The sequence below is a fragment of the Drosophila rhopaloa genome, unplaced genomic scaffold (genome assembly GCF_018152115.1).
Source record: "Drosophila rhopaloa isolate 14029-0021.01 unplaced genomic scaffold, ASM1815211v1 contig_3, whole genome shotgun sequence".
NCBI lineage: Eukaryota > Metazoa > Arthropoda > Insecta > Diptera > Drosophilidae > Drosophila > Drosophila rhopaloa.
This window is the reverse complement of record NW_025335123.1, coordinates 21839741-22128098: the sequence shown is the minus strand read 5'-3', so window position 1 is coordinate 22128098 and position 288358 is coordinate 21839741. Positions and strand designations below refer to the sequence as shown.

Sequence of the window (288358 nt, the reverse complement as noted above, 5' to 3'; positions counted from 1 at the left end):
ATCAGGGAATCTGCAAACTGGACAGGGTGGAACGGTAACATGGCTCCGAGTCGGGCGAACATGTTTATTGTGTGTCCATCGGACTGAACAACAAAGGATTCGCTGCAAAGTTGGGGGATTTCATGGATATGGTCACCTGATTGCCGAATATTTTTGCATGGCATCCGGATGAATCGGTGGAGGATATATGTATACCTCCATTGATAAATTGTAAGCAAATAAAATAATATCACTAAAACTCTAGGTATTATTATATTTATTTTCTGTTTCTGAATAGCTCAGACAATTAAGTCCAATGTTTTACAAGTAATTTCCAAGCCCTCTTTAAAATTTGTACTTTAAATAATAAGCTAATTAAAGAGGTATTTATATGCAAATGTAATTTATAAAAAACTGTAAAACTGTAACTACCAAAATAAATAATAAAACAATTATCCAATCATATCAAATGTTTTTTTGTTTAAGTTTAAAGTGTGCAACTTATAATTTCTGCTGGTGAAACCTGAGGAGAGTTCACTTGTTTGATTTTCAAGAATCTTTCGGCCTATGTAAGGCACTGAAGCCAATCAAAAGAAAGCCAGGATGACAAGGACAATGATGAGGATGACAGGTTTCGGTCCGTTTCGTTTTCGTTTATTTTAATTTAATTATTTAACAAACGGAAAGCGGCAACAGCTGAACAAACAAATCAAATCGCAGCCCAATTGCCCCGCGCCTGAAGCCATATCCTCGCACACACACATACACACACACACACATGTCCTTAGACACCCACATGGGTTACAACTACAACTATGATGGGGCTAATGGAGCTAAGGTCGTCCTGTTATTTTGCCGCCGCCTGCAATCGCAATGCCAAAATCGGAAAAGGGCAAACGGCAAACGACGGAAAAATCGCGACGTCGATGTCTGGATCTCAGTTTTTCATTCCCCATTAAAGGGTAGCAAGGGCATGACCCGAAAAGTGAAAACGAATTTCCTGCTTTTCCAGCTCTTAAGTAGGTAATAGTTTTGTTCTTCAGCCGATCTCCCTGCTTTTTGACTTAGAATTATATTGCTTGGTTTATAATTTAGTATAGACCACAAATCGAAAATGAAAATGTGGAAGATCAATGGAAAATCCAATGTAAATGGTTAAAACTGTAATTAAAATTTTTTAAAACATAGTATTATAATAGCTTTAATAAGTTCTGTTGGTTTCGACCTGATTGTTAAATTATCGTTATTTTTAAAACACGTTGCATATAGTTATGGTTTTTGCGGGGTATTCAAAACTTCGAAATACCAACCAACGACCTTTGGCCTTTCTTGGCCAATTTGGCAAAGTGTTTTTGGCCCAAACCCGCCACCTTTGCAACCGTCATCCCGTCATTTCGCCGTGTCCCCATCGACGACATGCAACAGCGGCTGAAAATAAAAAAAAACAACCGAAAAACCAAGAAAAATACAAAATATTCGCAATCGACAGGCGCAATAAAGTCAGTTTTGGCGTTGCCTGTCGGTGCCAGGCACTTGCGGCTGGACGGCCACAAAAAAATGCGCTTTACCGCCCCACAATATTGTTAATTTGCGGTGGGCGTGGCAATGATATGCAGGTAATTGGTTTCGCCTTTTTGTTTCTATTTAGCCACTGCCTGGTTGCCCAGGACAACGGGGCATGGGCACAAGAATGGGGAAAAGAAAAGGAAATGCTTTAAGAAAAGGGATCCACGGAGCTCCACTTGCCATAAATCTGACACGCACTCAACCTGGCCAAAGTCCCCAGGTCCTCGCCATCTCACCTCCTGGCCACCTGTCACCTGGCGGTGTGTTGCAGTCGAAAAATGCAAATGAGCGGCATAAAACTGAGGCAGAAGCTGCAAAAGAAACTGCGACGCACAGACAGCAAAGATCCTGGATCCCAAAGGCCTTAATGAAAAGCAACAGCGGCAGAAGGGCAAACACACACACACACACACACGTTCGCAGGACGAGAGTCCTGGATCCATAGGTAAAACCTCCAGCTGGAGATGGAGTTGGAGATGGAGCTAGAGCTTTGCCTTGTCGGCGCTAATCCTCATTTAATTTTAAAGTTCGAAGGTGTTGAAGATAATTTTTGCACCACCCACACTAATACACACACACACCTAAATGCTTTTCATTACACTGCGTGAAAATTCGAGATAATTAGTCGGCACCAAAAGAAAAAAATCATTTTCTGTGCAGACTTATTTTACCTCTAATTTGGATAATTCGTTTTCAATATATTCTATATATGAAGACGCCAAAAATTTTATAGAAATCGTAATTAAAACCTTTTGTGAATTGGGTTTCCGTTTTTGAGCTCCTTTGAAAGATTAATTAAAACGGATTACTACTTTTGTCTTTCGATATTTTGTGAAATTCATTTAATTTATTAAGGACCTGAAATAAAATTGCATAGTTATAATCAGAATAAATTTCGACCTAAAAAATCTTGTTAAATACTATTGTTTTAGTTTTATACTAACTAAATTAATAGTTAAGTTTAATGTTTTTTGTTAGTGCATTTTGCATTAACTTGGTTTTTAGCCGTGTGTAGAGCAACCGCAAAGAGCAACGGTAGCCAAACGGATCCCGCTGCCAGTTTCCCAGCTTTTCCCGCATTTTCCAGCTACCATTTCCCCTTGCGTTTTTCCCACTTTTCTCACCGGTGGGTGACTCCAACACATTTATAGAGTGTTCGCACATAAAAATATTTTATGGCGCTTTCCTCTCGAGAAAGGATTGCAGACGACGGCGTCGGGTTTTCCTTGGGTGGTTCAGTGGGTGGTTCGGTGGGTGGTGGGTGCTGGGTTGGGGTGGCTAAGTGGCGTTACCGTTACCGCACATCGCCAGATAAAATAACGGTGCCAGACATTGTCTTATGAATAAATTGTTATGGAAATCGAATTAATGAACGCTGTGGCGCACAATGGAGGCGACCTCCAAAAGGGGGAGTTGAGTGGGCGGTGGGAGGCCGGGTGGGCGTGGAAGCTGCTCCTTCGGCTTCCGTCTGCTGGTCTCTCTCTGTGTGTGTGTGTGTGTTAGCGTGCCAGAGGTTAATACCTGAGCTTATTTGTCTAACTCTTTCGCCTTGCCTGCTGCTCCTCTCGCTGCGTAATTTAATTATGCGTTCACTTTGCCGGGGATTCCCCCCATCATTGCACCACCCATACACCACCCCCCACCCCCCCGACGTCCTTCTCGGGCAGGAGTTCTTATCTCAAATGTCGAGTGTCTGCACCGCAGTCTCCCTATAAGTGTGTGTGTGTGTGCGGCATTAAATTGCAGCATTTAATCGAATTTTCAACTGATGCCTGGCAGCCCAAAAATATATTCACTCATAAAATCTAGCTTTAAGCTAAGCTTACAATCTCACATTATAGATTCATTTCACATCCATTAAAGCCACATGGATTCGTGTTCTATTTTCACAGCTGCTTCATCATCGGAAATAGTATGCGAATATTATTGTCTTAGCAACATAAAATATATTATTTTACAATGCAATTACAATTACAATTTAATGAATATTTTGGTTTTTTTTCTTAATAAATATAAATATAATAAAAGTCAACCATGTTTTAGTTAAAGTTATTTAACAAATGAATTGTTATCAGACTAACAATTTTGTTTTTAGAGTTAAGATATCCTCCTTAAAAGCCAAATGAATGAAGTCCGTTCTTCCTTTACAAATTTGAGTTAATTACGTGCAGCAATTACTAGAGTTGAGGGAAGAATTTAAGGGAGGGATCCAAACAAACCGCCTGGTTGCATTTAAGCAACCAAAGGACCTTCAGGTGTCATCGACAACAAGAGCATTTCTAAAGCAACAATATCCTCCCGGCTGAAGGATGGCCAACAAAAGGCATTGATATCTTGAGGACATCAAACTTCCCCCTCGCATTCCTCAATTTGTTGGCGAAAATGAGCTCAGACTGTAGAGACGGCTCCCCAAACTCCAACCATTAACCCATTTTGTGCCCAGTCCACCGCACCTGGCACTTGAGCAGATAAAGGACTTCCCAATGATACTTTGAAATCAAACACGACGATGTTTAAGGCGATAAGGCGAGGGATAAGACCAAAAACTGAAAACCAAAAGCCAGGAGTAAGTGAGCAACGAACTGCGACCCATTTGACACACGGCTGGAAATTAAAAAGCCAGCGAGAGGACGTCTCTTTTGAAGTTTCACGCCGTAATTGTCACGGCCTCGTCGGCAAGGACAACGCTGAATTTTCCGGAGTGGGAGGTGCCGAGGTCTAATGAGCAAACTAGAACACTTTAAGACACCTTCTCCTGAGACTTTATTAACACTATTTACACTGCCCGACCGTATTGACTTTAAATTATCTAGATATACTTTTGATATCCATAATTTTTGGCCATAATTATAATTAATAATCTCTTTGAAATAATCAGTGAGACATTTTTTGTCATATTGTTCAACCCTTAAGCCCTAAAAGTGGATTTTCAACGAGGTTACTTAAAACAGTAGTTCCAGAGCCTAATTACTTGACCATTTGAACTCTGATTTCAAAGATTCAAACCAATAAAAGTATTATTTCAATGTGTCTGATAAAACTAATTTAAAGTTTTTAAATTGCCTTTTAAATACTAAGTAACTTACCTTTAAAAGTTTGTAAATTATTTTTGTAATTATGATACATTTTTGCTTTTAAACTTATAGCAATATAGACCAAAAATTCTACCAGATTTGATCAGTTCCCAATGAGATGAGATTTGGCAAGTAAAATAAAACAACAATCTTATCGAAGTTATGTTTAACAGAAAATTGTTTAGTTTGGTGGTCTTAATTTAGATTATAAGAAGAGAAGAATCACCAAAAGTCCCAAGGATACCACTTTAAATACCTCAGACACATTGAAGTCGCGGCCCGGGAATCCCCGCGAATCGCATCTGCATTTCAGCTGGGCCCACTTCATTCCAGGATATATGTGCCCGACTCCTTGCCAGGATATCGGATGTTGGAGGCGAGTGCGTGTGCTCGGGTTAAAGCTAAATGGCCCGTGGAACACGGCAGACGATGGATGGATGGGTTGCGATGGTTCGCTCTGGGTTCGCTTGCTTCTCCTAATGCAATTGATGTGCGGCGGAAAATTGGGGGAGTGACTGAGGCATTGAGGCGGCAACCTAATAAAAGGAACGAAAACAACTTGTTTTCCAATTTTACAATTTAACAAGTTGCCATTAGACGACGTCGCCTGGCGCAAGTCGTTAGTCCTTGGTCCTCGGTCTTTGGTCCTCAGCCATTCGCAATCCTTTTGCCTGAGCCGCCAAAACCAAACCATCACCAACAACAACAACAACAACAGCAGCGAGGGCGAAAGAATTTCAAAGAAAATCGACTGCTATTGGATTCCAGGCTCCCAGGCTCAAAGGCTTACCGGAACAGAGAAATAAAATAAAATAAAATCAAGCCAAAAGGCAGTAGAAACAGAACCAGAACGACGAATAAAGAACCCCCTTCCGCCCGAAAAAAACAAAAAAAAAAAAAAAACACCAGAGCCCGAAAATTTTTCTCGGGCAGAGCGTACAAATTTTTCGAATTGTTCGCTAGAGACTAATAAAATCAACGACGTGGAACTTTAAGCCGTTCCCATGGACCAGCCCCGAAAAAAATGGGGGCAGGGGATGGGGATGGGGAGCCAGAGACAATGAGTCGTCGTTGGCGGCACCGGCGACGTCTCACATGCAGCACCCGCAACCGGAACCAGTCGCCAGGATATGGATCACTCCCCGACCAAAACATACCCAGTACTCACAGTTCTACATCACTGTTTTTAGACTACTAATCAATGGGCAAATGTTCCACATGTACATAGTTTCCTTACTCATTTCATTAAGGCATAATTGAATTGATCACTCATTGATCATATATATTCCCAATAATCAAAACTTAACAACACTGTTACAATAAATAATTACTAATTGTCGTATACTATTAAAAGTTATTATATGAAATGAAAAAGTATAAAAAGTATCCAACAATATATTAAGTACCGAAATTTAGTTTCCCACCGCAAACAAATCATAATCATAATCAAAAAAAAAAACTTATAAATTCTTATTTATGAATGTGTTAAATTAATTAAAGTTCTGATTGGCTCCAATGGTAGAATGCCTTAAAATACACGTCTGCTTCAAAATACCAATTTACTATAACTATAACTATTTAGTCACAGGAAAATAAGGTGATTTTAAATACTTGAAAAATGTATTTTTCGGAATAGAGTAAAGCTGATGTTTATAATTTAACAGAAATCAAACTTCTAAGCAAAGGAAGAAAGAAAAGATATTAGCTGCCATATAAGATTGTTAGGACAATTTTTTTTGTATACATAATATACCCCTGTATATCTCGGAACACAAGGTATTTGCAGGACCAATGCCAGGACCAAAAGCAGGACCGGCAGGACGACCAAAAACAGGATCAAGAAACGAGGGCCAGCAGAGCCCGTGAACCAGCCGAAAGTTATTAAACAGTTAAGCGGCGTCGCACGTCGTCGCGTTTTGGTCTTCCAAGTCTGAGATTTACCAGCCAACCCACACACATACTTATCCTTCCGATTTATATACATAATATATGTATATAGACGGAGATCCACGTATCCACGGCGAAGGAGTTAAGTCCTGGTCCGGGGTCTTTGTTTGTTGCCAGGTCGGAGACGCAGCCAACGTTGTCTAATTTATATTTAGCAACGATGCCATGGGTATGGTCACGGCTCAGCGGTTAGGGGGGCTCCAAACACAAGGGGACTGGGGGACCACTGGGCTTGTAGGCCTTAATCAGCCGGCCGCCATTAATAAATCAGAGTCATTAAAAATGCAGCTGCCAGTGAATGGAAAAAAGGCCAGCGAACAAAGTAATAGAAAAAAGCACGAGCATCGCGAAAAGTCGAAGAAGTGCAAATGCTCTATAATTTATTGATATATTTAATGGATGTCTGTTGCCCATAAATAATTAAACCAATATTAATGCAATTACTTTTAATATATTCTATCTAACTACGATAAAAACAATTGCAAAAAATTCCTTAACCAAAAATAAGTACATGCTTAAATACTTTTCTTTTAGATTATAGATATGTAATATATACTTGTTTTTTGTCTATACAACAATTCAATTTTTCGAACAAAATAGTATGTTTTATCAGCAAACATAGATGGTCAGAGTAGAGGTAAAATACAAATTGGAAATCGAATGAAAGGACGACGGTCGCCTTAAGCTGTGGCCAGATTTCTGGGGTCTTTCAGGAAAGGCGTTCGCATCCGCGGATTCGCGGGACGCGCAGGATTCGTTCATTAAGCAGCCGGAGAGAGAATCACACAAAGGGACACTTTACAGCCGAATGAATCTAATTAAAATGTAATTATAAATGTAACCGTTAAGCGGAAGTATCCGCGGGATACCAGCCGGCCAAGGAGCCAAGGATATCTGGATCTCAATCCGAATCTGGGACCAACAAAAAAAAAAATGCGAATAATGAGAACGAAAATAAAAAATTAAAAGCGACAAGCAGCAAACCCCTTAATCATGACGCCCTGGCGCCCTCGATTTATGCCTTCCCCTTTTTTTTTCCCCCCGTTTTCTTATATTTTTCTTCATTTTCTTAAAGTTATCTTTAAGATGAATTGACGGTTTGGTGGAGACTGGGGAATGGTATGCAAACGAAGGGACAGGACACTGGATAGGACACAATTTGCTTTCGGCTTGTGTGCAATAAAACTAAACTTAATGAAATTTAAAACCATTCGAGACGCACACACGTCTTGGGCAAAAGTTTGGCAACAAATACCAGCCAGGCAGCCAGCCGAACCAGCTGGGCAGGAATCCTTAGAGTCCTGAGAGTCCTTAAGACTCCATCCCCAGATCCCCAGTCCTGAAGTTTCTGGGTGGCCCAAAACGTTTGACCTCCTGCACACCCGACTGTCTTGGATGGATCTCCTGGTGGCTGGCTGTTTCTGTTTCTGTTGTCCTAAGCCGGCTCTAAGTGCGTGTCCTGGTCATGTAATCGCATTTCAATTTAAAGTCATTCATTCAGATGCTGGCCAAGGAACAGGCGATGGCCAAAAGCGCCCAAGACGCACACACATGGCTTGGCTAAGAAAATTGAAAAATACTCCAGCAGATTTACGTGTGTGTGGCTCTTGCTCTAAAGATGGCCAAAGTCGGAAAGTCAAAAAAAAAAAAAAACTATCGGGAGTAAGTCAAGTTTTTGAGTTGTTTTGAAAGTATTTATGGAGCTGAACTAGAGAAAATAGCCAAGACCATGTAAAACTCTTTTCTTAGAAGGTTAAACATAAGTTGGGCGAAACACTTTTACAGATCTTTGAATTGGCTTAAAAATAACTTATTTTAAAGCAATGGTTGAAAATAGTATGGAAATCAGAGGAATGATTTATGATTTTACTTTAAAATACTTTATATTATAACATACAAATTATATGTTGTTTAAGGGGTTGTATAATTTTAAGGGCTGCTACCTTAATATTAATTAAAATGTTATCAAATAAACGATTGTCTTCAAAAACTATCTCAGGAAATTTAAACTTTCTTGCATTATTGTTATGAGTAAATAGGGTTTCTCATTTGTTTTCCATTTCATCCCATCTCTATCTGAACAAACACACACGAATTTCTGCACACTCGTTTGCATGTGCTCCTATTTGAGTGTGTAGGAATAGTTTGACACTTGCAATGCACATAAATTTTGGACACTGTCACTGCTGCTGTTGACCGACCTCTTGACCCCCCAGGAAACCCCCACCGAGCCCTCTTTTAAAAGCCATTCCTTTTCAAAACCCCCCGAAACCCACCATTTTTCCCATCCATTTTTGGGCCAAAAATGCAGCAAAGTCGTAAAGCGCTTTTAAGCACACAAATTAACCACAGAACATGGCAGAGCACCACCCATTGACCCACCACCCACCTCCCATCTCCCACCACCCCCTTCATTCACATCCATAGAAGGGGGCATCCATTCTGTTTGTCTATTTCGTTGTTTATTTGTTTTTGTGTGCACTCAAGGATTTCTAAGAACTTTAACTTGCCAAAATGTGCACACACGCATGTGTGCGAGAGAGTCCTTGGAGTGTTTTTGGGTGGACCCAAGATTCATTTGCACTGCCCCTGACTTGAAACTTAACATTGCGCAGTGACCATTAACGAATTTTCAACTATGTACATTCCGCCCACTACCACTACCACTACCACTACCACTACATCCACAATCCTGGTTGGTAGCTGTCCAGGACACGAAAGGACACGCATGACTGCCCAGGGAAAAAGTGTGTGGGGGGAGGGGTGGGAGGGTTTGAGATTCTCCTTAGCCTTGGCTTTGTGCTAAGATCGTTCGAGGAAATTAATATTCCACTTCTGGCACTTACTTACGCTCCGTAAATGCTTGAGCACCCTAAAGCGGTAGCCCCATCCAAACCATATTTATATATATATATATATCTATAGCTCCGCCAGTCCACTGAAAAATGCATAATCACTTCATTAGCGAGGGGCAAAACCAGAAATGTGGAGAGAAAAAAAAGCAGAGTGCGCAAGGAAACCCAAGTAAATTACGCGTTTCCCACAGCGGCGCCACATCAAAGTGACCAATCTCCTAAACCACCCGAAAAAACCATCCTCGAAACCCCCCCTCCTCGTTGGTGCATTCCCCAAAGAACTCGGCCATCTCACAATTAGACGCACAAAGTCAAACGTCAACAAATTATAGCCACATGGGCGGACAGCCCAAAAAACCCTCCCCCCTTTTTATTTTCAGTGTTGGCTGGGGGAGGGGAGGCGGACTTTCGCAAATTAACAAACAACCATCAAGTGCAAAAGGAAAAGCTGGCCAAAGGAAAAGGCTCCAGCAAAGAAAATATCAGAATGTAAAATGTAAAAAATAAATAAGCACTGCCAAATAAAAATTGCAAGATAAAATAATATAAAGAAATATTAAGAACTTTTATGAAACAAAAGCATTTTAAAGAAATTTATGTAAGCTCTTGGGAATATGAGACATTTAATAATTAAGCTTAAGGTTTATTTTTAAATAATTTTCTTCAGGGAAGACATTTTAATATTTCAAAATTTAAGTAAGGCCTTTATTATAAAAAACTTGCATGTCAAGCGAATGATTTAGGCATCCAAGTATGGGTTGAAAATTTATCAAGCTTCTAAGATAAAACGAATAAAAAGTCGATTTCCCTCAGTGTATAGAGAAAGCAGAGAAAGGGGAGGGAGATAGAGTACATAAGACATGGGCACTGATTTGCATTAATGAACGCTTGAGTGAATCCACCGCTTTTTGGGTCTCCGGTCCAGCAGCTGTCGACCGAGGGCCTTAATTAATTAAGTTCACATGACCAGAGGCAGGTGGGTGTTTTCGGTGGGTGGTGCAAATGAGCGGGTGCAGATGGGTGGATCGAAGTGCAATCGATTGATGAAGGCACAAATTTGTCCCTCATTACACGCAAATTACTTTGTTTTATTTCACTTTTCCCTTAACCACCCGAATGGCAATTTTGGAGTCATCAAAAAAGAACTAGCAATAAAAGTGGAAGGGTTTTTTTTTTTGCTGGGGGTGTTCGAGAAGGAAAAGGGCTGGCCGACCCACAAACCAAATGGCAACTAAATCAGTCCGGAGTCCGAAAGTCTAAGGTCCGGTGTCCACAAGAGCAACCCCTTGCAACCGTTTTTTGGAGCTGACCAAATCGCCGGACACGGCAACAGTTCTTTTTCCGGGCCCAAAAAATAGAAACGGTCTTTGGGCTTGGCTTTTTATTATGCTCAGAAATCACATTAAAAGGCAAACTCAAATATTTTAATCAGATTTTCGCAAAAAGGACAAACACACCCGTTCGCTTCCCCTTTTCTCATTTCACACACACATATATGCATTTAAAACAGCAGCTTTCGCTTCTGTTTTTTTGATTTTTATTCCGGGACATTTTAATTTCGTTACCTTTTTAAAATTGGGTATAATGTCTTATGGACTTTAAAACCATTTTATACAGATTAAGATATAACCTTAATTCCAAACTTATTTTTCAACGATGATTTTGAATAAAAAACATTCAATGTTCAAAGACTAGATTATAGCTACTGATGATAGACAATATTTATCATGAAAATTCAAGCTTTGTCGATTAAAAACTAAGAGGTATTCCCCAGTCGATGGTACGCTTCTCATTTTGAGTCCTTTCTTTTTAAGGACAATGTGTGTTAATGTGCGTCAACTCCATCCATCGTTCATTGTCCTTCGTTTTTGGGATGGATGATGTTGTTGAGACCAAAAGCCGAAAGCCGTCGAAAGGAAATGGCCACAGCTGTTCCATTCATGCATTCGCTCGTTGCCTCGTTTTGCCTCTTTTTCACTTGAAAACCCCAACCTCAACCTCCCTTTCCCTTTCTCCGCCCCCTGTACCTGCATCCGTTTTGGGGGCGTGGCAGGTCCAGCTGTCCGAAAAATAAGCAAAAAAATGCCTTTCGAACCCCTTCAGCATTTCACCATCCCCTCAATCAGTTTCGACATGACATCCACTTTAAAGCATAAGTTGCGGTTCCAGCGAAACGAAAAACTCATTTTCATGTCATGACTGATACACAGGGATTTTAGAAATGTTTATAGAGACGAACTTCAATTACACGAATCATAAAAAAAAATTTAAGTTATTCAAAAGAAGGGTTTTTAAACAGATTTTTTGTATATATTTATTGCCAGTAAAACTAGGTTCTATCATAAGGATTATAGAGTTGGTATATTCGTTAAAAATATAATTCCTTCAGGACTATTAATTCCAAAATGCTCCTACAGAAAAGCCACTAAATTACCTGCAAAATATAGTTACATTTTTTCCTGTGCAAGAACCACCCCTTCTCCCACTTTTTTTATCACCCCCTACCCTTAGTCGGCCACAGACTTTGGGTTAGATTGATATTTACTTTACTGTAGCATACTTTTTTGGGCCAGCCCCAAAACCGGACAATATGTGTCTGTAAGGGTGGGGGGGGTTTTTCACCACCCCCACACTCCTCCCCTGAGCCTAGTTTAGTGTATAAGAGAGGGAACAATGCTGGCGGCGAAATGAAAATCATACCACAGCAAATTCTCCAGCGACATTTTCAACAAATTGACACAATTTTCAAGATGCTTAAACGTGAAAATTGCCAGGAACCCCGGGACCTTGGGCCGAATATAAGTATATATTTTCCAGTGGGCGGGGTTTTTTCGGTATTTGTGTGAGAGTGCGGCAAGTGTCGGCAAACTCAATGACGCTACACGACACTTGGCGCCTTTGTTTTCACACGCCCCAAAAGGCACTAAAGTGCCATTTTAGGCAGCTCAAGTGGCGACCCATCCAGAATCCAGCAGCCAGCGTTCAAAGCACTTCAAAGTTGCAGTCGGCGACAAATTAGAATGTAGAATGTACACTTGAAAGAAAAATGGTTATCAGTAATAACAAAAATTGAAGGAAAAAACATGAAATTGGCACCTTGAAAAAATGATTTTTCTTTCTTGCTCTTCATAATACTGGTTTTATAACCCAAATTAATTAATATAGAAGGCATTAAACTCTTTTATTCTACACTTTTCTTCAGGATATTTTTTCTGAGTGCAGAAAGAAAGGTTTCCCACTGGTGTCCCCTTACTTTTTGGACTGCAATCGCCCCAAAGGGGCGTGGCAATCTGCAGAGTAAACACTTGAGAACGAGAACGAGCGCATCCCTAAACGATGCCAACGCCCTACGTCCATTGTTGGCGTTGTTCCCATGACGGCCGTCGATTACCCCCCTTAGTACGCCCATGGCACCCCCCTCTACCCCCTCTACACCACCGCCATCCCAAACTCGCGGCCTCTGCAGCAATTGAAGCGATCAAAGGGCATAAATTTATGCAAATTATTTTCACGCCTTTTTAGATATGCGATTTTTTCCAAGCACGTTCCACTTTTCTTTTTTTTTTTTTTTTGGAGCAGAGGGCCATTGTGTGTGCTCATCGCAGGAATTAGCCAGATATGTAAAGTCGAGATTGGGAGTCGGAAACAGATGGAGATTAGCGGGCACTAAGCGGGGTAGAAAATGATTCAGGACCCAGAGAGTTCAACAAGTAGAATCTGTTATCTGCGATTGGTAACATTCGTCCATAAGACTGGTTCATAAACATGAAAATGTATCATTACTACACTTCATATTAAACTCAAAGATAGCCAAAGTTTAAAAATATTTTAATTAAGTTTAATTTCTTGCTAAACTAGAGGTTAAGGTTGGTTTTGATAATAATCCTCAACGAATATAAGCTATCGCACCTGAATTAGTATTTAGAAATTAGTTTCGATTGGGAGTCACTTTTTTATATTTTATCAACTAATAACAGTAATGTTTTCACTGAAGTCAGTTAAAATATTATGGAATAATACCCAAATTGCGACTAAATATTAAGTTTCTCTAATATAAAATACGAGTTGTTTATTTTAAACGCTTTACAGGCCATCCCGAGATTTTAAACCATTATTCAGCTGAATAAAAACAACTGGCACTCAACCGGAACCCCTTTTCCCATTTTCCCAGTGAAAAAATGGCAGATTATAGCGGCTCGCAGCCGTGAAATAACGCGATTTTTGGACCAGATGCTCGCTCGCGTCACCTGAGCCACCGAAAAAGCGAGGGCCCAAAAAAGCTCGGCCAATTAGCCAAATTGTTTTTATGGCCAGAAACCGAAAACGTAACCGAAACTGAAGTTGGGGGGTGGGAATAAGCTTAAGGATGAGGGTAGATGATTCCTGATAGTCGTGATAGCCGCCTGCAATTCCCCGGGAACCAGCTGCACCCACATCAAGTGGGTCGAACCACCGGGACCCAAACCACCGTCCTTAATTTTAAGGCGCAAACGTGTGAGAATTTTGCGTAATTGAGTTTCAACTTCAAAGTCCGCCAACCGCATGCACTCGTCGGGAAACGGAAATGGAAATGGGTATGGAAATGGGGCCCTAACCGAGCTGATTTGCATATGCGGTCCCACCTTTGGTAGCTGCCTTCATTTTTTTTTAACCTCCTTAAACACACGAAAGGTCAACGCTGCTGGCCCGTGTTTGTGTTTTTGGGATCCGGGATACAGGGATTCGGGGATTCACGGGGATCCTGGGCATATTTGAGCTGTCAACACCTCCCAAACTACCCCGGAAAAGGCAAAAAATTAGCCTGAGTTTGGGGTTTGAGTGTGTGCCAAGTGAGTCAAATTAGTGCGACGGCATATCCAATCCAATCCAAACCAATCCAGTTCGGTTCAGTTAAGATTAGCTTAGCTCAACGAGAGTTCAGGCCATGGATAAACACTTAATTTATCAAAAACTTTGGCTTGTTATGCTAATGGAAATAGCAGACAGCCAAAGGGGGTAAAAGGAAGATGTAGCCGGTTGGATAATTCCCTCGGCATTCATAATTTGAATGCAGGAGAAGCACTAAAATTGATTCATTTAATAAGTGCACCGGAAAAACGCAAAGAACTTAAGGTTCATATTAAATAAATTAAGCAGCTAGAAATTTAAGGTATCCATTCTTAAGTCGATATTATGTACAGAGATCTGCTTTGCAATTTAAGTATTTGCCAGCAAAAATTTAACTTTTTACATCATTTACATTTATTTTTTACTAAATGCATTAATTATATTGGCAATTCAATTTTTATTTTTATTACTTTAAAGTGGGCACCTTCGATAGATAAAATAAAGACGTTTATTAAAGTATTTATACCCCACTTAATAAGCTTGACAGGAGTCCATTTTAAGACTAGGAATCCAAGGACTTCATGCTAATGCTGGCTGGCTTTTATCAGCTCACTCTTCCGCTGACTTATATAAAACTCATATCTAAGGACGACTAGCGTTGGCATAGATGTTATAGCCCTACCCCTTTCCGAAATCCGTAACTCCTTGCCCATTCCCCTCCATAGTTCACTTTTTTGGTGTGTTTTGTCTGGCGGGCAAAGTCATAACTTCACTTATCAACATTAGCTGTTGCCAGGGGTTTGGGGAGGGGGTTTTTTTTTAGGGGGAGGGGGGAAGGAGGCGGAGTAGGGTCAGGGGCAACGCTTGAGATATTCATACGTTTTAATACGCTGTTTATATTTTATGAAGGCAAATGAATGCACAAGGAAATGAACGAAATGGGTGTATGTGTGGGTAGCCAAAAAATTCAACACCAAATAAATGTGTGTGTGTGTTTGTGTGTGTGTCCCAAACGCAGACGAAGGCAAAATCTTGGTATAACCGAGCAACCTCGCTTCGAGCTATAGACGAGTTTACAGTTATCAAGGGAAAATTATCATCTGCCATGAATCTCGATAAAATTCATATTCATATGCGAGCCAAAGGGGGGTGGAGTGGGAGTGGGTGGAAAAGTGGGTGGTGGGCCAGTGTCCGGGGCCGCATTGTATCTAACTGGTAGCTAACCACACACACATACAGATACACACACACAGATACACACGAGCACACATTCATTACGTCGCCTGCGTCCCAAAATGGGATAGCTCCCCGAATAAACAATTAACGCCAAAGAAATATAACTTTAAAGAATCCTTAAAATAAATAGTCTATATAGACATGGTTAATATACATAATCAAAATACACAAATGACTAAAATCGATAAGAAAAAAACGTATCATTTACCTGTTGCAAAATAATAGCATTCAAAAGTCCCAGTAGTTTATAGAAACCTAACTAAAATTGTAATTTTTAAACTTTTGTTCATTTATATTTAGTTATACAAGGTAGAAAAGGTATTTTAATTAAAAAATAAAAAATTGCCAAAAATGTATATTTTTTATGTAAACTCAAAACTGAACCTCAATGGATTGGTCCGAAGGATAACAAATTTAACAGTGATCAGTTCTATTATGCTGACCGCAACTGTGGCCATGCATGGGTGTGTGTGAGGGTCACAGGAAGCACAGGGACGACGGGCCAGACACGTTTGCCAGCAACAACACGAACAACAGAAAAAGGCAACAACAAAGCAACAATTGCTTGTGATATGGAAAACGGGCTCACAACTAATTTTTGGAAACAAATGACTCTCGTCCTCTCGTAGTCGAAATCACCACTACCCATCCATCCCCACCCATGCGAACCCTCACTTTTATCCATTTTCCCCAGCACATTAAAGCCGCCTTCAAGTGGTTTTTCCTGGAAATTGGCTTTTAAATTTGTAACTTCATTCAGACTTTTGATAATCTATGGGATAAGTGATTGGCAGTAAGAAATGATTGGGACAGCCATACAAAAGGATAACAAAATTTGAGTTTAAGGAGTAAAGGAGAATAAATTGAGGTTGATCAATCAAGAGTTACTGAAAAAGTAGTGACACAAAAATAAACGCTTAGTTGATAAATTCAGGGATAAATCTTGTCAAAAATTATCCTCGATCCACCAGTGAAAGGATTCTCGATCAACTTCTCCTCGATAATCACTCTATGTCGTCGACGTTTATTCAACTAAAAACCTACAAAATGTAATATTTTAATATTTTTATAAATATGTTTTTAACTATTCGTGGTTTTAATAATATTTGGGATATATTTATGTCAATCTTTAATACTCTTAAAAATACTTTAAAACAATCCGTTTGAGCTGAGATTAGGAGCACAATTTAAATGGGTACTTAAATAGATCAATGCTTCTATAGTTTATCAAGTATTTTGTGGTCTACTCTCATTGCATTATACACATATTTAAAGTGTGTATTTTAGAAGAGTAGTTTACTACCAGTGAAATATACAAAATAGGCTTCGCTAATGGTGGAATCAACGTTGTGCCCATCAAAGGACGGCGAGGTAATTAAGTAATTCCAGGATGCCCAGGACGTTCTCGTTCAGAGCACTTAAATATTTACATTTATATCTGCAGTTCACAAGATAAAAGTGCGCGTGCTGCCCAGAAAGGCCAACCTCCTTGGATCCACCTGCCTTTGGGGGTTCGGTGGGTGGTCTCTTGGATGGTTAGTGGTGGGGGTGGAGGGGGTGGAGGGGGTTTTGGTGGCCTCAAGTGAACAGCGAGTTCATTAGCTGGCAAAGGGTTTAATTACCTACTCTGTTCATTTAGCGCCACTTGGCTAACGCGCTGTTGAGCAATGCAAACCGAAAACCGAGTCAAACAACCTCGACTGGGCGTTGGGTGGTTTAGAGTGGGTGGCTCAGTGGGTGGAGCACCTGAGCAGCTGCAGCCGGGAAAATGCGTCGCTTTTCTGCTTTTTTATCTCTCTTTCTCTCTCTGGCAAACACAACTTTACCATGTACATGGTTAATTAAAAAAAAAAATGGGAAGAAAAAAAAAACGAAAAAGAAAGGAAGCAGCTCAAAAAGCAGCGGCCTCAGCTGGAAATGGAGTGCCTGCTTGAGTTCGCGTTTCCCGCTTTTCCACTGCCACTCTCAATTCACAATTAATGTGAGAGATACACGACAAAATGCGCTGCACTGAGAAAATAATTATATCAATTTGTGCTGAAAATAAATGGATACACAAAACGTACATTTAAAAAACGGAAATTGTAGCGATGAAGTCTTAGGCCATATTAGCTAGTATTCTTAAAACAAATATCAAACATCTAATCTATTTCCAGAATACTAGTTGTTAACATATTTTTAATTTATTAAGCTTAATAATATTACTTAATCTTTCTCTTTTCATTATAAAAAGTAATAAAACGAGCAAATAAACATTTTAACGTTTTATAGCTTTTTCTATATTTTTTTTTGAGTACATTTCGTCGACAGGGAGCCCAGGAAACGGTAAATCGAGGAAGCTGGCAAACTGCGAACATGAAAGAAATTAGCAGCGTGACCGAAACTCCACTCTCTGACCCCAAAAAAACCGAAAATCGGGGTCCAGAATTGTGAATCTCGGAATCCCGGGACACAGACCCGCCCCAAAAGCCACTTGAAGGCGTACTTATTACACCTGAGCTGCAGCTAAGTATGTTTACAAGATGTTCCGGCTGGGTAGCGGAAACTCCAAACCTGACTCGACTTCCGGAAGTCGCCTCCCATGCCGGGCGTTTATTTTTTAATAAATTTACACAAACAGGATGCGGGCTGTAACCCAGTTTGGTCTACTTATAAATCCTTTAACTGTCGCTCGTCGCCCCGCCCCCTTTCTTTTTTTTGCCAGTCGAAGAAGCAAATAAATTTTACCCAAGGGGGTAATCGACAAAATATATTCGATAAGAAATTTGTATTACCAAAAACACAAGCACGGCACACACACACAAACACATAAGATGATGTAATCATCGATGGGGGTTTGGGTTCTGGGAGTTGGTAGTGTCCCATCTCGAGGCACTGATTGCCACTCCTCACCCGCACTTACCATCCATCCAATATCCAATGGGCCACCTGCTGTTCCGTGCTGTTGTCACTCGGCGAATTGCTTCGGAGACCTCCAACGTGACTTACGGGCGCCACAAAGGTGTCGTCTGGCGGAATCGAGGTTTCGGTTAAGGATTTTGGTCCTTCGAACCGGATATCAGACGCTACATCCATCCAATGACAGCGGCAGCTCCATGCACCGATTGCTTTTTAATCGATTCCATTTACAAATAAATTGCTTCGGCTGGAAGATTTATCTATTGCCAAGTGCAGTGCGTCGACAGAAATATATGGATAAAGACCGAAGGTTACCCTATATATTGAATCCTTAGTAATACATGCTCCATTGCTAGTTGATGGTTCAGCATCTTTTCCAAATTCGATTTATTGATTGATGCAGATTAGAGACGGACATTGTAAAAAGTTCTACCTAAATATTTCGGATTTTTAAAATGTAATATGTTTGTGGATTATTTATGCGTGCAGCCTGGAAAATATTGTATCTTTAAGCACTTGCAATTTGGTTTAATTCAGTGCTAACATTGTATCTTCATTAGGCGGGCAGTTTGGTGGGTCCTTGGCTAAGTACTTTGCCTAAGTCCGGGGCTAATGACGAGAGATCCACCTGCCTGCTTTATGGCGCATCGGACGTCATAAAATCCGCAGACAATGCAAACTCTGCTTAATGAACTTACGCGGCCCCGTTGGTTGGGAAATAAAATTCAGAAGAAAGAATAGAAAACGGTCGGGGGATTTCCCTTCGTTTTTACGACTATGCAACATGTGCCTGGGATTGTGCTGAAATAAATGAAACGGAGTGGAGTGAAGAAGGGACTTGGAGTGGGTGCCTCATTGATTGGGCTCCTTATTTTTGTATGTTTTTTTTTTGGTCACCGACGCTTTTGCTCATTTTCCCGGGGAAATTGGGAGTGGGTAATGGAGCAGCGGGTGTAGATGGGGTGTACGCACTTAGCTCTGATGATGGCGCGGCCGGAGAAAATAACAATAATAATTCGAAAATTATGAAAGCTATAAACGCATAAATTTCCTGACGAGGCGCAACCATCGCCATTATATACGACATTTTAATAATTTTCCACACGCCGCCGTCTCGCCGAACTTTGGGAGCTTTGATTCGGAGAGGGGAAAAACTCACATATACAGAGAGAGAAAAATGTTATAGAAAACATGACCTGCTAGCTATTTTTACATTTCCAGAGGTGACCCAAGACTGCGCTTCTAGAGGCAACAACTTATGAAATCAGATTCCGATATCTAAGTGACATATCCCTAAAAGTGCATTACTTAAAAGTGTATACTTAGTCTGAATTCCTTTGTTTCTTTTGGAAGTTTTTGACAACAAAAAACGTATTCAATTTAAGTAGAACCCCTGCCAAATTTAGTCGCCCAAGTCTCTACTAAAAACAGTATTTTCTTCCAGTGCACACACAGTGAGAGCCCAGACAGACACAAATATAGACAGGGCCATAAAATGCCTACGAGGAGAACGCAAGCAACACTATATAAAAATTCATAATGCAAACATAAATTTTCATTTGAATATTTCGCTGTCTCCTTCTTCTTGGCGAAAATCCCCTTTTGCCAACGCGAGTCCTTTTGCTACTTTTGCCAACGCGAGTCCTTTTGCTACTTTTGCTCCTTTTGCGTTTCCAATACGAGGCGGTCCCAAATAAATGGGCGCCGCTGCATTAGGCTGACGGCAAAAAAGGATGGCAAGGATATCAAGAATACCGCCGCCGCCGCCGCCTCCCCCGCGAACGGTGGCAATCATATTTTTGGTGTTGTAAACATTTTCCAGTCGACATCATATGAATTATGGGGGTCGTACCGCGAAAAGCTTTTATAATCGTGCGCAAATCGCGCAAAGAGTGAAAAAAAAACGTGAAGAAAATGATGTACATGCACCGCGCTCAAACCCCGCTGTGTGTAAACTGCAAATGCCCGAAATATGTTTGCATTCCGCGGTTTGACAAGTTAATGCGAATCTGGCTACGGGGCAAAGCCAGTATACCCAGTACAAAATGTGTCAGGATGCGGATGGGGAGCCCAATCGATTGCACATCCGCGGATAGTTGAAGTTGGGAGTTGACTGCCAAACAGGCGACCCCACTTGATCCCACTTTAAAGGAATACATTTCCTGGGCATAAGATGTGTAAGTTATATGCCACATTACAAGCAATGGTTTACTGGGTTTTAGTTGGATCATTAGAGAGACAGTCCCAAAGGTTGAACCTTTAAAGATTAAAGAAGACAAATCAAGAAGCTTATGTTTAAAAATAATATAATAACAAAACTCTTTCATTAAACACTTTAAAATAATTTGGGTATTTGGGAATAATACATACTAATTGATTTAAAGTCATTTCCTCCTTAGATTATACTCATATATTGCAAATGTAATCTTAGTTTTGAGTCCATTTTTGTAATGTGTTGAAATTGTTTATGATATTGTCCCATTGAAGCGGAGTTCAAAGGGTTATGAAATATAAAAATATTGCAGAGTCCAAATAAAGTTCCAGTAACTATTATTAATTAGCCGTTCTCATTCCCGATAGAGACAGTCATTCTAAACAATAAAGATAGCTTAATGCAGTGATTTAAATGCTGTCTGGCAACATAAGTCAACTGGTCAGTGGGAGTGTGTCATCGAGCCATTCATTTATCCGTGGATGAGCTGGGAATTAGCATTCATTGGGGGCCAACTCCACCTGACGGCGACCTTTAATTGAGTGTGCACACACCCAGTGAACCACAGTGAACCTGAACCCACTTTCGAGCCACTTTGAGCCACTGGGGAAGGCACTCCAAACGCGTTGACAAATGGTGTACACGCCTTCTGGGGATGAGGGGCAAGCCAAGGGGGGAGGAGGGAGGAGCAAGGCCGGCGAACAACAAGTGAAATTGATGACTGGCCATCAATTTGCCTGCGCGATAAACCCCGCCCACATGACCTTGCGCCCCCCATCGAAACCAGCTACATGCCAATAAATGGTCATCCTTGGTCCTTATCCAGCTGCTCCTGCCACCGAATCCTTTTACAGCCCCCCTTTTTTGGTCTGGCACGCGGTCAACAGTTGAAAGTCACGTTTGCATGCATGGAAAGTCCTTCGAAAGGATTCCTCCTGCTCGTCCCGCTTTTCCTTTTTTCCCCCGCCCTCCACACAACAAAACACGCCACAGGAATTATTAATGGATCTCTGTCGCTATCCCAACTGGACTCCATCTCTCGATGGTTTTGCGGTCGACTCTGGGGGAGCCAGCTGTGATTGATTTCGAATCGTTTTTCAATTGGCAGACCGCATTGGGTTTATTTGGCTATTTGCATTTGACAAATTGATGGCTTGTAAATTCGGCCATAACATATATATATATATATGTGTATACAAATATAAAGGGGGTTGGATGGTTGATATCTGCCGCAATCGCGGTAATTACTCAAAGAGCGCAATTTTTGGCGGCGAAGTCAAGGCTTCGTTTTCGATTTTGGTTTCGGTAATGTTGTGCAAGTTAATATCCTGTTTGTTATTGCCGCGACCAACGCCATTTCGCACACATATGTATGCAGGTTGTGTCTGATGAATTGATTAAACAATTTCCTACCCTCGTTGTTGGTTTTTTATAGAAGGTATTTGAGGGGTTTCGGGTATATTGGTATATGCAATGGAATATTTCACAAGCGGGTTATATCGTTAGACGGTTTTACGGTTTTTCGAGTTCTTTGTTCGTAATATTTTGCATTTTTAAATTTTTTTTGTTTTATAAAAATAAAGGAGCATTTTTAATATAATTTGTATTACCCTATAATTGAAGAACTAAAAAAAAACTATTTGAAATGTAATCTTATTATTAAATTGGTTTAAGTTTGAATGAAAAATTGTATAAACTTATGTAGTTACAGTAAAATAATGCAATAAGAAATTTCAGAACGGGTAAAATAAAAACATATTAATGAATCCAAATATTGGGTATTTTATATTCGAAAATTAAGGATATGTTTTTTGAGGGGTAGTGGGCGGGGGTTAGGGGCTTTTGGGGCGGGGCAGAAGCATCGTTGGCATTGGCAACAAATCACTTTAGTTGTGCGTGATAAATTGAGTTGTTGTGTTTGCGTTAATTGGGGCAATTTCCAGTGAATCCTGGAACGGCGAAAAGAGGCAATTGCACCTCAGTCTCCCCCTTCACTTTTATATACACACATACATGTGTATATACATACATACACATGTGCTGGCTGTGCCAGAGTCGAAAATTAATATTGTAACAGAAAGCCCGAGTTTTTGGGGGGCTGTTGACCAACGTCAAAAGCTGACCGCCATACTAAGAAGTCCGAAACATGCGGCGCGTGTCAAATGTCAGCCAAAAAAGTCACAGGCAAAAAAAACGAGAAAAAATCGAGACTAAAAGTACCGCTATGCCGGTCACGTCGCACGTTTCAAATGCCACAGATGTTAACGGTGACGCAACAAGATGCTGCTCCACTGCCAAAAAAAAATATTCAAAAATATATATTTTAGTAAAATATCAATCAAAATTAATAAAATGATATCGTATCGCGTTTTTTAAAATTATTTTGATTTTTAACAATAGCTAATGAAATTTAACTGGAATTAAAATTCTTGAAATGAAACAATTTGCAGAAATCTCCGACGCTTTTCGAGACGGTTGATTAAAAACAAAAAAAAAGTAAAATTCCCAGTAAATTTTTTAACAAATCTATTTTTACAGAATTTATTTACAGTGCAGGGATGCGCTGAAATCTGTGATCTGTTGATGAGATTGTGTCAGAGTTGCCAGTCGACGAGCGACAGCTTAACTAAGGTTAAGCCCTGGGTTACCCTGACCCCACACCCACACACTCCCATATACACACACACACAGCACACAAAACACACACACAGCCACAAAAAGGAAAAGCGGGGTTTGAGTGTCAATGACAAGAGTACTTAAGAGATTTTCACATCGTTACAAAGAGAATTGGGATAGAAATTAAAATTAATGCTTTCTGCTGCCTTATAAACAGCCCCCATCTCCGACTGCTCCTGCTGTCCAACTTTATTCATCCTCCACTGATTATGCTTTTGTTCGGACCACAAAGAGGTCAACGGAATTCGAGGAATTCCTGCCCTGGAATGGCTATGAAAATGGCAAAACTGGAGTGGCAAACGAAAATGTACTGCAATCAAAACAAATGTAAATTGGTACAAAATCAAAGAAAACTTGGTCAAAAAAGGGAATCCTATATGAAATACCAAAAGGGTTTCTGAAAAGGGAGTCAAAATAAAAGAAGAAAAGAGCAAAGAACTTCTTTGAAAGTACACAAAAAATGATTAAATGTAATTACAAAGAATCTAAAGAAAGAGTTAAATTGCCGACTTGATTTAGCTTGTTGAAAATTAAGAAAATTACGACAAGGTAATACTACCAAATAAAAGAAATATTGTATTTAATATGGACTAACAAATTATAATTTCCTTAAGCATTCACTTCGTTTTACGCTTCTGGAGTCGTTTTGGAGTTACCTCGAACCGAAAACTCAACCAATTGGCAAATTTTCCACCCACAAGCCAAACCAAACCGAAATTTGGCAAAAATCCTTTCTATTCCGCTGGCTGAGTGGAAAATTTTGGAAACGATCACAACATAAGCCACAACCACATAATAGAGTTTTATTTATATGCCACCGCTGAGGAGGTCCTTCCTTCCTTCCTAATTTTGTTTTTTTTCTTTGATGGAAGGAGAGCGCAGACAACAGGATTAAAAAGCGCTCGCAAAATTGGCAACATGTTTAATAATTATATTTTGTGAATGTGCTTTTGTTGTGCGGATGCGGCTGCCACAGGACGAAAAGGACGAAACCTGCGGAGACAAGGCAAATATGTTTTTTTGACAAAACACAGCACCGAGCACACATGTTGACACCCCACAGCCATTCCATTCCATTTCCATGGTCTTCAAATCTCCCTCAAATGGCATAAAACAACCGCAGCACCGCAGCAACATTTGACTATCGTCAAACTCCCCGTCTCGCTCACCACCCCTATACCTGTCCCTTTCGCTGGCTGGCTGAGTGACAAGCGCCTTATCATTAAGGTAAGCAGCGGCAGCAGTTGTCATCATCATCATCATCATCATCATCAACATCAGCATATAGTAGTCATAGTCATCGTCGACTCTTGGCGTCAACAACCTCGAAAATTCGTTGTTGTCTGTGTTTCTGCTACCGCTTTTGTCGCAGACGTTGCCAACAAAATTTATATAAAAAATATTAAATAAAGAAAAAACCCGAAGGACTACGAGATACCCCTTAACACCCATTCAAACCCAGCTTCATGACCCGAAAAATTGGTTTATAAAAACTCTATAACTATGCTCACCAAAATACTTTTCTCTTTCAAAAACATTTTCTTCAAATTCGAAATCCAGTTTATTATCAGTAACCGATCGCTGTGCATTTTTTGTTTCTTGAAATATCTCTATTTAAGAATAGACAGACTTAATTTCATACAAAAAAAGATTATCAAGCTTTTTTTTACAAATATTTAAGTTTTTAAATTCATAGTAAACCCACCTTCAAGGAAAACAACATACCCATTTAATAAACTAGTGCCGGGTATAAAAAAAACAAAAAAAGGAGAGAGGAGCCGCATACACTCACACACACCTGGAGAACACACTCACACATGCGAACAACACACGTGAGGCACTTATGCAAAAAAGGCAGAAACAACAATTGACGTGCCGCATTGACAATGCCAGACGCTTTGCATCTGTGTGTGTTGGTGTTGGAGTGTGCGATGACTGATGAGCCAAGTCTAACACTGAGAAAAATATTTAGATATTTATTTTTATTTAGATATTCTTTAGCAGATTTTTAGCGAATTAAACTGCAATCATTAGAAAATATGCCACTTTAAAATCAGATTTTTGAAATCGGATGCCTGAAAGAAAAGTGATGGGTTTAGAAGTGCAGGTTTTAGGTCACTTTTCAGCAAACCCATTTTTCCAAAATTTTGAAAAATAAATGATGCAAAATCGACCCAAAAAAAAAAAGTGAAAACACAGATTTTTAGAGAATTAAACCGCAATCATTTAGAAATATGCCACTTTCAAATTGGATGTCCGTATGAAAAGTTATGAGCTTAGTTTTTTGGCACTTTTCCGCAAACCCATTTTTCGAAAATTTGGAAAGGGGTTAGATCATTGAAAATGACGAAAAATCGAGCAAAAAAAAATAAGTAAAGTAAAAACACAGGTTTTATGGGCTTCGAAGTACAGATTTTAGGTCACTTTTTGCAAAACCATTTTTCGTAAATTTTGAACATTATCGTAATGATATGAAAACATCCCTTCCTTAAAGCCAACTAATTTTCTAGACTTCTACCAAGTTAAGAACCCTACTATTATGTAAACAAAGAAGAGTACCAACTGTCAGTTAATGGATGTACCACCCCGAACGACCAAGTTTACTTTAAAGAGTGTGTGTGTCCAAGGAGTGGGAGGATGAGGATGTTGGATGGACGCAAGATAGCAACACTCAAAATTCCGCACATGTTTTCATTTCTCCTTTTTTTTTGTCCCATTGACCATTTGGAAAAAAGAAAAAATAAGGAGAGCTGTTCAAACATATTGTTTGTTTCCATTTGGCCTGTTATTTGCTGTTGGTTGGCCTGTCTATTTGGTGCCTTTATTGCCAATAAATCAGAATTTATTCGCAACAACAAACGAATTAAAATGTTCAATAAATATTTTCAAGAACCCCCCCACCCGTTTCCCAGCCATTAAGTGTGCGATAGTGTGCGTGCCGTGTAGCCAATAAGTCTGCTCCTTATCACAAACACACGTCCTTGTCTACACTGAACGGAATTCACTTTGAAGGCCGCTACGTGAGGCGCATTTTTGTGACGCTCTTAGGAATCGAGACTTCCAAGATACCGAGATAAGAAAAAAGAGTAAGGGGCGGAAAATCTATTAAAAAATTATAGGTTAATGCTCTGCAATTTATGGAGCGACGAAAGTTGTTGCCAAACAAATTGTCCACACGTGAGACAATCAAAGTGGCATAAACCAGACTCGGCTAATAAAGAGCCTGAATGGTGTATATACATATATATATATATTGGTGGTACACCCACCATTTCCATCGATGATTTGTGGCCAGGCATTTTTGGTCCTAACGTATGCGCCCCCAGGGTCCCATCGATAAAATCCAAAAACCCAATTGGTGTGTGGGCATCCCAGGGAGAATGACAAAAATTCGAAAATTCCATTTATGCAGAAGAATCAGCAGCCACGACAACAACAAGCAAATGCAAATTCACTACGAATATGTTGCAGACACATTTTTAGCATCTTCCCATCCTGAGCTGATTTCGCATTATATTTGCAACTTTATTGTATCGACATTTGCCCGTAGCTGCTAAACTGGCAATGCCAGACGAGGAAAATCGCAGGAGTTCGGCAACTGGCTGAAAAATGGTCCAATCATAAGTCACGGCAAGGGGATAATTGATGGGTTGAGAGAGTACCCTGTACTCTTGACTTTGTTTTATTTATTTTATAAAACAAGCATCAAAATTATGTTTTGTAGGATCGCAATTGAACACAATCAACAATTTTTAAAACATTTTTCTAGTTTAACTACTTATAATCGATATACTACAGTAAGAAGAGATTAAGAGCTCAAAACTATATGTTTTTCTTATAAAAACACCTTGAAGAAATTAACGATATGAATTGCCGTTTAAAAACCCCCCATTCAACGCGCTCGAACAGAAATCGAAGGAGGCCTTTCAATCGGAACCGGTCTAATATGCCCAACAAAGTGGAGAAAAAACCCCCTGGACTCCGACTGACTGATGGCCACTAATTAACTAAGCCGGGATCTCGCTCCGGGTTGCCATTTTCCAGTTGCCGGTTGCCGGTTGCCAAACAAATTGCTGACATTGAGCTGACCCCGAAGTTCGGCGGCGTGGGAACCACTTGAAAATCAAATCAAGCGTTCAACTGTAAATCACAATAAATAATAAAAAGCAAAAAGGGAGAGCAGGCATTCCGTTCATCGATACACGAAATGGTTTACATGGACGCCCCATCATATTTTTCACTTCATTGTGTTTCCGGCAAATGACGACGACGACTCAATTCTAGACCCTCCCACTCATCCCCCAGTTTAATTCGCCCGATTTCGTTGTTTGCCCGCCGCTTTTGTCAAATGTCGAGTGTGTCCAGCAGCCAGGGAAAAAGGCGAACAAGTCGTAGAAATCGGGAAAAGGAAGCACAATAAAAAAATATTTATAAAGAGCAGAGATATCTGCACGAATAGCAACTCCAAACACCCTCAAAAGCTAAGAAATAGACTTTAGAATGATTGTTTTTAAATTCATGGTGTTATAATACAAAAATATATTCATAAAAAAAAGAATAATCTGTATATAGATTACAGATAAGTTAACATAGTAAGGCTGTTATGGCTTATAATCTAAGGACTTTGTTGTTTAATTGCTATTAAAAAAAATAAGATGCCATGACAAAACAAAACTTTCTTCAATTCATAGATCCTTGCTAATGCCCAAGAGATTTTATGAGACACTTTTAATATTTTAATATAATATTGAAATTAAAGACAAGAAACTACCAGCAAGTAAGGCTAAGAAATCGAAATAGTCTCTGTAAGAGTACAAAAACCTCGACATTTTCCCCAAAGATAAATATGCGAGTGGAAATGCCAATGGCAAGCGAACAATACGAATTCATCGATATATGAGAGAGGTGGAGAAGGCATCGAATGGACTGAACAACAGTTTATGACGCGCCGCTTACGTAATCTCTGGACCCCACTCTCCCTTTTTTTTGTCCGTAAGGATTCAGAAAAACATCAGCGGGACATCAAGTCCTGAATCGAAAAGAGAAGGAGAAGGACATTGACCATTTGGCTGTGTGTGGCTCCATTCAATTGGTTCAGATTCAATAGACACTCTCGAGTCTATTTGCCCGCCAAAAGCGAAAGCGAAGCCCAGATAATCGCCCCTCCACATTCTCGTAACTCGTTCGACTCCCTTTATCGCAGAAGGGGAATTATTATTGTATTTTTGTTATTTTTTCTGATTTTTCCATTTCCCCATCATTTTTTCCGGGTGACACATATATGGCATAGAAGATGAATATGGATGTTGAAGGGGGAAAACCGAAAACCCTCATGAGCTTGCTTATGGTTGGCTTATACAATCGCTGCGTAATAAGACGGAAATAATTTGTATTGTTCTGCTACAGCTTCTTCTGCTCCTGGGTCCTTTTGTAGTCCTTTTGTTGTCCTGCTGGTGTTGGTTTCTGGCAATTCGCACAAATAATCCCCGGGAAAAATTGAAGGCAGGGCAGGGAAATGCAAAAGGGAATTCCCCGCATATTTTCACACCCAATAAGTTGCATCGCGTTTGTTGTCTGGCCTGCAGATATATGTACAATTTATGGGGGTGCTTAGATTTATTTTTCTTGACACTATTTCAATTGAAACCAAACTGAAGAGGATCTTTAGTAGCGTTTAATTTTTTATCTTGTCATTACTCGTCTATAGTTTCAACCGATTTCAATGAATTTTTTCGAAAAGTGAGAAGGAAACCCAATTAACAATAAAAAACAAATACATTATAATCTTAAACTATTTTTTTTGCAAATTAGGAAATACCTATCTATTGTAGATCTTGCTTTTTATAAAACTCACATATAAGTTTTTAATTTCCATATAATTTCAACCATCATCTAGTTCTGTTTTACCACAAAGTAGTTCCTCAATGTCAGTTTCACAACTTCATAGAATACCCCAAATAACCCATTATCTATCCATATTCCCAACTCGATTGCATAACGAGAAACTATGCAACTTCGGGCTGGGCCAAAAAAAGTTTGCCAATTCATTTGTTTCGCACTAATTAAACGCTTATCGGAATGCACAGGCGGAGGACTCGAATTCGGGTTCGGTTTTTGTTTCAGGGTGTGGTCCCCATATCGAGGGACCGGCGCATAGGGCACCTACATTCAACAGAAAAGAAATAAAAAATACCAACCATCCACACACATGGCTTATGTACCCGCTTTATTTCGGTTGAAATTGTTGCCAGAACCAGAGAATTTGATTTGCACTTTTTTGAAACTCGCATGTGCGAGTGTGAAAATACAAATAGAAGTTGATTGCTTTGTTGATTTGTTTGCGGTTACAGCAAAACGCGGGAAAACCCGTATATCAGGGGAAAGGGGAGGGGATGATGGTGATTGTGGTGGGTGGCGAGGGCGTGGCCGAATGTTAGACGCTTAGTTAGCAGGCCCAAAATGCAATCAATGCGCACATTGATTCCCACCCGAAAGCCCAACCACCAGTAAACCTTTTTAGACAGACATCGGGCCACATTTTGTTTGCCGAAATCGAAAATCTGACGGCCAACTACAATTAGCGTAATACAAACACAACAAAAGGAGAATCAAAATATTAAATGTTGGATCGGAAACTGTTACAAATGAAATGAAATTAAACTTAAAGAAATAGCAAATTAAAATATTTTAAAGAACTTTGTAAGATTCTTAAACAAAATTTATCAAGAAATGTGTTTTCCTTTAAAATAATATATTTTTTGTGTTTTCCATGTGTATCAACCCTTCTTTTTTTTTTGGGGCCACCCCGGCAACGAAATTATTTATTGAAATTTAATAAATAGTGGGATCAGACAACGAAAATTAGAGTCTGGAAGCCGAAAAAATACGGGCCATGTGCGACGGCGAGTGTGTGTGTGTGTGTGAGTGAGTGTGTGTGTTTGGAAAAGGGTAGCTAATTTCCAACGATAAGCCTTCGTGGCACGACACTAACCCCGAGTCCTTCGGTCCCCCCAAAAACTAAACCCACGGAAGCGCTACAGTTTTTAGTTTGCCCCAAAATGTATGCTACACATTTGCACACATCCAAAATAGTAGAAAACAGTAGTGGGTGGATATGGGTGGTGTTTTGGGTGGGTGGTACGTCGCCACTATTGTTGTTATCTGGCTGTGAGTCTGGCCTTCTAAAAACGGAGTAGAGGGGGGGGCAAATAGGGGGGTCGACAGGTTTGGCCGGTCTCGGTCTCGGATATTAATGCATCATGGGCATTGTAAAATGTTCGTTAAGCTCTGCCACGACTTGGGTTTTTACCAGGCGGGGGGAGGGGGTTTTCCAGGATAGTGGGTGGCCATAAAATTACTACGACGATGAGGACATGGCGACGGTCGTCGCGCTCATGCGGTTTCTGTACAGTTGTGCCCAGACCAGCAGAACCATGAAAACCAGCAGAAGGAGCACAGGATAAGCAAGGAGGAGAAAACAGGAGATATACACTCGGGAAAAATAACCTTACAATATTCCAAATCATTAGCGACATGATTACTCTATGGCATAACGATACATTTTATAATTTGATTTGAAATATCTGCATCTTCGTTGCTGTATTCCATTTAAAATTGCTAATTGCATTTGCGGGTATAATTTTGTTGAGTGCAACACTAAAGGATGTATAGTAGTATAAGGAGCTAGCCTGCGACCCAGAACTGGGACCCAGACAGTGGGAGAGGAGCATAAAAGCAGCGCAAGTTGGCCAGATTTAGCACCCGTCCAGACTTGACTCCCTCTCCCCCACTTTTCCAAAGGGGCAGTCTTCTAGACCCGGACCTCAGACCTTTTGGCCAAAACTGCCATTACAACTACTTATGGCCGTCACTGTTTTAAAATCAAAAGTCGGAACGGTCGGCAACGGCACGGGGCGAAACGAAACGGAACGGGTTGGCGGAATGGAACGGGCCAGCAGGACGAACTGAGTGTCCTTCGCTTGCTGAATGCACCCTGTAAGTTATATTAGAAAAGGGATATTAGTAAGAGATAATGTAAGGTTATAATATTTAAATCCTATTGTAGGGACCAATTTCTCATGGTAAAATGAGGATTTAAATTGAGAATACATAAGGAATTTCGCAGTTTAAAGAAGTGTGAAAATTAAATCTTATATCTTTTCTCCTAATATCATAAAAACATTAAGTTCGCTTTAAAAATATTACCCATGTTACCCAAAAACGTCATATTCAAGAAGGAAGGTCGATTTGACTATTGAAGTAAATTAATTTTAGTAAGGAATATTATCATAAAATATATATTAGTATTAATCCTAGGTATGTCCTATCCCGCAATCGCTTACAACGGAATCACTTGAAAATCTAACTGGTTTTTTAGTTCGAATGGAATGGGTGCAGTTTAGGGATTCGGGGTGGCAGAAGTTGGGGTGCCATGTAGAGATGGTCTGATCAGCACTCGGCTTAGGACCGCTGCTGCTGCTGAGGTTTTATGAAAATAAATTGTGCTTTATGCTCGATTATTACCGTAGACTTATTGGGTCCTGTGAAGCGCTCTAAATGCCCCTTGTCCTTGTCCTCGTGCTCGTCCTTTCTGGGATTTTGGGGGTCTAGGAAATCCGGCCAGTTCACCTTTTTACCATGTGTGTGTGCGTTTGGGTGAATGTGTTTGACTTTAACCCGTCTTTGGCTGCGCTTTTGTAATTGTTAAGATTTGGTTACTTAAATTTATTATCGTTCCCCGGATTTTACGGCTGGAGTTTGGTTTATGACCCGGGGACCACCAGGCAATTTGCATTCCAATCAAATGATTCGTGGTGATGGGAAAAGTTTAGGAAGGCAGTTATCTATTTTTGACATTCATATTCAAAACCTTTAAGTCCTTGGTCACCTGAGGTATCCACTCACTCCATCGATTTATGTTCTACTCCTATCCACGGGGGCCATGCACATTAACCCAAAAGAAAAACAACGAAATAATTAAGCCTTAACCCTTTTTTTTTACTCCCACATGGCCACGTTGAAAGTACAAAATTAACAACTTCATTGATAGGCGGCAGCCAAAGGGCTGCCAAATCAAGTGTTCCGGTCACTCAGGACTTGGGTTGACCCAACTCCACCCTTTCCCCCATCCCCAGTCCTATGTATACGTATATAGATATGTATCGGGGGAAAATGGGGTGAGGGGTCAGCGATAATGGTGCGTGACCACGCATCAGAAACGATTTTGTCAGGGATTCCAGGCAGCGCAACCACCTGACTGACATTTAGCCGAGCTGACGAGTTAATAACCCTTTTTAGCGCCCCTGTGAGAAAGGAACTCCTGACCAGTGGAACCACTGGACCTCCGCCTACTTTTGCCCAAGGACTGTGGAGCAAATATCTGGCATATCGTTAAACAAAATAAAAGGTTTAGGAAAATTCACAATTCACGTACAATTAATAATTTTCCATTTCTGTTTAACTGCATATAAGTTCTTCTTTTCGTAACATTACAGATAATACTCTGAATACTCCCCTTTAAATATATACTTATATAAATTCTCAGCGAAAGACAAAAATTAAGCAACTATATTAAAACTGTGTGGACAATACATAAATGTCATATCTAATGAACATTTTATTTAGTAGCCACAATTAATATATCGATTTTAATTTACAAAACTCTATGGTATATATTATTTTCAGATAGGTCCTTAAAAATTAATAAATTATCTCTAGATCTATAACCACTGTTAGCGATGGTCGCGTGTCCTTTGGCCGCGAGTCCTTTGGGCCATGGTCAAGATCCAGGGGCGGAGGACCAGGCCACGAGCTTAAGTGGCTCGAACGCCCTTTAGCATGTGAATTAGGGAAGGGTTCTTCGGCGGTTGCCGTTCGTTCACTTCCAATTAAGTTGCCCAGCCACTTGGACTCGTGGATGGACTAGGCGATATCCTGATATACTGGGTGCCACAAATGAAGGGGACGACAACTCTTTTCGGCATCGGTTAATTGAATCAAGTCACGTGATCGGAATAGGTAAACCATATATTGGCAGGCCGTTCTTTCTAATTGACAACTGGACGAATGAAGTTCTTTTGATGAGTCGCCATATGTGTGTTTTTGGTTGTTTGTTTTTGGCGGGCCTGTTGAGAAGGTTTCTTTAAGTTCCGTTCACGTTTTTAATATTGCATGAAGTGCTGAAGAGCCGGACTTTCTATATATTTGCATTCGCCGTCCAGTTGGTGACCCACAGCAACCCACTTTTCATCAAGCCCACCCCCTTGTCTCGTCGTCAAAGCGACCGCAGTCGAAGATCTTAAAGAATTTTGTAGGAAGCCTTAGGTTGGATGGGTGAACGCAGGGGACAAACCATCCACAAAGCACTTCAAAAACTGCAACTTGCGGCCGAACCAATGCCAATCTGCCATCTCTCGGCCCCACACTCCACTACTCCTCATGGAAAAAGCCTCAACTGGATGGCTAGCAAGTTTTGAGCCAAGAAATCCAAAACCACACGAAAGACTCTAAAGATGCAAAGGACCCGAGGAATATGTATTTTGGCTTTGGCTTTTCTTGGGTTTCGCCTCTCATCTCTCGTTTCTCCTTCTCTCTATTTAGCATGCAGTCGCCTTTTGTTTTTTCTACTGGTCCTTGGTCCTTCGTCCTGGCTCCTTTTCCCACCCATCTGCGGCCAGGGACCTTTCATCATCTATTACGACACCAACCACACATTGGATGACAGGGGTGGGGGTGTTTGGGTTTTCCTTTGGGTTCTAAAGACATTTTTAAGGGAAATCCGGTGCGGTCTGAGATTTGCCGTGCAAATTGCAAGGATTAAATTTCATTTCAATTTAACAAATTGTTGCCAGCAGTCCAGTCCAGAGTTTTCCATTGGCTGCACAGATGGTTTGGGGTAGATATGACACATGGTCGGGGTTTGATGGATTTATGGAGGCAGGAAGATATGACTTGAGGGATGCTACCAATACATTTCTGAGCGAATCGAATTAATTTCGATTTGTAAGCGGAATTAGTTTCAAGAGTGTTTTTTTAGTGGCTTTAGAACGGAATTTATATGGAATTTGTCTTAATTTTATATGTATTATACATACTATTTAAACTTGAATCGTGATTTATTTATGATATTAGAAATACGTTTTTTACAAGCAACCTAAATAACTTATTGATTTTTATTATGATTATTAAAATTATTTTTTTTCCACACATATTTCATTTGTTTGTGCTCATTTGGATTATTGAATCGAAATGCCCTAACCGAATTAGGACCTTAATTTCAATTCAGCACCCCACTGACGCACAGCTGTCAGTAGCAGGATTCCCCATTTGCATGCCTTCAAGGACTCAAACCGCACACAACTCAATAAAACTGATTATCGCGAAATTCGCAAATTAAAAATAATATATGTATGAGGGGATGTGCGGAAATGGGTAGGTCGATTTCACGCATATGTGGCCAGATTTGATTTGCACTCTTCATAACTCTCCGCCTCTCAAGACCTCCCTTCATCGGCATTGTTTGTCGTTATTAAATTTGCCAATTTGCTTTTTTCGCTAAGCGAATTAAAATTCAAACACACCAAAGAAGAACCCGAAAAAAAACTGAATTACAAAACGAAAACAAAATCGCGGTTAACGATTGCGGGAGGATAAAGGCAAATCAGTCGAAAAGGTTGGATCTGGTAATTGTCGAAAATCCAATACTCTACTAAGTAAATAATGAAAACGGCAGGCATAAAGAAAAAATATAAAGTAAACAAAATATATAACACACGATTGTCAAATATATTGGTTCCAAACTGATAAGTGAATAAACTGCCAAAGTAACACATTATTTAGGTGTGAACAAATAAATAATTGCGACCATAAAAATGTATTTAGATCACAAAATCACAAAAAAAATCCAGAAAAATACACCATTTAGTTAGAGTAAATCAATAAACCAATTGTGCTCATTTCTTAAATCCAATCTTTTTATATACTTCGATGTATACCCCTGCAAAGTCAACTGTTTGCGGAAGAGTATGGCTAAAAAGCCGCAACCTGCAGACCGCTTTCCCTGGGGGATGGATGTGTGTCCTTGTGCCTGTGTGCATGTCAAAATAAACAAGTTTGTGTCACTGCAGAAATGTTCATTTAATTTGCTCAGCGATGACGAGCACGATGAGGACAACGACAACACACGGCAGCCCCAAGGCAGCAAGACCACCTGCCCCCGAAATCCCGGTTCCACCAACCAAAAAAAAAAAGAACAGAGCCACCCATTCCCAAACTAAAAGACCCACCGCCAAACAAGGACACATCGCGGTTGCTGCAAAAAAACGCGAAATTCCGCCAGCGAAAAGGTACGCCTGCGACCCGGAAGTTGCCCAGCGGAAGCGGAACAGCGATGGAAGGTGGCTACTGAACCTGAAAAGTGGTTAAATTACAAATTATCCACGCCAGCTGGGCACCCAAGGTGGCACCAGGATGAGGGTCAGGTTGGAGGTTGGGTTTGGTTATGGGAATAGGAACTGCAGCCAGTTGAGAAGTTAAGCACTCGAATATGAAGAATTATGCGCAACGGGGGACCCTGCCAGTTTTCCAAAAGGCTGCAAAAAAAACTTAAAGTCAGCTAAAATCTACGCTACCCCAAATCTCCAGGACCAAAAACCCACTCCCTTTTGGCCACCCATGGGCTATAAATCAAGCATAGACAGCGGCAGCAGCAGGCTGCTTACCAAAATTCAAGGCGAAGGAGGAAAAAATTGGAAGAGGACGAGAGGATGTGATTACACTGAGAAAAACTGTGCTGGTTTTAGGGGAAAATATTTGGAATTCTTTCGAAAGCGTACATATTTGTATAATTTTTTAAGCCCACTACCCCAACCACTTTAAATCGATTTTAGTAATTATACCTAATATGCATCCCCTTAACCCTTTGAAAACTTTAGTAATTTAACCGTTTGACCATAAGAATACAATCCACTTTTAAGTAAATGCCTTAGAACCACTAATTTTCTATAGTTCACCAACTTTTGCTCCAGTGTAGCTGTGTTCTTGCCTCATTTCTAGGTCCTGGCACAGGTGCACCTTTCAATTTACACATGTGAATTAAGGTTTTAAAATGGCTTGACAAAAAGGAGCCGGTCCGAGGTCCCAGTCAGGGGCATCCCCCCACCCCCTCCCAGCCGTAAGTCATTGTCATGGCCATGTGGCAGCCCCAGAAAAAAAAGGGGGTATCGTGAGAAAGGAATGCCCGTGGCAAAGATTAACCAGCTGAGCTGGCTCCTGGCCCCGCATTACATAACACAAGGAAGTCGCCCTAATACACTCAACCGACCTTCTCCCACTTTCACCGACTCTCTCCAACACACAGGCACACGTATCCCACGTAAGCGCTTGTAATCGATTTTTGATTGAATATTGCGCCAGGCACCCTTCTGTGCAATGTCCTTCACCCCCCCCTGGTCACCCAAATATATCCATACCATACCATATCCCATAGCCAAAAGAAAGGTTGGATCGGCATGTTGTCACACACATGTCGCTCGTTATAAATTTTCCGCCTTTTCAAATATCAATAACTGTAAATATTATGAACACGTTCGCTTATGGGCTTAGCCATGGCTTTCTTTTCCATACCCACTTTCTCTCCGTCTCCTGCCCTTTCTCATTTTGCACACTTCCTTCCCTTTTCTTTTTTTTCTCTTGTTTTTTTCGATATTTGTTTGCCCCTTTGACATGCCAGCTTCGTGTCCTTTTCCCGCTCTTACAGTGGGACCATTTATTTTATAAGTATATGAATTTGAAACTATTCAGAATAAATAACTTCTTAATTAGAATCTTTTTGAATTACTCCTTTCGAAAGTATGACAATTATATTTTTGATATTAAAATATCACCACAGACCAAAAAATTCTTTTCGGTTTATTGGGCTTACTATAGTAAATGTAGAAACTGTACCTTCTGGGTACATTAACTTTAACTGGAGTATTTATACCATCTAATCTTACTGGTAACATTTAGTTATTTTGATGGGTAGCCCACTGTGACCACTTGGCGAACTCCCTTTAAAGAGCTAATCCCAATGCCGGCTCATATGTGGGACATCCGTGCGACAGGTTGGCTTATATCCTTAAAGCCAGACTCTATTCGACTCCTTTTCCGCCTTTGGCTGTACTGCTGTGTGGCCGCATAAATCCAAATATGATCACTTCATAATTTGACATTGATAGATGAGTGCGGGAGGTAAACAAAACAGGAATAAAATAAAACACAAAATCCAGGACCGAAAAAGGGTAGACGGCGACACTCAATCACTTTCAGCACGGGGAAGAAGTAGTGGGTTAAGGGTAAAGGATGGCTATGTGCATTTACGGTTAACGTTTTGTCAGGGTCCTGGCATAACGGTGCTTTGATGGTTGTTTGATTTCTTGTTTTCCAACGATTGATATTTTATCGTTTTTATGGCCTTTTCCAACCCTTCCCACCACCCCCTCTCCACCGCTATTTGCTCCCCATGTGGTAGCTTAATAGATTTTTTATGATCTGTTTTTCTTGGTTTTTTTCCCCCGTCGAAAAAGGGTTATTTCCTTGAGGCCAAAGGTACCTCATTTATTGATATATTTCGCGTGCATGTAAACAAGCAAATAACATTAATAATCCAATGTCTTGTGTGTGTGCGACAAGTGTTGGTATCAATAATAAAAGCACATTATCATCGTAATCATCATCATCGTTATAGTCGGGGGAAAGTTAAGTGTAACTGCAGGTCAAACTCGTGCACCCGTTTAGCCTTCGAGAAACCCTAACCCCCCCTTTCCCCTCCCCTTTAACCCATGCAATATAACCTCCGGGCATCACACACGCACTCATGGGGAACATACAAATGGACCCCCACCGAAAAGGGGCCAAAGGGTTAATGGCAGGCATACGAGAAGCCCCAAAAACAATGCAGGCACAACTTCGTACAGGTATCGGGGGAGGGGGAGGAGTGGGGGGTTGTGTTCCTGGGGCTTTCAGGGAGTTACAGGTCGTGCCAGTAGCCCTTGAGCGCCATAAATTAACCCTTTTGTTAATTGATACAAATACAATTAATGTGCATGTGTGTTTGTGTGTGTGTGGCTACTTAACGGTAACGGTAACTAAGCAAACATAACAACAACAGCAAGGCCTGCAACCGTGACGTTACACTAAGAAAAATGAGACATTTCTTAGGATTCAAGTTATTGCTTAAAATCTAATTCTAAAGCTCCCCGAGGACATAAGAAAATAATGGTACGACACCGATAAATAATGCCACCTTCGATGCCCAAATTGTCAAATAATGATACATATAATGATATATCAATAGTTGCTTTACCAGAGACTACTCATTACCCTTTAAGCAAATCAATATTGATTATTAAAATATCAATAGCCAAAAAAAGCTTTCGATATTTGTATAAGTATTTTTCAAAGTAATTCTTTTCGGTTAACACACAAGTTTTTCCAGTGTAACAGGCTCGACAGCACCATTTGATTGCAATCCTAATTATTGCTTAAAACAATTAACATTTCAATGTGTAATACAATACAAAGAACACACACACACAGGCAGACACGCGGACAGAAGGACACGAGGTGGCCACAGGATATGCATAAATGCAACAATACGACGGACCCTTTGGTCAGTCGGCGCGTGCAGCTGTTAATAGAGTGCGCCCCCAACGAAACGGACGAAGGACACAGGACCTTAAGAAGTTGGGGGCATGTTTGTAGGCCCTGCACTTCGGGCACAGGAGTTCCGCTGGACATTGGTTCACAATTAAGTGAATACTTTAGATTAAAATCAAAGCAAAAGCATTACAAAAGTGAAAAATATTGTTCAGACAATTGGCATATTATAATTAAAACAAGAAAGAAAAAAATGAAATTAACTCTTTTAGAGTTAAAACCATAAGTGTAGATTTGCAATGGATTTATTTTATTTTAAAGCCTATATCCTAGATGATCTTGGCTTTATTATACTAAAACAGTCTGAAATCTTTAACGCAAAAAAATTCGGAATTGCATTAATTTAAACCACAGTTCCACAACGGGTCAAAACCGGACAGGAAGTGCCGTAACCCCCGCACCGTTCGCTGTTCGATATCCTTGTCCGTGTATCATTACACTGGCCACTTCGCTGCTCCTGGCGGAAGTCGTAATTACCCGTGGACGAGGACATCATGCAAGGATGTGCATGTACTCGTATGTAAATACAAATGGAAATGTATGTGCGAGTGCTTGGGCCTGGCCCAAAAACAAAACGTTGGCTGCCGGACAGCAAATTTAATGAACTCAACGCAAACTCACCTCCACACAAAATAAAATATATACATTTTACTGAACGAAAATTTAAGTTTAACATTTGCATTTTTGGAAAGAGAAATGCTTTTTCTTATTAAACTATCTGCATATTTGCTCTTTTTTTTGTCTTTTTTAGCCCCCTTTTTTTTTTGCTATAACTTTCTGATATATTTTTTTTGTCTGTATATGCTTGGTCTGAATGGAGGCGTGGCATGTTGACCACTTTGTTTTAATGGGCGCTCGCTGAATGCTATTATTAAATATAGACCGCATCTGATTATTAACTGTTCATCGTTCAGTTTGTGATGTTTTTGTGGTCTGGAGAGTACTTCAATAGGTTCTCTGTTGGACAACCCCAACCCTAATTACAGGCTGGTAAACCATTAATCTATTAATGCACAGGCCAGAGAAAAGCCCTCGAGAAGCTGTCGCTCTGTCTCTCTCACTCTCTCTGTGTCTTTCTCTCTCTTTCTAGGCCAACGCATTTCCGTTTCCGCTTCAATGGCAGGACACCCCCACCCAACCCAGAAAAACCCCTCCTTCCTTTTTCGGAACGAATGGCGGTAATGACTTTTCATTCTCGCCCAAGATAACGCCAACATTTTTGGCTCTTTCGCTTTTTCGGCATTCAGTTTTCGAAAATAATCAAAGGCAGTTTTTCCGGGGGAAGGCACAATATGGGGGCTTGGTTGGGTGGACAGACAGTCAGTTAGCTATCGGTTGAAAGTCTTACCTCCTCCCGAATAACTTCTCCTGCCCACAGAGTTTAACCCCCGGGTAATGAACGCAATAAACGCAACCGAAAAATTTCAAACTCTCACACGGCGAAACTACGAAACAGCAAGAGAAGCGCCCGAGGGGTCGGGTGATGGTGTAATTTCGCCCGGGAACGGGGTGTACGATAGTGTCCTGGTCTCAGGGACTGGTTTTGGGTTTGGGAAAGGAGTAAGGAGTAAGCAGCAAGGAGTAAGGCAGGGACTATCTGCGCCATCAGCGAACGCGCTCGACCAGAAAAAAGGGGCACCACCAGCGGTACAGTGGACAAAAACACTCATATTCAGTAAAAATTACCTCTATTAAACTTTTATAAGATGGCAAAAGATAAAACATAATAATAAATGATTACCAAATATTTCAAATAATTATTAGAGCTATAAAACATTTCACATAATTTCCTGAGTTTCTTTAAGCGTACAAACCTCTCTAAACTCTATTAGTTAAATATAAATAAAAACATATTTAAGACCTCTCATTCTATTCCCAGAAGCCTCTGTTGACAGATTTAAATATTTAGCATGATTTAGTAATTTGTTTTATGTTTTACTAAAATGTGCTGTGGTTTTTCCACACTTTTAGCCACCGTTCGCGAGTGCAGTTAGTCATAAGCAGGCGCAAGGAACCAGTAGTGCCACTAGCAGGACCCGCACACACACACACACCCACACACACATACAGACTGTAAGGACGCGAGAAAGAGAGCGCAATAGACAGAGGCTGGCCGTCGGTTTGTAGTGCGTTTTGTTGCCATTTCCGGGCAATGGGCAGCATTCCGGACGCCGGCGCCGCTGTCTGTTCCAGCTGCCAGTCACCCATCTTCCCCCTGCCACGCCTCCACCGCCCACTTCACCCCCTTGCCGCCGCCCCTTTTTTAGTTGTTGTTGTGTGTTTTGCATAGACAGCAAAGACCGTCGACAACGTCGACTAATTAACTGCGATTATTACGGTCATTACGTGGGATTTCCTTTGCGTAAACATCTTGAATTTTGGCGCTCTCTTCGAGGAGAGGAGTTAGCCGGATACCCAGTCCTCCGAAAAGGAGTTATATGCGGACTAATGGTTGTACCTACCCCCCTTTTCACAGACATTAAAGCAAATTATCCCTCTCCCGAAAAACACCAACCACGCCCCCCTTTTCCTTTGGCAGCCGCAAAAGTCATTTGTTGTGCAATGTGTTCCATGTGGATGGCAGTTTAAAAACCAAAACAAAAATCAATACAAGGAACGCAAAAAGGATCAGAAAAGATTGGGGGAGGAAGGGGAGGAAGGGGGCTTTCAGCAGACAACTTTTGCCGTCTGATTAGAAAGAGACACGCCAAGGCTAAAGGGCTAATGGTTATGACTGCGGTGGCCAAGATGACAGTGGCTCTTTGCCTTCGAATTCGACATTTTGGCTTAAAGACTCAAAGAACCTGACGAACCCCATCCCATTCACCACATCTTTGCCATTTTGGCCAGGACCAAGCCAGGACATCGCCCGGACTAAAAGGTAAATGTCTACATTCAACCTCAAGATTACTCAATTAATGCACTTTAATTTGACACAACATGTGTGTGTTTGGAGATGCCAAGAAAGTGTGCTTTTCTGTTATATTTTCTTCAAGACCAACTACTCCAATACTTTATCCATTATTCAAAAATAAAATTTAGTTAAATGTATAATTTAATAATTTCTAATGACTAAAGATTTTATATACAATTTTAGAAAATATATCTCGAGTATTAATTTTTAAGTACTGTGAATTTTTCACTCGCTTTAAACACAGCTTTAATTTCAGAAATATAATAATTAACACAATTTAACTTAAGGTTCACCAGAAGGTCAATCAATGTGGTATGTAATTTTAAATTTGATTAAAATTGCATTTAAGGCCATTCCATCTTTGAGCCACATATTGTCTTGGAATAGTTACGATTGGGGACTCAACTTAAGACTCAGCTCGTAAGCAATCAATCTACAAAGTCACAGTATATTTTCCAGCCGAAAATGAAGGAGGAGAACGAAGTGGAACGTGCTCGTTGGCTGTTGGCAGGACTTTGTCTTTTGCCGGCTAGTTTTGAGCTGTAATCTAGTTTCGGGCTCTGACTTGGCAGGCAAATGGAATTCAATTAGCCCCGGCATCTTAAAGCAGCCAGAAGAGATTGGAACCTTCATCAAGGTAAAGGCAAGTGCTTCAAGTTGCTCAAAATAAAAACACAAGCCCAAGCCCAAGCCCAACCCTCTTGAAAGTAATGCTGCAGTGCAACTGATATGAATTTCCATATTGACAGCCGGCGACGGCTGTCCCTTCATTGAAGTCGAAGACTGGCCAAAAAGTGGAAGTGGGGAAACTCGGCGCACTTGTGGCTGTTCAATTTCGGCGGCCGTTGTTTTATGACCTCCCCGCCTCCTCGGTTTTGCCACACAAAAAATATAAATAAAAACATTTTTCGGCCAGCCCACACATTCAATTTTTTAATAAGCCTCGCCAAACGGGCCACGGAGAAGTACAAAGCAAATATTAATAACTTGCAAGGCCCTGACCATAACCGAAAAACAGAAACAACAAGAAGAAATGATAAAGAGAAGTGTTGAGACTATGAAACACCCAGGGTTTGATAGTTCGGGAACCCAGTTGATGTATGATATCCATAAATTAATATTCTGTACTATGATAAATTCTCTTTTGAGAATATGATTTATTTTATCATCATGTTTATTTTATAATATTAAAAACTATTATACCGAATTTCAAGTGTTAATCAATAAAAACCATAGACAAACGTCTAAGCTGTTGATCACAATAAATAGTAGAGTAATTTGATATACCCTAAAGCTATTAAAATACCGTGTTAAAAAACGAGACTCGTAACATCTTTTTTTTTTGGCAAACCCCCCCCCCACTCCCTTCCGATTTTTGGGGCGTCTGCGGCTTGGAGCACCAAGTAAATATCAATATTTTCGATGGGGTAGTTTTTTTTCCGGGCCAAGATGGTTTGGGGAGAGGTCTGCGGTCAGGACATGCATCATAAAGTGCAGGAACCGGGGTTTTTCCACTCTGGTCAGTGGAAAAATCAAGTTAAGGCAATTAATTTCCACAAAACAACCAATTAGCCAGCAAAGTTTACCTTAAGTGTCCAAACAAGGGGTTTTCCGATGGGTGGAGGCTTTTTCGGGAGGACCCCAAACCCGTGGACAACAAAAGGTTACTTGATTTGACTACTTTGAATGTTTGACACTTTACGTAGGAGGGGGTGGGATGGGAAATGGGATGTGGAAAATGGTAAATGGAAATGGCCGGATGCAAAGGAGCGTGGCCGAGCAGCTTGTTTTCCTTGTAGTGTCACAACACATCCTGCCGAAATAATTTACCCCTACAAAAGCTAGAGTGTAAAAACTGAAGGCGGTGGTGGTCCATTTGGACAAGTGTGAACAAGATGTTTTAGGCCGGCGGGACAGAGTGGACAGACCTTTGTTGACACCAATGGCAGCATCCCGGAGGTCCTGGAAAGCCAGGAGAGCCAGGAGGAAAACTTCAAAGTCACAGACGATGACGGCAACAAGGACATTCACTGGTCCTGCTGCACTTTTGTTGTTGCCTCCACCGGTTTAGTTTGTCGTTTTCATTCAGTCATTAAAAACCCTTGTCAAGTGCTGGCAGGACATCCTTTGGATATATCCCCTGGCCTGTCCTGTCCTGTCCTGACCACAACAGACGGAGTCGTCGGACACCTGCAAGAAACGATTTTCGTAGTCCACTTTCGGTCGGCATTTAAATTAGCTGCTCAGCCAGAGCCTTTCAGCCTTTCAACCACCCCACCCCCTCCCCAACATCGGAAAAACCTCCGGGAAATTTGCATTCCACTTTAAGTGTTTCGTCTTAAAATTACTGTCTCCGTCTGAAGGGTTAAAGCTTGGGGTTAATTGAATTGATGGATTTGTGCCAGGAACGTGGCCAAATAGGCTTTAAGATTTTGGCCTGGTGGCGATTAACATATACTAAAATGGGTTGGGGTTGAAGAACCCCCCTCCTTAAAACGCTTGGCACTCGCAGCCCATTTGAAATTATGAAAAGTAAGCCATAAAATCTTATTTTTACTTCCGCCACTCCAAAGTTCTCATTCCCTCCCCCCCCCCAAAAAAATTTCTCAAAACGGGGTGCTTCTCGGGGGTTTAAATCTCAGGGCTGAGGGGTTGGAAATTTCGGATACAATTTTAATTATGGCAACCGTAAGCTTTTGGTTGTAAATATTTGAGAATGCCCGATAACGTCGACGATTTTCATAAATAATACAACCCGTTCTCTCAGCCTTCCCATTCCACCAAGCCATCATCCCCCCCCTCCACCGATTTTATATTGGAGGGGGTATAGAGTGCCTGCTGCCCCGATAAGGGTTATGCGTGTGCCTCTCCAGAATTGCCAACATTTCCAGCTTCTGTTTGCTGTTTAAAGACAAAAGGACTGGCTCTTTGTGCGCGAGAGCCTCCTACACTAAGCGAAAAATATGACCGAAATAAGAGGAAACTAAGCACATATAATGTTATAGATAAGAATATGCCAATAAAATAGAAAAGGACAAGTTAAGTTAAGCTAGCCATAATTTAAGGTGTTTAAGCCAAGTAAAATTAACATTTTTAGACATGTTATTTTCGGAACAGCTTTTTTCTTTGCAGTGTATTCCGTCTGTTGTCTGTGACAAGGAGTATCTTTATCTCAGGCTGCGGCTGTTTGCTAGCCTTCTGATTAGACCGCCAGACGAGGCCACTGCCCCCACTCCTCCACCACTTTCACTCCTTTCCATGCCCCCTGACCTCCCCTCTTGCCCCCTGACCCCCTTTTGCACCCGCACGAGTACCCGCAGCAACATTAGCGGCATCTCAGCGTCTGATAAGCGACAAGCGAGCATAAGGCAAACAGGACACCCCATATTCAAATCCTGCCCTCCCTTCACACAAAAAAAAATTCCTTCATAATTAACTCATCTATTCTGTATCGAAAATTAGTTTTATCTTTTAAATACTGCATGAAATTGTATTTAAAGAAATGGGGTTCCTCAAGTTTTGTTTGGTTATCAATATAGGATTAAGATACAAGTATTTTATGAATTTTTAATTTTGAAATTAAAGCTTTGTTTGAATTCTAAATTTGTATTTATTAAAAATAATTGCCAACTATTTTTAAAAGAAATTTTTTCAATTACTACAATTACTTGACAATACCAGTCCCTTTTTAGGAAAAAGGCAAGTAGCCTTTAATATTAATTTGTTATGAAATCAAAATAAAAACCGAAGAAAGAAAACAACAATTACATGACATTTTCAACTGTAACAGTGTTGAACCTTTTTTTTGTGTGTATCCTTCTCAAACCCTTATACTGGCACGCGTGGCCGCAACCCTTTTCCCCCAAAGATGACGCGAATTGCCTCCCGTTTCCATGAGGAGCTGGAGACTTTCAGTTTTATTCTCATCTTCATCTTGAGCTCTTGTGATCTGTGATTTGTGTGTGATTTTCTTTTTGCCTCAACTTCTTCGCCTTTCTGTGTCTCTTTGGCCAACATTCATCATCAATGCCTCAAGCCCGCATCTTAATTTTCCATCCAATGCAAACAACACGCACGCCTCATGCGTGGGGAGTGCCACGCCCTCCGCCCATATCTCACCGCCCCCTTTTTTGGGAAATTTCCTCTGGGGAATCCTGGGCAGACAGTTTTTGACGAGCACTTCTTAATTTATGATAAGGGTTTTCTGAAAATTGGAAAATGTTAAAATGTGATGGGAGGGGTGGGGTGGAAAATGGGGGAGGGGCTCTTTTTGGGGGCATGAACGGGTTAAGGCTAAACGAACCTACGGGTCTGGGCGGAATTTTCGGGTTTTTGTTTTTTTTTTTTGTTTGCCTCCAATCCCTCATCACTTCCTTTCGTAATGAGCTGCAAAAGCATTTGAATTATTTTTAACCCCGACGACATTATGCCCTTGAGATCAACACACACACAAACACACGCGCTCCACCACCCCCCTTAACCCTTGTGCTCTAGCGAAATTTGATTTAGGATTTTTAATTTTGTGTGTGTGCTACTCATATTTTTTAATTATGCTGAGTAAAAAAGGATTTACAGCACATACACACACACATGCGAAGCTGCCTTTCGAAAATTAATTAAATTTGCACACATTTGCAGCTGCCCCATATGCAAACCCCCCCTACCACCGAATTTCCTGGCAATTAAAAAGCTTTTACAGCAATCAAAAGTTAAAATGTGCGAAGGTTTTGCACCGAGCTGCGTGAAATGACACTTTCCAAGGCATCCGGTAACCGTAACCCCCATACCATAAGCCATTTAACGACCATCCTCTGGCCACTGAGACTCCCGATAAGACCGTCAAGCTGTTTATAGTTTTAAACGCTTGCCATTTGCATATGCCTCTCGAAAAAAAAAGAAAAGAAACCCACTCCACCCGGAATTTACTTCTTGCCTTAAGTAACACTCAAGCAGGCAAATTCCCATGATAAAGAACAGTCGATGGAGATGGGGCAACCACCACTCTAGTGTCCCCACCCCAAAATTCACTCTACATTTGACCGCCGGGCAGCGATTTAAGTGGAAGGAGCAAGGCACAAGTAAGGACAAGTCAGCCCAAGGCAGTTCCTACACTGAACGACATTATTTTCAACTTTTGCTGTCTTGGAACAACATACTTAAAAACAATGGTCGTTCAAATTTATGTTTAAAACAAAAATATATAGCATTTATTGAGGTCGATTCTTAAAATAGACTGTCAACTATTTAGTACTCACCGTTTCAATATAATCTTCTGTTCAATATTATGTTTTGCTCAAGACAACAAAAAAAAAATATTAAAATTTTTGTTTCCTTAAATAATGTAAATGAGTCTTACGGTTTCCAGAATATTAAAATAAACATTTTTTTTTGCTTGATTTAAGTGAACTGAATATGTACCTGAATTCATAGTTAATACTTTAAGCCTATAACTATTTAATCAATTATTCTCCTTGAATAACCAAATTAAGAAACTTATATTTTTCATAGTGCATCCATGACAAAGCAACCGAAAGGCAAAACCCAAAAACGAGAGGGCGACTTGGTCATGTGTCTTACGCTTAAGCGAATTATGAAGTGACCCAGTGCACATAAAAATTTATTGCCACGAAATAAAAATCAGCGTAAAAGTCTGTCCAGGACGAAGGAAAATTGTTGGGGGCGCAGAGAGATCTGGAATCAGCATGTGAAAAAAGATATGCTGGTCGCCCTCCTCGAAAGTCCATCGAATCCAATCCCTCATGCCCGCCAGCAGCAAACGGACAGGGACAAGAAAGTCCTTTTAATCTTAACACATATCATCATGATAACAATTTGGTCACTTTAAGTGAGGCAAATTTATTTATAAGCCTCATCCCTGTACAACTCCATATCGCTGAATCCCCAACCGCCAGCATCTGTCCATCTTTATTGTTGTAGCTCTATCAAGGCGCCGCCGAATGGATGCCTTTTTTATGCTACAGTAAATTCCTCTTTAGGCAGAAAACCAATATATTTTGAAAAATAAAATAAAATTGGTTTTAATAAATTATCATATAACTACCAAACAAAAAGAATACATACTTTTGCAAGAAGAATAACATTGCCACAAATGATTTTTTCACTATTCAATAATACAAAAAGTATAAATTTTTGAGTCAATTTAAAAGATTTATATAGAACAATCAGGTTTATTGGAAACCTCTGTATTTATCTTTAAATAAAGGATTTAAAGCGTTGAAATAGTAATTCCCATTAGATTTTAGGGGAATTTAAAAAAATTTCACAATTATCGAGCTTGCACTGTAGTTGTATTTTTTATGAACATTCTTTTCCGCTTGCCCTTTTCTTTCTGGTTGAGTTGTTGTTGTATCTGCAAGGCTCATGTTTTTATTGTTGTTGATATTGCTGTCGTAGCTCCTGATTTTCCTCCGTTTTTCCTTTTTTACCCCATTGTTGCTGTTGTTTGGTGTTTTAGTAAATTGAAGCAAAATGCGCTTTGATGTTCTTGTTACACGATGTCCACCCACTTGGCCTCCACCATCCCTTTTTATACCCTTGCAGAGGGTATTATAATTTTGGTCAAAAGTGTGCAACGCAGTGAAGGAGACATCTCCGACCCTATAAAGTATATATATTCTTGATCAGGATCACCTCCTGAGTTGATATAGCCATGTCCGTCTGTCCGTCTGTCCGTCTGTCCGTCTGTCCGTCTGTCCGTCTGTCCGTCTGTCTGTCCGTCTGTCTGTTTCTACGCGAACTAGTCTCTCAGTTTTAAAGATATCGAATTGAAACTTTGCACACACCCTTCTTTCCTTTGCACGCAGTATATAAGTCGGAACGGCCGGGATCGGCCGACTATATCCTATAGCTGCCATATAACTGATTGATCGGAAATGCCATAACTCTGCTGTTTGTTAAGTTAGGAAGTTGGGACTCTCTATGGGTATTATATTTGGCCAATCAATCCGACGTACCAAATTTCATAAGGATCGGCCGACTATATCCTATAGCTGCTATATAACTGATTGATCGGAAATGCCATAACTTTGGTGTTTGTATAGTTAGGAAGTTGGGATTTTCTATGGGTTTAATATTTGGCCAATTAATCCGACCTACCAAATTTCATAAGGATCGGCCGACTATATCTTATAGCTGCCATATAACTGATTGATCGGAAATGCCATAACTTTAGTGTTTGTTAAGTTAGGAAGTTGGGATTTTCTATGGGTTTTATTTTTGCCCAATCAATCCGACATATCAAATTTCATAAGGATCGGCCGACTATATTCTATAGCTGCCATATACATAACTGAACGATTGGAAATGCCATAACTTTGGTGTTTTTAAAGTTAGGAAGTTGGGATTTTTTATGAGTATTAAGAATGCATCATATGAATAATTTTGGAGAATATAATTTGCAGAATATTCTGCAAGGGTATTTCAACTTCGGCTCCGCCCGAAGTTAGCTTTCCTTTCTTGTTTCTTCATGTGTAATCGTGCTTTATGTAGCGTTACGCACTCAACTTTCTTATCCACTCTTGTGGTTTTTTTTTTGTTTGCCCGGAAACGAAATCATGTCCAGTGATTTTTTTATTAGTCCGAAATCTTTTGCCCCCCAGAAACGCTCATGTGTGCGGATTGCGTGTGCAAATATTTGTAATTTTATTACGCACTCAAGCACTCATAAATAAACAATTACATCAGTTTTGGTAAGGAGAAACCCCCATTTCGACCGCATTCCGATTGCCAATTATTTATAGTTATGTTTCCTATTAGTTGCAGCTAATGGCAACGGACCCAAACCCACAATATTCCACCCGACTTTGTTTCTTCTAATCTCGTGGCGTTTTTTGGTGCAAAAATGGCTAAAAACGAATTTCGTGTTTTGCATTTCGCTGCTGTCAAGCGAATGAAAGTGGGTGGTTTGGGTTTAGTTGGGTGGGGTTGGGAAAAGGGGTTTTTTTCGAAGCGGTGTACGAGTTCTGTCTGCACTGATTCAAAAGGTTTTTAACATGTCTGAGCACGCAACGTAATTTTAGTTTAATTGGGTAATTATGCGCATACAGAGCGACGTTTTCTTAGGTGTGTTTGTGGGTTCCTCGGGAGGATATGAAATCGTGACTCGTGATTTAAGGCGATTTTGTAGTTTAGTGCAGATTAAATGTGTTCTTAGGCAGAGAGAGGTGTTAAGTAGTTGTCTACCAAAGTTCAACAAAACAGCTTATAGGTATTCACAAAGACATCTTTAAGTCTGTTTGGTTTTAACCAAGAATATAACATATTGTTATTTGTCACTCGGAAATAATAGTAAAGTCGGATAAAACTTTATCCTTTATTGGAATTTTTATAATTTTTTCATTTCATTAAAGTAACGACACCGATCATATGAATTACCACCTCTAATAATAGTGATGGGATCGTGTCCGTCACTTCAGTAATTAAATTGTAATATACTATAAAGGAACAGAGCCTTGCTTAAGCGTAATTCAAATTTGTAGTAAATCAGAGCGATTTATTACTTTAATCGATTTATTTGTACTTATGATTTGGATCAATCATTCCAACAAATAGTGGGATCAACTCACGTGCCACCACTAGTGGCAGAGGTGGTAAGTAGCTAAAGCAGATACAAAATTTTAACAGTTTGTTTGCTCTGCATGCAAATGCAACCTATCCAGACAACCGGAGAGTGGGAGCGAGACAGCAGACGCCATAACTAACGGTAAGATGAATCCGCTAACGGTTAGCAGGTGAAATTAAGGGGGGAAGGCGGGCAAATAGGGATGGGGCAAATGTGCAGGATCCTTGTGCAGTCACATTGTCAGCGGAAACGGAAGTGCAGTTTCGAACGGGGGGCAAAGCGGAAGTTGTCGTTTTGGTGCAGGAAGCCCATTCCAAAAAGGGGGATTTACCAGAACTTGGCGCTACGCTTGGCTGACTTTCGCCTTGGCTTCTTGTTAATTTATGTGTGCACAATCGGGGGTTCAAAAGACCTTCTCCTTATTTTATATATGTGTGTGCTAACTTTAATTATGGCACAAGTAGCTCTATATATGCATAATATTCCAAAGACGTCGAGTCACACACATCAAGGAAATCCCGGCCAAAACTCTTTAAGGAAACTCAAATTTTTGACCCCGAAAATTGGGCCAACAAGTTGGTGCGACAGAGATGGCTTGAGCACATCTAAACTTTGCCGCTTATTCTCCCTCACTCTCTCTATCCTTCTGTCTCTGTAGTGCTGTCTCTTTTCATTGTTATTATTTGCCGGCGCGAAAGTTTTAATTTTTATTATTAACTACGAAACTTTTGTCGAAAAGGCGCAAAACTTAAAAAAGGCGACAGACAGAAAGAGACAGAGGGAAGGGGGCCGTGGGAAAGAGATGGTTAGATAGACAGCGGACAGACGGAGGTAAAAAGGGGTAAAAGGGGGGTAGGGGGAGCGTCAAAGTTTTAAAGCAAAGTTTTTCGGCGCTTCCCCGATTTCCCCCGCCTCACTTTTGGCCGCTTTAAACGCCCGTAAAGTATAACTTTGTTTTAGGTTTTTGGGGTTTTTGCCATATGAAAGCCGTTTCTTCTTCTTCTTCTTGCCACTTTAACTTGTTCTTCTTGTACTTGTTCCCGGTTCTTATTCTTAGACTTTACCATAGCCCAAAATTCGGGCAAGGTCAGGGACAAGGCCTCCGTTCCATTTCCCCTCCACCCTTCAAGTTTTCGGTTTGGTTTCGGTTTGCTTTGCTTTTTGGCTCTCAAGTTTCCCAACTGCTTCTTCTTTAAGCCAGACATTTGCATGACATTAAAGAGCCGCAGAACGATTATGATTAAAATCGATTATCCACCAGATAATAATAATTAAAGTGTCTGGAACCTTGGTAAGATTCCAGATGAAAGTTTTTCACTTTTGGTAGCTTCGTTAGTTTACTAATGATTTGAAAGCATAAAAGCAGACAGAATTCGTATTATGAATTAAATATCGGTGAAGTTTCGAATAAAATTGCTTATAAGCATTTTGACTAGTGGAAAAAAATCAAAAACATTTGTACGAAAAGTTTAATTATGCAATGAATGCGAAGCTCAGACCAAAATGTAAGATAACTAAAAATATAAATACATTTCAGATATATTTTTCAGCTTCCGTGTTGCCTTCTACTTTTTTTCGTTCTAAAAAAGTTATGCTTAAAATTGATGTCAGCTTAGATTGTGAGGACAAAAAATAGTCTGAAAATAAGCAAGTTTAAAGACAAGTTTTCCACCATTTCCACTTTTTGGGGGACTGACCTTTTGGCCGGGCGGGCACACGCACATTATTTATGCTGCATTTAACTTTGGTTTCGGCCTGAACCCCTCCCCCCACAGCCCCAACATTAACCCCCCGCCAGTCCAGGGGGTTCTGGGACGGGGTGCCACTGTTTTGCGGTCGAAATCCATGTTGGTCAGTTTTGCTGGGCGTTGTTGGAGGCACATAGACACAAATTAAGTAACACTTACAATGCAAACGGAAAAAGGAGAGCCCTATTCAAATTCGCATTTCATTCCAGTTTGGGACGCACGCAGCGTGTGGTAAAATGGGAAAATCAGGGGGAGAATGGGGGCTTTTTTCACTGACCGAAAATTGAAAAACCGCCTGCAGTTGTGAAATGTTCAGGCGTGAAAACCCCGATTGAGGTTGGGTTTTCCCCCTCTCTTTTTCTCTTTTTCCTCCGTAAGCCGCACTCATTTATAAAAGCCAAAGTGTAAATCTGCCTTGCTGCCTCATGTGTCTGGCATTTGTTTTTCCACACACAACCACACACAAAATCCACTTGGAAAACTTCACATTTCCCCCAGACTTCTGTCTCGTTTTCTGGGATTCATTAACATTTTTTCCATTTGCGATTTTCACGCGCGTTTTTTAATGGCATAAATCTCGTACATATGCACATACACATTCGGTTGCCAATTTGAAATTATTACCAAAAGCGAGAGCAGGCAAAACAATCTTCAGACAGGTGGTGCCGCATTCTAGTTCTTGTTCTTGTTCTTGATTTTTATTCATTTGCATCTGGTTTGTTTTCCCCCCTTCTCCCGCTCTCAAGGAAAAGCCAGGAGAAAGAAAAACCAAATTACCGCATTTGAAAAATAAATACCTCAGCAAAACGCGGATTAAGTACAGTGGCACAAAGAACGAAACAAAGTCATAATAAATTTAAATTTATCAAAAATGTTTAACTAAGTTTTACCAGTATACAGCAGTTAATTCATGGTGCAAGTTTTGAAAACTTTACCTACTAATATATACATTTTTTTCATTTGTATAATGTACCATTGTGCCAGGCTGCAGTTCAAATAAAAGAAGAGATTTTTTAAATCTTTTTCAAGGATGTGTTCTAGTGTGGGTGCACAAGTGCTATGGCAGTTACTTAAGGACCCCTTCCCCCTTTTTTTTTGGAGGACTGCCACCGCTTATCCCGCTGCTAAATTAATTCAAATTAATTCACTCGCGTCGCAGATGTTTCGGCTCAAATTTTATGCGCGAATTTCGTTTTACACCAAAACCATTTGGCGGCCAAGGTGGAGTCAACAAATTTGGTTGGGGGTTAGCTTTTTATATATATAGCATGTCAGGGGTGGCTGCCCTGCATTGAAATAACATCTACCATTAAAGGCTTTCTTTCAATATATTCTATATAAATATTACAAAGATAATATTCTTTCTATACAATATTGAAGCTTTTTTAGTTCTAATACTATTGATTTACTACATAAAATAGTTTTACTGCGGTATTATAAGCTATATAAGTATTATCAGCTAATGTTGTTTAATCCAATTCAGATGGATAATTAAATTCCCATTAATTTGACATATCTAATACCTAACACATACTTTAAAAGAAAACATTTTTTTTAAGAACTTAAGTGATTTTTCTTGGATTTTTTGCAACCGCAGGGCCCACCTTCTTGGGGTCCGTTTTCCTTTATTGGCCCACTATTGTTCCAATAGGCCAACACGCCCCGCGTCAACACCGAAAATAAGAAAAACAAAGGACGAAGAAAGGAAGTGGCGCGAAAAAGAATAAAAACCAAAACAAAAGCCGAGGCGCAGAAGAAAAAATTCCGTTGTTCCGAAATTGAACTTCAATTTCAATGAATGACGCAACAGAGAATAAGGGAAATGCGGAAAACTTGGGAAATTTTGATGGTGAGGGTAGTAGTGGCAAATGCGTTAATTCCATTTTCTTAATTAAATGCACAAACAAAATCACGGAAATGAAAAATAAAATCCAAGTCTTTTACACTCAATGATTTGTTTTCATTAAAACAAGAAATTCTCATTAACAATGGCAATGACAGCGAACCGAAATGGACTGTGGGGGTGTGGCCTTGGGGGGCGGAGTGGTTGGGTGGTGGGGGAGTTGAGGGGATGGTTGGGTGGTTGGGGGTGGTGTAACCACCGATGGGCGACGGCGAAAGCAAAATTCACAAAGATTGCCTCGCTTCTTCTTGTCCATTGTCCTGCTTATCGCTGCTGCGTTTATTGTTTTTATTTTTTTGGTACACTGAGAAATAAAGTCCTTTCATTAGGCAGATATTCTGATAAAAATGAAATAAGTTATACAAAAATTAGAAGTACAAAATTCGAAGAAAAAAACTCCCTAAACAAAAATATAAATGACACTCTTTCGATAGGCTCTAATTTGTATTTTTTTTGAGTAATTAAAAATTATTAAAAATTATTTATTATATTTTTTTTTCTGTGTAATTTTTGTTGGTGTCCCAAAAGCGCGCCACATTTTAATTGCCAGCAATTGTCGTCGCTGTCGTTGGCGCAGCTGCTTTTCTGGCCTGGTCCTTCGGCTGGCCTTAGTTATTATCCTTATTGTTGTTGCCAGGAACCCCTCTCCCCATCCCCCAAAAACATATCCAGCCTCTCGAGAAGCCCCTTCTTATTCTTTTAACCCCACCCTTGTTTTTGGTGAAAGCGTCTGAATTTATGACATACTTTTCAGCGCAATTGTTGGCGCGATTTACGCGCCTCTGCAACCCCCCTAACGCCCTGCCCCGCCTCCTTTTTTCCGTCACAGTTGGCGGGTCAGGGGGCGGGGCCACTGGGCATTTCCACTTTTCCACCATAACAATTAGCTCTTTGGCAGCTGCCGAGTCAATCAATAAAATCACAAGAATTTTCAACAATTGCCATGGCTTACATTTCGGGAGTCCTTAATTGTAGTTGCTCGAATTCAGAACTTTAAAAACTTTCAAAAATTACTTAAAATAATTGCAATACAAATAACAAATTATCATATGGGTTTTTAAAGTTTATTACTATTCAATTCCTTAGCAAGAACCAACATTTATTTATATAAAAAAAAATTGTTAAGACCAAGTTTAAAATTTGTTTTCCTTGAAATTCTTCAATGGTAGACCCCTTATTATTCAAAGTGGCCTACCTTAAAATGATTGTGGTTTCATTCTCTAAAAATCTGTGTTTTCACATTTTTTTTTTTTGTGTTGATTTTTTGTCATTGTTGAAAATTTGAAAAGAGGTATTCCAAATTTTCGAAAAATGGGTTTGCAGAAAAGTGACATATAATTTCAAAGTGGCATACCTCAAAATGATTGTGGTTTAATTCTCGAAAAATCTGTGGTTTTACTTCTTTTTTTTTGGGTCGATTTTTCGTCATTTTCAATGAGGTAACCCCTTTTCAAATTTTCGAAAAACTAAATTTTCGAAGCCCATAACTTTTTTTTTTCCGACATCCGATTTCAAAGTGGCATACCTCAAAATGATTGTGGTTTAATTCTCTAAAAATCTGTGTTCTTACTTTTTTGTTATTTTTTGGTTCGATATTTGGTAATTTTTAATGAGGTAACCCCTTTCCAAATTTTCGAAAAATGGGTTTGCAGAAAAGTATCAAAAAACTGCACTTCTAAGCCCATAACTTTTCTTGCCGACATCCGATTTCAAAGTGGCATACCTCAAAATGATTTTGGTTTAATTCTCTAAAAATCTGTGTTTTTACTTTTTTTTTTTTTTTGTTTCGATATTTCGTAATTTTTAATGAGGTAACCCCTTTCCAAATTTTCGAATAAAGGGTTTGCAGAAAAGTGTAAAAAAAACTGCACTTTGAAGCCCATAGCTTTTCTTGCCGACATCCGATTTCAAAGTGGCATACCTTAAAATGAACGATGTTTAATTCTCTAAAAATCTGTGTTTTTACTTTTTTTTTTTTTTTTTTTTGTCAATTATTGACTTAAAACAGGATAACTCTAATCTGTAATCTTATTATAATAAAATATAAAAGTTAGTATTGGTAGATTGGCACTCATATTCTAGTTGGTATACAAATAATCCCCCGCACTAAGCGGGCAATCATGGCGATTGTTTTTCAATTGTCAAATTTTTAAGCTTTAATTCCACCAACTCTCTCTCTCTTTCTGCCCCCTCCCTAATTCTTATTCTTATACTGCCACTCCTTTCTTTTTTCCTTTTTTTTTCATTCCTTTTACTCTCTCTCCATTGCAATTTGCACTCAACCACTGCAGAAAAGAAATGGGGAGCAAAAAAAAAATTATAAAAAAAGAAAGTCAGGACTGTGAAGAGAACTAAAAAAGTACCGCTAATCGTACAAAATGGCGGCCAACACGCCCGTTAAGAATGAGAGGAAAAGGGAGGCAGAGGGCTAAGAAAGAGGGACCTCTAGAGCGAGATGCCCAGCTTCATTTTTTCGAATTCCACTTGCTTTCCATTATTTTTTTTTCCTTTTTTATACTGCTGACGTCGCTGCTGCTGCGATGGCTTTTCCTTTTTCTCGCTTTCTTTTTTTTTTTCAAAATATGGCTTTTTGTGCATTTCCCGGCTTTCCCATTTTCCCGTTGCCGTGGCAATGGACCCGCCTTCTTTTTCTGGCCTCGCCTATCGTAATACTGGAAACTTTTGGGCCATTTGCCTGCAGCATGCAGTCTAGAAAGAGAGGGGTGTAGGGCGGCAGACAGAGATGGCAACTTCGTCTGCAGTTTTCTGCCTTTCTCTCTCTTTCTCTCGTTTTGCCTGCAGCTCGCTTTCCCTCTCGCTCGCTCTCTTTGGGGGGGCAGGTCTCTCTTTCGCTCTCTCTGCCTTGCTGCATTTCTCCATTGCTCCACCTCAATTTTTCTCCTCTTTCTCTTCTGCATTTCATTTAGTGTGTGTGTATGTGGGCATGACTTTTTTTTAGTTTATTTGATGCTTTTGTTGCGCTTTGCTTGGCTTTAAATTTGATTTCCTCTGCAGCATTTAGTGCGCACACACACATCCTCACGTGAAAATTCACCTATGTATGTTGCAAATGCATGTATGAGTGCACCGCAAAAAATTGGTTACACCAGTCACAAAACTACTTAAAATCTTTTATTCGGCAATGGCCTGCATTTGTTTTTTATTATTTGTAATGCTATTTTGTTTTTTTCCATGTGTAACAATTGCCATAATTATCTTTTTAACTACATATATTTCATATTATATAAAAAAAATGTTGAGGCCACATTGCGTATGCGCAATATATTAATATTATTATAAATTTAAGGCGCTTTTATTTAAAATCTATCACATGCTGATATAAACCATGCCTTGATTTTATCAGTTAAATATGGCAACATTACGTATACGCAATATTTTACTGCAATTTGTCCTTAAAAATACATTACCGAAACCTAAGAAAAGCTATTAAGATGTTTGTATATCATTTTACTAACTATGCAGAACTTTGCCAACTTTAATTCCCAATCAGACTATATTTACTATTAACTATATCTTAATATTCGATACATAAAGTTATTTGTTATAATACAGAAATTTGTATAAAACATTTAATTTTCTGGCAGTGCTCTTTGTATCCATGCCAGACCTCAATTAGACCCTGCCTCTCGGCCTCCTCCTGTGGCAGGATAAATAATTTGCAACTCATTTCGTAGATGGTTTTTATGAATTGCCGTGCAATTTTTAATGAAATTTATCGCGCTTATCTGGGCGCATTAATCAAAAACCGTAGGAATGGGCATTATCAGAACCGCGACCTCCAACAATAACAACAAAACAAGCAGTTGGCGGTGGCGTTGGGTAAATATATATATATATATATTTCCGGAACAGACTGTTGCTCGCCCCTGACGGAGGTCGCTAATTTAAACCAAATGAATTGGCACATTTTTCACTTTTTGCCACTTCCCCTCTTAAAAAGCCGAACCCAAATGAGCAGCGGGAATCTCCTGGCAAAAATCTGAACCCAAAATCCGAATCCGAAACTGAAATATAACCTGAGTCCTGAACCTGAACCAAGGAGCAGACAATGGTAGTCACTTAATCCAAGGCAGGGGCGATAAAAATCTCGAAAATCCAACTTAAGTGTTTGGTAATTTATCTGCGCCCCACCCAATTTCCTGTTTTCTTTCTGTGTAGCCATACGCGACATTATTTTTTGCGTTTAAGCGCGTTGAGGGATCCATCCCGTTCCTTCAGTCATCGCACCGCGGGTTACCACACACCCCCAACCACAAATAAACCACCCAAAAGGCACTTCCCCAACCACACAGCCACTTCCGGTGGCATCAGCTCGTTGTCAGTCATTTTGAGTTTGGCTTTCGATGAAATGATAAATGATGAAAAATGTTGCCAAAGATTTAAAATTATCCTAGGAAGCAAATCAGAGGGGGCGGCTCTGGTCCTCCTTGGTCCTTGAAAATGAGCTTGCAAATACAGAAATGAGATAATGCCAACACCCCAACCCAAAAAAGGTTCCCCTTCCATATTTGCTGGTACTTTAAATTGCAAGCAGCTGGGACGAAATTGCCAAAGACAATGTTCAGTCTGAGATTGGAAAACTACATTTGACAAGGTGTGAAGTGTCAGATTAAAGGCAGGAAAAATAATTAGGGCATACAATTTTCGTCTTCTAGTTTTTTAAGATCACTAACAATCTGTATTAAAACGTAGTAAAAATATGGAAATGCTGTTTAAAACATGGCAAAAATTATTACGAAATATTACTTCGTTTTTGGAGTTTCTTATGTATAAATTAATTCTATTTATAATAAAGGCATTTAATTACGCCGCTCCAATCTTTTTTTGAAAGCTCTCAGTGATTTTCCTCAGAAATCCATTAAAATGGTCCAAAATGTTGTGAAACTATTTGGCTCAGGATCTCCATTCATATTTCATATTTCCGACACCCTCATCTCACTAAAATGCACCCAGTGAAAAGATTTTTGAGTCGCTCATTGTTTGCACGCATTTGCTGGCCTGTATTGAAAAGGAGTGGAGTGGACAGAGGATCCTGTTGGTCCTGATGGCCAGCAACCCTTGCTTGAATACAACATCCCCAAGCCAAAACCCCACCCACACCCCCAATATGATTTCAACAGTTTTTCAATTGAGCAAACTGAACGCAAATGAGAAAATTGCTTTCTTATAGTTTTTGCTTGCTGGATGGATGGCTAGATACACCAAAAAAAAAACAATGCTAACTCTGATAATTCTTAGAAATATTATGAACAAAAATCGTTAATTGCCTCCAAAGCCTTAATGAATACTTTTTCTAATTAGTCAACGTTTAATTAACATTTGTTAAAGAAAAGATTGGAAATTTTATAAATTATTCTGCTCATATTTAGTCAATTTAGTTAAACATTTTTTATTTATTTTTCATGTACGTTTTTTTATCGGTGTTCCAAAAATGTTCAGCCAACTCGGGAACCAACTGTCGAATCAGTCGATTCCATCCAACCACCCCCTAGGGCGGGCGAAAAGTGGGCGTGGTGGGGGTGGTGGTGCAGGAGGGAATTCGAAGTTTTAAATAGCCATTAGCGAAAACGCTTATTAAAAATTTACATTTCATTCCACTTTACAGCTGAGCGAGCCAGGAGATGAGTTCAGTTCTAGGGAAAATTCAATTCCACACCAGCATCTAAAATCCAAAAAGCAGCAAAACCCCTCAACTCCCACTCCAAATGTCCTTCAGCCTGCAGGTCCGCCCACTTCCTGCCGCTGATGGGGTTAAAATTTGTGTTGTTGGATCTTTAGGTGTTCATGCCAAGTTAATTTAATAATAAAACTGAAATTTAATTCATTTGCGGATAGGCCAGGCCAAGTCCGGTCCATTTTGTTGAGTGAGGAGAGAGCAAAACTCCTGAGGGATAAACCCAAGCCCAACTCGAACCCAATCTAAATTGGCGCCTCAGCTCCAGTCTCGGCGTCTTTTCACTCGTTTTTAATAATATTTTCCAGTTATCTGACCTTTTTCTTCTCGCTAACTGTTGGCCAACGCTGGAGCTGGCTACATTTTCAATTGCCAGCGGCCAAATGGTAGAAAAGAAAGGGCTAAATGGAGGCGGGATGGTAAAATGAAGACTCTTATCAAGCACTTGGGGAAAAAATCTGATTTAATGTTAAAATATTTAATCAAATTTCAGCAGCAATAGTTTTACAATCAAAGAATAAAAAAAAAAACCTTTTCCTAGAATGTTTATATTTTATGAATTTGTTTGTTTTTTTTAAATCGCACTTACAATAGAATATTAGTTATACTAAAATATTTTCCCTAAGTGTAAGTCGTTTAAATAGTAGCCAAAGAAGCCCTTTAAGGGGCCAACAACTAACGCGGAGATACACTTAAGAGCGCTTTAAGCGGACTACCCCATGGAAGGCTCCCTTTTGCCTGTCGTCTTGCATAAATTTCGGGTCCCGTAGCACTTGCAGCCAAATTGAATTGCGTAAAACTAACCGCCGAATGCGCGCCGCACAATTAAGGTTGAGGTTTTATAGCCGCGCTGTCGATGGGTGAAACTCATTCCGCTGAAGTCCTCCCCCCGAACAGACCCCGAAATGCCCCCGAAAAACACCGAAATACCTCCGAAATACCCTCGAAAAACCCCTGCCTTTGGGGATCTGCGGGTGGCAGCTGTCAGTGCGTTAGTCAGTCGCTGTCAGTTTCTCGGTTCCCCGGATCCCAGGTTCTCCGCTTCGGTTTCGGTTTGCCATCCCATTCCAACGTGCCTTTCGCAAAAACATATACAAACATGTACACCTTGTGTGCATCATGCTACCTGATCAGTAGTGAGCAGCCAAATAAGATTGCCAAATGCGAGGGCATAAAACATATTCTGCACCAAAATATTACACACAACCGCAGGTGGTGGAAAGGGCAAAAGGTGAGTTAGTTAGCTCAAGCACACGTATGCAAACTGCACAGGGATACAAATGCTATTTAGTTGGTGAAAAGGGGACTCGAACAACTGGGTACCCATTACAACATAGAAAGGGCAGGGAAAATATAGGAAATACATAAAAGAGGTATTTAGAATATTCATTTGTCAATAATAATAAATATAATTAGATCGTCAGAATAAACTATAGTAATAAAGGTTAATAATTTTTACTAAATGAAAATGATATCATTTCTAAGAAAACTATTAGTTAAGAAGTTAAAAAAGAAATCAAAAAATGTATCCGAGTGAAATTTCAGTTTTCTTTTAAACAAAAGTCGATCCCCGATACCCAGTGGAGTTGCCAGGATGGGTTTTAAAAAGCCACAGCAACTAGCAAGAGCGCCAGGACAACGACCAGGACACAGAAAATAAGGAGTTGCAGGATGGCGAGCTGGCTGGCAGCGTAGCAAACGCTTTTTGGCCGCACAACAAAATTTGATTTGTATTTCTGTGGTTTACCTTTGCCCCCGCCTCGACTCGCCACATTTTACCATTTCCCATTTCCATTTTCCCTGGGATTGGGGGAAAATCGGGGAATGGGTTTCCCGGCTGGGCGTTATAGTGGAGACAGTAGTGTCAGTGGCACCTGGACGCCGCTGCTGTCGTAGATGCTGAGGTTAAAATGTAAAATGCACAGAATGGATTGTGCGGCTAACCGGAACAATTAAGGAATTTTCCCCGGACCTCGGAACCCGGAACTGTCCTCACGGAGCTGCAGTTACCAAATTACGAATGCCACATGGAACTGAACCGAGCTGAACTGTCTGCCCCATTTGTCCCAGCCCAAAATGCTATCCACCATCTGCGGGCTCTCCTCAAAAATGATTAAGTAGATTGCAATGACTAAATTCTGGCCAAGACGACAAGCTGATGACACGGCAACAGGACAGCAGCCAAGACGTTCGAGGCGATAAAATGGAAAATACACAGGGAAATATCCTTTCGTTGAAGTTTAGACTTTAAAATATGCTTTTTAGATATTAAAGTATTTGCATTAAATAAAAAAATTTCAAATGTTTTGAATAAATATCGGTTAATATACTTTATATGGTTTAAGAAGGTAAATTTTAATTATTAATAATGGTAGAACTGCTAAGACTTGTTTTCCTCTTTTCTTTTGCGTGTAAGGGGCTGGATATATTGTCCCATTTGGCTTTTGTTTCTTGGCCAAATATGTCTTGCATACGAAATTTCCATAAGCCCGGCGATGGCTTCTACACTTTTGCCTCGACCAGTTCATCGATATCAGTCGGTGGCTCCTGGAAAACTCAACTGCAACTTCGAGTGGGACATTTTGGGAGATTGGGTTGAATGGTGGCCCAACGTGTCTACCTCAACGTTGACGTTGGCACGGAAATAATTGAAAATACGTGTTTGGGTTTTTGCGGACAGCGGCATTTGCGAGCCAACAAAAACAACAAGGAGTGGACCTGGCTAAAACGGACCGTTCCCAGCCGATTTCCGTCCGCCTTGGGCCAAAAGCAGTACCACATTTCTGTTTGACAAATTTAGCTTCAGCTTTTCGGCCCGGGCATAATAAATTTTGTAATATCTTCAAATGAATTTTGAAAATCAACAAAATAGCAGAAGGCTTTGCGGGGAAAAATTGATGGTGGGTTAGTATCCCCATTATCGAAATGAGCCAACAATTTGTGACTGCCACACTAAAAAGGGGACCTAGGAGAACTCCCTTCATTTTAGTCCCAAGTCTACAATTTTCCTTGGAAATGATGGAAAAGCAAAAACAATCAATAGAAAATTGAACTATGAATGGATATTAATAGGTTTTTGCTTGGATCAAATGTAAATAAATGGCAACTTATGGCCAAAACAATGCATAGTTGATTGTATACTTCAGTTCAATTAAAGTAACTTAAACAGGTAGTTTATTCAGTATGTTATGATTTAATGTATATGTAGAACATTGGCAGCTATTATGATTAATTTGCCGTTTACTTCAAAAATAATATTTTTCCGTTAAATGAATTTTGTACCTTAACTTATTCAATTGACCAAACCCTAAGTTTTGTCTTTGAATTTTCTGATAATACTAAGTACTCTTTAAAGCCATTGACTCATTTGGCTTTAAGGAAAAAATTTTAATTACAACAGAAGCGACAAAAGAAAAACTGAAACCAAGAGGAGGGGAAAAACTCTTTTTGGCTGGAAATTAGCTGGCAGAGAAAATCAATTAGCTGCCTTTGGAAAAAATTCACATAGAAATAAAAATAGCAAGATAAACAAAAGGTCGTTGGATATTTAGATGATGAGATGCTGCGATGTGGAATGGGATGGGTTTTTTCAATGTGGCTCGGCTCTTAAATCAATAAATCATCTGCAAGCAAATTAGTTGGGTGACGGTTGTGGGTTGTGGGTGGAAAAAGGGGTGGTGGGTCAAAAGACCGACCATTAGTCTTGCTTGGACACGGCTCGACCCAAGTTGTCCTTGCCAGCACTCTTACCCTCAAGATTTGTATTCTTTTTCCGGCCGATAGCCGAGCTAAAACCACGTGATTGGCTTTTAGAGCCAAATGGCCAAATGAAAACCATTATATTCATGCGCAACAAAAGGCTGAGTTCCATCGATGAAGACGGAGGACGGAGGATGGAGGACGGAGAACGAAGGACTCACGACGAACATAAAAAATTCATTAAAAGTAATAAACTAATTCCATTCGATCCTATTAAAAATCATTTTCGAATTAAGGATATTTGCATATCCTTAATAAAGTTTTACCGGACACAAAAGCCGACTTCTGGGGACGAGTCGTCCTTTGTGACATTTTGCTCAGACAAGTGGATGAGCCAATGCCTTTGCCCCACCTGCCCGGCATTATCATCATCAGCGCCTTTGGTGGTTGATGCCCTGCTGATGAGGAGACGAAGGACGAGAGGGTCGAGAAGGACTCCCGGGGAAAATCCTGTTTTTATTTGTTTGTTTACCGTCCGCAAAATGAACGCCAGTCGTGGGGGTTCGGTTTGCTATATTTAAATTTTATCACAAGGACCCCTGATTGCCTTCGGATTTGCTGGCCGAGGACACTTTTTAGCTCACAGCTGCCAGGACTCATCAATCAGCTGCAGACTAATTACATAATCTCCTCTTGATTATGTTGATGTTGTTTGGGGCAAATGGAACTTGTTGAGTGGAGCATGGCGAAAATGTCGCAGGGCACCGGCGACAGCCACAGAAGCTGGAATTGAAAAGCCTTTGCTTTTCCAAACATGTGAAAAGCGATGGAAAAGCGGGTGTAAATAAGAGCGGTTTTAATGTACCCCATAATGTCAATAATTTCCATCATATATTTAACTATTTTTTAGGAACCACCACATTTATGTACGTATTTCCACGTCAGTACAAAACTTCTCGGAAATATTCACGGCGTTTCGGGAGAAAGTTCATGATGGTAAAAGTTGGATGGGTTTGGGTGTTATAATGCCTCTGGTGACCTTGATCCGTGGTACCCGCAAAGTTTCCGCCTTTCTCTGGATTTGTTTTTGCTACGCATTTAATGAGTAGCTGCAACAACAACAAAAACTTTGGAATGACCTTGACACTGGTAAAAGTAACTGTAAAAGAAAAATCCCAAAGAACTTTGCGTATGGCGGCGGCCAGCAACTAAACTTTAAGGCGTGCCAAAACCCCTTCCATACCGCCCACCTCCCACCGCCCACCGCCTACCCTCCCATCCCCGCCCCCTTTTCGTCGTAACTTTTGAGTGACTCACTCTTTGGGTGCGAAAAAAAGAGAGAGGCTGAGAATGTGCGAGCAAGATGGAGAGAAAGCGGAAACTTTGTTCTAAAGTTCTTCGGCAAGAAAAAATTAAACTTACGCCAGTTTTAAGCAAAATTTTATACAAAATAACAAAAAGTTCCGACGACCGTCGCGTCGAGCATTGAACTTTAACCCCGCAAAGTTGCCAGACGCAAAAATAAAAATACCCCCAAAACCGGAAACCTTCGATATGATTAATCTCTGGTTGGTTTAAATAGAATTTTAACTTTTAGAGATTATTTAAAATATCCAAACAGAAAGTTTTTTTAATATTAAAAAAAAAAAAATTATATTAAACTTAAAATTATATGAATAATTTTATTATTCTTTACTTAATGTCTCTTTTCTTATATAATCCTAAACATTTTACTCCTTTTTATAGATTTAAGAGTTTTTGAAAAATCTGATTTTTAAGACATTTGTTATATTGGGATGATTTCAAATTTCAATATATTTTTTGATATGCTTGAAAAGCTATATTACACCACAGTTTTTTAAGGTCCTGTCGAAGGCGCTTTTACATATTTGTATGTTACATTACGGAACCATCTTATTTAATAACCTTATTAGAATTTAATAAATGTTATTAAAAAATACTAATATCACCGAATTTGGATAAAGACTTGCACTAACACCAAATAACAGCTGCGATAATGGTAAAAGTGAAAGGCTTTAATGGTTCTTGTTTCTTTACCAATCCGCCCAACATCTTCATCTTCTTATCCCAGTTCCAGTTTCCCCAACGACTGCAAACTTTGTTTGAGACAAAAGTTTTGTCTGGGGTCACCCTTACTATAACATCCCCCCTTATATTTGGGTAATGTTCCATTCGGTTTTTGCGAATTCAAGCCGAACCTAACCCAAGCGAACAGCTGTTTAGCGATACCAAAAAACCGCTGATCAGCTGATTTCCATTTCGGTCGCTTTAAAAACTTCAGCACACTCGGTTTCCCCATATTATTATTAGGCCGAACCGTCGCCAAAGTTCCCAACAACAACAAGAACAACAAACTTTTGACAATACCTAATTGCAAACTTTTTGATTCCATAGGGGGGAGGGGGTTTCTGAGAGGGCGTGGCTCTTTAAAGAGTTGCGTGGCCTATTTTTTTTTTTTTTTTTTTTTTTTTTTTTTTTGTTATTTTGATTCTATGCTTAGCTTAGACGCCGCCGTGAACAAAACAAGAACAGCAACAAAAATGATAACATTTAGTGCGTCGCAAAAGTTTCGCCGCACTTTTTGTTTTTGTTTTTTTTTTTTTAACTTCTTCAGCGGCGGCGACGGCGGCAATGGTTTTATAGACCTCAGAAGTTTTGTGTTTGTGTTTTTGAAAAGTTGTTCAATGTGCCTCAAACTCGACGACTCGGGCCGAAAACTCCTGAAAGTGGGCGGCTAAAGATAAGGGGGCGTGGACCGGGAAAGGGGTTTCCCGGGAAGGAGACCGGCAAAAATCGATGAAAGTCGACGACTTTTCGGAAAGTGCGTAAACGTGGGGCGTCGGAATGAGTAATTTAAAATTAAAGCGGTTTTTTAATTAGGTTTCATTTCAACAATGCTTTAGTTGATTGTTAAAAGAAGTATAACCCGATTTATGAACGAGTATTGCTTAAGCAGGGGTTTCAAATATATACTCATGCCTATATAAATTTAACCCATATAAAATATTTACTAATATAAAACCACTGACGAAAAAGTGAAATGGTTTAAGTCATCTAAGGAAACCTATATGGACATATTAAATGCACAGCAACATTTGTCTCATTTGAAACGGTTTTCCGAACTTTTTTCGACACATTTACCAGGTTAAATTTGACCTTACACGCGAAGCATGCATTATTAAACACGTTGGTTAAGTGAATTCTTCAAAAACTTTCATGCGAAATGATATTTCGTGTATTCCCAAACTACAGATTACGTTTCCATTTCCCGGTTGATCAATCACTCGCTTTCAATTTCCTCCCACACACACAAACACTGTAAAAATCAAGAAAAATCATACATGTGTGTCGCACCCTCGATTAAAAAAAAAAACCCAAGACCTTCAACCACTTTCACATACATTGTAAATCCCAGGGAAACGACAAGGACTCGCCACTTAGCGGCTAAAGTCGCTATGACAGCCTGTGGCTTGACTTATATTTCATTCATGATGCTCCTGCCGAATCGCCCAACCAACAATTTTCAATAATTTACAAGGTTCCAAGGGGAGCACTAGATCCAGGACAAAAAAGTCCAGAGCTCCATGTCAACAGTGGCTGGCTGAGGCTGTAAAAAGAATGACAAATGATCGTGCAAGCATTTGGCAAATCCACGATTTCCATAATGAGGGGCACACGCGCACAGATAAATATTATGGCATAAAACACTTTGGCGGTGAGCAAAAACAAAAACGAGAACGAGAACGCCACTTGGCGCATTATTTCATGAGGTCGTTACAGTCAACGCGTCCCGGCTTTTCCCTCCCCCCCAAAAAGCACCTTACTCCTCCACGAAATGGACTTACTCCAAACATATATAAATAACAACAACAGAAGGTCGACTCCAGAAGAAAATGGTAGCGATGGCACTTGGAAAAAATATATGTATGATCACAGAATTTGAATTATATTCAAATATTATAATCAATTATAAAAGTGTCTAATAAATAATAGGTCCGAATTCTTTTAAACTCTTCTAGAGGACTTGCAAATCACTAGCGATTTCAGTAGCACCATCAACTACGACGATTTCAAGACAATAAAATAGTGATTATGTTGTGATAATATATGTATTATCCCATATTCTCCTTGATATTTTTCAGTGTAAAAAGTGAAGAAAAGCGAAGCAAGATGAGCGAAGCGAACTGCGTAAATAATGCCACCTGTGCTATGCCTTCGATGCGGTTCCGAATGCGAGGCTGTCTTGGAGTGGGTGGCAAGGTGGATTCATGGGGGAGTGACGAAGGAGCTCTCGGTCGGCACAACCGCTTGACAAAATTATGACTTCACTTACAAGAAAACATTAAAGTTTAACATTAAATGGCATGTCATTTGGGACGAAACACGACGAAACTCCGCCAGCACACATGACTAACGGCATGTCAGGACCACATGCGAATCCATGCGGTTATGTCCTTCCGCTTTTTGTGTGTGTGTCTTAAATGGTTTTCCTACACATCATCAAATTCGACTAAATTGCATTTTGAGCTGGCTGTTCGAACTACGATTGGAAACTACTTGGGAAAAGGGCACTATGAATGCCGTTGACAGGTTGCAACATATAAAAGGTGGCTTTTTATGCACTAGGCAGATGAACAACAAAAAATTAGATATACAAATTTCAAATAATAATGGATAGTTTGCTAGCTATCATTATCTTGATTCTCCCAAAAAATAAAATATATAAAACGTTTAAGAGTTTTAAAAGTTTCATTGTACTCCTACTATTTATATAAACTTTTAGATTGTTTTTATCTATTGATTGATGCCAGTCCAATCAGATTGCTATTCATCGATGGCAAAACTTATCTAATTATGAGCAACGTGCGACTGAATCTAGAATCTACACAGAAGGAAATAAAATCATTTTATGCCAGAGAATAAATATTTTTCCCTTACGGTTCCTTTAATTGGTTATATTTGGGAAATGTTCAATATACCTGTTTCTTTCTTTAAATAATCTATAAACGTTTAAAGCATATAAAGTTGCTAGAAATCTAACAAAGATACACAGAAATATATATCAAGTATATATATATACATATATGAAACAGAAGCTTTCTGTATGATACATCCAACTTCTCATTAATCCTATAAAATAGTCGAATATAAACTTTTAGTCGTAGTTTTTGGTTTTATCTCATGCAGCTACCTTTAATATGATTAATCAATTATCATTTTTTTAATTGTCTCGAAATTTATATGTATTAAAGTTCTGGTACAAATACTATCAAAATGATTATTAAATAACCGCATTTACATTTTCCCTGTGTAGTTATATCTTCGTCGTTATAATTGTTTTATGCATGGCAAAACGCCATAAGGTCATAAATACAATAAGTCAGCTCGGGGAAGATATACGACCGATGGGGGCGAAGAAGGAGGACGTTTTCGAGGGGGCGGGGCTGCTTGGCAGCGACATCGGTTAAAGGCAAGGCGCTCATTAGGATAATTGCAGGCAATTAACTAAATTGCCGCCGCATTTGTCGCTCCTCGCTACTCGCGCGCATCCAAAAAGCAGCTCGGATCGGAGATTTTGGATTGAGGATTCCTCAAGCTGGCGAGGATGGGCAAGAACACTTGGCGCTGGCACAAAATTATGGCTCATAACTCGTGCATGGGTAGTGTGACATGCCACCGAAATCCACACCCAAACCACCACCACCCAAGTTCAGAATTTGAAACAGTTTTGGCCTTTGTAGAGACATTTTGCAGGCGCTTTAGTGCGTTTTAATTAGCTGGCAAGGTAACGGTAAAGCTATATATACTTTATATATACTCGTTGAAGAGGCGGCACGTTCCGCTGGCGACCGACGTTCCGTTCGTGATTAGATGACCGCTGAATTGGTAATCAATGCCGCTACGCTCGTCGGGCTTAATAAAAGCGTACGTGACGAACGGATCTAAGACTTTTCGCACACACTTCGCCCTTGCACAGAGTGCACTGATAAAAAAAATCACAAAAACATTTCTAAGGTCTACAAATATCGACACTTTATACTGAGATATTTAATGGATTTTATCCACGTCAAAGCTTGGTGGTTCGGTCTTTTCGAGAAATGAAAGGTCAAGGTAATTCTAGGTAATTTGTTCTCAAACCTTAATTTTAGAGGGAGTTTTCCTAAACCATACAAAATAAACCTTAAAAGATTTGCACAACAAAATATTTAAAAATCGATGTCCAATAAGGGATAAACATAAGTGATTTAACACGTTCTTATTTGTACAAGCCCACATCAATTTTGAATATTTTCTTGGACCTTTGTTTAATATCAATCAATCAGGCCATACCTCTCATTGCAAGTCTATCAGTTTTCTAAATTTCTCACAGTGCGACTGGACGTGTCTGGTAATGAAATCATTTCCTTTTGCTCTTTTCAAGTTTTCACCAGGATTATCAGCAGTGACCAAGGGGCCAAGGCAATCCGAATGGCAATCCGAATCGCAATCCCAGATACCATACCAGTTACCAGTCAGTAGTTCCTGGAGCCCAGAATCGCACCTTGGGTTTCTGGTGCATGATCGCATTAAGTTCGGTTCGTGCCGAATGCTCCGTGTGTTTTTGTTTGTTCGTGCTCCACTTGTCAGCGATTGCCGGCGGAATGCCAAATTAGTCTCAGTGCTCCTAACCCCTAGACCATTATCCACCAAACCCCCGCTACAATACCATTCCTAGAAGACAAAGGACAACTATTGGTACCAGAAACTTGATACTTTATCTCTTTACCAAGGATCTTCGGGGGAATTTTAAACCAATAATTAGTAGAGTTCCAAAAACATTAGACAGTAAGCTGCCATCTCTAAGATATCTGAAAATAATACATTTTACGCAGTATTTGAAATAAAATATATCATTGCATAATTTTAGACCAATGAAAAGAAAATTATGAAGCTTAAGACAATTAACAAATGATTTATACAGCATTTTTTTATGTAAGTCTTGATCAAACTAAGAATGGTAAAAATATGTTCTTTTTACATTGCTGATTTTGTTTTAATTACTTTAAAACTTTTGAAATCATGAACATTAGCACAAAACTTAATCATTTAAAAACAAACCACTGCCAAAATTAAGCTTTAATCCGTTTTAGTGAAATGAAAAAGCTTTGGTTATTAGTTAAACTCTTCACATCTTGACACTAGCCCCACTGAAAGCCTTTTGTGATAAACAGGAAAAGTTTGCAACTTTGATTAAAATAAAATAGCATGCCATTGCGGGATGTTTTATGTTTAATTTCATTATGCGCCTTATATTATTTTTGTTGGCTACAAATCAACTAAATGGATATGAAAGCAGAAGTGGGCGAGGGAATATGATGGCAACTTAAGCCCGAAAACGGCATCGATTTATCTGTTCTATTGGGCGGGATGGAGGATGGTGGGTGGAGGAGCCCCCCTCCTTAATTTCCCACACACACACACGTCAGGGCGGAAGGACACCCCTTAACCCCTGGCTTCCCAAGGGGGTGTAGATCCTATATACCACACGCGTGAGTTGTACATAAGAGCGAGACCCATACAAATGTGGGTGGAGCCTCCGAGTGGCCAGGATATATGTGTGTGGGTGTATGGGTGTGTGTCGCATGTGTGTGGGTGTCGCACTGATGTGTCCAATCAGAATTGAGACACACAAACACAAACACACACACACGCACCCAAAGTAGGGACTTTGGAGATCCCTCTTTCTCTCAGTTCGTCCTTTTCTCTCTCTGCCGCAGGATATGTTTGTGTGAATGACGAAAAAAAAACACACACACACAAAAAAGAGGAAGGAAGGTAGCCGAGGGGCCAAAAAAAAAGAACGAAGAGAGAAACGAACTGGGGACCCAGTCAGCTAGAAATCAACAAAAGCCTGTCAGGATAATGGGTATAAAGGGGGGTATGGCGGGCAAAAAAAAACTGGAAAAGAAACGAAAAATTGTTAAGCAGCTGGAAAAACCAACAAGCGAATGTGGATAACACTGATGGCGATGCAGTTCAAGTGGCAGAAATGGAAATGGAGATGGAAATGCGAGATGCGAAATACGAAATGCAGTCGGCAGATGGAGCCCAAGGACTCTAAGGATAAACATATACACATGTGCACACAGCTGGAGGTGGAATGGATCCTACTTGTCTGGCAACTTGAACTGTGCGAAAAAAACACAACTTTAAATTATTGGATACAGTTGGGGGTGCTATTCACTCAACTGAATATTTGCATATCCATTGCCCAATCAATTGATTTAGGTTGTCTATAAATAGTATGCCAAAGTACTGTGCACAACTGCCAACTTGTAGACTTTTAAGTTGTAATATATACAAAATAATTAGACGCAAATAATACAATTCTAATATAATACTAAATGTGATGGTTTTTTAGAATACAACTAGTCAATTAGAAAGTTCAGACTGCATTAAAAAAATATATATATTGCCCTTAGTTTATCGTCCACTAGTTAGCAAATGGCCACTAATAATAGGAAATGGCTTTTTCTAAACATGGTAAATTAGGCCTAAACCCATCTCTGTCCTTTACTTCTACTACACTTTCATACCAGTTTATAACAAATTCTACTACCTTATACTACTCTTGCCATCTAAGGACATAATTTGGCGCAGGACATCGTTTAACGACCGCCCTCATTGAAAAGTATCTCACCTTCGTCCAAATGGCGCACTTAGGAATCCCAAGGATTCAAGCTTTGGTTAGGACCCCATTTTTGAAAGGGAAGAAACACACACACAACGCGATAGCAAGAGCGTGCGACTTTTTGAAGGTGGCTGCGATTTTTATAGCCTTTTGCAGGGTATGCTCATCGCGGGAATTTCGGTTGTTATATACAGTTTGCCATTTCATTTTATTAAAATCACATAATAAATGTTCCAAAAACTCTAGAATTCTTTAAGTCATTAGAAACATTTTTCGACAATGTTAAAAGAATGTATCATCATCAAATACAACAAGGGTGTAGTATTATGTAGTATTATAAGAAAATTGTAACACAAACTTTACGAACTATATTTCTTTAAAATCAGAAACTAAATCATGCTATGGGCTCTAAAAGTGCATTTTGGGGATACTTTCAAATAAAATACGCTTAATGAAGAGCATTCAAAATTCGTTTTTCAGGTCGGCTATTGCCATTATTTTCCTCCGCTGTTTTCGCACTTCGCACTTTCCATCTGCAGTGAAGGGTGCGAACTTTGTCACTCCGTTAACGTCAAGGCCATGAATACATCATCCGCTGCCCCACCCACTGGGGCTGCGATTCCAATTGGAGCCGTTCGCTCGAGTTGGAGTCTGCAATTGGGAGTTCGGTTTCTGCGGGTGTGGGTTTTTTTTAGGGGTTTTGTGCGGATTGCACAAATGCCATGTCTCCATGTTTACCATCATTTGAACTCGAAAAATATTTTACACCTATGCACACACGTACAGGAAAGGTGGATATATAAAAATGAACACACAGTGGCGGTGAGGAAAATAGCAGTTTGCTGTGTTATATATCTTATGTTATGATACGACAAAAAAATGACTAATAAATAAATTAAATATGATAATTAATTAAATTTTTGAAAAATAATAGGTATTGAAATAGAGGATTAAGACCATGGCGAAACTTGAATTAATTTATTGTTCCCCAAAGGGTTAGAATGGTTTCTATTTATGTTTTTATTGATAAATAATGTGTAGTGCTACTATGTTGTCCTTAGTTGTGAGTATGTGCTTTAGTGGATTGCTCGTTTGGCTGTCACTTTGCGCTGGCACTTTGCAGTTCGCAGCACTCGTTGAAATTCATTATGGCAAGGCGAAGAGGAGCGGTTGACATCGAGCGGAAGAGGCCTTCGGTGGGACGAGGGGCGGGGGCGGTGGGCGGACAAAAGGCGGCGTGACAAACGTAACGTAACGGAAGACAACAGACGGACGGACACACGGACGGATGGACGGACCTGTGTGACTGAAGCAGACATGCGGATGAAAAGGAACGGAAAGGAAACGGACCGCTGTACATATCACTGTTCCTTTGCACTCATTATGCTGGTATGACACTGACTTAAAAATAAACCAAAACGCACTGCTCTTTAATCGAATATTCCAAAAGAATAATTTATATATATTTAAATTTATATAAATTATGTTATGACTCTAACAATTGAAACAATAAGAGTAATATTTTTAACAAACAATTACCAAATAGTATGTTGGAAAAACAAAATTGCTCTTAGTGAATTTAAACTCGGAGTTTAACCATATAATACAGACATATAAGTTCGGTAGTGCATTTACTTAAAAATTTCACTAATTTTACTTCCCATATTGTTATACTTAAAAATGTACCACAACTGTATTAGAGGTTTTTCAAATTTAGCAGTTCACCTTCATTACAATATCCCCTCAAAAGGTAACATATCCTAATTGTCGTACCATGTCATATATGCATATATCAGTCCAATGCTGCTCCTTTTTGGAGCGGCTCCATGTCTAAATGTCGACGACAGGCCATTTTCTATAACTTATCTGATTTTAATTGCTTCAAACATGTGCGTGCCACATCATTGTCCTTTTCCCCACACCAACACACACTCGCACATCTGTCTCTCTACCGTATATATGTTTATAAATACATATACGTGTGTGTGTGTGTGTCTGGCATCCTTTTTGGCGCTGTCAACATTATTTCACGTTGGGAAAATCGGGGAAAAGGAGCTGGGAAATAGTCGCCAAACGCTCACGTCGTCACTCCAGACAAGTTGATGACCTCCACTACCCAACTTATAGTATTCCCCCATCCCGAAATCGCTTTTGTCCTCCTCCGGAGAAGTCTCTCATGTGAGCTTGTTTATCTCGCCAGCTCTCTAGCTGCTGGCTTCTTTTTATGAGCTTTGTCGGGCTTTGATGTTAATTACCCTGTAACAACGACGACGTCTTCCTCTGTCCAACCACCCCGCACCGAAAAATCCCCCAACCCATGTCTTCAGTTTGGTAAACAAAACAGCAGCTATTCTCCATTCCCCCAAATTTTTCTATCTTTATATATATGTGTGTGTGTGTGTGTGTGCTTGCCACCGAGCTGCCCGAGATTATCTCCAAGGACCTATAAATCCAGTCATTAAAGTCAAAGTCACAAGACGCTGCTGCCTTATCAGCTGCAGGGGCGAAATTCGAGCGAAAATCCCCACTCTCGCTTTGGTTTTATAATAAAATTAAGTAAAATTCTCAAACACACACAAGCAAAGGGAATTTCCTTTGTGGCAGTCCTTGAGACTAGCATTCCCCACACAAAAAGTCTTTATGGCATATGGTCCCGCGCACCTGCCCCTATGTTTAAAGTCAAATATTGAACTTGCGAAATGTACTGGAGTTACCTTCGATGAACTTGGCAAATGTCTTTATTAACCAATCATTTTGGCGAGACTTCCAAGTTGCAGTTTCAATAGAGAATATACAATGATGAATAAATCTTGTAACTTATGCAACACTTCTAATATATAAAGTAAGAAAGTTTATAATCTGATTCACAGCATGTATTTACCAAACAAACTTGCTTAAAAATAAAAACACTTTCATCCAATTAAAAAACTATGTTTTTAATGTTCGAGTTCAATATATATTCATATATTTTCTATAATCTAATTTTTTCTTGTTTCTTGTTCTTTGTATTTGGATTTCTTTTCCATATACATAAGTTTATGATTAGTATTTTTTAGATTGTTATTTTTTAATTTTTAGATCAGTATACACTTTAATGGTGCATTAAAAGTTATACTTGTAAGACAACAAATGCCCCTGAAAAACACACACATCTCGTGGGTGCCACTACTTTGATCCCACTCCATTTTTAGTGGCCATGTGAATGGCGCCAGCTGCCATTGACCAAGTAAAATCAGGACTTCGAAGGGCCTTCCAAATCTCTCGATAGCTATCGACAGCAATCGAAATGAGTAACGGGCATGAGTTATTTATGGCTTTTAAGTGACAGCCAGATCTGCTCCGAATCGGAATCGGCAGCAAGAATGCCCCCTGGATCCCAATCCCAATCCCATTCCCATTCCCATCCTGAGCTGTCATCTTACATATGGAGATTTATTTCAGCTGCTAAGCGCATTTGTAAGCATTTTTAATAGAGTCCAAGTCCAGAGATAGCCGGAATCCGAAGGACACGGTGGGGGTGGTTCAACTACAGTGGGTTAAATGGCCAAGTGGAGTGAAGTGGGTGCTTTACGCCCGAGGCAGTCAACAAATTTGGCTCAGATTTAACGCCGAGATTGTCGCATAACAAGATTTCCACGGACACTTTATAAACATAAGAAATATAGGGCGTTTTTTGGAATTTTGGAGTTCTTTAGAACGTAACTAATAGAGAATTTTAAAGGTGTTTAGATTATTACATAAAATCGTTAAAATAAATCATTCAAAATGGACAGCCGCCTTTAAAGCTCGTCAAATAAAGAAACTTTAATTTTGTACTTTTTTATAAAAAGACTAACTTTAAAGTATAATAATATAATATATTAAATAACTGGGCTAGAGCTTTTTAAGTTGTTTTTTTTTTAGCTGCTGCGTGACATTATTGCCGGCTGGGCGTTCGGAATTAACTTGGTTAGTGAGGGGAATGGAATGGAATGGTTTGGACGGGGTGCTCTAGTGGCAGTTGTGATTTCACTAATTTGTCGTCGTGTTGACTGTCAAATTGGATGCCATGTGTGGGTGTCATTAATGCCAACCCCCGAGAATGAGACGCAGAGACACAGAGACGACTCATTAATGCCACTCATCAAAACTATAACGAATGTTGAAGGGTCCACCATCCCCACATCACCCCCCTTTTTGGGAATGCGTGAGAGACACATGAATACTTATATATCCTGGCACTATAAATTTCGTTTGGGTTTACCCCGAAAAACCCAGAGACAGACACAGACGGCGGTAAAATGTGTTTTTGTGTGCTGATGACGCTGCTCATGGCATTTGTCGCCGTTCTCTGGCCATTTCCATTCCATTTCCACTCCTTCCTCCTCATCCTCATCCTCGTCCTCTTCGTCTTCGTCCTTTTTGCCCCGTCAAATAGGCATTCAGCTATTTTCGCGTAAATTGCTGCTAATTTTGTTTATCGCAGGACAATTATCCAAGCGAACGAACTGACAAATGAGCCGCACACTTGCCGCCCCCAAAAACAAACGTACACACACACACACACATCCTCTCGTAGGACAACATATGAGTGTGTGTGCAGAGTCATTTGTTGCAGCTTGAGACTAAGGTACTCATGCTCTACGGATATCGATACTCCCCGTTACCGATTTCCCCAGAAATCGGTATTACAAATATTCATAATGTGCTACAAATTCAACACTTTAATGTGAAATTTCCATAGTGGAAATAGATCTTAATGAGTTGAAATCCTCAAACAAAATTAAAATAAGTGTTTACCAAATTAGTTTAATGGCATAACTTTACTTTCATTTCTTGAGATCTTAAACCTCATTTTGAAATTTGGTTTTAGCTGCTCTTTAACACCATTTTTACCATTTAAACATTTTGTAGTTTAACAACAACATCAACGATTCTACATATATTTCAAATTCAAAATACATATTGTAATTGTGGAAATATCATTTGGCCTTGCAACAATAGACATCCCCCCTCCTTCATTTTATACCCCATCCCCTTACGCATTTCTACCAGCCGTTTAACACTAACTAAGCCGCTTACTTTTCCTGCGACTTTCTAATACAACAAAAGAAAACCGGCCCGAAAAAAAGAAAAGAAAACGATGAAACGAGAAAAATAATGCCCTGTGTCCCTGGGAGAAAAAAAAAAGGGAATGTGGGTGGGTGGGTTTTTCGCTTGTTCGGTGGTTGCAGAGGCGGCCAAGTTAAGAAATCAAACAGCTGACATAAATAACATTTTAATTTAAATACGGCAGGACACAACAATATTTTTTTGCCGTTAAGGTAAGCAGAAGGTACAACAATAACAACGATGGGGACAACAAGGACAGCGGGTGAAAAAAAAATACATATTTAAACAGGATCTCGCCTGAGAAGCAAACAAAATTAAACAGCAAAATAAGGAGGAGAAAACGCAGTCAACAGTGGGGAAGTAAATTTTATTTTAAAATAAATTTATCGCCTTATCCGTTGTCCACGGCAGCCGCGGCAGGAATATCAGGAACAGAAACTGAAACAGGAACAGCACCGAGTCAAGTTGTGTCATATCCTTACAAAGGGTATTACGCTGTTGACCACCAGAATTCATTACCAATATTGACCATTCTGAAGTAATTTATGTTTTTAAGTTGAACATTACACATTTTGTGAGCAATCAAACGCATTAAGAACAAATTTTTGATTAACATATATTTAATTCTTTTAGTTAATTACCTATTTATTTAATATAAATAATAAAAATTTCGATTTTGATCCTTCTCAAACAGGAATGTGGGGCAAATCGGACCCCCTCTCTACTGATCAAAAGATTTAATACAAAAACAAATATTAAGAAAGCAATTTGAATCCTTGGCTAGCCACCAATGTTTGTTATTCATTTTATGGGCCAGAAATTTAAATAACGAAATAGCAGAGTATTCCATTTATTGTTTTAGCATTTTTCAAATTTTTTTTTGTGTTTTGTTTCCTTTGGTTTTGGATGCAATGCCCCATAGCGGCAATTGCCGGACAGCTAAGGAACACATGAGACCGGGAGGTGGGTGTAAAAGTGGAGGTGGAAGTGGACTAGCAACTGCCACCCGCTGGCAGCTGGACAAGGACGAGAACGAGAACGAGGACGAAGACACGGATGCGGATGCCAGAGCGGAGTCCCAGCACGAGAGCTTCATTTGAACGAAATGAAATCATAATGAGATTTTTGCGTTCGTTTTTTGTCGCCGCAGAGGGAGGAAAGAAGCCTGGGGAATGGGAATGGGAATGGAAATGGGGATTGGAAATGGTAATGGGATGGTCCGAGGGCAGTGCCAACCGACGGAAGCAGCAATTGCCATTGCCATGGCCATGGCCATGGCATCGCGTAATGACAAAAATTCATAATTGGATAAAGAAGCGGACGTGTGCTGTCCCATCCATAAAATACAAGTCCAGATTGAAATTCAACAACTTTTAAAGTAAACCAGCTAAGCATTAGCCCTACCAAATGGCCAATCAAACTGTGGAAATATTTCAAGCTGATTAGATAAAAACAAAAACTCACACTAAAGGATTAATTATTTATATTTTGCTGGAAAACTAGAACCACTTGCCTAGTACTTTAATTCTCATTTAACTTTAGTTTATGGGAAATAACGCCCAATAATGTATGATTAGTAATTTAAAGGTGTATTAAAAATGTATTTATAAATGACTATATTACGCCCATTAATAGTTCCTCTCATTCTCATTAACATCAATCAATTAAAGCATAATCAAATATTTTGCCCCCGTAACATGCCAAGGCATATTTGATGGTAAATCAAACCAAATTGCCGCTCATAAACCACAATTTAATGGGATTCCCAGTCTCCTGGACTGCGTAGAGCCCCCACTTCTTCGGCCTTATGGCAATTGTGCACTTGATTGTTAGCGGCTTGTTGGGCAGCCAACAGGGCGGATCATCCCAGACCGCAATCCGCAATCCCCATTCCCCATGCCACATGGCCAACAATATGGTTGTTGGCCAATTGTTGTGATTGTTGGCAATGCAAAATGCCAGGCATTCGGATGCACTGGCGCGTAATCCGCAGCCGGCAATCGAGAGAACGACTTGAGAATGCACTTGACTCGAAATGAAAGAATCTGAAAAGAGCACAGCGAAACAAATGAAAAAAATATATAAAAAGGTTGGGCCCCCTGGCAAAGAAATAGCAGGCACATTAAAAAAAGAACAACCATCGCCCACAAAAGCAACAATACATGTTGGCTTTTATTGTTTGTCCCAGAGAATTGCTCATTTAAATTAATAAGGATTCATACCGAAATATACCTAATATTGAAAAGTATCAAAAATGTACAAGCATAAAATAAAGAAATTGCTAATAACTTAACATTATATTACCTTTACGATAACAAGCATAAGTTGTATCTCATTCATAATAAATATGAAAAATATAAAAACTGTTGTTTTATTTAAGTGGTGCGTTTTTTAAGTTAAAAACAAACGGCTTTGTTGTTCCACATATTCATTTTACTATATAGAATTAAATAGACTCTTCTGCCATTGCGAGATGCATTCGATTTGTTCTAAACCAAGCTGAATAACTAGATTTGCGACTGGCATTTCGCCTGTCTGACGTTGGTAATTGTATTAACTACACATGTGCCGGAGTATCAGGATATCGGGAGTGTGGAGCATCAGCTGCCACAACTAATTAGCCGGGGCCCACATGCATAGGCAAACTGCGTTAATGGAGTGCGTAATGGGTTAATTTTGGCCTGGCAATTCCGCAACACCCACTCTTTTTGCGACGACACCCACCCATCCCTCTCGTTAGCCGTCTGTCAATGTTTGCACTTTTGTTTAGCAGGGACAGGAGGAGGCTTGGGTGGTGGCTTAGTGGGTGGTGGGTGCTGGGTGCTGGGTGGTGAGTGGTGCGACCCACCGAAATGGGTGGGTTCGCTAGTGAAGCTGCGTGGAACGTGTCGACGTCACAGTCAGCGGGAAATCCAAAGTCGGATTCAGATTCAGAGTCACCGCGTTGACGACAAGTTAATCACATCGTGTCCAATCAGGCGAGCTAATCCCTCTGACAGGCTTCGACATCCACATCCACATCTGAATCTGACTCCGAATCCAGAGCTGCTCTTTATTTTGATATTTTCCTTAATATACACTTCCCATCGAAAGGGTCAAATGAATTCAGAAATTATATTGTACACCTCAATGTAAGATATCTATTGGATAATATTCCGAACCCTAGAGAGATTTGCTACATTTTTGCCATAAATATTGTATCATTAAATATTTTCAACACCTTTCTGTTTGTATTTGAAACCCTAAAAACTATCCTGGTTGAATTCAACCCATTTGTCAGTGATTTCAAAACTGTTTTGTAAACATTTGGCACTATTGAAATATTCCCAATTATTCCCATGGAATTACTCGTTTCCGGTGGTAAGCGTATCCAAAAGTCTTCTTAACCCACCACAAACTTTGCCTGACCTCTGATTATTATTACTATTATGGATGTAAACCTGGCAACATCTGCTGCATATCAATTTGTTGCCTCCGACTTGGAACGCTTAAACTGATCAATGTCAGGTCGCCAGGACCTAAGCCCACAGTCAAAGTTTTTTTTTTTTGGTTATTGGACTTAGGCGGCTAAGCCCGTTCCGGACATTGGCAATTTGCATTTCCCGATTCAACATCATCGACATTTCCTAGTGGCCAATTATCGCTTAAGCTCTCTGTTCGGCTTTCTTTTTTTGTTCGGAGGCTTTAAAGTTAAAATGATGGGCAGGGAAAATCGGGGGAGAGTGGGAACTTGGCCTGTTTAAAAATTCGTTTAAATTCCATTGCCGAAAGTGGCTTGTCCCTTGTTGGAAAAGTCAAAAGCAAAGTGGAGAAAATAAAGGCTGGGAAAATATGCAGCAACCGCGAAATTGAAATTTTGGCTTCGCCTGCCGCGGCGGCTTCTTGGCATTGTTGGTAAAAATCGGTGATGCTATGGGGGCTCACCACCTGATCCTAAGTAAATACAAGGACAAGCCGAGCCGGGCGGCAGGCAAAAAGGACACCCAGATATCCATGCATGTGACTGGATATTTATATTCCCTTTTTCCTCCTTTTTTATGATATTATGCCTCGCGAGTTGGCTTTTCTTTTTAATTAAATGAAACCAGAGGAATTGACCCAAAACGCAGAATAAATAAATATTTAAGGAAGGGATGAGGGTTCGCATCTGTTGTTCCATGTTTGCCGCTTGTTTTTGTTAATAATTATTTCACTTTTTTTATATCGAAGGCGGTGGAAAGAATTCAAAAGATGCCGCATAGCCATTGTTTACTGTGGAAACAAAACCGAAACACAACAGCAAAACAATCGTACACAAAAAAATTGGAGCGAAAAAAAAAGAAAACAACAATAAATATTTCACCTTCAATAAATCATTTTCCATTTCGCTGTTGGGCAGCAAAATCCCCTTTACACCTTCGCTGCAAAAAGGGTTTCTTGTCAACCCCAGGAGTTTTCCCCGTTTTGTTTACTTCAAATTCAACAAATTTAATTTCAAAATATGTTTTAATATAAACGAAAATGCCTTGAAATCATGGACGTTTTTGGGGTAAAATTGTGAAAACCGGTTCTAGGTCAAGTGAATAGATGGTTTAGGCGAGAATGAATTAAGCTCAGTAAACTGAGTCAAAGAAAATTAAGAAGGTAAAAAAAAAAACAGCTATTAATAAGAAGTAATTTTCTGATAAAATATTGTGTATAAGTACACTTATCTACACTATCTTCTACAACAAACACATTTCCTAATTAACCGCAAATATTAATGTTTTTATATATTCATATAAGCTCAGAATGGAGCTTATTATAAACCGGTTGAAGGTATTTTTTTAAGGAAACCCTAGCCAGACGAACCGGTCAGCTACCAGTTTTATAATTGGTCAAAGAGCACTAGCTTTTTATATTTATATTTCTTTGTGATGAGGGAAATGAATTAAGTCCTTGAGTCACCATGGCCCTTCTCCCATATTCAACCAGATATATAGATATATAGTTACATATCAATTTGGTTTGGACATCAGAAGTTGTTTGTTTGTTCGCCGGCTGATAAATTGGCACTCAAGTGGATTAAAATTGTTTGCAGCTAAATAAATCTGTGTGTTTGGCCTGGACATTTATCAGGATGGAAAAAAAGGTGGTTTCGGGGTGGTGCATATCCTGTCTGTGTCGCATATAGTTCCAAAAAAGGTAGCTTCAAGTCAGGTTATGAATTAAAAAAAGGGCCTTCTCCCCGCATGGAAAGTTGTGAGCCATCCAGCTCTATTAGAAATTCCCCAATTCTGTACTTTTTGTTTGGCTTGGCTCATCGGCAGCTCTCTTTTGCTAACTTCAAAGGGACCTATTAGCTCGACGGCATTTTTACGGCATGCAAAGGCATTTTTTAAGAGTGCTTCTTCATCTCACATCGCATTTCATCTCGCATTTTTATTCTGTTTTAACAACTTTCAAGTTTTCGGTTTTGTTTTGGTTTTTATTTTGTTTTGTGGGCTCGACCCTCTGAAAATATTTCTCATGCTCATGATTATGCTCAGATGAATTCGTAAAATTTTAAATTAGCATATTACTTAATCGATGATGCTCCCTTTCTTTGGGTTTTTTCAGCACAGAAATATCATTAAAAAACTACTTTTAAGGATTATATATTGATAATATTAAAACAAAAAATCAACTCAAAATTTTATAGTGAGAACTTTTCTAATTATTTTTGATTTTGTCCAAATTATCCTAGCTTTTTCTTAGTGTTTACATATTTTGTTGATTTTCTATGCCGATACAAGCGATCCAAGGCCAATGATACGATCGTTATAACACCATTTCAAACGGGGGGAATGCTGTCTGCATCTGCTCAAAAATGGCAGGTAATATATTATAGTTGTAGTATCGGTCTCGAATTCTCGACTTAATATGCCTTGTCATTGACAGACCAACGTTGGCCAAATTAAACCATTAAAACGCAAACAGTGTGTTCGGAGAATTAAAAAAATATTGAACAATAAATTACCCCAACAATAATAAAAATTCTTTCAATATAATCACACCAGCAAAAAAATATTTGACATAAATGTTTTGAACCAAAAGGTAAATTTTTCTATAAAATCTAAATCATGAATTCGGAATTTACAAAGCGTATATAAAAAAATAGTCACTTACCCTTTCCATAATATGTGATATCCGTGAAGATTAGTTGTCTGCATTCTATCATATTTCAAAGGATGTCGCATTTAAATCCATCTAGAAATAAAATCAAAATTAATAAAAAAAATTCCGTTAACACATTTCAAACCACGGTTTTCGGCTTGATTTGACCAAATTTGCGCAGTGTTCCAAAACGAAACTTAAACATCTGAAATTGATGTCGATGCTTGATGTTGTGCTGATGGTGATTTTGCTGCTGATTACGACGCTAAGTGGACAACATTTATCGATGTGTGCACATTGGCAATTACATACACTTCCTTAAATAAAAAAGAATATTCGTTAAACATTAAATTTGCAAGAGAATAATTTGGTTTCAAGTTCTACAGAATAAATCTTTAAGCAAAATTTGTCAGAATATAAAATTGACTTTTAAAAAATGCCTAGCTTTACTTACAAAAAATAGATATTAAGCCCGACAACAGGTAAGATCGTTCATAGAGCTTTTGAACAGCTTACCATATTTAAAATACTCCGTTGAGGGTATGAAAAATAAGCAGAATTAATGAGCTAAGAGACGGGCGGCTAAAAAAATTCGGTAAACAAGTTCGTAGACTCTCCAGCAGAGACTGATGATGTTGTAATCTTAAAACTACACGTTCCGTGCAGCCGCGAAATCAGTCTGAAGTCGGACCTCAAGCGCGCATACGATGACCAGAAACGCTGGCCTCCGGTTGATTTGGGTGATTCTGTTGCTCTGCATTTACGTCCAGTGGTGCCATGGGCGGAACTCGCAGTGTTTGCACGTGCGTTTATCCCACGGCGGTTGGTTGATTGGACGCCACTTGACCACCCACAGTGGTCGGCACATGCGGGCATTTATGGGGGTTCCGTATGCGGAGCCACCAGTCGGGGGTCTTCGTTTCCGTCCACCGGTGCCGATGGCCGCCTGGGAGGGCGAACGCTTGGCCGTCAAGGATGCACCCATCTGCCTGCAGCGCGATCCCTTCCGCCGCGACATGATCATAGAGGGATCCGAGGACTGTCTGTATCTGAATGTTTACACCCCGGAGACGCCGAAGGTTAATGGTTCCTTGCCCGTCATGGTGTGGTTCCATGGCGGCGGCTGGCAATGTGGCTCCGGAATCAGCAGCTTCTACGGTCCGGATTTTCTGCTGGATCACGACGTCGTCTTGGTTTCGGCCAACTTTCGATTGGGTCCGCTGGGTTTCCTCAGCACGGAGACGGTCGATTGTCCCGGTAACAATGGATTGAAGGATCAACTGGAGGTATTGCGCTGGGTACGTGCGAATATTGGATCCTTTGACGGAGATCCAAATAGTGTGACGGTCTTTGGCGAGAGCGCTGGAGGCGCCAGTGTCACCTATCACATGCTGTCAGAGAAATCGCGCGGTTTACTGCATCGTGGTATCGCCCAATCCGGAACCTATTTCAATCCTTGGGCTCAGCCCGCTCATAAAGGAGTGGCTGCCAGAAGGGCCACTAAATTGGCTAAGCTTGTAGGTTGCGACTCCGCAGGAGAGTGGCCCGAAAAACTTGAGTGCCTGCGGAATAAGCCAGCCGACGACATCGTGGCCTCCTTATACGACATGTTTGTAAGTTTTTTTTATCCTTATTATTTCCAATCTATTGTTAGACTTTAAAAATTAAGATTATAAAGATCAGAGAAGGATCATACAAAATTAAGAAGCAATACCTTAAAAGTAAACTATTTATTTCAGATAATCTAAATTAGATTGTGTGCCTTTAAAATTTTTACAACTAGGTTATAAATTATAAAAACTTATAGAGATTTTTTAATAGGAGGTCGCATAGACTTTCTTGTTACTTTACTGATTTGCTTCGAATTTGCAAGCTATAAAAACAAGATGTCACTTTACAAACTATTTTCCACTTTAAAAACTTAAATGAGAGCAAGCCTTATAAAAAACCACCACAATTAAAAATACTTTTGTTATAGTTAACCAAAAAAAAACAAATGTGTGCCTTCGCTATGCTTCACCTTGGTAAATTGTGTGCCAAAAGTTGACCAATAAGAAGTACAATGCAATTGTTAAACAAATTAGGTGAAGGGAAAACCATATCTAACCTCTGGCTTCTGTTTTTTTAAGGTCTGGGACTTTGATCCGATGATACCTTTTCCGCCGGTGATCGAACCGGAGCACGAGAACGCCTTCCTTACAGTTCCACCGCGCAAGGCGCTGAAACCTCATGGATTGGAATTGCCTCTCCTTGTGGGCGCCACCGCCGAAGAGGGACTTTTGAAGACCGCCGCCCTGCTCAATCTTCCCCAACTGATGGCCGAATTCAAGTCCCAGTTTAGCCAGGTTCTGCCGGTCGTCCTGAACTACGATCACCACGAGGATTCTGTTCAGCAAAGGATAACGCAGCGCATCGAGAGCTTCTACTTTAAGGCGGGCCATGACTACGATAAGGCCAACCACCAAAATTTGACCGATGTAAGTGGGGGGATTCCAAATCTAAAAGCATTATGAACAGTAAAATAGTCCGTTTATCTGAAAGAAAATTAATAAGTTTAAAAGTTAATCTGGGATTTAAATATTTTTGATAGTTTTATTTGTTTATAATTTGTTATCCTTACCTATTTATTTAGTTTTTATGTTTTCCTCTAATTCTTACCCTTTCTAGCTGATTTCGGATGGATGGTTTGTGGCCGGAATCGATGAGTACTTGCGCCTCAGGATGTCCCAAGGGGGCGTGGCACCCACATACGTCTACCTTTTCGATCACAAGGGTGCCGCCAGTTTTACGGAGATTTTCAAGGGCGGCCGGAATGAGTTTTACGGGGCATGTCATGCCGAGGAGCTCCAGTATTTATTCCCCATTGGGCGGGAGCTATTTGTGAGTGCAGTGCCGACGCAAAAAGATCTGCAACTCCGCGAATTGATGCTCCATTTGTGGGTTAGCTTTGCGAAAACCGGGTAGGTGTACCTTCAAAATTATACAAACGGAAAGTAATGGTTTTAATCTCTTACAGCAATCCAAATCCGACGAATGCCAGCTTTCACTTGCCCACTTGGAATCCTGCATCCAGTTATCCTGTGGAATACGCCCGTTTGGGCACCAAAATCGAGGATTCCTCAAACATTTTTCGCTTAGAAAATGAATTAATGCAGCAGCGTGCCGATTTTTGGAGGGAATTACAGCCTCATGTGCCCGCCAGTCACGCCCACAATGAACTTTAGCACACCGAGGCATTATCCATGTGAATTCTTTATATTATTTAATTACAAGACACTCTTTTTACTCCAAGAGAAAAAACTAACCAAAAGTTTCCTTCTTTGTTGGATTTTCGCATTTTTACCGCTAACATAACGGGGCCTGGGAGCTGCCGGACTTGGGAAAGCTTTTTCAGAGTTGCTAGACTGCTGAATTTCAGAAATTTAGACATAGTTTTTAGCTATTTTACACCACCTAAAATAGCCAATAAGAAAAAAATCAAATAAACCATTTTTTCATAAGACATACATTTAAGTTAGACTTTAAAATTTGTTTAAAATATGTATAAGGTTTATTTTGCTTATTGAGCTCTTAATTAAAAAAGAAAAATATTCGAGATAAATTTTACTAGACGTTTTCATTCAGGAACATTCCCTCGACTTCTTAAATCAGGTCTTGAGAATGCATTTAACAGCTCTTAGTGTACTTAAATACCAGTTAATTATTTATTTCGCAGATTGTATCTTCTATTTAAAGCTAGTTTTAAATATTTATTGATCTGGCAGCACCAGAGACAGTGTTACCGCATCAATAGAAAAACATTACAAATTTGTAAACAAATCAATGGAAAAAACGGGTAATGAGTCCAAAAATAGAAAATTGAAAATGGGCAAAAAAATGTTTATATTTTTCGTTAAACAAACAAGTGAAATAACATTAGAGGTTCTTCCCAATTTCATTGACAAAAACGGTGAAATTTGAGAAGAAACGCGAACAAACACGTACATATATGTATATCGATAGTCAAACAGCTGATGATGTTTATTTATGGTCAAAATATTGCTATCAGCGGAATGTCATTTGAATTTCATTAGATTAGTGGTCAAAAGTCTGCAGTTGCTTTTCTTATCTTTATGAATAAGTGATTGCGCGTCTGTGATTTAGAATCTTACGTTTCAATTTCCTATTCGAAAGGAACAAGAACTCTGCAAGCACGTGCTCTTCGGGGCCCCCCGCGAATTATACGATAGATATCACGGGCTCTGGATATCCGGAATAAACCGTTAACAAATTCTACCGGCACCTCGGGCTGTTAATGGATTATCTGTTAACGCCCCGCCCACAAAACGAAGCAAACTAGTGATAAGGCGGTGCTCTGCTTTTTAAGTTTGTTATTATAAAGTCAGACATGACCGCGAACGGAATGGATCTCCCCAAGCTGAATGAAACCTCCCTGGACGGGAGCATGCCCCCGGCGCCACCCACCCTCCCGAGTCCCACGATCCGGCGGAACAAGAGTGACGGGAAGCTGATGGCCCAGGATGTGAAGGAGGCCCGGGTGAAGGTCATCTACACGGGCGGAACCATCGGGATGGTGCGCAACGAACGGAATGGTAAGCACCCCAAAATAAAACATATTTAACGGGATCTGTCAGTTAAATTTATTAATATTTAAATATTAAAAATTCGTATTTTAAAAATCACAATTATATGTACAAACTTTGGTTGACATTTAAATGTTATTTTATTATCTTAGAAAAGTAGGCAAACTATATTTATTTTAAAAGCCCTAACAATTAGAAGTATTGCCATTTCAAAACTAAACAAAAAAATTTAGCATTACAATTAGAACCTTAAGCAGGCGAATTCATTTGTTATATCTAGTGAAGATTTACTTTAAATGATGGTAATGATACAAAAAAATTTAGAAAAAAAAACATTAAATTATTTATTTCTGAAAGATATTTCAATAATTCCAAAAATTAGGATTTACTTTAAAGGAAGTATCACTATCATTTTTGTTCTTCTTCCGAGGAGAGTTCCAAAAAAAACCCAGATAAGATAAATGATAAAACATTTGGCTATTCTTTTGATTGAATACAGCATGACATTTCACATTTTAAACAGATAAGTTAAAAAGTATGGATAGCTAATTGTTCCTCATCAAGTTTTGTGCACCTAACTACTGCAAGCGTTATAAAGTGCAATAAAGTCTGAAAGGCGTAATTGCTCTTCTGATTGCTAATTGCTTACGTCTTCAGACGTTATTGCACTAAAAGAAAGGGCACTTTTTTCAGACTTTAAACTTTATTGCACTTTATAAAACCGTTGATGCACCAGTTATTGAATTCACCAATTTATTTATTACACGTCTTATAACAAACAATCTTTCTTGGAAAACAAGCCATACAATAGATTGCGTCCTGTTGAATTTACACTCTATTGTACTTTATAAAGCCCTTAAAAAGAGGGCACTTCCTGTTGACTTTAGGAAGAGCCTCACCAAGTGTTTGGAAATTCACTTGAACTGTATAAAGCCCTTTAAAAAGGGCACTTTTTGCAGACATAAAACTTTATTGCACTTAATGCACCAGATATTGGGGAATTCACCAATTTTTTTTTTTACCTGTCGTATTTACAAATAAGATTTCTTGTAAAGCAAGCTATCTACGATAAACAATAGATTGCTTCTTGTTGACTTTAAACTCTATTGCACTATATATGTAGCGCCTTTAATTCGCCAGTTGTTGGGGAATTCCTCAGTTTAGTTTCCATCACCTGCACTTACACGTCGTATTTACAAATAGATTTCTTGAAGAGCAATCAATAAATATTAGTCTACGATTTCCTCTTGTTGACACGTACAATAGCTACCTTATAGTATTTATTGGTTAATTATTCCGTGTTCTGATTCACGGGCCTAAGAAGACTATAATTAATAAGCACTGGCTGATTAATAGTTAGTTTTAATAATATTATTAAACGAGTAATGCTGATGGCCCAGGATGTGAAGGAGGCCCGTGTGAAGGTCATCTGCGCGGGCGGAACCGAACGGAATGGTAAGCGCCCCAAAAAAAAACTTATTTATCGGGATCTATCAGATAAACATATTAATATTTAAATATTTAAAATTCGTATTTTAAAAATCAGAATCATACAAATTTTGGTTGGCATTTAAATGTAATTTCATTATCTTAGAAAAGTATGCAAACTATATTTATTTTAAAAGCCCTTACAATTATAAGTATTGGTGAATTCACCAATTTATTTATTATACGTCTTATAACAAATAATCTTTCTTGGAAAACAAGCCATACAATAGATTGCGTCCTGTTGAATTTACACGCTATTGTACTATATAAAACCCTTAAAAAGAGGGCACTTCCTGTTGACTTTAAACTTTATTGCACTTTATAGCGCCTCTAATTTAATATCGGGGAATTCACCAGTTTTTTTCAATCACAAGTACTTACAAGTCGTATTTACAAATAAGCTTTCTTGGAAAGCAATCAATGAATATTAGTCGATTTCCTCTTGTTGACACGTACAATAGCTATGTACCTTATAGTATTTATTGGTTAATTATTCCGTGTTCTGATTCACGGAATTAAAAAGCACTGGCTGATTAATAGACTTATTATAGGGATTAAGTTAGTTGTAATACTATTAATAGACAATAAAACGGCATGTTTTTTTCAAAATGTAAACTTTAAGAAATCTCAAAACAAAAGCCTTAATACATTTTTATGAAAATTGTGAACAAAATTAAGACCAGAATGAAAAGCACATTGAAATTGCAGAAGGACACGCAAAAATGTGAATAACAAGTGCTTAAAAAATGACAAATGAAAGTCAGTTATTCCTATGAATATATGTAACATATTTTTAATTTCGTAATAGTACTATTTTAACTAAAATCTTAAAATCTATAGAAAACCACCCTTGAAAGTGAATGAGTATTTTTTTGATTTAAGTAGTAAAAATAACAATATTTTTACCATTGCAGTGCTGGCTCCCATTCCCAATGCTCTGGTGCGCAGCATTCGGAAATATCCGAACCTCCACGACGAGCAGTATGCGTCGCGTCGCTTTGGAGCATCTGCATCGATGGCCCCGCTGGTTCTGCCCTTCGTACAGGGCTTGGAACGCAGGATCATCTACCAGATCGTGGAGTACACGCCTCTTCTGGACAGCAGCAATATGTCGATGAACGAATGGGCCCGAATCGCCAGCGATATTCAGGTAGGGATTGGAAAATATGTCTACAAGAATTGAATGAAATTAATTGCAACATTTTCAGCAATCCTACGAGTTCTTTGATGGCTTTGTGGTTCTTCATGGCACCGACACACTTTCCTATACGGCCTCCGCTTTGTCCTTCATGCTGGAGAATCTGGGCAAGACGGTCATTATTACGGGCTCCCAAATTCCGATTTTCGAGACGCGTACCGATGGCAAGGACAATTTTACTTCGGCTCTTATCATAGCCAGTAATTATATCATTCCGGAGGTGACCATCCTGTTTGCGCACAAATTGATGCGCGGAAATCGGACGGTGAAGGTCAGTTCGAATGCCTTGGATGCCTTCGACTCGCCAAATGTTCCACCGCTGGCGAGGATCGGCATAGATGTGAATGTGGACTATCGCCTGATCTTCCGGCCGTGCAGCATTGAAAGGTTCTGTGTGCAATTGAATCTGGATGCGAATGTCGGATTGCTGCGCATCTTTCCGAGCATTTCGCATTCGACTTTCCAAGCGTTTTTGGCTCCACCCATACGAGGAGTGGTCCTGCAATCCTTTGGGTCCGGAAATATACCATCGAATCGTACGGATCTGATCGATGAACTGCGGGCGGCCAACGAAAGAGGCGTGATCATCATTAATTGCACGCAGTGTCCCAATGGAAGCGTCGCCGAGATCTACGATACGGGCAAAGTCCTGTGCGACGTGGGTGTGATTCCCGGATTCGATATGACTCCCGAGGCGGCGCTATCGAAACTTGCCTACGTCATCGGCAAGGAGGAGTGGCCACTGGAGGTCAAAAAGCAGGTAAACTTTGTATCTTACGAGGATGTCGCTCTCTGCCTCATTTAACCACAAATTGTGAAATGTTTCAGATGATGCAGTCAAACCTGAGGGGCGAACTCACCTCGTTGAAGGCACCCAAGATGGAGGACTACGACCTGGTGGATGCGGTGGCTCGATCCATGCACCTATCCTCGCCCCAGGAACTAGATCAGCTGGGTGAGACCCTATTTCCGGCGATGATCAATGCCGCCATCGCTGAGAACGACTTAAAGAAGATCAACAATTTGAAGACCTATGGAGCTGATCTGTCGGGAACGAATCATGATCAGCGAACGGCCTTGCACTTAGCCGTTCAGCTGGGGAACGTGGAGATCGTCAAGTATCTTCTACAGAACGGGGTGTCCGTGCATGTCCGGGATCGCTATGATCGCACTCCGCTGCTCGAGGCCGTATCAACCGATGGCCACGAGATCATTCAGTTGCTCATCAATTGCGGGGCCCATTTGACGGGTTCTTCGCGAGCTGTGGGCGAAGAACTGTGTGCGGCAGCCGCTCGAGGATCGATGACGCGTTTGAAATCCTATCAATATGCCAACGCCGATCTTGCCCAGTCGGATCCTTCGGGCAGGACGGCCTTGCACGTGGCCGCACTCCATGGTTTTCTTGAGGTAGTGGAATATGTTCTACCATTTTTCGAGAATCCCCACGAGAAGGACATGCTCGGCCTGACCGCCTTGGATTATGCCGAGCGCGGCGAACATGCCTCAGTCATAGAGGCTCTTAAAAATGCCGAATAACTCAGGATCTAACCAAAGATATCTCTTCCAATAACGATGACTCGTTCCTTAAACATAAGTGGTTTCATTTAAACGAAAACGATTTTTTTTCAAAATTTTAAAGCTAAAATCTTAAGCCGCTTCTGTGACAACCCGTGCTTCGATATTTTATGTATATAAGTGTCGCATCTAGTCTGGTGGTTCCAAACTGTCTTTTTGTATGGCTATCTTATTGTATTCTATGTTTAACATGTAATTAACAATTATTTCCTTTCCAATGCATTTAGGTGCACTAATTTGTGAATCCATTTAATTCAAGTATATTATTTATATATAATCACTGTGTATGTACTTGAAAACGCAACATTGTTAAAAACTAACTTAGACAAAAGTTAAAAATTGTACATAAAAAAGTGTTATGTGAAAATATAATATATTTGTATTTTAAAAATTTGTTTTAATTTAAGATTTTAATTTAAATGGGAGTTATTGATTTTAAAATCAAGGTTATAAATCTGATTATTCAAATTTATTAATATATATAATATATATTTATTAATAAATCAATGAAATAAATATTCATAAAACTATTTATATATGTGGGTGCTCGATTTATTACCTACCTCTGGCAAATATATATGTAATTGATACTATTTTTGCTTGAAAATAAGCATGTTCATCACGGCCATTGGTATTTAAAATGTTGGAATACATAATTTCAGTTAATTCAAATTAAAATAATTTATTTAAGCACTTTGCCCAACACTAAATAAACTTTGCCATTCACAAAGAACGCAGCAGGGTTGAATATAAGAGTTCAGTTGTTTGCGCAGCCCTGGTTTTGCATTGTTTTTACGCTGGCATTAATTAGAATTGGTAAATATACGTTTGTCAGCGTAATTATATAGAAGTTCTTTCGCCCAAATCGAGTTGCCAGTCAATTAAAACTCTATAACCAACTGGAAAATCGGTTTAAAACGGCTGCGAAAAACCAGCAAACAAAACACACGCACAGGGATACACGCAACCATACACACACGTACACACACAGATGCAAATGCACACGTCAGTGCCACGAATTCCAAAAAAAAAAACAATATAAAACTCAAACTCAAACTTAAAGTTAAAGATAGTCCAATCCGATTGGAACCGGAAAATATATGCTAGCTACATGGTTAAATCTCTCTCATTCCAGTCAATGTCGATAGATAGCGCTGCGCAGGCACCGTGGATATATAATCGGTCCTTCAGATAGCCAGTCCGCATATATATTCCCGATCCCCCGATTTCTGTTTTGTTTTGTTTTTGTTTGTTTTCCTATTTTCCTTTCGGTTTTTGAAAACTAGATAGTTAGTATTATTTTGTAATTGAAACGACAATGGAGGAGGATTCGGCTGCTTTGGAGAGTTCCTACGATTTCTCCATCGTTCAGGTGAGTTACATCTGGATTTCCCCAAAGGGATCACATGCATCAACTGACCACGATGACTTTTACTCCTTGCAGCCCGATGATCACGAATATGGCGAGGCGGATATACGCTTGACGGGCAGCTCCAACGACCTGTCCTTGTTACAGGTGAGCAAATCCCAGTGAAACCCAGGATCTTAGATTACTTATGATGAAGGATTATGTCTATATTAAAGTTAAGGGTTTCAGGAGGACAATTGCCTTTTTTATGGAATTAAAATTTAAATTTGTATGAGTTACATTGAAAGATTGGCCACATGTTAATCCCAATATTAAGTACGATTACCGGAAGAAGCGTTTCTACCATTATAGAATGGTAAGGATCGATTAAGGATTACGTTTATGTGTTATAATTAAAAGTTATCAGAAATAAAATGTGGATTTTGTCAAGAACTAGTAACAAATGAGGAATGGTGTTCTTAAAGTTTAAATATATATTATTTATCAGGAATTAAACGTGGAGGATTTTATTTGCAGCAATCAAATGGAATTTAATTGATAACACATTTTAACATCCTTTTTTATTTTTATAACATGAATAAATTCATAAATATTTTTATGGAATTTAATGTACATTTTAAAAACAGTACTTTCTCATAGAACATAAAAGTTAAATAATTAAATGATTGTGCTTATTGCCAAATAAGTTTGTCTAATTTATTTGATATACGTTTTAAGGTTGAAGTTAATTTGAGTGAATTTTATATTTAAATTATTATTATTATGACCAGTTGGTAATAGCTATTATGATGACAGAATCACAATAAAGGAAAAGGTATAAGCGAATAAGACTCATTTATATGTGGTTAGTGTTATTGATTTTAAAGCTAAATGTTTCAATTTACCGAATTTAAGATCCTAGGATATCAGTTGGTTAAAAGTGATTTAAATAACCTGCATAATCCATTTCAGAATGTATCCGCCAGCACAACGAGAGGCACCGAAGGCAAGGGCCGTTTGGACAGCCTTAAAGAGAATCTGTACAAGCAACAGGTAATCAGAAATGCAAAAACTTCAATATATAAATCAACTAATCAGAAAACCCCTCTTTAGGAACGCCTGACTGCCTTGAGAAAATCGCAGGATGGGCGACGCAAGCCCAGCATGAGTGACTCCATGGAGTCGCTGAAGACGCTGGGACAGAAGCTCACCGTGCTGAAGGCGCGTTCCGGCGGCACCTCCACTCCACTGGTCACGCCCACGAAGGATACCGCCCCAGCAGGAACAGGAGCAGGAGAGGTTTCGTCGCTCCAAACCAGCGGCAGTGAGAAGCTACTTATGCTCACCCAGCGCACCGAGCAGAATCGCGCTTTATTGGAGCAACGCAAAAGGGATCTGGCCAAATCCCTGCTCTCCGTAAAGTCGAATATTGGCCATCAAAATACCGCCGAGCTGGGCTCTTCCATGACGGATCTGCGGCAGACTATGACAAGCTCCAATCCGCCCGTTTCCCGTCACCGTTCCGCCTTGGATTTGGAGGCCCAGGGTCAGGAGCCGCTGGACGAGAGCCGGGTAAAGTTGCTCAAGAGTCGCATGAAGCTGACGGAACTCAAGCAGGGTCGCCAGGAGCTGGAGATGCAGGAATTGCGCACGGAACTGGCCAAGCGCGCCAATCTCATCGAGCAATTGGAGCTATCCGGTGCCGAATTGCAGCGCACGCTCACTCAGCGAAATCAGGAGTTGGAGCAATTGCGTCTGGGCCAAAGGGAGGCAGAGACCAAGAAGGAGGAGGTGGAGGTGGTGGAGGAAAGCCTGCAGGAGCAGGAGCATTCCCGCCTCCAGGGAGAGGTGTTAGTCCTAAGAGAACGACTGGCAGAGCTGGAGAACATAAACGATCTGCTAGAGACGACCCGCTGTGAACTCCAGGAAGAGCTAACCACTGCACGCGAACGGGAAAGGCAGCGGGATCTGGAGCTGGAACTGGAGCACGAGAAGTCTTCCAGCAGTCGGCAGTCGGAGACGGCGGCCACCGATGCCCAGGTGAGCCTGGAGCTGGCCAAACAGCTCCAGGAGCTCACCAATCAACTGAGCGAACTGCAGGCTACCAACGAGGAGCTGCGTCAGGAGTTAGTCGCCCGAACGAAGCTCCAGGTGAGCGATGAGAGTATTTCTGCCCGACTGGAGGAACTAGAAGCCACCATAACAGCTCAATCATTGCAACTGGAGAAGCAAAAGTCCGCAATGGCTGGCCAAAGTGAAGAACTAGCCGAAAAGACCACGGAACTCAATGTGCTCAATGTGAATCTGCGTCTGCTGGAGGAGAAACTGGCCCAAAGCAGTCGCAGTAAACCCCTTTTCCTCGACGATCATCTGGAGGACAGCGGGGCCAGCAAGCAGCTGCAGGAGGAACTGCAGCAGCTGAAGCAGAAGTTGGACGAGTCCAACAAGGCGAACATCAAGCTGAAGCTCAAGTGCAAGCAGACGGAGAAGCAGCTGCAGAAACTGCAGTCCCAGGATGGCCAGCAGCAGTTGGCCACACTGGCGGCGGATAACGAGCAGCTGCAGCAGAGGATCACGGTCCTCGAGGACGAGAAGGGCCAGTGGCAGTTGGCCAACATGCAGGAGGACGAGGAGGAGAAGGATAAGGATCGCGAAGAGAGGGATACCCAGCCGGAGCAGCCGGCGGAGTCCAATCCCCTGCAACTGGAGGCCATTCGCCTGCTGGAAGAGCAGAAATTGGAATTGCAACAGGCCCTGGAGGCACTGCAGCAAGGTCACGAGTCCGCCCGCGTCGAATCCGAACTGAGCGAAGCTCAAATGGAGGAGCAGCTGACCCAACGTGTTCAGCAACTTGAACAGGAGGCCCAGGAGCAGCGTCATCAGCTGGACACCCTGCAAACGGAAAAGGAAACGCTGGACAAGAAGCTAACGCACTATATCAACGAGAACATGGAGTTGCTGGACAAGCTGGAGAAGCTGAGCTCGTCCAGTTCGGCGGAATCCATTGAAATCGTGGAGCGGCAGCAACTAGAATGCTTTGGCCAACGACGTCCGGCCAGCGAGGGTGATGCTCAGGAGCAGAAGCAGGTGGATCCGGTCCAGCAAGTGCCCAGTCATGTCAGCGAGCTCACCCAGACGGATCAAACGCTGGAGGAGGAGGAGTCGGGTGGCGAGAGCCTATCCCATCTCAGAGAACGCCTCGAACTGTTCACACAGGAACGCGGCGAGGTCTTGGACAAACTGGAGCAGCTGTCCGCGGAGAATTTGCAACTGCAGGCCAGATTGGAGGAGAGTTCCAGCTCCCTGCAGTTGCTGCAGCGTGAACGTGAAAAGGATCTGCTCTCCTCCACGTCCACCTCGTCGAATCTCTCGCAGGAACTCAGCTCTATGCAGCGCTCCTCGGAGGTGGTGGCCACCTTGGATGCCGGCGAAGGTGGCCCTGTGCTCTTCGAGAAATGCGAGAAATCGCTGAGTAAACTCAACTCGGAACTGGAGGCCTATCGCCGGGCCAACGACCGCCAGGCCAAGTTCAATGTGTCCAAGAAACTGGCCAAGGAGGCCAAGAACTGTCACACCCAGTTGAGCGAGCTGCTGCACAAGGTGAAGGAGGCCAGCACGGCGGTGGAAACTGTGACCGTGGTGGAGACCGTGGTGGCCGTCACCGCCCCCAATGGCAAAGCTCTGGCGGAGTACGAGCAGCTGAATGCCCAGAATGCGGAACTCAAGGCGGTGATATCGCGTTTGCGGCAGGAATTGGATGAAATGAGGGATAGCTATCCGGAAGCAGAGGGACCGCCGTTGGCCATTGTTAGTTTGGACAATCAAAAGGACCAGGAGGAGTTCCTCCATCTGCAATCGCTGCTCGAGGACACACGCTCCGCGCAGGCCGAGCAGCGTCAGCAGATCGAGGAGCAGCTGGAGCAGATCCGGGAACTGCGACAAATCGAGGCGGATCAGTTGCAGTTGGTGGCCAGGCAAAGTGCCGAGATCACACAGCTTCAGTTGCAAGCGGAGCAATTCGATCAGCTGCTGAACGCCAAGGAAATGAGCCACGAGAAGCAACTGGAGCAGCAGACACGGATTCGTCGAGAGTTGGAGTCAGGTGGCGAGTCGCTCGAGGGTGAACTGAGCATCCTGCAGGCTCTGGTGGCCGAGCAGAAGCAGCAACTCATCGAGAACCTCAGCGAAAGTGAGCACACTCTCAACCTAAAGCTGCTGGAGCTGCAGTCCGCCCAAGAGGAGCTACGGGAATTGAGGGCCAAAGAGGATCCGGATCAACTGAGGGAGGCACTGCGCATCAGCAAGAGTCTGGCTGCCCAGCAGGTCAGTGAATTGGCCTCCAGCCAGGAGACGATCGATGCGCTGAACCAGCAAATCCAGGAGCTTTACCAGGGCGTGGAACATGCCCGCCAGGAGGAGCAGCTCAAGACCCGTGAATTGCGCGAGAAGCTCAAGAAGTATGCCCTAAACCTCAAGAAGCGCACCCAGGACAATGCCGAACTCGAGCAGAAGATCCAGGAGCTGACCAGTCAACTTCAAGAACAGCAGCAGCAGGTGGCCAAGGAGCCCGAACCGCTGATGGATACCCAACAAGTGGAGAAGCTGCAGCAGCAGGTCAGCAAACTCAACGAAGATCTCAAGGCCAAGATCCATGTGAACCTCGAGAATCGCGATGCACTGCGTCAGCTGAAGCAGCAAATCCAAGAGCAAGAACTACTGATCCAGGCACGCGATACGGAGCTCCAAGATGCCAACCTGGTGAACAAGGAGCTGCGACGCGAGCGCCAAGAAGCCGAGGAGGAGGTCTTCCAGCAGGGCCAGGAGAACTCCAGGCTCAGGCAGGAAATCTCCCAGCGGCAGCAGGAAATCCACAATCTCGAACAGAAGCTAAGCAATCAGCCGACGGCGGCGGTCGAGGATTTGCAGCGCCAATTGGAGCAGAAATCCAAGAAATTCGAAAAGTCCAAGGAGCTAATAAAGCATCGCAATGCCACCATTCAAGCGCTGCAGCGGGACCTCCAGCAGTTGCAGCAGGATCAGGCCAGCGAGGTGGAGCATGTGCGCACCAAGCGAGCAGCTGCGCAGGAGCAACTGCATCTGGAGAAGGATGAGGAGGTGGGCAATCGTTTTCTTCATTTGTCATTGTTAATCTTATAAACCCCCCGCAAAATAGATTGCCTCCCTGCGCCAGGAGATTGCCCAATTGCTGGAGAGCCAAAGGATTAGCGCCGCCGGCGAAGGCGATGTCACCATTAATAAGATAACACAACAACCATTGGAATCCCAATCGGTGAGTCCAGCTGTCATATTTCATAGTGAAACTCAGTTGTTTTTAAGCCCTTTGCTTGTAAAGTAATGTTTCTATTTCCTAAATTCTTTCAGCTCCAGCAAGCGGAATCCCTGCAAGCGGCCGAAAAGGAGCACCAGCACCTTCGTGTCCAATTGACGGCGGCCCAGGAGCAGCATTCGCTGCTGGCGCAGCAGTATGCCGGCGATAAGGCCAACTTTGAGATGACCATCGCGCGCCTGGAGACGATTCACGAGGGCATTCAGGCCAAGCTGCAGGAGGATGCCTCGTACATTGAGTCGCTGGAGGCGCACAACACGGAGCTGCTGGCCCGGAGCGCTGTCCTCGAGGAGCAGGCCGCCAGCCAGGCCAACCAGCAGGCGGCTGCCCAGGATCACACACAATTACTGGAGCAACAGCTGCAGCAACGGCGCGAGCAGGAGGAGCAGCAGCGTGAGCAGGATCAACAGCTGCAGGAGCGTCTGTACGAACTGCAACAAAGGGAGCAGGCTCAAAGCCGCCAACTTGAGCTGGCCACCGGCGAAGCGGAGGAGTCCAGGCAACAATTGACTCGCCTCCGCGCGGAATACGAGTCCCTGCTGTCCAAACAGGCTCAGCAGGCGGCCGCTGCCCAGGCAGAGCGGGAGCAGCTGAACAGCACCAGTCAGGAGGAGCTGGCCGATCTCCACCAGCAACTGGCCGCCAAGGAGGCGGATCTGCAGCGTCAGCGACAGGTGTACGATGCCAAGCTGGCCGCCAAGGCCACCGAACTGGATGAGCTCGAGTGTGACCTCAATGGTCATGTGGAGCGAGCGGCTGCCGAGACGCGAGATCTTGTCCAGCAGCTGGAGCGGTCCCAAGAGCTTGTCAGCCAGCGGGCGGAGGAGCTGCAGCGACTCAGCGAGGAGTTCCAGGAGGTGGAGCGCGAGAGATCTACCCTGAGCCGCGAAGTGACCCTGCTGCGCTTGCAGCAGGACAGTGCCGAGCAGGATGTGTTGGAGCTGCAGGAGCTGCGCATGCAGGCGCTGCAGGACAAGACCGAAATGGACAACCTGCGCACCCAGATCGATGCGCTCTGCGCCAATCACAGCCAGGAGTTGCAGGCCCTGCAGCAGCAAATCGCCGAGCTGGATACTCTGGGCCAGAATCAAACGGACGACCAGGTTTACATCGAGACGGAGAACAGGCGGTTGGCCGAGCAGCTAAGCGAGCTGCAGGCACAGTTGGCCAGGCAGCAGCACCACCAGCAACAACAACAGCAGCATCATCATCACCTTCATCCTGTGGTTCAACAGACTCAGCAGCATCCTCCTTCGACTTCCCTGTTCTTCGGCGGTGATGCTTTGGCCGCACCCTCGCCATTCGATGAGATTGCGGCACAGCCCTTAAAGGTCTCCTCGTTAGGTGCATCGGTTCCACCGCCACCCATTCCCACGCCACCCACCATCGAGGATCTGCAGCGGAATGTGTCCGACCTGGAGAAGCATGCCCAGGATCTGGAAACGAAGCTGCTGGCGCGCAATCAAAGTCTGTCGGAGCAGGAAGAGCGACGCCTGCAGTTGGAGCAGCACCTAATGGAATTGGAGCGCCTGCTGAGGGAGCGGGATCAGCAGCTGGCCGAGATTAAGTCGGCCAACGAGGAGCGTGAACGCCTGGCGGCGCTGGAGAAGCTCATCCAACCGGCGGCAGCGCCCACTCTGGACATGTTCTTTGGCGGGCAAGCTGCTGGGGAAACAGTGCACGATGCCGTGAGTCACCATTTGGACCTGGGCCTGCCGCAGGTGGAGCCAGTGGAGGAACCTCTAATTCAGCCCAAAAAGGCATATTTGTGCCAGCCGAAGCAGGAACACGTGGAGCAGCAGCCCATAGATTGGGGCATGGACGAGGATCCGTGGGCGAGTGCCGCCACCGAAGCGCCGCAAACGGATGTGGAACCACTGCACGCCAGGATCGCCCACTTGGAGCTCCAGTTGGCCAATGCGGAGCAGCAAAAGACCGAACTGCAGACCAAGGCGGCCAAGCTGATGAAGCGCCTCAAGGAATACAAAACGAAGGCGACAACGACTGTGGCCGCAACGCCCACATTGGCAGTGGATAACGATCTGGATACGGCCATTATCGAGGAGCTGAAGCACCAGCTCCAGTTGCACGAATCCCGTCAAGCCAAGGCCGATGAGCTAACACAGCAGCACGCCCTGGAAAAGGAGAAGTTAGCGAAGCGCATCGATGTCCTGACCGCCGGCAACGAACGTATGGCGGAGCTGAAGGAGCGCCAGGACATGGATGTGCAGATGTATCAGGCCCGCATCCGGGAGCTCCAGGAGAAGCTCAGCCAACTGGACCAGTGGGATGTGCCCCCAACTTCAGCTCCTGCTCCAGCCGCTCCTGCTGCTGTCTCCTCATCATTGAGCGGCGATGAGGTGGCGAGGATGGAAAATCTACAGGCGGAGAACCAGGATCTGAATGCAGAGTGCCAGGAGCTGCAGGAGAAACTGAAAGAGGAGAGACGACTGGTCCAGTTGGCCGAGGAAACCAACGCCCAGGTCCAGGACCAAAAGGAGACCCTGGAGGAGCAGCTAAGAGAGCGTCTGCAGGAGGTGGAGGAGTTGAGGCAGGGACAGGCCAATGTGGAGGAGTTGCAGGCTCTTAAAGTGGAGGTGGAGTCCCTCAGGAAGCTTCACGGCGAGGTGGTTCAATTGAGGAGCCTTCAGACAGAAGTGGAGCACTTAAGGACCCTCCAGATTGAAGTGGAGCAGTTGAGGAGCCTTCAACCCGAACTGGAGCACTTGAGGAGCCTTCAACCCGAACTGGAGCACTTGAGGAGCCTTCAACCTGAACTAGAGCACTTAAGAACCTTCAAATTGCAGCAGGACTCGTTGCACAGCCAAAATATCCAAGAAGATCAGTTACAGAGTAAAATAATTGAGCAGGATCACTTGGAGTTCCAACGAGTAGAACAGGAACACCTGCGGCAACTCCAGAGTGAGGTGGAGCACCTGAGATCCCAGCGGAACAACCAACGACTGGAGTTCCAGCAACTGAGCCACCAACTCATCGAACTGGAAGCACAACGCGCACGCGACCAAGCCGAATTGGAGGCACTGCGTCGGATCAGAAGTCAGGAGCCTGCGGTGGATGTGGACTCCAGGAACGATGAGCAAATGGTCCAATTGCAGGAGAAGGAAGCGGAGATTGTCCACCTGAAGCAGCGCATCGAGGAGCTGATGCGCGAGGATCAAACGGAGAAGCTTGTCTTCGAGATCCTGACCAAGAACCAGGAGCTTCAATTGCTGCGCATGCAGGTCAAGCAATTGGAGGAGGACAGGGAGGATCACCAGGAGACAGCTGCTACTGCTGTGGCTGCGAGTGATGGGGAATCCGTAGAACGGCTGCGTGTCCAGTGCCAGCAGCTTCAGCAGGAAAAATCCGACATGGAGGAGGAGCTGCGTGTGCTTAACAATCACGTTCTCGGCAGCCTGGAGCTGGAGGATAGGATGAAGCAGACGCTGCTTCAGCTGGATACGAAAAACATTGAGATCACCGAACTGCGCCGCACCCTCGAGGTTTTGCAGAGCCAAAATCTTGGCCAGACTCCCAATCCCAATCCCACACCCACAATCCCTCAGCAAATTCCCGATCTGGCGGCCATTAATCAGCAGTGGGAACAGTTGGTGGAGCAAAAGTGTGGCGAGGTGGCCAGCATTTGGCAGGAGCATCTTGCGCAGCGTGAGGCGGCCTTCAAGGCGCAGCTGGAGGAGATTGGCCAGCAGAGGGAGCAGGCAAGGGTACATCAGCCATCCACGCAACAGCCAGGAGAAGCCAGCGAGGACATGATGCAGAAGATGCAAAAGGCCCTGGAAACGCAGGAAATGGAGATCGTCACGCTCAAGGAGCAGCTGGCCATCCGTTCGGCAGAGTACGCTCGTCTGGCGGCCCAATACGATCCCTTCCGGCTGCAGAATCGCGGGGGATCCGGTGGAAATCCATCTCCGTCCGCCGGTGCCGCCTCAGCTGGTGGACCACCGCCGTTAACTGCCAACGAACCACTGCCCGAGTATGTGCTTAAGGCGGACCTCGACTACGCCCTGATGATGCTTCACCAGCGGGACATGCGCGTCGAGGAGATGATCCTGGAACTGGTGCAGCTGCTCGAGGAACGTGACCATCTGCAGTTGAAGCTATCGGACACGCTGCGCCAGTTGGAAACGGAGCGCAGTCGCGTCAGCGATGAACGTGAGTGGGGTTTTTCTTTCCATTTTGCCTTATAGAGTCGATCCCAACTTATTTGTATCTGCAATTATATAGCCGTCTGCGCCACTGCATCCTCATCGGCCGCCTCGGGCAGCAGCCCCAGCAAAACCAGCAGCGCCGGAAGCAGCAGCGAGCTCCTGGGAACCACAACCAGTGCAACCAGTGACCTCAAGCAAAAGTGAGTGCTGACAAATAAATAATTCAAGTTGTAAACGATGCAGCGGTTATATCCGTAAAAAAGCATATCAATATATATGATCCAAAGATGGTAAAGTGGAAACAAAACAAATGACATTCTGTTAACATATATATTTTATATTTATAAATCAATATAATCGGAATATTGAATTAAAATTTGTTACACATCTCATATCATTCGCTGCGCCGTTTACAACTTTGTGAGGAATACTTTGTACTAATTATCATTACACTTTTCAGGCTCGCAGAGTTGCAGACGGTTAAGCATTCCAAGGACAAGGCCATTGTGGACGAGCGCGAGCAGCGCCTGCAGCAGATGATCCAGCTGCAGAAGGACATGGCCAAGCAGCAGGGATCAGGATCTGGACAGGGATCAGTAGCGACATCCCCTTCCGCACCACCAACAATCGGCGAGGATCTCTGTGAGTGGAAGCCACCTAAACATCAACATGTGATGATGTCCTAACCAAAATTCCGATACCAAATCCAAATCTCCAGCTCAGTCCGCATTGCGCTCGCCATCGATGATGCTCATGGACTGGATACTGGGCAACAACAACAAGGAGGAGGAGACCTCCGGCTAGCCCTTCCCCATTCACCGGCGAGGACAAGCACGAACCCAAGATGCCTTCAGATGGGCTCCCACGACTAGCACTTTGATAACGAATCATAGCATTAACCCTAATTCTGGCCTTCCTTGCGCGGACGATGGCGATAGCGATAGCGTTAGAGTTCTTTATACGATATTATGTACCTTGGCTAGCTGAAAGGCTGGCCCCGGAATTCCCGATTCCCGATTTTGTTCCAAACGCGTACGTTTTATGTTGTAGATATGTAAAAATTGTATAAAACAAAACGAAATGAAGCGAAGCAGAAGCAAAAAGAAAAAAAAAACGAGAAAATTTAACTAAAGAATTTAAGAATTAAACCAAAATATATATATTTGTGTTTTAAATGGATTTCTTTTCAGATCAACCAAGTCTGTATTTTCTTATTTCTATGATAACTAAATCATAAGAAACTTGTAGACGAAGTTTTAGATTATCAACGAATCAACTAAATACCATCGCTTTTCGTTTTATTTAAATTTATTTCAAATGATATTTGATGTTTAATTAACAATGTTTCATTTTATTTTTCCTTTGAGAAAAAAACACTTAGTTTTTAAGATTCATGCTGTAAATATTATAATAATTGTTTTTCTCTTGCTTGTGTTGCGATCTTCTCCTGCATTTCCCGATCTCCTCCACCTGCGACATCTTATATATTCCATTGATTTTGCGGCTGATTTGCGAGGAGACTGTTGGGCGTGTGTAGAGTGTATGTTGGTTGATTTCAATTAGGTAATGCAATTCAATGTTGTTAAATGTACCGAAACAATTGTTAAATGTTAAGTTCCGTTTCCACATTTTTTTATTATATTATTATTATGTTCATATATATTGTGTTTTTCTTTTTTGCTACAGCTGACATCAAGTACATTTTGCTTATGATTTGCTTTTTTTTTTTTGTTTTTTATTTGTTTTTACTTCCACTTCTCTTTTTATTTATTTTTAGATTTTTGTTTTCTGTATTTCTAGTTAAACATTTAAATACGACTTTCCACATGCCTATGAAAATACAGCGATCATGCATGTCAGCGAATATATATTCATGTATAAATCTATATACCCTTTTTCAATGCTTTGCAAACTATATAAAAAAGTCGTAACCACAAACAAATGCAATGAAATATGTGAGGCGAAATAATAATGGTGAAAAACTAGTTGCATCGCCAGTTACCCGGTTTTTACAAGTACAAAGCGAGTAATTAGAGGGCGGAACGGAAGGAACCAAGTGGGTATGGTGGATCTATGGATCCATGGATCTAGTGTTAACCATCAACAAGTCGTGTGTGTCTGTTTGAGTCAAATGTTTTTAAAAAGTTGATTGATTTTGCTGCACCTATTCGGTCATATATATATATCGTATCAGAAATAGTTTATGGATTTTCGCAATTTCGCTGCTAATTAGGCTAAGGAATTTTTTCAATTCGGCCTTGGCAAACAACACAAATTACATAAAGGTTTGCTTATAGAAATTCATTATATTCGTACAATATATATATATATGTATAGCGTTCATTGAGTGGTGTCTGTATGGGTGTAGTAATGTAACCACTGAAATGACTAAAACGAAACGTAGTAAATGCAAATGCTCCAAAAACAATAATGATTTTTTTATATATCTATATAATTATATATAGACCCGCGTTCGATCTCATTTCGGGATTTAGAAAGGGACAGACAAAAAGTGAGAGAGAGAGATACGACGGGGGGTGAAGCAACTTTTCTTTTAGAGAGCATCGGCCTTGCAGAGCATGTTTTCTTTTTGAAGCTTTTTCATTGATTGGTTTTCCATACAAGTGTTCTTTATTTTTTTCTTTTTGTATTTTTGTTTTGCATTTTGCTCAAGGTTTTTTTCTTGACATTTGGTTTTCATTTTTCGATTTTAAATTTTACATCTAGGTCTTGGTGGTTGAAAAAAAAGAAAAAAAAATGTTAAACTGAAGTTAATTCTCGCACTCACGTAACAATTTTATATTTATATTTTTAATGTTCGTCGAAAATATATTATAAATTCAATTTAAAAATAATTTTGGTTGTTCTTTGAAATACTTCAACTTTTCCGTTTTAAAATGCATCAAAAACGAATAAAAAAAAATGGTTGTGAAGCTTTTTAAAAAAATCTTAAATATTAATAGCGAAAAAGAAATGCAATTGAAAATCTGAGCAATATACGTATGGGATCTTAGTAGGTGTAGTTTTAAATATTTTTAAAGAGATTTCCCCATTTGCGAATTTACGATTTTTATGTCTCTCTTGTTTTTTCCCTTTCTCTTTCTCTGCTGCTTTCTTTCTTTTTTTTTTTGTCAGCTTTGTTTTTATCTCTGGGTTTTCTTTCTTGTTTGCCGATGATGGAATTTAATGCTTCTGCTGCTGCTGTTGTTCATTCGTTGTGGTTGCTGTTGTTAGTTGCTGTTGTTAGTTGCTGCTGCTGTTGCTGTTTGATGATGTTGCCGCTGTCTTGCTGTTGCTGCACGTTGCATGTTGCTGGCGATCGTTTATGGCATTCAGAGAAAGAATTTGCCCAGCAGGAGGCTAAGAATGGCCGCAGCAATGGCAATTGCAATGTAAAAGACCGGAATCTGCTTCTCAGCCAGAACTGGAGCATAGGGCTCATTCACCTGCTTAATTGCCGGCGAGCTGCGGTAGCGTGTGATTTGATCCTGAAAAATGAAGAGAAATGAAGACCGGTTAAAAAGGGTACTTTTAAATGCCTTAAAAAGATAGCAAATACAAAACAAACTAATTGAAACACATAAATATGCCTTTGAACTGGTTTCGAAATGTTTCGCAACTGAATTTATTAATACCTTCAAGTGTAGATTTTCTTTTCGCAGTTCATTGTTGGACTCACGCAGCGCCTTGATTTCAAAGGCCAGCGACTCAATATTCTCGCACGTATCGGGCAAATTCGAGGGCTATATTTGGGGAATAAATAGGTGTGGCGTTATTTATTTAACCATTATTGGGTGTTAATCAAGGAGAACCCACCATATCCTCGCTGGAGAGCTTCTCGAGCTTCTTCTCGATAGCCTCAGCGATGCCTGAACTAGTGTTGACGCCTCCGCTTCCACCTCCGGCACTTCCGCTTCCGCCGCCGATGGCACCGCCACCGCTGGTGTTCTCCGCATTCGCCTCGTTGCTGGGCAACTCAAACACGCACTTCAGCTTGGCGTCCATCAGCTGCTCCGGCTCTAGTTCCTTCCACTGCAGGAGAAGATTACAGGCAAGATTGATTAGTTAAATAGTTTAATCAGTTTAAACACTTTCTGAGTCATATTAATTCCCTAACTTTGCGCAAACTAATATTGTAATGATTAAGTGGATTATTATACCTTATTTATTATATAATAATATCGATCTAATATTCTAGTAATTACAATATGATTTTTATCATCCTTTCTTTTCCTTACCAATTTATTTAAATCGGTCAGATCAGCATCCAGGGGTGCCAGGACGCTCTGCACCATAAACTTGTGCTTATTCTTCTCCTGCTGATCGTAGATGAATGGCTGCAGGCAGACTATGTACATTGAAAAACGGTTCAATTAGCTGATATATATGCAAATAAATACAATCATAATACTCACTCTCCACCTGGGTCGTTCGACTGGGCAGGATCTTGCCGATGTTTGGACGTACGCAGTAACGCTTCGGGGCGGTTGTCTTGATCTTGAAGACCAGAGGCAGAGCCGAGTTGTTGCGCAGAGTCATGATTGTGACAACGGGTCGGTTGAAGGGACCTGCAATTGTGAAACAATAAAAAAATATTAATAGGTTTAATACCATAGGTAATAGGTAATCGATATTTAAGTACATTTCGATCTGATATGTAAATATCAGGTTTTATTTGACATTAGGCATTATCGCACTTTTAGAATAGCCTGCAGGCGTTATCACACTTTTTATTGAATGCACCCGATTAGTCACACTCTATTGACGATAACCCCACCCAGGGAAGCCAACCCACTTTCGCACTTTCCCTGCTCTTCTCACTTTGCCACTCTCCCTGATTTTTTCGTCACGTCACGCTCATTGCGTCATTGGCCAAAGCAAGTTCAAATTAATTGAATTAAAACCAAAACAAAAGCGAGAAACTGGCACAAAAGCCGAAAAAATAGACCAAAACATCGGGGAGTCGTGTTTTGGGTACTCTATAAAAGGAGTTCTGACTTGTCATAACAGAATAATATTAATCATTTATATATTAAAGTTATTCAGAAATATTTTTAAGATCATTAAAAACGGAATAAAACAAAACTTTGAAACGTATGTAATGTAATATAATCTGTATATTCCATTTTTCATTCTATAAGAAGAATTTTTCTCTAAAAGGCAAAAAAAAATCGGTCAAATGTTACGGATCTTATAAACAAATAAACAATATTATATTTACTTGCTGCAAATACATCCATACATTTATGTAAATTTACAAACAAATTAACAAATTGATTCAGACAATAGAATGAGTTTTAACACTACCAATGCCTTGGTAATATGTAAATTGAAGAGGGTAAATAATAAATCGATCGTAGAACTTACAAATTCCCAAAATACTGCTATCATTTTTATCATTTTCCGAATGTTAAGTGGCAACAAAAACACCAAATGAAACAGTAACACACGAATCGCTGTGTTTAACATGGTATGTGTGTTTATTTGATTTCAAGAAAATTTCATTAGACAAGTCGCGTCATGCATGTGTTTTCCGCCCTCTGCCTCCCACACCCTTCGCGATTTAACGCTAAACGGGGCGGTGGGGTGGCAGGTGGTACAAAAGAATGGGGCTAAGGCTCATACACACACGCACTCACAAATATGAAAATATTTGCGCACAGTGGAAATGAAAGTAAATATATTTTTTTGAAATATTTTTAAAGATTAATTACTGACCTTAGTACTTTTTCACCAATAAATTGAGATTTAAAATATTCATTATTGTTTAATTATTTCCTTTTTTGGTGTTTGAAGCTTAGACTAATGTATTGTCTACCATTAATTGATTTCAGTTAAAAGATATGAATAACCGTTCTCTTCAGGCATTTATAGCAGATTCATTGATCTTTTTGAAAAAAAAAATATGGATATGTATTCGAATTTTAACGTTAGCAATGCTTTGTGTGCCCACTGTGCGAGCTCTTGCTGTCATATTGCATTGTTGTTACCGCTGCTGTTGCGTTTGCTTTTTGGCCAAAATTCAAGAGTAAAAGACAAGAAAAAAATGACCCATGACAAGTTTTTGGGTATAAAAATAAAATGCTAGCCAAAAAACACAGGGCGAGCAGGAAAGAGAGACGGAGAATCAGTGCAAGTGAGAAAAGGAGCGACGCCAGCTGCCGGCATAAAAAAAATACAAATCTTGAAAGAGGAGCAAAGAACAGATGAAAAAAAAACAACAATAAAAGGTGTCAAATAAATCGTACGCAAAATAACAACAAAAACAACGGAAATTATTGATAAGCAGAAAGTCAAAGAAAGTGATAGAGATAGCTATATAAAACAGAGTGTGGGAAAGATGAGGAAAGAGAGCGTGTGAATGTGTGTGTTTAAAAGAGAGCGAACTTTGCAGTTTGCTGTTTGCAACAACAAATTGGAGGTGAATTGGCTTTTTTTTTATTGGTCGATAAGAAGAAGGCCTTGCAAATATGTTGAAAAGGGAAAATTAATACCCAAATAAAATAAACTTACCCACAAAACGTAATTCATGCTCTGGGTCAATGGTCAACAGATCAAATTGTTGTTTGCTCATTGTGTTGCTGTTGTTGTTGGGTCTACTATTCTTGTGTTGTTGGTTATTTCGCTCTCTCCTCTTTACGACTCTCTTCTTCCTTTTGATTTTTTGTGCGTCCTGTTTTTCGCTTAGCTTTTTGTTGTTTTTGTTTGCTGTTAGGGAAATGCACACGGAATTTTATTAAAAAACTCACACACTATATAAGAGTGATTTTTTCGCTTACGTTTGCGTTTTTAGCCCAATATTTGAACGAAATTCGCTGTTTTTTCAGCCCTCTTTTTTTTGTCTTCTTTCGTCTTTTTACGCCCGTTTCGCTCTCACAGGCGAAATATCGGTAAATTTATGCGACCAACACACACACGCATGGACAAAAAAATAAAGGAAGAGCGAGAGAGAGAGACAATCACTCACACACTCACACGCACGGGCTTTTCTTTTTTTGCAGAAAAATGTCGAGAAAAAAAAACTACGATCAACGTGCGCTTTTTCACCGACTTTTCAGCTGCTTTTCTACGCGATCTTCCTTTCTAGGTATAATTTGCACTCTTCGGATTCTTCAAAAAACTCAGTTGCAAATGCAAAATGCAAAAAGCCAGAAATTCTGTCAGCAGAAAAAACCGCTTGTCAAACGCATGCGTCACTAGAGCTGGTAGTAAAATCGATTGGCCGTTCGATATTAATTTTTTGATATCGATTAAAGTCTTTTACGATAAGCAAACTTCTCTAAACGTTTAAATATATCAACATATTTAAGAATTACAATGTTTTAAAGATACGTCGTCTGTACAGTAATCTTCAGAAAAAGTCAAAACGCTTCTAAGACTGACGATACATCGATAATTTTTATTTATTTTTTAAAAATGTTAAACCGTGAGTGTTGGGCAGAATGTGAAAATATGTCCCAGTGGAATTCGGCTATTAAATACATTGGTCGCGTTCAGCATAACAACATTATCACAAATTACTGATAGTTATAGTGAACGCGTATGATCACTGATCATGGTCAGCAAAAAATGAGCATAAAATAGTACGCTACATTCTCTTAATACATACTATTAACTTTCGAAAAAATGAACACAAGAAGAATAAAAAAGAAAAGGAGAAATAAAACACAAATATTCATTGAATCTGTTGTTATTTTTTCACAGGTTACTTTTCAGGTGGCGTAATCTATCATCAGCGTTCAGCAGAACAAACTTGATCACTGGTTATTGATTCATTATGTAATCATGTGTGCCGAAAACGACCATCAATTCATTATTTTTAAATAAACTACTTCCATTGAGTTTGTGGCTATAAATTTTAATTTATTATTTAATTACTCAATTTATTAAAATACCGTTTAAATTTAATAGTATCATGTTCAATTCATCATTTTTGTATTACCTATATCCTTTGAGTTTGTGGTTATAAATTGTGATTCCTTATTAAGTTACTAATATTATTTAAATACCGTTTAAATTTAATAGTGTCTTATATAATTAGTGCATATTTATCAATTGAATTTTATTATAAAATGATAGGTTTTATTTATTTTTGTTTATTTTCATATTTAGGTGAACAGGCGTTTTTTCACACTTTTTCTTTCAAAAATATTAATGCTTTAACAATACTTTAATCAAAAAACCAAAGCAGGCGGTGACTTTAAATTGCACTGGTTTTGCATAAAAATGAATAGTTTGAGTTCATTCAGTGTACAAGTCGGTCAGCTCTTATATCAGCTTAAAAATTGTCGGGAAATTAAACAAGTAAAAAATAGTTTAAATTTTTTTACAAGTCTGCGATTTAAAAAAACGAAAGCTATTCATCGAGCCATCGATAATCAATATCAGCAAGTAAAGTACAAACTGACAGAGCTATCGATATATTTAAATTGCAAGGAAAGAAGAAAAGGTGTTTAATTTTTTGGCGAAATAAGGAATTTTTAACGCTAGATAGTGAAATTCCGGTTTGGGAAGCATGATAATCGAGAAGCAGCATCCGCTGGACAATTGCCAGCTGTTTGTCCAGATGAGGAGGACCTTCCAGGACGTCGGCGGAAGCAACAAGAGTCTCGGAAGCATTCTTTATTGGAGCGGTAAGTGTATTATTTTGGGGATTAGTCCCAAATAAAGTATTCTCCGGCAGGAAACGAAGAGCATATTGCTCTGGTTTGCGACCGGGTGGCGGGTATATTGCTGGAGCACGAGCTGATCGTCCAGGAGCCGCATGCCCAGCGGCCGGAGGATCTGGTGGCCCGACCAGTTGGCCCGAAGGCCATGAATCACCTGCGCGGCCTACTCGTCTACCTGGTAGTCAATACGGCCAACCAGCAGCAAGGGGAACACTCCCAGTGGAGCGAGCACTGCTTCCATTTGTGCGGCCTATTGCCGGCTTTTCCGCAATTTCTGACAATTGCCATAGCCCTGAAGTCTGGCCTTCAGCAGCCGCTGGAGGAGTTCCTCGCCTGCGGACCGCGCTGGCTGACCTCCCAGTACTTCGATGCCTTCGACCAGACTCTGTCCCACGTGCACAAGGATCCTTTAGATGCCCTGCCATTGATCTTCGGCGTTATAACGGCAGCTGCTCGTGCCATGGTTTATCATAATCTACCCGAAGCCAATAAGAAATTGATGTTGCAGATGTCCGGGATTTTGCACCATCATCTCTTGACCTCCGAAGAGCGTCTAAAGAGGGAGGTGCCTGCGACAATGCGCGGGATTTACCTGGCCCGTGCCACGAAACAGCTGCTGGAGCTTCTTGTGGATATCCTCGGCGATTCGAAGGGGCGCCAACTGCCCAAGTACTTTACAATCTACAGCCAAATGAGCGTCGACATCAGTGGCAGCTACGCAGCTGATACCAAGAAAGATATGCGACTCTTTGCCCAAGCTTTGTTGGACGGATTGCAACGCGTTTTGCAGCCAGTTAGCGTGTATATGTATATGTTCTGGCTGGAAATACCATCGCCGCGTTTGCTATACAGCTACCAGGAGCTAGTCTGCTGCCTGGCGGCCGAGATGCTGCCATTGGCCCAACAGCATAAGGATCTCTCTCAGCATGACGTCTGCAAGCAGCTGAAGACTTTCGCGGATGCAGCAAAAAGCTTTGAACAACGCCTTACGGAGCTTACAATTGGTGAACTGTTGTCCTTTCTTGACGGTGATCTTGGCAAGGCCACCAAAGAGCAGCTCCTCGCTGGACTGGCCAATCTCTTTGGCCGCTCCATAGCCTATGGCAATGATGAGTGCGTGGAAACCATGGAGAAACATTTAAGGTTGCTCACCCCGCTGCATGCTCAGATGATACTGGCGCATTTAGGAAACGTGGTGGAGGCCAAAAAGATGACGAAAGACGAGGAAGACGTGTCCATTAAGATGGAGCAGCGTGACGAGGAGGAGGAGACCATGAACACTAGCGAGGACGACAGCGAGGAGGATGAGGAGGAGGGAGAGTATGCCAGCCTTTTGAATCTGGTCCTGCGTCCCCTGTTCCTGCAATTGAGCTCGAAGGAAAAGATCCATTTTCTGCAAACGCGCGATAAGCTCGGTGTGACGACGGGAGACTTTAAGTTTGAGGCACCGGATCATCAGGAGCGGCGCGTACGCTTCTTCAATCGTTTGGAGATAAATAGGACATTCCCGCTGGACGATTTTCTAGCACTATGCTATGAGAACCCGGAAAAAACGTGGCTGGATTTCGCCATTTTGGGTATGGCACACCAGCGCTTTGGAACGCTCTTCTGGCGCGTTGCTCGCCATTGTCCTAACCATGCTGTCCACCAGATGACCCACTGTGCCAGGGAACTTTTGCGAAACGGCGAGCTACTGATAAAGGCGAACGCCCCACGCTTTCTGCTGTCTTTGTATGGCCACCGGCAGATCCTCAACGGTTTGCATTCGTCATCGCGCAAATATGTTGTTAGCCTGAAGCACGATGCCTGCATGTATGACAAGGAGCAGCTTAAGCAGTCACAGAGCGAGTTCCTGGAGGGTTGTGCCGGTGGTCTAGCCGTGTTCAGTGAGACCTTGGACTATACCAGCCTGCAGCGCATCCTGCGTTTGCTTTTTCAAATGACAGAGGCCGAGCAGCAGCTGCAGCGTTTTGGTCGCCTGCAGATGAGAAGCATTCTTAGGAAACATGGAAAACCACAGGGAGGAGAAGATGGAGAACCAGAGATTGTCCAGATCGCCAAGCAATATCAGGCCATGCACGAGCTTTTGCCCGAGTGGCGCCAGGAGAATATCAAGCTAATCTCCCAGCTGATGTTTACCATAGATGCTTTGCGCTGGAACTTGACCACCTTTGTGCAAGCACGCGTGGATGCTCTGGGCCTGGTAGTGCGCTATTGGCTAACGAATCTTCCTTACCTGCTGCTCCTGACCGAAGGTGAGTTCTCCGATTCAGAGGATACAAAGAAAGACACGTTAGGTTGCCTGCTCTAATATTTGATTTTTCGCAGAATTCCGTCACAAAATCGTTGATTTGTTGACCCAGATTAAACACAAGGACTTTTGGCTGCTCACACTAGAAGAGGGAAACTCTAGTTTCAACCGTCGGTTCATTAGTTTGGTGACCCAAGCGAGTGGAATGGAGGCCACCAAGCTTTTTGCCCATTCTCTGAAAAGTCGCATCGATAGCAAGCTTATGGGCGAATTAAGCGATGCGGTGGTGCAGGCCAACTGTCAGTCGGCTTTGGAGGCCTTCAAATTCCTTTTCCGTCGCTATATGGTCGCCTTCCGGCATCATATCATGTATGGAAAACTGAACAGGAGGCGCCGTCACTGGGATCATTTAATGGCCGTAGTGACTAAAACTCCGCTCTCAATTCGCAACGAAATCATGACCGAAGCTCGCCAGGGTTTCTATTCTCCTTTAAGCAACAGTCCGGCCAGAAATCCTGTCCAGGAGCAGGCCAATCCAAGCCCCGTGGAATTGGATTCGGGAGAGCTGCATTTTTAAAATGCAGCTATCTTATTTTGTACTCAATTCAGCGCCACCAGTCTAATATTTAGAATAGTGTGAAGCGCATAATAACTTAATCAAGACACGTACATACACTTATGTATATTGTTTCTTGGATCACTAAGATTGAATATGTACAATCCTGCATTTTTAAAATGCAGCTATCATATTTTTTTACTAAAATCAGCGCCGCCAGTCTAACATTTAGAATAGTGTGAAGCGCATAATAACTTTATAAAGACACATACATGTAATTATGTATATTGTTTCTTGGATCACTAAGATTCAATATGCATCTTAGAACTCGGGAACATTCTTATCAAATATTGTAAGCGGTCTCAAAAAGGACAAGCAGAATGAGTTTTCGAGAATAACACACATTCTTAATTTCCCAAACCATAACCATAATGGAATCTCTTTATTTACTTTTTAAGTCCATGTTGTGGCATTTGGAAAAAAATTCTATTTACAATGCTCAACAAATAAAAACTAGTACAAAAATACAACAATACCATTTTATTTCTTCATTTTTCCGAAGCATATATTCTGATCATGTTGATCCGCTGAACGCGGTTAATTATTTAAATCGCGGTTTTAGCTATTCAACCAGAGACGTCGACACCAGCTGCTCGCCGATAGTCGATAGACGTGCGGTGGAGGCGGCGGGCGATAGACGGCGGTTGCCTATCGGCCGGCGAAGCAAGAGCCTTTGCTTCACTAAAAAAATATTACAAATTAAAGATACAAGCGATATAGATAGGCAAAGAAGGAGAAGACACTGTCCAAGGAACAAGTGAAACTGGGTCAAGACCATGCTCATGCAACTGGCCAAATTACCTGTAATATTATAGGCCAAATCATCGGCAGAAGTTGAGGAGGAGGCTTATAAATTATGGAGCTACGCGAATTGCGCGGTGGAAATGGAGGAAATGGAGGAGGAGCAGGTGCACCTGGAACACCAGGATCTTCTGGAAATGGAGCCCCCAGTCCCGAGCTCGGTGGAATTTGCATTGGAGGCGCCGCCGGTGGACAACGAATGCCCACCAAGGCGGATATATTCATGGAGCAACTGAATGTGACCAATGCCAAAAAGGTGGCCCTACTCCTGGTCCTCGGATTCATCGTATACCACGGCCTGCTCAACTGGAACTACGGTGGGTCTAATATCAAAAGTGTCCACTATATACACTCGAGATCATATTTATCCGATTCTGCTACTATATCCCAGATCAATCAGAGGAATACTTAGTTTCCATTTGGTTCGTTAAGATTTTCGGGTGAATCATAAGTATTTTGGTGTTTGTAATCTCATGAGCACCGGGGTTATAATAAAATATTAAACACATCTTATAAATTAGAGTCATACTTAGTTTAAATTAATACCATATTCGATTTCTTGTATTTTATGATTGATAATAGATCGCTTTAAACTCCTACTATACATTGCCCCCTGTTCTAAGTATTAATATAAGTTGACCAAAATTATCCTATACTAATTATAAAAACTTTAATTTGATATTGTGTATTAAAACCAAAAAGTTTCTTTAACGTTTTAAATCATAACATAAGCTGAGACTTCTGTTTTGGTTAGATAGTTACCTTAAACGCTTTAGTTATCTTTTATTTCTTAAAAGCAGGCTTATATAGACTATGTTTTATAGTTGTCATAAAATGGATGAGTCAGCGGAGATAAACAAACAAAACTTGAACGAATGACGTATATAAGTATCTATCTAAATTATCTCTTTTGTATAGATAATCATTTCAAATGGTATAAATTATAAAATTCATCTTTGTAGAGATCTTACTAGCTTAATGAAAGTCTTGTTCCTTTATGTTTGTATAGACACGCACATTAAACTCATATAAACCCTCTTTAAAGATATTCCAGGTTGTTTTTAAATTGGAACTAACAGCCCAATTACTCCATAAAATGATTGCAAGTAGTGATAGATAGTAGATAGGTAAATTAAACAAACTAGATAATCGGAACATGTTCATACTCACTCCCTTACCAATATTGATTTATTTCGTTTTCCCGTACTCTCGCAGGGAGTGACTCCTGCCAGTGGCTGCTGTCCAAGGGCCGTTTCAAGGGCGACAACGAGTGGCAGCCGTACGGTTGCATGGTGCACAAGTACTCCCTCACGTGAGTAATCAACATACCGTGCCCGCGGAGATAACCCATAACCCAGTTCCCAATTAATGACTCACCCTAACCGAAATTTGTATTATTTACAGCGATACTAGGCGCTGTCTGCGTTACCTCGCCTTCTTTGACAACAAGAACAATTTTGTTTTCATTGGCGACGAGAGTATTCGGCTGCTCTACGAGCGATTTGTGGAGCAACTGCGTCTGCCATTGGCCGCGGATGAGGTGCCCGATGAGGAGGATAACAACGCCTCGGTGGCGGATGGCTCTGCCCGCTTCGAGGACAAGAAACTGCACATGCTGGCCCAGTACATTCGGGCGGAGGAGGTGAGTCCAACGCTGGTGGAACATCTGTACCGTCTGGAGGCCGAAAAGCAGTTGTCCTCCGTGTATGTGGTGGGTCTCACCTATGCCGGCTTGCTCGCCGGCAACACCACCGACGATGTGCTGCGGCAATACGCCGCCAATCTCACCCTGCTGGTGGCTCCTTTCCATCGCCTGGTGGCGCAAACGTCACGGGTCCTCTGGAAGCTAGCCGATCGCGTGGACGAGGAGAAATTGCCTTCGAATTGGAAGCTACTGCAGAACGAACACATCGATCGACTAAACCATGTGGCCAGGGGTGTTTTCCGTTACACGGAGGCAAGCGTTTGGGAATCCGCCTGGCACATAGCCAATGGCCTGCTGGACAACGCCGTGGATGGCCATCAACTGTGCGCCCATGGCCAGCGGCTGGAGGTTCAGCTACTGTGGAACATGTACTGCAATGACTATATGAACTACAATGATGGCACCTGCTGCAGCAGCTCCGAACCGCACACCACGCTGCAAATAGTGGCATATGCCCTCTTTGGCGTCTGCATGACCCTCGTGTGCGGCATGTGCCTGCGCAGATGGCTGCTCCACCTGCGTGGTCAGACTTTGTATGTGCCATTGCAGCAGCAGCAGCAGCACCAGCAGCAATCTCATGAGGGCGCCAGAGGAGGAGCACCTAGTAATGCCTTATCCGCCCTGATAACCGACTATGGCACACCTATGGTGGCGCTATCACTGCTTGGCCTTATTCTGGCCTATTTCTACCTCTGCGATCGCACCAACTTCTTTATGAAGGAAAACAAATACTACTCGGAGTTCAGCTTCTGGATACCCGTGGGCTACGTCTTCGCGTTGGGTCTGTTCTTCACGGAGGACTCGCGGTTCACCAAAGTGCTGAATCGAGATCAAACGGACGAGCTGCGTGGCTGGATACTGCTGGTGGTGCTAATATACTATATGACCGGAGCACAGCGAGTGCTGCCCATTCACATGCACATCAAGCTGCTGATCTCCGGCTATTTCTTTCTCACCGGCTACACGCACTTCACGCACCTGTGGCAGACGGGCGGCAATGGATCCCTGTTTGTGCGGTTCTTCCAGGCCATGTTCCGCGCGAACTTCCTCAGTGTGCTGCTGTGCTTCTGCATGAACCGGCCGTATCAGTTCTACTACTTTGTGCCACTACTCTCATTCTGGCTGTGCGTTGTCTACTTTGTGCTGGCGTTGCCGCCACGCATTTCCTCCGCCTCGGTGGACGCCAACCCGCTGCACTATCTGTATTTGGTGTGCAAGTGCATTGGCTGTCTGGGCGGCATCACGGTGCTCTTCATGTCGGAGGTGTTTTTCGAGCGGATCTTCGTGACGCGTCCGTGGAAAGCACTGTTCGTGACGACGGACGATGACCTGCACGAGTGGTGGCATCAGTGGAAACTGGACCGGTATACTGTGGCCTTTGGCATGATATATGCCGCCTGTTTCCACATCGCGCAAAAGTACAATGTGTTCGATGACAACAACCATGGGAATCTGTTTTCGAGGAGAACCTCCATATCGGTGACCCTGCTGGCACTGCTGGGCGTTGGTGTGTACACCTCGTTCTCGTTCCTCTGCCGCAACGTGCAGAACTGCGAGGAGATCCACTCGTACATCCTGTTCATCCCGATCGTCGGCTATGTGGTCCTCAGGAACATCTCGGGCATCCTGCGCACTCGGTACTCGGCGTTCTTCGCATGGTTTGGCCGCATCTCGCTGGAGCTATTCGTCTGCCAGTATCACATTTGGCTGGCTGCCGATCGACACGGTGTTTTGGTCCTGCTGCCCGGCTTTCCCACGCTCAACATGATCATCACGTCGTTCATCTTTGTGTGCGCCTCGCACGAGGTGCACCGCCTCACCCAAATCCTGCTGCCGTATGCCGTGCCCAGCGACTGGCGTCTGGTCATGCGCAACTTCGTCATATTTCTCATCGTACTCATACCCGTTGCCCGCTCGGACGGCATGTTCTGATCCGGTCCTGAGCGATCCGCAATCCAATTGCCGCCCAGGTAGTGACCCCAAAGTATTCGATAGATAGCAGCCCATTCGGCTTGAATAAATAAGTGCGAACACAAGTGTGCAACTCAGGGTGGATCGGTTTTTATGCAAGCCCAAAGTTTTTAAATCCTTTTGCAATATCTCCATTCTTTCTAAAAGATATTATAACATTAAGACCATAGTTCTAATATTTGCATTCATTTTTCGCAAAGAAAACCACATGTTGATGCAAACATCTTGCAGTTCTTTTTAAATTATACACCCTAATATAATTGTTTTTCTTAACACGTCCATAGAGCAATATATCTAGACAAGACAATTGTTACATTTGTTACTGTTAGTTAATTTTGTTTATTAATTGTTTACTTTTCATTACCAAATACTCTATCTGCATCTAATAAAATCGAACCGCCCTAGCTTGTATAGTGCGTATCATAGCTATAAGAAGATATTTGTAACTAAGTCTCGAAACGAGAACTAAAACTTAATTTAATCAATATTGCCATTTGCTATAGCGCATTTGCTAACGGATCCTAATCCTTACATAATTTAATTTATACATTCAAATTTAATAAGAACTTAAAAGTTTTACTAATATGTATTTAAAAAAAATTCAAATCTGCCCTAGTTCATTGACCTTACTCGAGACTTAGGTACCTCAATTCGATTTAATTTATAAGATGATAGCTCCCGAATATTCTTTGTATTTTTGTTAGGCAACTTTGTTAAGGGAAACATGGCCTTAACTTAACCGCTCAACATTCTTATGGTTCTGAAACGCACTGTATGCACACATTAAACTATAAATATACAAACACTACACATATAAATAAATATATAGGGTTAACTTAGCTTTAATCAAATTTTGCACAAATTACTTAACAACTCACCCAAACACACTCACTCAAACTCAAGCAGCGGCAAACCAAATGTATGTATAAAGCAAGAGAATAAAGCAATGGATATATACTTATTTGACACACTGTTAGCCACTGTTGGCGGAAGCCATTGTCTGGCAAATTTATAACACACTTTTGCAAAAAAAAAGTACCAACTTTGGACTGGCGGCCACTGAACTGGGCATCCTCAAACGCGGCCACGGTGCAGGGATTGCGCTAATTGACATGTTGCATACAACCTGCAAACCTAGTCTAAGCTGCACCGAGAAAAATTATCGACCGGTAAGTCATATATAGTGCCTAGATCCAAAATAAATCTGAAAGACGTACTTAAAGTCTTATACATTTTATAAGGGATAGGTGATCCACTTAATTATATTAAATGTCATTCAAGTAAATAGTAAGAGCTATAAATCATTAATGCTAACAAGTTTGTTTTAAAAAATATACAGTGTTTTATAATTAAAATATCATGATTAATTCAAAAGCTCGAATAGTTATTCCTTCTTATGTCCGATAATTTTAAATGACTTTAAGGTGGTGGCTCTTAATAATCGTCTTACATTTCATGTTTATCTTTTTTTCACTTAATATTTGTTTCAGTGTAAAAGCGCCGGTGATGGCGGTGTATACTTCTCATTCACAAAAAACATTCATTCAACTCCTGAAAGTAAAAAGAGTGGATTCCCCTCAGGATGTGTGAAAGTGGATAAGGAAAAGGGAGGGTAGGAGCAGTAGGATTGAAACTGCGGCAGTTCCACGCGCCTTCAAAGGTACATATTTGCATACATAAGCAGACACACTCCCAGTTAATGAAGAGCTTAATTCACATCACAAACAGAACTTGTCCCGCTTAATTGGAAAAGGATTTGGGTTTTTAGGTTTTAGGACTTGTCTCAAGAGAAACGCCGTACGGTATGTATTCGGCAATATTCTAACGTCAATTAATCGAATAACCCCTTTCCCAATTTACGGCTTTGCCAAAAAGTGACCCAAAACCTACACTTCTAAGTCCATAACTTTTCTACCCGAAGTCCGATTTCAAAATGGTATATCTTAAATGGATCGTGTGCGTATTACCTGAAAATCTGCATTCAAGCTTTGGTTTGTAATTTTGGATCGATTTTCTTCACATTTTGATGATGGTTACCCTTTCCAAATTTCCGAAAAACGGCTTTGCCAAAAAATGACCCAAAACCTACACTTCTAAGTCCATAACTTTTCTACCCGAAGTCCGATTTCAAAATGGTATATCTTAAATGGATCGTGTGCTAATTACCTACAAATCTGCATTCAAACTTTGGTTTGTAATTTTGGATCGATTTTCATCACATTTTGATGATGGTTAACCCTTTCCAAATTGCCGAAAAACGGCTTTGCCAAAAAGTGACCCAAAACCTGCACTTCTAAGTCCATAACTTTTCTAACTGAAGTCCGATTTTAAAATGGTATATCTTAAAAGGATCGTGTGCTAATTACCTAAAAATCTGCATTCAAACTTTGGTTTGCAATTTTGGATCGATTTTCTTCACATTTTCATGATGGTTACCCTTTCCAGATTTCCGAAAAACGGCTTTGCCAAAAAGTAACCCAAAACCTGCACTTCTAAGTCCATAACTTTTTTAACTGAAGTCCGATTTTAAAATGGTATGTCTTAAAAGGATCGTGTGCTAATAACCTAAAAATCTGCATTTAAACTTTGGTTTGTAATTTTGGATCGATTTTTTTTTACATTTTCTGGACCGGTTTACAGGAAAATGACCCAAAACCTGCACTTCTAAGACCATTACTTTCCTAACTGAAGCCCGATTATACAATGGTATGTCTTAAAATGCGTGTGCTGTAAAAACCTAAAAATCTGCATTCAAATTAATTTTTGTATTTGTTTGTGTTAAAAGCGAATAAAGCGAACAACTTCGGGCTTCGGTTGGCAAATGGAAAGCTTTCGGCTGGCGTCAACAAGTGGCTTTTCCACCGCTTTTTCGCCCACACACGGATTCATGGAAGCTATCGCTTTTCCTGGCCGCGAACCAGGTCAGTAAGCCGCAAAAAAAACGCTTTTGAGTGGGAGCTGCCAAAGCTTTTCCGAGTCGTCTGGACTCGGGATTTTTCGATTTATACAGTTATGTGAAAAATTATAGGGACGTCTGTATTTAAACCGTATCTCCGTGCAGGAATACAATTTAAAAAAAGGCCACCAAAACCATACATTTTCTTAACAGATTTTAATACAATAATAATAATAAGAAGGTAAAACAATTTAACTTTTATTTATTTTTTGTTTTCTGATTCTCTCTTTATTTTTATCATTGCAATTGGATATTTCACTTTCGATTTAGAAAGTGAAAGCATTAATAAGTTTAAAAAAATGAAGATACTATCAACTTTTTTCAGAATAGTAATTTTCTGGTTTTTTTCAGGGATGTTTCACAGTGTCCTTATTAATTTGTTCATGACTGTAGCTCGTCGGGCAAAAGCCGAGGGCGAAAGGTTTAAATTAAGGCGCTCGTCGGCGGTGGCTCCCAGTCATCGGCCGAAAGTGTTTGGAAACGGTTCGTTGGCACTCCCACAGGACAATCACAAGCCACAGCAGCCCCACCACCCAATCTGTTGGGCGCCAAACTAATCAGTTAGGCGCCAAAAAATCAGTACAAAGTTTTAAAATTATAAATTTGAATTACAAAATCGGTGATAAAAAAGTGTGACTGCTGGGGTTTTTGAAGAGTTTTACTTTTTTTGGCTGTGTTTTAAGTGTCAAGGAAACGTTTTCAGTGCCTAGACCGAAATGTTTTTTTAAGTGTGTGCTTCAATCAAATTGAAATTGTTAATATCTTTTTTTCATGTTTTTTCCTGTGGCTGCAGTTCACATATCAGTTAAAACATATGTACTCACGAAAATACTAAGTGCAAATCATAAAAATTGAATCAAAATTTTGGATATCGACGTCGAAATTAACCAAAGTCTTTGGCTATCAAATTTAAGATCAGAATTTGATCCTACCATCCTCTGAATTGACATTTTAATCTATTAGCAAGTATATATTATATCTTATCACAGAATTAATCAAATTATTGGTGTGAATATCATATTTAATCTCAAAACAATATATTCTAAGTTAAGTCTGCAAAATCTTTATTCAAACTTTATTAAAACTTATTCAAGGAAAACTATAAATATATAATTGTTTTAAGTAAAAATCGATCCAAGAAGATCCCTAAAAAAATACAATCAAATTAAACACGATCACTGTCTAAAAATTAAGATCAAAATTTTTGACAAATCGAATGATCAAGAGTATTGAAAAGGCACACCAAATCCAATTTACTTGTACACGATCACATATAACCAATTAATCTAAAAAAAAAACATTTGAGGAAAGCTATTGAAAATACGCTGAAAGAAAAACCAAAAAGCAGTACTTAAGATAATTACTATATAAATGTAATTATTAATTTACATTTATCTTACAATATTATTGAAATAAATGTGAAATCTAAAAAGAGCTTAGAAATGCATCCAATACTTGACCGATACTACAGCGAACGATTTCAGATCAAACTGATAACCCGATATTTGATTGAACTGCTTCGATTAAGAAAGAAAAACAAGCGCAATTCTGAATTGTCGGAGTAAAAGTCAAGATAATAACAACAAAATTGAGACGATCGTTTATTGAAGACATAGATTAAGGTACTTCACCATTAATCCAAAGCTATATGAAAGCCTAAACTTAAAACCTGAATATCGAATTAATCGATGAGAACTATCGAATTTACTTTAATCGATAACTAATCGAAGATATCCATACTACAATCAACTGGCATTATTAAAATGCCTACTTGAAGACACCCGTAAAAGAGATCCCAAAACGAACACAACCCAAATCGAATTTAAATCTAAACTCAATACAAATACAAACTATAAAAGCCAATCAAATTAAGACGATCATTAATCGAAAAAATCGAAATCGAACATTGTAAAATCTGCCGTTTAAAGACACTTAGTCCGCGATCTTGTGCCGAAGTTAAACCGATGTAGGCTAAAAGATGACTTTGATATCTGAGGACCTGAAGCCAAATATATTCAACATGAAGGCTCAGAGCCGAACAGAGCATGTGATCTAAGGACATCACAAATAGCAGGTGAGAAGCTTTTGGACCAGTGAACTCAAATTCAATTCTGTTGTCATTAAGTTGTTGGCACTGCCATTGCTGTGTTGTTGCTTTCGTTGTTTCTGTTGTTATCGTTGTTATCATTATCATTATCATTATCATCGCTCTGTAGCTCTTACTTATGTCATTCGCAATTACAACATGCTATTGCGATTACAATTAATGTACAGTACACGAGCGAGACACATAGATGCAAAGGTACACACACTGCCATTCGCGCGGGTGAAAGTAAAACGGACACTTAAAGAAAGCTTGCTCCTTAATGCCTTTCACTGCGCATTAGTTAACCGAAGTACTTAGGATACCCTTCGCACACCGTTCGCTAGTTGGGCCCTTTGTTTTCTGGATCTTCGAGGTTTCGATTTAATTTGTGGATTAAAAACGCAGACTCGAGCGAAAGGCCACCCAATCCACCATCCATTCCCACTTGGATGTGCGAGTGTCCTTGTGTATCTGGCAGTTAATTAGAATTGCGTTGGCCCGGTTGACGGCTTCTTGTTTTGATTGTGCCAGACAGACGCTTAGACAACTCACGTCTTTGCCTACAATTTGGTCTTTTCTACCCTTACATTCTATACCCACACCATACACTGCGCAAATAAACCTTTCAAATTCGGGACTCCCTCGAGTCAAAGGGTCAGCAGACATAATCTAATATATAACTTAAAATCCAAGTTCAGCAAAATTAAGAAGTTTCGAAAACGGGACTTAGTTATCATTATTTCTTTATTTTGTAAAACTTCGATTTTGAGTATTATATATATTAAAATATGAACAAAAATTCCGGATATAACTTCGATAAAATGTCGTTATTAATAATGGAATAAATTTCTACTTCGATTTCTACATATTTCACAAAAATGTATATAATTCGGAATTTGTGAATGTGATTGTTTGTCGATGTAGGTATTAAAACTGAAAATCAATATATTGCATAAATTTCAGTAAAAAGATATTGATATGTCGATATTTTTCCAATGGAAATCCAATCCAAACTCAGATTCCTAAACATTCTCCAGTATAATTTGACTTGTGAACTATGATCCTGTAGTTTTTATCTGTGCACAGTCGCATACACAGTTTGGTGCCCGAGGACATCGGTGTCCTTACATTTCGCTAAGAGGGTAACATCTGCCTGGTGGCCTCCCTTTGTCCCCATCCTCCGCCCCATTTTCCTTGGCGCCCTTTTCGCTTTCTTCTTGTTTGTCACGAGTTTACTTTTCAGGGACTTGGACTCGTTGTTTTCGTTTTGCTTCTGTTGGCAGAATCATATGAATTTGATTGTTGCTTTTCGCCTGGGAATTGGTTTGTAATGTTCAAGTTTCCCTGAGCCAAGTTAGTAGTTTCGTTTGAAAGTTATTTGTTTATTTGAAGACCTCCAGTTCCCCCTTCTTATTATAGTTAATAGTTATTAGGATTATGCAATTTTTTAAAAAACTCCTTAGAAGCTAATATTATTTTGCACTGTTGTTTTATGCAATTAGAATTCTCAACTTAGTTTTAATCAGATTGAAAAATATTTCTGTAATTGCAACCCCATTAACATGTAAATAGTATTTTGATTTTCAAATTTGCAAATGCATTTCTGGAGTTCCCTGCCTTTGAAGTGTTTAGTTTCAACTTTGTATATATCCACCCACTTTTGGATATACTGGCACTCCAGACCCTCTAATGTATGCTACACTTTTGTTTTCTCGGTCGCTGTCATTTGCCGCGGGAAACTCAAAGCAGAGAAAAACGAAGAAAATATGAAAAATGCCAAATGTAAACAAAATCAAAAATGCCGGCCATGTCCTTTGGCGTTTTGTTCCACATATTTTCTTTGTTGCTTCCCCCTAATATATACAAATATTTTGATGGCAGAGGGGCAAAAAATCTGGTAGATGGGTGAGAGGAAAGTGGGCCCGTTTCGAAATTGCTGGGCCTGTTAATTTAATTTTCCCCACTCCGCTTCTACTACCGATTTCGTTGTCAGATGTCCTGGTCTTTGTGAAAACGACATTGCGAATAAAAACAAAACTAAGGGGAAGTGGCTTTTAGTCGGCCCAACTTATTTATGATTTCACTTCGAATGTGGTTTGTAAAAGTGTATTTGGTTGTAGCCTTTGAAGATGTATTGAACAAATCTTAAGGACCTCTAGCTCTGCGATCTTGTTTTCTTCTTCTAAACACATCTTTGTTTTTTAGAATACCACTTAAAAGTATTTCCAAATAAAACTTTACAAATTGCACTAGAGTTTAGGGAGCTACATAAGTTCTCATTTAGAAAACTCATTGCCCCGCAAATCCTTAATATAAATAGAAAATCATTTACTCCCAAAATCTATTGGTTCACCTTTTATTACAAATTCCGTCCATTTCCTTTGTTTTTTCGTTTGGTATTTTCCATTGACATTGAAGCATTAGCTCTATGTGCTATCGGTTCATCTTGTTATACACTTGTTGTGGTTATTTCAATACATATTCCATTTTTAATTATATTTTGGTATTCACTTGAGTCGCATGCAGTTAATTTCATATTTTTTACCCAGTTTGGCGCTGTCTTTTTTTTTATTTCGCCATCCATTTTGCTTGTTTGCCGTTTGTTTGTTGGTTTTTCATTATTTATAACTGAAATTTAAAAGCTGTTGTTGATGCCGACGGCGCGGCCTCTTGTTGTTGTCGTCGGTTTTTTTTCTATTGTTTAAATACATATATTCTATGTATATTGTATTATATATTTGGTTTATTTGGTTCTGGAGTTCGTGTTGTTGTTGGTCGGTTCGGGCCATCTTTGTTTGTTTTGCGTTTCTGATGTCCAGTTACGCTAACGCTTTCACTTTCCCTCTCTGTTTTCCCACGGAATGCTTTATCCTTCCACTGATTTCCGTTTCCCTCCTTTTATCTTTATGTGATTTAAGCGTTCACATTTTATTCGGTTTTTTCCCAGTTTATTTATTGCAATTTGAGCGGCGGACATATATATTGGTAACATTATTTATTCCCCTTTGTTATAGCTATTTAAATTTTCAGCAATCAATATCGGTTGAATATTGTTCTGTGAGTTATAGGGTGTTTTATGATTATGATATGATTAACTAACTATTTTTTTTTTGTGTGCAAAAATTGAACACAAAATCCGAGGTAACAAGATTTGTAGCTCGTATGCTATTCCGCGAAATGGAGATGTTCGATAATCTCCTCCAGAATTTCCTTCGTTCCTGAATTCCCAACCAAATTCCAAAGAGTCTTTTCCGCCGATTGACCCACAAAAGGCGCTTAACTTTTTTCACCCGAAAACAAAATGTGGAAACAATGGAGGGCGAATGGGGATTCGCGGATAGGTACATATCACATGGTCATAAAGCATGAAGGTCTCCTTCAGCCGAGTTTGTTTGTCTGTTTTTTTTCGGGGGGCTTTGGGTTTTTATTTTTTTTTTTGGGTGAGCTCATAAAAGCGAGCGATAAAACGATCAATCTGATTGAAGTTTATTAAGAGACTATCGTAGGCGATAACGATTCTAATTGAATGGCTGAACTGATTACGGAAATATTTATATTAAGAAGTGACTCATTCGTATCTCAAACGTAAGACTGGATTAGAAGTCAGTCGGTAATACATTTATCTTTAGTTCTGTGAAATTTAAATGTATCCCTAGGCTACTTTTAAGCACTACAACGCCAAGAGGATTACATTTCAAATCAAAAGTGCTAGGGAAAAGTAAACAAAAATCGGAAAAATCATTGTCAAAAAAACGGCAAGTAAATCAATAAACAACTCAGATTTAAGTGGCTGCTGCAACTGCATTCTCGGCAAGAAATGGTACCTTAAAGGAAAATGAAAAACAGTGGCAAACAGTCTTATTTTTCCTTCTGTTTTTTTGGTAGCTTTGCAATCGTATTAAAAGTCCTCGCCCACTGGCAAAATGATAAATTACTCACGTTCGCATATGAAAAAGTACACAAGACATGCAGAATTTTCATACGTTTACACAGGAATCATAGGAATGGAAAAACACGAAACACTTTAAGCCCCTTTTTCCCTGAGCAGAAACCTTTATTTTTAATTAAACAAGAAACACAATATATTGCCTACCTTTTGCCACAATTTAATGGTTACTTACTTCGTATGAGAATGGTTCGATTTGTATAACTTTTGATTTATATCATGATATTTAGAAGAGGAGAATTTTCCCTTTTGTCTACCACTTAATGATACAAATCACAAAATTTGGGAATTTCGTTCTCTATTGGCTACTTCACCGAAATAAATTCAAAGTGACTGTTTTTCCCTGTGTGCTTATATATATAAGTTTATATTGTTTCGGCATATGTATGCCCGCACCTCACTTGTGTCTGTCTGCCAGAATGTTTGTGTTGAGGATGGCTGTCGGAAAATTCATTCTGCTTGACGCTTCTTCTTTGGACCTGTGAAAAGTCGAAAAATGTTGTCGACGAAAGTAAGGGCGAGGGGGGAAGGAGAGAGGGAGCCGTGGGGAACATATGTATTTTATATGCTAATGCGTTTAAAATCATTCAAATCGTGTCTATATTACACACCACACACGAATGTAATTTGCAAACTTTTTCCAAACTGTCGTTCTTCTCTCTTGGCAATATGTGCAAATGGCAGTCTGTGCGTATAAATATTTATGTCTCGCACTGTGTTACTTCATAAACAAGTGTGCGATTTTCAAGTCAAACACAAACTTTCAACTCAAATGGACGAACAAATAAAACAAACATCATCAAATAAATCTGTGCGTATGAATTTCAAACTAAAAGTAAGGCCAAGACAAACAATTCTAATGTAATTCAAATCCAATCGTCTTAGGACTGAAATAAAATTGTTAGAATTTTGAAAATAATAAAAAGCTGCCAGAAATATTATATTCTATATTATTTTATATTAACTGCAAAAGTTTCGGGCTTATACATGCTTATACCATGTCCTGCATACATTTAATGTATTTCTTCTTTAAGATTATTTGCCTAAAGAAAGATTTGAATCTGGTTCATGGATTTATATGGCCGATGGAGCTGTGAACAAATTAGTATGCTCTCTGTGAGGTCATTAAAACCAGGAGCCACCCCCTGAAACCGCTTGCTTAAAAACATTTCCTTCGAACAACTGAGCAAAGTGAAATAAGATAAATGAGCCAATTTGACTTGGCGTGCGTGTCCTGGCCACAATAACAAATACCGAAACAACGTAATACGAAATAACGAAATACCAGGACCACCCACAAAAACCATCCAGAGAACCCACACCTGTGCCATTTAATAGGCCAATCCATATGCAGTCAAGTCAAGCGTCGAATAAGGCGGATTCAGTTTGTCAATCACAGCGGGCAAAGCGAATTTTTGAGTGAGATTTATTTTTCTTTTTTTTTTTTGTGCGCTTGGATCTTCAAATTGGTTTTGCGTGTAATAATTGATTTTTGAGAAATGACAAAACTCTGTATCTTTTTTTGCCACATTAAGAAAAAAAGCTTGAAAAAACATACAATTTGAGTTTCGGTTATTTATTAAAAAAACCCGATGGTTAAATGTTGAAATATGTTAATTTTTTGAAATCGTTATACAATTTCCAATCGTGGCATTACAGATTTAAATGTTCTCAAGATTCTTCAGCCAAAGGTAATAGTTAATAAGGTTTTCCCTCACTGTACCATTTTTTTTGGGAATTTTTTTGTCCCATTTTGGCCCAGAATTTTGTGATGCGTGTGTTTTGCTTATTGTTATTCGCCTGTCTGTCGAATAAGCGCGTTCATGTGTGCTGTTGTTGAGCGTTTTCCACCATTTTCCACTGCCATTTTCCACCTAGCGCCGTCTGCTGAAATAAACACAAGAAAGAATTCAACTCAACTCGACTCGAGTCGAGTCGACTCAAAAAGCCATTAAGGCGTCGAAGTCAATGCACTCGAATGATGGGGGCCAGCTTTTCTTCAGGGGCCAAGTGGCCGGGGATAGCTTCGCTGGATATATTTATTGACATTTAAATGGACTTGCAGCGCAGGTATATAGTATGCTATAAAATTGAAAGATTTCCAGACATTTTTGCCTTTTGCTTTTCGCTTTTCGATGCCTGCTGCCTTCTGTTATTGATCTAATATTTATAGATTAATCAATCATAAAATTAAGCCCTCGAACTGTTGAAGGTACTTTCCCGCTGTGGCACTTGGCCATTTCCGGGGGCCCTTGTTGTTCATAATTAATCGGGGGCCAACGGAGCGTATACTTAATGGGCTCAATCAACACACATTTCGATTTTGCCACCCGCCGATACAATTGAAAATGCCGCTGCTGATCGGCGATAAGAGTGTTTCAGCAAGCAGCGCTTAAATGGAACCCACTTAAGTCCATCGCCCCCGTATTGTCAAACTAATTATGAAGGTCCTTGGACCGCAGCATCCTTGTAACTTCGCTGCCCCATCCTCCGAATCTTCGAACCCCCCGCCAAGCCAAATCGCTCAAGTACATCGCTTCCATCAACACCTCTTCGCCGGGCGGAGAACTCCATCTTTATTGTGGCATAACATTTTCGTTTGTCGATTTGTTGAGGCCCAAAAGCACCACTAAAACAAATACCTACTAAGAATATAGCCATGGATACAATTTCTGAAAAAGAAAACGACAAAATCTAATTCATTTAAATCGCTTAAGATCTTAAATAAAATCTTTTGTGACTTTAATTCATTCAAGAAACCTTGTGGAAGTGTGCAATAGTATTTTGCACATATAATTGTTAGATAATTTTGCAAGTGATAATTTTTATCATAAGAGCAATTTTAAAGTTTTGTCGCATCATAAATAGTATATTATTACTTTATCTTCTATACATTTAAATGGTGAATCCTTCTCAAAAAGTAGTCAAAATAAAAATAATGTATTTTTGACAGCTCTTATTTAGTCTAATTAATTTCTTTCCCTTGATTATAAGTTTCGAAAAAATAATCCTTTATTTAGGCAGTGTAGGTGGAACCACTCGTGCGCTGGGAAAGGCAATGGTTTGTGTATTGTGTGTATATCTTATCTTTTGGCAGTCAGGCAGGCATTTTATCTAAACCAGAAACTCGAGTGCTCAATGGAAGTGGGAAGGCTACGATTCGGGTTACGGGTTACGGGCTATGGACTATGGGCTATGGACTATGGGCTATGGACTATGGGGATGTGGGTGACACATGTAACCTATTCTCCGACTCGAACTCTAGATTTTAGTTGCTGGAAACAAAACAAAACTCGCGCAACTTGGGAGGAAAATCGAGTGGAGTGGGGGAAATTGTGGATGGGGATTTTGTTAACCTTCCCGTAGTAAAGTGGCTTCCAGCTGGGGGATAAAGTGGTATTGGGCCAATATTTGCCCCAGGCAAATATGAAAACACGGTTCGACTAATTACGCGCTTTAACCCTCGAATAAAAATAAAATAGTAGCTGACAAAAATTCAGCCGTGAATGGCCCAAAAATATCGTAGTGACTCATTGAATCCGTCGGGGCTTAGGTCATAATAACAGCCCATGCGATTCGGGTTCATTTTCAATCACACTTTGCTTAATAAGCAGTTAATAAACGTGCTTAAAAATAATTTATTTTAATATATGGTAATTAGGTTTGTGTGTAAACAGAGTGTGAGGCTTTGAGCAAATTAACTTGATGTTTTACTGTATTATTCTTATTGGTAACTAGTAAAAATATTCGAGTATTTTTATAGATTGATGGAAACAAAGAAACGGATTCTGGAGTTAACTAACAACTAGTAGAAAGTAAAGTTCTTAAGGGTTCTTGGTTTTACTGATAAAGTACTAACTAATGCAGTTTTGAAAAAAATTTCTAAATTTAGACCCAACTAAATGACAATTCCGAGGGAATTCAGGCGACAAAATGATAGGATATTCGGGGCCTGAAATCAATTACAGAATCATCAGTCAGTGCGATAATGAATCCTTTCCGTGCTGTCAAGATGAACAGCCATTAGCTGCGAATTCAGTTGATAAATGCCAGTTTCGCCTCAATTAAAATCATTTTTACACCTGTTTCGCAGATTTGCTTTGACTGCAAATTGAAAAACGAGTGTGACAGGGAACAAATTAAAATGCGTGGGCCCAACGGCAGTGTCAAATCGTAAGTAAGAGAGTGAATTTCCTGTGACAGCAACTGCAGTGATGCGGAAAAAAGAAATCAGATCTCTAATGGCTGGAAAACCATATAGATATGGATTTGAGATGTGGATGTGTCTATACTGCCAACTGCATTTCACAGCGTAATGAGAAGAACATAACGTGTGCTGTCTAAAACCCCTGAAAATTTCGTAGGAACTCGTGTAATTATGAAATGTTATGCTGTCAGTTCCAGACAATACCTAGCTGCCATCGTGATGCATAAATTGAAAGGAACCGCAGCCAAAGTCCAATTAATTGGTTAACCACTTGGCCAGTCCGCGAATCAATATTTATTACAATAAAATAACTCAATCAAGGCCCAATTACATGGGCATGTGTGGCTACCGTTCACAAACAAGCCTCGAATGTTAGTCGAAACTAACATTTTTGAGTGAGAACTTTTGACAGGCACTTGCAGAAAATTCGATTAAAATCTGTGCATCGGTTGATTTGGCCAGATTCAGCGTATTATTTACGGCCCATTGTTTATTTTGTTTATGCCAAGTCCGCCTCGCAATCCTCGCAGGCCTCTCCCAATTTTAATTGGGGCCTATTCAAATTCCACTGGCCACCTACCTACCTTTTCGCCATTTACAATTCTGCCTGCCCAAAATTGATGTTTTGGTCGATGGGTGGGGGTGGGGGTGGGGGGTGCGAGGACTTCACAAAAGCGTTTAAACTAATCAACAAGAGCATTTTGGCTGGTGGCCTGCCATCTGAATTAAATATGAGTGTGGGAGTATGAAATGCGCACAAAGACAGCCTAATGGAGGACAGGTTTTTCCTTGTTTTATACCCTTGCATGGGGCATATATACATTTTCGACAGCTTAAAAGCTATCTTCTTATCATATGTGTACGCAGATCAAGTTTGATTGGACATCTATATCCTATAGCGTGCTATAATAGTTGTTTTCAAAAACTTATGGGTATATCTCTTTGTTTTTGGTCTAATCCTCATGGGTTTTATTCTGTTAGGAAGCCATTTCTTAAGTTGACATTCATATAACCCTATGCTTATACACAGTATATTCGCTTAGTGTACGCTGATGACTATAAAATAGTGATCCAGCCAAACTCACTCATTTTCTTAAAGTAGGGTATTAAAACGTCACCTTGCCAAAGTTAGCTTCTACTCTCGTTTTTTCCTACTCTTACATTATCTTTTTTGTGGCTAAGCTCCTTTCCTTGGGACTCCATTTGCAGCTTCAGTTCGCTGGCACACACGGGCAATATCGATTTAATGTAATTAAGGTAGAGCAGCACTATAATAAAAATGTGTCGCCAGGCAGCACGCACCCAGATACATCAGCCAACATACTTAACCGCCTTGTCCACGTCTTTCGACCTCCTCTCCGACTTGCCTCGTCCTGCGGCACCCGAATAAAAATCAATAATTAAAGTTACTTTCTCCCAGCCAGTTGATATTGTGTCTGGCTTAGCGCTTAAAGCTTAAAAAATAGGAAAAAACAAAGTCAAGTCGAGTGAGTGGCCTTTTTTTTACATTTCGAAATTATAGTTCTCGTTTGAAAAAGTTCAGAACTCCTGAGACAGTATGTTTTTTTGGCACTTTCGAAACTAAATTCTTTTGACATGTTGCTTCTTTATATTTTTAAGAAAGTACAAATGCGCAGTACGAACTATACACTTATTAAAAACTTATGAAAAGTTTAATGTTCTGTTTTCTTTTACCTGCAAAAAGTGCTAAAAATTGCATTTTAATATGATAAGCTGAAAGACATTTCAGTTGCCCTCAAAAATTATGCCAATCAAGCATTCTTTTTGTAAGAATTTGATTTCTTATAATTTAGCAAATTATTAATTCAATAATGGTTTCAAAGTCTGAAATTCCCAAGAAAATTGCTGGATAGCCGCCTTTCACCTGTGCTAACACTATCAGATTCGCCAAATGAAATTGACAAATTACAAGCCATTCATCTCGTGTTGTAAATACTTGTAATTGGCAATAATATTTCTCTGCTCTGGCATGTGTACATGTTTTGTAAATTATCAAATTTTAGGATAATAATCAGTTTGCATTCAAATGCCAATGTTAAGTGCGGAAATATGTTTTTGGCAAGATAGGCAAACAAAGGGAGTGTGGGTGATTGTCAGATGGCCAAAAATGATGACCAACAGCGGTACAGTGGGCGATAAATCATAGTTCGCAAATCCCTTTAGTCCTTCAATATCCGATTAATACGATTTTAAGTCACTGTACTCGTGGAAAAGCAAAGAAAAACCCGTAGGCGTCGCATTGGTCTAGTTTAATGGTGATTAATGACCCAATTTTTGACAGGGACAGCAGAAGCGAGTGAAAAACAAGCTAAAGTAAAAGTGTAATAATGTTTAATGTCTGTCATGCAAAGTAATAATATAAAATCATTTGTGGACCAAAAGCAACCAATCAAAAAGCGGACTAATGGATGCGACTCCCATTTGAGATACATATTTTATCCCTCATATACATTATATATTAAATGACTTTAGCTCGAGCTGACTGCAATCTGTGTCTCAGCATAAGATATCAGGTTTATCCAATATTATGTTACTTTAAAGCCATTCCAACGTTTTTATTAACTATTCAATTTAAAAAAAATTCAACAGCTATCAAAGATTCCGGCAAGGAAAATTCTTTGTTTTACTTTGTTTTAAATTGTTTTAAATTTAAAATCCCTTGAAATGCATTGGAATCCTCTGGCAATGTCTTGAAATAAAAAACCAATTAAAATGTAACTTTAATATTTGCCACACCCTCCAAATCAACTGCACTTTTTGACTGTTAAAAGTCCATTTACTTTGTTTTATTATTTTTGTTTGGTGCACTGAAGTCGGCAGTGTTCAGTTGGTAGGCCCTCAAGGGCTGGATCATTTGCATGAACCGTTTCCGGATGCTGTCGCTGGTCCTTCTGGCTTTTCCCAGTGTCACTGTCCCGGGCTCAACGCACTTGGTGGATCAAAACAGCAGCAGGAAGGCAGCCATCTGCCGCATCCTTGGCTTCGTCCTGGCTTCGTCCTGGCAATGGCACAATGCGAAGCACCTGCAGGCGCATTGCGGCTAAGTTGATTTTTAAGGAGCGAGGCCTGGTAGCCACATTTCCATTGCTAAACCCCACTTTTCCTACCTCAAAAGGAAGGCGTCCAGGCATGCTGTCGGCATCCTTCGGCTGCCATCTTTTACACAATGACAAAAAGGGCTTTGAGTGAAGTGGGCGCAGCCTCTAACTCTGTAAGTCTATTAAAATTATTATTATAAATAATATCCAATCAACTTGCAACCACAATTGGAATCGTAATCCCCAAGAAATGATTGTTAAAGAAATTCTAACATAGGTCCAAAAGACATTTATTTAGTTTTAAAGTCTTGTCCAAACTGAAACCATTGCATTTATAATTTTTAAAAAATACATTTTTCAAGAGTATGTAAGATATGTATGATAAAATGTATTTTGATTAGTTCTTTGAACTGAATGTTTTTGGAATCACATCAAAAATTAAAAATCTCACAAAAGCCAATTGGTTTTCTCAGTGTACGCTGAGGAAAATTGCACGAAATTGTTGCGTGCAATAAAAGTAAGCCGTGAGTCGGAGCTAAAATGCAACGTGGCTGATGTTGTTGGTATTTAAATGCCGATGGGTGGTTGTGGGTGGTGGTGGCGGTGGTGGCAAGAGAGGAAGTGGGTGGCAAACAGTACAAATGAAGTGGCACGCCAGCATGACAGTCGCTTGAAATGTTTCACCTACCTTCTGCACCACTCCGCTCCCTCGATATTCCCCCAGCAGTGGCCTCTTCAACTGCCTCACTTTATTATGTGAAAATAATTTTAATTAAAAATATTCTGAGCTTCCGAAATGAGCGTCTGTGGCAGTAAGGAATTAAAAAAAAAAAAAAACACCCTTTAACTCCTACAGTTTTGAATAGTTTCCTGTAATGATTCAACAGAATTTCTAAGAATTTGTTCATTATCCCTAACGTTATTAATGCTACTTTTTTTCTATTTTTAAAATTTCTTGAAAGCAAAACCAAAGCTAATTCCCATTTTTTCCATAAGTGAAAAACATCTCCTCCCACTCGTTGACCTTTGTTACATCAAAATCTCTACCAGATAAACCCATTATCTCTGGGATATCTTGAAGGTGGCCAATAAATACAATTTCGCATTTGGCATAGAAATCGGCGGCGGGAACGTGGCGATAATGATCCGTCCAGCCAAGTTGACAGTGATGAAGCCCTCGGCTGACAGCTCTTGGCTTTTGGATGGGGCACCAATGCCCTGACAGATGCCTGACAACTGATTACACACCCCACTTATCACCCCTTCGACTTTGGCTCTGGATGGGGGGCATATAGTAAAGGTGGCACCCTCCATTCCCAGCCAGGTTCCCCCATCGACACCCATCCGCCATCCGCCATCCCGATGGAAGGGAATACATTTTACAATCAACACTTTGGCTGCTTTTGTGTTCGCCGTCGCTCTTTTGGATTATTCAATGTGCTCGGCAGTCAATCAGCCGTGTCTGGAATGCATTAAGATGGTAGAAAAAAATGCCTTTGGGGGAATGGTATCGGTATCGGTATCCATTGGTATCCATTGCAGTCTGATCCGATCGGTCAGTGTGCGCCGTGATTTATCGCAATGGGGTTCCCCGGATTCTTTGTAGCTTCCTTGCACTCGGGTTTTTCCATTGTTCCATTGTGTTTAACATTTTATCCCTTCAATGCAGTTCTCCTTTGACTTTCAACCTGGTTTTATTTTGTTTGGCATTCATTTTCACTTAGCAAGCAGCAGGTTTTCGCCAAACAATTGCACAACAGGTGGAAACAATTCCTTGTAAATGTACATTGAAATTAAAATAGGCCGAAAATAACCTTGCTGCTGTTTCAAAAATTAAATGTTCATTATTTCGATTACGATGCTTAAGAACTATAAATCTAGGGCGATTTTCCGATACAGTTTCCTATCACTCCTGTGGCAGCTATATGTGATATATGTAAAGAAACAACAAAGTAGTAATTTTATTTCCTCTGTGAGCCATATGATATAGGGCATAATGAGTTTAATGAGGAAATTAATATCAAAAGCTGTAATTATTGGCATATTTATTTGCATTTTGGTAAATGAATTCTTAATGAAATGTTGGGCACTCAAAACTTGAATGCATAACTTAATTCAATGTTTTACCTTATTTATTGGGAATTATAATATATAGATTCAATATCACATTTTTGGCTTGGTAGTTTTGAATATTGGAATAATTTACAAGACACGGATTGTCAGGTTTAATGAAATAGAAACTCAAGTATATATCAAAGGATTGGATATTGTTAATATGCGTTAAAGTTCAATCGTCCAATTAACTCCTGTGAAGCCATTGAAGCTGCATAGCAAATTATCATCCCTCACTGACTTTTCGCATCCCCGTCCATGTGTTCAATTACATCCAAAGGCATCTTAATGCGCCCCATCGAAACCGAAGTGTCTGTAGTGGAATCAATTAATAGCGGCAATGGCCACCAATTAGCGTCTGATTAATTGGAATTGGTTGGCGGGCTGATTGGTAAATGCAAAATGAGGAAAGTGCTTTAAAAGATGCTTCAGGGGGTCAAAGGTTGCAAGTGGGAAAGCACCTATTTACGGTCGATCCTTTCCCATCTTTTAGTCTTTAACAGAGATTCGAGTTAAGTTTGCAATTTATTTTCATTGAACTATGTACCTGTGAATTGAACAGATAAATGAATAATTGTCAATTGATATCTTGAATTTAATGGAGCAAAGGTTAAGCTTGATTTGACCTCTGACATCGGAAGATCCGGTACAAAGTTTTGCGTCCGTTTAAACTATTTTTAGTCCTGGTGACCCACTTGATGCCGTCGGCACATCGCTTTGGGGTCACCATCGGGAAAGGCAGTTTTGCAGCCATCAAACGGAAAGCATCAATAAAATAATACAAATGCGAGTGGCTACTTCCCGGGCCATCGGTGACATTATTATTTCATTTGCCAATTTATTTGGAGTCCATTTGACATCGTTTGCATGTTTTCTGCCACTCAACAATAAAATTATTATTCTCAGGCCAATCGGCAGTACTTAGATACTCCATCAGAAACTCCCATTATAATGGTCCTTACTTGATTTATTGCATTTGATTCTGGGAAATATTCGTTGCCTCCTTTTGTTTATCCTTTGTTAAAAGCAGAAGCATTGTTGGCAAAATTGCACAATGGAAAATATAATTGGGGCTTCGGCAAAATGATTGCAACAAATGTTGTAAATTGCAACAAATAATGGCAATTTAATGGGAACCTTGTCTTTATTTAAGCGCTCGTAGTTGATGTATTAAAACTTAAGCCGTATTTTTATAAAATCAACAATATGAGCAAACCAAAAATATTTCAATAAATGGCCAAATGGTTGTTTAAAAAAATAGCTCATACAACGTGTGGGCAGAGTCAACATAATACTGAACTAATAAACATTCGCATTTATTAAAAACTTATTTTAAATGGAATTTGTGTCAAAGGTTCAGTTGCCGTACCACTGCACTTTTTCAATTTAATATCATGGATGTGTATTTGCTTAAAATGACTTTTTCCTAGCTGCCCACTTGACATTGAACCCATTTCGTAGACTGTTTATTTACTCATCTCGATTGCTGGGCACCAAAAAGTTAACTCCTGCAGTTCGTTTGACTCGCAACTTGAATATTTTTGTATAAAAGATTCGTTGATTGCTCTGTTGGCTGCAGGCCTTCAGTTCTACCTACGAGAAGCATCTGGATTATGTGGGTGGGTTAAGGATATGGCACGGAGTCGCCTTGGATATGACGATGAACCGAGAAATCAGTAGAAGGTGAAAGCCAAAGTTTCACTGCCCGGTGGCTGTTGTCATAAAACTTTATCCCTGTCATTACAAACGCCTTAACAGCTAGATCAACAAGCCGCAAGTGGCCTTTTCCCTGGATAAATATCCACCTCCCAGTTCTCGAGCTCTTTTTCCTAGACGAATGACGAGCAAATGTAAAAAAAAGACACAAATTCATAGAAAAGCTGGGGTATGCGAGGAAGCACTTTAAAAAAATACTTATTATACTATATACTTCAACTACAGGGCTTAAAGTTTATGATAAAAAAATGCAATTAACTTAATTGCAAAAGCATGATGTTTTACATGAACAACTCATTGAATTAATGAAGGATATTCCAATCTTAATAGTTTAAAATCAGAGTAGTTATTATTAGACAGAGATAAAATCAATTTAATATTCAAGTAGACAAAAATTTTTGGATTATACCAAAACCCAATAATCAGAAAAATATTTTTATAAAATATATAATTAAAGACAATTTAGATTTTGTTTTCCATTCGATTTTTTCTTGTGTAGAATGGAGGGAATGTGTGCGTAGAGCTGTTTGTTCTTTTCTGTTATTCTTTTTCTTCTCCATAATTTTTTGCCTGCTTTTCTCTTTCGGGGGATATGAAAAGGCGGCGGGAAGAGGTTTTGCTTAAACATTTATAAGGCTCGGGCCCTGCTGTCTGCTCCCTTTGCCCCATTCATTCATTTCATTCATTTCGATGGAGCCCATTCATTTTCCCCGCACTTTCCCCCACACTTTCACCCACTTTGTCCACTTTCTCGTCATGCGTTGTAGTTGTGCAAATCCAATTTCATGCGCCCTTTTATTTATTTCTGGTTCCTTTTGGCCAGTTTTATGTTTTGTGTTAGTTTGTTGCCCAGCGCAACGTCCACTGTCCACTGTCCAATGTCCAAGTACCACTCCACGTCCAGTGCCTTTTTTTTCGTCCATCCACTCGAAGACATTCCTTTGCGACCTCTCGATTTTGGGTCAGTTTGGTATAAATTATCAGCTACAGATGGGTTCGTTCCTTCAAGAAATTCGCATACTTTCGCGACCTATGCAAACAATCAGCAAAAAGTTTCGATACGAAAATGAGAAATACTGCGGGGAGTGAGTTGAAAAAATTGGGTGAAGTTTTCTTGGGTTTGGGGATGGCCAAAAGTCAAGTGATCCCTGTGGAATTGACAACAGTACCAAAAAATCAACTATACTCGTTTTAAATCACAGAAAATTTCCAACAAATTTGTTATGAAAAAAATCTACAAATTATTTGTAAACTTTAATCATAGCTTTCAAATGGCTTTGATCAAATTTAAAACAAGTAAGATTTTCGTCTTAAAGTGTCCAGTATTTCGGAGTGTCCTGTATTTTGGAGTGTCCTGTATTAATATTTTATTGTAACATAATATGTCAACAAGTCTATTTTATTTTACTTCTCCAGAGAAGATCCTTAAAATTTTGATTTGACTTTAGCTTTTATTTTAGTCTATTTAAGTTTATTTAAGCTGAAACTTTTATAGGTATTTTAGCAGTGGAAAAATTAAAATAAAATAGACAAACCTCTAGTGTTGTGCACACACACTCGCAATTCTCAAGTGCTGGGAAATGGTTGGGAAGTCAGAAGTAAAAAACTGAAAGAGCGGTGGTTTATTTGCCACTAGAATTGATTGACAAACCGTGAAATTATAAAGGGGAATGGGTATTCGAGGAATTGCAGTTGAGTATGTCAATGAACTTTTTTAATAGTTTGCTTTTATTGGGCACAGTTATAAATTCACAATGCGGATGGGCTGGAATTTTAATACAATTTTTCTTTATATAGTTCTTGATATTTCCCAGGCATAAAATCCGGAAAAAATAAGTGTTTTTCATACTTGAGATCTTGTCATAAAGTTTTTTACTCTTTTAATAACCAAAACTCATTTGTGTCAAAATGCTGTCTCAATCGTTTTTATTCGCTAGCTAATGATTGTGATGTGACTATTCAATTCCAATTAATATGCTAGCCACCGAATGCTGCATTTGCATTGACCTTAGTCAAAGGTCTTCACATTCCCGCAAGACCCGCAACCACCTCATTTCGGCCCTGAATCTGGCAGGTACTTAACCTCCAAAAAGCGACCGCTGCAACATCTTGGCCCCACCTTTGCCATCGTTTCATATGACTGCCCTTGTTCTAGGAGCCCTCAATTGGCTCACATCACACGCCGTTCCCCTCCCACTTTCTTCAGCCCATCTTCCGCCCCCTTCCTCCTTTCCTCCCTTCCTCACCCCTCATTCACCTCTCTCGCGCCGCAGGCTGTGGTTCATTTGGCGTTTTGTAGCATACCTATTTGGGCAGGCCATAAATTCATACACATAGGCATACAGCTGCGGTTAAATCCGTACTACACAGGATTTTAAGATATTTTTATTTCTCTCCAGCGAATAACAGAAGCTTACATTGATTATATAAAACCAGAAACAGGTTTCTTACTGTCAAAATTTATCGGATAGATAAAGTTGCTGCTTAGAAAAGCGTTAATGTGAGAGCTAACTTTAACCTTTTTTTTCGGCTCGACAAAATGATAGCTGATATAAGAAGTTAGATCAAAAAGATTCAATCAAAGCAACCCTTTGTTTGAGCTTCAATTCTATGGTTAACAGCACTTGTTCAAATAAATCACCGATGTCGAGAAAACCGATTTGCTTTTACGACAAGTTTATCTGGTCGTTAACTTTTTCGGGCAGATAGTTAGTTGTCTAGGACTTTGAAAAGGACACCAAAAACCGACCCTTAGTGCTGTTAGTATAAAAGACCATTGTAAAGTTTTAAAGTAACTTCAATAACATTTTTAAACAGTATTTTGCTTAACAAATATACATTTTTGTTATGCAGTAGCAAGATAATATCTCAAATTATTATTTAAATACAGTTTTCACTTCATTTAAATTATACAAGCAATGGTATCAAATAACCTTGTCCTTCCAGCATTCTGATTTTTTATACCCTTGCAGAGGGTATTATAATTTTGGTCAAAAGTGTGCAACGCAGTGAAGGAGACATCTCCGACCCTATAAAGTATATATATTCTTGATCAGGATCACCTCCTGAGTTGATATAGCCATGTCCGTCTGTCCGTCTGTCCGTCTGTCCGTCTGTCCGTCTGTCCGTCTGTCCGTCTGTCTGTCCGTCTGTCTGTCCGTCTGTCTGTTTCTACGCGAACTAGTCTCTCAGTTTTAAAGATTTCGAATTGAAACTTTGCACACACCCTTCTTTCCTTTGCACGCAGTATATAAGTCGGAACGGCCGGGATCGGCCGACTATATCCTATAGCTGCCATATAACTGAACGATCGGAAATGCCATAACTTTGGTGTTTGTAAAGTTAGGAAGTTGGGATTTTCTATGGGTTTTGTATTTGGCTAATCAATCCGACATGCCGAATTTCATAAGGATCGGGCGACTATATCCTATAGCTGCCATATAACTGATTGATCGGAAATGCCATAACTTTGGTGTTTGTAAAGTTAGGAAGTTGGCATTTTCTATGGGTGTTATATTTGGCCAGCCAATCCGACCTTCCAAATTTCATAAGGATCGGCCGACTATATCCTATAGCTGCCATATAACTGAACGATTGGAAATGCCATAACTTTTGTGTTTTTAAAGTTAGAAAGTTGGGATTTTTTATGAGTATTAAGAATGCATCATATGAATAATTTTGGAGAATATAATTTACAGAGTATTCTGCAAGGGTATATCAACTTCGGCTCCGCCCGAAGTTAGCTTTCCTTTCTTGTTTATATTAATTAAGGAAATTTGTACATGTGCTTTTAATTAAAACTTGTATCAGTCTTTGCTGCGGTTTGGTTATTATGCTCTACCAATTACATATTTAACTTTTTACAACATTTTACGACTTTTTCCGAGATATGACTAATTGTCATAATTAAAAATACTACAGTGCCAAGTGTCACTACCGTTTTAACCGCAACTGTATGCACAAACAAAAAGCTGGATAGGTGAGTAGGAGGACTGCAATTTCCGACTAAAATTGGGGTTTCGTTACCTTTTTGGCCCAATAAACTCTTGTAGCCATGTTCTCGTGCCTTCAACTCCACATTCATTTAATATATAAGCGACTGAATAAACCATAAGACAGAGAATAATATGTTGCTGCTAGCCTTCTACTAAAAGTCTTCTCCTTCGTTTGGGCGAATTTACATTTGGCTTGCTAATTAAAAAGGCAGCAGGGATATGCGATCCTGGGATTCTAGGCCATGGAGGCAGGACGGCGGTGCATCTAAGGTATGCTCATATATTTTTCTGAAACGCTGTCCTTGTTTCCGTACAATCATCTGGGGACACTAAACGCTTTTGCAAAACGACCAAACCTATCCCCTTATCACAGTATTTTTTACACAGAGAAATAGGAACAGAAATATTATTCTACAATTTGTTCATGTAATTTTCATATGAAAAATCACGTATACTCCAATAATTGATAATTTGTTTGAGATTATATGGATTAATTTTGTATTTTGATATCAAAAATTCGTAATGAGAGGATAGTTTTGATAATTGTCGGACTAGTTTGTTTAACATTTTTTACAAAAGGTTATAGTTTTTAACACTTCTCTAAAGCCGTAAACGCGTTCATATGCTAGGCTTAACATATGTTGTAACAAGGCCACAAATTTCTCTCTGTGTACCCACATACGCTCCCCCAAGAGCCATTCACTGTGTCCGCAACTTTTTAATAAGCCCGACGCGAGAGTCTGGGCCAGGTTCCCACTTGACATGGTTGAGCTGGGGACTTGACGAAAGAGGCTAACTTTTTTCTCGTTGTTTTACAGCCACGAATGTTTCAGTAAAAAAAAGGAGGGAGAGTGAGATAGCAAAGGAGAAAGAGAGAGAAAGAGGACGGTTTCCGCCAACGCCTCGCAAAACGCCGGAGGGGAGTTTTTATTTTTTAAGGGGGCTTCTGGACCCCCCAATCCGCTAAAACTTTTCCCACTGCAAATTAGCAGCAAATTCGAGCTGCAGTGGAAAATTAGAGGGCATTATGGATATTAGTTATTATAGCCCGGCAGCGGTTAGATCAAACGCTTTTGTAAAGCGGATTAGGTTAGGAAATCCCCTCATTAGGCAACCTTCTCCCCCATACACTCGAAAATGTTTTGCCAACGTGTACAGAGAATACAGTTTTAATGTATATTTTATTTAAGCCAAAGCTTGACGTTTGGTTAAATTCAAATCTTATTCAAATTAATTGCTTAACACTCAAATCAGTTTGTAAATTATGGCAAATGATTTTTACTTTTTGAAATGCAATTTGTTCTAATGTAATTCCGTTCGAGTGTCCTATAATTTGTTGCATTTAATTGTTGAACTCGACCGATGAACTCCATGAGGAACAACATCTTGGGCTTGGCTTTCCCGTCTAGACTGCAATGGGCCCGCCCATAAAGCCAACATGGAATAATGGTCACGCCCAGGAATGCCAGTCAACTGGTTGAGTCACTAAATTGGTTACTCCTCAGTGGATGTCTCTTTATTAAGGGACTCTGCACTGCGTTTACTTGCCTCGTATTAACTTCCAGTGGCTTACTATAACTGATATTTTTTATTTTTACTCAGGTTCTGCATTTACCTTCTTGTCAACAACTTGACATTTTGCCCTCTCAGTTTACTCACATTTTGTACGTTTATATTGTCCTCGAGTTGCGTTTTACATTTCATTATTCTGTTTACCGTGAAGGATGCTCAAAGAATAATGAATTGAGCTCCATTCTATTTATTTTCTCTTCGCAATGTTATTTATTTGTGCAATTCTTTTCTTTTTATAATTTTTTGTGCTATTTAAGGAGTAAGAAAGGTAGTTCTTTTAATATATTTTTTATTTGCCTAGGTTTAAGTAATAATTTATTAAATTTTGACTTTGACTGCTTTTTTGACTCTGAAAAAATGTGTCTAAAATCGGAGACGCGTTGAATTGTGCCAGACGAATTTCGCTAAAGTTGCAAAGTAAAAATATTTCTCGTTTCCTTTTTTTTTTTTGTGTTTGGGTCGCACATCTGCACTTCATTTACATTTACATGCCCGAGGGGGGGAGTATTTTTTTTGTTATACAGAAGTGGCGGTGGGTTTAGTCCATTTGCAGTGCATAAAAGTTGAATAAGTTGTTTGGTGTCCAGTCTGAAAAAACCGCCATTAAAATAATTTTTTTCCCATGTTTTTTTTCGTGTAAGTCTCGAGATGGGGGTATATTTATTTCTTCCGGGGTGTATATATATGTGTTGGAATATGTATGTATGTATATACATTGGAGTGACACCTCGAACGTCAACAACTTTAACATCAGTTTTGCGGGCCGCGGCGGTCTGATAACTTTTCAAATTTAGCCGCTCGGAAAAAGTGTGTGAGGAGGCGCGAGGAGGAAAAGACCAAGATGAGAGGAAAGTTGAATGGGTGATGGCAGACGGGGATGAGGATGAAGGGGTGCCGAAAAGTATGCTAAGTATTTTCACCACCCCCTCCCCCTCCCCACCATTTTCCACCCACTCACTTACCCTTGAGTTGCGCTTGAAAGAAGTTCGCTTTCAATTAAAGTTCAACAACTTAGAAACTTGGGTATTGGCCTTAATCTTAATCACAGCGACCCTATAAAAGGTATGGATGCGATTGCTGAATGAATGTTTGTACAAAGCAAACTGGATTTTTGTGAACTAAACCGGCTTTGCAATTTACATTTTTTTTTTTGGCGACGGCGGCGTATTTGCATTTAAATAAAGAAAATATAAAGCTGTTTCTCTTAAAGAAAGTTTTTTATATGTATTTCAATTTCGCCTATGGGTGGGTCTTAATTATGTGTTTGCCTAGTACAAATTGTCGTTTTCTATAAATACGAATAGGAAATACTTTGTAAAGCCATATTCTGAAATCTTCACTTTTGTAAATGGCATTTGAGTAAAGGAATTTCGTTCAAATATGTTTCCAAGAAAAGCGGAATTTCCCGGCTGTCGTCGTGATGATAATAGTGATGATTATAGGGTTTTTTGGATCTGCAGAGGATGAGCACACCTGAGATTAAAGTTAAAGACTTTTATGTTGCATATCATTTTGTATTATTCTATTTCCGCCTGCCCTCTATCGCTTTCGCTGTCCCTCTCTAACCCACGATGACTGTTCTCTTCTTGCATGTTACTTGGTCTGCATCGACGACGGACCAAAAAAAAAAAAAAAATTAAATGTGTTTTCATAGAAGAAAAAAAAAAGAAAGTGAAAGTGAGAAAAAAAAAAGTAAAGAAGAATAAGGACAGAGAGTTGTAGTGCCATGGATACCAAGTTGGAGGCTCGTGGCCAGTTTCCGGCCTCGTTTCCGGACACGTTTAAGAACTTCTTTGCGATGATGAACGAAGACGAGGATCATGTGGGGCTGTTTGCCAATCTGCTGGAGGATAAGGTAGCCCCTAGCCCCTGAGAGACCCTCCCATTTTCTGGATAAGTTTCCGCCTGCGCGCGCATGTCCTTTAAATTTCATGAGACGATATTATAATTATGTGTTTGTTTCCTTACCACCCCTCCCCCCTTCCCCCTCCACCCGGCACTATTCCAGGTGATTCCGCGCCAGAACAGCCCCGTGCAGCCACAGCGGCAGCGGTACGGCGGCAGCATGCGGAGTCACAGCGGCGGCGACCGCAGCGATCGACGGGATCGATCCGATCGTGCGGATCGGCAGTACTACCAGCAGATCCAGAATCAGCAGCAGCAGCAGCTGCAACCACAGCAGAGTTCCCCACAGGTGAGATATGGCAGGGAACATATATATTTTCATAAGGAATATCACTAAAATCATATTGATTTGAATCCAATTTCATTAAAAAAAGCATATAATAAATATCAAATTAATTTCATTGAAAGCTACTTCTTTTTAAATAATAAAATTATAATTTATTACTAAAGTTTTGTGAGAGGTTTATATACATAATACTCTATTCACTTTCTATCAAAACACGTTCACTTTATTCAATGCATATACCAAGAATGAATAACATTGGGCTTGCTTACAGATTATGTTAAACTTAATGTTAGCTTAACATTAACCATCGATAGTTTATCGGGCGGAAGGTGACCTACTTCAGTTTTTAATACCAATGTTAATATTTTGTAGGTAACAGTTATATTTGCTTTTGTACTTTGGAAAATATAATTTAAGTTCTTTGCTTAAATAGAAATAGAGGTAAATAACCAGTTTTAATTCTTAAATTGGTACTTTTACAATCTGAGGTTGCCGCGAACATTTATTTTTAGCTATTTATCACAGCTTTATATCCGTTTTTTAGTAGGTAATATTTTAAAGCTACTTATAACTATTATCTATATTAAGCTTATAATTATTTTGCCATTATCTCTTTTGCAGCAACGCGCTTTTCAGCCGCGCACCCGCAGTGGCAGTGGCAGCAGCATTGACCTCTATGCCAACCGAAATGTAAGTTTCACAATCAACCCCGCAAACCGGGTCGGTTCGCTGCGAAGGAACCGGTCGCGAGGATCGCTGACCCTGAGCAGCAATGGGCTGAACGCCCTGGGGCTGGGACCCGTGACCCTCGCGCCCAACGTCAGCTCCAGCAGCAGCGGCAGTGTCCTGGACCTGACCCTGCCGGATGCCCATGTTGCTGGTGGGACAGGTGGTGGTCCGGGGGGTGCTGGTCCAGGAGGTGCTGCAGCAGGTGGTGGAGCAGGTGGAGGAGCTGGTTGTGGAGCTGGTGGTGGCGCTGGTGGTGGAGCTGGTGGTGGAGCTGGCGGTGGGGCAGGTGTTGGTGGCGCTGGTGGGATAGCCAGTGGTGGTGGTGGTGGAGCAGGTGTGGCAGCTGGTGGGGCAGCTGGTGGTGGAGCAGGTGTTGGCGCAGGTGGTGGCGGACAGAATATGTACGCACCACCTTCGAAAACGCACCTGAAGCCGGCCTTGAAACAGCCCAAACCGCCGGCGGAGCATTGCTGTGAGCTCTTCTTGGGCGACGATGATCACTTCAAGTTCTGTTGTCTTCATCATGATCATTCCACCGAGGGCCTGCAGAATCTACAGCAGCAGCTAAAGCAGCAGCAAAAAACCAATCCCGGCCAGAAACACGTGACCTTGGCCTGTTGCGAGTGCGTTTATGGCAGTGGCAAGGTGCCTCGATCGGGTCCCGATGGCGAGGACAATTGTGGGGCGACCTACCCGAAGGGATATGCACTCGGCGGCTGTGCGGTAACGCCAGCACTTAAGGTCCAATTGGACAATTCGAGCACCATCACATCCGCCGAATTGGCAGCCTCGAAGAACAAGGATCTGCAGGAGCGACAGGAGCGGCAGGAGAAACGCGGATCGGTCATACTCGAAAGAGCCTTCGATTTCGGTGAGTTTTTACAACAAACTTTAACTTCAGATGATATTGAGTAGCAATGCCTTTTGATCCAAGCTTTGAAATCACAAAGATTATGAATCAAGATAAATTTTAGAGTTCTTAAATACCTATTACTATTTATATTAAAAATGATAATTTTGTACAACAAAAATCTTCATTTAGAGTTAAAAAATATTTAAAATATATTATTTTAAATAAATGCATGGGAAGATAGAAAAGTGCCCTACCCGAACTTATCTTGAGTGCGGCTAAGCATGCTGAACTACATTTTAAAAGAAAACTACTTTAGATTCACATAACTTTCTCCTGATTAAGTATCCGCCCTGTGGCTTCTTATCACTTGACAGTGTTGTAAAGCGCAATTAAAAGCACACGCAATGCGGATTTTTCCGCAGCGGAAAACTGAAATCTCGGCCATCTAGCTTATCGCTCCGGAAATGCAGGCTCTGCAGGGGCTGGCGCTTGATTAGGGAATTAGTCATCTAGTAACTGGGCAGCAAAGGGGACCACAAAGGGGTGCACTTTTTCCCAGGGTGGAGCAGGAGAAGGAGGAGGAGGAGCTGCCACGAAGTGTGTCGGAAGTGCGTGCCATGGGTGGTGACCCCAATTGCAGAATGGGCTGACTGTTTGCATGCTGCACGGCCATCGCCTGGCAGGTTAATTAAGACTCCCGCCTGGCACTGTTTTCCGGGCACAAAGTGACACTTTACGGCCATAATGACATGGGGCACACTCCGGTCTCCAGACTCCATACTCCATACTCCATACTCCAGACTCTAGACTCCCAACTACCGACTCCAGATTCCAGATTCCGACTAACGAGGCCGCAGTCACCTGTCGGATTTTGTGGCTGCCACGTTGATGCAATTGCGGCCGTTTTGTGGCACCTGACAACAAGCCAAGACACAAGTCCTGCGCAGCCAAGTCCTTCTCGTCCTGTTCGAAGCACTTAGCACCGGACACCCATTACACTGGCTTACAGATGTTGACTTTCTCGAGACCCAAACTTTAGCCATTGCAAACCAATAGTGTTTGTGATTTAAGTCTTTAATAATCTCCAATAACAATATTCTGTTATATGTTGACCATTTCTATGTCAACTATTTCCTAGTATCCGATAGCTGAAAGGTGTTCTTCTTAAACTTAACTTCTTAAAATCTATTTTCGATAAGTTGAGGCAAAGGTTCTAGAAGTATTTAGTTACCGATTTTGTTTCCTGAAAACTAGTGTTATTAAACTAAACCGCTTGCTTAGAAGGCAATGACTAAAAATGATAGTAAACGTTGGTCAAGTCGACCTTCTTTGTAGACAGCTTTTTAACTTAATTCGATTGGGAATCAGCTTAGAGCATTAGCTTTCGTAACTTGACTTTAAGAGATGATTCAATTTAAGCCGAAAATTGTGTTAAAAAACTTGTTGTGTCTGTTAAACTAATTTGCTTAAAAGAGTTTTAGTGTGCTGTTCCAGTCAGCTGTATAAGAATTAAAGATTAGGAAGGATATGGGATAAAATCGCCTTCAGAATGGGCTTTAAATTCGGTTTAAATAATAAAACGGAAAAGTCAAGGCCGCACCAAAGAGCCAACAAAAACGAGCCGGAAGGGAGCCCAAAACGAAAATTAAACATCAACTTAAAAAGTGGCAAATGAAGAGTATAAAGCGAAAAAGGTCCGACATTTACCCGCTGTTTGTCCTGAATCCTTTTTCATTTTGGCCAACAAAAAAGGAGGCGGGTGACATTGACGGGTTACATGGATAATCGGGGTGTTCTGTTTTTTTTTTTTTTTTGGGGCGGACCATCGTCAGGTGAAAGGATTCCAACTTAAAGATACTTTCTGCCTTTATTCACTTAATTGCATTTGGTAAACTGTTGAATGGAGCCGCTCGATAAAAGGACCGGCGACTCATTTCTATAATGGATGGCCCTTCATGGTGATTAATTCGACTGAATGCGGCTGTGTAAATGTTTGAAGCGAAAAGAGCATCAGACATTATGATTCATCGGCGGGATCCACGGAATTACTTCTTGGAATCATGCCCTCAAATGAACAAAAACAAGGGACAAATGCCCCACAATGGCAAACTCATAATTAAATGATTGAACTGCAAGTGATACTTTTGTCTTCAACAAGTCCCATTTAATAGACTCTTAGCTACTGTTCGTGAAAATTTAAATGCGGCAGGCAGCGTAATAAAATTTCTAAGCTCTGTTCGGCGAATAATGTGCCACACGCTAATTAAGAGAAAGCACCCAGAAAGTTTCCTAGACAAACTCGGTGCCATGAAATTTAATCATAAATATGTTGAAAACAATTTTTATGGCCACCCATTGGACATGGCTGAACATTCGGGGGTATGCATTCCCCGGAGAAAATTCAAAAATAATGAGGATGTAGATTGGTAAGGAAATTGTGCATTTTAAAACGTTTCGAATATAACACAAAAGTATGTTAGTCAAGAATTTATATTTTTTCGTTATGCACTAGAAGATTTTCATAAGCTTTTGATTTATTTATATTGAATAACAGCTTTGATTTAATTAAAATATTTTTGTCCTTTTTTTAACTTTGCTTTAGCGTGTTTTTCAATTATTGTGTTGGTTGAATGTTTTTTTTGTAAATTTAGAATCTTTACAAAAATATGCTTGAATATTGGCCTGTTGTCAAGATGTTTTCCCAAAAGTGTCACGGTTTAACATCTCTTCAAATCGCCACTTTTGAGTGACAGGATTCGCCTAAAACCAACATAATTATTTATTGGGTATCTATAAGGTCGAGTCAGTTGGCCTGTCATATGTGGCCATATTTTTAGCGATGCTCCGGGTCTAACCGACAATTTTTATGGCGCCAACCGACGCACAAAGAGCTAAAGTTTATTAAATTTTTTTTCTTTTAGCCCAACAAAAGGAAACAGCAAAGAAAACTTAAGCTGGGCTATAAACATGTAAACAGAAAAGCAAGCACATACATACACACGTACAAAGTCGTTAGGAAATGTCTCGGAAAAAGTTTTCTTTTTGGGTTCTGGCAAAACATTTTCATATTTGACTTCAACTTGGGGAACATAATTCCTGGGAAAGACACACACAAAGAGGGCGATATATAGACACCCAGGTGCAGGTGGCCCAGGTGTCCCATCCCGTCACTTCCACATTTTTGTGTTTTTTTCACAGAGATAAGGTTGAAAAGTGAAGAGAATGTCGGCTAGTCCCTCCGGAACTGGCCACATTAGTTTGGCCCACAAGGTTGCGGTTTTATTTTCTGGCAACTGGACGTTGGAAAACCCAATTAACAATCTAGTTGACGAATTTCGTTTTGATGTGCTGAGATTATAGTAGCCTAATATTTATGATTTGAAGTCCAAAATATTTGATAATCATAGTTCAACTTAAGCACAATAAATAATTAAACAATAAACAATCAATTTTTGACTGCAGACAACCAACAAGTATATCAGATTATAGTTTGATTTTATTTGCAAAATATTGTCCAATGCGAAGGTTATTGGGTCCTGAAATTTACCTTTGACAAGATTCCATGAAGCTGCCAGGACATGGATATGCTTGGCTTCTCTGGTCTCCTACTGTGATTTCTGTGATTTCTGTTGCACCATTGGTATTTTTACTATTGTGCATATTCAGTATGCGTTCTGAATTGCTGTTCAAATGCTATTGCTTGGAAATCTAAACAAGTGGTCTAACCTGATGACTTGGGCAAACTGCACTGGTACAGGCAATATTTATGAAAAATTGCGCACTCTTGTCCTTTGACAGAAATCCAAGGAATGGCGAACCATGTTCGATTTTATTGGGCTTATTGTTCTTTTGTTGTTCGATTTTTGGAATTTGCGATGAATAAACACAGATTTTCATGGAAGTTTAAAATTGAAGAGAACTGCACTAAAGTAACTGAATACATTTTTGAAAACTTGTTCAAGTTAGAGTACTTATAAATATAAATGGATTTAAACTTTTTTGTATGTTAAGTGGAATGTTTTTTATCTGAAAAGCTTCGCTTGAAGCAATACATATTATTTTTGATGAGGGAATCTGATTTTTTTTAAAATACAAATGGTTTCGATTTCTTTGTAATGAGATGTACCCTTTTATTTTTTACGTTATCCTGATTGCTGCCCGTGGTTCCGGTCCCCGTGCTCAGATGCCAGCTGCGACGAGAGCGACAGCATGAGCAGCGGCACCCACGGTCCAGTGCCCTCGCCCGCTCCCCCACCAGCCGGCCTACAATGTGCTGAAGCCGATCCTCAAGCAGCCGCAGCTGCAGCAGAAGCCGATGTTGCAGCAGCAGCATCAAGGGGCTGCCCACCAGCAACATCAAGGGGTTTCCCACCAGCAACATCAGGTAGTGACCCACCAGCAACATCAAGGAGTGACCCACCAGCAACAAAAACAGGTGACCCATCAGAAACATCAAGGGTTGACATATCAGCAAAATCAACAGGTCACCCATCAGCAGCTTCAACAGATGGCCCAACAGCATCACGGAGTAACCCACCAGCAACATCAAGGGGTTACCTATCAGCAACAGCAACACCAACAGGTGACCCAGCAGCAACTTCATGGAATTGCCTATCAGCAACATCAAGGAATTACCCATCAGCAACATCAAGGAATTACCCATCAGCAGTACCAGCAGCACGAAGATGTGATCCAGCAGCAGTACCAACAGGCTAGCTTGCAGCAACATCAGGGGGCAAGTTACCAGCAACTGCAAGGGGTGAGCCATCAGCAACAGCCTCAGTTGATCCATCAGCAGCCCATGATGCAGGTGCAACTTCCGCCCGCCGTGCATGTGGGGCACCGCCTGTTGCCGACTCCGCCCACCCACAGTGGCTTGGGGGCGTACCACACCCGTGAGACGACCTTGCAACGGGTGCAGCAGCAGAGCGGCTTCTACAACCAAGGCCCCAGCACTTCGGCAGCCGCATACGGTTATGCTCAGTCCATGGAGACGCAGCAGATGCAACAGCAGTTCCAGTACGATCAGGATCTGCAGTTCGAACAACATCAGCCACTTCAGCAGCATCAGCAGCAGCAGCAACATCAGCAGCAGCAGCAGCAGCAGCATCAGCAGCAGCAGCAGCAACATCAGCAGCAGCAGCAACATCAGCAGCAGCAGCAACATCAGCAGCATCAGCAGCAACATCTGCAATTTGAGCGGCGGCAGCAACGTCAACAATTTCAGCCGCTTCAGCAGTATGCGGACGATACTGAGTTGGATTACGACTCGGAGTGGGAAACAGATGAGGAATTGGTCCACCAAGAGGCACCTCCGCTCTCCACCTTCAACGATTTTCTCAACGCGGCCCAGAATCCAACTGGGAGTCGTGTAAGTATCTCTATTTTAACATACAAATAATCTAAAAACACTTTTAATACACTAAAATATTAAAGCAATTTTTAAATATTTTTTAATGCAAAATAAGAGTAAATTATACTTAAAGTAAATTTTACATAAACTTTTATTTAATTACTATTTATAACTATATTTAAAGCTACCAATCTTTCGACAAATTTGGAAAAGGTTGAATTCTAAATGCCAGCATACACTTTAACAACAATTAATTTAACCTTTACCTAAATGTTCATATTTCATTAAATATTTACAGATATGTAAACATTAAGTTTTTTTTCAGCGGCACCTCTAACTCCTTTCTATTTGTCTGTTTATTTTTGATCATATCACCATTCATAGCAGAGTCTGCGGACCCAGAAGTCCCCGATTTTGAACAGACGTCGCGCCTCATCGATAGCTGGAAATTTGTTGCACTCGGACTATACTTACACCCGGAACAGTATCGGCGGAGCTCCAATTGACTCGGATTTTCAGCGCATTTCGCACAGCAGTAGCGCCAGGTAAGAGTTTTTATTATATATATATATATATTAGGGTATGTGCGGTTTGCTTACATTTGAAATAGGTTTTCCTTTAAAATGTTAATAATATAAAAGACGAAAAATTGTATAAGACTTTTCTCAGTTTTCTGTAAAAGACAAAGATGATGATAAAGTAGCAGAAGGCGTCGAGTCATAAACAAGAAAAAATGATAATTAAAAACTTTGCAACAATGCCCGGCAGGTGGGGAGGGGTGAAGAGAAGGGCCACCCTAATTAGGTGACCCCGACCGCCTGGAGCCTCCTTGTGGGCCAACGACTTGCCATTGTCTTTGGCGTCCCAGCGCGACCTTGGCCCAATGGGCTTTTGAGATGGAAGCTGCAGATTTAATGCCAAATGGCTTTACAAATGTTTTCTGCCTTATTATACCCTTGCAGAGGGTATTATAATTTTGGTCAAAAGTGTGCAACGCAGTGAAGGAGACATCTCCGACCATATAAAGTATATATATTCTTGATCAGGATCACCTCCTGAGTTGATATAGCCATGTCCGTCTGTCCGTCTGTCCGTCTGTCCGTCTGTCCGTCTGTCCGTCTGTCTGTCCGTCTGTCTGTCCGTCTGTCTGTTTCTACGCGAACTAGTCTCTCAGTTTTAAAGATATCGAATTGAAACTTTGCACACACCCTTCTTTCCTTTGCACGCAGTATATAAGTCGGAACGGCCGGGATCGGCCGACTATATCCTATAGCTGCCATATAACTGAACGATCGGAAATGCCATAACTTTGGTGTTTGTAAAGTTAGGAAGTTGGGATTTTCTATGGATTTTATATTTGGCTAATCAATCCGACATGCCGAATTTCATAAGGATCGGCCGACTATATCCTATAGCTGCCATATAACTGATTGATCGGAAATGCCATAACTTTGGTGTTTGTAAAGTTAGAATGTTGGGATTTTCTATGGGTTTTATATTTGGCTAATCAATCCGACATGCCGAATTTCATAAGGATCGGCCGACTATATCCTATAGCTGCCATATAACTGATTGATCGGAAATGCCATAACTTTGGTGTTTGTAAAGTTAGGAAGTTGGCATTTTCTATGGGTGTTATATTTGGCCAGCCAATCCGACCTACCAAATTTCATAAGGATCGGCCGACTATATCCTATAGCTGCCATATAACTGAACGATTGGAAATGTCATAACTTTGGTGTTTTTAAAGTTAGGAAGTTGGGATTTTTTATGAGTATTAAGAATGCATCATATGAATAATTTTGGAGAATATAATTTACAGAGTATTCTGCAAGGGTATATCAACTTCGGCTCCGCCCGAAGTTAGCTTTCCTTTCTTGTTCCATTCACAATTTACTAGCAAATGGCTTGTGGAACTTTAGACACAAAAAAAAACAAGAAAGAAAAGCTAACTTCGGGCGGAGCCGAAGTTGATATACCCTTGCAGAATATTCTGTAAATTATATTCTCCAAAATTATTCATATGATGCAATCTTAATACTCATAAAAAATCCCAACTTCCTAACTTTAAAAACACCAAAGTTATGGCATTTCCGATCAATCAGTTATATGGCAGCTATAGGATATAGTCGGCCGATCTTTTATGAAATTTGGTAGGTCGGATTGATTGGCCAAATATAAAACCCATATAAAATTCCAACTTCCTAACTTAACAAACAGCAGAGTTATGGCATTTCCTATCAATCAGTTATATGGCAGCTATAGGATATAGTCGGCCGATCCCGGCCGTTCCGACTTATATACTGCGTGCAAAGGAAAGAAGGGTGTGTGCAAAGTTTCAATCCGATAGCTTTAAAACTGAGAGACTAGTTTGCGTAGAAACAGACAGACGGACAGACGGACAGACGGACAGACGGACAGACGGACATGGCTATATCAACTCAGGAGGTGATCCTGATCAAGAATATATATACTTTATAGGGTCGGAGATGTCTCCTTCACTGCGTTGCACACTTTTGACCAAAATTATAATACCCTCTGCAAGGGTATAAAAAAATGCACTTCTCCAATATTTCACTCCGGAAAAGAGGAATTTTTTAATAAGTAACAAGTTTGCCATATTTCTTGCTTCTCGCCATAAAACCGCAAGAATCTCTTGCCTTTCTTGGACTATTTCAGCTATTAGCTTAAGGCACATAAAAAGGCGAAAAATCTTTTAATTAGAATTCAATGGAATGTAAACATTTATGCTGATAAAATTTATGAATCAACTTTCTAACATGAATATGAATATTCCCGTCGAAGTTTTTGCTTGCCAAATTCAACTATACTCGAAAAATACTTTATTGATTTAATTACTGACTTATTTTTCTCTCTGAAAATTTGCTGTCCGGCCTAATAAAGGTTAATTGCACTAAAAGCCCACGTGTCTGGGCACTTTTCAATCAGTTTTCATCACGCCACGCTAAATGTCCTAATTACGAGCTGAAATGAAGTTTACATTAACCTATGGATACGCTAATACGCTAAGGATACTAATACTATTTGTCCTTAGATGCAGTTTTATAGAAAAAATGTATTGTTACTTACATCTTATTTAATAACACTTGAATCGTTACTAAAAATAATATAGATTGCTAGCATTTAATGATAATTAATGAAAAAGTAGGTGTGGCTAATAAGTAAGTTGCCAAGATAATTGTGTTAATAGTATTAAAAGTACAAATTAGTTAGTGACACGAAATAAATACATAACGTTTTTTTTAGAAGTTATATTTATTTTAAAAATGTTGTAATATTTTTGCCCATGTGTTTAGGGACCGCATGTCTCAGGCTGGAGTCCTGACTTTCCAGCAGGCCATGTCCGGAGCTGTGTCACCACAATATGGCACTGTGGGTTCGCTGAATCCCCCGAACACCTCCGGTGAAAATAGGGCGGATACCTTGGGCAACGGAGGAGGTTTGCCTGGGGGATCTGCGCACAATCTAAACTTGACCGTGGGATTGGGGTTTCTCGGTGGATCAAGCACCACCTTGGCTGCTGTCGCCGAGGTGACTAGTGGACCGGATGGCAATGGCGACTCCACCGACTCCATATCTCCGGTCTCCATGATCCCGGGCAAACAGCAGCAGCAGCAGAAGCAGCAACAACTGTTGCAGCTGCAGCAGGATCAGCAGCATCTGCCCACCCATTTGCCAATGAAGCGGGAGAGGGGAGTGGGAGAGTCCTCCGGAGCCAGCACCTCCGGCACCGCCATCACCGAACTGGCCGCCTCCGTGGTCCTGGCCTCCCAATCCGGAAAACCCATGACCGACAGACAGCGTTTGAGGACCTCCAGCATGCCAGCGGAAAGTCGCAGGGTGAGTGATATAATATAAATATATCATACCTTTTTTTCTGTCTCTATGAAGCTACAAAAATTAATATTTTTAAAAACTAATTTTATAATTCTATTAAAAAACAAGAAAGGAAAGCTAACTTCGGGCGGAGCCGAAGTTGATATACCCTTGCAGAATATTATGTACATTATATTCTCCAAAATTATTCATATGATGCATTCTTAATACTCATAAAAAATCCCAACTTCCTAACTTTACAAACACCAAAGTTATGGCATTTTCGATCAATCAGTTATATGGCGGCTATAGGATATAGTCGGCCGATCCTTATGACATTTGGTAGGTCGGATTGATTGGCCAAATATAAAACCCATAGAAAATCCCAGCTTCCTAACTCTACAAGCACCAAAGTTATGGCATTTCCGATCAATCAGTTATATGGCAGCTATAGGATATAGTCGTCCGATCCTTATGAAATTTGGTAGGTCGGATTAATTGGTCAAATATATAACCCATAGAAAATCCCAACTTCCTAACTTAACAAACACCAAAGTTATGGCATTTCCGATCAATCAGTTATATAGCAGCTATAGGATATAGTCGGCCGATCCGTATGAAATTTGGTATGTTGGATTGATTGGCCAAATCTAATACCCATAGAGAGTCGCAACTTCCTAACTTAACAAACAGCAGAGTTATGGCATTTCCGATCAATCAGTTATATGGCAGCTATAGGATATAGTCGGCCGATCCCGGCCGTTCCGACTTATATACTGCGTGCAAAGGAAAGAAGGGTGTGTGCAAAGTTTCAATTCGATATCTTTAAAACTGAGAGACTAGTTTGCGTAGAAACAGACAGACGGACAGACAGACGGACAGACAGACGGACAGACGGACAGACGGACAGACGGACATGGCTATATCAACTCAGGAGGTGATCCTGATCAAGAATATATATACTTTATAGGGTCGGAGATGTCTCCTTCACTGCGTTGCACACTTTTGACCAAAATTATAATACCCTCTGCAAGGGTATAAAAACACGGGTACTAAAATAATAAGTGGAAATGTATTCAATTAGATTAATGTTATTATTTTTATCTTTACCTGACAAACATATTTTTGGAAACAAAAGAGCTTTAATAGTAACTTATTTATAAACTTTAAAAAATTCATATATTCGACAGATTATGATTTGAAATATATCTTTTACAAATAATGCATACATTATTTAATCATAAGCGAGGGGAAATAACTTTCGCAATATAAGTACATATGCATTTAATATTCGAGTTGAATTTGGCATAGCCTGCCACAAAACTGTTCCGTCATTGAAACTATTTATTTTTGCCTAAATTTGGCCACCGCCTAGTCATTCTAATCATTCGACGCGGGAACCAGTTAAGACAACTCAAGGAGCAGGCTCACGGGGATTATCGCACCGACATGGGATGACAAGTAATTGAAACTCGGCCCGGGGAACAAAAGCCATTTAAGGACAGCCATTAGCACTCCACTCAGCAGTGAAATATTCTTAATAGTGGCACTAGTCCGAAAAAAAAACAACAACAAGAGGAAAAACTAGATATAGACAAGACGAAGAAACCAAAGATTACACATGTATCTGGGGATGTGTATTTCCATGGGTGTGGTTGTGAGCCAAGTTTTCAGCATTCAGCATGACTGAGCATTTGATACATGGTTCTACTTTTGGCCCTCTGCTCCCGGGTCATTGGCTGCCTGAGTCGTTTTTTGGGAGGATGAGGAGGAGGAGGAGGGCGGGACTGGCAGCTTATCATGCCCCGACTTTCACCTTTCCCCCAGTGGCCAAACCCACTTGTGCCACCTTGTGTTTTCCTGTATCGTCTTTGGCACATTTGAAAAATCGCCATAATCAGCGGAAAAGCTAAGTGCTCACCCTCTGGCCTTTACTATCTTCTTTACGGAGCTATTCTCAGATTTTGAGGGTATTTTGCGTTGTAAAAGAAAGTATTAAACTCAAAATAGATAGATTTCTACCTTTCTAAAGAATAATTTTTAAACAAAATACAGGTATTGCTGCACTCTATAATGCGAAGCTAAAGAATTTGCATATTGAAGTAGTCTTTATATATATCAAAGAATTTTTAAAAATGTAATAGGTATTAAAAAGTCGTGTCGTTCCATTTTTGTCTATGGCTGTGTGTCATTAACGTGGATTTATGGCTGCGATTGTGGCAGTGGGAGCCATAATTCCCACGCTTCTTTGGCCGACTTGCACTTGTCTAGTCGCTGCAGCTAATGTAATTAGTTTGTGAAATTGCTCGACTGAAAATTGTGCAACGCGTGCTGCGAACTACGTGCCACCTGGAACTACGTTGCACCTGCCACAGTCTCGAAGGACTCAAAAACGGCAAGAAACTGGAGCATTTGAGGGCATTGACCCGAGGTTTTCATCATTTTTTCCGTCTAGAAATTGATTCCAATGCAAGAGGGCTCCGCTGGTTGCAATTAAAGTGAGCGAGAACCTTCAAACGGAATCAATGGCAAGCAAAGGGATTGGAATTGGGATGGGGATTGGGATTGGGAGTGGGATTGGGCCAAGTCTGAAGTCTAAAGTCTGAAGTCTGGGGGCAGCATTAAATGCGAAATAGTGTCAAGTGTGCGGCGCTCTCCAAAACCGAAAGAGGAAACTTGTCGACTGCAGTCCCAGATCCATTCACACTTCACCTCTTCTTCGGCGAAAAAAAAATAAAATAGAAAGGCTGAAACCCTGAAGGCAGCCGAAAAAGTGCAGAAACTTTTGTGCCATCCAAAAGGGCCAAAAGGGCAAAAAAGGCCAACCGCAAATATGTGTGCGCTGTAAGCCCATTGGGGGCCATCGGCCTGCAATTGGCAGGAACAGGAACAGGATCCGGAACGCTGCAGGAGTCCTCTTAAAGCTGGTGTTTTCCGCTTTCCATCGGTAAAGGCTTTGTTCACACCTGGTTGGACCGCTCAAACGAAATCAAATATTGTCATTCGGCCAAATTGGGTTTCTGTGCAAGGACATTTATTTGTTTGTCAAGTTTTGTCCTTTTTTTTAGGCAAAATGATTTCATCAAGGTATCCCCACTTTAATGATATGAAAATTAATTTAATTGAAAAATAAACGTTTAAGCAATTTTATTGAGAAGTCATCGTGGCGTATGCGTAATTTTAAAATGCTTGTCATTACGTATACGCTATCTAAGGGTTGCATAGATGTTAAAGCTAACATTGCGTGTACGTAGATTTTTTAGTCAAAATGATTTCATCAAGGTATATCCACTTAAATGATATGAAAATTAATTTAATTGAAAAAGCAATTAAATTGAAAAGTCATGGTGGCGTATGCGTAATTTTGAAATGCTTGTCATTACGTATACGCTATCTAAGGGTTGCATCAATGTTAAAGATAACATTGCGTATACGTAAATATGGTATATCTGAAAAGCGATTTAAATTCAATGATATGGAAAAGCAATAAGGAAAAATATTCAATAATATTTATTTAAAAATTACCTTTTTTCAATGTGCTAATTTGAAATTGGAATTTTATATTTATCATTTGTAGCCTCGTTTGGCCGAAATGCGGCGCTCGGCGATTCATACCGGCGATCCGGACATGACTTACTACCGTTTGCGCAGCTTCAGCATCACTTCCCATGGAATTTGCAACTTGGGCGATTCGCTAAGGTAAGTTCTTAAAGTCCTGATATTTACTTCAGCCTCTGGCATTCTTTTTTTGTTATTTTATTTGCTACAGAAGCCGCAGGTCACGTTCGATCAATTCCGTGACATCCACGGGCACTTCAAACAGCGGCGTGGATCGACACAATAGGTGAGTTCAGTGGCTCACTGTTCGGTGAACAAAAGTGGCTGGCAATAAATTGTTTATGAAATGACAGTTCACATGGCGACAACAATGGGAAACGTGCGGCATTTTCACGTCTATATAGTCCGACTAATTTCATACAATTTCCACACCAAACAATTTCCTCTGCCATTAGCAACGGCAGATGGAGGGTAAGGGCCCAAAATGAAGATGAGTGGTAACAATGGCGAGGCGTTTTCCATCTCATTGTCAAAGGAAACGCCGTCGTTCACGCACAGTGGCTCATATTGCTAGTCTACATTAACATTTTGAAGGTTCGATTACAGTCAATCTTTTGTATCAATTTTCTTTACATATATCTGTGCTCAAAAAGGGGTAAAAGAGGTATTTTAGCTATAAACTTTCACTTCAACATATTAAACATTTATTATTTATTTATTTTAATCAGGTTTCAAGTATTTTTTTAAAATTTGTTAAGTGAGTCCCAGGCATTAACAGTCTAATGTTACATATTTTTTGATAGTGTGCTATTTGTAATTAATCAGTATTGTATTTCCCTATTACAATATGGTGTATTACCAGGAATTATGAATTCAAAATTGCTTATTGTCTATTTTAACAATTTTAATAATGGTGGTCGGTACTATAGTGTTCTCAGCTTTGAAGGTATTTCTTGTATTAATCAGTTATTGGTCAAATCCCAATGATACCCACTGTGCCTCGTTCCTTTCGCTCACTGTTGTTATTGGCTTTGTCTTCGTAGCAACGCATCGGGGGCATCGGGCGAAGTCATCGACGGGGATCCGAATGTCCCGGCCTACAAGATTGCCATGCTCGGCGGCTCCGGAGTGGGCAAGACCACCCTGACCTACCAGTTCACCACTTCCGATTACATATGCGCCTACGACCTGAGTCTCGGTAAGTCGATATTTATTATTTATCACACCGCTCTTTTTCAATTGGCATTTTTTAATTTGGCAAATGTAAAACTATACTTATCAGGCCTGCTACCGATGACGCCGTCAGTCGAAAGAATACATTTTATTAACCTGCACCCATTGTACAGTCCGCATATCAGAATATTGCAAATTTTTGTTTGGATTCTTAAGTCCGCTAAAGCAATTATGGCAAATGTATTTAATTTGGTAGACCCTTGTACATATAATCTGCACATAAAGCAATTCATTTGTAGGGCTTTTGTTCAAAAGTATGAAGTTTTAGAAAAAAAACATACATTTTACGGTAGTTTTGGTATTTTTAATATCCTTTTTATTAAATCATAATATTTGCATATAATATATATATATATTTGATATTTTATTAAATTCACTGGTTCCTAATTTAATTTTATAAATACTATGCAAATGAATTAATCATATTTATTATTCAAATTTGTAATATAGGCACGTTCATAGTATGCATAAGACATTAAAATATTTTTCAAGATTTAATTATATCTAGGAAATTTATGACAACAAAAGGATCTTTAAAAGGTATTTTAATTGATGGCATTTCAGGAAAGTTATTGTTTTAAACTTGGTACAGATTTACATCAGTTACAATTTAAAGCTTTGTATAGAATTTCAAAATATCAAATTAACTAAATCAATATTTGGTCGAAGGCGAGCCAACTTATATTTTGGGGATATCGCAGGATTTATTTAGACGAAGTAATTGAAAATGAAGTCGCTTCTCCATTTTCATGCCCTGCTCCCTTACTATGCGGCTTTTAATCAAACACATTTGCATTTTAATTATGGCACAAAGTCATAAAATATGAAAAGCGCCAGCGCTAATTTCATTAACTTTCGCGACCATATCACCGTCCGTGGAGTGTGGGAAAAGCTAGAGAATATGGGCATGCCGGCTTCCACCCACTTTTTGATAACCGCTTTGGAGCTTTTAAGTGGATTTTCACAGTAAAGTGGAGAATATTTTTACTGACATCAGCTTAATGTCTTTTTTTCCTTGTCCAGAAAATCGTATTAGACACAAATCAACATGGTTGAAAAGTTTCCCGGATATGTTCTCCATAGTTTCTTGGTAAAAAGTCTTTCTTAATTTTTGTATCAACGTTAGTTAGCTTTACTTAATTTGTATTCATATTTAAATAGAATTTTCACTTATATAAGTGAGAAGGCAATGCGATTAAAAGAAGCTGAAAAAATGGGTGAAAATATTCCTTTTGTAACTATATTTTCACAGGATAAAATAAAGCCTGCTTTGTGAATGCATATACAAATAGATTTACTAGATTTGTAGTACCTTGTCTATATACATATTTGAAATACTAATGGAAAAAAGGGCTATAAAAGTAGGTTTTATATGCTTATTTAACTAATTATAGTGTATTTACAACCTCCAACACATCGATAATCTTTTCTTAAGCAGGAAAACTCCTTTTCCTGCCAAGGCCAAATGTGCGTGGCTCGAAAATTGGCTTAATTAATTGGGAGACGAAAGGATGCACCCACCTGTCGGCGCCCTGCGTAAATTCCACCTTACACTTCTTCGAATTAATTGAATTGCAGCACTATCGAATTACCTTTTGAGCAGCGGACTTTAATGGACCACACTGAATTCATTAGGTCTGGGATATTCTAGCAAAAACGGATTGAGTTCTGAGTCAGAGTCTGAGTTCTGAGTTTGAGTATTTTGATCTGGGGAAAAGTTGCCGAAATGCAATATTTCATTGGCAACAGATAATTGCAGTTGCAACTGGAGTGCATGTTGTAAGTTGTTGGTATTGATTTCGGGTATTCGAACAAATTTTATTCATTTCATATCGATATTAAGGACATTTTAAAATATTTCATTGGCAACAGATAATTGCAGTTGCAACTGGAGTGCATGTTGTAAGTTGTTGGTATTGATTTCGGGTATTCGAACAAATTTTATACATTTCATATCGATAATAAGGACATTTTAAAATATGACTTAAACATTTTGGTGCGTAATTGGTGTCTGAAAAGGTATTAAATGGCATAATAATTTCTTTCTGTGCACCTTATGGATTGCGTGCGTTTCGTGCACATGTCATTTCTAGTCCTCTGATGGCAATTTCCTGCATAAAAACCGGCTTTTGGAAACAGGATTAGGCCCAAATGCCAATGGTTTTACCATTGAGTTTACGCAGTAATTCTCTGCTCTTGTGGTCAAGATAATACAAGTGTGGGTTTTAATTAACCCAAAGGCAAAAAGGCAATTTTATGACAGTTGTGTTTGTGGGTTTGAGTATTTTTGTGCTTTTTTTTTGCAATTCTCGAGAATTTGCGTAGACGAATCGTCTTGCAACTGTTTCCTTGCTGCAGGATGTCCACTGATTGCACTGCTTGCACTGCTTGCCCCCTGCGTGTGTGGCTTTTCCCTTTGCCCGATTTCAAATGCCTTCCTGCAGGACACGCAAATTGCTGGGAAGTTTTGCGTGTGGGCGTCGTCTCTTAGCCATCTTTCGTTAATGGCCGTCAGCATGGCATGACCACAAAAATCCGTGGGCAGCGTAAATGCCTTGACCACACCCCCAAAAAGGCAGATGTGAAATTTATTACATGCCATGTCCGCTTTGAGTAAATCTAAGTGTTTCTGATTTTAGAAAATAGCCCAAGCTATTTAGTTTAATTTATGCTGACGCAATCAAGCGTTTCTCGCGCACGATTTTAGTTAAGTTTTTTTAAGTCAAGGGACTGTTCTAATAAGCTAGGACTTGCCATCTAACATTTAAAGTCGTACCACATACTTAATCGCTACAGTTTTCGTTTCTCAAGCTTCGTCTTGATGGATTCTTGCCACTAGAATATTTCAGCATAAGGTGCACTTCATGGGATTACCCACTTACCTACTCACTTGGCAAAACTACGTTTTGGAATTGTTTCCCTTCTGCTTAAGTGATTCAATAACCCGAAACCATTAAGATCTAATAATCCTCACTAATTTCAAAGACCACAACACGCCTAGTTAGGGCTAATAATATAGCCCATACAAAACCACACACGCGCTTTGATCCCCTCGAAATGATTTGTTTTCAAGGACAGCCACAACCGCCCCACGTGTAATCCCACCAAAATCAGGGGGGTTCCCCGAGCTCCGTTCCCTGCGTTGTGTTTGCACAAGCATTTGTATAATTGCATTGCGATGACTTCGCTTTCGCCGCTTGTCAATGGCAAGACTAATCGGCTAAACTGGGAGAAGTAGGACTCAGTCCCATTAGGAAAAAGGCATCTGGAACACACACACCCCCATCCACACACACACCCACACCGAGGAGAAAATACGGGAAAATAAGGCAGTACAACAGCGTTTTCTATTCAATTTGTGCGGAACCGCCCACTCACGGAAAATTACTTGCAACATGCAAATGAACCGCTCGAAATATGGGTTTTTGTCATTTCGACATCGGGTTGGGGCTTTCGGGATGGAGCTCCTGGGCCTCCTGGATGCGGGTCGACTGGCGTCTAAATATTTGCCACAGCTGAATGCAAACAGAGTTGGACGCAAACTGCAGTCATTGTCTGCCGTTGCGACTCCTTACCAGTTCCTTTCGTCCTTTTTCTGGCACTCCTGCCATCCTGTTGGCTCGTGTCAAACTGCTGACAAAGCGTGTATTGGACGGTGCTAGTGCACTGAGGAAAACAGTGTTGGCATACATTTTCATATCTTTGTATTAGTTAGAAAGCTTAAAGCTTTTAAAATCCTTTTTTTTAAGTTCCGAATCTAATAACCTCTTGGCAAAAATATATTTTTGTATAGTATTTATTTGTCAAATTAGTGTGTTTATCTTTCTTCCGCTTAAATATACATTTATTTAAAGGCAATGACTTATTTAAAACCTTTACAATAATACCATACTATAGTATGAAAGTCTTATTTGTTTTTCAGTTTCAAGATATACTTTTCTCCATTTTTTTGTGGCAGTGTGGTGGTGACGTAGCGCTTTCCATGTGCACCGCCGTAGAAGGGCTTTACGAGTCCGAAGTCCTGGATCCCGAGACCCCGTCCCCTGCACCCCGACCCCCTCACCCCATATACGTACACTGTCTGCCGCTTTTTTCCACGTTTTATGGTCTCGACTGAAAAAACGAGTCAATGAAGTGAAGGGAGGGGGAAAAAAGGGGGAGCGTCAATTGCGACATTAACTTGCTGGGCAAATAAAATCACTTTGATTACGGTTTTATGGGCGACACGCCCATCAACGCCCATGCAAAGGTTGTCGCCGCCTCCGCTGCAATTTGATCGATTTTCGACCCTTGGAAGTGCATTTCGGGACTTGGTATTGTTTTGAGCCAAGCACTCAGCGTTGTTTTTTATAGGAGATATAGGATTTGCTTCTTTTTTTTTTTGAATAAATACACGCTTGAATAATGCACTGCTGCTTGGGTAGTTTGATAATATATATTCATAATTAATTTTTTAATAAATCTAATCATCTAGTAAGATTTAGCGAAATCTAGTAAGATTTAGGCTACCCTCACTTTTTGTTGGCTGTGTGCTTTTTTTTAGATGATGATTATGGACAGAAGACGGTGTCGGTGCTAGTCGACGACATTGAAACGGATTTGGAAATTATTGATCATCCCGCATGCGAGATGTCGGTGAGTAAGCACAGCAAGTAGCGGTAGCATCTCCCAGAAAGTAGTGGTGGATCACCATCGACCGACCCCTAGCAAACTGCCCCCCTTCTCCAGTTCAGACCCTCCTCATCCGGGGACTTTCCGATTTTCCCGCAGTCTGGCTGAGTGGGTCAAGCTGTGGGTTAAGAGCCATCTGCCTCTGACACATTTGCCAAATGTCATTAACACTTCTGTGCTTTAAAGAAGAAACAAAGTGCTGGGATGGGAATGAGTGTAGTCTGGTTCACTAAGGTATGGTATTGCGCAAAACAGGTTTCCCATTAAGTGTTAATTAAATGTTCTTTTCACTTTGCGTATACTTATTTTAAAGCTGGTTGTAAATATCCAACCAATGACCAACTTTAGTTTGATTTATTACTTGTAAATGTGAAACCTACTAGAAACATATGTGTAACCGTATTTTAACATGGAGTATTTTAAAATTATTTCACTGGGTCAATCTTTAAAGGGGCTGCTTCAGAGCTTTGACATTAACAATTTTATTCTCTCTATGTGAATTTAAGTGTACACCAACATTTTGTACTACAAACTATCTACAATAATTTCTAAAGTTTTAGTTTTGGGAAATTGGTAAAACAGTTGTTTCAAATGGTTTTAGAAAATATATATAATATTTAGAAGGGATTGAGTAACTAATAAGATACATAAAAACCAAAAGCATACTGATTAAAGCTGATTTGTTGAAGCATTTAATATTTTCTATGTCGATATTTAACAATTGTGATTGCAGCTGCCTCACAGGTAACATTTAATATATTCGGCCCGCTAAATTGTGTTGACTTGCTCCTCGCTTTAAGTCCTTAATCTGACCAAGGTCAGTTGTCTCAGCTGTGGAAGGCGCTCAGCCAAGCGTTTAACATGACTTTGGGGGCCAGGCTCATCCTCGAATGGGTGGCTGGTTTTTTACCCACCCCCCCTTGCCTCTTACCACCCATTTTCCACCCAAACCCCCCCCACCTCCCCGCTTGGAAATTTCATTAGAACGATTTTGTTGTAGCCTACTTTTCTGCACCATATGGCTCATCTCCGTCTTTTTGTTTTTTCCCCACCACATTTGGTCCGCCCTTCAGACGGAGGCTTTTTGTGCCACCTACAACATCGACCTCTTCGTGGTGGTCTATTCGGTGATAGATCGAAATACTTTCGCAGCAGCCGAACGTGTACTGCAGTATCTCAAGGAGAACGAGATGCTCTTGTCCCGCGGAGCTATTTTGGTGGCCAACAAAACGGATCTGCAGCGGCACCGCGTTATCACCCGTCAAAGTAAGTAGTCTCTAGTTTCATATATACTTCCTCTTCATTCAGCCACAAAAACAAATGGTTTTTTGGCAATCGCAAAAAAATATACTGCAAGAAGTATACATTTTTAAAAAAAACTTTCTGAGGATAAAACTTTTTTTAAAATTTTATAACGAATTGAATGAGGTATGACATTCCAACTTTCGACCACTATTTCTCGAGGTTTTGATTAAAAAAAAATCGAGCGGATTTTGGCAAAACATATTTCATGATTTTTTCCGACAAATCTATTTTAACGATATTCTTTTTCTGACTATACGTTTGATTAGAAATTTTATAACGAATCGAACAAGGTATGATATTCCAACTTTCGACCACTATATCCCAGAGTTTTGATTAAAAACCCGAAAAATAAAATAATAAGAGCTATTTTTTTCAAGGGGTTTGTTTTTACTAACTACACTTACATAAATAGCAAGGTGTTTGTTTTTGCTAGCAGTTACATAAATATATTTTTTTATGGTCTCACACCTTTTCTCAACTTTTCTACCCCTTTCCCGCTAACTCCCGCATTTCCAGTGGGTCGCAAGGTGGCCAAGGATATCGCTTGCAAGTTCATCGAGACCTCGTCTGGATTGGATCACAATGTGGACGAGTTGCTGGTTGGGATTGTGGCCCAGGTGAAGCTCAATCCGCAGCGATTGCGATTGCTAACGGAGTTGGAGTTGCAGCGTTTAAATCTGCAGAGTACCATTCAGAAGCATCGTGGCATGCACTTGCAATCACGTCGCATGGTGCGCCAGATGAGCATGTGTCAGGGCGACGAGGAGATCTTCGATGGCGGATTGCAGGAGCAATTGCCGAACGGCGACGCCAACGATCCGGACGGAGTGCCGGGTACATCGAGCTCGAGTCGATCGCGCATCGAGAATCCCAATCGCAAGCCCTTGAATTTGGAGAGCATACTGAAGATGGGCGAAAGCGAAGTCGACGAGGACGAGGATGTCCCGAAGTCGACGCAGTCCGTCCAGCTCAGCAAATTCAATATGCTCGCGGCCACTATTCGTCATCGGCGTCCGTTTCGCAAGCGTCGCTCGTTCGACGGCGGCGTTACCACATCTGCGGCAGCGGATGCCGCCGCCGAGCTGCAGCGGCGGTATCAACTCCGCGCCCAGGATGACTTGCTGTTGGAGCAACGGCAGCAGGGGATGGCGGCGGAGGAGGATAGGATCGGCGGTTTGGCGGACGATGGCGAGGATGAGGAGGGAGAAGGTGGCGGAGGAGGTGGAGGAGCGGAGTTCGAGGGACGGCGGGGCACCTGCAATCGCAAGGTGGTCAAGAAGTTGACCGCCCGCACCAAGGTATTCATCTCGTCGGTGCTGCGGTTCAAGAAGTCCATCAGCCTGAAGCGCCGCAACTCCTCCAGCTGCAGCGATCTCTTCGTGATTTAAGCGGCCGGGAGGAGCAAGTATTGGGAGTAGGAAGTATAGACTGAATGTATATAGAAGGGAAGACACAAGAGGAGCAGGAGGAGTGATTCAAGGAGAACCGGAGTACCAGGAGAGCAGGCACAAACAAACAGCAGCAGCGCAAACCGAGATGGATTGGAGCACGGAAGTGCAGGGAGTGCAGGGTTTAGAGGACGTCGTTAGATCATGAGGAATTTTTCAGTCCCATTTAATGTACCACGAAAAATACAGGGACATCAGCCGTTGAAACGATCAGCGGTCTAGATTTTGCACATTTAGATGGCAACAAGCAAATGCTACCAATATTTAGAGCAAACGCTTTTTGCCAAGACAAACTCTAGAGTTTTCAAATCACTTAATAAGGTGGCCTAAGGAAACTAGAACGCCGTCTTTCGGCATTTATCCACCATTCTAAGTAATTTTACATCTCTAGAAAATCCCATTTTACAAACGCAAGAGCTATTGGCAACGAAATCTCAAGAGTTTTACAATCACTTAAGAAGCTGTCAAAAAGTATGCTTTAAATAACAGAACATCGTCCTTCGTTAGTTATACTTGCGACTTTCGAATAAAAAGTATATCGTAGACCACTTTTGGACACTTTTTTAAGTGATTTCTCTCTAGAGAATTCCGTAGGACCCTCAAACTAAAGAGAAACTTATCACCGGATCAACAAAAAAAGAAAAAAAGAAAAACAGAAAAAAAAACCCACCCCTCACAACCGGTAGGTGGCGCTGCAATTGCGGACAATAATTTTCTTTTGACAAAATATATTGATGAACAAATTTACAAAGTCAAAAATCCAAAAAAAAAAAACAACGGCTATATCCACGATTTAAGCAAACTAAATCTTATCCGCCAAAAAATTAAATAATGCAGCAAAAAGGATCAACAAAACAACTGGGGCTTAATTTAAGTGGCACACACACTATGTAGAAACAGTAAAAAACTGCAAAGGCAATATATAAAGAGATATGACATCAAATTACATACACTTTATTTTGTTATTGCGTTTTTTTCGTGGTTTCTTGTCATAATTGAACGCGTGGTTTCTGGCGAGTTTCAAATATGTAAAGAATGGACTTCATTTAATCAAGAATAGCTGAACATGAAAAGGTAGCAACAAATGTGTAAGAACCGTGCATAAAATGGAAACGATTTTTTTTCTTGACACCAAGTCAAGCATACGAATAAAAAAAATAAATACTGGCAAAGAAAACAAACAAAAAAAATCAAACAAACAAAAAGAGCAGTGCAAATTGCTCCACAGAATTGCAAACTTTACAACCTTTTTTATGCCGGCGCGCTTTTTAATGAAATTCGATTTCATGTCGCCAACGGTCCAGCTTAAATGCTCAAATATTTAAACAAAGAACTCCTTTTACAATGTTGGATACATTAAAACATTAAAATAGATTCTTTTAGATTTGTATTTCTTTGTGATAGTCTTATAATTGATTCTTTTAAGAACCTTCCATTATTGTAGGAATATATGGTTTTTTCAATATGTTCAATTTACCTTAATTACCTAACCTTAATTAACTAACTATAAATGCAATGTGAGAGCTTTTTGTAGAATTTGCACCGTTTTAAAAACTGCTCGTTTGGCTATTGCTGAACTACGCTATATTAAAAACATATTTGTCTAGCGCGATTGATAAATAACAAATTTTTTGAAGCGCTTTTAATCAAAGAACATATAATTATTTTACACTTCTAAATGTTGTGTGGTTAAAGAATACCGAAAAAAAAAACAAAAAGTCTTCAGCACTACAAACACAAATACAGAACAAAAGCTTAGATGCAAAAAAAAAAACATAATTGATGTGTACCAGGTCAACCCGAGTGCGAAATCCTTGTGTATTTTTTTTTTGGGTTCCTCATAATATGTATTAGCTTAGTTGGTAAAAAACCTTCAACTACAGTGAAATATATGAGACAATGTTACGGACAAAGTCAAACAAAGAAAACTTGTAAAATGAGTGCATCACATAAATGTAAGCACTATATAAAGGAATCCAAAACAATGAAAAGAATTAAGAAAGAGGAGTATAATTGGCCAGACCTGGGCTGCAAACAACACACACAATATTCAATATTACCAACTTATTAATGTATCAAGCGATAGCATAAAGCAAAATCAATGGAAAATCACAACTATTTATATCAGTTTAAGTCGTTGAGGGCATGTTAGAATGGTAAAATAACCTCCACGCCCCCAAAGTTAACCTGCCTCCCTTTTTAATTCCGGCGGTCGCTGGAACTCAAAGCAGTCGAGTAAAAACCATAATGAGCTTAACCAAAGCCTGCAATACTGTGGCAGATCTAAAAAAAAAATGCCATGAAAATATGGATGCAGAAGAGTGGTCGTGGAAATTGCTTCACGGCTAACACATTTGCAGGCTACGGATAAAAAAGGTTCTTTGGGAAAAGGAAAATTTAAAAGAAAGGATTTATTATTATAAATTAAGTCAGTTAATCATGATTTAAAAAACACAATGGCTATAATTTTATTGTTTGTCAATCGAAATTGTAATATTTATTTCAAGGAAACATTTACTTTACAATCTTTAATTGTTTTATTTTTCACTTTGGCACATTCTTTCCAGGAAAACATTCAACATACCCGTTTATTTACTTTTAATTGACTGTAGCCCAATTAGGTAATTAACATATACTTTACGTGTTTCTTTTTGAGATGGTTAATATCTTCGTAGGTTTTGAATGGAACGGGAAAGGCAGGTTAAAATAACCGAAAACAAAAAAGAACAAAGAAGCTTACACATTTTTTTGGGCTGTATGCACAAGCGACAGCAACAACAAAAGACTTTTGGTAAACAAAGTCAACCAAAAGAAACTTAAACAAATTGAAAAAATGAACACACTGAGCTACAAAAAACAACACCACCCCCCCGCCACTCACATACTCACGTCAAACAATTGAAATGCAGTCAGAGAATGAAGAATTGTATTGCTCAAATCGAAAAGACGTTGGACGTATTTTGGGGAAGAAAAAAAGAATTTGACTTCTTTGGCAAGTAAGTAGTTGGCCAAACTCCGACTAAAAGGGAAAAGCCATAAATGGACAAATAATTACAAGTGAACGGAACAACGAATTGTGAATGACCTACGGTGGGACGTTGAATGCAAGTGAAACGATCACATATGATACAACACTCACCACACAAAGATCCAAGTCCCTTTCGTCGATTTATCACCAAGTCAGCAAATGTATCTTACTTAACCCTTTACGACTATACTAACAGCTGTGTTTCAAATAACAGTCTTCTATTTTGGCCATTTTAATTGCTTTAATATTCTAATTTTACCTTCTAAGAACGCATTGTTTGCACCCACAAAACTGTTTTGTTTACAATACAATTGCTTGGCCTATACTCTCTCTTAAAAGTTTTCAATTTAGTTATTTTATGCACAACCTTAACTATAACTGCAGCGTTACTAAAAAGTACTTAAAGTCCTGTGACCTGGATGCTTTAGAAATGGAATAAGCTGGATGAGATTTAAAGAGGAATGCAAATCGAAGGACATAAAGCTGGATGGATGGAGAGAATCCAAAGGCCTAAAGACACTCAGACTTGGCACACTCAACGGACAGAATCACTTCGGTACTCAATCCACTACCTACTACTTCAAAATCGAGACTGATTTTACTGCTCCCGCACACAGCACACAAAATATACACACATCCCAAAAGTCAGGGAAAAACAGAAACCTTGACAACCTGAATTTCCATTTCCCCAAACCCATTTCGCATTGCTTCACTAACACGATAAATTAAGATTTACAAATTATTGAACCTATCGTTTGGATGGGGTTGCATATACAAAACTACTTATATAAAAATATATCTTGTATGGATTATATACCCCTATTATACATATATGTATACAAAATATATACGATGGAATATTTACACACAAGTTTTACTCCGTGCCATTTGGGTGCGATAAGTTAAGTTGAACCAAACTTTATACGAATTTCGGACAAGTTCAGCGGCATTTTTATGGGAATCCATTCGACTAATGTTTAACTTGTTCTTATATATCATTTGAATGTGATACGCGAACGGAGGTTTAGTTACAGAAGAGAAACTGGAGTCTACTACCTTTCTGCTTTTTATAGTTTGACCATCCCAATTTCACTCCGTTCGAATCAAATCAAGAAGCAAGAGAAAAACATTTGAATTTTAACCCAGCAGAGAATTCACTTTTTTGTCTTACAAAATTGTTTACAAATCAAAAGATACTGTAGTTGATTCTATTATACACGAATATACACGATAAATACAATTTTTTGATGTACGTTAAACATTTATTAACATTTATATATGTGTTGGTGTGCAAGAAGACTCTAGCCTGTAAGTTTTCCCGTAGTACCCATATGCGTAGTACCCATAATTACATATATACATATATATATATATATACCTACTTATATTGAACGACAATTTGCTCTTTCCCGAATTATTTTCATGTGATTTAAAAGATTCCGAGCAAAGCAATTGATTTAGGTAAGCAAAGGCAAAGAAGGTTCCAAGTGGATAAATATAGCAAACCACAATTTAGTACGCATGCATAAACGCATTTGTAATTCTTAATTTTTTTTGTGAAATAAACGTTCAATCAAATTGAATGGTCACTTTTTACCATCAATAAATATTTTACTCTATGTGTACATTCAATTACAGCTTATATCTGCATTAACCCCACCAAGTATTTCAATGGGAAGTGGGGCAATCTTTGGCAGGCTGTTCCCGGCTAATTAATCCCAAGGATTCGTGGTGTCCTCCGAGGACAGTATCCATCACACCTCGCCACATAACTGCAACGCATAGTTTCCAATTAAAAGTTACTCCATCCGGAATTTGACAAATGGTCCGGCACTTAATCAACGCAGCTCCTCTACGACCTCCAAAAATGTTGTTTTCTGCGGCTCAGTCGGGATTCCCGGCTTCGAAGTCCTGGGAAGGGACGAAAGGCGAAAGTGGCCCCCATAAATGACTAATCAAAATGCCATGAATGCCGGGAATTCCGGGGAGCAAAAAGAAACTAAGATGGCTGGGTGGAACATTAATTATGCTGCTTCGATGGTTGCCCTCCTTTAAGGACATTTATAGTATAGCAAACGAAAGTAAAAAGCAGGAGTCATCCGTAAGGTAAGTTTTTAGGGATTAGGAAAAGGAGTAAATGTACTTTCAATTAAGACAAAGTTAATTAATATGCATGGACAAAGACCATTGAAATGATTATGAGGGCTGCTAAGTTTAAAGTGTGGAATAAAGGGCTTAAGATAACAGATTTTATAAGATCAGCAGACTTATTATTTATTTTAAATACCATCTGTTATCTGTTTCAGTCACTGATAATTTTTTGTAACCCTTTTTGATTTGTGGTGAGTTCAAGTTCTGGCCAAGACATATTTTTCTTAACAACTTTAGTCGGCCTGCGGCAAATTCAGAATGCAGCTGCAATTTTAATGCAAATAAATTCTAATCAAAGTGGAGGGCCCATGCTGGGAAAAATTGCAGCTCGAGCAAAAACAGTAGAGACTGTGCACCAACCTCAATCAAATCAGAAATTTGGCCGCAAAATGTGCGTGTGCTAGTCGTTGTGGTACTGCAAAAACCAAAAAAGGCCGGTGCATTCCGATTTAGATGTAAATGAAGCTCGAGAGTATGAGGTATTTTGCAAACGAAAACGAAAACGAAACCGAAACCGTAACCGATAACTAGCGTATTGTATGGGTAGTACATTTTCGACTTTTATTCGTTATAAATTTAAAATAAATTAATGGATCGAATAAATAGGAAATAAATAAGTGCAATTTTCAGAGGGGGACCCTTAAGTAGTGCTTAACTCTAATTCTCCGACGGCCAGCTGCGGCGGTACAAGGTATTTACACTGTTGCCCAGCATGTTGGCAAACTCGCGCTGGCCGCTCAGTTGAAAAAATCCAGGATGCCGTTGAGCAGCTCATAGGCGAATCCTGTCTCATCCGTCGCCTCGGCGGCGGCCTTCTTCTTCTTGTTCTTTTTCGCCTTCTTCGACTTTTTGGACTTGGGCGTGGTGGAGTCGTCATCGGTGGCGGGTGACGGGGTCACCACATCTCCATCGACGGCGGCAGGAGCAGCATTAGCAGCAGCATCGCCAGCGGCCGGAGCTCCTGAATCGTCCTTGCTCTGCACCTGTTCGTTGGTCGATGTCGATTGCGATTGCGATGTGGAGGTCGTTTGCCCATCGGCAGCCACATGTTCGCGGGTCTCATCCACGGCGGCCACAGCCGCTGGCTTCTTCACCGGCTTTTCGTCCTCATCATCATCCAGTTCGTCGAGCAGTCCAGCCAGGCTGAAACCACCGTAGTCGGCATCCTCGGGCGCCTCGGCCTCATCATCGTCGGCATAATCCTCGGTGTCGTCGTCGTCATCGGTATCCGCATCCGCATCGTTGTCGCTGTCATAGTCATCCTCCTCATCCTCATCGTCGTCACCACCAGCTGCAAAATGGATTGACATGGGAAAAGGTTATTATTTGGTTAAGTTAAAATATAGAAAAAAAATAACATGACAGAAATTATGTTGGTAATAAAAAAAAAGTTTAAAAAAATTTGATTCATTTAAAATTTAAAGTTATTTAGTTAGCAGTTTTTCCTGATTACTTCCCACATTTTGGTTACATTTTATTAGCGCTTATAATTTGGTTTTAAAGACTTTCATTCGAAAACTTCTGCTATGGAATAATGTAAAAATGCCCTGATTTGGTAAGTATTAAGCCAATTGCAATGCATTGTTAAAACAGCCTTAACTAAAACAAAGTTGTCAATTAGATGCTGTACCACTAGTCGAATACGCAATATCACAAGCATAAAATTGCGCATACGTAGTTAAAGGGTAAATGCTTAGAATCGACTTGCGCTCCGACATTTTAGCTTGCAAACAAAAACTCCAATTAAGTAAATATAAGTATTATAAGATTGTCCCTTAGGGTAGTAAAATTGTACATTGGGTGCCCCCGCTTACCGGCAAATCCGAAGATGTCATCGTCGTCGTCATCATCGTCATCCGAGCTGGGCTTCACGGGCAGTGGCTCCGCCTCGGCCACACGGAGTCCTTCCGGACCGAACTTGAAGCAGGAGACGCGCAGGGAGGCCTCCACCTCGTCGTCGGCACGCAGCTCGAAGGCCAAGCAGGCCTTGAAGTCCTTGGCGTCCTTGGAGCGGGACAGACCGTAGACCTTGCCGCAGAACTTGGAGTAGCCGCCCGGCAGGCCGACGCAAATGGGACGGGAACGCTTGCTGGAGATGCGACGGGAGGCCAAGGTGATGTCGCCGTACTTCAGGGACACGCTCATCTCGTCGTTGCCCAAGTAGGCAATCTTGGCACAGCCCTGTCCGCTGGGCAGCAACGGCAGTCCAAACTTCCGGCAGCAGTCGCAATGCGACTCCGTGCACTTGCAGTACTTGCTGATGGGATTCTCCGGCTTGGCGGTGGTCGGAGCAGCGGTGGGCTTGGGCTTGGCGGCCAAGGTGGTGGCCACCGGAGCAGGGGGCTTCTGGAACGGCAGCCTCAACAGCCTCGGCAACCTCGGGAACGGAGGCCACGGCCGCATTCGGCGTCTCCACATCTCCGCTGGCAATCTCATTGGCACTCTCGTCGATCACAGAGGCCGGAGTCACTGCATCGGCCACCACCTCCTCCGCCACATCCTCCACCTTGGGCGGTTCGGATTCTGGGGGCGCCACATTCGGGTCAATCTCCTCGGGCGGCAGATCCAACTGCTTGAAGTTCTCCGATATCTTGTCCGTGCGCCGGAAGACGGTCTTGGCCTCCAAATGGACGAGGCAGGCACTGGCCACCAGGAGCAGCATCAGCAGGATGTTCCTCGAACTAGTCATCTTGTCGCGGAACTGCAAAGAAGGTGGTAAATCGAAATCAATAAGGCTAACATACAACATTATTATTTAAACTATGGAAAACCCAACTGTTTTTTCAAAACAATAAAGCATAGATAATAAACGTACCTTCTTCAGCTTTATCAAAAAATAAACTAATCAAGAAATCTAAATTTTAGACAACCATTAATTCAAAACTTTAAATATGTGTTTTTTAAGTGAACCTACTAATGAAATAATACGACTTTTAATTTTTCATATTTTTAATCCATAAAATATCTGTGATTGGGCATAACAAACCAAACTATTCATGTTCAATAAATACAAAAACGAGAACAGAGGCAATTCGTTTTAATTTCCTCTGCGTAGGCAGAATCCGAGTCGGAATTCGAAATCGAAATCGAAATCAAAGTGGAGCGGTTGAGGAAGGTGGGAACAGAAACCGAGAGGTATTCGAAAAGTCAACAGCTCGGAAATCGCTTTCAAGTGGCCAGCGATTAAATTTCACCGCATTCTTCCTTCTCTTTTTTTCGGCCGCCTCGTATTTTGCAAAAGAAATGAATTTAAATAAATATTGACATAATTTCTTTCACTTCTTTTGCTCCTCGCTTCGTTTTCATCTCTGGCTGCCCTCATCCAAATGCAAAGTAAACAAATTACCAGCGAAAATCAATGGCTTTGAAAACTAAAAAACCGAGTATAACAACAGACTGCGAAGAGACAAAAAGAAAACGAGAGTGAAATCTCGCTGCAAAGTTATTTAATTGACGAATTGGGTTAGCCACATTAGAATAGCCCGCATTTACCAAGCCGACCACTCCGAAATTCATTCATTTCCAAAGAGCCAACAAGTTGGAGCTCGTTGCCAACTCAAACTTATATCTTTTTTGTTTTTTTTTTCTTATTTTTTGGGTGGCAGGGGGAGTCACCGATGGCAAAGTGAAATTTCAGCTATTGACTCATTTACCTCAAGTGCTTGGCGGCAGGGGGGAAATTTCGGAGCGCTCCAAGATGTCCAAATCAATTAGCGGCTCTTAACTGGAGCTCAACTGGCGGAGAAACCCGAAAGGTTTAGGCCAAGAGCAGAACTATTTAAAGATAAATTTGTATAACGGTTGAGCCAGGAGTTGGGTGGGGCCAAGACATTCTAACTGGAAGATATGTATTCATCTTAAGCTTAAAATTTGAAATTCATAAGATGATATTTCGCTGTAGAGATGTCATTGCTTTAATCCCGAAATATACAAAGGAAAACAATGTAATAAACATCAAAGAACAGAGAAAGAATTATAAAACATTGATTTGAAACATTCATTTGGAACCTAATTGAGTTTGTATTTTGTTTCTGAACTTTTTTATATAGTAGCTGTGCATAGCATTGTGTTCTTGTATATTTTCTTACGTAACTTGCGTTAAGTAATTAAATTCCGCGAACTAAAGTCCGAATTTATCGACTACTAGCCAAATAACCACACTATGTGCCGTATTGTTTTTCCCGCCACCAGCTTCATTCACAGCATGTATTATCATATTTCACATTTTATTCAAACGTCAGTTTGTGCAATGTGAATGGATTCCCCTCAGCGAAAAATGCTTTGTCCACATGGAATGATGGTAATCTACTCTTCCATAACTGGCTTATTACCGAGAATTATCTGCGTTTCTTGCCCATCCATTCTAATGGTGCCCATTTCCTTACATCATTCCCACTTCCATGTCCATCATTTGTCTGCGAACGGTAAATAAAATACAGAAATCCAGAAATCTGAAAATCTCGACCAGCTGAACCTGCTCCATGCTCCATGGCCACACTCTGTTCCACTTTCATTTTTCTGGGCACCGCCTCCTTATTTTGGGCCCTCTTTCATACCGAATATGTATATGCTGTATATGCGTGTATTTGGTACGTGGCTCACAGCGTGATAGGTGGTATCTGGACATTCCATTGATGACCTTCCGCTTGGGTGGAACCACAAACACCATTTGTGACCCAGTTGGTGGCTATTTGGGTAAAGAAAGTGTGCGACTAAATACGGCTGTAGCTGTTGTTGTAGCCGAAGCCTCAATTCGATTCCAGTCCGAGAACAAATGCTCGTAATAATGCCAGTGGCATTGGCAATACCAATATGTGTTCGCAGCGGCCAATACCAATACCAATGACAATAGGTGGTAGCTTGGCCATAACTTGGTTAAGATTCAATAGGCAGGCGCACAGTTGGGATTCTCTTACGTTGAAACCAATAAAGTTTGCACTTTTCAGAGAACCGTTTTGAATGATTTCTATTCGATCAACTAACTAAAGGGCTGTACTTTAAATAGTTTCATTTGATAGCTTAAAAAGATAAATTTTAACCAATAGAAACCTCTTATAAAAAAAAAAAAATCTTGTTTTTTTTAGCTTTTTGTTTTTAGCTAATTAAAAAATAATAAGCAAGTTCTCAAAAGCCGCTTTCAATCTTTATAAATCCTTGCTTTTGGGTGGCTATACATATGTAGCTTGTTATTTTGCTTAAATAATATTGATTCTCTAGTTTATGAAGTACTATGTGTAATGTAGGGAGGACCCACTGTACCCAATGTACCCACTATAGATGCGCTTTGGCAGGCATTTCTTCATGTCTGGCCATGGAAACTGCATTGTGATGGTGCACTAACTTCCTTAAAATTTCACCAGAGGCCGGCCAAAAATTCCAATACGTAATCGCGCCTCTCGAAAGTCCAATTTCGGGGCTTCATTTGCATATGGCATTTGGAAACGGGCCGAATAAAATATATATAAAAAAAGCCCACGTGTGAGTGCCCTCTCCTCACTCCTACTTTTTTGTTTGTTTTCGAACATTTTCGAATTTTGTCAATAAATTATAACGGTTGTGAAAAGTTATTAGCATTAATTAATTATTAAACGCATAGGAAAATAGAAAGTGAGACAGTGTGTAGTGTTTTTTTTTCTTTTATCGGAAATTATCATAACACAATCTGTTTTTGTTTTGGACGAGGAGTTGGGGGGGGTTCACTCATCGAAATCGAAATCGAACTGTTAATTATTCAGTGAGACAGCGAAAGTGTACGAGTGATGCAAAAATTCCGAAAAAAAATTTCTTTTGATTTTGATTTTTTTTCGGGATTCCTTATCTCGCCTCGTTTGCCCATTATAATGGTATTTTTTTTTTTCTTTTTTTTTCGATGCCATGGCATCTGCGCTTCTAATCCACGCTCGGTGATTACGAAACCAGCGCGCTTCGATTATGCTAAACAGTTTGTCAGACTTTTACATCCTTCGGTTTGGTTTATATAACCCCATATACACACACACTCGTACAAGCCCAAAGAAATTTGCATAATTTTTGTTCGGCCTTTGTTTTGATTTTTGTTTTTTTTTCGGCTGCTGTGAGATTTCTGCTTGATTTGTATTTTTTTCTTGGCCCTCCGCGTGTGTGTGTGTGTGCTTACCACTTTCTTCTGCCTGTGTGTGGGTGAAATCGGTGGGCAACAACAATAGCAACAACACAAAGCGAAGAGGAGGTAAAAATCAAAGTTACCATAATAATGATGGCCATGTCGAGAGACCTATGCCAAAATTAAGGTTAAGTTCTTTAATGCAGTCAACGGTGAAATTTTCTGTTTGCCATGGGCGTGGGTGGGGGCTCAAAAAAAAATACATGGAAGGCGGGGGGGATATTTCCGGTCGAGGCTGATCCGATGGACCAGAAAATTAGCCCGCTTTGAGCTGGGAAACCTTGGATTTCAGCGCTTAGATCGACACAAAGGCCCAAAGAGCTAATGGTTAATGCTGGTATTGCATTGGAATTTGTTAAGATGAAATTAAACTTTGGCTTTAGTTAGTCTTAATTTTTAAGAAAATATATTTCCTTAAATTTTTAAATTTTTTATAGTGCTGACTTTCAGTGGTTTTTAAGAATAACTATTTTGAAACTCCTAACTCCTTTTTTGGCTATAAAATATTAAGAACATTGTTTGTCAAAGATTATAAATATACAATTTTAGAGTTCTTCAAAATATATTTTTTATTTTTGTTGTCGATTAAATCGAAAATAACAACTGTTTAATGTAAGGCTAATTAAAAAGTAATATACCTTTGAAAATTTTTTTTAGATATTTAAGGGGATAATAAGTGAAGATAATCAATATAAGATATAAATAATAAAGTTTCGAATTATTTTAAAACTCTTTTCATATCTATATAATAAGGCGCTTTTTTATAAAGAAATTACTGAAAAAAATTTATAAAACGTGCTATTTTTTTTTAGGAAGTAACTAATTCTGTCATAATACAACAATTTTCTTGGAAAAATGGTTGGCTTTTTGAATGGTTTTTGGGAGCTGGCCTTGATCATCAATTAGGCCCCCAGCATCCGCGAATTTCTTGCCCAAAAGCCAGCCACCTGAGCCAAAAGTTGGTCTCAGACAGACGGACAGTTCCACTTTCCAGCACCTGAGACTTTGGACAGCGGACATTGGACAGCGAAGAATGCGACGGTGATGGTAATGGTGATGGCGATGGCGTATGGGTTGTAGAAAGTAAAACGAAGAACTCGAACGAACGCTCGACGCGTTTCTTTTGTTTTGCCAAATTCAAATAAGTTAATGACAAGGAAAAGAAGAACGCACAACGGCGCAAACAGAAGCGGATGGCCAGCTACGTAGATGGAGATCTGGAGAGTTAGGAGCGGCGGGTCTTCGAGGGGATATAGTGGGGGCCAAACTGGTTGACACAATTCCACACCGACTGACGACTGTCGACCGACGACTGGCCACTTTTACGTGCAATTGCCTCTTTGGCTTTGGTTTTTCCAACTCCACTGCTCAGTGCTCAGTGCTCATCATTATTGGCCCACTTAAGTGTCGACCGCATTTCACCTTTTCGTATATCTTTACCTATGAGTTTGGTATCCTGGTATCCTGTGGGCTATATAAATGTATAGCTGCTGCCAAAACACACTTCCGTATTGCACTTGGAACACAAAAAAAACTATAGCACTCCGTGTAAAAAAAAAATAGAGTATGATTTGAACTTGGCGCGCGTGATGGTAGATGGTATGGTATGGTAGTAGATGGTTGATTTTCCCGCTTAGCCAGGAAATGCTGCTGCTCTTTATAAGACTGAACTCAACGCTCGGGGACGCGGAACTCGACTGCGCGGACTTGGAGCCACCAGGCCGAGTTATGGGCGATTCCACGGGTTGGGGCCCCCAGCTGATCGAACCAACAACAGCAGCTTTCTTTTCGCATCGAACGTGTTCGGGGCTCTTTGGCGGAGGTTCGTTCGCTCGTCGCCGGCACCTGCTCCATAGAGTACGCACTAGGCCAACATCCAAAAGCTGTGGCCAGGCCTAACGGTAGTGCGCCGATCTATGGGCACGTAGCACGTAGCCCGCTGCATGCAATTAACCCACGACACAACACACAGAAAGAAAAAGGCTTAGAGTCTACAAAAAAAGGTAACCAAATGATCATCAAACCCCAACTTCAGTATACAAGATGGTTAAAACCAGTCATTGCAATGAATGTTATACCTTCCGGATCTCGGCTAGTTAAGTACTAATAAAAACAATCTACAATTTCTGATCCATTTTTTGAATTTTTATGAGTAGTAACATCATTAAAATAGTTAACAAACTGTCCAAAATTTAAAAACAAAGTTTTAATGCAGATTTATAGAGAATCAAACAACAAACTTTAAAAGGTATAAAACCCCATAATCCGATATCATGAGGTGAAGTTATGTGCCCAGAAGTGGACACTTTTTGAACAGACGTTTTCCGGAAATATATAAATTTACATAATAAAATTGGCAACAAACATAAAGATTAATAAACTACGAATTTCTAATGCAGATATGTAATTAAAAAATTGAGCCATAAATTTAAAAAATTAGAAAATCTATCCAAAATATTTTGCTTTACATTTTACTTAATATAACATTTTACGGATTTTTATTCTGTGTGCACGCAGTGGCTCTTCCTCTTCCTAGTGTCAAGTTGGTTACTTTTTCATGAATATGCTGATGGATTACGAATGAAGACTCCTTTGTCTAGGTGTAAGATCCCCCGATGAGTAATACTGCAGTGGACACACCCTGAGAGTATGGAAACCTTGAACTCCGCCAACAGACAAAGAATATCTTTCGTTATCGACATCCTTGGACACTCCTCACAAACCTACGTGATTGAGGCTTTATGCATGCTAAATTCCAAGTTTTAGCGAGATCAGTTCCATTTGCCTTCTTATTGAATGGTGTAAAATATATAAAGAGAATCTGACACAGCCAGTCATCATAAATCATTCAGCTTTGAGACTTTAATAAGTGACTAAGAGGGATTTCCACCTAGATCTGGAAATTATAGTAAGTACTGGTACTTCCTCTAAGAATCATATAAATATGTTACAATAAAACATCAAGAAAGTTTGCTAATATACCCTCATACTGACTTACAACTAATTTATATCTCACAACGCAAGATATATGTATGTTTATCACACATTTTTCGAAAATGAACAGCTTCAAGTCAAAGACATCAAAAAATATGTAAAAGAAACTAAATATTCATCCTGCTGAAAAGCATCTATAAAATTTAAACAGAAACATTTTTTAAGGGGCAGTAGGTGTGAGTAAAGTAAAGCTTTCTACGGCAGCAAACTTCATATCATTCGATGCCCAAAAACTGGTTTGACGTCTTATCCAATTTTTATGTAACCCTCTAACGACCCGTGATTATTTGTCCAATCGAATGACATCTTCAGCTTTGTCTAATGAAGCAGCCAAGAGACTTCCAGACTAAGAGAAAATATATATTAAAGTAAAATTTGAAGAAAAATGTTTATAGATTATGCAAAAACAAACAAGAAAGTTGGTATCAGAGTCGGTCGCTTCACTGCCAACTAACTGGGTTTTGGCTATACTAATGCATTTTGAACATGCAGAAATTCACGGGCTGCATTTTACAAGACTCTCTACAAGCGAATTGAAACAAAGTTCCGCCTGCTTAAGGGAAATGCACATAAATAAGTTATTAGACAGAGCCGTTAAAGGGAATGTTTGAAAACATGTTTTAATAATTGATTTATCATTCACATATGTAGTTTTTGTATAAGTATGCATTTTCTATATAGTAGTTAACATATGGTGCTGATGCTTTCCTTTTTCTCTACATTCAATTTGAACTGTTTTCGTTCCGTTCGATAATGATACATATGTACACAAATACGAAGCCCTGAAGGGACACTAGGGGTCTCCCGAATACATATTATATAGTTATCTATTGGGGCCAATGCTGACAACAATCGGGGGAGGAGCGAGGAGCGGCGGAATCGGAGAAATTTGGCTTTAATGTTTTGGGTCTGGGTCTGAACACTTGACAAAAATTTGCCTGGGCCGGCAATAATACTAGCAAACAAAACTACATACAAACATACAGACACAGTATCATAATATAATATACATTAAACAATTGAATAACAAGGGTATGGGGACAAACAAAAAAAAAACGCATATCGAAAAAGGCAGGAAAAAAAAACGTATAATATTATTTGTATGCCAAATGATTAGCCATCGGCTCTCGCGCGCTTAGAAGATGGGTATGTAGTTGTCGATCTTTGCACGATGCTTCTGGGCGACGCACTCGGCAATCCAGACGATGTTGCGGCACTCCTGCTCCTTGAGCTTGAGGTACGCGTAGAAGACTCCGAAGTGGAACTGCTGCAAGAAGGCGTACACGTTCAGCTTGACCTCGTGCTCGAAGAACTTGTCCTCAAGCGTCTTGTCGCCGGGATTGTTGCCGGATCCGTCGAACAGGGCGGCGTACTCTGCGTAATACTCGGCCACGGTCTTCACCTGCTCGTAGTCGTCGGCACGAGCCAGAGCAGCCAGGCCATCGGGGTACATCTTGCCGCAGTTGGGATACAGCTTGGCGCGGTCGTCCTTGGACAGCTCCGTGCCGAAGGAGTTGATGGTGATGATGATCGCACGACGATCGGCCTCGAACTGCAATTTTAAGTTATAATTACATTAATGTTTTATTTATAGTAACCAAATAATAAATATCAACTTTTTGTAACTTAACGAAATCATTTTGATTTATGACTGTACCAAATCTAAACAATGTTTAACGGTTTGAATTTGACCACCACTTAGAGAGTGCTACTGAGTGCCCTAAGTAAAAATACTTCAATTGATTTTTATAGTGGTTCATTAAATTCAACTTCTGTCTAAGAACCAAAAACAAGGTATGTGCGCAGCTAAAACCGACAAATCTATAGATTAGTTACGGTGTTTTTTTTCATCAAAATATCTCGCATACAATAACCCCCGGAAGAAAATGAATGGCTACTTACAGCCAGGATCTCGCACATAACATCGGCGGTGGCGCCGCCCATGTTCTTGCAGAAGTTGTAGAACGCCTCCAGATATGCCTTGTAGAGGGTGTTGCGGATGATCTCAATGTTCATCTCGTCAAGATCCTGCTCGGAGATGCAGTCGACGAAGAAGGGAGCCAGGGGCGTGTCCACCAGGACGGCGTTATACAGCTCGGCGGGCGTGGATGCCACATGGATGGCCTCCATCTGCTCGAAGCTGCCCAGCGGGTGGCACTTGGGGATCAGCTCAGAGATGGGGCGCTGGTGCAGCGTGCCGGTGATCAGCAGGATGATGTTGTCGATCATATAGCCGTAGGTGATGAAGTCCAGGAAGTTGGACAACGGCTCCACGGCGTGGTTCCTCATGTGCTGGAACTCGATGACCAGCTTTTCGCGCAACTTGTCGTCGATCACGGACACCGACAAAGGCGAGGGCTCGTTGGCAAGGAAGCTGCCATAGTCCGTTCCCTGCAGATGCAGCTTGAGATCTGTAAAAGCCAGGGAAACCAGGTTAGCATATTATTTTCATTTCTAACTTGACATTTTACTTTATATTTAAAGTGTTATATTAAAATATAGCCTTTCTTTCTTTTTGCAAAAGACAATCTTTCGGAAAGATTGTTTCTAATAAAAAGAGTGAAAACTTGACTGTGAAAAGTAATTTCAAAATTATGATAACATTGAAAAGATTGGACTACAAACGACTTTTGACATACTTCAAAGAATCAATTGTAGTCAGATTTAATGACAGTTTGAATCAGTTTTAATTCAAAAGTGGTAAAATATTGTACAAACTTGGCCAAAGCAAGCTGAAGTTGGAAAAATGGGTAGAAGCCAAGAGAAAGGCAGGTAAAACACAGGTGATTCAATCAAATTGAACAAAACTAGGTAGTTTTTAGCAAGATAATAGAGACAGTCCCAAATACGTAGCCTTCTATGGCTCCAATAGGGTATTATCACGCTGCCAAAGTCCCTTTTTTGTGAGATCTGTAAAATCAGGGAAAAATGAGTAAAATCCTTGGAAAAACCTGGCAGAAACCAGTTAAAAAACATCAACAAATCACAAGACAAGCTTACACACACCGGCGCAAAGATATATTAACAGTCTTATGCATGTATACACACACGCACGCCTCTGTTATCGGCGGTCATGTGACCCAGGGGCGTGTGGGAAAATGGGGTTTTCGGGGGGAGTTGCTGGGTCTCCAGGCCTGGTACTCACCCTCCAAGGTCTCGCACTGCACCAGGTTCAAATAGTCGGCCTGCTTGAGGATGCCGCACTTGAAGCCGCGGCACAGACCCTCCAGATATCCATTATCGATGTTGAACATAAAGCCCGAGCTGTTCATCTTGATGACACACGACGCAGACACACAATTGGAGTGAGAAATAGGTGACGAATTCCACTGGATTCCTGGATTGCGGATTCCTTTCTATGGGACTGCTCTCGCTCGACCGAAAGTTGCGCGAATTGTGTGGCAAAAAGCGTGCAGTTCGAAACGGAGCGACGGTGAAAATTCAACCTTTTTTTCTCTATCGATCGACAAGTCATATGATTTCCACCTCTTCCTCTTCTTGTTTTTTTTTCTCGCCCAACTGTCAGCGCATAAGGTCCTAAAAAAGGCCAAATGTCAGGTGACATGCGCTTTACAGCACACTGTTAGGCTTCCCGCAAGTCTGGCAACGCCGCACGCATTTGAATTTGAATTTCGTGCTGTTATATTTCTTTTGTTTGTTTATGGCTGGATTATTGAATATATAATAATAATAATAATATAATATTGATTTTTCCACACTCTAACTTTAGTATGTAGGAAAAAAATTCGATATAAATAAAATTAAAAAGGTTTATTGTTTTTTATTTGTGTAAATACGTTAGCTACCCCTTCATCCCTCATAAATCGCATACAAACTGTTTTTAATGCTGTTGTCAATAGAATATTTATTTACGTACATAATACAGAGAAGGTATATATATATCCATCGCCTTAGTCCCTCTTAAATCGCTCGTTGTCCTGCCATCTCCGTTCCCGCTCCCGTCGTCTAGCCCTCACCCTCTCGGCGATTGCGGCCACCTCGTCGTATGGCTTGTAGAAGTAGGCCACGAACATGAAGATCAGCATGTCGAAGAACATGAGGCCGGCGAACAGGAAGAACTCGCTGGCCTGCGACGTGAAGAACTTCAGTTCGGCGACCACCACCACGATGATGTTCCCAAAGGCCACCGTCAGCAGCCAACACGCCTGCATGACACTCTTCATGCTGGGCGGCGATTGGGAGTAGGCGAACTCCAGTCCGGTGACCGAGAACATCACCTCCCCGAGGGTCATCACCACGTACTGCGGCACCAGCCAGAGCACGTTCATGGAATTCGGGGCGGTGACCTCGATCATTCGCGATACGAACGACCCGTTGCTCTGGCCAACCAGCAGGGCATAGACACCACCGGCTCGCAACGCCAGCTGGGTGAGATTGTGATCCGCCACCTGGACTCTGTATCCACCTGTGTTCAGCTCGTAGAGATCGTGATTGCGGGCGGGCAGATCCAGGGCCACGTTAGCCGTCGAGTCCTCCGTCCAAACCACGCGGGTGGTGGCCAGCAGATTGGCCAGGGTCCGCACGAAGGCCCAGGAGCGATTGGACTTCTGCACCTCGTCCTCGTACCAGTACTTCACAATCGCGTGCGAAGGTCGCAGAAACAAGGAGTGCGCGGTGGCCTCGTACAGCTGTTGGGTTCCACCCTCCAAAGTGGAGCAACCTAACGAGAACAATAATAAATAATAAATCTTTAACCACCACTTCTAAGTCCATAACTTTTCTAACTGAAGTCCGATTTTAAAATGGTATGTCTTAAAAGGATCGTGTAATAATTACCTAAAAATCTGCATTCAAGCTTTGGTTTGTAATTTTGGATCGATTTTCTTCACATTTTGATGTTACCCTTTCCAAATTTCCGAAAAACGGCTTTGCCAAAAAATGACCCAAAACCTGCATTCCTAAGTCCATAACTTTTCTAACTGAAGTCCGATTTCAAAATGGTATATCTTAAATGGATCATGTGCTAATTACCTAAAAATCTGCATTCAAACTTTGGTTTGTAATTTTGGATCGATTTTCATCACATTTTGATGATGGTTACCCTTTCCGAATTTCCGAAAAACGGCGTTGTCAAAAAATGACCCAAAACCTGTACTTCTCAGCCCATAACTTTTAAACCTGTAGTCCGATTCTAAAATGGTATATCTTAAATGGATCGTGTGCGTATTACCTGAAAATCTGCATTCAAACTTTGGTTTGTAATTTTGGATCGATTTTCTTCACATTTTGATGATGGTTACCCTTTCCAAATTTCCGAAAAACGGCTTTGCCAAAAAATGACCCAAAACCTACACTTCTAAGTCCATAACTTTTCTACCCGAAGTCCGAGTTCAAAATGGTATATCTTAAATGGATCGTGTGCTAATTACCTAAAAATCTGCATTTAAACTTTGGTTTGTAATTTTGGATCGATTTTCATCACATTTTGATGATGGTTACCCTTTCCAAATTTCCGAAAAACGGCTTTGCCAAAAAATGACCCAAAACCTACACTTCTAGGTCCATAACTTTTCTAACTGAAGTCCGATTTTAAAATGGTATATCTTAAATGGATCGCGTGCTAATTACCTAAAAATCTGCATTCAAACTTTGGTTTGTAATTTTGGATCGATTTTCATTACATTTTGATGATGGTTCCAAATTGCCGAAAAACGGTTTTTCCAAAGTGACTCAAAACCTGCACTTCTAAGTCCATAATTTTTCTAACTGAAGTCCGATTTTAAAATGGTATGCCTTAAAAGGATCGTGTGCCAATTACCTAAAAATCTGCATTTGGTTTGAAATTTTGGGTCGATATTTTCAGGACTTCATATGGGGGAACTCACCTTCAGTTAGGCTCTCGACGGTGTAGGTTAACTTGTAGGTGCCGTCGATGCTCGTGGACACACTACCCGAGTAATAGTAGTCCAGACCCTTTAAAGTGAAGCTCTCGCGGGCCCCGAGATTCGTATTGAATCGGTACTCGCAGTCGGGAATACCGCTGAAGACCCGAAGCTGGGTATTACCACTACTCGGGACCAGGGGATAGGTGTTCTGGAAGATACATGCAGTTTCAGAGCTGGAACTCCTATTTAAATTACTGTGAGAACATTTCGTTGAGAAAACCACTTCAATTGGGGATGTTGGAAATACAAACTTATTGAGGACTACTTCAGAATTGAATCTAATTATTGGACAATGGTCTCTATTGCTCATTGAAATAGGGACTATCAGACTATACAGAGTGGTACACAAAGCACAGTTCAGATAGAAAGAAATATTCTAGAGATGTGAACAGCAGACAGACAAAATATATATATAGTAACAACACGCAGCGGGTTATATCAATAGTTTTCTTTTATTAGATTAACTAGATGGATGTCTTGACATATGCAACAACTCACTTACACTTAGCTTGGGAATGGACAAGAGCCACTAAGGATTCACATATACACATCTACAAATACATATAATACACAACGCAGGAGCGAATCGAGTTCAGATCGGGGCTCGGAGATCTACTCGCTGATGTCCTTGCCCTTGTTCTCCACTCCGCCCTCGAGGGGCGGGATCTCGGCCTTGGCGTCGTCGCCCGTCAGTGGCTGGGCCTCCTCCACCTTGTTGGGATCGTTGGGCACGTAGTAGTAGGCCATCACCATGAAGAGCAGCATGTCGGCGAACATGAGTCCGGCGAACAGGAAGAACTCGCTGGCCTGCGATTCGAACAGTGCCGCCTCGGCAATGATGACCACGATGACGTTGCCGAAGGCCACCGTCAGCAGCCAGCAGGCCTGCAGGACACTCTTCATGCTGGGCGGTGCCTGGGCGTAGGAGAACTCCAGTCCGGTGACCGAGAACATCACCTCCCCGAGGGTCATCACCACGTACTGCGGCACCAGCCAGAGGATCTTCATCGAGTTGGGATCCGTCACCTGGACAAGATTGGCCTGGTATCCCCCGGTGCTCGTCGTGCTGATCAGCAGAGTGTACACTCCACCGGTGTGGACATTGAACTCCCCAAGGTTCGTCTCATCCACGTAGACATTGTAGTCCGCCGAATTGACGCGGGTGAGTAGCGTCTTCTCGGCTAAGTTCTCGTAGGCCACTTCTCCCTTGGAAACACTCTGCCAACGGATCGTCCGACTCTGTGGAATATTGGCCACGTTTCGGATCAGCGGATGGCTCTCGCTGGGCTTGTCCACAAAGTCTTCCTCCCAGTAGTGGCTATTGGTGACATTCTGGGGATTCAGGAACAGCGACCAGGCCTTATTCTCAGTCAGGGTTACGGTGGTGTTGTCGATATCCGCGCATTCCGCTGTCGCGGACTTTAGGGAGTATTGCAGGTCCACCCAGCCGGATACATAGAGGTCCTTGTTCGTGTAGGCATTCAGTGCCGGCACCACCACGCTCTCCACTCCCGTCAAATTGGATGTGAAGGTGTAGGCACAGTTCTCCGTGTTGAAGACGCGCAGCTGGATATTCTGGCTGTAGGGCAGGTCGGGATAGGTTTTCTAGCGACAGCAAGGCGTGCAACGAGAAAGAATGGAAAGAATAGAAAGAGGGGAAAGGTGCAGGCACAAATACAGTACAATACAATACAAGCAAGCAAAGCTAAGCTATTATATAGGGCGATCCTCGGGTTGTTAATGCCATATTCAATTTCTTATATGAAATATAAATAAATAAATTATATAGAAATTATTCAACAATTCCCAAACAGATATGCCTCGTTTTTGGCTAGGAGTTTTGCGTTTTAATTCAAGTCGCGATTTTCTTTAAGAGTTTTCATGGTTCCCTTAAACTGCTTTCTATTCAAAAACCTTTTTTGAAGACCCTTAGCTTAATAAAACTGAAGTTTTCCAGACTTTTCAGAGGACCACCCTACGATTTACAGCCACTCACCTCCAGATTGAGCTCCACCACGCCGGAGATAATGAATGCAATGCCGGCCAGGATGCCGCCCATGGTGAGTTTCTGGAGTGGTCGTCGGATGCCCACGAGACTCAGGACCGGATAGAAGGCCACATCGTACAGGGGGATGAAGAGCAGGATGAGCAGGGGATTGAGCACCTGCAGCTGGTCGGGCTTGATGTCCCAGGAGCCCATGTCTCCATCCATCCGGGTGGCCTGGAAGGTCCATCGCGAACCCTGCTGGTCGAACAGTGCCCAGAAGACGGGAAGCGGCAGGTAGAGGAACAGCACGCGCATAAGCACCTTCACATCGTCGATCAACTGGCGATCGTACTTGGCATCGGCATAGTCCAGCCAGTGCTCCCGGGGATTGGTCTTCTTCTCCTTGCACTTGGTGGTCAGGGCCGTCCAGATGGTGCTGCTGACCAGGACCACCATGTTACCCGCCGGCGGCTTCATCTTGTACATCGATCGTCCCAGAACGAAGACGACCACCGAGACGACCATCAGTACGGCTGGCACTCCGAAGGCCAGCGGATAGCAGTTGATGTCGTCGAAGCAGGACACATCCTCGCGCAGGATCGGGGTCACCGTGGTGGAGATCAGCGAACCGGCATTGATCGAGAAGTAAAAGAGCGAGAAGAACGAGGTGATCTGCTTCACCTGCTCCGGCACCTTGAACTGATCGCCGCCAAATGCCGCAACGCAGGGCTTTATGCCACCCGATCCGAGGGCAATTAGCGCCAGGCCCAGCATCGTGAACGTCTCCACGGGCAGGTTAAGTGGTCCAATGGCTCCCAGGGTCAGCAGCACCGATCCGCATATATACACCATCGATAAGTACAGGATCGTCTTGAATTTGCCCAGCCAGGAGTCGGAAAGGATGGCACCGAAAACGCAGAGGAAGTACACGAACATGGTAAAGACGTGGAAGACCACGGTGGCAGTGTCATCGGAATAGCCCAGAACTCGACTCAGATACAGGACCAGAACAGCTGTAAGTTGTGAATAGGTTTAGTGGAGATTCGGTATACTTATATCCCCAAGGATTCACCCACTTCTCATGCCGTAGTAGTTGAAACGCTCGCAGAACTCGTTACTGATGATAAAGAACACGGACTTTGGGTACGGCAGTTTCTGGGGAAAGTAACAAGGTTAGTTGAGGATTACTCTTAACAAGAAGAACTAATAAAGGATTACCTTCTGCTGACCCTCAGCCTCGGACACATTCTTGAAGTCATTGGCCTCCTGCAGCTCCTTGCCATTTGACTCGATCTCCTTGCCATTTTTCGGGGGTTCCGCGGAGATTTCGGGCAGCTTCTTGGCCTCCACCAGTGCCTTGCCATTGGTCTCGGCGGCGGGTTGGCTTTCCACAGGTGCAGGTGCACTTGCGGTGAGGTCTTCCACGGGGGCAGCACTTGCGGCGATGTCTTCCACTGGTGCTGAAATCGGGGTAGAGTCCTCTGCGTCCGAAGCTCTGGGCGTGGAGGCCTTTCCAATCGAAGGCGTTGGACTCGCAGGAGCGATCGCTGCAGCAGGCGAAGACGCTGGCTCAGCCGCCGGCTGTATTTCTGGGGAAGGAAAGAAGGTTCCAGGTCAGAGAAATAGGACTCTAGTACGCGGATATTGGGAGAGCCCACCCAGCAGTGGTACTTGCTCCGCCGGCCGTTCCATTTCGTTTGCCCACACAGATTCGCCAGCGATCTGTTAGATCAGCTATCAGATTTCATCAGAACAGGTAAACCGAAACCGAAACCGAGACTTGTGGCCTTGTGCTTGACACCTCCGCGGCAGATAAGGACTGCTCTATATTTGGCCAGGCCATGCTTTACCCTCGGGCGTGTGAATTGGGAGGCCCGGCATAAATTACCCAGCATTAGAGCCGTAGAGGCGGCTCCCCGAGTTAACGTGCCAAAAAGATAACCCAGCCAGCCAACAAAGATAGCTCTCTCGGGGATCGCCTTTTCTTGACTTGACTTTTGCCAACTTGGCCGCGACTATGGCTCTCCAGTCCATAAATCACATGCTGACAGCTGACTACTGACTACTGACGATGCTGCGTCTGAATGTCTGGTCGGGCCTAAATGGTCATGTCCAAAAGGATTCAATGGTAATTGCAGCAAGTGCCATGTTCGGATCTGGAATTGGATCTGTTCCGATCCGATCCGATACGTTCCGTGGATCAGGAAACGATCGTCGGGGCGACTGGGAAAGTCCCTAATGACGTGCTTTTTAATGGGCCATATCCATAGGCGGTTCTGTTCGGTTCGGGGCTAATCCATCGATGCTTTATCAGCGTTTATGGCCCCTCATTTGAGGCAAAGGCAGAGGCAGTAATGTAGCCATCACATGGCACCATAAAGCATGGAAACAATGCTATTGCACGCACCACACTCCACATCAAACATCCATTAACATAAAAGGCCTTATCGCACACAAAAAGTGCCAGACGTGTACAGCATTGACCCGCTTCGGTGGCCGTTTGGAATCGGGAGACCAGGTTTGCCTAGTCAGTCGCCTCCTCCACTCACTCATTCATTCATTCCCAGTCGTCCATAGTAAAGTACTAGATTTGGGTCAATGTCGCGGAGGATGGCGATCGGAATGGGACTTCAAACAGGAGTGCTCTTCGATCGAACGATCGATACGCGGGGTATAGAGTTACTGTATTGGAATCGCTGGTATGCCGGAATTTACGGCAAGGCAATTAAAAAATAAATACAATGAGGGCTTTTTCTATAAATAATAAGATAAGCCTGGCATGTCTGTTATGTGAGCGCAGTTGTAAAGAGTCGAGTGTGTGAAAGTGTTCTCAATTTCACTTTCCCAAGATTTCTTTTTCAAAAGCTTTTAAGGTTTGGGAGAAATAGATTGATTGCTGAGTAGATTGATAGACAGAGTTGGATTGGAAATCAAATCGTTGGATAACTTTAAATGCAAATGGTGACTAAATCGAAGATAGAGAAATGTCTGCCAGCCTTTCAGCACCAGTAGCTTTATACAATCCCATGTCCCAAGTTGAGTTGAAAAGCAAGTGCGTACGTGCCTTTATAAGTACTTGGTTCTGGATGACATTGCAGATCGGATCGGGCGGTACTACAATGATGACTTTTCCAACGCTATCGGCATCGTTATCGCAGTCGGTGTTGTTCAGAGATTGGCCATCGAATCGGTTGTAAATTTAGCACCGACCCAATATCGTAATCGCCATAGAGAGCGGTTCTGAAAATAGGGCCGGCAGAAGCCCCATCCATCTGATTTACAAGCGATTAGGGCGAGAGCGGTTTATGGGTAATGATAAGGGGCGTTTCTGCCCCGGTCTTAATTACAAATGTTTTTCTGCAGCTGTGAAGAAACAGAATTGTTCAATGGAAGTTGTCAACAGCGAGTGCTAGTGCTAGATAAGTTCGTGTTTTTGGTGGCGCGCAAACTTTGATTGTCTTGTTCCGTTCGAAACGGCAATTACGGCCCGATATCGCTACCGCCCCAGCCGTTTCGGCCAAGTTCTCTGCCCCGAAACTAAAACTGAGCAGCTAACCGATGGAATGCCAGGCAAATTGTTTACTAATTGCAAGTTACGCCAAGTACAGGCATTCTCCAGCTCTCCCAGCGATTTGTCAGCAATTGTTCGCGTGGGGAATACCAAACAAAATCGCATTCGCAATCGTAGTCATAGTTTTAAACAGCCGCAATGGCAGTGTCTATGAATATGCAAATGAGACCGGGCCTGACATTGAAATGCAGGCACAGCACACAAATATCCAAATTAGAAAACGTATATGTAAGGTATATAATGTAGGCAATTCGAGTTTTTATATAGGCAAGGTCTGTTGTCCGTGCCAATTGGCCAAGTTTGGCAGTTCTTTTTTTGGGGACCGGCAAAAGCGAATCCGACACATTTGGGCCTGATTGTTGTGATGGAGCCCCAGCTCAAGTGGCTAAAACCCGGGGCAAGATTACCGATTACCACCACTCGAGGCACGTTATCAAAGCGATTAGATTTGCGGTTTGCACACGCTAAACCAAGAGTTCTGGAAATCGCTCCTCGCTTTGTCACTAGTTCCAATAAGTGTCCCCAGATATTCCGCTAATCTTTACAACTTGAACGTTACCCAACGGCCTATATTTAAGACGGGAGGGCGGGGTTCGGATGAAAGGCCCGCCATAAATTGAATAAAAGTGCCACCACTTTCGTTTCGAGGGCAAGGGGATATTTTCCGTCGTATAAATTGCATATATAGAAGAGGAAACACCGTCTCAAATCCTGAATTCAAGTTCATACCAACACCATACAACTAATTATATTAATAAATAAATGTACATATGTTTATAGAGATACGGAACCTATTGAAATAAATCGCATATGTATCTCCCATATATATAAATAAATTACTTCAACATTATGTAAAGCTATTCATCCATTTAAGTTAAAGACTCGAAAGTATGTCCCATAAATCTCGGTTCACTGATCTGTATAATTACCACCTTGCTGTAAAAAGTATAATAATGCTATTTTGGTTTTTGTAACTCATAAATACCATTTTCTTTATCCGTCATGTTGGGAATCCGTAGTTCGCTTTACATCCGTTACGCGTCACTTGAAAACGAAGAGAAATATGGAATTTATTTAAAAAACATTACGCTATACAAGTATAATATGTGGGACAAGTTGCATAAGCTGAAGCTTTCTTTTTGATTGACAAAACAATTTAAACTTCTGTCTCGTATTTACATTGAGAAACATCAGATACAACAACATACAAAACAATATTTAATAATCCTGGCCTGGAGTTCAATCAACCAAAAAAAACGGTCATTAAAAATGGCGTTAACCACAAGTTGCTAGTCTTGAAAATCAATTTAAATAATAATTTACTTAATCTTGCAATGTGCGGAATATATATTTTTATCAAGCAGAAATAAATATGATCTCAATTGATGTTGAATGGGGTATTAATTCATTGTAAAAGGAAATTTAACTGAGTCATTTCTGGGAAATGCATATATAGTCGTCAATAAAATTTGTTAGTGTCACTTTTATTATTTTTAAAATAGTATTCAATGCTAAAAATTTAGCTTTTGCAATGAATATTGCACTTTTAAGGTCGAACATCTCTTTTTACTTATTCAAGACAATGTTTGAAACTGGTTTTAAAATTTCCAGGGGTTTATTTTGTTTAAAACATGACACATTAAATTAATTCTGCACTTTTACAAACAAACTAATACAAAATTGTTATATATAATATAAGAATATTTCTGTTACTGATTTAAATTAATTCTTTTAATACTATTATGAAGAAGACAAATCCTGAATAAATCCTTGCAGTTATTTTTATATTTTTACATACTAAAAACAATATTTTTTGAATATTTAATATTTATGAATTGTTTTAACTATGCCACATTACTATTAGGCTTTAAGGTATGACAATTTGTCAAGCGTTGTATTTTTATCATTTTTATGGTCTGTTTCTGAATGCTCTGGGAAAGTTCTCTGCCATTATTGTTATTGCTGTTATTGTTGATTGCATTTCGCGCACTCGTAACTCACATTAAAACATTTAACAACTGCAAAAAAATATATAGCACGTCGGAACGGAACGGATCGGTTCGGATCGGTTTTGAATCGGGAGGTGGGTAACGTCCGCCAGCGGCGATCAACAGCCTCAGACTGAAGTCGACAGTCCACGAGCTTTGCTAAGAAGCCGTTAACGGTTTCGTTTTTCCCCGGCTCTCTGCCCGCTGCGACTGCGCGCTAGCTCTGCTGCCGCCTCTGCCGCCGCCGCTGCCTCTGCCCGCCGAGGGATAACAAAACAAGTGTTAAAACTAGTGATAAGCCTAATCGCAGTGTTATCGACAGGCCAGTGGAAGTATTTACGGCCCGGTGTTCGCCTACCCACAATGAATGAAGCTCTCGCGGTACTTATTTATGACAGTCAACCCACTGAAACTGCTCCTCCTCGACCCCAAATCCCACCCTTTTACCACCCCTTTCCTAAACACTACCCTCCCCCCCGCCCCCCTACTAACCACCTGTTAATTCCAGATCATCGTGCATCACAATTGCTTTGTCAACTGCTTCATTTTAGGGCTGCGCCTTATCACACCTGCCACGCCCTGTCTGTTGTAGGTTGCAATTGCGCCCAGTCATTAACTAAATATTTTCATCGCCCCAACGAGTTATCTTTGGGCATTACTTGCAGATCTGTGGGATGGGAGCTTCCCACTTTCGACGGCCATAAGTCATGAATCGAAAAGTTGTCTAGTATATGGTCTAGTGATAATGATTCAAGAAGCTACTACGTCTGTATGCTGATAATACTTCAAAATATAAAAGATAATAAGAGTTAAAGAAAATTTGGAGGTTAAAAAAGACAGATTTAACAATATTGATAGATTACTATTGAATAAATAAAATATGGACTACAAAATCAAGTATAGTATGTATATAATTCAAATGCTCCCAATTCAAATGTTACTAATTAAGAATTCGAAAGTACTCCAAGTATTATTAAAGCAGTGAGTTGAGTATTAAACAAACATGACTGGCGTATAAACCAACAATATGACTTTTCACACTTTTCAGTGAGTAAATAACTAACGTTAATACCCAAATGATTGGCATTTTTTGGAAGTAGTACCATAAATTATAATAAGCCCTTTAAAATGATTTTAATGGGAAAAGTAAAATATTGGGAAACTATTTACTAGGTTAATATATAAATCATGCGCAACGTTCACTTTGATTAGTGATAATGCTATGACAGATCTATATCTATAAGGTACAAATATAAATTCCTTAATTCAACCATTTAAATAATGAGTGACTATTTAAAATTAAAATTAAATTAAAATTTAAATTAAAGGTGCTGCCAACAATAGAAAGTAGTGTAAATATTAATAGTCCAATAGAGCGAAAGTGGAAGAAGTATTCTTCCGCAAGTGAAATATCCGATCAGCTCAACTTAACCCCTATAGTTTAACCCCCTTTGGGCCCACCGTCATTGATTGGCATCTAATCGGACGTGTTCGCAAAACTTGTGGCGTTTTTGTTTTATGAACTTAATCGCTGCGTCGATAGCTGCGAATAGTATTTATGGCCGCCTATCATTATAGCCATGCCCAGAAACAAGTATAAACATCTATTGGCCATAGCCGATTGCCGATTCCTGATAGTCAATAGCCAATAGCCAATAGCCCATAGCCGATACTGTTATTGTTGTTGTTAACCATTATTGCTCAACAAGGGGCCCTGACTGTGCGACAAGTGAACTTTTTGTTTTGCTTCTTGCTTTCGATTTTACGATTGTCGTTTGGCTCGAGATTGCATGGTGTCTAGTCTTCATAATGCTCGCTATGCGATCGATTGAGTAACACTTAATTAAAGTCATCTGTGTGTCGATTGATCGATGGCGATATCAATTTGGTGGTCAGGTGACGGTAGGGTCTCTCCGATTAGATCGGACCTAATCGTTGGGCTAATCCGAAATCGCACGAGCTTGCCAAATCGCACTTTGCGCCGATTAAGTAACAGGGCTTATAAGTCCTTGCCTAAGATAGGCAGATAACCAATCGAAGATACCCAATCGATTGATCTCTTGGGAAAGTGTCTCAAGGGGCTTAGATAAGGGCACTTGTGGAAGACCCCGATATCGGTGCTGATAACTGATAACTGGTGGATTGTTTGCTCAATTGATTGGAATACACAGATACAGATATATATGATTTTGCAGAGTTGCTGTTTTTATGGATATCTATTTTAATACTGAGGTTGGTTTTAAAATGGAATCTATATTATTATAATAATCATTTCCATTTTTTATCAGAATGTATTTATTTTATCATGAAACTAACTAAGCAATCTAATTATTTGTATTCATCTTTTTTGTCTAAGTTGTCAGAAATCCGGTTTGGAGGTAAAATATGTATTACAGGCAGCGGGATCCAGAGTTTTCCGGCAGTTCCAGCTCCCTCTGCAGCTCCAGTTCCGATCTAAGTCGTCTCATAGCTGGATCGCACTTCAGCCGAGGTAAGTTCATAACGCCCATCCTGATGACTACTATCCTCAATGATTCTTGCAGTTCGACAATATAGACATACTCGTCGAGACAAGCAAAAGCGCTTCAGGAATGTCCACTATAAGCTAGACGACCCGTATGACTTCGAAGAGATGGTGAGTTTAAAAAGTGTTATTACTAAATTGAAAATGAAAACCTTTTGGACATACCTAAGTACATATGTATGTTTGGTCTTCCGTTACCGCCCAACTTAATGATACACCCCGTGAAAAACCTCAGTAATCTCGATGCGAAACCATTGCTAATACGGATCGTAAATCTTTACAGCTGGATAGATTTATGGCTGCCTGGGAAAGTCCCACAAATTACTCAAAGCCGTAAAGAAAACAAACACAGATAACAGGCACTTGGCACTCGACCATTTTGCACGGCCAGGGGTCCAATCGCTAGATAGGAATAGGAATAGGAATGGGAATCGGAATGGAATCGAATCGCGATAAGATCGATCCGGAGTTATCAGTTGATTTGCTAAGCGTCAAAGAAAACGACAAGCTTACTCAATTAAAAAAGTAAAAGGTTGCGAATAAATATGGTGTCGGTTTGATCAAAGAAAATATATTTATTAAACAAGATTTTTAAGCCTTCTGAAAATGTAATACAAGACAATAAGCTGTAAGATTCCCAACACCTTTAGAATGTATCTAAGGGATGTGAAAATTAATGAGAGGGAAATTGTGCAACAGTATATACAGATATGCATTTAAAGTATTTTATAACGAAGGATACCAACTATATTAACTTTGCAACAGTTACCACAACAATAGGTTATGAGGTATAGAAAATATATAAAGATAAGCTAACATATTCCAGGTTTCTTTAGTAAACCATAAACCTCCTGGAAAAAATTTGATCTGGTCGACATATATTAAACAGGTAAGTCATACAGCTGTTTCCATATCCAATGAACTAAAGTCATACAATTCGTGGACTCCTAGCAATAATGCCAATGCACTAATTCAGAGGGTAGTCATTCCATCAGCATTGAACTTGAATGTCAAAAGCTTTTCGGAAAAAAAAGGAGAGTGTTGGAACACCCCTAAAATAAGAAAAAAACGTTGCATCTGCAAGGATCTCTGAAAAATGAGAGAATGAGGAACACCGAAAAAACATTTTAATATCTTAAGAATTTTTTAAAATTAAAAATTAAAATTTAATTTAGGGCAATGTGGTATCATTATTCACTTAAATATTTAAAAGCTTTGATTGGTTTGCCAAATGCTTTTATTTCTTATTAACATTATACTGTATTCTGTAAAAGATACATTCAAATCGTTTTATCAAGTTTAATTATATGTATTTTTAATTGTAATATTCGGACCCGAGAGTAATTATAATTTTGCTGAGTGTGGAGAGCGCAGCTTAAAGCGAGAGCAAAGCTTAATTCGCCGGTGCTCTCCTCTCATCCACCTGTTTATCTAAAAATGTAATTTGATTTTTGTTCTTGCTCGATTTGTGTGTTTTGTTTTTTGGTTTGTTTTGCCTCTGCCGACGTCGACTGAGCTTGGGGCTTAAGTTTAAAAGCGCAGCTTGCAAATGGGCAGAGCATCATTTATCGTCGGCCAGCGACGACGATCGCGTTACAGTCCCCACCGCCCGCCCCTTTTACCTGTTTTTTTGTTAATTTGTTTTATATAATTTTTTTGGCAAATTAAATCAGTGCAAAAAACCTTTTTGTTAAAACGTGTGCGTGTGTTTTCCGTTTCTGTGGCTGTTTCTCCGATTTTCGGGGGTACTTCGATAAAATTCCAAAGTGCCCAGCGTTTCGGAGACTTTTGTGCACTCATTAAAGCGCAATTAAAAAGTAACCAAGCCAATGCCAAAATGGCAAAGCAAATAACCAACGGTAAAAACGGACAAAAAGAGGAGCCCAATTCCCAAAATGTGGTGGTAAGTGGCGAAAAAGGGTTTAAAAAAGACGGTAAACGGAATGCCAAATAAGGGTATCCAAAAAAAATCACGAAAATTGTACCAAAAAGGGAAGAAGAGAGAATGCAGAGAAAAAGAATTTTACATCGGATATATGGATATATCCTATATAGACCTGAAATTAAAATGCTGTTATCCAGTTATCTTTCAAATGCCCCTTACTTTTCTTTCGGTGTGAAGAGAAAAGAAAACGGAGAACAGCTACTTATCACTTTCAGCTGTCAATTGAGAAAGTACAGTGCATACAAAGGCATACACATTAGTGCACTTGGAATGGTCGCTCGAGAAAAAGAGAAATACATAAGAAGCTGCGAACTCACGAAGTTCCAATGACTTTTCTTCTGCCTTCTTTCCCCACATTCTTCTCCATTTTCTGCACTTTCTTCTGCCCCCAAGGCCATTGATCGCAGTGGCAGCGCAGTCGACCTTGAACGCCCCCCAGCCATCAAGAAATGTGTGTCAACCGAATCGAGATCCTTTTATTGCCCGCAAATTGATTAAATTAATCGTCGAGTGTCAGAATCAAAATCAGAATCGAAGACTCTTGAGTTCCACTGAAGGGTCGACCAGTGAATACCCTTTTTAACGACTAGTCCTTAGAAATAATACCCTTTAGAGATTTTATTCCCAAAACTACCTTTAATATTTAAATATTTTAACTTCTTATCAGTCAACCATAACGCCAAGCATATAAAAGCATAATTAAATATTGATTACAGCATTTTGATTACACTTAAATTGTCGCATTAAACCTATCATTGAAATTATTTTATTGCATTTAATTTAAAGTGTCATAACGGGCTTTAATGGGCCGCTGATTAAACTAATAGTTTACTATTAAAAAATTCAGCTGTCAAATTTGGTGAACCTTTTCAGTTCCTGATTTAAGTTTGTTTTACTTAATAGAGCTATTCAGAAAGTGTACCAGTATATTCCAAAGTGACATTTTTATCTGTTCTTTATATTCAAATTGTTTTATTTTGTCAAACAGTTACTAGTACCATGGCTATAATAATATACCCTTGCTTTTATAGGGTATTTAGTCGATAGTGACCCACTTTGGTGGCCGGGCCACGCAAATGCATTTACCCTGAGCTTTGTGATCGCCCTTCGCCGTACTCCTTCTCCATGATTCCCGGCGATAGAGTCTAGACAAGCCCAAGACAATCAGCTGTGGCTTTGATCTCATCATCTTAGGCACCCCGCACCCCTGAGTTCCCTGCGATACCAACCCCTTGGCTCTCTCCACCGATCTGATCTTCTATTGTTTGTTAATTTATTACGCCTAACAACTGTTACTGCCTTAAGGGGGCGGGGCAGGGGGCGGAAGAAAGGGCGAGAAGAAAGACGGGTGGCAAATCGAACTTTAAAGCTCGGGGCTAGTGCCGGAGAATTCTTAGTTCGATACCGAACGTTGCCTCCGACAGACGAGAGCTCAAGATCTGCGGGGATCCAAGTGAAGTGGATTAAGTGAAGTTCCATTGGAGTCTTGGCCAGATTCGAATTGAGGTCTAAGCCCAAGCCAAAATTAAAAAATAAAAGCCCCAGCATCAGCGTTACATAAAGCTAGTTATGGCATTTGTCGGCAATGCAGTTGCCCCGGAGAATTGCAAATCAGCAACGGTGAGTCTTCCGAGGTGCGAGGAAATCGGTGATCGGGGATCGCGCGGGGGAACACCATATTGGGTACTTGGCCTAGGCCGTGGTGTGCGCAGAATTCTCAATCATCAATGGATCACTTACCCAATATGACTGACAGATATAGACACTTGTTGGCAAGCTTTGCCCGGAGAAAACCCGTTTGCATTCCGTTGCTCACCTTGGCCAAGAGACGCGGCAAATCAAAACAAAAAGCAAAACATAAAAAACTAACTCAAAAGCCAGGCAAAACAAAAAAACCGCAACTAAACACAACAAAATCGAAAGCCAAAATGAAAACGAGACGTAGTGACGACAGAAAGCCGCATTACCATGAGAATGTCTATAGAAAAGACAAACAGAAGGGTATCTTAACTAACCGAACCCAGAAATACCCTTGCCAAATGATCTCATCAGGGCATTCTGAAAGTTCCCCTCACCCGAGATCAATTAAAACGAGGACGGAAGCTAACTTCGGCAAGCCGAAGTTTTAATACCCTTGCAGACTTTGACAAAATTGCTAAAAGTGAAAAAGTAGCGAAAGGAATAAGGTATACATAAGTAAACTAGATTTGCATCGTTTCAAGTCAATTGCTTTTATACTGCAAAAATGTCACATACAAAAGGGATACTTTCGCAGCATTTAACAATTTTTCCTATCTCCTTTAAGATATAGACTTCCGAGCGGCAAGCGCTTTTACCCTAATCAAGATATGCGTAAATAAATAAGAATTGGAAAATTTTATGTTAGTAGCTTACACACTGCGCGAAATATTCTGATAATCATCAAATTTGGACCGATTTCACCCTATTGTTCCTATGGGAGCTATAGGATATAGACGTCCGATCGGCACGCGCTTTCACCTTGATCAATGTATGCATAAAACAAGAAAGGAAAGCTAACTTCGGGCGGAGCCGAAGTTGATATACCCTTGCAGAATACTCTGTAAATTATATTCTCCAAAATTATTCATATGATGCATTCTTAATACTCATAAAAAATCCGAACTTCCTAACTTTAACAACAACAAAGTTATGGCATTTAAAATCGTTCAGTTATATGGCAGCTATAGGATATAGTCGGCCGATCCTTATGAAATTTGATAGGTCGGATTGATTGGCCAAAAATAAAATCCATAGAAAATCCCAACTTCCTAACTTTACAAACACCAAAGTTATGGCATTTCCGATCAATCAGTTATATGGCAGCTATAGGATATAGTAGGCCGATCCTTATGAAATTTGGTAGGTCGCATTGATTGGCCAAAAATAAAATCCATAGAAAATCCCAACTTCCTAACTTAACAAACACCAAAGTTATGGCATTTCCGATCAATCAGTTATATGGCAGCTATAGGATATAGTCGGCCGATCCTTATGAAATTTGGTAGGTCGGATTGATTGGCCAAATATAAAACCCATAGAAAATCCCAACTTTCTAACTTTACAAACACCAAAGTTATGGCATTTCCGATCAATCAGTTATATGGCAGCTATAGGATATAGTCGGCCGATCCTTATGAAATTTGGTAGGTCGGATTGATTGGCCAAATATAAAACCCATAGAAAATCCCAACTTCCTAACTTTACAAACACGAAAGTTATGGCATTTCCGATCAATCAGTTATATGGCAGCTATAGGATATAGTCGGCCGATCCCGGCCGTTCCGACTTATATACTGCGTGCAAAGGAAAGAAGGGTGTGTGCAAAGTTTCAATCCGATAGCTTTAAAACTGAGAGACTAGTTTGCGTAGAAACAGACAGACGGACAGACGGACAGACGGACATGGCTATATCAACTCAGGAGGTGATCCTGATCAAGAATATATATACTTTATAGGGTCGGAGATGTCTCCTTCACTGCGTTGCACACTTTTGACCAAAATTATAATACCCTCTGCAAGGGTATAAAAATAGGATTTGGAAAGATTCATGTCAATAGCTTGTATACTGCGTGAAATATCCTAAAAATCATTAAATTTTAACCGATTTTACCCTTTTGTTCCTATGGGAGCTATAGGATATAGACGTCCGATCGTCACGCGCTTTTACTTTGATCAAGGTACGCATAAAAAAATAAGATTTGGAAAGATTTATGTCAATAGCTTTTACACTGCGCGAAATATCTTCCATTCTTGCAAGTTATATCCGATTGATCCTATGGGAGCTATAGGATATAGACATCCGATCGGGGCGGTTTTCAAACTTGATCTGCGTACACTTGTTTTAGGACGACTGTGAAAGTTTCAGATCGCTAGCTTTTAAACTGAGCTCGCAAACGGTATTGAAACAGACGGACAGACGGACAGACGGACAGACGGACGGACGGACAGACGGACAGACGGACATGGCTATATCGACTCCCCTATTGATCCTGATCAAGAATATATATACTTTATAGGGTCGGAAACGTCTCCTTCACTGCGTTACAAACTTCTGACCAAAATTATAATACCCTCTGCAAGGGTATAAAAATTGTTAGAGTTCCCCTAAAGTAATAGTCATGTTCCTAAGTCTACTTCGAATACACTTCTAGAAATAAACCACTCAAGATTAAAATGGTGAACTTTTTTTCATAATTTGTAAACTTCCCTATTATAATATTTTCTTTCACCATTAACAGATGATTAAATATTATATATATTTCCCCTTTCCATAAAATTATATTTATTCCTAACCGTAAAACCGGTAATCTTAGTTATAAGTGACTAATAAATATGTGCAATTCTTTCCATATAATACTTTTCTCAGCACTTAAAACCTATAACTTTTTAGCAGAGCTTAACAACACAATAAATTCATTACAAAGAACATTTGTGTAAGGTTTTGTTATTTTTATCGAGACTATTATAAGCATATTAAGAGTTACAAGCCCCACATAAAAGATTTAGTTTACGGCACTGTCCTTTGTGAGAACTCAGAGAATAAGTTATTTGGCTATTGAAACAGAGTTAACTGGCAGTGAGTAGAAAGTTTTGGCGGTCTCTCCGTTTCGAGACGATGGAATGTCTGGTCTGACAAATCTAATATGCACTTAAAATCGAAAAATCTTTCAGGTTACGAGTGTTTTATGAGTTTCAGCAATGTACATTTGGTCTGAAAATTGCCGTATCAGCCCATGAGATGGCATATTCTCAGCAGTTGAAATATCGATAAAGAAATGCAGAGATAGTGTTCCGATCTGATAAAGAAAATGTGCGACTTCGGGACAATTAGATCGCGATAATTGGATTAATCTGATTCTAATCTTCTCCTTTCTAGGTACCTATTCCGTATCCCAAATCGGTGGCGTTTATTATCAGCAATGAGTTCTGCGAGCGTTTTAACTACTATGGAATGCGCAGTGAGTAATTTCTGGGGATGGGACGGTGGATTACTTTATCCTAGGAGTAACTATCTAAAAATCCCGTAATTTTCCAGCTATTCTGGTGCTGTATCTCACCAACAAGCTGGGCTACAATGAGGAGACCTCAACGGTGCTGTTCCACACATTCACCATGCTGGTCTATATCTTTCCCCTGATCGGAGCTCTAATCGCCGATGGCTGGCTGGGGAAGTACAAGACGATACTGTATCTGTCGCTGGTCTACAGCGTGGGCGCCATGGTCGTGTCCTTTGGCGCCGTTCCACTCACTGGGATGCCGACCAAGTGAGTATTATATGATCTAATGTTTGCTTATAATAATAATAACGTACATAATCCCCTTTCAGAGCGGTGACTGTGGTGGGACTCCTGCTGATTGCGATTGGAACTGGTGGGATCAAGCCCTGCGTTTCGGCCTTTGGTGGCGATCAGTTTTCGCTGCCCGCCCAGAGTCTCCAGTTGGCCAAGTTCTTCTCGCTCTTTTACTTTGCCATCAACGCGGGCTCCCTGATCTCGACCACCTTCACCCCGATCCTGAGGGCGGATGTCCATTGCTTCGGCGATCAGGACTGTTTCTCGCTGGCCTTTGGAGTACCCGCCGTCCTGATGATCATCTCGGTGCTGATCTTCATGGCCGGCAAGCGGCTGTACAGGTGCCAACCGCCGGCCGGAAACATGATCTTCGGGGTGTCGCGCTGCATTGCGGATGCGTTCAAGGGATGGCGCAAGCGCCGGCACTCGGAGCCGATGGAGAGCTTCCTGGACTACGCCGAGCCGACGGTGGGAGCGAGGATGGTGCGGGAGACCAAGTGCCTGGGCAGGATCCTGCGCCTCTTCCTGCCATTCCCCGTCTTCTGGGCCCTCTTCGACCAGCAGGGATCGCGATGGACCTTCCAGGCCACCCGGATGGACGGCATGGTGCTGGGCTATCAGATAAAGCCCGATCAGATGCAGGTGGTCAACCCGCTGCTTATCCTGGGATTCCTGCCCCTCTTCGACTACATCGTCTACCCAATTCTGGGGCGCGTGGGAATCAAGAGACCGCTGCAAAAGCTCACTATTGGCCTGCTCCTGGCTGCCATGGGATTCTTTTTGTCGGCGGCTCTGGAGATGAAGATGGAGCAGGCCGCCTACCAGGCCACGCCCGTGGAACCGGACACCGCCCATCTGCGGCTGTACAATGGCATGCCCTGTCGCTATGAGTTTGAGACCAAGTTGGCCGAAAAGATGGACGGTGCCCCGCGCTTCATTGAATCCCTGGAAATGTGGTCAGATCTTGCGGTTGCGGTGCCGAAAGCCAAGGAGTACGCATTTAGGGCGCGGCCTGTGAATGGAAAGTGCCCGGAAATCACTGGAAAAGTGCGCCTGCAGCCGGGCAAGTCCACGGGTTACTTCCTGACCCAGGGCAAGTTGGTGGAGTTCACCGACGGACTGGAAATGCCAGCCAGTGTAAGCAGTGAGCCCTTGGTGCGGGCCTTGCTGAGTACGCCGGAGGGAGAGGGACCTGTACTGCTGCTGAGTGGCGCCACCCAGGGATCACCACTCTCGCTGGACAACCGCAATGTGTCGATGCTGCACAGGATTTCGCCTGGCCTCGCCGAGGTGAACATCAATGGAAGGAATGCGGCCAGCTTCGAGGCGAAGGGCGGAGGACTCTATAGCCTCCTGGTGGCGGGAAATGCCCGCGATGGCTACCACTACAACATGCTGGAGGTGGTGGCCCCCAGTGCCGTATCGATTCTGTGGCAACTGCCCCAGATTGTGGTGATGACGGCGGCCGAGGTGATGTTCTCCGTGACCGGACTGGAGTTCTCCTACTCCCAGTCGCCGCCCAGCATGAAGAGTGTCCTGCAGGCCTGCTGGCTCCTCTCGGTGGCCATCGGCAACATGATCGTGGTGGTGATTGCCGAGTTCAAGTTCACCAGCACCCAGTCCGGCGAGTTCACCCTGTTCGCCAGCCTCATGCTGGTCGACATGCTCATCTTTTTGTGGCTGGCCCGCAGTTACCAGTACAACGATCAGTGCGACGACGGGGACAATGATGAGGTCGTGCAATCGAAACCCTCGGCATCTACATTGGAGCCTCCCCTGCGAAGAAACGGGCACTTGGAGGCGGAACCGGGCTACGGGGCATATCGCAATCACGCCTACGATAACGATTTCTCGGAGGCCTGAGTGTCCGTACTTGTAAATCATACCTCTCAATCCCATTCGCATTTAGCCTTAGTCAACGCTGGTATTTATTTTACTTTTTCGCATTTATCTGTAGAGTCTGTTGTAAATACGTTCGTTTGTACGAGTATTATATGTATGCATTTTTTTACCCAATCGTTTTGTAAATACATTTTATACGTTTTATTATAGATGGCATTTTAATTCTCAGTTACTGGAATTACTAATTAGAGGCTAACATATTCTATAATGGAATTATTGCTTACAAATACTAACGAAAAGTATGAGCCAACGGAAACGACAAGCAATATTTCAAATACATTAATTATAATATGTATTTTTGTTATTATCAGGGACGGCCAAATTAAAGTTGTTAAAAGTAAAGTTGAAATCCAAAACATCAGTTGAAGATGCAAATTCGAATTGGAATTGCGTTTTACATTTTCTGTTAATGTTACTCTGCCGCGCTGTTATTTTCAAGCTAACAGAACTAAAGTTGGTCGGCGTTGCCACTTCGCTGGAAAAAGATACAGTGGTGGGCCGAGTGTAGTGCGCACTACCTGATAGAAAATGTATCTTTGAAGTTGAGAATTGAAATGTGGAAAATGAAAAGTGATCCGTCTAGTTTAACTATTTGAATAAGTTTTTAAGCACATAGAAAGGTTTTTGTAAGTCCAATTAAACAAGGGTTTAAGTAATTGCAGACCAGGGTCGTGAAAAAAGTGTGCTGATATAAAAAAGCAGGGGCGTAGCTTAGATGGGGGTGTTCGCCTTCGGTTTTCGACAAGTGGCAGCCCCAATGGCCGTCGTTTTTTCGCCGAGAAGCATTCAATGTGCGTAGTCACCGCTGAAAAGTCGTAGAAATAGGGCCTATCCGTACAAATTGAATTTCTAGAAAGGGAAAAAATCACTACAAATAGATAAAAAGCCAACTCAAATTAGTAAAAACGTGGATTCACCAAAGTGATCGCTTAAATTGCATAAGTTCGGGGTATTTAATCACAGATAAAGCGGCATGTAAAAGAAAATTCATGGAACGGCATTGCCAGCACTGCGGAAAATTTCAAAGAACGAGGCGTAGAGAAGCCATTTAGAATGCATACCTAAAAAAGGGGCTGCAGCTGCTGCATTTCAGAGTTCTGGTTATAAAGTAGCCTTGAGCCGTGAGCCTTGAGCCACGAACAAAAGAACCCCTGGGAACCCGAACCCAAACGACTTACAGGGGTTGGAGTGGACTGGTCTGGACTGGACTCAGGTAGGCGAACAACGAGGAAAACGAGGAAACCGAGGCTACATTCTCGTCTCCGCCGCTCAATCGAACATCAGTCGTCGGCGGCATGGCCTAGTGGAAACTTCTCGTAAGGAACTCTTCCTCAAAGAGTTCAAAGTGTGCATCATTTTTTTTTTTACATTTTTTTAAAGTGCCATATTTTTTGAAGGTGAAATCAGCTTAGAGAGTGAACTGCAACCCAGAGACCCAACGCAACACGACCGAGATGTGTTCCATCGGGCAGTGGCAACTTCTGGGCCCAACGCCCCCCCCCTCCCCGCCTTAAAAACCCCACTTTGTCCCTCAATATCTGTGACCAGTAACACAGTAAATTCAAGTGCAGCATCGCCACATAGAGTCATCAAGCTATAAAGACCGCAAGAAGCCCTCAAGCAGAAGGAGATTCTCCTCGTGAGCCGCAATTCTTCCGGATGGCGTCTTCACTTCCGGCGAAGAAGCGGCTGTCTTGAAGAGCGTATGTGGTGCGAGTGGTGCAACATGTGCTGCGGCAAGCCGTGTGGATGGGCCCCCCATAACGAAACCTTGCAGTCCTACGTAGACCCTATGGTCCCGGATTAGAGGAGTACCACTCCCCCGGAAGAACAAAGAAAACTAGAAAACGCTTGCGATGGAAAAGTCTGAACGGATCGAAAGAGCACCAAAAATCCCCAGAGCGTCCGCTTGGCGCCACTTGCGTTTCGAGAAGACGCGTACGCATACCTCTATCGGGCGCACTTGGCGGCACGCGGATGCGAGCGAGACAACTATACTGTAGGCAGGAGAGACTGCTCCACCTCTCTCTCTCTCTTTGGCGCCCTTCAGGCGTTTGCATCGCAAGCGGAAGAACGAGACGGCCATAGGGCGGACTGCAAGGCCCGAAAGAGAGCGGTAACGCAATACAAACCCCATAAACATTAACGAACGCATCGAAAGATGCGCATATAACACATGGGCGTCCCTCGGTGAGCACACACCACAGACCGCACTCACGAATACCACTCCGTTCTGGAAAAGCTGGCCAAATCGGGAAGAATTGCTCGGCCAGGAGCGTAGAATCAGGATAAACCAAGCTAAAAACTGCTTAGGCAGCCATAAAACCCACCTAAACGTATAAAAGCGAGAGCTATGCGCTCTTTTAACACCCCAAAAAGTGTCATCGTAACGTTCACCACTTCACAGTTCATAAAACTCCATTTCTGGTCCTTGCAAAGCGATATTGTAGAGGTTTAAGAACCATCCCCCCGATGACATATATATTTCAAGCTTAGTAGTTATCACTGCCCTAGGAACTCGTCAAAAACTTGGGATTGGGAGACCACGGGGTGTTAGGGTGCTAGTTTTAGGGACTTGCAGAGTCAGGAGCCATGCCGTTACTGAGATCCCAAAGCCAAGAAGCTACGCCCAGAAGAAACTGCCTCTGCAGAGGTTCTTAAAGAAAGCCAAAAGCCATCATATGTAGATTTCCACCGATTAAGGGACTAGTAACGTATTAAACCTTTTGAAAACCCAGCATCGTTCAAAAACTCAAGCTAGCCCACAAAACGAACTCATCAACACAGCCACCAAAAAAAAAGAACAACTCAAGAATCAGTATAGTTTAGCTAATCCATTAGTAAACCACACAAGCAGTGTCTAGAAATCGCCTTGAACTGGCTTTTTGATTTAACTTTACCCACTTGCCTTTGTTTTCAACTAACCAAAACATTGCTTACAGACAATTAATCAGTTTATTAGCTGAAAAAGCCTTAAATTAACTGCCAGGAGGTGAGTTTTTGTCTTCGATCCTTGGAAAACGTTGAGTGGGTGTGCCCAACTAGAGGAGACAGGCCAGGAAAAGCCTGGATAAAAAACCTATAAAAAAGAACAAGTACAACCAACTAAATGAAAACGTTATACAAGCCTATAATGAGTTATGCGAAAAAAGATACAATAAAAGCGTTAAAAAATGCTCATAAAACGCTCTATAAATCGGGCGCTTTGTGAACAAAAGAAAATACAAATAAAAAAGCAAATTAATTGCTGGTCAATCGTTTGACCTGCAGTCGATTTATTTATGACTGAAAAAGTTCGCTTAAACTTAGGATAAAGCTTGTTAAAAAAAACACAAAATTCCTTCTACTGGGCACCGGCAAAACGTTTCCACCAGGGAATAAAGCAAAAGCTATTATTGTATTGGCCCTGATTATTAACCTATTTCTATGCTGTGTTTTTTTCAGATGAGTTTTGAGCAGAGACGAAACTTGGAGCCTCGCGGAGCCAAAGTTTTCAATTTATTTTCAATTTAATTGCCCTTTTTTTAAGGCGATTTCCAGCACTTTTTCAAAGATAATCTTTAACATTCGCTGGCTACTTCTTGAACTTGAGTTTCCATTTCAAAGTCATCTTCATTCCGTTGGTGAATTGCTTGAGCTAGAATGTTGTGCAAAGTCTATTCTTCTGGTTAGCTAAACCATTTTTATGCATATGTCCTGCAGTTTAGGTAATCTCATTGAGACTAGTGCTTTCTTCTGAATTTGATATGCAAGCAGGTGTAAAATTAGCCCTTGAAATCCAGTTCATTAAATCCAGTCTATCAAAAGGCCACAGCCAGGAAGCTCTGCCGAATTCAAGAGAAGATTATACACTAACCAAATATTAAATTGACTTTCAGATCCGCCATGGAGGATATTCTGTTTGTTTTCGTCTGTTCCAGAACCTAACCCCTTCTTTCTTTTCAGTATCCTTGCTCTGTCCAGACTAATAACTCGTCAATTGTGCTCCTCCACCCACTTGAACCCCCGTTTCCCCATCGTTTCATTTATGTGTGTATAACCCCAGTATTTTGAGTTGTCAAAATCCTAATCCCACCTTGATACACTTGCTGTGCATGTGCCGTGCTTTCACACATCTCCGACCTAACCCACTCAGATCCCAGATCACCAGACACAACCCCCATACGACACACCTTCGTCGACCTAACTCGGTTCGTGTTTCGGTGAATGCGTCAAAAAGCGCAAATTTGAAACGTTTTCCGAAACAGGAACCAAAAAAAAATATATATATGTGTATATATATTCTCGAATTGCGTAGAACGAATACAATGAACGGTACTGAAAGCAAACGCTTTGAGCACGGTTCAAAAAATAATATTGAAAAAAAAAAACAAGAAAAAAAAAGAAAATAACTAAAACACATTTACTAACAATAGTATAAGAAAAACTTGCTGGTCAACGTTCTACGCAATTCTTGAAAAGATGTATGATAAATGAAATAAACACAAAAAAAAAAATGCAAGTAAAATGAAAAATGTGTGGAAACGTTATACGAATCTTCACCGAGGGCCCCAAGAATAAAATGAATATAATGGAACCGTTATACGCCTGAGCCGATTCACAAAGAAATAAAGTATGTTTATTCTGCGGAGCCCAACGATCTGAATTTTATGTGGATTTCTTTGTGAATCGGCATGGGATTCAAGTGAACGATTACTAAACCCACAAATTAAACAAGTGATTTAAATTAACCAAAACAACTGTCTTTTATTGGTGTTGGGAAATATACATAAGTGCGGGTTGCACTTTCATCGGCTACGACTATATTATGATTAACTATTGAACATAAAGGAATATGTCAAGAAAAGCTCTATAACGAATCGGCCAATAACATTTCTTTGAATTCATTAACCTGATTGTTTCAATTCGAAGAATATACATTTGTTAATTATAATTCTATGGCTATACTTAAACAAAGTATCACTTTCAGCTAAAAACAAGTATAATAAATCGTATGGAAGAATTGTTCTTTAAAAACGATTTGGAAAAAAATGCTGCAAAAAAACCATTATTCAATAAGCTTATAACCAAGCAAAAATATGAGACAATGCTATGAATTATTTATGAAAAATATCGCATGTAAGCGTACAAGCTGATGATGTTATATCAAAATTCAACGACATACGATACAGAATTGCCTCTATTAAATCTTTGTCCATTAAATGGACTCCATTTGTACAGCTTTGTAAACTGAAAATACTTTGAATATGAAGAAATATTAAGGAAAGGCATTCCAAAACGACAATTTGGGAAACGAAATGAAGAGAAACACATTTGATTTAAACCAATGCAACAAGCTGTTATTCATGGATAAATGTAGCAAATAACTCAAAGAGCTGTACAAATTGGGAATGTAATACCAAGTTTAACGCATTGAAAAATGTTTCAATAATTTAAGCATTTACAGCTTAAAGCCACACATAAGAGTTAGCTATGCGTCTTATTTCAGCCTAGTTGGCAAATGTGAATATTTGAAATGACCAAAACACAGCACTTCTAAGACCATAACTTCTCTAACTGAAGTCCGATTTCAAAATGGTATATCTTAAATGGATCGTGTGCTAATTACCTAAAAATCTGCATTCAAGCTTTGGTTTGTAATTTTGGATCGATTTTCATCACATTTTCCAAATTTCCGAAAAACGGCTTTGCCAAAAAGTGACCCAAAACCTGCACTTCTGAGTCCATAACTTTTCTAACTGAAGTCCGATTTCAAAATGGTATATCTTAAATGGATCGTGTGCTAATTACCTAAAAATCTGCATTCAAACTTTGATTTGTAATTTTGGATCGATTTTCTTCACATTTTGATGATGGTTACCCTTTCCAAATTTCCGAAAAACGGCTTTGTCAAAAAGTGACCCAAAACCTGCACTTCTGAGTCCATAACTTTTCTAACTGAAGTCCGATTTCAAAACGGTATATCTTAAATGAATCGTGTTCTAATTTCCTAAAAATCTGCATTCAAACTTTGGTTTGTAATTTTGGATCGATTTTCTTCACATTTTGATGATGGTTACCCTTTCCAAATTTCCGAAAAACGGCTTTGTCAAAAAGTGACCCAAAACCTGCACTTCTGAGTCCATAACTTTTCTAACTGAAGTCCGATTTCAAAATGGTATATCTTAAATGGATTGTGTGCTAATTACCTAAAAATCTGCATTCAAACTTTGATTTGTAATTTTGGATCGATTTTCTTCACATTTTGATGATGGTTACCCTTTCCAAATTTCCGAAAAACGGCTTTGTCAAAAAGTGACCCAAAACCTGCACTTCTGAGTCCATAACTTTTCTAACTGAAGTCCGATTTCAAAACGGTATATCTTAAATGAATCGTGTTCTAATTTCCTAAAAATCTGCATTCAAACTTTGGTTTGTAATTTTGGATCGATTTTCTTCACATTTTGATGATGGTTACCCTTTCCAAATTTACGAAAAACGGCTTTGTCAAAAAGTGACCCAAAACCTGCACTTCTGAGTCCATAACTTTTCTAACTGAAGTCCGATTTCAAAACGGTATATCTTAAATGAATCGTGTTCTAATTTCCTAAAAATCTGCATTTAAACTTTGGTTTGTAATTTTGGATTGATTTTCATCACATTTTGATGATGGTTACCCTTTCCAAATTTCCGAAAAACGGCTATGCCAAAAAGTGACCCAAAACCTTCGAACTTTTCTAACTGATTTTAAAACGGCATGTCATAAAATCATGTAGATGATATATTCGCTCTGCCAAGAAAAACATATACATTTGACCAGTGCCTCTCAAACTGAGGACAGCAGACCGCTTGCTCGCATTGGGAATTTTAGACCTATTTAAAGCAGTGCATAGCGGGGTCTCAGCCCATGGTGCAAGTCCTTGTTATGGCTTAGCGCAGACTCCAACCAAACAATGTGGTCTATTTTGAAGAATTCGTTTCCAATTTCAATTAAAAATTGAAATAAACCCAGCTCTTGTCCCTTGATTTGCCCATAATATTTCTAAGTAAAAACACCGGATTTTTATTTTATATGTATTTATTTAGAAAAAATAATTGTTTACCATTTTTGTGGATGCTTGACATCTCTTTTCTCGCTGCTTGTATGCTGCAAAGAGAAATCTACTTTTATAAATCATTATAAAAATATATAATCTTTATATAAGTATGTATAGATTGTAAAAGTAGTATTAACACTATAAATACACGGAATCGTTTAAATGCATAAGACACAAAAAGTTTGTTTACATATTCTTAGTCTAATTAAGTACGAAAACTTTAAGAAAAAAATAAATGCTACAACTCATTAAGAGTACAACTAAAAACTATAAAAAATATGAAAAAAAAAAATTGTAATGCGAGTGTCGTTGGACAACAGCACGCACAAGGAAGCTCAGCGACTGAGTTTCGAACTGCTGGCGTCACACACATAAAAAAAACGTATTCCTTAAGCGTAAATAAAATATGTATTTAAAAATCGTGGTCGAAAAAAAAAAACTCTTATGCGATTGATAGGAGCGAATGGCGGACCACCAGGCATTGTGGGTGTTTTTTAGTATCTGGGAATGCGTTTAGTCAAGCGATCGATGTCCAATGGGGCGACAGATGGCTCTGAGTTGGCTGTAAACGATGCAGCGGCAGATTCAGATTCAGATACAGATTCCTTCGAAACGAAGCCACTGCATCGTGTACAAACCGCTCGAGTCCTGGTCAAGTATATGTGTAGGTGCGGATGGAAGTGTACAATATGCTTGTGTGCGTGTGGTGCTGGGGGACATTGACATTGGATGGTGGGTGGGTGAGTGGGTGGCATGGTGGCACTGATGGGTGGGTTAACTCTCACAGCGGGAACTTCTCATGTGGAACCATAGAAGGACTGTGTTCCCCCTCAGTTTGCGTTCCGCCTAGATCCCTGATCCCTGATCCTTGATCCCCGATCCTTGATCCTCGATTCGCCTGGCAATCCGTCCGCTCCTCTCTCCTTAGACCTACGTATTTGTAACCATGCTATGTACATCCTTGGCGGATCCTTATTGGCGACGTGGCAGCATTGCATTGCTTGAGATTAACAGGTTCCATGTACGGCTAGAAAGTTGCACTAGAGACGTGGTCCAGCGAAGGTCGTCATCATCTGCGCTGGTTCAGCATCTGCAGGTAGTACTCGCAGTTGGTGCAATACACCGCCGGTGCAATCACATGTCGTTTGCGGCACAAGTTGCATTCAACAGCCTTGGCCGAGGCCTTCACGATGGCATTGTTGTAGACGCGGGTGGGTATGGCGGTGATGGCAGCCGTGGCTCCTGCTCCTGCTCCTGCTCCCGGAGATCCCAGTCCTGCTCCTCCCGCCTCGGGTAATCCGTTCTGTAGGGCCAACTTGGTTTGGGGAGGTGGCGGTGGCGGGGGCAGGATGTCGGCTTCGCCCTTGGTTCCCGGCTCAAAGCTCACCTTTTTCTGCACTGGCTTGGCCATCAGTTGCTGCTGCTGCTGTTGCAGTTGCTGCTGCAGTTGCTGTTGCTGCTGGGCATTGGGCAGTGGGTAGTAGCCATGTGGCAGGGGCACCCGCTGGTAAGGCGAGGGCAGAGGCACTTGCTCGGAAGTCGCCACATTGCCATTGCTAAAGTATTCCAAACTGAGTTGTTGCGGGACCTGCTGTTGCTGTTGCTGCTGCTGTTGCAGTTGCTGTTGCTGCAGTTGCTGTTGCTGCTGTTGCAATTGCTGGTGCTTCTGCAACTGCACGGAATAGCTTTGGGCCAATAGCTGCGGATGATGCAGGGGACGTGGCATTGTGGTGTACTGTGCGTCCATCTGTTGCAAGTGCTGCTGGCTGGCTATGCCACTCATGCTAGTGCGATGTTGCTGCTGCTGGCGGTAGAGCTCCTGGTGTTGCTGTTGCTGCTGCAGTTGCTGTTGCTGCTGCAGTTGCTGTTGCTGTTGCAGTTGCTGTTGCTGCTGCAGTTGCAGTTGCTGCTGCTGCTGTGGCTGGTGCTGTTGTTGCTGCTGTTGCTGCTGCTGCTGCTGTTGCTGCTGCTGTTGCTGCTGCTGTTGCTGCTGCTGTTGCTGCTGCTGCTGTTGTTGCTGCTGCTGCTGTTGCTGCTGATGTTGCTGCTGTTGCTGCTGCTGTTGCTGCTGATGTTGCTGTAGGTGCTGATAATTCTGCTGTATCCGTTGCACATATCGCTGCATATCTGTGGGTGTTGCTGCTGCCGGTCTGCCCAACATGGGCGACGGTTGCTGTTGCTGCTGATGCTGCAACTGCTGCTGCAACTGCTGTCGCGGCTGCGCCTCCGTTTGCAGGCGCAGCATGTTCTGCTGCTGCTGCTGGATCATCTGCGCGGTGACCTTCTCGTTGGGATGCTGGGCCGTGCGCAGGACCCGCTCCAGTATGGGATTGGGTATGAAGTCGTCGTCCTCCTCGTTGCCGGCGGTGGCCACCAGGATCACCTGGTCGCAGAAGGAGACGCTCTTCTTCTTCACCCGCTTGGGCGGCGCTGCAGTGGCTGCCGCACTTTGGCCCAGCGTCTGCTGCACCATCGTGTTGAGCAGCTCCACCTCGCGGATCTCCTCGGCAATCTGCGACTGGCTCATCTCGTACTTGGGCTTGGGCAGGATCTGGTGGGCGGGCAGGACACTCCTCGCCGCACAGTCCACCTCGTCCACCTCCAGCTTGGCACTGGGCAGTCCGTTCATCTGGGTGCGCAGCTGACCAGTGGGTTGACCTGGCTGGCTGAGCAGCTCCTGCGAGGCATACGACCGGATGGAGGGCTGCTCGAAGCGGTGGGCCAGATCCCTGACACTCGCCGGCGAGGATGCCTCCAGCTTGCGCTGCATGGCCCTCAGATCGTTGGCCTGCTTCACCTGCAGCTCCGTCAGCCAGGTGGCATCCTGCGGGTGGCTGGCCTGCTCCTTGCGCAGCTTCAGCAGGTGCTGCCGCTGCTGCAGCTGGGCCAGGATGCTGGTGGTGCCCTCCAGGGAGTCCAGCTGCTGCCGCTGGTGCTTGCTGGCCGCCTCCAAGGCCTGCAGCTGGCTCAGCTGCTGGTTGAGTGGCTCCAGGTCAAGTTCCGGCGGCGGCGGTGGCGGGAAGTCCTCGCTGGCCTGCCGCGAATGGCAGGCGGAGTGCGGTGGACTCGGATACGGGGGCAGTTCCATGGGCAGTGGCAGTGGCAGTGGCAGGGGCATCTCATCCTGCCCACTTAGCATCTGCAGGTCCTTCAGCGGACTCTGCTCCGAGTGCACCTGGGCGCACGTGGTGATGATCGTCTGGCAGGAGTCCTCGCTGATCGAGGTGTTCGAGCTCATGGCCGAGAGATTGGACAGGTTGGCCTCGTGGTGGTACTGCTGCTGCTGCTGCTGCTGCTGCTGCTGCTGCTGCGGAGTCAACGTGGAACTGGTGCGCATGGGCGGCGGTGGCGCCACCTTGGGCACCATGGTCAGCTGCCTGCCACTCCCATGGAAGCTCTTGCGCATCAGCTTGCTCCGCTCCAGATTCGGATTGGGGTTGCTGCCCGCTCCGGACTGCGATCCCACCCCAGAGCCAGGGTAATCGAAGTGGCCCTCGGATATGTAGCCACTCATGCCGTGCCCGTGCTTGCCCAGGCCCACGGCACTGTCGTCCACGGAGCTGCCCAGCAGGGCTCCTCCGGAGTTGGCCACGCCCCCCGCCTGGGCGGGATAGTGCGGATGGTGGTGGGTGAGGTGGCCCCCCATGGCATTGGCAGCCACATCGTCCACCGCCTCCGTGAGATCCGGCATGGAGCGGTTCTTGCGGCGGATCAGGCCACCCATTAGCAACTTGCGCCTGATCTTGTGCTGCTTCTTGCCGCTCTTGTCCTTCTCCTTCTTCTCGTCCTTGTCCTCCTTGTGCTTCTTCAGCGTGTCCTTGGCGTTGACGAGCAGCGTCTCGGTGAGCGAGAACTCGCGGGTCAGCTTGTTGCGATCCTCGCTGCGACTCCGCTTCTCCCGCTCCTTGTCCTTGTCCTTGTCCTTGCGTCCGAACAGGGAGCGACTCTCCCGCTCCGGCTTGCCGGGACTGCTCCCGCTGCTGGTGGCCACCTGCTTCTCCTGCTCGTACTCGATGGCATTGTCATCGCAGGTGGACGCAGCGGCAGCAGAAGCCAGTGCTTTTAGGGGACTCTTGCGCTTCGGCAGCGTGGCATAGATCTCGATGCTGGCCGGGATCTGCTGGTGGATCTGCTGGATCTGTTGGATCTGTTGGATCTGCTGGAACTGCAACTGCTGCTGCTGCTGATGCTGCTCCTTCTCCAGCGTGCGATCCTTGCTGTTCTGGCGCACATGCTTCACACTGCTGATGCTGCCCTCGCGCATGTGCTTCAGCTCCGGCATGGCCTCCGTCTCCGCCCCCTTCTCCACCAGGATGCGGCGGTGCAGGCTCCTGGCCCGCATCACGCACGTGTTGTGCTTCATCCGGGCGAAGGTCATCGTGTGCGGATTGCTATAGGGGGCATCCATGGCCGCCCTGGCCCTTCCCGCCGCCGCATTGCAGAGCACCAGTGCCGTCTCCAGGTCGTGCGACTCCTCCACCAAACGCGACTTCTCCAGCAGCTGGTCCGCCTCGTGGCAGAGCTTCTCGCAGTCCCCCGACAGTGCCATTCCATGGCCATGTGCCACCATGCCGCCTCCCGGCGCACCTCCACCTCCATTGGCCGCCTCGGGTATCTTGGCCAGCTGCGGATTCAGGGCGTGCTTCGGCGGATAGGAGTCCGTGGAGCTCAGCGAGAAGGAGTCGTAGCCGGGATCATAGGGCAAACCATGACGCGTGGGACTCTGCGGCACTGCCGCCACGCCCCGCTTGGCCACCATATACAGATACGGGTTGTCCAGCGTGGTGGAACTGGCCGAACTGGCGCTGTTCCGATCCCCCGACCAGTTGCCCGAATCCCGGCGACGTGGCTGGTTCAGGTGCTCCGGCATGGTCAGCCCATCGCTGGGCGGGGAGCTCCCGTTCGAGGAGGAGGCGTGGCCGGAGCTCGACTCCGCACTGTGACTCCGCTGGAGCTGGAGGTGCTGCCTCCTGGCCAACTGGGCACTCAGCACCGCCTCAATGGGTTTCCTGCTCAGGAAGCCCCCATCCTTGTCCGCATTTTGTGGGCCCACACCATTGACCGCACCGCTAGGGCCGCCACCGCCACCTCCGATCTTGTCCTGAATCACACTCAGGTTCTGGTACTGGGCACTCAGCACGTGCTCCACCGTCTTCCGGCTGATGTAGGCATCCGTTTCGTCGGTGCCCGGAAAGATGTTCTTCTGGATGACACTGAGGTTCTGGTAATCGTTGCTGGGCGATCGCAGCGGAGTGGGGGTGATGGCCCTCCTCGTGCTGCCCAGACAGGGCTTCTCCGGACTGGGGGTCACTGCCCGGCGGACCACCGATCCGTTGATGGGGGCCACACTGGGCGGCAGCTCCACATGGCTAGCCACACCATTGATCGCGGGCTGTTGGGGCACGGCGTAGAGCAGGAGCAGCGGTTGATACCTGCCCCGGCTGCACTTGTCCACCACGCCCTCCCAGCTGGGACCCACCTCCTTCACATTGGCATCGTCGAAGTACACCCACACCTTCAGCTTCGTGTGGAAGAAGAAGGTGGTGTAGTGCTTGCCGTAGTAGGACACGATCCCCACCAGCTCGTGCTGCGTCTGCTGGGCCCACCGCTGTTCGCTGACCTGGTGGAAGACATCGCCCAGTCGCAGGCTGGTGCCCACTGCCTTGAGCACGGCGTGCACCTGGTCCGCCGCCGGTCGCTCCGAGTCCCAAACGATGCCGATGGACACCACGTCCGGTCGGTTGAGCAAAGCCCGGCAAATGCCTATCTTGGCGCCACAGGTGTTCTGTTTTCGGGATTAACAATACGATACAGATTAGCCGGGTGTGCTATATATATATATTTGGGTATATGACTACTCACCGGACAATCGCGTATGTCGCCCATATTACCGGCCGCCCTCAGAAGTTGGCCGAAACTCAGTTGCTGGTGCGATTGCAGGGCGAGGCTCTTTTGGGAGGTCAACGCCGAGGCGGAGACGTAGTGCACCATCTGTGGGAGATCGGGAATCAGAAGTCAATTAGCCATTTGCGGAATATGGTCAAGACGGAAGTGGTACGCCCACGAGCCCAAAACTGAAACCACTGACGTCACCAACCAGACGACTAGTCGATACCATCGATAATCAGCCCCCTTTTAAGGGACCAACTGGTCCGACGGCTTAGTGAGCTGCCAATCTGCATGTGCATGGCCATAACCCATAACCCGTTCTCGAGCAACAGATACCACATCCAAGTAACTGTTCTCGGACGGAGAGACAAGTGGCAGACAGTGGACACTCGGCAAGTGCAACGCCGAGTGCTGCAGGTGTTCCGAACTGGAACCCACGCCACGATCTCCGATCGTATCTCCACATCCAAGGCATCAGTCGGGGTACAAACGAGTTGTCTACACTGGCAGAAAAGTTCAGGGACTTGAGATTTAAGATACCAGACAACTGCTGGCCAGCATTACTCAGCTTCTCAAAAGCTTTTGTAGATATGAACAACATTTTATTACCGTTTCTGCTTCTCTATAGTAAGTACTTCTTTAAAAATCATTCTTTATCTTTTATAAATAAACCACATCAAGGTAAATACATATCGTTTGCAAACAATTACTTGAGTTTATTTTGGCAAATTAAGCTAAGCTTAGACCTAAGCTCACTGCCAAATATAAATCAGGCTCATTAAGATGAACAATTAAGATGCAAATAGTATGCAGAGATAAAGCAGAAATAGAGAAACCAGTCAGGTGGGTATTTCAAATGCAAAACATAACCCAAAACGAGCCAGATTCAAGAACTTTCCATCTCTTCCGCTTAAAAAGTTATATGTTTCTTACAATTTGAATTTTAAATTTAATAAGCTCTTTATTTTTAGGTTTGTTTTATTACAATACCTTTGGTATTTCTTATTGGAAGGTTAATGTATTGATTTAAGGGGATCTATGATAAGAAGTTAAATCTGCAATTCTGGTAGTTTGTTTGTTTACAGTGGTAATGCCACTTTAAAGTCATAACCCAAAGTAAAAGTGGTCAAGGTTTTCGAGCTCGAATAACTTGAAGTCTGGGTGGGCCACGACCATGAGGTTTTGGGTGAACTATCCCTGGAATCCCAATCCTAGTTAGAAACTCACCTGGGTGAAGGGCAGCTGCTCCGAGTTGGCGCCGCACTTGCAGACGCTCTGCTCGATGACGCGCATGGCGAACCTGCGGTGGGCGATGCAGGCGGATGACTCGCAGGAGTCGCCATCATCCGGCGAGATGTGCGAGTGGACGCGGTGCAGCAGGAGCTCGAAGCACTCGGCGGCGTCGCCCAGGCATCCCAGTGGGAAGCGTCGTCCTGCCAAAGGACCGCTGGCCAGAGCCCGACGCAGTGGCTCCGGACACAAGGCCGGTTCCGAACTGGTCTGCAGCTGCTGGAAGAGTTCCTATTTTGTTGGAAGAAAAAAGGGGAATTATTTAAATATCTAAATGGCCAAAAGTATCTTACTTTTCTTTTCTATAAAAAAATAAGCTTATCATATGACATTGCTGAGTGGTTTTTGTGAGCTTCATTTGCTTAAACATATCTCACTTTAGCTTATTTTAAGCTATCTGTGGCTACGTGTAAACTGCAAGAACTGAAAGCATTTCCTACTTTACACTCGTAATGTTTAAGCTGATTATCATGTAAGTTTAAAATCAAAAAGTATAATAATACATCATTAAAAAATATTATTTATATACTTTATACTTATGTGAGTTATTTTTGTAAAACCGAAAATGATCAAGTCATAAGACAACTGTTAATTAATTAGAAAGCTAAGGTGACTAATGTGTTTGTTTTAGTCTTCAAGCTTTTTTTGTTTACTTCTAAACTAGGTGTGCCTGTAAATAACTTGGTTTTTGTATACTTTATGATTATTAATACGCTAATAAATGTGGTATATATTTTTAGTATTAACCTTTAAGTTCCTCGGAGAAATAACAATTCGAAGGTTTAAAACATTATAACATACTTTATATGACTAAGAGCTATATACATATTTTCGATCTTTAGTATAATATAAGTATTTTATAACTACAATTTTTTCTTTTTCAAGACACTTAACCATACAATAAATGAGGTGTAATGAGGTATTATTATTTATATATATATCCTTAGCTTATATTATGTATTCCCTGGACTTACAATAACCGCATTGATGCAGCGATCCCTCTCCGAATTCCCTGCCAGATTGTTGATGCTGCCACTGCCACTGCCACTGCCATTATAGCCCATTACGGCCAACTCCACGCTGCTGGCCACTTTGGCCAAGGCACTGACCGACTTCTGCTTGGACTGCTGGCGGGTCAAGGTGGCCGACTTGTCGGCTCCATCCAGGATCAGCTTGCGAGGACTACTCCGGGGCAGGGTGCCTCCATTGTTGCTGATCAGGTGGTTCAGCTGCGGATGGTGGATGGGCATGGGAACCGCAACGGGTGAGGTTGCGGCTGGACCATTGGCTGTTCCTGCCCCTGATCCTGGTGATCCAGATACCGATCCGGATACTCCAGTTGCAACTGCCACGCCCACCACATTGGTGGGTTCTTTCCTCTTGTAGCGGAACTTGATCATCTTGCTAGTATATTATCCGATAATCACACCTTTAATTCGTTCTTTCGACCAACATGTCACTGTGAAAATGATTTAAATAAAAATTTGCTTAGCTTTGCCTACATTTTTGTCCACTTTTTGTAGCTCTCAAGTTTTTGACCAGGCCGGGGTGTTAAGTGTGATATTCTCTAGTCAGCACGAAGACACAAAAAAAAAAGGGGGAAGTCAGCCAGCGGAAGTGCTGGCAAAGTGCAAAGTCAGCCCCCAAGAAACAGGCAAATTGCAACCTGCAACCCCAGCAATTAAAGAGGAAGTTTGGCAACCAAACGAGGCAATTAAAGGTACGCATGCGGGTATTTCTTGGGGTATCGATGGCAGCTGCGACAGGTTTTTGGACCATCATTTGGCGGCACACCCTAAGACTGAACTCAAACCCAAACCCAAACCCCAACCCAAACTCAACTGGACTTGACTTTCGCTTTTGGCCTGCTCTCGACCTCATTTGCGGCCAATCGAAAGTTTCGCCAGCAAACCGGTCCATATAATCCACCGAGACAAAGTTCTCCCAGTCGATTCAGCAAAACTACAATAACTTCAAAACTGAACAAAAAAATGGAGGGAAAAAAAAACGCAAATTGCATGTGCAGCGGTAAAGCGGTAAAGCGGCAAAAGCGGTCTAATGTTGCCGTTGCCGCCTGACAACCGCTGACGCCTTGAAAATGAAGTGCCACTCCATAGAACCCGAGACTCCAGTCGATCTTAATGGTGATCCAGGGGATATAGGGGTCTTGGGGGATCGGAATGACGCCATGTGCGACATATGGCCGAGATCTGTAAACGCCTTTTGCCGTTGCTGCTGTCAATTGCGATTGTTTGGCCCAAACAAAATGGCAACACGACACGAACAACCCAAGTTCGACTAAAATGCGGGCTGATATGCACAGAACACAATATTTTATTGTTTCCCAGAAGCAGGAAAAAGAATTATAGCCTTTTTAAGCAGAAAATGTCAATAAATATCAAGAAAATCTTCCAAATCTTCATCAACTTTGAAATCCTCTTAAACAATTCCAAATAAAAAGTGCACTAATGCAAAGACCATTTATGAACAATATTATTGTTAAAAGCACCAATATGCATTTAATATTTAAATTTGCATATTTTTCAAGTGCTTGTATGCTTATTACCTGAGTCCCAATAAGTACAAGCGAAAGTACACAAATACTGGGAATCGAATGGGGACTTCAATCGGCACAATTAACACTTGTCAACTGTTTGAGTTTCTCGAAAGGGATGAAGGGTGAAGGGAGGAGGGAGGGGGGAGGGGCAGGGTGCCAGTTGTGAGTTCATCAGTTTGCAGTTGCCTACACTGTGCAGCATGAGCGAGTGTTCAAGTTCAAGTGGAGGAAAAATACACAAAGTAATCAGAAGAGAAGCAGGGTATCAAGGTGCATTAACAATCAATAAATATGCGTACTAGTTTCGATACAAAAAAGCTATTGAATTTATAGTAATTGAATAAACATATGTACTAGTAGTAGTATCTACTATCCAGTATGTTATCTCCCCAAAATACACAGAAAATATATTAAAAAGCATACAGAAAACCTCAAAAGCCCGTTTTAAAACCCATAAACTTTGTTTATGTTATTTTATAGTGCCACACACAAACAATGGAAATTTGAAACACTCCACTGGAGTTGAGTGCACTTTGGGTGACAATTCTGGATTTTATGGCCGAGGATCTGGCCCGAAACATAAAAAGTGTTTAATAAGCGGAAAAGCCGCCGTTGGCGAGCGGAAGTTCGGACAGGGAAAACCCACTGATTTCCAGTTGTTTACTTTTTGTTGTTCTGTACTTGCTTGTTGAATCCCCTAATTGTTTTTCCAGGTAAAGTGCAGCAGTTCCTGTTTCCCCCCCTCAGTGTATGTTGTATAATTGCCCATTCATTTGACAAAACAGTTGCATGCTAATTAGTCTGGGGCACAAAATCAAACGTCACGCTCTTTAATTCCCGCTTTTGGGCCGCAACTGAACCACTGGACCAGACTGTTGCCACACAGCCAAAAAAAAAAAGAAAAAAGAAACTGGAAGTTGGCGAATCATTTAGGCCATGTAATTAGCCGGCAATTGGCCAACGATTTGCGCCAAGTGCGCAACTGCAAAAGCCCAAGGGATTGATCGTGAAATGCGATCAAGGCTTGAAATGGAATTACTTGGGGTCTTCATCATCTCTTGGATGATAATTGTTGGCCAAATGTGTGGTAAGTTAAGTCATTTCAATGGAATAAGTACTAATTGGAATTAAAGTGATATTAAACTGGAACTTTGAATTACTTTTTCAGCTGAACTTATCTTTTGGTTTGCTTAATAAATTAAAATGTTGTATTCATTATCGAATGTTTATTACTTTACATAGTTTTTTAGTTAGTTTTTAGTTATTTCAATTTATTTTTCATCCCCTCACTAAAGTGCATCGCAATAGTCTGATATTTCGCACTCCATTCTGTGGATCAAGTCTCGAGACTTGAGACTCGAGTTTGATTGCTCTTTTGATTTGTGAGTCGAGTCGAGTCGCGAATGAGGCGACACTTGGCGGGGAAACCGAACTGGCAGTCCTTGAGACCCCAACCGACACTATTTATAGATCTGGGCTTTAGCTTTAGCTTTGCACACCGATCGCCGATACACAGATACACACCGGAGTTGTTAGAGATACAGATACAGATACATTTACAGATGCAGATACAGATACAGAAACATATTTAGAGAGCTTTGGAGAGCTGTTTCTCAAATGCAAAACAAGTTGGCCTGCAGCTAAATGTTTTCATTTACTATTATTACTTCTTATTATTGCCGCTGGCTTCTGTTGTTGTTATATTCGCTTGTTTTTCTTTTTGTTTCTGTTTGCTTTTTGTTTTTTTTTTTTGCGAACTTGATGATTTATGGGCTTTAATTGTTAAGCCACAAGCGGGGGCCTAAACGCTGGATTTAGCCAAATGTATTCTACTTCCGCAATTACAGCGGCAACAAAGACCACAACTGACCTTTTTCTCAGCCAGATTGAGACAAAGAGCGAGTCTACCTGAAGTGCGGTAAAAAAAAAGGTAAAATCTGGGAACCTGCAGCAACCCACCAGCAACGTGCAACCTGCAACTTGCAACCCATGTTGCAGATGTCCCAAGCCGAGAACCCAGCAGCGAAAACAGCGATGGCAAGCTGATAAATGAGGCATAGAAATAGAAGCTACATGGCAAGAAATATTTCAATGTCTTGGATATCGGAATAATGGGAAACTCTGGCAACAAGAAATTATTTACCTAAAATAAAACAACCATAGAATAAATATAAATACTTTAAGAAATGAGAAACATATTAGAAATGTATCTAACTATTATATTTTTTTAACCCTTTCCATTGTGTGACTTGTATTTACTTATTCTGTTTTTCTTTTTTTAAGTCTATTATATTGAATTGTTAAGTGGGCACCTGAATAATCCTAAGCTGTTAATTTCCCTTTGAAAAACGCAGAATAATTAAATATTAGATATGACACCCTGTCTTCGCTTATTAAGGTGTATTTCTGGGCACGGAAAGGTGAAAGGGGAGTGTTGCAGCAGCGGCAACCTGTGGCAGCGATTTGCGCACGTGAGTCGCCTGCCAAATGGCGGCTAATGGTTGTCTTTTTGTCCATCCCCACATATTTACATATGCCAGACAGGCGTCACAGGGCCAAGAATTAACCATAAATACACAAATCTGCCGCTTAATATTCGACTGGGGCAGAAGAGGCCAAGAGTCTGATGGCCATTGATAATGATGATGATGATGGTGACATATTGCCGGGGCCGAAAGAAGGAACCCGGCCTGGGTTGATGGCCTGCATTTCAATTGGGCGAGTGGAGTGTCCAAGTCCATGCAAATTGAAAACTACGACTGGAAAACACCTCCTCTTGGCCAACAAAAAAAATCGCACTTCAAGATCGCGTGATTCCCTGGACTTTCCCTAGGGAAACGAGCCCACGGCTCTTGAGAAATATAAATATACAAAAATAAGTGTATAAAGAGCCTGCGTGCCGCGCACAGATTAATCTTTAATAAGCAGCATAAATGCATTAGGCGAGTGCCCACTGTACCTGCTCGTAGCAGGTTTCCACGAAGGCTGCGGGCTGCCAGGCATTTACATACCAAAAGATCTTCACAAAAGGTGAGGGAAAAACAAGTTGGTGGTTGGCGGTTGGCGGTTGGCGGTCTTAAGCCATTTGGACCGCTATGATTTTTAAAGCGGACCCACATGCTCCACGCAAATCAAAGAATCAATAACCAAAAACAAAAAAAAGAACAGGTAATTCCATGTGAACAGCACTGCGATCTTTTTTAGAGAACTAATCCCAAACTCCTTTGTTTCACTTCTAATAACCAAACCCAAAAAACTGGCCAAAAACTTGAGTGTTCTGTTTGAGCTTTTGTTTAAGTTTTCAACTTACGCAAACATTTTTTCTTGTATTTTGTGTATATAAAAGTATTCCAATGGTTTATCTTGATTTTAGCACAGCTCTGAGGCTCTTTGTTTGATTTGTTTTGGGTAAACTTTTGCAGGCACCAGAAAAAAATTGAGTTTTATTTGAACTTGTTATTTTATTTTTTTTTTGTTTGCCGCGCGCGCAATTCTTCACTCTGGTTTCAACTGAGATTCGATTCTGGAGGGGGATTTATGGATAGAGCGACCGACCGCCGATAAAAACACGTCCGTCGACTCGGAAATTTGCCTCGCAACTGAAACTCGTTTGGCCGCTTGGCTTTTGGCCATCCAAAGAGCGGGAAACATAAGCCAAGAGCGACTGACTCTCTGGGGAAACTGGTTTTCCAGGGGAACAGCCAGAACTTCAGTTATATCAACAGCGAACTCACCTGAGCAAACCCAAAAACCCGAACCGAACTCAATCCGAAAACGGGGGAGTTTGTCTTGTAGTAGGCCAAACAGGTAAATGCCTTGGCCGAGCAGGTAAACGACGCTTCTCTCGTCTTTTATCTCTCTCTCCCTCTCTCTCTCTCTCCATCTCCTCTCGAGAATTCTCAAGTCTCTGTTTCTCAGATTTCCTCACGCAAGACACCCTGTACCCTGTTCCCAGATTTGTACCTCAATGCAAGTGACAAATGAAGTGAGATGAAATGAAATGCAAGCAGCGGTATAAAGAAAAGTTCAAATCATGTTGCAGCTTAGATAATGGTAATACACCAGAATCGTAATATAATAGACCAAACCAGTATTGGAGTCTGTGGCCATGGTTGTCTCTGCAGATCTTCAGATCTTCAGATCTTGAGATATTGAGGTCTATGAGTCAGCCTGTAAAAACGGAAACGCCAGCAAAACGCGTGCGCATGCGCAAACCCTACAAAATCAAAAAAAAAAAAACAAGAAAATAACCAAAAATCCACTGCGATTCCATGGAAAACCTTAATAAATTCAATCGTCCATAAACCTTGTGGCCCAAATAAAAGAGATTCGAAACAAAATGAAGGGTATATCTGGGGTTTATCTCGGTTGTAGGTGAGTGGAGTGGTAAAAGTGAGGCACGTTATCGTGTCATGAAGATGCTGCAGTTCTAAAACAAAAACCAACAAAAAAAAGGGGGATAAACAAGAGGCCTCTTTCTTCGCTGGGTTCAAAAGTTTAGGACCATCCACCCGCCAACGAGTTCATGACTCAAAAAGAAGCCGCTGTTGGAGTTTCGAAACCGAAATCAGTGAGTGACTCATGGAGAGACTTCGACTGTGTAATACCAGTTGATTGATTGTGTCCAAAGTCAATTGCACACCAAACTGAGATGCAGCAGTGAAAGGAATTGCATTGGAAATATTTACATAATATTGGATTCAAGAAAATATAGTAAAGTAAGTACAGAAAGTTGGAAATGTCAACATAAAATAGCATTAAGGCATTACTATCATTATATTATTATATACACTATATTTCCTATATTTCCAAGTACTAATAATAAAATAAAGAAAATTTAGAAATCCACCAACTGTAAAAGCTTCAACTAATCATTGTTTTAAATTTCTATTCCCTTTACCATTTTTCCCAAAACAAACAGAAACACAGATCTGATCAATCAACTTTGGCTGAAACGTTTTGACCATTTGAGGAGTATAGAAATCGGATAGCATAAAAAACAAAACACCGACCATTTTGATGGATGAACACGCTGAGGGTTCTTTTTCTAATATGTCAAATGCAAAATTAGCTAAAATATCAAACCAAAAGCAAGAAAACTATTCTATAATTGATGGATTCTCCGTTGTCGATTGACTGCATTTCTTTGTCAAGGCGGTGCGCGAATGAAAAAAAAACCTTCATATCGCACGTCGAACGAATAAATTTAAGACATACATAATAAAAACCAGAAAATAAAACAAAAGCCGAAATAAAGCTTAACAAAATTGAAGCGAAAGAGCGGCAATGTACATGGGTTTTTTTTTGTTTATCGCGACTGAAGAGTGAATCACGCAGATTGAGATATGATGATGATGGAAATGGATTTGTCTTCGCATCTCCGATTATCACCTGCACTTCGCCACGCTCGTGCCCTCCGATCGGCCCTACCCATAAACTATATAGTAATACCCCCCTGTTTTTTCCATGTTAATATCATCGCTTTTTTATGGCGGCTCTAGGCAAACAGCGAACAAAAAACCCCGAAAGGCTGTTTGTTTGCACTTACTTTAGATGCAGTCGAGATTAGGGAGTACCCGAAAATCCAAAATCTGGAGTATCCATGTTTGGAGGGCAAACAGAGCTTAGCGATGATAAGTGGCACACGATCAAGGGTCTGCGGTCTCTGGACTTTGGATAGAACTGATTTTCCCGGTAAAGAGGACATTGTTGTCTGCGTCGCCGCTCTAATGACTTTGTCCTTTGGTTTTCCTCTTACTTTTTCTCTCCGTTTTTTTTCTGGAAATGCAGAATGAAAAGTCAGCGGTCTAATGGGAATTGTGCATTGAGGCGGAACAGCAGTCGAGACGATTTTTCATCAAGAAGTTCAGTTCCCGGTCGCCGGGCTCTTAACCCTCTTATACCATATATACTAAATATAACAATCAGCGTGGGGAACGGTCAAAATGCGATCGCAATCGTGGGAGTTTCCCAGCCCAAAGAGGCCAATGTCTTCGGCGACGACGATTTTCATAATTAAATAGTGTGTGTTCTTCCCGCGGGATAGGTGGAGTAAAAATTAATTTTAGCCGGGGTTCGTATAATTAATGCAAAAAAGCGAAGACAGGCCCTCTGCGCTTTTGCCCCTTTCTCGTTCTCGTTCTCGTTTAATATGTGGCAGCAAACAAGTGGGCAAGTGGCAAGTGGCAGCCATGGTTACGAGGGTTTGGAGGGGGATACTACATGGAGGCATGGAGGTACGAAGGTGCAGAACAGTCAAAACAAAACAGTCAAACAAAAACAAAAACAAACCGGAGAAGAGGCACCAACACTTTCCACTTCGTCGTCATCAGTGTTTGAAGAGAGGGAAAACCAGAGAGGCACGGTGAACACCCTGTATCGTGGCCAGAGCATGAGTGTCTTGGCCCGAAAAGTACAGTCGCGTACAGTCGTTTTCTTGCCTTTTGTTTGTTGGAGTTTTTCCCGAACGTCACGAGTTTGTCGCTTGCCCACAGGGGTTAGCACGATGGAAGATGCTACTCTGGGTTTGGGTTTTGGACTTGGGTCCTCTTCTTCTGGCTAATGATCTTCCTGCTAATGATCACCCAGATAATGACGATGATCATCCGCTGGTCTGGTTTGTATATGGCACCAGCCGAATGGGAGGGTGATCCCCCCCCGCTCACTTTTCTCTACTCAGTTTTTCCACTTTATGGAAAGTCTCGCTGCAAAGTCCCCTTGCTTTTTCACTTCGGACAATTATGGTCTCTTTTTGATGACTGGATGATATTTTCTTTGTTGTTTAATAATGCATTTTCTTAAAATTAAAAGGGGACTCAATATAGAAGTGAGGTTTTGATTTATCTCGAGTGAAATATAAACAGCAGTTGTGCAAATGGGAGATTCCTTACAGAGCGATGAGATAACATAGAATGTGTTTTAAAAATGTTTGTAAGATTTAATTAATATAAGTATGTGATAAAATGTATGACATTTTGGCATGAAAACTTTAGGGTATATTTAAATAATGGGGCTTGCAGCTTTGATTTATTTATACCAATTGTTTTAATTAATCATTTGCGCCAATAATAAATAAATACATTTCAATGCTGTACTTTTTCTCATGAATATTTTATTTCTGTTTATATTTATTAGAGGAATGCAATCTTTTGTGTTCTCATTTGGAAAGTATTTTTTAAGGACCGTGGAGTTTATTGACTCCCTCTACGATTACTAACGGACATTTGCATAATTGCGCCTGACTCGAGTTTAATTCGTGGTTTAACGAGGTGAGAACAGGACAAACGAGCCGCACTAAGGTCGGTCACGCTAGAGGGTCCTGCAAGGGTCGTGGAAGGCGTGACCAGTGGCCCAGGACTGCAGGACTCCAGGACTTATCCTGGGCCGGGATCTAAACACCCCTGGACATGCCAACTTCTGGTGGAGGGGGTGTGAACCTGCCAGGTAGAGTCATTCAATGTTGCATTTTTTCGGGATTGCCGATTTAAGGATTTCAACTATTTTTCCCTGGATTTCCCCTGGCCCTGGGAAACTGGAAAAAATTTGGAATTGAAAAACTCATAGAACACAAAGCCTGGGGAAAAACACAAAACGCACTTGAGCAGCTGAACAGATGAAGAGATGAGAAAGGGGCTGCGTGTGAGCAAATGATGATTTTTCCGGAGACGGAGACAAGACGGCATGTTGGCAATTAAGGTGCTGCCAAGCAGTCGGAAATCGGGTGCGGAAAATCTGGAAAAGCCAGACAGGCGACTGGGAAAATTGACCTGACCCTGGCGCTTAATTGCTTTATTTGGGTCTTCGTTTTAGCCAGGCAAACGAGCGAAAAACCTGAGAAAATTAAAGACACTATTTCTTTAAAACATGGCCATAATCCTCAGTGGCGCCACCTATCGTCGAAAACTTTTGGTACGACCAAAAGTATGCTTTAGTTTTATAAATAAGTTACCAACTTTGTATTTATATGTAATTAAATGGCAGCTAGTTATTATAGACAATAATTGGCAAAGGTCATGGTTATTTTATATATCGCTATCTTATAAACAACTACACATATTTTTAAGTTGTATATATTGTGTAATAATATTAGTTCTTCTTATTTAAATTTTGTTTATGATAAAAACGGTTTAATAATGTTTTTGCTAGTTATTTTTTTCATTTTTGTACATACTTGTATACGTTATTTATAAATGTTTAAAGTCATTAATTCAAGCGAAACTGTTCCTAGCAGCATCCTTCAATTGGTTTAAGTCAGAGCTAAAGTTTTAAGTCTTAAGCAAAGCTAATTTAGTAATTTACAAAATATCTATATGATCTTGTTTCTTAAAATTATATTATTTTTAATAGCAACTAAATATCTTAAAACAAAATAATGAGTTTAAATTGTTAACCAAAAATCTGTACTCAGCAACGTCTTACGATCTTCGCTTGGTTTGTGTCTTGGATATCGAATTTCGAACTTACCTTTAAGGCGCAGAAGATGCAGTCTTGGCCACCGCAAACGTGCTGATTTAGGCCGCGAAACGATCGTCGAAAGGCGTCCAAGTGCCACAAGACCTGCAAAAGAGAACGGACGGGCATTAACCAACTTGGCTAACAGAGAAGAGAGTCAAGTTTTGGGGCTGGAAAGAAGGGGCCATAACAGACCACAGCAGGCTATCTCCATCAAATCTCTGTGTGTATAACAAAAGAGAGGCCCAAACCGGTTAAGACGACGCCATCTTGCCAGCGATATCTTGTGTGTGTGTTCAGACAAAGGCTCAAACACCGAACGCTCAAGAGAGTTGCCCAAAAGTCGCGCCACAAAATGCTGGCCAAAAACCAGTTTCGTACTCGGCCACAGCCACCGCCACAGCCACAAAACTGCAAATGGATAAATGGCCAGCCAAAAGCCAGCCAAATCTTGGACTTCTCAGACAGGCTTTTGAGTTTGGGTGGCCGGAGCAGACCGATCGAGTCTGGAAAACCCGTCTGGAGTTTCTCTTCGATCTCGACTTTTGGCGGCCTTTTCGTTTTTCGTCTTTCGTCTTTCGCTGTTGTTTTCGTTTTGAAGTCAGAGTTCACCTGGGATGAATATGAATCACGGCCCCCCAGTCGTCGATCTATCAATTAAGCCGTTCCAAGGGCTGTAATTAACAATCGGCCAAGTGAAAGCCCCGCTCCCTTCTAATGCCAAAAAGAGTACGATTCAATTTGGAGCAGCTCAAAAAAAAAAAAAATAAAGCCGAAAACCAAAAATAAACCGGTCAGCAAACAGTTAGAAAACTTAGGCACCCATAATGTCCAGTCGGAGCAGCTGCCTTACCCATAAGCCCCCAAGTCCCAGCTAAAAAGTTCGGAGCACGAGCCTGTTTTTTGGCCAAAAGAAAAGAAATGCTTGGTCAGCCGACAAAAAAAAGGTATTAGACACCCAACTGAACACCGATGTGTGTATGTATACCGAAGAAGAGGCTTAATAAAAGTTTGCGGATCAAACTATTAGAAATGGTTCAGATATTATTATACCTACAATTGATTGACAATCACATTGAACCCATAAAATTCACAAACTTTGCTTTTATGATTAAACCAAATATAAAATTCATAAAGCGAAGTATAGTCAGGTAGGAACAGAATCAAAACGAAACATTGGGGAAGAGCTGAAAAATAGGAAAAATGGGGAAACACTATGAACAAAGCGGAGGAAAGGAAATTATTTCCTGTCTTTTTGGGCATTTACAGGCTAATTAATCCACCCATCGATGGCCAATTGACAAGTTCACCAAAATAGGAAGTCATTAGTGGGCCCCCTTCTTCCTCTCCCTCTCTCTCTCTCTCTTTCTTGTCTTTCTCCCTCTGATAACTGCCGGAAGATGACGCTTAGCGCGTGCTACTGAATCCACTAAGTCCACTGAATATACTAAAGCGCTGACCCACGCCCACTTCCAACCCACACACATCTTGACCATAACAATGTAAAGTGAGCCAATTAGGCGGGAAAAACTAAATTCGAATTCGAGTTAGTTTAAATTGTCTGCGATACACTTGAATGTGGGTGGTTCCAGTGGTTAAGTGGTTCGATGGTTCGGTGGTGCAGCCCACGTGTTTCCCCAGCGGAAGTGGACTTTGTGGGTGTCCACAGGTCATTCTGGCGGTGATTTATAGCCACTGATGGATTCACGACAAGTGATGGATGGGGAAAATCGTGACAGGTTCTTCGAATGCTTAGTTAGTCAAGGTGGTTAAAATATATGGTTTTAATATTGCTTAATATAATATAACTATTGTGGTTAATATGCTGATGTACTTATAATATTACCAACGATAGTCTAAGTCTGCAGCTGTTAAAGCATTTATTGGCTAAAACATGAAATGTGATGTATTTCAATGCCCTTCTTTTTTTGCATTCTACTTTAATGAATAGTTTATTCAAAACTTATATAACTGTAGGTTGTATTCATGTCTAGCGTTTTACAAACTCATATAGATTTTTAAAGGAAACTGCAATGTGCCTTAAGTTACAATGTATATATGCTACTTTTATCAAACAACCTATTTTTGGTAACACAGCCTTACCAACCTTTGCTCAATCTTATTCCCCCTTTTTTTTGTATCTCCCGCATCTCGGCCATTTTTAGGCGAATCACTTAGTCTTTTGCCATGACTTGGCAGTCTGATTTTCGGTTACATAAGCGGCTTTAGTGGGCCAGCAGACGAAAGATGGGAAAGATGAGGAAGAACATGCTGGAGGAAATGCGAAGCCAAAGAGGAAAAACCAATGACTTAGGCGACAAACTGCCAGGGAAATCTATCCCTCCCACCCCCTTTACCCAGCACCACCCATAATTTTTCTTTCTGCCACATTTTTTTTTGACCAACAGACGAATGAATAAAAATGTGCTTGTGAAAGTTAACAAACGAAACCAGCCAAAAAATGCCCAAAAAACCAAATTTCCCTTCAAAGCAACAGCAACAACAACACGGCTATAAGTCGGCCATAGAAGAAGAAGAAGAGGCAGATAAATTGAAAAAAAATGTTAACTTTGATCATAATTTATGCTCAACCTGTTGCTGCGGCTTCGGATGTTTGTTGCTGGTTAGCTGGTTAGTTGGTTAGCAACATTGAGATTTGTTCGATCGCCGCAGCTGCGCATATTTGCAGTTGTTGTTAAGGCCCCCCAAACCACTAAATATTACTATACACATGTACAAAATGTATTCAACTCTGGATTTGATATGACAAAAATAAATATCTAATATTTTATTTCATTTGTGCACTTTTTATTTGCACACAGTATTTAGTATTACCTACTTTTAATTTACTATTTTATTTGGCCTTAATAAAACCTATCAATTCTTTAAGTATTGTACAAGCGTTTAAAGTTAAAGCAATATTTTATATTAAGTCAAATAATAAACTTTCATTTTGTGTTATATTTTATTCATAGCAAATTTTATTTGAAACGAGAACACCTTTCTTAGTCGATAGATATTGTAAAAAAGGTTTAATATTAGCGATTTAAAAAACTTTCAGTGAACTTATGTTGCTACTGATCAGCAAGAGGTGTATGATTTTTTTCTGTGTTTTTTATAGCACCCCCACCCCCACCCCCTTGGCGTATCAATCGCAGCCTCATTCGAATTGATTAGCATACTAGTTTTATTTATGTGGAATTTCTTTATAGATAAATGTGAAATATTTTCATGAGTGAGGTGGCTGTATGCTTTGTCTTTGGCTGTGTGTCACTTCCGCGCTTTAAAGGAGACAACCAACCACCCACTCTTGAAATCCCCAGCTCCCCAAAAAAACCGCCCCTCCTCAACCTCCTCCCCTTCCCTTCGCCCGTGTGAGTCTCTTACTCGAGCGTAAAACAATTGCGGCACGTTAGGGTTAATGCTTGCAACGCGCTGACTGACATAATTAAGTTAAACAGAAAAAACAACAAGAGCACGTCGGCGGAGGAAATTCAATTAAATTAAAGCGAAATGTTTAACGAGACTTGTGACAACATGAGGAAGGGAAAATGGAGGGGGAAGTTGAAGTTGAAGGGAAAGGGAATCTAGCAATGGGCAACAGTTGCACAAGCGTTTAGATATTTCCCAGGATAAACAACAAACTGGAACCGTGACAGGTAGAAGAGGAAAGCAGGTACAGCTCTGCAGATATAGATCCCTTTGTGCGATCTTCCAGCATTATGGTGTCACGCTCACACAAAGCATTGCACACTATCGAACATCCCAGGAAACAAAGGTCCGTGCCGGGATCTCATCTGGGGTTTCCATCTCATCTGCGGCAGGCTCAAGTGCCGTCCCGCTGAGTGAGCCAGGATATAGCCAAAGCCATCGATCAACCCCTGGCCTTTCACACACACAGAAAAATCAAAGGTCCCTTTTTACACTTTTTCAATATTTAATATATCGCCTGTTTATTTCATTTCGTGCCTTGCACCAACACAGAAATCATGTGAATCCACTTGTTAATACATTATTTATGTATTGAATCTATGGGTATTTTATATATTAAGATTTTAATAGTTCGGTTTAAAATACTAAAAATAATAATGTATCCCAACAAATTATTCTGTTAGATTTCATATAACCAGAAACAGATCTTAAGCTATGATAAATGGCCTGTACATTTCATAGCATGAAGTAATCTTAGACTTTTCTAAAATATATGCATTACTTGTAGCGTCTGATTAAAACCTTTATTCTAAATAAATTTTACGGTTAACAAATTATTGATTTAACCCCTGCCATATTAAAATAAAGGTATAACATTTTGTTGCTGTTTGCTAGTGATAGTACTTGTTACAGTCACAGTTAAAGTTATGCTCGCAGTCACCGTACTTGCTTTTTTCGGTTATGTAAGACGCGTAAATGGAACTGGTCGACTTATAAACGCCTCACTTTTCGCCGTGTTTGTTTTTCTTTCACGGGTTGCAAGTTTTTGGGTGGGGTTGAGTAAGGTCCATCGTTACATGATCATCTTATGCGACACATTTGCACTTTGTGCCACCGCTCGACAACCTTTCCATCGAATGGAGTTTTAAATTTAATGGAGCTTGGCACGTTTATAATAGGGGATGATCGCATGAGATGGGTTTTTTTGATAGCTTGCTCATCACAGATCATCATTGGCTTAATTTGCCCGATAATCGTCTGAGATCGAATCGTTTTCATCTTCATTTGGCAATCCATTTGGTACGTGATAGGTGCAATCATAATTTTGGAGGAAAGCTATAGTTTTCTTTCCATTGGTCTAATAACTTTTTCGGACTTTCTTCTTTTATTATCATAGAATTTTCTTGTGAACTTTCTATGAAAAGTAGGTGGGTTCTTTGATGGCTTACTACCAACTTATTTCGATTAGGGTATAGTAAAATTTTACGACTATCTACTGAAGTCTTAAAGATTAAACTAATCTGTTCTAGGTTTTCTTTGCTGCCTTATTCTTTGAGCTCTTCCTTTATTGCCTGAATAAAGGATCTTTCAATTCTAAGAACATTTTATGGTTTCGATTCCCTATAATAAAAAGAAGAGATATATTTTGATGACTGTATCTACGGGTACTCCATGGCTATTAATTCTCGGCTGCCGGATCTTGTATATTAGTTTTCCCCTGAAGAACCTTTACCTCGTTCTAAATCCACCCCTCTTTATCATGCCCTGTTGCCCGCCTCATTTTTTGGGAGAGAAGGGGACTTATAGAGACAATTAAAAGTGCGCCCACAACGAAAATTGTTACACTTTTGTGGCTTTTGTCAACTGCAGTCGCGTTTTAATTTCTTACTTTTCTCAGAAAAGGGAAAGATAGAAAGATAGATAGGGAAAGAGCTATATTCTGTGTGGCTTTAATGGGCAAGTTGACAATTTTCATTGTCGGAAAATGTTTTTTATGGTTGCGTTGTTTGCGTTTCGAAGTTCTGGTTTTTTTTTTGGGCTGACCCCAGTTGACCTCTTTTGTTGAATAAACATTTTTTTGGTTCTTACCTTGCAGGTCTGAAAAAATGCGCCAATATTGTTGTTTTTGGCATTGATCGCTGATGTTTGGGCGTTTGTTGTTATTGTCTGCTGAGGTTGTTGTTGTTGCAGCAGCAATTGTTGTTGCTGCCCCAGTGGGGCATGTGGCAACGAAGTCTTAATGGCCACCGTATCCATATTGAAGGTTATTTTTATTTAGCCTGAAGAACTTTTCAGCACATTGTGTTTTGTTTTGTTGTTTTTTTTTTTTGGGTTCTTCCACAACTTCCGCAAAATGGGAAAAACAAGAAAAAAGAAGCCAGCAAGGGAAGTTGTCGCAACCCTTTTTGAGTTCTTAGGCCACTTCTTCGTTATCTTCTCGTACGTTTTTGTACTTTTCGCACCTGTTTGCGTTCACTTAGCTGTGTTTTTTTTTGTTTTTTAAGGTTTTTTAGCTTTTCCACAGCTTAGCTACCATTTGTTGTTATTGTGGCTCTTTTGGCTTTAATGTCACGCTCACAAACACACACACACACATTCAGAAACCCAGACGGATTTAACGAGCAACTTGGCTCTGAGAGTATTTCGTTTGTGATTTCCCTTGATTAATCTTCTGCTAACACTTCACTCAATTCACAAAAAACAATTGTTTCTTTCTTTTGGTTGCACCACAAAATATAGTTTTGTTTGTTGTACTTGTTAAAAAAAAAAATGTTTTGTTTGTTGGGTTGGTGAAAAAAATGTTGTGTTTGTTGTTTGGCCAAAAAAAAAAAATAAAGTTTTTGTTTGAAGCTGCGACGGCGACTGAGCAAACGTCTTTCGATGTTGAGAGCGCAAACAACACTAAACATTAAGTTCCAAGCAACCACAATTTCCCCGCTTCGAAGTCGGCGGCTCATATGGGAAATTCCCTCGCTCTTCTGGGGTATTTTCAAAATGCCGAAGGAAATTAGCGAATTCATTGCATACTTTTGGGTGCTGAATCAAAATAAGGATTGGGCTACGCTTAGGGTTTGGTTTTAAGCGCAAACTCATTGGCTTTTAATATTGCTAATATAATTACGAATATCTTGCACGTTTTTTTTTACGAATATAATTTAGAACAGGTATATTTTAATCAATATTATTTAGAATTTAATAGTCCCATTTGAAACTCTTTTAAAACTGTATTCTTATCTTAATTTACTTTGTACTTTTAGTAAGATTTCTAGATATTTAATTGACTATGAAACCTGTCTATATTTAAAAGCAATAATTCTTAAATTTTCCAATTTTGATTGACTACTTTTTTGGGTGCACTTGGAATAAAAAATAATTTTATACAACTGACTACACTATACAAAATTTGCCATGTCGAGTTTAAGCCTAAGCCAAGTTCGAATTTCTAAGAAAAGCTTCAAGTAAGCTGAGAAAATTCCCCAATACGAAAGGTAAAGTTCTCTTTTTCTCAAGACAAGTTCGAACTTCTCTCCACTCTCAGTAAAAATTCCCCCGGCAAATGAACTTTCTGACCAAGCCAACTTGGAGCTTGTCTTATTCGAAAACCAGAAATCTCCAAAGCACTGCTTGCTTCGAACTCAGTCCCAAAGACAAAATGGCGGCCGTTAAGATCAGCATAGAAAACGAAAAACAAGAAAAAACGATAAAAACAGAAAGACAGAAAAATACGTAAATGAGAAAAAGGTACAGAGCGAACGAAAAAAAACACGTTTTTCAGACTTAACGAGTTTTGTCGCAGTCGCTGTTCCAAAATCAACGTGCAACAGCAGCCAAAAAGGTAGAAAACGCGAGAGAAACGCGAATAACAACAACAGCAGCAACAAAAAATATTGTTATTGAGGTTGCCAAAGTGGGCTGCGCAAGGAGGGGGGCGTGGCAGTTGCGGGGGCAGATGCTGGTGGTGGGTTCCTATATAGTTGGTATATAAGCATGTATAGTATGCTCGTGATGCTGCAGACCTGGAGGCTGAGGTTGCTTCTTTATCATCATCTTCTCTTTTTTCGTAATTCTCCTTTTTTTTGGCTTTTGTTCATGGCCCATTAGCTTTTGTTTTGGGGGCCAGTTTCTCCAGGGCTCTTCGCGATTCTCGGGAGAAGCCTTGTTTATGTGGCACTCGGGGCAGTCAGGAGAATATTGCGCGCCAAAAGCCTCGAAAAAATCGAAAATCGAAGCCAAGCCAAGCGCGCCTTTAAAATGGAAGCTTATCATTAAACAAAAGACGCGAGATGGCCAAAAGCCGCTTAGGGACTGATCCCCCCCTCGCCCCCTTCGATCCCCTCTTTTTTATGGGTGCAGAGTGAGGAAAATATATCTCCATGAACTTATCATAAACTGGCTGTATTTTATATATGACACACTTCTTCGGTTGAAATCAGAATTTACACCTTTGAAGTTATGCTAATCCATTTGTGGATAAATATATTTTATTGATAAAAGTTAATAAGGTCTTGACCCCTTTTTAAAATGATTTTTGGGACTAGTACATACATAACTAAGAAAAAGTGTCTTAGAGAAATTACTATTATTTAGAGCAGATTTAATTAGCATTTAAAATGCCATTTATTTACAGATTAATTACAATACATCTTCACTATAGATCAGACTTTATTTTGACAAGCTTTTGCTTGTTGTATGCTTAAGCTGATTCTTCTTGTAGATTTCTCAGATATTTCTCCATATTATAGTTGTTATAAATGACTGAAAATCTTTGGCGAACACAGCTGACAATTGCGAATTCGGCTCAAACGTTGAAAATTATGATAATTTTTGTGTGTACTTGCTGGAGTCGTGCAGCAGCCGGCAACAAATTGTGGCAATTACATTGGCATTCCTTTGGCTCACACAAAAACACACACAAACACCTGCTGTTTTCTGGGTTGGCTAATTAAATTGAAATTCATTTGCCGCAGCTGCCGATTCGCCAAAATCACTTGTCGCCTTCGATTTCCCCCCAGCCAATGAAATCCAACATCAGTCACTTCTCCCCCGTCATAATAATTTGCAATTTTCCATGCTGCCAACCGCTAACGGCCAAAATCCATCAGCTCATTATGGCCAGTCCGAAATGGGCGCAGTGGGGGCGTGGCCGGTTGAAAATAGGAGGATAGGAAGGTCGCCTCCAGTCACCGCAACTCCGCAATAGTTGATCTACATTAGTCGGTTGCACAATCGCATCGGTTTCGCCTGGTTAGCAAGGCAGGTGGAGTTAGATCCGAGCAGTTGGCCCAGAATGGGGTGGTCAGTGGGTGCCCGGGGATAGACACCCAACGATCCACTCACGTACCCACTAAACATACCCCAAGAAGCAATGTTGCAAGCTCAAGTTTGGGCCAGGAAAAACCGTTCAAACTATAGGCCATAATTGGCTGGGATTTTCAAGTAATTTATAAGTAATTCTAACCAGAATTTTAAGCTATTCCTTCTTTATTTTGTATCCCCTAAAAAATACTCATGTATTTATTAAATATTTTTAAACTTAAGAAAGCAAGTAGTGAATGCACTTTATACCCATATATATTAAACTATGTTAACTGCAATTTAAGTGCAACTTTAATTCCTTTTCTCTCAACTTTTTTTCCTTGTTTTAAAATACCAGGCACGTTCTTTGTACTTGTTTCAATTTTAAAAACCATCTGCATTTTAGGACTAAAAAGTCCTTGCAGCTGAAATTGAAGCCCGAAAAAAAGGGCAGCTGTCTGTCTCAAGACTTGAAGATAAAACTGGACAAGTGATCGGATCGGGAAAGCAGGGGGATATAGGACTCGGTTATAGAACTTGGCTGCCAGCCAATTTATGTGCACAAATTAACAAGCGAAAAGAAAAGAAGACAGAGAGAAAAAAAACGGCAGCATAAAGGCAATCAAAAGGCTGCCACATAAATTTATGAGCTGCGTCAGAAGAAATCCCCGCTGAGGCCGAGAAAGCCGTCGAAAAAAGCAGGGGGTATCGGAGGATATCAGGCTTATAGACGCGTGCTGATCCATAAAAGGGGTATCAAGAGGTTCGAGGGGGTTTTTGAGAGGGGTTTTCAAAGGGGGGGGCAACGAGGGATCATCGCGCGCGCGCTCATAAAACTTGAAACCAGGAAAAGGAGCCAAAGCTGGCCAAACTGGTTCTAGTTGCGAGGGAAGGGGATTGGAGGGGGAGGAGGGAGCTACCTTCTTTGCCCCGCGAAAACAACAAGCAACCCAACATGTCCTGCTCCTCGGCTAAATTTAGCACGAGCTGGCCATCAAGCTCAGCTGGCTGAAAAGGGTTAAAGCCAAGTTAAGAGAAGAACTCCAGTTTTTTTGGACTTTGTACGCCACAGTTTGTTGTTTGCGCGCCATTTTCCAGCCGCAAAAAGAGATAACAAATAGTAAACAACAGCCACACAGCCAAATGCAATTGCAGTTGGCCATCTAAGTACCGCAGTACATGTGTGGAGTTTCATATGTATTGGCATATGCCCAAAGTTGGACATTGCCCACTGAGGGCAGTCACATCGTGGGGTTAGAAGAGGCAATCATAAATCATGATATAGGATTGGTAGAGAATCACAATTAGTAGGGGGATATAATATGATACGTAATTAATCTACGAATCGCGTTTTTATTTTTATAAGAATTCAATTCGATTTTATTCCTTCTAAATTTATTAAAATACAAATCAAAAATGGTTACCTTAGAACCCTAAAAGTCAGACTTGAAATATCTTATAAAAAATCGAGTTATTTATATAAAATGAATCATTAATTATAGGTATAAAAGAAAGGAATCTAGTAATGTTATAATTTTGTTTGCTATTGTATTTTATTTTTAGCTATAACTTTAGTTATTTTAAATATTTGGAAAGCCTTTTTAAGCAGTTTGAGAGTTGAATCAACAGATTTAATCACTCCTTTTTGCCAAACTCAGTGAACAGCCCTCTTAACAAAAAACTTGGCTCAAAGTCGTTTGGGCCTTGTTTGGCCAGTTGTTGTCGCCTTTTGGCCAGGCTCCACTCGATTCGAATTGGATTTTGTGAGTACTCGTACTCTTACTCGAACTCACATTGGATTTGTTTGTCCGCTTGCCTTTTATTTGTTTGTTTGGTTTCGTTTGGTTCGGTTTGGTTTGGTTTGGTTTGGTTCCTTCGTTTGTTTGTTTATTTGTTTTGGTCTGCTTTTGGCGCGTGTGCAACGCGGCCAACTGTACCAAGATCAACAGCAACATCAGCAGCAACAGCTACAACTGCAGCATATATTGCAGTGCTGCAATGTTGCTGCTGTGCAGGCAGCTTAATTGACACGGCAGCAACATCGTCAGCAGCGGCAGCAATTAATAATAGCAGCCGTCTCCCTTTCTCCGCTTTTCTCTGGGGACATTGCCGGCGTCGCCAGTCGCGACAAGCAGCATAAATTGCAGTTGCCGTTTACCAGCAACAGCAGCAACATCAGCCAACTGCAGCAACAACAGCAGCACCAGCAACTGCAACTGCAGCAGCAACATCAACAAGTCAATGGCAAATTTATGTTTGACTCGTGCTCAAGTCAACCACTAAAGACTTGGCTTCGAGTGAAAGATAAGTTGCAGTCGGAAAAAACCGAGAATAAAATAAAGTAGTTCGCCATATCTGTCAAAATGTAACCTTCTTAATTTGAAACTTCTCCTGAATAGAAATGTAATATTAGTTTCTTGAATTCGTATTATTACATTTAGAAAATATTTTTTTTTTTAAATTGAATTTGCCAAAAGTATACGTTTTCATAATGTTTCCTTGGGGTAATCTTTTATATTTTTTAAAAAAAATGTGTGCTTTACAAAACTATAGAGGGATTTTAGATTATGATGACATATTTAGGAAACTGTTTGATTTAAAAATAAATTTGTAGATCGAAGAAAGATGTGACATAACAAAATTGTAACTACATTGAGTACAATTTTTTTTGAAGTGTGGCCAGTTATTAAGAGTGTGGCCTGCCTGATTGCCTTCTTCTTCGCATCAAAGATCCCTAAATGAAGGAATGTGATTGCCTATCAAATTACACAAAAAAATCAAGAAGCGAAAAAAGAGGGAGGGCGAAAATTCTTTGGGAGTCATCCTTTGTTTAGCTTATCCGATTTCAGGTTGCCCCAGGGTTTTAATACCCATACAAAAGGTTAAAGCCAACGAATCCTTAGCTCTAATCCTATTAGCCAGGATTGGTGTTCTTAAAGTCATTGCAGCATTAGAAATAAATCTTGAATCCTCTCAGAAAACAATTTTATTATGCATAATCTGCTTTAAAATAATACATCGAACAAAGAGATGCTTAGGCCATTAAAGAATGTAATTCTTGTTCAAACTGGAATTCACATTTCAACACATCCCCAAAGAATTAAGAGCTCAGATAACTTTGTACTTTTAATTATTCCTGTTTTCCCAGTTTTGCAATTGGAACCAAATTAACCTTTTAAGCATTTAGTATAATATAAATCTTAGAATATAATGTTGAGGTAGGTGAAGAATTTTTAATTAAATTGTATATTTTGTATATTGATCAACTAAGACAAATACGACAAAAAAACACCATAAAGAAAAGAATAATTCTTCTAAACAGTGACTTTAAAATACAATACGTCAACGCTTTATATAGATAGCATGATGTACAAAATATGCAACCGAAACATTTCTCCCATTAGAATGCCTTTCTCCGGGTTAGAATGGGTGATCGGTGAGATCATCCTCGGGTTCCTTCTCCTTCTCCTTATCCATTATCTCCTCGGCTTGGCTAATTACGAGGCCAATCAAAGCCCGCTGCGAGTCAATTAAGAGATTGTCGTTGGCGATCCGTGATCCGGGATCGGGAGCTCGCCCCGAGGATCGGATCTCCTCCTCGCTCCTCTTCACTTCACCAGCAATGACAATTGTTACCTGACCAGCCGATCTCCATATATATATCGATATATATACGTACATACATGTACGGATGGAAGGGAGTCCGGGGGGAGCTACCACTTTTGGGTGCAGCTGGCCAACCGGTTTGGCGCGTGCTCCTCGTGCTCCCTTTCTCCAGTCGCTCGGTCCGTCTGTCTCTCCAACTGACTTGTATTTTTGCACAAATGAATTAATTAAAGACGACGACGGACCATTAACGACCAGTTCGGGGGGCACTGAGCTCGGAACTCGGAACTCGAGGGGAGGGGGAGGGAAGTACAGATCGGGGAGACAGCTGCCTCTAGAAGTACTCCTTCCCCAGGCGAATGCGCTCCTTCGATTTGCGTCGATTGGACACGCCGTCCGACTCGTCCATCATGTCCTCCAGCATTCGCTCCTGGCGAGGATTCAGGGCCGCCAGGTGGATGTCCCGAGTGGCCCGAAACTTCCCGCAGTTGAACAAGTGCTCGTTCTCCAGCCGCACGTAGTTCCAAATGAAGCGCCTAAGGGGCAGGGGCAGACTACACTCAGCAAAAACGGGAGCGCTGTTCCACCACTTAGACTGGTTTATCGGAAAAACGCTTTCAACTAATTCTTGGATTTTTTTAAAATTTAAAATTCATGTTAATTAAAGACATTGGTAACTTGAGATGTTAGCAGTTTTATAATCACAAATAAAGTGACAATAATCTGCATATAAAGTTTGAAAAGAAAATTTTACAAAATTATTTAAACAAAAAAAGATTTAAGATCTTAGATAAATTACTTCAACTGATGTTTTAAAATCAGAACAATATTTTCCATCTTACAAATCGATAGTAAGTCTTCAGACATCAAAGAAAACAGAAATGTTGATATTATAACTTATTAAGAAACTATCTCTTTAGAAATATATGTATCCAAATTAAAAGGCGTTTTTCCAAAACAAATGGTAAGTGGTTGAACTAAAGCGCTTGGCACGCTCCCCCCGCTCTCACCTAGTGATCTCCAGGATACTACTGATGGTCTTAATGTTATAAGGAGTCATCAGATTGTGGTATAGGATGGCAAACTCCAGGACCCAAAAGAGCCGCAGCACCAGATTCTCGACGATCACAAAGTAGTAGAAGGCCTGCGGATACACGAGTTGCTTCCGCAGGAATATGTGCTCACCCCTCATGATTCGGAAGAGGCCAAAGTCCCGGATCACATCCCACAAGTAGCAATAGACGGTGGCCACCACACAGCTGGCGAGGAATAGCCAGGTGTACGGATTGCTGAACGTATTGGCATACCCACCTGCAGGCGGGGATGTCGGGATTTGTGTGATTCATTTGGGTCACCATTCAAGGGACTACTACTACTACTACTACTACCCTCCGAATTCGTGCGCAGCGTGGAGAACAGCACCACCAGAAATGTGGTGGCGTACTTGCCAGCATTGATCAGGTAGCTCACCGACTTGGAGCCACTGTCCCGGAATCTTCGCAGGCACTGGGCGAATCGAAACCAGCCGGGCAGGCACATGGCAATGGGCACCATCACATCCGGCTCGAAGCAGTTGGTCACACTCTCGTAGCGCAGCCAGCTCGTCGCATAGAATCGCCCGATGTAGTAGTGGTCCACGATGCAGGTCACCAGCGAATTCAACTGGTCACCCATCCAGAAGTCGGCGAAGCCCACGTAATGCAGCGGTGCGGTGATCACGCGACCCACCAGCTTGATGGTCCACCACCTGGCCGGCCAGTTCATGATCGGCAACGGCACCACCAGCAGCCCCACCATGATCAGGATGAGGGCCAGGGGGAAGACATAGGGATCCGCAATGCCCATGGCCGCGTGGTGCAGGAATCCCAGTATCGAGAGGGCCCACAGAATGCCAAAGGTGCAGGCGATCTCCAGGAATGTCGCCGGCTGCAGATGGCTCCTCGGGTCAATCTCGAAGATCAGGATGTGATTGACCCCGGCCTGCTGCCAGCCGGCCACATTGGCCGCCATGTAGAAGTTGAAGATCACCCAGGTGAAGGGTCCGCGGTACAGGCGCATCAAGCCCGGTAATTCATTTTTGGTCGGAGGCAATTTCCAGTCTACAAAAGGGGATGGGATGGGATGGGATGGTATGGGATGGGTTGGGAACAAGAGGAATCAATTTACATCCCGGGATATGTTCTACATATGCCCAGTTTTCAATTGGCTAGGATTACCCAGTTAATACCCAGTAAATAAGTTTTAAATCGGAATATCATCCAGTTTTCTGATATAGATTAGGTAAGGAATAGCCAATTGAAAGGTGGTTTGAATTGGAACTTAATATTGATTTCTGCAAGAGATTAGTGAAGGAAACTTAACTCGAAATCAAAGTATTAATTTGATTTCTTGAAGAAAAATAAGTTGGCTTAAGACGGGAGACTAATATTAATTTCTGAATGAAATTAGATGAAAATTCTTCAGCAATATATGGATATTAAGTAAAATTTCGCAAAATGTTTAGTAAATTGCTTGAATAAGATGATTGTATCCGATTTGAGGGAAAACTAAGTAATAAATCTTTAAGACCAGAAAATGAAATCAGATTTCTGTGAGAGATCAGCTTAATTACTAAGCATTAAAAGATGAGGGAAACGCATAGGATAAGGACCATGAAATCAACCTACAGCTGATCGCGGTGGCCAGGAGCAGCATGAGCAGCATTCCCAGGGCGATTCCCGCCCGGAAGACCATCGCCGGAGGAGTGGGCTCCCCGAGTGGTGGCACCCGGAGCTTCTCCATGGCCAACGACCGATCCCCGTCCGCCAGATGGGCCGTGTACAGATCCTCCACCTCGATGGTCATGCGCTGCAATTGGCGAACCTCCGTAAATGGAGCATCCACCACATTCAGCTCGAACCACCTGCCCGCCGCTCCGGATCTCAGATTCTTATCATACTTCTTGCAGATCTTCCGGAAGCCCGTTTCGTTCAGCGACTGAAAGTTTTGGATGAGCACCAGACTGAGATAGAATTCGGCATAGGCATTCCTCAGTTGGCGTCGGGTCATCTGCTTCTTTTTATTCTTTTTCATTCTCGTGGGCTCGGTTCGCTGGGATTGGGATTGGGAAAGGGCCTGCGACTGTAGGGAGATGTCGCTGCCCGTGTGTCCCGGTTCCCGGGAATAGGCCAAAAGCTGGAGCTTCAGGTGGCCATGCTTCCGGCGTGCCTCGAGCAGTTTCTCCAGGAAGAAGTTGTTCACCCCAGTCAATTCCGCTTCCAAGGCGGTGAGGAAGGTCTCCTCGAAGGCCCTGTAATAGGACTGAACCTCATAATCCGTGGCAGTTAATGGCGAGGGGGCATCCTCAACGCCTTGCTTGATCAACGCCTTCAGGTCCTTTTTTTTTTTTGTTGAAGGAGGGGGTTTACATAGATGAGGAGGAACCGAAGTTATCCAGCTTACCGCATATCGCATGTACTGCTGGCGCCACTCGATCGTCAGGTGGGACTCGAAAGTCTTGCCAAACTTCATCCTCGGCACGGGCACGCACGCCCCCAAGGCGTGGCTGCTCTACGGCTAAAACTAGCTGGATTCGTCAGGCTCTACAAATTCTGACATCTTTCTCCTGGCAGTACCTTCGCCTAACTAGCAATTCCCATACAAAATAACAATGGATCCCAACAAAATCTAATCTAATTCACATTTTTTGATTGAAGTTAGAGCACCTACCTTACTCACAACCTTAGAAGTGCATGGTGTAAATGGGTTTCGTAAATGAGATAAAACATACCTGCAAAAGAAGAGAAAAAAGTACATTATAAATTGGTTTTATTTAAACAATTCATATTTAATAAATATATTTATAACACCAACATACAACATCTATAAACTTAAAGGTATATAAAATATTTATAGGCCCTGATTAACAGCTGCTATTTTTAAAGCTATATAATTTTTCCTAAACAATACTAAATATAAACCATAGCCTGTCAACTTTCCCTACGTTGCACTCTTATTGAAATCACCCAATAAAACTAATAACCATAATCAAGGCTTCAAGATAAATAACAATTTATTTTTAAAGCAATAATTAATGCCTGTAGCATTTGTCTTTGTGACCGGGTGTGTTGTCTTAGTAAATTAATCCAGCCAGCAGACCTTTGTGCAAGTTCTGGTTCCCCAACTTCCCTTGTTTGTGAGTCACTTCCTCGATCTCATTATGCGTTCGCACGCTGTTCCTCGTGGCTCGTCTTCCTGTCCGTCAGCAAATCCCCAACCAGGTGAGTCAGTTGCCCAGAGAATCCGCAAAGAATCCACTCCACCACTCTTTGCGAACTGGAGTTCCCGTTGAGCGAACCCGAAATTGCAGTCAACGCAGCGAAGCGATAATGCCCACGATAACAATACCAAACTCACTTATCAGGGGCTTTGCGAAAATAAAACTAAATGGAGTTTTATTACTTGTATTATTTCTGGCAAAAAAAGAGGAGCTATCGACTTGGGCTCGTCCGGGAATTGAACCCGGGACCTCTCGCACCCGAAGCGAGAATCATACCTCTAGACCAACGAGCCAAATTCCCCTTGCGAAAGTGTGCGGCCAAATAGCCCATATGTGCCACAGCTCTAAATCTGGAATGGCGAAAGCAACAAGTACTTGGCCAAAAAGAAAGGCCAAGAAGAATTCTTCGCTACTCTCTTCCCGCTTAATTCTACGGTTCTTCGGATCTTGTGGGGCTTCGAAGGGCCGCTCGAGGGTGACGATCAGACGACGCCTACGACAAGAGTGCCGCTAGAGTGACAAACCGCAAAATATACAAAAACACAATTCACAAAAATACAGAAGACAAAAGAATGACTAAAGATTCTCAAGAACTCGTCATTGTTGTTCTTGTGGGTACTATTACGCAACTGGGGCTGCCAGATCTTATGGCTATAACCATTAATTTATAGCCGTAAAACAATTAATTGACAAGAAAGAACGAAAAACGGCAGCCACCACAAATCGATTTGTTACTTTTATTCGTACCATTTAACCCGAAGCCTTTATAAGAACTTAATACACTCTGATTTCTGATTGGGGTCACAGGGTAGCGCCCCTTTTGCGGCCAATCGGAATTCCAGCTCGAATTCGTTATTAATTAGCCGCCTAGGCGAGGCCTGCAGCTAGACAAATTGTTCAGGGGTTTGGGTTTGGGTTTGGTCTGGCACCCATTCATATGGCCATCGAATTTTTCTACCCTGTTAAAACTTCTTCCCAAACTTGGGCGGGGCAAAGAGTACGAATCAGTTTTGGAAAATAAAGAAAGGCCTGCTTTTGTCGCAAAAAAATTAATTGAAACCAACACACTTTCTAGGTCAAGTACATTTAACTTACATTTTATAAATCATGAAAATGTCAAAAATATCGAACCATAAATACAAACCAATGCTTGAATGCAGATTTGTAGGTTATTATCTTACGATCATTTTAAGACATATCATTTTAAAATCGGACTTCAGATAGAAAAGTTATGGACTTAGAAGTGCAGGTTTTGGGTCATTTTTTGGCAAAGCCGTTTTTCGGAAATTTGGAAAGGGTAACCATCATCAAAATGTGAAGAAAATCGATCCAAAATTACAAACCAAAGCTTGAATGCAGATTTTTAGGTAATTAGCACACGATCCATTTAAGACATACCATTTTAAAATCGGACTTCAGATAAAAAAGTTATGGACTTAGAAGTGCAGGTTTTGGGTCATTTTTTGGCAAAGCCATTTTTCGGCAATTTGGAAAGGGTATCATCAAAATGTGAAGAAAATCGATTCCAAATCACAAACCAAAGTTTGAATGCAGTTTTTAGGTAATTAGCACACGATCCATTTAAGACATACCATTCTGAAATCGGACTTCAGTTAGAAAAGTTATGGACTTAGAAGTGCAGGTTTTGGTTCATTTTCTGGCAAAGTCGTTTTTCAGAAATTTGGAAAGGGTATCATCAAAATGTGAAGAAAATCGATCCAAAATTACAAACCAAAGTTTGAATGCAGATTTTTAGGTAATTAGCACACGATCATTTTAAGACATATCATTTTAAAATCGTACTTCAGTTAGAATAGTTATGGACTTAGAAGTGCAGGTTTAGGGTCATTTTTCTGCTAGCTTTTGACTAAAATTTGAATTCCCTCTGAAAGCTTATACAAATAAATGCAACCGTAACATAAATCATTAAACCGTAAATATGAAAATTACGAAATAAATAATTAACATTTATTGTGTAAATGCAAATGGTTTATTTTAAATACGTAATGATAGTAATTAGGAAAAAAATAATTAAATGCATTTAAGAAGTGATTTTGTGATATACGTCTGCCATAAAATCACTAATAATACTGATAATAAGAAATAATCTGTGCGGAAAACAAAAGGAAGCCCATCTTCACGCACTGGATGACAGGTTTGTGGTGTCCATGGCTCCTCGATTCTTGGCCAGAAAATCCAGTTGCTGCAATTTGTGCAATCAATCAATTAGGTGGGGAAGATCGAAGATCGCTTCCTCCCCACCTCGCGAATGGCGCCAAAACGGAAGCTATAACATCCGATCGGCGATCGATTGGGGGGCAAATATATAATATATGTGTGTGCACACATAGGTGGCTATATTATAGGTGGTTGTACCAAGTGCTCCAAGCGGTCCCCACCCAATGCCAACTTCCGTTTTGATTGAGCCCACAATTGGCCAGCGAGTGCTGACAGAGCATTACAATCTTGGCCAGAACTCCGCAACTTGTGCAACTTCCGCGCTCCAATTGTGCAAATTATGGCATCGCTCAGGTGTAATTACAAATGTCAGTGCCTCGCCAATTGCCAATTGGCAATGCGTAATTGGCTAATTGAATTGCCTGCCATTGACGGTTGGATCGTTGATCGCTGATCGTTGATCGTTGATCGTTCGATTGCCTATCCGAAGACCAAGCCCACATCCACATCCGATCATCCATCTTGACTATCTGCCTGCCAAATGTCCCTCATCAATCATCCGATTTCCCCCCGAAAAATCCACAATCTCGGCTCTTTTCCCGGGTGGTCTGCTCCAATGCCCTCTGATCCCAAATGAGCTCCATTCTGTGGGTGGCTAATAGCCTAAAGAAAAAAACACAAAGACCACACATTCTCTCTCCGCTTCTCTCGCTTTTCCATTTCCCAAGAAGAAACACACACAATGCGATGCGGGATGGGGAATTCGGGGAGCTATGAAAACCCAGTAAAAGCTCGGATTTGCCACTGGAATCTAGATCAGGACCCCCGCAGGCTGACGAAATATTTTCTGGATCGCCTGCAGATCACAGTGGTTAAGTGTTTGGGAAAAATTCCAGGCCTCTAATCGATGTTCTCAAAAATCAGTGGTTAAGGCCACAAAGTCATGGTTGATTTTAAAAACAAATTTCTGCAAGAAACTAAACATTAAAATCAAAACCCTATTGAACAAGTAATTATCAAATTAATTGATTTAAAAATGAAAGTTTAAGCCAAACTTAGTTTTGTCAGGAAACTAAATTGATGATGCAATACAAAAAACAAAATTATTTAAGCTGCGTATGTAGCAACTTTTCCCAAAAAATATATTTATATTAATCAAATAAAATAAACAAAATTTGTTATCTACAAAGTTGAATGAATGAATTACAATTATATTAATTAACAGAAAACATATTCAATGAGTGAAACTTGTACTTTTCGCAAACACCAATAAAAAATTGGGCAACCGGTTCCACGCGTTTATGATTATGTGGCTGTAAAGGGCCAAAAAGAAAGCAAAACACTACACCAAATTAGAAATTGAATTAGAAGTAAGTGAACATGACAGGAAATGGGCATTATTCTGGGCCCGCAATAACAATTACAACTGCCATAGCCATTACACTTACAATTACCACCGAAAAGAGGGAGAAATGTAGAGGAATTTCTAATCTTGCCGCCGATGTCGACGCTTTCACCTTTATTTTATCTCCAAGTCCGGGTTTTTGGATTTCTGGCCGAGATTCAACGTCTGACCACGGAAATGTAAATGGAAATGTAAATGCCGTGTAAATACAAAGCGGCGAGCGGGCTAATTGAAAATGCAACAATGGCTCAGCGGAAGTGCAGCGATCGCCCGTTTGAATTCGAATCGATTTTGGTTGCCTTGTGATGGATTGTGTCTCAATTAGAGCCAAATTGCCCTGGCTGTGACAACTCAGCACAAAATGGGAAACAAAGCCAATGAGATTTGTCTGATTCGGGTCTGGACCATCAATCGATTAGCTAATAAGATGCAAATGCGTTTGGATATTTTGAATTTACCTCGGAAATGACGAAAAATTTTGGTTCGATTCGAAAAACCCATTCAATTTAGTTGAAATGTAATGAAATAGGTAATAACGGTATATTTGGTATATCCGTTCTCAATCTCTTTTGAACTTCTCTTTATAAGTTCTCTCCCAAAAATCCTTCGCACTCCCACCTCTCTTTACACTCATCTCACAATTAGACGCCATTTGTCATTTCCTCGCTGTGCTTTTCTGCGGTCGGACTCGTCCCCGTTATAATCGCGATTTTATTTGATTTTTGCCAATTAAACATCAACAAAAGTGAAATATCGTGCGTAAAACCAAGTAGTAATAGTTTAAACACCTGTAACTAAGTGAGTTTTGCATAATTAAGTAATTAAATAACCTGCGGCTACCGAAAAATCACGCCCGAGTTTTTCACGTCTGTATGTGTGTGTGAGCGTGGAACATCAAATTTTATTCATTTGCAAGTTAAAGAGGAACTCGCACACAAAGCATAATCGGTTAATAATCGTTTTATCTATGTTGTGCAACCTGTAAAATCAATCCACATTTAAATATAAGTGCTTTAATTTGTTTTTACTTGCGCCAATATAATCACACCGGCGTCCCTCGTTTGTGAGTGTATGTGCTTGTGACCGCGAATACGCCGTTTTCCACTTCGCCGTGTTTAATAGCATCACTTCCAGAGGTGATGCTCAATTCGCCGTAATAAAGATTAATAAGAAAAGAGTGCGAATGTCACTCAACTAGCGACGAATAATCTTTGGCGCCATATTTAAATTAAATAAAATGATGAAAATGCCATCCAAAATGAGTAAAGGCTACTTGAAAAAATTAAGATAAGTTTAAACGTAAGGTATTAAAAAGCAACAATGAAAAAACTTTTTAAATAAAGGTATTTAATAAACTTATTTATTAAACCATCAGAAACCATAAATATATTTTTAAATTTCAGACCAATTTTTCAAATATGAAAAATGTTCTATGTTTTTGTTTTAAGAAAACTATTTCTAAAAAATATAAATTGTTTTTTAATTTATAAAACGTTTTAATTTTACGGTGAGAATTATGCATTTTCAACCAATCAAAGATCTTGAAAGAAACCCCAGGAAATGGCAACGATAAATATGCATGAGCCCTACAAAGTAATCTTTAATGGCATTGCAATCAGAATTAATTTCCCGTTCTGTGCAACTTCATTAGAACACTAATTGAGACATAAATTGGGAAGAGGGGAAACCCGGAAAACACTTTCCATTTGGGCTACCGTTTTCATGTTTCTAATTTCATTTCCATTTTACCATGGGCCACGCACATTTCCACAGAAAATCAATTCCGAAACAAAAGACTTCAGTCACGAACTCAAAACGAGAAATGGTAACAGTTTAAAAGGTTCATTGAACATGGACAACTCATGGACAACTTTCGAATGGCCAACAACATGATGTTGCCGCGTTACCACCACAATTACCGAAAACAAGATCGAAGAGGTTGGTTTCCATTTGGAATACGAAATGCGGGTGCTATACCACCTCAACATTCGCTTTCTGGCCCTGAAACAACAATGCCGACCATGATGCTGGCCAAAAATAACACATCGTGCTCATGACTTTACATTTGCTGGCAACAATTACCAAATTTAAATAAAGTTTGTCATTTTTTGGGGGGCGCTTTGATGAGTTGTGAACAACAATTAACGAGCAAAGTCGTTTTAGGAAAATATACACAGTAAATCTATGCGGAAGATAGCTTTTCAATTACTTTAGGGGGACTCTTCTAATGGACAAAGTAAATAAACATAATAAGATAATTGTATACTGTATATATAAATATGACTATATACAAGAAAAAGAATATCTTTAATAAGAATAACTTATTTACCAAGTGGCGGAAACATAATTTTGTAATTATAAATAGACATTTCCTTATTGATTTTTTACAAGTAAAGTTTTCATTCTTAATTTGCATAATACCTACAATTCAAAGTGTATTCCTCGGTAAACGAAATACAAAATGCCTATTAAGAAACTTAAGAAATCACATTTTGCGGTTAAATCGTAAAACCACAGAACGCATACCAAATCCGACTGTTGAATTTACAACGCATATTCTCTTTTTTAATAACAAAATGGAAATACCTTCTGAAAGCATTAAAACCTCTATCAAAACAGTTTAGTTCGCGCAACCTGTCTTTCATTTGAAACCCCTATTCTGCTTGTCGAGTTGCCTTCTTGTTTAAACAGAGTCATATATGTGCATGCATAAGCCCCAGTGATCTGGTCAGTCTTTTTAGAGGGGAATAGACCGCTTTTCGAGTTCTGTTTTTAGCCAGAAAGGAGTCGAGGCGAAGACGTTCTTCTTTTCGGCCAACAGAGCTCTTCTTTTCACAGGCAGCGCCTTGGAGCGGAACCGTCTTGGATCAACTTTTTCCTGTTCGCTTTTTTTGGCAGCTGCTCCAGCGACAGGTGTACCTAAATCCCACATATTTTTACAGCTGTGACCAAAATAATAGTAGTGGGGTTCTTAACTTATCCAAAAACCTATTTCATTAACATTGATTTTCGTACAGTTCTTTAAAATACTTTTAAATGTTTCCACTTAACGAAAAGAAATGGTTTCTAATTTCGTTGAATTTTTCAATAATTGCAATATCTTAATTATGTATAAAGCGACTAGATAAATTTTTAGGCTTTTTGCTTTTATTTTGTTAAGCATGCAAGTAATACTTTTATTTTGAAGTAATATTATTGACGGAGTTTTACGGCCAAACGTATTAGTCGCATACCCACATATACTTCCTATTTCATAACTATATATTTTGGCCACCTTTGGCACACGCACTTGCCCTGAACGTTTTCTCACATTCTTAATGACAGCCAATGGACGCAGCGGGGAAATCATCATTTGCTTTTGGCCATAAATATCAAATTCATATTAGTTGCCAACCAAGTGGAACCCCCTCGATCCGCCGACCCGTTTGTTTGGCTTATCGTGTGAACTAATCTAAGGGGAGTCTCAGAGTCTCGGAACTGGAGTCGTAGCTGTGAAATGATGTGCGAGTCTATGAGCATAATACTTCCCCCACAATACCCTTTTCCCCCTTTTGAGTGCTCGGTCTATATCATGAACCGATTGTTGACCGTCTACGCTGAAATTGAAGCCCAGGAAAATGGTGCGACTGGAAGTTGTTTGCAGCTACTTTATTACACTCGGCACCACAAAAGACTCAAGACGTTCGTCTGAAGGTTTCCCTGCCTGATATATACGTATACATATATATATACGAATATCTTTTTTGTCGCCGAGGGTCTCTGTGTCTCGTTGCAGTTGAGTGCCCCCGAATCCGGCAAAAGAAACACATTAAAAGCATATCAAGTGGAATCATCGGTGTGTTCTCAGAGTTTGTCAGTTGCAGGTTGAAAGTGGCTAGTTGCAGGTTGCTAGCTGCAAGTTGCAGGTCGCTTGTTTTAGCGGAAGCTACTGCCGAAAAAAAAGGTCTTGACTTTGACCAACAATCTCGAAGAAAGCCCAAAACAGTCGAATCACTTTGTTTTAAAGATCTTGCCTAGACAATGAATCTCTGTAGATGGAATCGAAATCAAAGCTGGCATCTGTCAACAAATGTTTTTTTGGGCTTGGCCCACGCGATTTGGCCACATTTGATTGCCATTGTCTCGCGTTGATTTCTTTCCATTACGTGGCATTGTCTGCGTATACATCGGGTTGTGTTTGGTTTTGAGGCTGGATAACTTAAAAAAAATTTATTTATTTTTACATTTAAAAAAAAATTGTTTTTGAATTACTTTTCATTCAATTGGAAGTTCTACCCGATAGATTTGAGTTTTTTAGCTCTGAGCCATCGTAAAATACTGCCAAAATAGGGAATTTTAAAGGGTATCCATCCAATATGAATTACCAAATTGTAAAACGCTCGACACATATCGTGTCGCATGATGCCACGCCTTGGATTTCGTCTGTTGCAAAAGCAGCAGCCATGTAAGAAAAAAAGTGAAATAAGAGCACAGCCGTCCGTGCAATTAGTTTAATGTTAGTGGCCGCACCTAGGCCTCGCCTCGCCCCGAGATCTCAAGATCCCAACTCCCGATCTCCCAACCCGTACCCCCAACTCCTAAATCTTAACACTCATATACCGACTCGCAGCTTCCAACTCCCATTACAACTCGAAGCACTGACGATCCCATTCGAACTGGTCTATTGGAAGGGGCTAACTACTGTATCTGGCTGTAAGTGAGTCATGGCGATATAGATTTATCCAATCGATAATTGAACAGCAACGCCCGAAGACAGTTACACAATAGCAGGCCATTATCGGATGTGTGAAATCGGTGTGAAGATGATCAAGTACCTAAACACAAGTATTGTTGATTAATTTGGTAGATTTAACGCTGCCAAATTAAACTGGGAAGTTGATTTAGATTGTGGGAATGATAAATTCATTTAAATCAATAAAATAATGTGTTATTTATTTTTTAGTTAAACATTTATTTTGTCAGTTTTGTAGGATAAAGATCCATAGTCCGGAACAAAGAATCCAATTTAAATTAACCAAGTTCTATTTACACCAAAGAAAATTGACTTGTGCTATCTTGAGGAATCTCTTTGAAAAACGTGTTACCGATAAGTGGGAAAGTTTCTGCTTGTTTTTGAAATTTAACTAGAGCTGGGACCCCTTGTCTGACATCCCATTTCTTGTTGCAATCGGACTAATTGTTGTACGAACTCAGCTTTTGCATAATTCCCCCGTCCTAACCCCATTTTCAAGGAGGGGCCGCTGCCGGGGCAATCATTAATATACAGATTTATGTTTATTAAGAATTGCTCACTAAATTTATGCAACTGGGTGGCGCTCTCGGTTCTGCGAAGAACTAAAGAACCACTCCGCTTTGGGCCAACCAACCCAACAATTGGCCATGTGAAAAGTTTGCCTTGACTGAGAATTGAAACGGAGACAGTGAACCCACTCAGGGGAAGATTGAAGATTGAAGACTGGAGACTGAAGACGAAAGAGTGGGTAACCACCCACCTTATATGGTGCATTTGTGGCGCCCACATCGTCGACTTGACTCACACACTTTCCAGCAAAGCTCAGCAGCCAATTAACACAATTTCGGCTGATGATCTTGAAGGTTGCCAAATATCAACTGGAGGCCATCGGTAAATTGGTGGCCTAAAGACAAGGTTACCTATAGTTTTGAGTCAATTTGATAGTAATAATTAATAGGAAGTTAAGTCAACGTCAACTTTAAATGCTTCAAATTGGTTTCCTAAAACAATTTTTAATATTACTATTATTAATCCTATAATTTTATACCAAATATTTGGATAATTTGCATTTAAGAATATAAAAACAAGAAAGGAAAGCTAACTTCGGGCGGAGCCGAAGTTGAAATACCCTTGCAGAATATTCTGCAAATTATATTCTCCAAAATCATTCATAATGTATTCTTAATACTCATAAAAAATCCCAACTTCCTAACTTTAAAAACACCAAAGTTATGGCATTTCCAATCGTTCAGTTATATGGCAGTTATAGAATATAGTCGGCCGATCCTTATGAAATTTGATATGTCGGATTGATTAGGCAAAAATAAAACCCATAGAAAATCCCAACTTCCTAACTTAACAAACACCAAAGTTATGGCATTTCCGATCAATCAGTTATATGGCAGCTATAAGATATAGTCGGCCGATCCTTATGAAATTTGGTACGTCTGATTGATTGGCCAAATATAAAACCCATAGAAAATCCCAACTTCCTAACTTTACAAACACCAAAGTTATGGCATTTCCGATCAATCAGTTATATGGCAGCTATAAGATATAGTCGGCCGATCCTTATGAAATTTGGTACGTCGGATTGATTGGCCAAATATAAAACCCATAGAAAATCCCAACTTCCTAACTTTACAAACACCAAAGTTATGGCATTTCCGATCAATCAGTTATATGGCAGCTATAAGATATAGTCGGCCGATCCTTATGAAATTTGGTACGTCGGATTGATTGGCCAAATATAAAACCCATAGAAAGTCCCAACTTCCTAACCTAACAAACAGCAGAGTTATGGCATTTCCGATCAATCAGTTATATGGCAGCTATAGGATATAGTCGGCCGATCCCGGCCGTTCCGACTTATATACTGCGTGCAAAGGAAAGAAGGGTGTGTGCAAAGTTTCAATTCGATATCTTTAAAACTGAGAGACTAGTTCGCGTAGAAACAGACAGACGGACAGACAGACGGACAGACGGACAGACGGACAGACGGACAGACGGACAGACGGACAGACGGACAGACGGACATGGCTATATCAACTCAGGAGGTGATCCTGATCAAGAATATATATACTTTATAGGGTCGGAGATGTCTCCTTCACTGCGTTGCACACTTTTGACCAAAATTATAATACCCTCTGCAAGGGTATAAAAAGCCTACCTGTACGGCACAGTTGAGGAAGCAGTTGTTCTGGCCAGGTCCATTGAGCAGTCCTTTGGAGGAGGGTTCCAAACTGGGCGAGGTCAAACTTTTGGGGGCTCTCAGCAGTTCCAGAATGCGATTCCGTTCCGATCCGTTCTGGATCGAGCCAATGGCATATGGCTTGGGCGGCTGGGCATATTGGCTGTTTGTGGGAGTGGCAGGTGTGGCTGCACCACTGGCCAACCTATATAGTGTGCCCGGAGTGGTCATTCTGCGTCCACTCCTGGTTGACATTCAAAAATTGTGCTGTAAGACAATGGAACAAAGGGAGAAAGAGCTTAGAGACAAGTGTCACTCATCATTCACATATCCCTCATGACAGCTTGAAGCTGACCCAAAACCAAGGTGTCCAAAAAGTCCACATGTCAGAGGAGAAACCAAGACTCCAGATTTGAGATGTGGTTTCTGAGATTCGAGATTCGAGATGATGTGGGTTGGCCCTGACGTGTCGCCGGCAATTAGTCGCAGCTGTGAAAATTTCCTCATGCAAAGCAGAAGCGTGAGCACGAAGGTGGAATTCGAGTACTACACGGAAACCCCAGATGAGCTGGGAGGTCACTAAGTTTGTAAATTGAAAAAGAATCTACATCTAAAACTTTGAAAACCACCCAGAATTATGAATTTATTATTTCTTTAAAAAAACACGAGTTACAATTACGAAATACATTATTACATTTCGTTTTATAAAGCAGTATTTGAAGTTCAGAATTTTATCATCATATTAACACAAAAGTCTTACATACTTTACGTAAACGCTTTCTCACAAATATTAGAAAGCTTTATAATATAATATATTCAGCTTACTTTTTATTACAAAATATTTAAAAAAACCGCATTGCTAAATATTTTCAAACTTAGAGCAATTAGGTCTGACAATTTAATAGAGATTGAATTCCTAAAATGCGTTTAAATCGTTTATCAATTAATAGTTTGACATAAACTAATACCAAATCAACCTAGTAGTTTAGTGGTTATTAGAAGAAGTGCGGCCATAAATATTAATGAAGTGAAATCGACGGCAAGAATCCTTAAGAACTGGATTTTCTGTTGAGTAAACGCATACAAATTCTCTTCCACATATCTCTTCTTTTTTACGTGGTAGAGTTCTGCGAGTGAAAGTCGCAAAGATTGGATAAAATATTATATTCCTCTGAGAGCTATACACATTTTGCGTGAAGTGGCGTGTCGTGAGTATTTGTGTCACTTGACGGAAATGGCCAACTCGGATTATGCAACTGTTAATTGCATTCCAGCCGTCGTCATTCGCAATTCATTCATCAAATTGCACAGCCCGACCCAGGTATTTTTGTATCTTTTATGCTACCATTTCGTTTTATTTGCCCACATTTTCTGCTTTGCAATGCGGGCAGAAATAGTTGAGCAAACCAGATGGCAAAGAAACTTTCTCAAAGAAATATATATATTTAAAAAAAAAAACAGCTTGAAAAAAAAATTAAAAAGAAATGTTATACCAAGGTTCCACCGAGATTTGAACTCGGATCGCAGGATTCAGAGTCCTGAGTGCTAACCATTACACCATGGAACCCACATGACGACGGTTGTTCAAAATTTTGTTTACTTTTTACATCCATATTTTCTACACCTATTTTTAGCAGCTGATAGCGATATTTAAAAATATAAATGCTGAATCCGTTTAATTCTGGACTTAGCTGGAATTATTGTTTTATACTCAAGCTATGAATTAATATACTTATTATTCCTGGAATATATTAATATTTCAGAGCTGCAGGAGGGCATGGTTTGGTTATTTGTCAGCATTATCTGACAACTGCATACAAATATAAATGTTGTCCTCTAATTTATTATCAGGGAATGCTCCAAATGTTTAACATTATTGAGGATATATCGTACATTTCATTGGAAAGTGTATAAAAACTTCGGCATAATTTATTTTTCATTAAATATTTAATCCGTAAGCTTTCCAATTTCCAATTCCGAACGCAAATCAGTTTGATAAATATGTTTTGGTGAATGCCGAACATTTGAATATTAAATTTCAACCCATTTCGATGTTGGTATTGCCCTAAATTCCGGGAATATATTTTCAAGTGGAAACCCGAGAGTTGTGTGCATGAAAATGAAAATGAAAATCGAGCCCAGAAGCCGAAAGATTTTCAATTCCCAATGGTAAATTTGGGTTTTATGCGACGAACGTTGCTAATTGATAAATGCTGCCCTATAGGGCAACAGTTCACCTTACCCGATCCGCTGCACCCTAATTAGCATAATCTTCCCGAGCAGTTGCACCTGCAACGAAAACAGTTTTGCATATTAATCGAGTTGGTTGAAAAAAAAATGAAAAAAAACAGAGAGGCAGGGGAGCGGCATTTCAATTGCTGTTGCGTGAAATGCAACAATTTGTGGCAGCAGCCAATCAACATTCGACATCGTCTCGCTGTCAATTCAATTTGAGGATCTATCATTGGGCCATGCAACATCATAAGTGCGGATAAACTTTATAATTTTCCACTCCTCTTTCTGTTTTTTTTTCGGATAATTAAGAAATTCTTGTTAAATTACAAACGAAGCAGACAAAAAAAGCGGCAATGCAACTCACGCAATCGTAAATGTTGTTTCATGAGTTTTCTCTTTTAATCGAAATTTATTATTAAATATTTCGTAAAGAGATGAGTTATTTAACAAGAAATTGAAGTATGATTGCATGTAAACGTTCATAAAATAGCGATCTCTTTGTTCAGTTAAAAATAAAACAATGTATAAAAAGTATAGCCCGAGTTCAAGTTGCTTTATTTTAAATTAAACTTCAAGTGGACGAAAGACAAAGAATAAGGCTGTGTAATTCAGCTGTTTTGGGTATACAAAACATATTTTCATCACAGAAAACGAGCAGAAACCTCCTTTCTCCCCAATGGCCCACACACATTTGCACTTATATATACTCCTCTGTTGGTCGGTCACGCACTCGAAATTTTCGCGACAATTACGCAGACTTTGGACTAATGGGTTCTGGCCACTCATTATGCTGTTGTCGGCCGTCTTGGCCGAAGTCTGAACCCATGTCTTAACCCATGCTGGCGCCACCAGATCGGTCCATTAGTCATGAGTGGCCAGTGGATAGTACATATACCGGCAAAGTGGATAGTGGATGGTGGAAGTGGATCGACCTCGCTGGAAAAACGTGACATAATGCAAATCAGACTGGGGACAGATAATGGCTCAAGTTGTTTGCTGGCCAGTGGCCACATTAAATTCAAAACGAAATGAATTGGTTGAAATGGGTTTGGTATACGATTTTCCTCTTTGGTTCCATATTAAACATTAAATAAGCCTGTTTACCAAAGTAACAACAGGTTGATCTGTAAGTCAAACAAATGTATACATTTTTGTGTATCTTTAGGGCGCATATTCCTTATATTTAATATCTTTTTTCTAATTTGAAGAACAAATAAAAATTAGGTATACAATTTTAACAAGAAATAAACTGGTATTGGGACTTTTCATAAGCATAAAGTTACGTATTTAAATGCCTGGATCTTTATTATTTGTGATTGGCTGGAATACGGATTTTAAGCATTTGCTGAGATTGGGGGAACTTTCTTCTGTCTGCCACAGATTCTTGTGTTTCCATTATGGACTCCCTGCATTTTCTCCGGCATGACTGACAATTACAATAGCTCAATCAAGTACACAGCCACCTGCCTTGGAAGTACCCAGTTCCGAGACCGGGCCTCATCTCCATGTTCCCTCGGTTACCTCGGTTGCCATAGTTGCCCCGTCCCGATGATTAGGCCCCAATTGCTCTAGAAACTATGCCAAGAATGTTGAGCACCTGTTGGCATCATTTCTGCAGCAGGCAAACGAGCGGCTTGTCTCCGACCCTGAGAAATCAATGCAGTTTCTACTCTTTGCCTTTGTTTATCGACTCGGCTCGACTCGAATGAAACGGTTGAACGTGTCGGAGCTGGGAGCTAAAAGCTTGGATCTCCTCCATAGCCACCCCATATATCTTGGCGCTTCAATTGACCAGCTGCTAAGCTAAAGAAAAAATACAAAAAAAAACAAAAGTGGGAGCTGAGTGCGCCCACGTGTGGTTGCCTTCTCCACGTACTTAATTTGACAATTTAACGGCCAGCATTTCGTTTCGGAACTTACTCCCACACAATAGTAAACTTCGAGATAACGCGTTTATCTATTGAAACGCCACCCACTCAACGCCCATAGCACCTTAGTGCACTGAGAACAATACTTTGCTGAACAAATGTACACTCTATTCATTTGAAGAAGTCTTGCCCTATAAAATAAAATTATTGTTGGCCTTTTTTTGTATTTTCTTAAAAAATGTTAAACATTTATAAATTTTCTCTAATTTTGTAAAAGGGTCGATGCCTCTGAACAAATTTCAGAAATTGAAATGAATTTTATCTTTTCCTGTGTATGCACACCTTGCACAGCCAAACTGAACTGAAATGCAGTCAAGTTAGGCGAATTAAATCGAACTTCAGCGGACTGAATCCGAAGTCCGTTGAAGTTGGCACGAGTTTGGAGCGCTGCCAACAAATTGTGGCGCATTCCAGTTGCAAAAACTCAGGTGCAGACATTAATTTGGCATTCCCAATTGTCGAGCATCAAATCGAAAAGATTACCTTGCTGCCACAATGATGAACCAGGTGCGACACATAAAAATATTTAACTTAGAACATTTTGTGTTTGTTAATAAAATGAGGAATAAGTAATTGCATTCAGTATTATAAACTCAGAGGACACTTCTCCTATTTCAACTCTAGGTAACAAATTTAATATGTACTACATGAGTTCAGCAATTCATTTAAAATTTCTTATTTACTGTCATTATTTTTTTGAGTAATCAAAAATTTGGTGCATGGAACTACCTCAAAACACCCTGTAAAAATATAAAACCCATCTACAATTCAGGAAAAAGGGCGTCTTTGTGCGGAAAATTTCAACGCGAAATCGCTACGACATAAATGCTTGCTCTAGAGGGGATTGGATGAAAAGGGGGTACTGTACTATACTGTCCCATGGCGACCGCGAAATCGAGAACTGCCAAGACAATGGCTGATTGTGACTGACAGCATAATTTATAGTTTTGCGATTTGAACTGCGTCGCAGCCGGGCATTTGACTTTGGTGCCGACAAAGGGTTGCCGAGAGTTCCGATCTCTGGATCCATCTCTATGGGGCTGGAGATGGAGATGGAGATCTGCAGTTCCAGGTCTTAGCTCCCAAACCCCCAGTCCATCTATGGTATGTGTCCACTGTGGCGTGAGGAGCCAATCAAATGGAAACGTAGCGAATCGGAACTTTGTGTGTGGCACAACCGCAGCTGTCAGTTATGACAGCGGTCATCTCGGATCTTGGATCTCGAATCGCCAGCCCCATCATCATTATGATCATCATGGAGGTATGCAAATTGGCCGTGGAGGCCTATCAGATGTAGGACTCATTAGTGAATCGTATTGGCACTGCCATTAGCAACACCTTCGACCAGTTAATTATGGCACTGGCCATAAATCCGCGATAGATGCGCCTAACAAGATCCCCAGTCGGAGATACAGATACATCTATTGATAGGCATGGATCGATGTTTTTTTTTTTTGCTTTACTAGTGGGTGTGTTATGCAAATGCCACGCATAATAACTCCAGTAAATACAAAAAAAACAGACAGATACCAGCCCAAAAGCACAGACACAAACACAGCTTGTTGTCTTATAAACGTATTTTGTGGCTTTTAGCCACGTGCGGTTCTCTGCCGTTCTTGCGCTCTGTAGACGGTTTTATTTTATGGAAATTAACATTTTTTAATGGGTTTCTTTTTTCAGGCCAGGCCCGACCGGCGCACACACATTAATTGTTTGTCGGAGAGCCATGTCATGCTGCATGAGAGATTTCTTCTACACATGTGTAGCGGTGATTTCCCCCAGCCAGGCAAGAAAAAAAACCGAAAATGCTACAAGTTGCGTGTAGCTTTGAGGAAAAGTCAATCGCCGATCTATCGATTTGGACGGGTTTTTGGGCCACCCGATTGCATTTAACCGGTGGCCCCCTAAATTGATCCGATGTGAAAGCTTTCGCGTGTGAAAAAGAACTTGGGAACTGTTAGAAATACACCAAAAATACCTCTTACTTTGCTACTAAATTTGGCACTGGGTTATAATAACAATATATTTTGAGCGTTCTTAGTTTGGTTTTAGAATTTGTTCTATATTACCATAATCTTTATTTTATTTTACTCCATTTCAATTACTATAGGGTAATTAAAAACAAATAAAATACATAAGTTATTTTTATGTTTAAAGAGGGGAAGTGAATTTGTAACTTATATTATGTTCAGTCCAGTCAAATAATCGTCTTGGACATTTGGAAATACTATACCCCCTGATTAGCGGATGCGTCAAAAGCTCAAAAGATAATCAATCAATCAGAAACACAAAGAGCTTGATCAAGCAAATCGGTAATGTAGAAAATTCTTCGAACAGAGATACTCCTAATGCTAATAAGGATAATTCCCATCAAGATAATGATCGTTTCAGCATGGAACACACATCTCGAGGCGTGTCGAATGGAAAAAAAATACTCAATTTGTATGCGATGCGATGGAAAAGTGCAACTGCAGTTGAGTGCACTTGAGAAGACTGCATTTTCGGGAAAACGGGAAAATGCATCTCAAGTGGACGGGGGACAAGTGAAGCGCTCGCGTTACACAAGGACTATCTGGCCAGAAAGAAAACCAGTACCGGCTATCTCAATCAATCGATCGTCAATTTAAAATCGATTAACATAAAAGCAAACGGAAAACGGGAGGGAAACCGGGTCGACTCCTTCGACGACTCCTGACCACTTTTCAGCTGAGATCTTGTTGAAATTTGAAAGCCCCGAGCGGAATAAGCCCAAAAAAGCAGAGGGACACGCAACGGTCGAACATAATTACAAACCGGGTGCGGAGAAGCCCCCAAAAACGGAAAACAAAATCGGGGAGTCTTTGACGCGTCTTGAGTTGGGTTCCCGTTCCCCCTCGTTCACTCTAATTCCGATTCCGAATCGGAATATGACGCCCACAAGATGACAAATGGTCGATGGCAACGCCATCCGCAGATGGATAGATAGATACCGTGGTATGGTACCATAATATGGTATTGTGGGAGATGGAAGATGGGCGATGGAAGATCCGAATGGCAGACAATGCCCTGCGACGGAACCGCGGAGCCACCGAGCAGGTTCAATGACAGCCCCAGCCAGCGATAATCATCATCATCATAGCCGGCACTGTGATAATTCATTAAAATTTTGTCGTTTCGCCCTCGTCTTCCCTTTGAATCTCTGAAGTAGAGTCTTGAAAGCCATCGATGGGTTTGTCTATGGCGAAGCACCACCCAAAAAATATCAACCATCAAAAGGAGAACTTTTTTAAGCTATACTTAGTGCTATATTAGTATATCCAAAGCTTACCCCTGAAATGTAATGGTAATCCTACAAGGGATATTCATACATGTGTATCTTTTTTCCCACACAATCATATAGTTTTCTTTAAAATATTATTTTATATTTATATTTATTTATATCGAATTCCTTGATATTCAGTACCCTTATTTTAAAAAATGAATCTTTTCAAACGGTCAAAGTTCCCATGCTACTTTACAAGATCTCAAATTAAACAAATCTGGCAAGAAAGTGAACTCTCCGAACTCCGAACTTTATTCTCTTTATTAGAGGAAAGAGGAACGCCACTAGGGGCCAGTTCCTAAGTACATGCTATGCATACTTAACTTAATGCCTGCAGATCGGAGTGTCGGCACATAGATACACAAAGCCAAAGACGTATATATGCTCTATATATCGTTATGCCCTGCACATGTGCAGCAGTAATCAAAGATCTGTTTATTGTTTACAATGGCCGGCAGAACCAAGATCCCCGATCATTTTAGCTGGCCAGGCACGTGCCCTTCCCCAACCTCCCACCACCCTTTAACCCCCAGAAATCCAGCATCCCAGAGTTTTCCAAAAGTGCTGATTCAGATTTGGTTCGGCTTCCTACAATTTTCATTTGATTTAGAGCAAAGCGAAAGTCGATACACAGGAAAATATTATAATATTACAAATATTATATTTACATTTAATAATAAGCCATTTTAATTGTTTATATCTTATTGATAAAACATGCTTTTTAATGCAAACAATTTATTTATTAGTACTTTGTACTTTTATATAAAAGATTCTTTTTCAGTGTAGTTTAGAAGAGGCTAAAAGGGTGATTGAGTTGGTGGGAGTCTTGTTGCACTCAATAATGCTGTGGGATTTTTGTTTATGTTTTATAGGCCGTTTATAAAGCGGGAATCCAGAAGTTTTTAAGTTTTCGAGAGTTTTTTCAAACTGCTGCTGGTGTTTATGTCTTTCTATTCATAAAATACTTTAACCCGCTGTCTAAAAAGAACTATAGTTCCCTTTTCAGTTGCAGATCTTTAACTAAATATATCAAATGGTTATATTTTCAAGACTTTTGCCACTTCTTAAATAGCTTTTTCTGTTTTTCTTTAAGCTTGGTTCCATAATTCCCCAAATTTCGCAATTGTTTGAATCCACAATTTCTTTATGCTTCGGTTATAACTCCTATGGTTGGGCATTAGGTCAACCGCCTCGACTTCAACTCGTTTGAGTCTCACGCAATTTACTTTGAACAATTGCTAAATTGACATTTGTTTGTGTGTCCCAGCATATGTGTCTTACTTGTTGCTCCAATTCAAAATAGCAGCAATAACTTGAACAGAAATGGCAAAACTTTGCCTAAAAAAATTTTTCCTCTACGCTTCTACTCTCTCCTCGGGTTTTCTTATATGAGATTTTCATAGAGAAAATGGTTGTATTGCAGTCGCTGGGTAGTTTTTAACTTACACAAATAAATGTATAATATAGTTTTATTATAACAAATTTGTTTAGTAAAGATGTTTAGCAATGAACTAGTCAAGTGAGAGCATTTATAAGATCATTTTTAATGCAAAGCATTTTTGTATAGTGATTTCCGGGTATCCCAAAGTCGAAGCACATCGTTCTTATTTTTATTTTTTTTTTTCTTTTTCGCCATATGAAATTGGTAGGCAACCTACGATGATTGCTGATGGTTTTTAATTACATGGCAGTTCGCAGACTGCGCCCCTTAGCCCCCAATGCCCCCAAAACTACGGGTTTGGCGACCACAGCGGCAATTAACAATCTTTTGGCGGCGACAACACTTAACGGGACAGCATTTTGCGAAGTCGAACGAACGCATCGATTACCTGAACGGAGATACGCACCTAAAGGCGTTGCTGAAGCAGGTGAAAATCGGGGGAAAAAAAACAGAAAAAAAACTCAACAAAATCTCAGACAGCAGCTACGCAAATTTTACGCAATTGGGGACAGCGAAAAAAAAACAAAGTGGGAAACTGCCACGGGCGGTTTTCCCAACATTCGCGAAACTTTATATAAAAACAAATTCAAAAAATTCAATAACTAAAGCAATACCTTTGCCATCAATCAGTGGCTCTTGAAATATGGCAAAAATACCCGTTCATCACGTATACGATCGCATCGAGAGTGGCTGACCCCGAAAAAGCCAACTACTTGTCTGTCTGAATGAAATGACAGCCAAAGAAGCCGGAGCAACAAAATTCAGCTAAGCAAACATTACAAAAAAGCGTTTGCCAAAAATGTGAAACAAGAACAGGCCAAAATAAGTTCTCCGGCAAAAAATTGACTGAGAGAATCGGTGTAAAGAAACCTTCGGAAGCCATGAATCTGTTTTAGCTTTTTGTGCATCTGAAGGCTTTCGTTGCAAATCTTTATTTTGGTGTCAAAATTTGAACCAAGCTCCAAATTTGACTTTAAGTTAACTAAAACAAAAGCCCTACTAGAAGTGTGAGACCTTATAAATTCTTGAGAAATAGTCAGAAATAACTTTATCTGGTTCTTCAGAAAACTATACAGTATTTTAAAGATTTAGGATATTGAGGAGATGAAAGTAAAATTAAATTATATTTTTTCCTTGACAATACAAATTAAAAACAGTTGCACGTAACCAAAGGTTTATACAAATTTCTTTACAATTGTATACTCCTACACTCCAAGTAATATTTTGTTTTAGGAACTAATTTTTATCAGTATTCAGAAAATTGGACGGGAAACCCTGACCACCAGTCAAGTAAGACCTATCCAAAACCCATTTTCTTTCCCCATTCTCTAAGATTCTCCTTTACAAACCGAAGAAAATGACTTCCCAGGCGGATCAGCGATTGAGTGAATGATTGATGGATTGGGTATCCACATTATCTCGGATCTCACATATCAAAAAAACCTAATCAGATTAGTTGGATGTCATAACCCGGCATGGTTAAAGGTATTCACTTACCTGTGATCTACACCTGTGGCTAAAATGATGATGATAATGATAATAACGATGAAGGACGGAGGCTGCGGCGATGCAACAATTGCGGTTGCATGTTGACCGGAAGTTTTGGGTTGGCCGCAAGGCAGGATATGGATATCGCTGGATTGTCGGGGTCTTGAGTTTACTTGCCAAAAGAGAGCCAAAAAGAGAGTGCGAGAGGGCTTCGGCCCCGTGTATTGGCCACTTTTCACACGCTTTCACTTGAACAAAAACTCAAAAAAACTCTCAACAAACACAAACAAACTCAACTTGGTCACTATTTTTGTTTATTTCCTTCATCTTTCACAATTGCACTGGCGATTTAGTCTTTTGTCTAAATCAAACCCAAAATAGGAATAAGCATCCAGCAACAAGTGATTTTAGGTTCACAAATGCAAACAAAGTCGCAAAGACACACGCGCACGTCAACAAAAACAATTGTGTGGCAACGGCGCAAACTCAAATGCAAAGATAATAGCAAATGCAAACAAAGTCAAAATCAAAAAACTAGAAAACCGGGAGCAAACCACGTCTGTTCGCTTTCGAGAGTTAAAAACGACTGAAAACTGAAATTGAGAGAGAAACCTTGTTTTGAATTAGCTTTCGCGGCTGCCGGCAGGTGGCACGCTGCCAACTGATCGCAAGGCGCCCTCTAGGCGGACAAAAAAGGTTGACTGTTCTAGCCATCTTATGGCTACTTATAGCCATCAATTTCACCGGATCTTGTGAGTGATTGTTTTGTACGGTTTGCAACGATCGATTCTAGGTTGATTTGGAAAATTTGTTTTTTGATCATCATGATGTTTGGCGAAAATTTGCCAATAACGTTTTTAAACGTTTTCAGATATTTTATAACGAATTAAACCAGGTATGACATTCAAACACTCGAAAAATATTTCTCAGGACTTTGATTAAAAAACAAAATATTTTTCCTATGGGACGCTTTTTTTCGAAAATTTTTAAAAAATTTATTTTAAGGAATTCAACGAGGTATAACAGACTTACATTCGACCAAAACCGACAATTTGAAATATCAAACCTTTAGCTATGCTGTTTACCCTGTCTGACAACCATCTAGCAATTGGATCTAGTCACGACTAAGGCAGCTATTTTAAGATACACAAATGCAGATACAACCTTAAAATTTTTAAGCACTTATGCCCCATTAGATGAAATATATACCCCACAGAACTATACCAATTTAGTAGTAAACAGGACTAGAGACACTTGTACCCACAAGTGGCTTTAGTCTTTTGTGATTTATTTTTTAAATCAAAAAAAAAGTTTCAAATTGTTTTCTCAAAAAAAAGGTTATTTTGCCATAATTAATAAAGCCAGTTAGGTGGCAATTGTTCTACGTCTTGTTAACATATTAGAGAGAGGAGATCATTTTCATCACTTCCTGATTTGAAAAAACCAATTCTTAGCCTGTTCATCCTTTTTTAGAACCATCTAGCAATTGGATGTTGTCACGGCTGACTATTTTAAGATACACAAAAATCGCAGATACAACCTTAAAATTCCCAAGCACTAATTCCGCATCAGATAAAATAAATAGCCCACAGAACTACATCTATTTAGTAGTACACAGGATTAGAGACGCTTGTACCCACAAGTGGCTTTAGTCTTTTGCCATTTTTTTAACCAAATAAAAACAACCTTAAAATTCTTAAGCACTTATTCCGCATCAGATAAAATAAATAACCCACAGAACTATGTCCATTTAGTAGTAACCAGGATTAGAGACGCTTGTACCCACAAGTGGCTTTAGTCTTTTGTCTTTTTTTTTTTTTAACCAAAGCAAAAGTTTGATCAAATTGTTTTCTACAAAAATAAGTATTTTTTGCCATAATGAATAAAGCCAGTTAGGTGGCAATAGTTCTGCCCATATAGGTAAGGATTGGGCACTAGGATAAATACCCCTAGTTTTGTTAGCCTATTAGAGAGAGGAGATCATTTTGTCAAATATTATTAACGGATCTTTTTAATTTGAAAAAACTTATTCTTAGCCCGTTTATCCTTTTTTACAACCATCTAGCAATTGGATGTTGTCACGGCCGACTATTTTAAGATACACAAATATCGCAGATACAAGCCTAAAATTCCCAAGCACTTATTCCCCATCAGATAAAATATATACCCCACAAAACTATATCCATTTAGTAGTACACAGGATTAGAGACGCTTGTACCCACAGGTGGCTTTAGTCTTTTGCCATTTTTTTAACCAAATAAAAACAACCTTAAAATTCTCAAGCACTTATTCCGCATCAGATAAAATATATACCCCACAAAACTATATCCATTTAGTAGTACACAGGATTAGAGACGCTTGTACCCACAGGTGGCTTTAGTCTTTTGCCATTTTTTTAACCAAATAAAAACAACCTTAAAATTCTCAAGCACTTATTCCGCATCAGATAAAATATATACCCCACAAAACTATATCCATTTAGTAGTAACCAGGATTAGAGAAGCTTGTACCCACAAGTGGCTCTAGTCTTTTGCCAATTATTTTGTATACCAAAAATATAAGTTTGGTCAAATTGTTTTAATAAAAAAAAGGTTTATTTTGCCATAATGAATAAAACCAGTAAGGTGCCATTAGTTCTACGGACATTGGTAAGGATTGGGCACTAGGATACGTAGTACTTTCTCTGCTCTCTAGCCCTATTTTTTTAACATGTTAGAGGAGAGGAGATCATTCTGTCTGGTATTATTTACGGATATTCGGCTACATGTAAAAACACTTAACTATATTCGGAGACGAGAGCAAGAGCTAAATTATGTATGTTAGATCTGCAGATAGATACATAGTTATACGGATACTTAATGCTAGCAAGCTACTTATCGGCTAAGTATTCAACTAAAGTATAGACAAAAAAAAGGGGAATGGGGCACATTGGTACACTCAAGACTAGACTATACATAGGGGCTAATTGGTAAATGGTAAATGGGGGGTTAGGTGGTTACATGTATTAGAGTTGTTTCGTTTTTAAGTGTGACTAGTATTCGTTTAGAGTTGGCTTATGAGTAGATCGGCTACAATTACGATTGTTTGTCATGGCATGGAGCAGGATCGTTCGAGCAGGATATGTTTTTCAATTGCTTGGCTGAGCGGGAGCAGGAGCTGGAGCTTGAGGAGCTGTCGTTTGTTGTCTGCGCGGTCAAGCGACGATATCGCTCCCGGTATTATACCCAAAGTAGTTGAGGTTGAACTCATCGCTGAAGAGCACCTCCTCCTCGGAGGGTTCCACCTGGTGCGACATCTGAATGCCCAGCTCCATGGGATCAATTTCGGTGATATAGTACTGCGAACTGCCTCCGCCCATGTGGCCATTTCCACCCAGATGATTGTTACTGCCGCCGCCCAAGTTTCCATGTTGCTGCCGAAGGACACTTTCCGTGACCACCACATCCTTGTGTATGGGATTGAGGTAGTCTTCTGGTTGAATAGAGAACAAAATTAAATAAACATTTTTATTCGGTCATTAAATTTCATATCTTGTTTAGTTGTGTTCAGATTAACTTTAAATTTAAAGAACAAATTTGTAACCTTCTACAGTATTGTAATAACAATTCAACAAAAATTTTTATAGTGTCATGGAATATCACTTTAGATCAAAATTTCTAGTTCTTATTGTAGAAGAAAAAATCTAGGAAATCTAGCATATATTTCATTAAAATTTAATCGCCAAATACTCACCATTATCCAGCAGGACATCGTGGTAAGTGCTGATGATGGAGTTGACCGACTGGACTTCCACCTCGCGATGGATTCCATTCAGGATCTGACCCGCCGTCTTTCGCAGCTCATCGTCGCTCAGCAGATCATTGAAGGGCAGCAGTCTTTGGTGGTGATGATTGTGGTGGTTCTGGTGGCTCTGGTGGTTGTGGTGGTGCTGCTGGGATGCCTCGCTCCCACCGCCTCCTGCACCACTGGACATCATTTCCTGCGTGAGAGTGGCCGCAGCCACCGCCGCCTCATCGTACAAGCAACTGCTGGCCTGTGTTGCATGTTGCTGCTGTGTCGCCTGAAGTGTGGCATGTTGCTGCGGCGAGTGTTGCTGCTGCTGCTGCTGTTGCTGCTGATGTTGTTGTTGCTGTTGCAGTTGCTGTTGTTGCTGGTGCTGTTGTATGCGCTCCCGATTTATGGACTCCATTTTGAAGAACAAGTCCAAGCGTTGCTTCTTCTGCAATTTAATTGGTATTAATACAAGGTTATTGAAAGGGCTTTAAGATTTAAGGAATAGCACTCACATGCTCCCAGGCCAGGACATTCTCCGCCGAATCACCGCTGGAAATCGCCCAAAGGTGACCGGCTCCTTGGGGCGCCTTTACACCCTTTCGAAAATGTGGGTTAATCGACAGATTGTGTCGCACCGAGTTCTTCCAGCGGTCATCATTGGATTTGTAGTACGGAAAGCGATCGCTGAAAAGTTAAAAAATAAGCGGGGTTACTAACAAGATTAGAATTAGTTAGGAAAAAGGGGAAAACAAGGAGCTTAAGATCAACAAAAGTATAAGGAATATGCTATAATAAATCTCGACAAATTAAAATAGGTTAATATTAGCAAAACACATGGCAAAAGTCACATTTTTTTCAATTTATTATTTTATCTTCTCTTGTTTTAATTTAGGAAATTGGTGAAATTCTAGTAATTTCTAAATATATAATGTAACATTAACAAAAGCAATTATTCCTAGTAATTTATATTGTTTTTATTTTACTGTTCTAAAAAATGTAGTTTAGTTAAGTACATAAATGCAGCCAAATATTTCAGATTTTTCCTTCTTTTTCGTAATCAACAACTTAAATACGTTTCAATAGAATCGAATTATAAGGAGTCCCTTTGGGATTGGCTGTTTTATGTGAGCACTCACCACTGGCCAGTTGACCAATTGCTGGTAAAGTTTCAGCCCCCTTTTATTCGACCAGCCAATCCGGAACGGAAGCTAGGCAATTTCCATGAAAACACGTCATCACAGCACAGCACTGCGGCAGACTCACACAAGTCCGTTGAATACTTAAATGGGGAATACGGACATGGACATGGACACGGACTCGGAAAACGGAAAAGGACATGGACAGGGACACTGGCACAAATTATGCGTCGTTTCTTTCCTTTTTCCCTGGGCTCTCGCTCGTTTCTGTACATTTGCTAGTCAGTCACGAACAGGCGATTTCGGAAGGTGGATGGAATGAATAAAAAGTAAAAAAAATGGAGTATGCCCCATGTCTATCAGGTGGAAGAACCCGCAATCAGCCCACTACCACTTTTTAGATGTAAAGAGGAAACAACGACGACCGGAAAGGACATCGCGTGCCAGGATTCTTCGCTGGGTTTTGGGAGGGTTTTTTTTTTTGGTGGGGATTTTGGTGGGGTTTTTGGCGGACAACAAAATGGAAAGTATTTCAAATTACGACACACAGTCGGATTGGAGTGGGTGGATGTGGATGTGGATGTGGATGTGGGTGTAGATGTGGATGGATGGGCGGCACGCGCCGAGGTGAAAAAACAACCCCCGAATGGGTCAGGCTATGTCATTGGTTAACTGCCACTGCCCCCGGGTTTTCTCTTCTATATATTTTCTACGCCCACGTTTCAGCTAGAAAGCAATCCAAAAATTTCAGCACGCGAGCCAGAAAAAGAGGAGCTAGCCCCCCATCCACCACCCACCCCCCCTCATTTCTTTCGCTTTTCCGTATTTTCCTTTTCCGATTTTCCTTCTTTCGGGAGAAATGACGACTCATAAATGGAGTAGACTATGAAATATGGAAATTCCAGCGTTTGCCCCCTCCGAAAACGAAGTCCTTAATGACCCCTCACAAATGTCCTGATAACTGCGATGTGTGGGATGTGTGGATCCCCTCAGCTTTGAAACGGGCATATATATGGACTCCTGCGGGGATTTGGCACGCAGCCCGTCATGACGCATCAACCCATCATGTGGCACTTGAAATTGCCTTCGCCGAAGTCGGAACTTTGGATACCAAGCAGATAAATGAATTCAACTCCATTTGCCGATGACTTGGCTGGTTTAGTTTTTGTTTTTGATGAAAAGAGTTGAGCAATTGGTAGTGGAGGCGCCAAATGTGCAGAGAATTCTACATGTACATAGGTGGTAATCCGGCCAATTCCAGAAATCGTGTTTGTCGTTCATGCCTACATATTAAATACCTAAACATTCGAAAGATATAAAAATGAGCTAACACAATAAATATCTTTGACTTTTTAAAAGGTGTCTAGAGTTTGGATCTATAACGAATTCTATCAGACACTATTTAAAGGGGCCTAAAAGGTCCGAAAGATTGCTGTGGTTTTTTTAAAGAACCTTTGTGTTTTGAAATAGTTCTAAATCGTAATAATCTTGAGCTCTTGTCTTGTTTTTGTTCGTACAAGTCCAAAAGTTAATGCCAAACTCTGGCAATTTACAAGCGCCGCAAACGCCCACAAAAGCCTCTCCACTTTCCGATTCGCGGCATGCACTTGTAAATTTGAAAATATTAAGTCAGCCATTGATAGTCCGGATGGGATAGTTTATGTTTATGGGAGCTGCATGACTGTCTGGGCTTAATCATGCACCCAGCAAAATCGATAGCAGTGCTTTACATATATATACAGCCATCTATCTGGTGGGAAAGGTAAATTATATATGCAGGTACAAGTGTGTATATCATGTTTTGTCTGCCGCACTTGTCGAATTGTCAACGTGGCTTCAAGCACGTAGCTCTCCACTCAAAGGGGAATTATATTGTGGGGGCGAGTAAAAACCACCCACATTTTAGGTGGTTGGGTGGTTTGGGAGTGCTTTGAGTGGCTTTGTTGGGCTTGGTAAAAATCAAATACCCGCTATCAGCGTCGTCATCGTTGTCAATGAATTTGACAGACTGACTCGCCTCGGATTTGAATTCGGGGGACTACCAAAAATGGAGAAGGACTATGAAGGGCTGCTTTGAAATTGTTGAAATACATGGCATGTCCGCCCAGTTTTCACCCGTCCCGTCTGCTGATAATAACTAATAAGTGTGTTTAAAAATCCGTTTTAAATTAAAGGTAAAACAAATATTTGAATATTTATAAAAGGGAATTTACTTTACTTTTATCCCATTTACTTGTTATAATGTTTTTATTAGCATAACCTTTAATGTGTGGGCATTACTTTTTGAATTTCTAATGGATGTGATTTTATTAACATATTTCATTTTTAAATAGTAAAGACTGTTTCTTATCATGCACTGCTACCCATATGCATATGTATATAACAACATAAATATAATTTCTGAACTATTTTTAAATAAAACCTCTTAAATATTCCATATATTTTATAGATGTAGTATATACATTCGGGTGTACGAACATAACGTTTTTCTCTTTTTCCATGTACTATTTAAGCCTAAGTTGAAAGGTGATTGCAATGGTTATTCCATCTACCAGTGGGGCTGTCCAGCCCTATTGCAAGTGCTATGTAACTGACTATCCAATCCAGTCCCACTCCAATCGCCTCGCCTCCAAGGCAGCCATTCCGGGCCGTGATGAGGTCTGATAGGCTGCGATGGTCGCTCGGACTAGTTGGTTGGCTCAGGGGCTAGTGGTTCGGGGGATACAGGCTAGAGGCTAGAGGCTAGGGGCTAGAGGCTAGAGGCTAGGGGCTAGGGGCTAGGGCTAGAGGCTACGGCTAGAGGCTAGGGCTAGAGGCTTAAAGACCCGGAGGCCCAAAGGCCCAAATGGGCCGGGCCGTGTCTGGAAGTGCCTGGCACGCAAGCCACCTCAAACACACTCTGGCGCTTCATTTTTTTTGACATGGCAGCAAGGACCGGGCCACCAGACTGGGCAACTACTTCTGGCCCCGGATCCGTATTTATATATATATATATATATAAATATATATATATGCGAAATTATAGTGTATATCTGAACGGACGGGGGCACACACATATATTTATTGCACTGCGCTAGTCAGTTCATAAATTGTTGCGGCTCGTTGTTGGCTCTGCCCGGCCAATAAAAGAAATTGCCTGGATTTATGGCCAAGAGGAGAGTCGAAAGTAGAAGTTGCCTCATTTCGGTTGGGCAAAATGAAAAACTTTTTAATGGCAATTGCCAATTTTTCTACTTTTTTTTTGCACTCGCTGGGCGTAACTGTGGCCAGCCACGCCCCCCGGAAAAAGCCTGTAAATCGAAAGCCAAAGTTATCCCAAGAACATCGGACTCGATCTTGGTTGATAGTTGAGGAAAAGCAAGAAAACAATTGCCATTCGGTGTGTTTTCGGTTGTGGGAGGAGAGGCCTTGGTCCCGAGGAGGAAATCTTTTGTCTTGTCACAACAAAATTTGGTAAGGACAAGACCGAAGTTGACCTTGGTTATTCCACAACTATTGATTAGCAAGGCAAATCTGATTTGTCTTTAGTTTAAGGACTCATTGCATTTCACTGGCTATAATATTAAAACCAAACATAAAATAATCAATTTTATATGCATTTAAAAGGAAGTTTAAGGAGTACTTGGGATTTATTAGGGGCTCCTTAATACTCATTATATATTTTAAATGTAAGCAAAATAAACAGTTAAATTGAAAGTAATTTATGCCTAAATTTTAGTGCCCTTCAAGAATTAAGGAATGCATTGTCGGAGGGTTATCTTTTTGTGAGCGTTACCCATAAATTTTGATAGTTATCCCAGTTGCGGTTGTCGGACAGGGAGAATCCTGTCGATCCTGCCACATGTCCTGGTCGATCGAGCATGATCCGCATCCCATAAACACTCAATATGCATTCGAAATTGACCGGAAGAAGAGATGGGGGCGTGTTGCAACCCCCGCTTAACCCACTTAACCCCTTAACCCGCTCCCGAAAACCGAACCCCGAACCAGGTAATTGCTGTATAGTATTTGGGCATAGGCATGGGCATGGGCATGGGCACGTCAAACACCTGATCCCCGGGATGCAATGATGCATGTAAAAGGTGTAGAAAAGCCGGAAGGACCCCGACTTGCACCCCCAACCCCCGCAATTAATAATTATTGTGAGCAGTGGAAATTTCATGGGCAATTGCCAGGGCGAAACCATTCAGGTGGGGGGTGGGGGGATTGGTATTGGATGGAGGGTTTACGTGGGTCGCGTGGGCGAGTAAAGTTCCGTAAATTGCCGCTGGAAAAGAGGGGTTTTTGTGTGGGTGGCAACCCTGCGCAGGCGCCATTATTGCCTTGACTGCGCGAGGACACGGCCCTGGAAAAAAAGAAAATCCCACTCTACAAAACCGAAAACCCCCCTTATTCCACCCACTTGCAACTAAGAGCCACAAAGTAAATTTGTGAATGGTTAATGAAAAGTTCCCCAAACTCCAATCCGAACCAAACTGAACAGAACCGAAACTTCTTGGACGGTCGGTTCATTACATTAAATGCAGGGGAGGTGCGCAGGTGATGGGCAAATGTCATAAATTATTTGCCTCCCCCCATTCCAAATGGGGTGGTTTTATATGTAAATTTATATAGGATATTTACACGCAACATTCTCGGCTGCGGCTTCAAATATTTACACTGATTCCGCCGGGGCCCCGAGCAGAAAAAAAATATAAAGAACAGGTGAGGAGTCCGGGGGGGCGGAATGCCAAATTAATGAACCTTGAAAAATGTGTTAAAAGTTTTCGTTTTCTTCGTTTACGATTCTTGTCGAATTGATATTTTCCGGAAAAGTTTGGGGAAAATAAGTATGTGAGGGGGAAAGTGGGTGGTCTGCAAAAAGTAGGTAATGACAAAATACAAAAACTGAGAATAGGAAGAAAAGGCTAGAGAGCGAAAAAAAATATGTCTATGAACCGGAAAGCTTTGACTCTTCACAGACAAATAGTTTGGGCTAATATGTTCACAAATTTATAAATATTTACATTGCTTTGGTTATATATTAGATGCTTAATATATCCAGTTTAATATTTTGAAATAGGTGGGGAAAATAAAGGATCCTGAATTAATAGAAATTACAACAAAATAAACCTTTAAAAAATATTGTTTAAATATTTGAAAGTTTTGTTTGCTAAAATCAATACAAACGGAAACATAGTAAACATTAGAATAAAGGATATGAAGAAATAGGTTACCTTCTTAAATATTTGAACAGAAATTGTGGAAAATATAAAATGATTATGGAAATATCAAATAAACTGAAAAGGCTATCACAATATATGATATATTAGGCATGCCGATTTTGCTGAACATATAAAATAAACCTTGATTTCTGATAACCATTAAACAAACTTTACAGAAGGATAGCGTTCCAATTAAAGAACCTTCACCATTATCTGATAAATAGTGTAAACAACTTGTTGAACAACCCGCAAATAGTTTTGTGTTACAACATTTTTTGCTCCTTATGTGAAGCCAAGGAAAATGCAATTTTCCAGCCCATAAATTTGATCGAGCCGCTAACTTTTGGCACTTTCATTGTTGCCGTTGTTTAGTTGTTTGGTTAACAACCAAGGAGCAACAACACAACACAAACAACTTTTTAAAGGAGCGAGCAAATCAAATGGCCAACGGGAAATGCCCAAGAAAAATGCTTGAGATTTGTTTAATTGCATCCGGCTGGCGCTTTTTGCCCTCAACAATAATAAAAGGAAAACACTCTACAAAATGGCGTCCATCAAAATGGGTGGTGGTGGGTGGTTCAGTGGGAGGTTCAGTGGGTGGTTCAGTGGGTGGTTCAGTGGTTAGTACTTACGATATCCATTGGTATATGCCCGACACAGTCAGCTCACCCTTATCCTCGAGGGCGTATTCGATGAGCTCCGTGTAGGTGAACGGTGGTTTCTTTGGCCTGCTTGTTTTGCGGTGGTTGGTTTCGGGTTTCAGAAAGGTTGGTGGGTGGTTGGGGTGTTCATTGGTTGGGTGGTGGAGTTATTGGGCGGTTCGTTCGTTCATTCATTCGTCGACCCAGTGGGTGGGGTAATTCGTCGTCGGTGGCATCGATTGGAGGACGGCGGCAAAAGCAAATGGTGAACGCACAAATTGGAAAAGAAGGTTTACCAAATATTAGAAAAAATGTCAAAAATTTCTTTGCTGCCCTTTATCTTTCTTAAATTAATTTACATATAAAACTAAATTGAATATACGCTATTCAACAACACTAAATGCTGCGTGCATCCTTTTTAAATTTGTTTATAACTATTAAAAATCATAAAAAGCTTAGTAAGCTAATTCAATTTAAGATGTTGGTTAGTAAATTAGTTAATAATTTACAGAGATTTCATGGTATTACATTTTCTATTCACCTTTACAAACTCAAAAACCCAAAAACTCAATTGGGTAACAATACTTATAAACAAAGAAGAGATTCGGGAAGGGTTAGTTGGTGTTCCAAAGCAGAAAGAACAAAAAATGAGACGATAACAATGTTAATTTCTATTTGAGTAGTTGCCTGTTTTTTTTTTTTGAACCGTGCTTATAAATATGTTATCCTTGGAATACTCACGCCTTGGAAGATGTATCCTCGACGACAACGTGCTCGGCGACGATCATGTCGTTTCCGTCCAGCTCCGAGGTGACCTCCATCACCAGCTCCTCGAACTTGCGTCCCGTCTTGGTGGAGCCGCCTGAAGGAGCTGGAGCTCCAGAGGAGCAGCCTCCTCCTCCGCCGCCCGTTGGCATCGCCCCATTGGAGCAGCTGCTCTTGGGCGATCTGGCCCGTTGATCCATCATCCCCGATCCCAGGGAATGATTCGAGTTCGTGGCGGATGCGGCAGATACGGAGGCGGATGTGGGCGAGGCGGAACTGCAGGGTGATGTGCTAATCGCCGTGGAATTAGGAGGATTGGTTTGAGGAACACTGCCCTCCGGCAAATTAACGGCGTGTCCGTGAGCCTGGTTGTGCGGCGACAGGTGCGGGAACTCATCGAACTTGAAGTTGAGCAGCCAGGACAGGTTCTTATCCTCGAAATCCGCCTCCACGACTTCGTTACCCCCACTCGCCGAACCGGAGGAAGTGCGTCGGCCGGCCGACAATATCCGCTGCTTCTGCGGCACCAGGAAGTTTGGATTATTCGGGTTGGGACTGTGGCCAGGATTGGGGTTTTGTTGTGGGTTCTGCTGTGCGTTGTTCTGCGATGATGGTGGCGGCGGCAGAGTGGCATTCAGTTGACCCAACTCCGCCTGCAAGCCGGAGTTATAGCGATGATCCAGCTCCAGGAGCTCACCACCCGTCCAGCCGCCATTGTCCTCCAAAGGAGCACTCGATGGAGGACAATGCGAATAGCCGGCGGCAGCGGGCACCAAAAGACTGCTATCGTATGCAAACAGATCGTTGATAAAGGACGTTGTGGATTGGGCAGGTGGTTTACTACTACTGTTTCCAGGGTTCTGTTCCAGTTGCAAATGGAATTGCAGATCCCCGGCAACATCGTAGTCCAGATGCCGTTTCTTCCAGGGATTGCCCTCGATGGGCTCGTAATCCTGTCCCAGGGCCAGTTCCTCCTGATCATCGTACTTGCGCTTCAGGAAATTATAATCACCATTATTAGTGGTATTATTATTATTTTGATTGGTGGCATTGCTTTTGTTGTTGTTGTTGTTGCTGGGATTCGATGTGGGGCTGGATGCACTGCCCGTGCCATTGACGGGCATGTTGACAATCATGATGTCCTGGTTGTCTCAATTTCAATCAAGTAAGCCAAACAAAACACACACACACCAAGTGGGAAACAACGGCAAAAAAACACGGTAAAAAAAATTGACGTGTATTGGGTGAAGAGGATAAAGGATAGTTTTGTTGGTTTTCTGTTGGGTTCAAGTCAAGAGAGTTGGTCCGACCTGGCTAACCGTCTCGCGCTGCGACTGGCCACGGAATGCGATGGGCCGCCAGGAGCCGAGCCGAACTCAGCTGAGCTGCGCCTGCGCAATCCTCCGCCTCCTCCTCCGCCTTATCCACACTCACATCCACATCCACCACCCCGGACACTCAGTCATGCACATAGAGAACGCGGCGGTACGTCTACTGGGCTATGGGCTATGAGCGATGGGCGATGGAGAGAGGACCCCGGACCGTACTCCAGCCCCCTCCGATTCAGTTAAGCCCAGGGTCCAGGTAGTGAAGGCACAGGTACAACTTGTTGTACCGTCAAATATGAAAGAAAAAACAATTTATATTTCTTTTACATTATATGTATATATAATATTAATATATTTTCATATCAGTCACATCTATGGTACAGCTTAAACAAGTTCCTTTAAATATACAAAAGAGAATATACTCGATATTAAATAGATATTTACATTTTTAATATATTTTCGATTACTGAATGATGATAATAATCAATATGATAAACTAAAATACCTGAATACGATAAGCTAGTAATTCAAAATGGATTTGCCCAGCTAGTTTTATACAAATCCTTTTTGCAATCCATTAAAGGTATTTTCAATGTTTACTTACAATATATACACATATCCTTAAACCTATTAACTGAAAATTAAAAACATGTACCTAAGTTAAAAAAAGAAGGCAATTAGTACCTGAAGGTACACCCACCTAGTTACTTCCCACCTCTGAGGTCCAAGTCATGAGCCTATTGTTCTGCTTGGTCGCCCGATTCGGCCATAATCGAACATGTGCGCCGAGCTGTCCGTTAGCCAATTTCGCGCTGACAGGGAGCAGGGTGAGGGGTGAGGGGTGAAGGGTGATAGGTTCTGGGCTCTGAGTGCAGGGTGCAGCCATTCAAGCGTCTAATCGACGACGTTTTTGTGCACTCCATGCACCCAATGTACCCCATTTACCCCCGTCCCCGCACAGGTGTTGCACCGGCTGGATTTCAGGGACTACGAATCCATCTGTGCGACCTGGTCAAAAAAAAAGAAAGCAAAAGTTATGGCATATCTTAACTTTATGTGACATAATCCGAAATCTTACATCATTCACATTTCCCTACTATACGGAAAGTAATGAGAGATTTTATGTTATTAACTTTGAACATATCTCAAAAGTTCAAGAGATTTTATAGTATCAGCAAGAAAATAAATTTTTTTTTTATTTATTTTATTTACAAATTTACATTTTTATGGAAATATTACTTTATAGAAATATTATCTATTTTTCTAATCGTTAGATTGACAATAGCTGTTTTATATGAATCTGTTTTATATGAATCTGTTTGAACACGTACTAAAAGAATATTTATTGGGATAAAATAAAATTTAATTGTTTAAAAAAAAGATTACAAAAAAAATCTATTTTACCTGCTGAAATGTTTATGTAAAGAAAAGGGGTAATAAAATTCAAATCAATTCAGTAGATTTTATACTAGGATGAGGTTCGACTTCAAGAACAACGTTAGTACGTTGTGTACCTGAATCAATTGATTTGGTTCAATAAGCACAATCATGTTTATATTAAAATAAAATTGTTATTAATTAAACAAGCCAATGTTTAGTTTCTAAAAGGGTGCAGAAAGGTTAATCAAAACTGCACTTCTAGAACTGATAACTTGACTACTTCGATTGCGTCTTCAAAGTGACCTACCTATCTTAGAAATGGTTTAACAAATATTTTGGATGACTAAACTTTGCTTACAGAAAATTTGTATGTTTAAAATAATTACTTGTCTTTGACCCATAAACCAATAAAACGTACTTTATACTCCACTTAAAAAATAATACGATTAAATTTACCCGTTACCCAAGAAAAGGGGACATTAGCACTTCGGATTCTCGTTTATTTAATTCCATTGATCACGGTTGAATGAATGTTCGACATATGCATGTATGTGTTTATGAATATGAGTGGGCGAATGTTTTCTTTTCGAGTGGCTAAATGCATTTGCTTAGTACAATATTATTCAAATCCTACTCAGTACAATTTTGTTTGACAAAATGGTGTGATTAGTTTTTGTTATTCCATGTTTCGGGCTGTTATCTGATGTCTCCGAGTATCGTTAATTAAGGCTAATTATTTAATATATTTTCATTTCTTTTTGTTTTGGTATCTTATCGAGCTTTAGTTCAACTAGATCGATCGACAGACTTGACAATGACTTGACGTTTAAATGTTAGTAAGGAAACATTCATAGTTATTTTCTTTACAGGACACATTCTGATCTTTTTGTGAACTGATAATGGCGTAGGCATGTGTGAATCCTTTTTATGTGGAAATTGGAAATAGCTGTTTAAAGTATTTTAGCTTTTAGTTGTATTTTCTTCTTTTATGGCCAATAAAAAGCTGTTCAAAGATGGGTTGAGCCACTTCCATCTACTTTATTTTCTTATGTTCTCATCTGCCATTTTGAATAAAAGTTACTTATTCTTCTGACTGCGCGTGTGTATAGTTTTTCTTTTATTTATATTTATTTTCGGCTCTGCTGACCTTTCCTTTTGTATGTGATTTAAGATAAAGCGTAGGGAAATGTTCAAGTTATTTCTGAGCTGGAAAATGTGTAAGGCAGCAGCTTTCCTCTTTTCCTAGTGTCTTTCTTTAACCTCCTCTATTTCTCTCTCTCTGTTTCCCGATTTTTCATCTCGCTCTATTTCGTGTGTGTGGTTTGTTAACTTATTTTCATCGCCGCGTGTTTTATGTTTCTTATTGAGTCCCGATCCCTAATCCAAGCCATCATCCACGAAGTCGGCGGATCCCTTCTTGGTTTTTGGCTCGCTCGGCTCTCCCGATTTCTCCTCTGCTTGGGCAAAAGCAGCTCCCAAATCTCCTCCGGGCACGAACTTCTTGATCAGGTTGAAGATCTTTGGGTTGGACGCGTACTTCGTGATGTTGGCCGGATTGCCAAGGATGTCCTGTGAAAATAAATTATTACATTTCAATTAAATTATATTTAAATTAAACGTTAAACAAAACATTAGTTCCTATTTAATTAGAATACCCATAAATAAATATAAGGTATAAGAAAGTTATATTAAAGTAAGTTGAAAAGAGTCTCTTGGTTCGAAACATTTTAATAATAGCTACATATTTCTAAAAATCCTACCTGCATAGCGGCGGCCACCTCGGGGTCCTTCATGGCGCCCATCAGATCGGCCATATCGACGCCGCCAGGCATGCCCGGCATGCCACCGCCTCCGCCGCCAGCTGCGCCGGGGAATCCACCAGGGAATCCACCGGGGAATCCGCCTGGGAAGCCACCAGGGAATCCGCCGGGGAATCCTCCAGATGAACCGCCTCCGGAACTGGCGCTCTGCTTGGC

At 40.9% G+C, this 288358-nt stretch overlaps 16 protein-coding genes, 1 long non-coding RNA gene and 2 other non-coding genes across 23 annotated transcripts in view; 9 read left to right on the top strand and 10 right to left on the bottom strand.

Moving 5' to 3' along the window:
• The first annotated feature begins 83855 nt into the window (after positions 1 to 83855).
• Positions 83856 to 86731, top strand: LOC108045375 (venom carboxylesterase-6). Of its 2 annotated transcripts, XM_017124689.1 has the most exons (5): positions 83856 to 83998; positions 84070 to 85016; positions 85533 to 85880; positions 86071 to 86363; positions 86420 to 86731. In XM_017124689.1, exons 2-5 carry the CDS (start codon positions 84111 to 84113, stop codon positions 86625 to 86627), a joined length of 1755 nt encoding a protein of 584 aa, XP_016980178.1. In that variant the 5' UTR covers positions 83856 to 83998; positions 84070 to 84110; the 3' UTR covers positions 86628 to 86731. The 2 variants fall into 2 exon arrangements, with proteins under 2 accessions (XP_016980178.1, XP_016980177.1); XM_017124688.1 differs by having other exon boundaries at positions 83856 to 85016.
• Positions 86732 to 87411: 680 nt separating this feature from the next.
• On the top strand, positions 87412 to 92599 carry LOC108045374 (L-asparaginase). Of its 2 annotated transcripts, none has more exons than XM_017124686.2 (4): positions 87412 to 87995; positions 90389 to 90624; positions 90683 to 91432; positions 91501 to 92599. In XM_017124686.2, exons 1-4 carry the CDS (start codon positions 87791 to 87793, stop codon positions 92206 to 92208), a joined length of 1899 nt encoding a protein of 632 aa, XP_016980175.1. In that variant the 5' UTR covers positions 87412 to 87790; the 3' UTR covers positions 92209 to 92599. The 2 variants fall into 2 exon arrangements, with proteins under 2 accessions (XP_016980175.1, XP_016980176.1); XM_017124687.2 differs by lacking the exon at positions 87412 to 87995 and adding an exon at positions 89174 to 89441.
• A 385-nt stretch (positions 92600 to 92984) lies between these two features.
• LOC108045335 (protein lava lamp) lies at positions 92985 to 104267 on the top strand. Of its 2 annotated transcripts, none has more exons than XM_017124625.2 (10): positions 92985 to 93063; positions 93383 to 93619; positions 93692 to 93763; positions 94568 to 94648; positions 94709 to 98710; positions 98769 to 98885; positions 98978 to 103115; positions 103188 to 103311; positions 103572 to 103753; positions 103830 to 104267. In XM_017124625.2, the coding sequence occupies exons 2-10, from the start codon at positions 93566 to 93568 to the stop codon at positions 103913 to 103915; spliced, it is 8856 nt and encodes a 2951-aa protein (XP_016980114.1). In that variant the 5' UTR covers positions 92985 to 93063; positions 93383 to 93565; the 3' UTR covers positions 103916 to 104267. The 2 variants fall into 2 exon arrangements, with proteins under 2 accessions (XP_016980114.1, XP_016980115.1); XM_017124626.2 differs by having other exon boundaries at positions 93045 to 93063; positions 93534 to 93619.
• A 459-nt stretch (positions 104268 to 104726) lies between these two features.
• Positions 104727 to 110319, bottom strand: LOC108045379 (vesicle-associated membrane protein-associated protein B/C). Its single transcript, XM_017124694.2, has 7 exons — positions 109891 to 110319; positions 109625 to 109819; positions 107527 to 107679; positions 107350 to 107459; positions 106928 to 107143; positions 106747 to 106854; positions 104727 to 106599 (listed from the first exon to the last, which is right to left on the bottom strand). Exons 2-7 carry the CDS (start codon positions 109683 to 109685, stop codon positions 106444 to 106446), a joined length of 804 nt encoding a protein of 267 aa, XP_016980183.1. The 5' UTR covers positions 109686 to 109819; positions 109891 to 110319; the 3' UTR covers positions 104727 to 106443.
• A 1190-nt stretch (positions 110320 to 111509) lies between these two features.
• Positions 111510 to 115114, top strand: LOC108045362. The gene is made up of 3 exons (XM_017124672.2): positions 111510 to 111744; positions 111795 to 114035; positions 114109 to 115114. Exons 1-3 carry the CDS (start codon positions 111627 to 111629, stop codon positions 114606 to 114608), a joined length of 2859 nt encoding a protein of 952 aa, XP_016980161.1. The 5' UTR covers positions 111510 to 111626; the 3' UTR covers positions 114609 to 115114.
• Positions 115115 to 115280: 166 nt separating this feature from the next.
• LOC108045359 (N-acetylneuraminate 9-O-acetyltransferase) lies at positions 115281 to 120085 on the top strand. Its single transcript, XM_017124666.1, has 3 exons — positions 115281 to 115765; positions 116664 to 116760; positions 116853 to 120085. Exons 1-3 carry the CDS (start codon positions 115504 to 115506, stop codon positions 119083 to 119085), a joined length of 2592 nt encoding a protein of 863 aa, XP_016980155.1. The 5' UTR covers positions 115281 to 115503; the 3' UTR covers positions 119086 to 120085.
• A 90-nt stretch (positions 120086 to 120175) lies between these two features.
• LOC108045354 lies at positions 120176 to 174633 on the top strand. Its single transcript, XM_017124661.2, is given in 16 exon segments — positions 120176 to 120293; positions 120615 to 120784; positions 146428 to 146628; positions 146782 to 146967; positions 147586 to 147856; positions 148025 to 148564; positions 152730 to 152794; positions 152796 to 153917; positions 154284 to 154444; positions 157217 to 157760; positions 161314 to 161435; positions 161506 to 161580; positions 162338 to 162492; positions 167071 to 167162; positions 168272 to 168464; positions 169020 to 174633. Coding segments are annotated over 14 exon segments (4527 nt in total). The 5' UTR covers positions 120176 to 120293; positions 120615 to 120784; positions 146428 to 146499; the 3' UTR covers positions 169892 to 174633.
• Positions 174634 to 175668: 1035 nt separating this feature from the next.
• LOC108045370 lies at positions 175669 to 182989 on the bottom strand. Its single transcript, XM_017124681.2, is given in 4 exon segments — positions 175669 to 176421; positions 176945 to 177471; positions 177473 to 177831; positions 182713 to 182989. Coding segments are annotated over 3 exon segments (1428 nt in total). The 5' UTR covers positions 177820 to 177831; positions 182713 to 182989; the 3' UTR covers positions 175669 to 175867.
• Positions 182990 to 184860: 1871 nt separating this feature from the next.
• LOC108045364 (V-type proton ATPase subunit d 1) lies at positions 184861 to 187776 on the bottom strand. The gene is made up of 3 exons (XM_017124674.2): positions 187412 to 187776; positions 186169 to 186677; positions 184861 to 185818 (listed from the first exon to the last, which is right to left on the bottom strand). Exons 1-3 carry the CDS (start codon positions 187536 to 187538, stop codon positions 185402 to 185404), a joined length of 1053 nt encoding a protein of 350 aa, XP_016980163.1. The 5' UTR covers positions 187539 to 187776; the 3' UTR covers positions 184861 to 185401.
• A 2829-nt stretch (positions 187777 to 190605) lies between these two features.
• LOC108045358 (peptide transporter family 1) lies at positions 190606 to 197860 on the bottom strand. The gene is made up of 6 exons (XM_017124665.2): positions 197732 to 197860; positions 196716 to 196774; positions 193378 to 193748; positions 193236 to 193314; positions 192169 to 193172; positions 190606 to 191777 (listed from the first exon to the last, which is right to left on the bottom strand). The coding sequence occupies exons 2-6, from the start codon at positions 196732 to 196734 to the stop codon at positions 190785 to 190787; spliced, it is 2466 nt and encodes an 821-aa protein (XP_016980154.1). The 5' UTR covers positions 196735 to 196774; positions 197732 to 197860; the 3' UTR covers positions 190606 to 190784.
• Positions 197861 to 200091: 2231 nt separating this feature from the next.
• Positions 200092 to 200579, top strand: LOC108045303. The gene is made up of 3 exons (XM_017124588.1): positions 200092 to 200209; positions 200262 to 200419; positions 200526 to 200579. The coding sequence occupies exons 1-3, from the start codon at positions 200104 to 200106 to the stop codon at positions 200577 to 200579; spliced, it is 318 nt and encodes a 105-aa protein (XP_016980077.1). The 5' UTR covers positions 200092 to 200103.
• A 1227-nt stretch (positions 200580 to 201806) lies between these two features.
• On the top strand, positions 201807 to 209550 carry LOC108045363 (peptide transporter family 1). Its single transcript, XM_017124673.2, has 4 exons — positions 201807 to 202145; positions 207085 to 207166; positions 207244 to 207472; positions 207535 to 209550. The coding sequence occupies exons 1-4, from the start codon at positions 202080 to 202082 to the stop codon at positions 209360 to 209362; spliced, it is 2205 nt and encodes a 734-aa protein (XP_016980162.1). The 5' UTR covers positions 201807 to 202079; the 3' UTR covers positions 209363 to 209550.
• Positions 209551 to 210198: 648 nt separating this feature from the next.
• On the top strand, positions 210199 to 214005 carry LOC108045357. Its single transcript, XR_001769340.2, has 2 exons — positions 210199 to 210717; positions 213280 to 214005. It is a non-coding gene; the product is annotated as an uncharacterized LOC108045357 (long non-coding RNA).
• Positions 214006 to 216440: 2435 nt separating this feature from the next.
• Positions 216441 to 240866, bottom strand: LOC108045352. Of its 2 annotated transcripts, none has more exons than XM_044460898.1 (6): positions 240185 to 240866; positions 234677 to 234769; positions 223594 to 223887; positions 222340 to 222468; positions 218469 to 222262; positions 216441 to 218318 (listed from the first exon to the last, which is right to left on the bottom strand). In XM_044460898.1, the coding sequence occupies exons 1-6, from the start codon at positions 240350 to 240352 to the stop codon at positions 217547 to 217549; spliced, it is 5250 nt and encodes a 1749-aa protein (XP_044316833.1). In that variant the 5' UTR covers positions 240353 to 240866; the 3' UTR covers positions 216441 to 217546. The 2 variants fall into 2 exon arrangements, with proteins under 2 accessions (XP_044316833.1, XP_044316832.1); XM_044460897.1 differs by lacking the exons at positions 234677 to 234769; positions 240185 to 240866 and adding exons at positions 224631 to 225115; positions 229524 to 229784.
• A 6465-nt stretch (positions 240867 to 247331) lies between these two features.
• LOC108045351 (xenotropic and polytropic retrovirus receptor 1 homolog) lies at positions 247332 to 250545 on the bottom strand. The gene is made up of 5 exons (XM_017124650.1): positions 250439 to 250545; positions 249664 to 250372; positions 248386 to 249096; positions 248008 to 248308; positions 247332 to 247533 (listed from the first exon to the last, which is right to left on the bottom strand). Exons 1-5 carry the CDS (start codon positions 250505 to 250507, stop codon positions 247332 to 247334), a joined length of 1992 nt encoding a protein of 663 aa, XP_016980139.1. The 5' UTR covers positions 250508 to 250545.
• A 931-nt stretch (positions 250546 to 251476) lies between these two features.
• On the bottom strand, positions 251477 to 251548 carry Trnap-cgg. Its single transcript has one exon. It is a non-coding gene; the product is annotated as a tRNA-Pro (tRNA).
• Positions 251549 to 263256: 11708 nt separating this feature from the next.
• Positions 263257 to 263328, bottom strand: Trnaq-cug. The gene has a single exon. It is a non-coding gene; the product is annotated as a tRNA-Gln (tRNA).
• Positions 263329 to 274799: 11471 nt separating this feature from the next.
• LOC108045312 (alpha-protein kinase 1) lies at positions 274800 to 284997 on the bottom strand. The gene is made up of 5 exons (XM_017124599.1): positions 283651 to 284997; positions 282901 to 282996; positions 276441 to 276612; positions 275887 to 276373; positions 274800 to 275622 (listed from the first exon to the last, which is right to left on the bottom strand). Exons 1-5 carry the CDS (start codon positions 284808 to 284810, stop codon positions 275348 to 275350), a joined length of 2190 nt encoding a protein of 729 aa, XP_016980088.1. The 5' UTR covers positions 284811 to 284997; the 3' UTR covers positions 274800 to 275347.
• A 1864-nt stretch (positions 284998 to 286861) lies between these two features.
• The window catches only part of LOC108045373 (hsc70-interacting protein 1), a 3322-nt gene continuing 1825 nt past the window's right edge, over positions 286862 to 288358 (bottom strand). The window contains exons 3-4 of the mRNA XM_017124684.1: positions 288143 to 288358; positions 286862 to 287951 (exon numbers count right to left, since the gene is read on the bottom strand). The exon at positions 288143 to 288358 is cut by the window's right edge and continues 524 nt beyond it. Of these exons, the coding sequence (XP_016980173.1) occupies positions 287760 to 287951; positions 288143 to 288358 (408 nt within the window). The 3' untranslated portion in view covers positions 286862 to 287759. The remainder of the gene's footprint in view (positions 287952 to 288142) is intronic.

What these genes read in the sequence shown, in the direction of transcription:
- LOC108045374 (XM_017124686.2), top strand. Translation starts at nt 87,791, where the DNA reads ATGACCGCGAACGGAATGGATCTCCCCAAGCTGAATGAAACCTCCCTG. An exon ending in GGTGCGCAACGAACGGAATG is followed by an intron (nt 87,996 to 90,388) that starts GTAAGCACCCCA and finishes TTACCATTGCAG; the next exon opens with TGCTGGCTCCCATTCCCAAT. An exon ending in CACTGGAGGTCAAAAAGCAG is followed by an intron (nt 91,433 to 91,500) that starts GTAAACTTTGTA and finishes GAAATGTTTCAG; the next exon opens with ATGATGCAGTCAAACCTGAG.
- LOC108045362 (XM_017124672.2), top strand. Translation starts at nt 111,627, where the DNA reads ATGATAATCGAGAAGCAGCATCCGCTGGACAATTGCCAGCTGTTTGTC. An exon ending in AAGCATTCTTTATTGGAGCG is followed by an intron (nt 111,745 to 111,794) that starts GTAAGTGTATTA and finishes ATTCTCCGGCAG; the next exon opens with GAAACGAAGAGCATATTGCT. An exon ending in CCTGCTGCTCCTGACCGAAG is followed by an intron (nt 114,036 to 114,108) that starts GTGAGTTCTCCG and finishes GATTTTTCGCAG; the next exon opens with AATTCCGTCACAAAATCGTT.
- LOC108045359 (XM_017124666.1), top strand. Translation starts at nt 115,504, where the DNA reads ATGGAGCTACGCGAATTGCGCGGTGGAAATGGAGGAAATGGAGGAGGA. An exon ending in CCTGCTCAACTGGAACTACG is followed by an intron (nt 115,766 to 116,663) that starts GTGGGTCTAATA and finishes GTACTCTCGCAG; the next exon opens with GGAGTGACTCCTGCCAGTGG. An exon ending in GTGCACAAGTACTCCCTCAC is followed by an intron (nt 116,761 to 116,852) that starts GTGAGTAATCAA and finishes TATTATTTACAG; the next exon opens with CGATACTAGGCGCTGTCTGC.
- LOC108045303 (XM_017124588.1), top strand. Translation starts at nt 200,104, where the DNA reads ATGTATTACAGGCAGCGGGATCCAGAGTTTTCCGGCAGTTCCAGCTCC. An exon ending in TGGATCGCACTTCAGCCGAG is followed by an intron (nt 200,210 to 200,261) that starts GTAAGTTCATAA and finishes TGATTCTTGCAG; the next exon opens with TTCGACAATATAGACATACT. An exon ending in GGACATACCTAAGTACATAT is followed by an intron (nt 200,420 to 200,525) that starts GTATGTTTGGTC and finishes AAATCTTTACAG; the next exon opens with CTGGATAGATTTATGGCTGC.
- LOC108045358 (XM_017124665.2), bottom strand. An exon ending in CAACTACTACGGCATGAGAA is followed by an intron (nt 193,173 to 193,235) that starts GTGGGTGAATCC and finishes CACAACTTACAG; the next exon opens with CTGTTCTGGTCCTGTATCTG. An exon ending in TGGTGGAGCTCAATCTGGAG is followed by an intron (nt 191,778 to 192,168) that starts GTGAGTGGCTGT and finishes TGCTGTCGCTAG; the next exon opens with AAAACCTATCCCGACCTGCC.
- LOC108045363 (XM_017124673.2), top strand. Translation starts at nt 202,080, where the DNA reads ATGGCAAAGCAAATAACCAACGGTAAAAACGGACAAAAAGAGGAGCCC. An exon ending in TAACTACTATGGAATGCGCA is followed by an intron (nt 207,167 to 207,243) that starts GTGAGTAATTTC and finishes GTAATTTTCCAG; the next exon opens with CTATTCTGGTGCTGTATCTC. An exon ending in CTCACTGGGATGCCGACCAA is followed by an intron (nt 207,473 to 207,534) that starts GTGAGTATTATA and finishes ATCCCCTTTCAG; the next exon opens with AGCGGTGACTGTGGTGGGAC.
- LOC108045375 (XM_017124689.1), top strand. Translation starts at nt 84,111, where the DNA reads ATGACCAGAAACGCTGGCCTCCGGTTGATTTGGGTGATTCTGTTGCTC. An exon ending in CCTCCTTATACGACATGTTT is followed by an intron (nt 85,017 to 85,532) that starts GTAAGTTTTTTT and finishes TGTTTTTTTAAG; the next exon opens with GTCTGGGACTTTGATCCGAT. An exon ending in ACCACCAAAATTTGACCGAT is followed by an intron (nt 85,881 to 86,070) that starts GTAAGTGGGGGG and finishes TACCCTTTCTAG; the next exon opens with CTGATTTCGGATGGATGGTT.
- LOC108045351 (XM_017124650.1), bottom strand. Translation starts at nt 250,507, where the DNA reads ATGAAGTTTGGCAAGACTTTCGAGTCCCACCTGACGATCGAGTGGCGC. An exon ending in AGCAGTACATGCGATATGCG is followed by an intron (nt 250,373 to 250,438) that starts GTAAGCTGGATA and finishes AAAAAAAAAAAG; the next exon opens with GACCTGAAGGCGTTGATCAA. An exon ending in CCTGGCCACCGCGATCAGCT is followed by an intron (nt 249,097 to 249,663) that starts GTAGGTTGATTT and finishes CCCCTTTTGTAG; the next exon opens with ACTGGAAATTGCCTCCGACC.
- LOC108045312 (XM_017124599.1), bottom strand. Translation starts at nt 284,810, where the DNA reads ATGATTGTCAACATGCCCGTCAATGGCACGGGCAGTGCATCCAGCCCC. An exon ending in GGCATATACCAATGGATATC is followed by an intron (nt 276,613 to 282,900) that starts GTAAGTACTAAC and finishes TTAACTTTTCAG; the next exon opens with CGATCGCTTTCCGTACTACA. An exon ending in CGATGTCCTGCTGGATAATG is followed by an intron (nt 275,623 to 275,886) that starts GTGAGTATTTGG and finishes TTCAACCAGAAG; the next exon opens with ACTACCTCAATCCCATACAC.
- LOC108045335 (XM_017124625.2), top strand. Translation starts at nt 93,566, where the DNA reads ATGGAGGAGGATTCGGCTGCTTTGGAGAGTTCCTACGATTTCTCCATC. An exon ending in ACGACCTGTCCTTGTTACAG is followed by an intron (nt 93,764 to 94,567) that starts GTGAGCAAATCC and finishes AATCCATTTCAG; the next exon opens with AATGTATCCGCCAGCACAAC. An exon ending in AACCATTGGAATCCCAATCG is followed by an intron (nt 98,886 to 98,977) that starts GTGAGTCCAGCT and finishes AAATTCTTTCAG; the next exon opens with CTCCAGCAAGCGGAATCCCT.
- LOC108045352 (XM_044460897.1), bottom strand. Translation starts at nt 225,056, where the DNA reads ATGATCAAGTTCCGCTACAAGAGGAAAGAACCCACCAATGTGGTGGGC. An exon ending in GCTGCATCAATGCGGTTATT is followed by an intron (nt 223,888 to 224,630) that starts GTAAGTCCAGGG and finishes CCAACAAAATAG; the next exon opens with GAACTCTTCCAGCAGCTGCA. An exon ending in GCGACATACGCGATTGTCCG is followed by an intron (nt 222,263 to 222,339) that starts GTGAGTAGTCAT and finishes TCCCGAAAACAG; the next exon opens with AACACCTGTGGCGCCAAGAT.
- LOC108045364 (XM_017124674.2), bottom strand. Translation starts at nt 187,538, where the DNA reads ATGAACAGCTCGGGCTTTATGTTCAACATCGATAATGGATATCTGGAG. An exon ending in GCAGTGCGAGACCTTGGAGG is followed by an intron (nt 186,678 to 187,411) that starts GTGAGTACCAGG and finishes TGGCTTTTACAG; the next exon opens with ATCTCAAGCTGCATCTGCAG. An exon ending in TTATGTGCGAGATCCTGGCT is followed by an intron (nt 185,819 to 186,168) that starts GTAAGTAGCCAT and finishes TTAAAATTGCAG; the next exon opens with TTCGAGGCCGATCGTCGTGC.
- LOC108045379 (XM_017124694.2), bottom strand. Translation starts at nt 109,685, where the DNA reads ATGAGCAAACAACAATTTGATCTGTTGACCATTGACCCAGAGCATGAA. An exon ending in TGACCGATTTAAATAAATTG is followed by an intron (nt 107,144 to 107,349) that starts GTAAGGAAAAGA and finishes CTTCTCCTGCAG; the next exon opens with TGGAAGGAACTAGAGCCGGA. An exon ending in AGCTCTCCAGCGAGGATATG is followed by an intron (nt 106,855 to 106,927) that starts GTGGGTTCTCCT and finishes CCCCAAATATAG; the next exon opens with CCCTCGAATTTGCCCGATAC.